Source organism: Odocoileus virginianus, chromosome 10, assembly GCF_023699985.2.
Source record: "Odocoileus virginianus isolate 20LAN1187 ecotype Illinois chromosome 10, Ovbor_1.2, whole genome shotgun sequence".
In the NCBI taxonomy this organism is placed as follows: Eukaryota; Metazoa; Chordata; class Mammalia; order Artiodactyla; family Cervidae; genus Odocoileus; species Odocoileus virginianus.
In genome coordinates this window covers 57,807,568-58,070,685 of record NC_069683.1, presented here as the reverse complement: position 1 = coordinate 58,070,685, position 263,118 = coordinate 57,807,568, and the positions used below count along the sequence as shown (strand labels likewise).

General features: G+C 38.5%; 2 protein-coding genes and 3 pseudogenes across 3 annotated transcripts; 3 read left to right on the top strand and 2 right to left on the bottom strand.

Annotated features, from left to right (window-relative positions):
• Window positions 1–30,117: 30,117 nt before the first annotated feature.
• LOC110123836 (6-pyruvoyl tetrahydrobiopterin synthase pseudogene) lies at window positions 30,118–30,763 on the bottom strand (annotated as a pseudogene).
• Window positions 30,764–47,365: 16,602 nt separating this feature from the next.
• On the top strand, window positions 47,366–79,565 carry RAB39A (RAB39A, member RAS oncogene family). The gene is made up of 2 exons (XM_020891363.2): window positions 47,366–47,758; window positions 76,801–79,565. The coding sequence occupies exons 1-2, from the start codon at window positions 47,532–47,534 to the stop codon at window positions 77,225–77,227; spliced, it is 654 nt and encodes a 217-aa protein (XP_020747022.1). The 5' UTR covers window positions 47,366–47,531; the 3' UTR covers window positions 77,228–79,565.
• A 51,937-nt stretch (window positions 79,566–131,502) lies between these two features.
• On the top strand, window positions 131,503–262,183 carry CUL5 (cullin 5). Of its 2 annotated transcripts, XM_020891364.2 has the most exons (19): window positions 131,503–131,959; window positions 153,849–153,958; window positions 182,062–182,161; window positions 196,410–196,586; window positions 198,287–198,428; window positions 199,720–199,865; window positions 199,948–200,028; window positions 217,824–217,917; window positions 226,989–227,119; window positions 227,370–227,477; window positions 230,274–230,338; window positions 247,323–247,455; window positions 248,457–248,588; window positions 251,908–252,031; window positions 252,330–252,505; window positions 253,070–253,231; window positions 253,970–254,088; window positions 254,668–254,791; window positions 258,617–262,183. In XM_020891364.2, the coding sequence occupies exons 1-19, from the start codon at window positions 131,936–131,938 to the stop codon at window positions 258,809–258,811; spliced, it is 2,343 nt and encodes a 780-aa protein (XP_020747023.1). In that variant the 5' UTR covers window positions 131,503–131,935; the 3' UTR covers window positions 258,812–262,183. The 2 variants fall into 2 exon arrangements, with proteins under 2 accessions (XP_020747023.1, XP_070329745.1); XM_070473644.1 differs by lacking the exons at window positions 131,503–131,959; window positions 182,062–182,161 and having other exon boundaries at window positions 153,892–153,958.
• LOC139037213 (small ribosomal subunit protein eS8 pseudogene) lies at window positions 167,304–167,942 on the bottom strand (annotated as a pseudogene).
• Window positions 200,039–205,282, top strand: LOC110135965 (transformer-2 protein homolog beta pseudogene; annotated as a pseudogene).
• Window positions 262,184–263,118: the final 935 nt, after the last annotated feature.

The following is a 263,118-nucleotide window of genomic DNA, read 5'->3' as shown; positions in this document are numbered from 1 at the left end:
AACTAACATGCAAAAAACGATGTCCTTTTCATTATTTCCAGGGGACTGGAAGGCAAAAGTAGGAAGTCAAGAGATACCTAGAGTAATCGGCAAGTTTGGCTTTGGAGTACAAAGTGAAGAAGGGCAAAGGCTAACAGAGTTTTGCCAAGAGAACACACTAGTCATAGTAAACACCCTTTTCCAACAACATGACAGAGAACCCTACACATGAACATCACCAGATGATCAATACCAAAATCAGATTGATTATATTCTTTATATATAAGGAAGATGGAGAAGCTCTAACAGTCCTCAAAAACAAGACCAGGAGCTGAATGTGGCTCAGATCATGAACTCCTTATTGCCACCAGTGCCAGTGAAGTTGCTCAGTCATGTCTGATTCTTTGCGATCCCACAGACTGTAGCCTACCAGGCTCCTCCATCCATGGAATTTTCCAGGCAAGAGCACTGGAGTGGGTTGCTATTTCCTTCTCCAGGGGATCTTCCGACCCAGGGATCGAACCCAGGTCTCCCACATTGCAGGTAGACGCTTTACCATCTGAGCTACCAGGAAAGCCCACATTCAGACTTAAATTGAAGTAGGGAAAACCATTAGACCGTTCAGGTATGACCCAAATAAAATCCCTTATGATTATACAGTGGAAGTAACAATAGATTCAAGGGATTAGATCTGATAGACAGAGTGCCTGAAGAACTATGGGTGGAGGTTCGTGGCATTGTACAGGAGGCAGTGATCAAGACCATCCCCAAGGAAAAGAAATGCAAAAAGGCAAAATGGTTGTCTGAGGAGGCCTTACAAATAGCTGGGGAAAGAAGAGAAGCTAAAGGTAAAGGAGAAAAGGAAAGATATACCCATCTGAATGCAGAGTTCCAACGAATAACAAGGAGAGACAAGAAAGCCTTCCTCAGTGATCAATGCAAAGAAATAGAGGAAAACAATAGAATGGGAAAGACTAGAGACTCTTCAAGAAAATTAGAGATACCAAGGGAACGTTTCATGCAAAGATGAGCACAATAAAGGACAGAAAATGTATGGACCTAACAGAAGACGATATTAAGAAGAGGTGGCAAAAATACGCAGAAGAACCATACAAAAAAGATCTTAATGTCTCAGATAGCCACAATGGTGTGATCACTCACCTAGAGCCAGACATCCTGGAATGTGAAGTCAAGTGGGCCTTAGAAAGCATCACTATGAACAAAGCTAGTGAAGGTGATAGAATTCCAGCTGAGCTATTTCAAATCCTGAAAAATGATGCTGCAAAAATGCTGCATTCAAATTGCTGACAAATTTGGAAAACTCAGCACTGGCCACTGGACTGGAAAAGGTCAGTTTTCATTCCAATCCCAAAGAAAGGCAATGCCAAATAATGTTCAAACTACCACACAGTTGCACTCATCTCATATGCTAGCAAAATAGAGCTCAAAATTCTCCAAGCTAGGCTTCAACAGTATCTGAACCAAGAACTTCCAGATGTTCAAGCTGGATTTAGAAAAGGCAGAGAAACCAGAGGTCAAATTGCTAACATCTTTGGATCATAGAAACAGCAAGAGAGTTCTAGAAAAACATCTACTTCTCCTTTATTGATTACACCAAAGCCTTTGATTGTGTGGATCACAACAAACTGTGGAAAATTCTTCAAGAGATGAGAATACCAGACCACCTGACCTACCTCCTGAAAAATCTATATGCAGGTCAAGAAGCAACAGTTAGAACCAGACATGGAACAATGGACTGGTTTCAAATTGTTAAAGGAGTATGCCAAGGCTGCACATTGTCACCCTACCGATTCAACATGTATGCAGAATACATCATGTGAAATGTCAGGCTGGATGAAGCACAAGCCAGAGTGAAGATTCTGGGAGAAATATCAATAACCTCAGATATGCAGATGACACCTCCCTTATAACAGAAAGCAAAGAGGAACTGAGGAGCCTCTTGATAAAAGTGAGAGGAGAGTGAAAAATCTGGCTTAAAATGCAACATTCAAAAAATGAAGATCATGGCATCTGGTCCCATCACTTCACGGCAAATAGATGGGGAAACAATGGAAACAGTGAGAGATGTTATCTTCTTGGGCTCCAAAATCACTGCAGATGGTGACAGAAGCCATGAAATTAAAAGACATTTGCTCCTTGGAAGAAAAGCTGTGACCAACCTGGACAGCATATTAAAAACCAGAGACATTACTTTGCCAACAAAGTCCTGCTAGTCAAAGATATGGTTTTTCCAGTACTCATGTATGGATGTGAGAGTTGTACCATAAAGAAAGCTGAGCATGGAAGTATTGAAGTTTTTGAACTGTGGTGTTGAAGAAGACTCTTGTGAGTCCCTGGGACTGCAAGGAGATCCAACCAGTCAATCCTAAAGGAAATCAGTCCTGAATATTCATTAGAAGAACTGATGCTGAAGCTGAAGCTCCAATACTTTGGCCACCTGATGTGAAGAACTGACTCATTGGAAAACAGCCTGATGCTGGGAAAGACTGTAGGCAGGAAGAGAAGGGGACGACAGAGGGCAAGATGGTTGGATGCCATTACTCACTCAATAGACGTGATTTTGAGCAAGCTTTGGGAGTTGGTGAAGGACAGGGAAGCCTGGTGTGCTGCAGTCCATGGAGTTGCAAAGATACAGACATGACTGAGCGACTGAACTGAACTGAACCATCTTGCTGGGGTTTGGATCAGATTCATCTGTAGAGTTAGGGAGAATGAAGCAGTAAGCAACTGAAATCAAAAGTCAGAACAGAGAGGGAGAGGGAATGGGGTAGTAAAGTGAAAGGGCCTTTAGTCTCATAAAACACCTTTGGGAAGGGTCAGCCTTTGGAAGGGGTGTGTTAATCTTCTATTCACAGGCGGGAAGGATCAGATTATTTCTCTGTGATCTGAATAAAATGAAAGTGAAAGTCGTTCAGTCGTGTCTGACTCTTTGTGACCCCACGGACTACACAGTCCATGGAATTCTCCAGGCCAGAATACTGGAGTTGGTAGTCTTTCTCTTGTTCAGGGGATCTTCACAACCCAGGGATCAAACCCAGGTCTCTCTAATTCCGGGTGGATTCTTTACCAGCTGAGCCACAAGGGAAGCCCAAGAATACTGGAGTGGGTAGACTATCCCTTCTTCAAGGGATCTTCCCAACCCAGGAATCGAACCAGGGTCTCCTGCATTGCAGCAGATTCTTTACCAACTGACCCAGCAGAGAAGCCTGATCTGAATAAAGGTACTTTAATTTATAGTCAGGCAGATGGGCAGGGTCCTCTGAATGAGGCCATTATGTATGATTGTAATAACAGAAACAACAAAAAGCAAGTCAAAGAAACAGTTTCCCACATGGGGAAATTTATGGGTTTTTTTCTGCCTTGATGTTATTTTAATAATTTCATTTATTTATCTTTGGCTGTGCTGGGTCTTCCTTGCTGCTTGGGTCTTTCTACAGTTGCAGCAAGTGGGGGCTATTCTCTAGTTGTGGTGCATGGGCTTCTCTCTTTGTGAATCAAGGCTCTAGAGTTGAGGGCTTCAATATCTGTGGCTCCTGGGCCCAATAGTGCAGTTCCTGGGCTCTAGAGCACAGGCTCAATATTTGCAGCACACAGGCTTAGTTGCTCCATGGCCTGTGGGATCTTCCCAGGCCAGGGAAAGAATCCAACTCTCCTGCATTGGCAGGAGGATTTTTTACTACTGAGCCACCAGGGAAACCCTTATCATTATTATTAACTGATTACCATGTGTCAGAAACTGAGGCCTACAGAGGTATATAAATTGCCCAGTATCACACAGTTAACAAGTGATATACACAAACCCAGATTTTCTGACTCCAGAGTTTGGGCTCTTAAGGGTAAATGTATATAGTCTCAAGATAGACTTGAATGGAAGGTATATTATGGAAGCAGAAAGAAGATTCTTGATGCAGAAAGGCAAGGGAGAGCACTAACAGAGTAAAAAGGGATCAAGAATGATATTATTACTAAGAAAGTGACATATGTAGCTTTTTAAAAAGTAAAAGTTTGGTAGGCAAACAAGGACATAGGGAGAACATTACAAGTGAAAATAAGAACTACAAACATGCAAGGTGTGGCTAGCTCACAGAGGGCTTAAGGAGACCCCACGTCAAAAATATCTGAACACCTCTCATCAACCATCAACTTAACCAGGAGTTTATCTTCCCCAAAGGTATAATTCTAAATAAGGAGAAATCTAGGAAACAGGTCATCTACCTTTTCATTAATGTATTTAATAATTAAAGACTGAGTGCTTACTCTTTGTCAGACACTTCCTGGTTACTGAGTGGAAACAGCATAGAAGATGGGGTGGGGGAAAAAAAGAAAATGGGGTGGGGAAGTAACTAAATAAGTAACTTTGTTAATAATATATAGGAAGAATATCAGATAGTTACAAGTTCTAGAGGCAAGAGGAAAGGAATAGGAAAGTAGAAATTGGTAATAACATGAAGACAAACGTGTTTGGTTTTTAGGTTAAGCTATTCTCTCCTCTGCTTTTAGCGCTCGTCAAATTAAAGTCATTTTAAAAGATAGTGTACTGAACCTATATGACTATTCTTATTCCTCTTCAAAATATCAGCAAATGATATAGTAGACATTAACAACAACAACAAAAAGTCTTAAACCCACAAGAACAAAGAGGACAGAAGAAAAGACAACAGCAGAGAAGCTGCCAACCAAATTTTGCAAGATAAAAATATTTCAAAAAGTGGTGACTGAATTAACAGAATTGAGAAAGCTGCAACCTCAGTGTGGAAAGTCAGAGATCACAATAAATCACCAGAGAAAATAAAGCAAAAGGAAACAGACTAAGCAGAGACCAAAAGAAAACTTTAAAAATAATGATGTCAACAATAATAATGTCATCATAAAGATAATGCAATAATACATTCATAGAACAAGAACAATATACCATGAAAGGAAAACAACAACAGCAAAAACCTCTTGGAAATAAAAGTATGATAGGGGGAGGAGCCAAGATGGCGGAGGAATAGGACGGGGAGACCACCTTCTCCCCTACCAATTCATCGAAAGAACATTTGAACGCTGAGCAAATTTCACAAAACAACTTCTTTTTTTTTTTTTTAAGCATCCACAGAATGTTTATTTACTGTTTAAATTATTCCATATTTTCATATACCATGAACAAAAAATATTTTACCCCATACACAGTAACAGCAAACAAGTGCAATTTTAAAACATTAAAATCTGTAATCAAATCTGTACAACAGATAAATAAATTTATACCTCTAACAGTTAAGCCTGTAACAAAACCAAAAACAAACATTGCCCAAGGTGACCAGTTTACTTAAAATTCTACTTATGGTTATACATCTCAAACATATCTTGAATCTTTACTACACTGCACACATTTAGATTGATAAATATTTTTTTAAAAATAGGAGGGAGTAAAACAACTTCTGATCGCTAGCAGAGGACATCAGGCCCCCAGAAAAGCAGCCCATTGTCTTCAAAGGGAGGTTGGACAAAATATAAAAGATAAAAAGGGAGACAAAAGAGCTACGGACAGAGACCCATCCCGGGAAGGGAGTCTTAATAGAGGAAGTTTCCAATCACCAGGAAACCCTCGCACTGGCAGGACTGGAGGAAGTTTTCGGCAATCTAACTGGGAGGAAAAATTAAATAAGGCCCACAGATTACGTGCCTAAAAGCAACTCCCAGCAGAAAAGTACCCCAGACGCCCGCACCCGCCAGCAACAAGCGGGGGCGGAACGGAGAGGAGCGGGCGGCATTGCTTAGGGTAAGGACCGGCCCGAAGACCCTGAGAACAATCGGAGGGAGCTTTTTTTAAACGGTGGGACAAAATTAACCGGCCGGAACACACTGCCTGCGGTTCGCGAAACAAAGGGACTGAGAAAGTCCAGAAAAGAGCTGGCCCGACCCCGCTGGAGGTAGGAGGCAGGGGGAAGGGGAAAAGGGCAAACTCAGCCCCTGAGAAGCCACCCCCTCCCACACTGCAAACAGGCCCCCGGTTCCTATCTAAAGACTTCCTGAGACCCGACTGGCGGTGCGTGCTGGGGCCGCGGAGGGAAAAAGCGCGCCGTACCCGGGGAGAGAGGGCGCCCAAGCCTCTGGCTGCCTGGGCCGCTCAGGCCAGGATAGGCACAAAACGCAGGCGCAACCGAATCCGCGCTTTTGTGGAGTACCAGAAAACTGGAACCGCACTCAACGCAGGGCCCGCTCCATATAGAGCAGCTGGGAGCCTGAGCAGTGTAGACCGGAAAGCACTGACACCCGTGAGCGGGGCAAACCCACTGTGGCCGGTGAGTGCTAGCCACACGGAGCGTATCTGTCTGCAGCGCCCCGCCCTCCCCGTAGCAGGACTAAACTGAACTAGTGAACCTAAATAAGAGATCACCTCCGCCTGCCTGTGTCAGGGCGGAAATTAGACACCAAAGAGAAGCCAAAATAAACAAAGGGAACCGCTTCAGAAAGGACCGGTGCAACAGATTAAAATCCCTGAAGGTAACACCGACTACACTGGAAGGGGCATATAGAAATCTAGAAGAGTAAGCTGGAAAGAAGAGCTATCTGAAATTGAACTGAACCTACACTGACCGCAACAACTCCAGAGAAATTCCTAGATATATATGTTTGTTTTTTTTTTCTAATTAAAAAAAAAATTTTTTTTCTTTCTTTTTTTTTTATTTTTTCTCTTTTATTTTCTTTTAAAATTCCCTATTACTCCCCCATTACTCCTCAACTTTCATTTTCATATATTTATACGATTTTTTTAATTAGGAAAAAAAAATTTTTTTTCTTTCCTTTTTTTATTTTTTATTTTTTCTCTTTTATTTTCTTTTAAAATTCCCTATTACTCCCCCATTACTCCTCAACTTTCATTTTCATATATTTTTACAATTTTTTTAATTAGAAAAAAAAATTTTTTTTCTTTTTCTTGTTTTTCTCTTCTATTTCCTTTTAAAGTCCTCTAATACTCCTCTATTATTCCTTAATTTTCATTTTCATTTCACTATAACCTTGCCAAAAAAAAAAAAAAGAGAGAGAGAGAAACCGTATTCTTAAACTAAACTTCATATACATTTCTAATTTTTTTCTGTGTTTTTGTTTTTGTTTTTAAATATTGTATTTCAAAGAGTCTAACCTCTACACTAGATTTTTAATCTTTGTTTTACAGTATGTGATATAAATTTTGGACATTTAAGAATCCAATATTCAGTTCCCATTTCTATTCAGGAGTGTGGTGATTACTCTCCCACTTTTGACTCTCTGTTTTCTACCTCAGAAAACCTCTATTTCCTCCTTTCCCCTTCTCTTCCCAATCCAATTCTGTGAATCTTTGTGGGTGTCTGGGCTACAGAGAACACTTTGGGAACAGATAACTGTGTAGATCTGTCTCTCTCCTCTTGAGTCCCCTTTTTCTCCTGCTGCTCACCTCTATCTCCTTCCTCCCTCTTCTATTCTTCATGTAACTCTGTGAACCTCTCTGGTTGTCTCTCACAGTGGAGAATCTTTTCACCATTAACCTAGAAGTTTTATTATCAGTGCTGTATAGTTGGAGAAGTCTCGAGACTATTGGAAGAATAAAACGGAAATCCAGAGGCAGGACACTTAAACCCAAAACCTGAGAAAACCAGAAAACGCCTGACTACACGGAACATTAAGGAATAAGAGACCATCCAAAAGCCTCCATACCTACACTGAAACCAACCACCACCCAAGAGCCAATAAGCTCTAGTACAAGACATACCAGGCAAATTCTTTAGCAACGCAGGAACATAGACCTGAGTGTCAACATACAGGCTGTTCAAAGTCACACCTAACACAAAGACCCATCGCAAAACTCATTACTGAGCACTCCACTGCACTCCAGAGAGAAGAAATCCAATTCCACGCACCAGAACGCTGACACAAGCTTCCCTAACCAGGAAACCTTGACAAACCAATCGTCCAACCCCAACCACTGGGTGAAACCTCCACAATAAAAAGGAACCTCAGACCACAAGAATACAGAAAGCCCATTCCAGACACAGCAATCTAAACAAGATGAAAAGGCAGAGAAATACCCAACAGCTAAAGGAACATGAAAAAAGACCACCAAGTCAAACAAAAGAGGAGGAAATAGGGAATCTACCTGAAAAAGAATTTAAAATAATGATAATAAAAATGATCCAAAATCTTGAAAACAAAATGGAGTTACAAATAAATAGCCTGGAGACAAAGATTGAGAAGATACAAGAAAGGTTTAACAAGGACCTAGAAGAAATTTTAAAAAGTCAATTAAAAATTAATAATGAAATAAATGAGATCAAAAACACTCTGGAGGGAACCATGAGTAGAATAACAGAGACAGAAGATAGGATAAGTGAGTTAGAAGATAAAATGGTGGAAATAAATGAAGCAGAGAGGAAAAAAGAAAAAAGAATCAAAAGAAATGAGGACAACCTCAGGGACCTCTGGGACAATGTGAAACACCCCAACATTCGAATCATAGGAGTCCCAGAAGAAGAAGACAAAAAGAAAGGCCATGAGAAGTTACTCGAGGAGATAATAGCTGAAAACTTCCCTAAAATGGGGAAGGAAGTAGCCAACCAAGTCCAAGAAACCCAGAGAGTCCCAAACAGGATAAACCCAAGGCGAAACACCCCAAGACACATATTAATCAAATTAACAAAGATCAAACACAAAGAACAAATATTAAAGGCAGCAAGGGAGAAACAACAAATAACACACAAAGGGATTCCCATAAGGATAACAGCTGATCTATCAATAGAAACCCTATAGGCCAGAAGGGAATGGCAGGACATACTTAAAGTAATGAAAGAGAATAACCTACAACCTAGATTACTCTACCCAGCAAGGATCTCATTCAGATATGAAGGAGAACTCAAAAGCTTTACAGACAAGCAAAAGCTGAGAGAATTCAGCACCACCAAACCAGCTCTACAACAAATACTAAAGGATCTTCTCTAGACAGGAAACACAGAAAGGTGGTGTAAACGTGAACCCCAAACAACAAAATAAATGGCAACGGGACCATACCTATCAATAATTACCTTAAATGTAAATGGGTTGAATGCCCCAACCAAAAGACAAAGGCTGGCTGAATGGATACAAAAGCAAGACCCCTATATATGCTGTCTACAAGAGACCCACCTCAAAGCAAGGGACACATACAGACTAAAAGTGAAGGGCTGGAAAAAAATATTCCACGCAAACGGAGACAAAAAGAAAGCAGGAGTCGCAATACTCATATCAGATAAAATAGACTTTCAAATAAAGGCTGTGAAAAGAGACAAAGATGGACACTACATAATGATCAAAGGATCAATCCAAGAAGAAGATATAACAATTATAAATATATATGCACCCAACATAGGAGCACCGCAATATGTAAGGCAAACACTAACGAGTATGAAAGAGGAAATTAATAGTAACACAATAATAGTAGGAGACTTTAATACCCCACTCACAACTATGGATAGACCAACTAAACAGAAAATGAACAAGGAAACACAAACTTTAAAGGACACAATGGACCAGCTAGACCTTATTGACATCTATAGGACGTTTCACCCCAAAACAATCAACTTCACCTTTTTCTCAAGTGCACACGGAACCTTCTCCAGAATAGATCACATCCTGGGCCATAAATCTAGTCTTGGTAAATTCAAAAAAAATTGAAATCATTCCAGTCATCTTTTCTGACCACAGTGCAGTAAGATTAGATTTCAATTACAGGAAAAAAATCATTAAAAATTCAAACGTATGGAGGCTAAACAACACGCTTCTGAATAACCAACAAATCATAGAAGAAATCAAAATATGCATAGAAATGAATGAAAATGAAAACACAACAACCCAAAGCCTATGGGACACTGTAAAAGCAGTGCTAAGGGGAAGATTCATAGCATTACAGGCCTACCTCAAGAAACAAGAAAAAAGTCAAATAAATAACCTAACTCTACACCTAAAGCAACTAGAGAAGGAAGAAATGAAGAACCCCAGGGTTAGTAGAAGGAAAGAAATCTTAAAAATTAGGGCAGAAATAAATGCAAAAGAAACTAAAGAGACCATAGCAAAAATCAACAAAGCTAAAAGCTGGTTTTTTGAAAAAATAAACAAAATTGACAAACCATTAGCAAGACTCATTAAGAAACAAAGGGAGAAGAACCAAATTAACAAAATTAGAAATGAAAATGGAGAGATCACAACAGACAACACTGAAATACAAAGGAGCATGAGACTACTACCAGCAGCTCTATGCCAATAAAATGGACAACTTGGAAGAAATGGACAAGTTCTTAGAGAAGTATAACTTTCCAAAACTGAATCAGGAAGAAATAGAAGATCTGAACAAACCCATCACAAGCAAGGAAATCGAAACTGTAATCAGAAATCTTCCAGCAAACAAAAGCCCAGGACCAGATGGCTTCACAGCTGAATTCTACCAAAAATTTAGGGAAGAGCTAACACCTATCTTACTCAAACTCTTCCAGAAAATTGCAGAAGAAGGTAAACTTCCAAACTCATTCTATGAGGCCACCATCACCCTAATTCCAAAACCAGACAAACATGCCACAAAAAAAGAGAACTACAGGCCAATATCACTGATGAACATAGATGCAAAAATCCTTAACAAAATTCTAGCAAACAGAATCCAACAACATATTAAAAAAATCATACACCATGACCAAGTGGGCTTTATCCCAGGAATGCAAGGATTCTTTAATATCCACAAATCAATCAACGTAATACACCACATTAACAAATTGAAAGATAAAAACCATATGATTATCTCAATAGATGCAGAAAAAGCCTTTGACAAAATTCAACATCCATTTATGATTAAAACTCTCCAGAAAGCAGGAATAGAAGGAACATACCTCAACATAATAAAAGCTATATATGACAAACCCACAGCAAGCATCACCCTCAATGGTGAAAAATTGAAAGCATTTCCCCTGAAATCAGGAACAAGACAAGGGTGCCCACTCTCACCACTACTATTCAACATAGTTTTGGAAGTGTTGGCCACAGCAATCAGGGCAGAAAAAGAAGTAAAAGGAATCCAGATAGGAAAAGAAGAAGTGAAACTCTCTCTGTTTGCAGATGACATGATCCTCTACATAGAAAACCCTAAAGACTCTACCAGAAAATTACCAGAGCTAATCAATGAATACAGTAAAGTTGCAGGATATAAAATTAACACACAGAAATCTCTTGCATTCCTATACACTAACTATGAGAAAACAGAAAGAGAAATTAAGGAAACGATACCATTCACCATTGCAACAAAAAGAATAAAATACTTAGGAGTATATCTACCTAAAGAAACAAAAGACCTATACATAGAAAACTATATAACACTGATGAAAGAAATCAAAGAGGACACAAACAGATGGAGAAATATACCATGTTCATGGATTGGAAGAATCAATATTGTCAAAATGGCGATACTACCCAAAGCAATCTATAGATTCAATGCAATCCCTATCAAACTACCAATGGTATTTTTCACAGAACTAGAACAAATAATTTCACAATTTGTATGGAAATACAAAAAACCTCGAACAGCCAAAGTAACCTTGAGAAAGAAGAATGGAACTGGAGGAATCAACCTGCCTGACTTCAGACTATACTACAAAGCCACAGTCATCAAGACAGTATGGTACTGGCACAAAGACAGAAATATAGATCAATGGAACAGAATAGAAAGCCCAGAGATAAATCCATGAACCTATGGTCACCTTATCTTTGACAAAGGAGGCAAGGATATACAATGGATAAAAGATAACCTCTTTAACAAGTGGTGCTGGGAAAACTGGTCAACCACCTGTAAAAGAATGAAACTAGAACACTTTCTAACACCATACACAAAAATAAACTCAAAATGGATTAAAGATCTAAATGTAAGACCAGAAACTATAAAACTCCTAGAGGAGAACATAGACAAAACACTCTCCGACATAAATCACAGCAGGATCCTCTATGACCCACATCCCAGAATTTTAGAAACAAAAGCAAAAATAAACAAATGGGACCTAATGAAACTGAAAAGCTTTTGCACAACAAAGGAAACTATAAGCAAGGTGAAAAGACAGCCCTCAGATTGGGAGAAAATAATAGCAAACGAAGCAACAGACAAAGGATTAATCTCAAAAATATACAAGCAACTCCTGCAGCTCAATTCCAGAAAAATAAATGACCCAATCAAAAAATGGGCCAAAGAACTAAGCAGACATTTCTCCAAGGAAGACATACGGATGGCAAAAAAACACATGAAAAGATGCTCAACATCACTCATTATCAGAGAAATGCAAATCAAAACCACAATGAGGTACCATTACACGCCAGTCAGGATGGCTGGTATCCAAAAGTCTACAAGCAATAAATGCCGGAGAGGGTGTGGAGAAAAGGAAACCCTCTTACACTGTTGGTGGGAATGCAAATTAGTACAGCCACTATGGAAAACAGTGTGGAGATTCCTTAAAAAGCTGGAAATAGATCTGCCATATGACCCAGCAATACCACTTCTAGGCATACACACTGAGGAAACCAGATCCGAAAGAGACACGTGCACCCCAATGTTCATCGCAGCACTGTTTATAATAGCCAGGACATGGAAGCAACCTAGATGCCCATCAGCAGACGAATGGATGAGGAAGCTGTGGTACATATACACCATGGAATATTACTCAGCCATTAAAAAGAATTCATTTGAATCAGTTCTAATGAGATGGGTGAAACTGGAGCCCATTATACAAAGCGAAGTAAGCCAGAAGATAAAGACCATTACAGTATACTAACACATATATATGGAATTTAGAAAGATGGTAACGATAACCCTATATGCAAAAAAAGAAAAAGAGACTCAGATGTATAGAACAGACTTGTGGACTCAGTGGGAGAAGGCGAGGGTGGGATGTTTCAAGAGAACAGCATCGAAACATGTATATCTAGGGTGAAACAGATCACCAGCCCAGGTTGGATGCATGAGACAAGTGCTCGGGCCTGGTGCACTGGGAAGACCCAGAGGGGTGGGGTGGAGAGGGAGGTGGGATGGGGGACCGGGATGGGGAATACATGTAAATCCATGGCTAATTCATTTCAATGTATGACAAAAACCACTGCAATGTTGTAAACTAATTAGCCTCCAACTAATAAAAATAAATGGAAAAAAAAGTATGATAGTGAAATTTTTTAATTCAATAGAAACATAGAAAAGTAAAGTAGAGGAAATATACTAAGATGCAAAACCAACACATAAAGAGATATAAAATGGGAGGGGCTTCCCAGGTGGCACTAGTGGTAAAGAACCCACCTGCCAATGCAGGAGACAGAAGAAATGCAGGTTTTATCCCTGGGCTGGGAAAATCCTTTGGAGGAGGGCATGGCAACCCACTCCAGTATTCTTGCCTGGAGAATCCCATGGACAGAGGAGCCTGGCAGGTTACAGTCCATAGGGTTACCAAGGGACAAAACTGAAATGACTTAGCAGGCACACATACATAAAATAGGAGATAAATAATAGAAAATTCAGAAGGTATCTAAAAGAGCTCTCGTCCAATCTTAATGCATTTCAGGAAGAAAGCAAAGAAATGGAAAAAATCAAATCCACAAAGATAAAAAATTACAAAAAAAAAAGCTACAATTGAAAAGTGAGTATTCATAATGAAAGAGCCCACAGCGAGAGAAAAATTCACATCGTTATAAAGTTTTATGAAACCAGATATTTTAAAAAGGAGCTGAAAAGCATTCAGGCAGGAAAAAAGCAAGTAGTTTCAAGACAAACATTTAGGAATGAAAATGGCTTTAGACTTCTCAACCACAACTCTGGAATCTAGGAGATGATGCAAAAATGTTTCCAAAATTCTCATAGAAAATTATTTCCAGCCATAAAATATGATATCCAGGCAAAGTATTAAGTAAATATGAGAGTAAAATAAAAGCATTTTTAGACTTGAAAGTTCTCAGAACTTTTTCTTGCTTTGCCTCCTTTTTTAGGAGACTGTTGGAGAATGTGATCTACCAAATCAAAAAGTTTATTGCTGGGGCTGGTGCACTGGGATGACCCAGAGGGATGGGATGGGAAGGGAGGTGGGAGAGGGTTTCAGGATGGGGAACACATGTAAATCCATGGCTGCTGACTCATGTCAATGTATGGCAAAAACCACTACAATATTGTAAAGTAATTAGTCCCCAACTAATAAAAATAATTGGGAAAAAAGTTTATTGAGAAAGAAAGAGATATGGTATGACTGACACAGTAGACTGGCTCACAAATAACTTCTATAACCACTTCCTAATATGCTTCTCTGGCTATATAGAAGTTGGAAAGCTAAAAACTACATTTACCCAATTCTCTTGAAACTGACTTCAGCTTTGTTCATCAGAAGAATGCACACAAGAGCTGAATTCAGAATTGAGTGGAGAATGAATATATAACACGCACAGCATCTGTTTTTGCTGATATGGGTATGTTGCAGGAACAGGGACCCCTTCCAGGGCCTGAAACTGGGCTCTTGTCTAACTCGGAAATGAATTGTCCAAGGAGACACATGTGCTGACAAAGCAAGAGATTTTATTGGGAAGGGCACCCAGGTAGAGAGCAGGAGGGTAAGGGAACCCAGGAGAACTGCTCTGCCGCGTGGCTTGCAGTCTTGGGTTTTATGGTGATGGGATTAGTTTCCGGCTGGTCTTTGGCCAATCATTCTAATTCAGCATCTTCCCTGGTGGCACACACATCGCTCAGCCAAGATGGATGCTAGCAAGAGGGATTCTGGGAAGTGGACGGACAGGCAGTGTCTCCTCTCGACCTTTCCTGAACTCTTCCGACCTTTCCCGAACTCTTCTGGCTGGTGGTGGCTTATTAGTTCCGTATTCCTTATCAGGATCTCCTGTCATAAAACAACTCATGCAAATGGTTACTATGGTGCCTGGCCAGGGTGGGCGGTTTCAATCAGTGTGCTTCCCCTAACAGGTAGAGCAAGTGACATGACTGTGGAGCCAACAGCTGCAGTAGCAGCATCCTGATTCCTGTGTCAAAGCTAAGAGAATATGCCCCTGGAGACCACAGATGTAATCTGGCTTTCTGAGTTACCGGTGTCTTGATTAGGACAGGATTGGCAGCACCAATAGCCATTCTTTTTCTGTGAGTCACCGCATGAAGGCCCCACCTAATGCCTGCTTCTCCATCCCTTTAGGTGATTTTTTTCACCACTGAATTCCTACATTCAGTCATTTTCTGCTTAAAATAGCTGGAGTGATTTCTGTTGTCTACCTGTACCCAAAATTATTGTAGGCAATGTTGAAGGATAAGAATCTGGGATCATGTGAGCTGCATTTATTTGAAAGGAGCGGGGATGCGTTACAATTAGAAGATGGGATACTAAGAATCCAGTCAGTGGCGTGTTACTTAAACAAACACCTGTGTGAACTAAAATGAAGTGCCTCCCATAGGCACAGCTTTGGTGGAACGAGCAGCAAAAGCTGCATCACAGTGTGACTTGTATAAAGAATATAAGAACTGAGAAGTTTAGGTTCTTTTTTGCTTCTCTGAAAAGTGAAAGTGAAAGTCAAAGTCACTCAGTTGTGTCTGACTCTCTGAGACCCGAAGTACTATACAGTCCATGGAATTCTCCAGGCTAGAATACTGGAGTGGGTAGCCTTTCCCTTCTCCAGGGGATCTTCCCAACTGAAAGGTTGTTGCTGAACAATGAAACGCCGGGATTCTTGGCCTCCAGTGGAGACGAATTCAATCCGGGGCCAGAGACGAGGCTGGATCTCTCAGAGCTTTTGTGTAATGAAGTTTCATTAAAGTACAAAGGAGATAGAGAGAGCTTCTGACATAGGCATCAGAAGGAGGCAGTAAGAGTACCCACCTTCTAGTCTTCAGCTGTATGTTATATAGTCACTCACAGTCTGTTAATGAAAAGAAAGGAATGTCTTAGAATTTAGAATGGCACCAGATAATTCATCCCAGGCCATAAAACGACTGACTTGAATCTTGTAGAAGGCAGATTCCCACACAAATAGTTTCGTTTACATAGATTAGGGAAAAATACCTGAGTAAGTAGGTTTGGCCATTTGGTGGAACTTACAGAGTCTGGGGTAAATTAACATATCTTAAGACAAACATTTCCATTAAAAAAATGTGTTTGTTAACTCAAGGTTTGAGAATAGTTAGCTTCAGGTGGAACCAGGTGTCATGGCAACACAGCATTTTAAGAGAAACCTCCTTTTAAATTTGTATAGAGAAGAAAAAAAAATACCACTAGTTTGTTTCCTCCTGCCACTTAAGAGATAAAAATGTCTGGCATTTGCAGCCTATTTCCTCTGCTTGGAGACCCCTGGCCTTCCTGCCTGTTACTCTCTCACAACCCAGGGATCAAACCCAGGTCTCCCACATTGCAGGCAGATTCTTTACCAGCTCAACCACAAGGAAAGCCCTTGTGGTTCCCTGGGTCCCTTTAAATCCACTGTGTGGCACTAATTTCACCACCCTAGCTCTAGGTAAAATTCAGTCCAGTGCTTGGACTTTTCAGGCCATTCTTAGAAAATGAGGACTCATTTTAGTCACTTTAATTCACTTAACACACATTCAATTCAATAATAAAAATCTCCTGTCCAATGATTCAAAGTTGCAGTTTCTTCCCAACGCCCAGCTCTGGCATGTTGCAGTGAGAAGCCTGCAATTGGGAAAGAAAGAAAGGTAGCTTCTGCCCTCTTCCCACCTAGTCCATCTCCTTTTCCTCCCTTATCTTGCCAAACCAGGGTCTGAGAACAAGGAAGAGGAATGGGAAACAAAAAAATTCATGCCATGCTGTCAAGATGATGTGGTGTCATGCTCTTTGGTCTAAGAGAAAGTCATAAACCAATTCTTTTCTTCCTGTCACTTTGGAAGATTTTGTGGGCTCATCAGAAATCCCATATTACTAGAAAACTATCATTTGTAAATCCCTTGTTATGACTACACACATTTTCATTCCAATCCCAAAGAAAGGCAATGCCAAAGAGTGTTCAAACTAGCGCACAATTGCACTCATCTCACACGCTATTAAAGCAATGCTCAAAATTCTCCAGTCCAGGCTTTAACAGTATGTGAACCATGAACATCCAGATGTTCAAGCTGGATTTAGACAGGGCAAAGGAACCAGAGATCAAATTGCTAACATCGTTGGATCACAGAAAAAGCAAGAGAGTTCCAGAAAAACACCTACTTCTGCTTTATTGACTATGCCAAAGCCTTTGACTGTGTGGAGCACAACAAACTATGGAAAATTCTTAAAGAGGTGGGAATACCAGATCACCTGATCTGCCTCGAGAAATCTGTATGCAGGTCAGGAAGCAACAGTTAGAACTGGACATGGAACAACAGACTGGTTCCAAATTGGGAAAGGAGTATGTCAAGACTGTATATTGTCACCCTGCTTATTTAACTTATATGCAGAGTACATCATGAGAAATGCCAGGCTGGATGAAACACAAGCTGGAATCAAGATTGCCGGGAGAAATATCAATAACTTCAGATATGCAGATGACACCACCCTTATGAAAGAAAGCAAAGCACTAAAGATCCTCTTGATGAAAGTGAAAGAGGAGAGTAAAAAGTTGGCTTAAAACTCGACATTCAGAAAACTAAGATCATGGCATCCAGTCCCCTCACTTCATGGCAAATAGCTGGGGAAACAGTGGAAACAGCGACAGACTTTATTATTAGCTCCAAAATCACTGCAGATAGTGACTGCAGCCATGAAATTAAAGGACTCTTGCTCCTTGGAAGAAAGGTTATGACCAACCTAGATAGCTTATTGAAAAGCAGAGACATTAGTTTGCCAACAAAGGTCCGTTTAGTCCAAGCTATGGCTTTTCCAGTAGTCATGTAAGAATGTGAGAGTTGGACCATAAAGAAAGCTGAGTGCCGAAGAATTGATGCTTTTGAACTGTGCTGTTGGAGAAGACTCTTGAGAGTCCCTTGGACTGCAAGGAGATCCAACCAGTCCATCCTAAAGGAAATCAGTCCTCAATATTCATTGGAAGGACTAACGCTGAAGCTGAAACTCCAATACTTTGGCCACCTGATGTGAAGAGTTGACTCACTGGAAAAGACCCTGATGCTGGGAAAGATTGAAGGCGGGAGGAGAAGGGGACGACAGAGGATGAGATGGTTGGATGGCATCACTGACTCAGTAGACATGAATTTGAATAAACTCCGGAAGTTGGAGATGGACAGGGAGGCCTGGCATGCTGCAGGCCCTGGGGTCATGGAGTCAGACTCGACTGAGCAACTGAACTGAACTGAACTGATGACTTACCTTGGAATATGTTCTCTGTTATACAGGAAATTCTTTTGAAACTTCCATTGCATCTTGTTACACTTTGGAAAAAATTAAAATTAAAATAATGACTATTTACTAGACTAGATAATTCTTAAGGTCTCTTTCAGCTCTGTAAACTGTGTGTGGATGGTGAGAGGCATATTCGAAGAGGAGAGGGAAGTGCTAATGGTGGTGGCATTGTGAAGAGGAGGACAGGTGTGGGGTGATGTGGTCAGGGTTGGGTATAGCAACAGTACTTCCTGTTGACTCTCCCTGAAAGCCTTGGAGGATGAGGCTGAAAGGATGACTGCATAAGAACAGAAGATAAAAGAACTACTGGCTAGACACCATCATTTTTTAAAAATTAATTTCTTTATTTTATTTGGAGACTAATTTCTTTACAATGTTGTAGTGGTTTTTGCCATACATTGACATGAATCAGTCATAGACACCATCATTTGAAGAGACCTAAAGAAGATGGTTTAGAAAAAGAGAAAACTTTCTTCACCATTTTGAGATTTGTAGGATGTTAGGAAAATACTGTTCAATATATTTTACTCTAGAGAGGATTATAATAGTGACTTTTAAACAATACACCAGTTCTCTGCTTTTAATAAAACTAAATGAGCAATCTTTTGCAGTAATTCCATGAATGTATTATTGAAGAATGTAGGCTACATTCAGGTTGCCTATTCCTAAAATGAAATGCTGCTTGATAGAAAATTTAGCAAAAGCTAAATCATTTCCCCCAAGCATTTTAGCTCTGATGAGGTGAATGGGTCCTGAGCACTCTTTGGTAGACTTCCAATCAGAAATAACTGGCATCTGAAAAGGCTTAGACTTGGAAGAGAGCCAATTCTTTCTCCTTCTTCTCCCTCAATAATATTGATTTCTGAGCATTATAAAGCAAAATTTTCTAAATGTTTCAGGTTTGGGATTAAAGCAAAATATATTTCTATTTTCACAGTTCAAAAATTCCAAAAAAATTGCTTTCTTTAATGATCTTGAAATTTTTTGTGATGATTTGTACCCTGACTTTTGGATCATTTAATTTCCAGTGATGGGGAAAGTGAGGTAAGGAAAAACCGGAGTGATTGATCATCAAGTTAGTCACTCTCAGTAAAATTGTCAATATGAAGGTAAAAGTTGCATGTCATTGATTAAATTTGCATCTCTTTGATAACAAGTGAGGCAGGGCATTTTTTTTTTTTCCCAGTGCTTAACAGCCAATTATATCTCTTCTTCTTTTTTTTTTTTTTTAATCTCTTCATTTTTAAGGTACCCATTCATTAGTATCAGAGAAGGCAAGGGCAACCCACTCCAGTACTCTTGCCTGGAAAATCCCACGGATGGAGAAGCCTGGTAGACTGCAGTCCATGGGGTCGCTAAGAGTTGGACACAACTGACATCACTTTCACCTTTCACTTTCCGCTTTCATGCACTGGAGAAGGAAATGGCAACCCACTCCAGTGTTCTTACCTGGAGAATCCCAGGGATGGGGGAGCCTGATGGGCTGCCGTCTATAGGGTCGCACAGAGTCGGCCACGACTGAAGTGATTTAGCAGCAGCAGCATTCATTAGTAGAACTGGTCTTTTGATAAACAGATAACAATTTCCAGTAGAGTAGACAAACTATGTTCTGGTCCTTCTCTTTTTTTAATTTGTATTTTAAGGATATATTGCACTTAAATGAGTAGAGTACAGGCCTCAGCCATAAAATGAAACAAAAAAAAGTTAACCTTCATCTTAAACGTGAATCACTTTTAGCTATTTCTGCTGTAACAGTTCTATTTTCTATTTTCAGACAAGAAAATTTCTAAAAAGTCAGCTGTTCTAAATATATATTCTTACCCTTAAAAGACAGATATCAATGTTTAACTTGCTTATCAATTGTAAATTTATACAAGTTAGCTCATTGAATTGCCTCCATGTACATTCACTTTGAATGGTTGAGAAAGACATTTAGTTTCACTTGATTAAAAATTTTTTCAGGTTAATTTCCTAAAGTCATTCTTTATTACTGAACTTTGTAGCCGTGAAGACTCTTTCATCTATGTGCTAGAGTGAATTCAAAACTGCTTCCTGAAGAGAATCTAGGCTCCAAGAGTATTCCCTGGTTTACCTCCCTGCCTTCTAAGGCTTTTCTGCCTTCAAAGGAGGTTATCAGTATTATTTCCAGCCCAGCTGACTATTAATATTTATGACTCTAACTTCACACATTCTGAAGGTATTGAGAACAACATTGAATTCACAATACTCGCTCAAAGTGAGACAAATAATATAAATGGAAGGTTGACTGAATGCTCTATTTCTCTAGTTTATGCGAAGATCTATCCTTAGGAGAGACCAAACCAGAAGAGAGCTAGATCTCAGCCTCTTATCATCTATTCTTGCTGAATTAAGCTCTGACGTGATGTCATTATCCTATTCTAAGAGATATTTATGTAAAACAATTAAACTCACTGGCCTTTCAGTTCATTGACCTCATCTGCATTGACATTTTTCATCTACACAATCAACTGAGGTACCCACTTTCCAAAGTTACATCCTAGATGTCATCACAGAAGAAACTGTACTGCTTCCAAATTCATAAATCAAATATCTTAATTCCTTTGCTGTATACCCAGCTCTTTTACCCAAGTAGCACACTGCCACACTCTTCATCTCATTAAGAGCACCTATCATTTGACACCACCACTGCAATTTTCAATCTGTCAAGGTTTTCTAATCTTCACTTTCTTCATTAACCATCTTAGGTACCAGCCTAAATTTAGAGTGTTAGTCACTCAGTCACATCCAACTCTCTGTGACCCCATGCACTGTAGCCCACCAGGCTTCTCTGGGATTTCCCAGGAAGGAATACTGGAGTGAGTTGCCATTTCCTTCTCCAGGGGATCTTCCCAACCCAAGGACTGAACCAGGGCCTCCCACATTGCAGGTAGATTCTTTACTTCCTGAGCCACAAGTTCAGTTCAGTTCAGTCGCTCAGTCGTGTCTGACTCTTTGCAACCCCAAGAACCACAGCACGCCAGGCCTCCCTGTCCAATACCAACTCCTGAAGTTTACCCAAACCCATGTCCATTGAGTCAGTGATGCCATCCAACCATCTCATCCTCTGTCGTCCCCTTCTCCTCCTGCCCTCAATCTTTCCCAGCATTATGGTCTTTCCAAATGAGTCAGCACTTCGCATCAGGTGGTTCAAAGTATTGGAGTTTCAGCTTCAACATCAGTCCTACCAATGAACACCCAGGACTGATTTTCTTTAGGATGGACTAGTTGGATCTCCTTGCAGTCCAAGGGACTCTCAAGAGTCTTCTCCAGCACCACAGTTCAAAAGCATCAATTCTTCAGCACTCAGCTTTCTTTATGGTCCAACTCTCTCATCCATACATGACTACTGGAAAAGCCATTGCCTTGACTAGATGGACCTTTGTTGACAAAGTACTGTCTCTGCTGTCTAAGTTGGTCATAACTTTCCTTCCAAGGAGTAAGTGTCTTTTAATTTCATGGCTGCAATCACCATCTGCAGTGATTTTGGTAGCCCAGAAAAATAAAGACAGCCACTGTTTCCACTGTTTCCCCATCTAATTGCCATGAAGTGATGGGACCAAATGCCATGATCTTAGTTTTCTGAATGTTGAGCTTTAAGCCAGCTTTTTAACTCTTCTTTCATCAAGAGGCTCTTTAGTTTTTCTTCACTTTCTGCCATAAGGGTGGTGTCATCTGCATATTTGAGGTTATTGATATTTCTCCTGGCTATCTTGATTCCAGCTTGTGCTTCTTCCAGCCCAGCGTTTCTCATGATGTATTCTGCATGTAAGTTAAATAAGTAGGGTGACAATATACAGCCTTGACATACTCCTTTCCCTATTTGGAACCAGTCTGTTGTTCCATGTCCAGTTCTAACTGTTGCTTCCTGACCTGCATACAGGTTTCTGAAGAGGCAGGTCAGATGGTCTGTTATTCCCATCTTTGAAGAATTTTCCATAGTTTATTGTGATCCACACAGTCAAAGGCTTTAGTGTAATCAATAAAGCAAAGGTAGATGTTTTTCTGGAACTCTCTTGCTTTTTTGATGATCCAGCAGATGTTGGCAATTTGATCTCTGGTTCCTCTGCCTTTTCTAAAACCACCTTGAACATCTGGAAGCTCACAGTTCACACATTGCTGAAGCCTGGCTTGGAGAATTTTGAGCATTACTTTACTAGTGTGTGAGATGAATGCATTGTGCTGTAGTTTGAGCATTCTTTGGGATTGCCTTCCTTTGGGATTGGAATGAAAACTGACCTTTCCCAGTCCTGTGGCCACTGCTGAGTTTTCCAAATTTGCTGGCATATTGAGTTCAGCACTTTCACATCATCATCTTTCAGGATTTGAAATAGCTCAACTGGAACTCCATCACCTCCACTAGCTTTGTTTGTAGTGATGCTTCCTAAGGCCCACTTGACAAGAGAATCCCACTAATACTGGAGTGGTTTGCCGTGCCTTTCTCCAGGGGAATCTTCTCAACCCAGGGATTGAAAGCAGGTCTCTGCATTGCAGGCAGTTTCTTTACTGTCTGAGCCACCTGGGAAGCCCAAGAATACTGGAGCAGGTAGCCCGTCCCTTCTCCAGGGGACCCTCCCACCCCGTTAATCACACTGGGGCCTCCTACATTGCAGGTGGATTCTTTAACAGCTGAGCCACCAGGGAAGCCCTAGATTTATAATCACTCATGTCATTTAAAAACCCAGTGGTAAGTCTTGCTTTAGCTATAGCTTGATGCTGGGGATCAGATAGACAAAAGAGCTGTTTCTTTTCTGGTTTTAAGAGGCTCTGTATCCTCAAGATTCATTCTACTCTCAGGCAGGATCTCTCCTTTTGATGGCAAGAAGGCTGCACTAATTAGCTTCAAAAATCCAAATCTAACTGAAACAGAGACTCTCTTTATTAACAGCTTTCAATAAAGTCCTGGAACTCACTGAAAGTCATTTGGAGGATGCACATTCCACTCCCCACTCTTATGGCTTGCTCCAGCTTAGATATGATGGCTGGTACTTATGCAGCCATTGTGAAGGTGAAAGTCAAATGTAGAGCACGGCAGTACAGCAGTAGAGACAGAGTTTGGGTCCTTACCTTTGTAAAACTGCTCCAATAGTTCTGGAGAATCCAACTACATATTTATTTTACACAAAGATAAATAAATTTCTACCATATTTAAGGCAATGTTATTTTATCTTTTTCTTCTTTATATCACTCACAACCTAATCTAATCCTCATCCATGCAAAATACAAGGTGCTGAAATAAACCATGGCATTTCAGGATGCAAAAGCAAATATAAAGACAAAGGAAAAAAAAATAGGAAGTGAAGGAAAATCCAAACGTGACCAAGGTATGTATTTTCTATCATAGTCCAGTTCAGTTGCTCAGTCATGTCCGACATTTTGAGACCCCATGGACTGCAGCACGCCAGGCTTCGCTGTCCATCACTAACTCCTGAAGCTTGCTCAAAACATGTCCATTGAGTCAGTGATGTCATCCAACCATCTCATCCTCTGTCATTCCCTTCTCCTCCCACCTTCAGTCTTCCCCAGCATCAGGGTCTTTTCCAATGAGTCAGTTCTTTGCATCAGGTGACCAAAGTATTGGAGTTTCGGCTTCAACATTAGTCCTTCCAATGAATATTGAGGACTGATTTCCTTTAGGATGGACTGGTTTGATCTCTTTTCATTCCAAGGGACTCTCAAGAGTCTTCTCCAACACCACAGCTCAAAAGCATCAATTCTTCCATGCTCAGCTTTCTATATGGTCCAACTCTCACATCCATGCATAACTACTGGATAAATCATAGCCTTGACTAGACAGAACATTGTTGGTAAAGTAATGTCTCTGCTTTTTAATATGCTGTCTAGGTTAGTCATAACTTTCCTTCCAAGGAGCAAGAGTCTTTTAATTTCATGGCTGCTGTCACCATCTGCAGTGATTTTGAAGCCCAAGAAAATAAAGTCTGTCACTGTTTCTATTTTTGCCCCATGTATTTGCCATGAAGTAATGGGACCAGATGCCATGATCTTAGATTTCTGAATGTTGAGTTTTAAGCCAACTTTTACTCTCCTCTTTCACTTTGATCAAGAGGCTCTTTATTTCTTCACTATCTGCCATAAGGGTGGTGTCATCCTCATATGTGAGGTTATTGATATTTCGCCCAGAAATCTTGATTCCAGTTTGTGCTTCATCCAGCCCGGCATTTCACATGATGTACTCTGCATATAAGTTAAATAAGCAGGGTGACAATATACAGTCTTGATGTACTCCTTTCCCCATCTGGAACCAGTCTCTTGTCCCATGTCCAGTTCTAACTGCTGCTTCTGACCTGCATACATATTTCTCAGGAGGCAGGTCAGGTGATCTGGTGTTCCCATCTCTTTAAGAATTTTCCAGTTTGTTGTGATTCACAAGCTCAAAGACTTTGGCTTCGTCAATAAAGCAGAAGTAGATGTTTTTCTGGAGCTCTCTTGCTTTTTCGAAGATCGGCAATTTGATCTCTGGTTCCTCTGCCTTTTCTAAATCCTGCTTGAACATCTGGAAGTTCAGGGTTCACGTACTGTTAAAGCCTGGCTTGGAGAATTTTGAGCATTATTTTGCTAGCTTGTGAGATGAGTGCAAATGTGTGGTAGTTTGAACATTCTTTGGCATTGCCTTTCTTTGAGATTGGAATGAAAACTGACCTTTTCCAGTCCTGTGTCCACTGCTCAGTTTTCCAAATTTGCTGACATATTGAGTGTAGCACTTTCACAGCATCATCTTTTAGGATTTGAAATAGCTCAACTGGAATTCCATTGCCTCCACTAGCTTTGTTAGTAGTGATGCTTCCTAAGGCCCAATTGACATCGCATTCCAGGATATCTGGCTCTAGGTGAGTGACCACACATCGTGATTATCTGGATCACGAAATTCTTTTTTGTACAGTTCTTCTGTGTATTCTTGCCACCTCTTCTTAATATCTTCTCCTTCAGTTAGGCCCACATCATTTCTGTCCTTTATTGTGCCCATCTTTGCTTGAAATGCTCCCTTGGTATCTCTAATTTTCTTGAAGAGATCTCTAGTCTTTTCCATTCTATCGTTTTCCTCTATTTCTTTGCATTGATCACTGAGGAAGGCTTTCTTAACTCTCCTTGCTATTTTTTGGAACTCTGCATTCAAATGGGTATATTTTTCCTTTTCTCCTTTGCCTTTAGCTTCCCTTCTTTTCTCAGCTATTTGTAAGGCCTCCTCAGACAACCATTTTGCCTTTTTGCATTTGTTTTTCTTGGGGATGATTTTGATCATCACCTCCTGTACAATGTCACGAACCTCCATCCATAGTTCTTCAGGCACTCCATCTATCAGATCTAATCCTTTGAATTTATTTGTCACTTCCACTGTATAATCGTGAAGGATTTGATTTAGGTCATACCTGAATGGTTAGTGGTTTTCCCTACTTTCTTCAATTTATTTCTGAATTTTGCAGTAAGGGGTTCATGATCTGAGCCACAGTTGGCTCCCAGTCTTTTTTTTTTTTTTTTTTACTGACTATAAAGAGCTTCTCCATCTTCAGCTCAAAGAATATAATCAGTCTGATTTCAGTATTGATCATCTGGTGATGTCCATGTGTAGAGTCTTCTCTTGTGTTATTGGAAGAGGGTGTTTGCTATGATCAGTGAGTTCTCTTAGCAAAACTCTGTTAGCCTTTGTCCTGCTTCATTTTGTACTCCATGGTCAAATTTGCCTGTTATTCCAAGTATCTCTTGACTTCCTACTTTTACATTCTAGTCCCCTATAATGAAAAGGACATCTTTTTTGGGTGTTAGTTCTAGAAGGTCTTTTAGGTCTTCATAGAACCATTGAACTTCAGCAATTTTCAAATTCAACTTTTCTATCATAAGAATAAATTTAAAATTTATTCTTTAAGCTGTGTATGTGTATGGGTATGTGTGTATACATAGAGGGGATATGAAATAGTTTGGGCTAGGCATAATGTGATAAGATTATAGTATATGTTAGAAAGATTCTTTAAGTGACATGATGGACATTTTGGAAGTGGACAAGATCAGAGGAATTGAGCTTGTAGCAACTCTAGTGAGATAAGGATCACAATCAGGGCAACTGGGGATGGCAAAGAGGAGACAAATTTGAAAAATAGTTAATATATACAAGAAAGAATAGACCAAGTCTAGTCAACCTGAATAACTTCTGAAGCTCTAGAGGCAAATTTTGTTGTTGTTGTTTTAGTCACTATGTCGTGTCTACTCTTTTGTGACCCTATGGACCGTAGCCGGTCAGGCTCCTCTGTCCATGGGATATCCTATCAAGAATACTGGAGTGGGTTTCCATTTCCTTCTCCAGAGGATCTTCTCAACCCAGGGATCGAATCTGTGATTTCCTGCATTGACAAGTAGATTCTTTACCACTGAGCCACCTGGGAAGCCCCACTAGAGGCAAATAGGCTCTATTATAAGACCACAACCAGCTAATATGAGAGGTTCAAACTCACCATTTCAGAGAGATGGCATGAAAAAAAAAAAGTTCTTCATGTTGTAGATTTTTCACTCCTCACATATTAACCACTCACAACAGTTCTTAGATTCACGTGCATGTTTTGTCTGAATGAATGTACCCAGTTTATTGGAATGCACACTTATTTAAACCACTGTTATTTGTCAGTTATTATTTGGATCAGTTCTTCCTCTTTCAGCAGACAAGATGTCTTCAATTTCTTGCCTCAGACAAGTAAGTAACTTTATCTTTCTGCAACTCAACTTAGTGTTTATCTTAAGCCTCCATTCTACCTAATAACCTAACATAGTTATTTAAGGTTTTTTTTTCCCCCCAGTCACTGCAGATATAAACTCTTGTCAATTCAGGATTTTTTTCTCCCTTCCTACTTTAGTTCAGGTCATTTAAACTCCTGGATGCTTGTATGAGCTCTTTGTATCATAGATGGGGAGTGGAAATGGTCATTGATCCAACTGAGAGATAACATAGTGAAGGTCTTCACTAACGATTGCAGTCTCATCTCTTAAGTACAAAGCAGCACACAGAGGAAATTCTAAACCTCAGTTGCCCACGCCCCCACTGCAAATATAACAAAATTAAAATAATGTCTACATCAGTTCAGTCAGTTCAGTCGCTCAGTCGTGTCCGACTCTGCGACCCCATGAATCACAGCACGCCAGGCCTCCCTGTCCATCACCAACTCTCGAAGTTTACTCAAACTCATGTCCATCGAGTAGGTGATGCCATCCAGCCATCTCATCCTCCGTCGTCCCCTTCTCATCCTGCCCCCAATCCCTCCCAACATCAGGGTCTTTTCCAATGAGTCAACTCTTCGCATGAGGTGGCCAAAGTATTGGAGTTGCAGCTTCAGCATCAGTCCTTCCAATGAACACCCAGGACTGATGTCCTTTAGGATGGACTGGCTGGCTCTCCTTGCAATCCAAGGGACTCTCAAGAGTCTTCTCCAACACCACAGTTCAAAAGCATCAGTTCTTCGGCACTCAGCTTTCTTCACAGTCCAACTCTCACATTCATACATGACCACTGGTAAAACCATAGCCTTGACTATATGGACCTTTGTTAGCAAAGTAATATCTCTGTTTTTTAATATGCTATCTAGGTTGGTTATAACTTTCCTTCAAAGGAGTAAGCATCTTTTAATTTCATGGCTGCATCACCATCTGCAGTGATTTTGGACATAAGTTAGAAAATTTTTATTACAGTTTTTAAGTGTAAGTAGACTTCTGCTTCACTTTGGAGGGATTGTCTTATTCAGTAAAGAATTGTAAAGACAAAAAAAATTTTTTTTAAAGTATTGAGAATGGCATGAACTTACATTCCACGCTGACTTTTATTTTTATGCAATTATTTCTATCCACACTATTTATACTCTGGGAAAACTTCACTTGATTCAGTCTCTAGATAGTTAAAAGAGAGTTTAAATGAGACTAGTTAACTAGTTCAAATCAGATCTTTGGTTCCAGTTTAATCAGTCCCTGACTGTGATCAGGAAATTGAGGATACTGAATATCTTACTCATTTCATACATACTCCTCAATGGTATATTTCATGACTTTATGGTGAAACCACTAGGAAAATATCCAGTTTTCACGTCAAAATTAATAATTTATCAACTCAATCCTTGGTAGGAAAAGGTTATGAAACAGTTCATAAAACAAAATTGGAAGTGATAACACACTGTCTCTACTCTCCATATCTAGAATTTTCTTCCTTTAATTTCCAACTGAAGTCTTCAGTCTCCATGTCTAAAATCAAATATCATTATCTGTTTAAAGGTTCCTATCAGTTATCCTGTTTTGTCTTTTAGACATAATTTATGGAGACCTTAAATTTATTAACAAATATTTATTGACTATCTACCATATACCAGGTATTATGCCAGGCACTGGGTTACTGCTGTGAATAAACAACAACAAAAAAATCCATATTCATGGAGCTTGCATTTTCTTGTGCATGCTAACTCACTTCAGTCGTGTCTGACTGTTTGCGTCCCTATGGATGTTGGCCCACCATGGGATTCTCCAGCCAAGAACACTGGATGGGTTACCATGCCCTCCTCCAAGGGATCTTCCCAACCCAGGCATTGAAACTGTGTCTCTTATGTCTCCTGCACTGGCAAGTAGGTTCTTTACCACTAGTACCACTTGGGAAGCATTTTCATGTGGGATGTGGACAAAATAAAAAATGCCATATTTTATTTCAAGTTGATAAGTACTATGGAGAAAAATAAAGCAGAGGGGGTAGTTTTACATATTGTAGGGAAGGAAAGCCTCATGTAAACATTTTAGTGAAAACTGAATAAAGTGAAGGAGCAAGCCATGCAAAACAAAGGCGAAGAGCTCTTCCAGAGGAAATGACGAGTTGAAAGGTTCTGAAGTGGCAGCCTGCTTTGCGTATCTGAGAAATACTGAGTACGTTTGTTGCCAGTATGTTTGTTGTGGAGGTATTAAAAGGACAGTAGAAGGTGAGAGCTAAGAGGTAAAGAAATACTGAGGACTTTGACTTTGCTGTGAGATTTGAAACCATTTAGATGTTCTTGAGCAAAGAAGTCACATGATCTGACTTATATTTTAACAAGGTCATTCTAGCTGCTAGGTTGAAAATAGCAATGGCAATGCCTAGTAAGACACTATTACAGTAACCCAGACTACATATGATGGTAGCTTGGATCTTGGTGGCAGAGGTAAAGGTGGCAAAAAGTGGTTATAATCTGGATATATTTTGAATATGTATACATACATAACCTATCAAATTTCTTCAGTTCAGCCACTCAGTCTTATCTGGCTCTTTGCGACATCATGGACTGCAGCATGCCAGGCTTTCCTGTACATCACCAACTCTTGGAGCTTGCTCAAACACATGTCCATCGAGTCATGCCATCTAACCATCTCATCCTCTGTGGCCCCCTTATCCTCCTGCTTCCAATCTTTCCCAGCATCAGGGTCTTTTCCAACAAGTCAGTTCTTTGCATCACGTGACCAAAGTATTGGAGTTTCAGCTTCAGCATCAGTCCTTCCAATGAAAATTCAGGACTGATTTCCTTTAGGATTGACTGGTTTGATCTCCTTGCAGTCCAAGGGATTCTCAAGAGTCTTCTCCAACACCACATTTCAAAACTATCAGTGCTTCAGCTTTCTTTATGGTCCAACTCTGACATCCATGCATGACTACTGGAAAAAACAGATTTGACTATATGGACCTCTATTTGCAAAGTAATATCTCTGCTTTTTAACATGCTGTCTGGGTGGGTCATAGATTTTCTTCCAAGGAGTAAGCATCTTTTTTTTTTTTTTTTTTTGCTGAAGTGATTTTAATCTATAGATGAACAACTCTTTAAATGATACTCAGAATACATTACAAACTTGGTTTTAAATTAGATTTGAGTCTAGAACAGGACTCACTCACAGTGATTCCAGAACACAATGTGGAAGTGCAACAGTTAGGTGATGACTTCTTAATTGTTCAAGGGGATAAAGATCTTCAAATATGGATGGAAATTAATCTCTAGGAGTTATTCTCCTTTATAGACCACAATATTATTGTCAGTTTCATATACTTTTACTTTATAAAGAACTCCCACAGGAAGAAATTTCTGGAGGTTTTCCCAGATATATACGGCTATATTTTCTGTTGTGCTTACAATGTCTGCAATATATGGCACATCTAGATCCAGATTCTTATGATCAAGGGGCTTCATAATCGCCTCCTGCATACACTCCTTGAGGTCAGTCAAATTCATGACCATTCCTGTAACAGGATCAACCTTTATAATTGTGCCCATGGCCATTTGGGTTGTTGCACTTCCCAAATAATTTCAAGTTTTCTTCATTACTAAGAGATTTGCTGTGCAGGCGGTGGGTCCCGCTGAAGGAGACGAGGCGGGACACTCGCGCCGCTGGCGAGGGCCCGACCCTGCCCCGTTCATGGCTCTGTAAGCCCCCCAGGAGTAAGCATCTTTTAATTTCATGGCTGCAGTCACCATCTGCAGTGATTTTGGAGCCCCCCAGAATAAAGTCTGCCACTGTTTCCACTGTTTCCCCATCTATTTGCCATGAAGTGATGGGATTGGATGTCATGATCTTAGTTTTGTGAATGTTGAGTTTTAAAAGCCAACTTTTCCATTTTCCTCTTTCACTTTTATCAAGAGGCTCCTTAATTCCTCTCTGCTTTCTGTCATAAGGGAGGTGTCATCTGCATATCTGAGGTCATTGATATTTCTCCCGGCAATCTAGATTTCAGCTTGTGCTTCCTCCAGCCCAGCGTTTCTCATGATGTACTCTGCATATAAGTTAAATAAGCAGGGTGACAATATACAGCCTTGACGTACTCCTTTCCCTATTTGGAACCAGTCTGTTGGTCCATGTCCAGTTCTAACTGTTGCTTCTTGACCTGCATACAGATTTCTTAGGAGGCAGGTAAGGTGGTTTGGTATTCCCATCTCTTTCAGAATTTTCCACAGTTTGTTGTCATCCACACAGTCAATGGCTTTATCGTAGTCAGTGAAGCAGAAGTAGATGTGTTTCTGGAATTCTCTTGCTTTTTCTATGATCCAGTGGATGTTGGCAATTTGCCTTTTTAAAATCCAGCTTGAACATCTGAAAGTTCATGGTTCATGTACTGTTGAAGCCTGGCTTGGAGAATTCTGAGCATTATTTTTCTAGCATGTGAGAAGAGTGCAAATGTGCGGTAGTCTGAACATTCTTTGGTATTGCCTTTCTATGGGACTGAAGTCAAAACGGACTTTTTCCAGTCCTGTGGCCATTGCTGAGTTTTCCAAATTTGCTGGCATATTGAGTGCAGCATTTTTACAACATCATTTTTAGGACTGAAATTGCTAGCTGGAATTCTATCATCTCCACTAGCTTTGTTCATAGTGATGCTTCCTAAGGGCCACTTGACTTTGTACTCCAGGATGTCTGGTTCTAGGTGAATGGTCACACCATCATGGTTATCTGGGTCATGAAGATCTTTTTTTAATAGCTCTTCTGTGTATTCTTGCCATTTCTTCTTAATATCTGCTTCTGTTAGGTCCATACATTTTCTGTCCTTTATTGTGCCCATCTTTGTATGAAATGCTCCCTTGGTATCTCTAATTTTCTTAAAGAGATCTCTACTCTTTCCCATTCTATTGTTTTCCTCTATTTCTTTGCAATGATCTCTGAGGAAGGCTTTCTTATCTCTCGTTGCTATTTTTTGGAACTCTGCATTTGGATGGGTACATCTTTCCTTTCCTCCTTTGCCTTTTGCTTCTCCTGTTTTCCTAGCTATTTGTATGGCCTTCTCAGACAACGATTTTGCCTTTTTGCATTTGTATTTCTTGGGCATGGTTTTGATCACCGCCTCCTGTACAATGTCAGAATAAACATTACTCTACGTTAAATGTTATTCAATTTTTTCAGCTTTACACAGAAATTTGAAAGCTGACTGGTCATGCTAATTTCCATGTAAGGACACTGTAGGCCATACGATGAGGAAGGTCACAGGTCCTTTTACCCACACCCAGGGTCTCTACACAAAGGGGTAAATTGTCATGTTTTTACTGACTCAAACACCACCATTCCTGATTAGCAAATTTTTGCTTGTTATTTTATCCCAGCAGTCAACTTATTTAAAACATTAATTACCATTCTCATTTTTTAAAATATACTGAGAATCTATCTAATCATTGAGGGAAAATGTCAGAATATCTAATACATCCTCACAGTATATACATTTTCCAAGAAAACTGTTTGGAGGAATGAACTCACAGATAACTATTTTGCCTTTTGCATTTCTTTTTCTTGGGGATGGTCTTGATCATCACCTTCTGTACAATGTCACAAACCTCTGTCCATAGTTCTTCAGCACTCTATCAGATCTAATCTCATGAATCTGTCACTTCCACTGTAAATCATAAGGGATTTGATTTTGGTCATGCCTGAATGGTCTAATAATTTTCTTGCTTTCTTCAATTTAAGTCTGAATTTTGCAATAAAGAGTTCATGATCTGAGCCAAAGTCAACTCCTGGTCTTTTTTTGCTGACTGTATAGAGAATATAATCTATGCTTTCTTCAGCTGCAAAGAATATAATCAATCTGATTTCGGTATTGATCATCTGGTGACATCCATGTGTAGAGTCTTCTCTTGCGTTGTTGGAAGAGGGGGTTTGTGATGACCAGTGCATCCTCATGGCAAAACTGTTAGCCTTTGCCCTGCTTCATTTTGTACTCCAAGGACAAACTTACCTGTTACTCTAGGTATCTCTTGACTTTCTACTTTTGCATTCCAGCCCCCTATGATGAAAAGGACAGCTTTTTTTGATGTTAGTTCTAGAAGGTCTTGTAGGTCATCATAGAACCATTCAACTTCAGCTTCTTTGGCATTACTGGTTGGGGCATGGATTTAGATTACTGTGATATTGAATGGTTTGCCTTGGAAAGAAACAGAGATCATTCTGTCATTTTTGAGATTTCACCCAAGTACTGAATTTCAGACTCTTTTGTTGACAATGAGGGCTTCTCCATTTCTTCTAAGGGATTCTTGCCCATAGTAGTAGATATAATGGTCATCTGAATTAAATTCACCCATTCTGGTTCATTTTAGTTCATTGATTCCTAAAAAATCGATGTTCAGGCTTGCCATCTTCTGTTTGACCACTTCCAATTTACCTTGATTTATGAACCTAACATTCCAGGTTCCCATGCAATACTGTTCTTTACAGCATCAGACTTTACTTCCATCACCAGTCACATCCACAACTGGGTGTAATTTTCACTTTGGCTCAGCCTCTTCATTCTTTTTGAACTATTTCTCCACTCTTCTCTAGTATCATATTGGCCACCTACTGACCTGGGGAGTTCATCACTGACTCTCAGTGTCATATCTTTTTGCTTTTTCATATTGTTCATGGGGTTTTAAGGCAAGAATACTGAAGTGGTTTGCCATTCCCATTCTCCCTCCAATGGACCATGTTTTGTCAGAACCTTCCACCATGACCCATCCATCTTGGGTGGCCATACATGGCATGGCTCATAGTTTCATTGAATTAGACAAGGCTGTGATCCTTGTGGTCAGTTTAGTTAGTTTTCTGGGTTTGTGGTTTCCATTCTGTCTGCCCTCTGATGGATGAGGATAAGAGGCTTGTGGAAGCTTCCTGATGGAAGGGACTGGCTGCAGAGGAATCCGGGTCTTGCTCTGATGGGCAGGGCCATGCTCAGTAAATTTGTAACCCAATTTTCTGTTGATGGGTAACTTCCTGTAGTTCCCTCCCTGAGGCCAAACTGTGGTAGGTGTAATGGCAGTGATGGCTACCTCCTTCAAGGACTGATGCCAGCACACCACCCACGGCTTCCAGGGCTGTTGTTTTCAGTGCTCCTGACCCCGCAGCAAGCTACTGTCAACCCATGCCTCCGCTGGAGACTCCTGGACACTCACAGGCAATTCTGGCTCAGTCTCTTGTGGGGTCACTGCTCCTTTCTCCTGGGTCCTGGTGCACACAAGGTTTTGTTTGTGCCCTCCAAGAATCTGTTTCCCCAGTTCTATGGAAACTCTATAATAAAATCCCACTGGTCTTCAAAGTCAAATTGCCTGGGGGTTATCAGTCCCTTTGCCAGATCCACAGGTTGTGGAAACTTTTATGGGCCCTAGAATTTTGTAACAATGCAAGAACTTCTTTGGTATAATTGTTCTCCAGTTTGTGGGTCATCTGCTCGCTGGCCTTATGGTGGAGCTAATGGCAACTTCCTGCAATAGGATTTATGCCACACACAGCACCTCCCAGGTCTACTGCAGCCAGAGCCACTGTCCTATCAAATTTATTAATGGAACACTTATGGGAGAAATAAAAAGTGTGGCATCAGGCTGAGATTTCTGAACTGAGCAACTTTTAAGCATTTTTTAAAATGATGTTTCCATTTACTTAAGTGGTGAAAACTGAAAGAAGAGCAAAAATTTTGTTGTCTTCTCACTTGCAAATCACAGCACACATGTATAGATTTAATGCAGCAAGCATTGCTACTGCATGGAGAATTTCTGAGCATTTTAAGAGAATCTCAAAGTCAGAAGATGCATTAAAAATCATCTAGCTTTAAAAATTTTTTACTTTGACCCAAAAGAAATAAATTTTACATCTTGACCCAACACAGACAAGTATGAAAATACACACACAAACACACACACACAACACACTCACACATACACACATCACTGAAAGAAAAGTTTCATGCAACGAACATCCTTATTATGTGTGATGTACGCTGGAGTTTTGTTTTGAATTCTGGTAAGTTGGCCACCAGGTTGATTTTACAACCCCTAGCTTGAAAAACACAGATGCAACTCAACCCTTTTAGTGTCAGATGAGGAAACAAAGATCCAGAGACAGTAAGTGGTTTATAAAAAGTCTCCCAAACTTAGTGGCAATGTTGGGATCAGAACACAAGTCTCTTCAGTTCAGTTCGGTTCAGTCGCTCAGTCGTGTCCGACTCTTTGTGATCCCATGAATCGCAGCTCGCCAGGCCTCCCTGTCCATCACAAACTCCCAGAGTTTACTCAAACTCATGCCCATCGAGTCGGTGATGCCAACCAGCCATCTCATCCTCTGTCATCCCCTTCTCCTCCTGCCCCCAATCCCTCCCAGCTTCTGGTTAACAAACAACAGAGTATTCTCCTTTCCAGAATTTTCCATATTTTCTCAGCAGAATGTCCTGAGTAGCAGCTTAAGTAGTTTTCTTAAATTAAAATTTCCCTACTATCTGCCTTATTTTCTAAGCTTAAATGTCTACAAATACAAACATAACAAAGTATTTTATTAAAATATTAAATTATTTGTACTCAGCTTACATAATTCAAATGTACTTTAAGTTAAAGTTATTCATGAATTATTCAAAGACAAATTTTAGCAATCATAAAATTAATCAATTCTAATTCATCATGAACCTCATCGTGTTGTGTGCACACTGCATATGTATAAAAGTTCAGGTTCATGATAATTATGGCTGACAATTCATTTTCACTCAATGAGCATTTATAGAGTACTACTACATGTTAGTTCTGTGTGTGCTGGGGAAATAGCAAAGAATTAAGAAGCCCCCCTGGCTTTAAGCCATTAAGCCCTTCCCTGGAGGCTCAGAGGTTAAAGCGTCTGCCTGCAAGGCGGGAGACACAGGTTTGATCCCTGTGTTGGCAAGATCCCCTGGAGTAGGAAATGGCAACCCACTCCAGTATTCTTACCTGGAGAATCCCATGGACAGAGGAGCCTGGTAGGCTACAGTCCACGGGGTCACAAAGAGTTGGACATGACTGAGCGACTTCACTTTCACTTACTTTCTAGCCTTAAGGAACTTACAATCTAGCAAGAAATAGTGAAACCATAGCCATGATTCAATGAGATATTTTATAGAAGATATAAGAGATATTGTACAAGTACAGAGTACTCTTTGCTTACCTGCTTTAGTAACACAGATGAGAGACAAATTGATTCTCCTTGAAGGGCATAGATGGTTTAGAAAGACTACAAAGGAGGCTTGGAAGATAAATAGAAATTTGCTAACCATATTTTCATCTGGTAAAAAAGATATAAGGAAAGGGAGAGCATCATGGGGGGAAAACCTAGTATAATATAAATAGCATGTCATGTAGAGGAATTACTGATTAGATTACAGATGTCACATTATTATTGGTCATACATGATGCTATTAGGTATTTAGATTTATCCTAGGGTGAACAAGTCATTGGAGTTGTTTAATAAAATGGAGCCACCATGGAAGCCCCAATAAAATAATTTTGGAAGCAATGTAGACACAAAATGGGGGTCTGCTATGGATTAAGTTGTTTTGAAGTCCTAACTTCCAGTACTTTAGACATATATCTTATTTGTAAACCGTCTTTACAGATGATAAAATTAAGATGAGGCCATTCAGTCCAGATGGTGCTAGTGGTGAAAAGCTTGCCTGCCAATGCAGGTTTGATCCATAGTTTGGGAAGATCCCCTAGAGGAGGGCACAGAAACCCACTCCAGTATTCTTGCCTGGAGAATCCCAGGGACAGAGGTGCTTGGTGGGGTATGGTCCATAGGATCAGAAAGAGTCAGATACAACTGAAGTGACAGCACACATTCAGTCATAATGCAATATGATTAGTGTCCTTATAAAATAGGAGAAATTTGGAAACAGACACAGACATGTACAGAGGGAAGATTATGTGAAGAGACAAGGGGAAAATAACATGTGAAGGTGGGGAACTGTAGTGATACATCCATAGTCCAAGTAACTCCAAACAAAGATCACCAGTAAACCACCAGAAGTTAAGAAAAAAGGATGGAATATAGTCTTGCTCACAGCCCTCAGAAGGAATCAAGCTGAGACTTCCCTGGTGTCCATTGATTGAGAACCCACCTTTTAATGCAGGAGACATAGGTTCCAACCCTGGTCAGGGAATTAAGATCCCACATGCTGTGGGGCAACTACTAAGACCACTCCCTGCAAAGAAAGATCCCACATATGTCAATTAAGACCCAACATAGCCAAATAAATAAATACAATCTTTTTAAGGAAGCAACCAATTCTACTGACACCCTGATTTTTTATTTCTGGCACTAAAACTATAAGCCAATAAATTTCTGTTATTTTGTTGTTGTTGTTCAGTTGCTCAGTTGTGTCCAACTCTTTGTGACCCCATGGACTGCAGCACCCCACTCTTCCCTGCCCTTCATCATCTTTCAGAACTTGCTTAAACTCATGACCATTGAGTTGATGATGCCATCCAACCATCTCGTCCTCTGTCGTCCCTTTCTCCTCCTGCTTTTAATCTTTCCCAGCATTAGGGTCTGTTTCAATGAGCCAGCTCTTTGCATCTGGAGCTTCAGCTTCAGCATCAGTCCTTCCAATGAATATTCAGGATTGATTTCCTTTAAGATTGACTAGATTGATTTCCTTGCAGTCCCAGAGACTAGGAGTCTTCTTCAACACCACAGTTCAAAAGCATCAGTTCTTCAGCACTCAGCCTTCTTTACAGTCAAACTCTCACATCCTTACATGACTACTGGAAAAACCTCAGCTTGGACTATACAGACATTTGTCGGCAAAGTAATGTCTCTGCTTTTTAATATGCTGTGTAGGTTTGTCATAGCTTTTCTTCCAAGGAGCAAGCGTCTTTTAATTTCATGGCTGCAGTCACCATCCACAGTGATTTTGGAGCCCAAGAAAATAAAGTTTATCACTGTTTCCATCATTTCCCCATCTATTTGCCATGAAGTGATGGGACCCGGTGCCATGATCTTCATTTTTTGAAAGTTGAGTTTTAAGTCAGTTTTTTTCACTCTCCTCTTTCACCTTCATCAAGACCTCTTTAGTTTCTCTTCACTTTCTGCCATAAGGGTGGTATCATCTGCATATCTGAGGTTATTGATATTTCTCCTGGCAATCTTGATTCCAGCTTGTGATTTATCCAGTCCAGCATTTTAAGCCATTCCTTTTCTGTTATTTTAAGCCACTCCTTTTGTGGTAGTCTTTTACTTCAGGCCTAGGAAACTAACAGAGATGCCCTTGAGCAGTGTAGCCTAAAGTGATAAGAGAATGAAATGAACAGACAGTGATAGTGGGAAGTTCAGAAATGTCATAAATCTATAAGATACTGTTGAAGTAAAGGCAACAAGACTTAATGATTGGTAGAATACAACAAAGAAGAGTGAAGATTCCAAGATAGATGAAGTTTTTATTCTATCTTAATCAACTGAATGTGGTGTCTAAATTTCCTTACTGTCCTTATTAGATCTCTCCTGAGGTTGAGGACATTATAAAAAGTTGCATGCTTTTCCTCTGGCTGGTGGTATCTAACCAAGCCATATTCTGACATCTCATACAAACCTTTCTTTGGGATGGATTCCCCAGTTTTCATTCCGTTAGCTTATAGCTATATCTGCTCCTTCTACCCATTACTCTAAGGCCTTCCTAAATTCCTTTCCATTTGACTTTTGTTCTGGATACTATCTATCAGATTATTAACTAATAATTGGCTCTACATTCTGCCACCTTTAGACCAATTTCACCTCGCCCCTTTATGCAACACAAACTCCTGGCCTCCCAAATCAGTACCAAAAGCTTTTATGTATCTAAGGAGATAGGATAGACACTAACACCATTAACCAAATTGTAATACACAGTAAAAGAAAACAGCACGAAAGCCACTGAATTCATCTTCATCAGCAAATATGGAAAATTTAGCAGTGGCCACAGGACTGGAAAAGGTCAGTTTTCACCCAAATCCCAAACAAGGGCAATGCCAAAGAATGTTCAAACTACTGCACAATAGTGCTCATTTCACATGTTAGCAAATAATGCACAAAATTCTCCAAGCCAGGTTTCAACACTACATGAACCAAGAACTTCCAGATATTCAAGCTGGATTTAGAAAAGGCAGAGGGACCAGTGATCAACTTGCCAATATCCATTGGATCATAGGAAAAGCAAGAGAATTCCAGAAACACATCTACTTCTGCTTCCTTGACTACACTAAAGATTTTGACTGTCTGGATCACAACAAATTATGGAAAATTCTTCAAGAGATGGGAATACCAGACCACTTTATCTGCCTCTTGAGAAATCTGTATACAGGTCAAGAAGCAACAGTTAGAACCGGACATGGAACAACAGACTGGTTCAAAATTGGGAATGGAGTATGTCAAGACTGTATATTGTCACCTGCTTATTGAAATTATATGCAGAGTACATCATGAGAAATGCCAGTTTGGATGAAGCACAAGCTGGAATCAAGATTTCTGGAAGAAATATCAATAACCTCAGATATGCAGATGACACCACCTTTATGGCAGAAGGTGAAGAAGAACTAAAGAGCCTCTTGATGAAAGTGAAAGAGGAGAGTGAAAATGCTGGCTTAAAACTCAAAATTCAAATAACTAAGATCATGGCATCTGGTCCCATCACTTCATGGTAAATAGATGGGCAAAAAATGGAAACAGTGGCAGACTTTATTTTCTTGGGCTCCAAAATCACTACAGATGGTGACTGCAGCCATGAAATTAAAAGACGCTTGCTCCTTGGAAGAAAAGCTGTGACCAATCTGGATAGTGTATTAAAAAGCAGAGACATTACTTTGCTGACAAAGGTCTGTATAGTCAAAGCTGTGGTTTTTCTAGTAGTCATGTATGGATGTGAGAGTTGGACCATAAAGAAGGCTGAGTGCCAAAGAACTGATGCTTTTGAACTGTGGTGTTGGAGAAGACTCTTGAGAGTCCCTTGGACTGCAAGGAGATTAATCCAGTCAATCCTGGTTTGACTGCAAAGGAAATCAATCCTGAATATTCATTAGAAGAACCAATGCTAAAGCAGAAGCGCCAATATTTTGGCCACCTGATATGAAGAGGTGACTCATTGGAAAAGACCCTGATGTTGGAACAAACTGAAGGCAGGAGAAAGGGATGAGAGTGGATGAGATGATTGGATGGCATCACTGAGTCAATGGACATGAGTTTGAGCAAACTCCAGGAGATGGTGATGGACAGGGAAGCATGTCATACTGCAGTCCATGGGTTTGCAAAGAGTCGGACATGACTGAGTGACTGAACAGAAACAACAACAGTACTCTGTAATGGCCTATATGGAAAAAGAATATATATTTTAAAAAATAGTGGATACATGTATATATATATTATAAATATATATATATATGTATGTATAACTCATTCACTTTGCTGTACACCTGATACTAATACAACATTGTAAATCAACTATATTCCAATAAAAATTAAAAAAATACTTTTAAGCCACTGAGTTCACTATTGGACATTATAGAGAATATATTTTTGACACAAAGGGAAGGCACTGAACCATCCTTCCTCCAGGACTGCTAATATCCCACATACCCCATACAAAGTGATTGACCTGCTGTTGTTCCTCTTCCCCTGACCATATATCTCTTTGATATGAACATGTATTCTGAACTGGGTCAACCTGACTGTCTCTACAGAAAAATTGAAATTGGTTTCCATATGTGTCTAAATATCTAACTTTGAAACTGAAGCAACTACAGTTTTCCATATGGACTAAGTAGCAGGGAAAGCTGATTTGCAGGGAGATAAGGATTAAGCAGATGTCAAACAGAAAGAAATATAAGAGAGACAGGGACACATGCTCCCTGGATTCTTTAGATCTTTCCCTTTCCTGGTTCCAACCCCTTCCTGATAACAGCTGCACACCAGCCTGTGGACTCTGAAAATACCTCTGTACTCTTATGATAAGCACACTCATCTTTTTATATCACCCTAACTAAAACTTTTTTCAAAGAATCCTAACCAACACAGAGTTGACTGTGAAATGTCTATATAACATCTAAGAGGAGAGGTAGTTTGAAATATGAATCTGAATACAAAGCAAGGGTTGAGGGAGGACATATGATTTTGGTAAGGGAGTAACTGAAGTCACTAGAGTAGATTAAGTCATGAGAAACAGTTCAAAGTGAAGGAAAACAGGGGGAAAGTGTAAAGAAAGGAAAGACAGACCTCTTATGAACTTTAATATGTGAGATATGGATCAAAGGAACAAGAAACCAAGACAGAAAGCTTCTGTAGAAACCAAGAAATAAAAGCATTTAGGCCATGCTTATATAAAATTCAATCACCACTGGCTTAAAGAGGTACTGATTAATTTATCTCAAACAAGATGTCCAGAACTGGTACCACAGATCAACAAGTCCATCAGGATCTCAGGTTACTCCTCTCTCTCCTATGACCATCTTAAGCATCTAGCCTTCACCTCTATGGTCACACATGGCTGTTACATCTTCCAGGTAGGAAGGAAAAAGAAAGGCAACAAAGTGATGGCCAGTAAGGCTTTTGTTATCAGGAAAACAAAAGCTTTATGTCTCATTGATTACAGTTCTGTCATTTGGCCATCCTTAACTGGAAAAGCATAGGAACCTGGAATGTTAGGTCCATGAATCAAGGCAAATTGGAAGTGGCCAAACAAGAGATGGCAAGAGGGAATGTCGACATTCTAGGAATCAATGAACTAAAATGGACTGGAATGGGTAAATTTAACTCAAATGACCTTACATTTAGATCTTTAATCCATCTTGAGTTTATTTTTGTGTATGGTGTTAGAGAGTGTTCTAGTTTCATTCTTTTACAAGTGGTTGACCAGTTTTCCCAGCACCACTTGTTAAAGAGGTTGTCTTTTTTACATTGTATATTCTTGCCTCCTTTGTCGAAGATAAGGTGTCCATAAGTATGTGGATTTATCTCTGGGCTTTCTATTTTGTTCCATTGGTCTATATTTCTGTCTTTGTGCCAGTACCATACTGTCTTGATGACTGTGGCTTTGTAGTAGAGCCTGGAGTCAGGCAGGTTGATTCCTCTAGTTCCATTCTTCTTTCTCAAGATTACTTTGGCTATTTGAGGTTTTTTGTATTTCCATACAAATTGTGAAATTATTTGTTATAATTCTGTGAAGAATAATACCATTGGTAGCTTGATAGGGAATTGCATTGAATCTATAGATTGCTTTGGGTAGTATACTCATTTTCACAATATTGATTCTTCCAATCCATGAACGCAGTATATTTCTCCATCTATTTGTGTCCTCTTTGATTTCTTTCATCAAGATTTATAGTTTTCTATGTATAGGTCTTTTGTTTCTTTAGGTAGATATACTCCTAAGTATTTTATTCTTTTTGTTGCAATGGTGAATGGTATTGTTTCCCTAATTTCTCTTTCTATTTTCTCTTTGTTAGTGTATAGGTATGCAAGGGATTTCTGTGTGTTAATTTTATATCCTGCAACTTTACTATACTCATTGATTAGCTCTAGTAATCTTCTGGTACAGTCTTTAGGGTTTCCTATGTAGAGGATCATGTCATCTGCAAACAGTGAGTCACCTCTAGACAAGTGCTCAGGGCTGGTGCACTGGGAAGACCCAGAAGGATGGGATGGGCAGGGAGATGGGAGGGGGGTTCAGGATGGGGAACACATGTAAATCCATGGCTGATTCAGGTCAATGTATGGCAAAAATCACTACAATATTGTAAAGAAATTAGCCCCCAACTAATAACAATAAATGGAAAAAAAATAACTCAGATGACCATTATATCTACTAGTGTGGGCAGGAATCCCTTAGAAGAAATGGAGAAGCCATCATGGTCAACAAAAGAGTCCAAAATGCAGTACTTGGATGCAATCTCAAAAATGACAAAATGATCTCTGTTTATGTCCAAGGCAAACCATTCAATATCATGGTAATCCAAGCCTATGCCCCAACCAGTAATACTGAAGAAGCTGAAGTTGAATGGTTCTATGAAGACCTAGAAGACATTTTAGAACTAACACCCAAAAAAGATGTCCTTTTCATTATAGGGTACTGGAATGCAAAAGTAGGAAGTCAAGAAACACCTGGAATAACAGGCAAATTCGGCCTTGGAGTACAGAATGAAGCAGGGCAAAGGCTAATAGAGTTTTGCCAAGAGAATGCACTGGTCATAGCAAACACCCTCTTTCAACAACACAAGAGAAGACCCTACACATGGACATCACCAGATGGTCAACACTGAAATCAGATTGATTATATTCTTTGCAGCCAAAGATGGAGAAGCTCTATACAGTCAGCAAAAACAAGACCTGGAGCTGACTGTGGCTCAGATCATGAACTCCTTATTGCCAAATTCAGACTTAAACTGAAGAAAGTAGGGAAAACCACTAGACCATTCAGGTATGACATAAATCAAATCCCTTATGACTATACAGTGGAAGTGAGAAATAGATTTAAGGGACTAGAACTGATAGAGAGCCTGATGAACTATGGACAGAGGTTCATGACATTCCATCCCCATGGAAAAGAAATACAAAAAGGCAAAATGGTTGTCCAAGGAGGCCTTACAAATAGCTTTGAAAGAAGAGAAGCAAAAAATAAAGGAGAAAAGGGAAGATATTCCCATTTGAATGCAGAGTTCCAGAGAATAACCAGGGGAGATAAGAAAGCCTTCCTCAGCGATCAGTGCAAATAGAGGAAAACAATGGGAATGGGAAAGAATGGGAAGACTAGAGATCTCTTCAAGAAAATTAGAGATATCAAGGGAACATTTCAGGCAAAGATGGGTTCAATAAAGGACAGAAATGGTATGGACCTAACAGAAGCAGAAGATATTAAGAAAAGGTGGCAAGAATACACAGAAGAACTGTACAAAAAAGATCTTCATGACCCAGATAATCACGATGGTGTGATCACTCACCTAGAGTCAGACATCCTGGAATGTGAAATCAAGTGGGCCTTAGAAAGCATCACTACAAACAAAGCTAGTGGAGGTGATGGAATTCTAGTTGAGCTATTTCAAATCCTGAAAGATGACATTGTGAAAGTGCTACACTCAGATGCCAGCAAATTTGGAAAACTCAGCAGTGGCCACAGGACTGGAAAGATCAGTTTTCAATCAAATCCCAAAGTAAGGCAATCCCAAAGAATGTTCAAACTACAGCACAATTGCACTTATTTCACACACTTGTAAAGTAATGCTCAAAATTCTCCAAGCCAGGCTTCAGCAATACATGAACCATGAACTTCCAGATGTTCAAGGTGGTTTTAGAAAAGGCAGAGGAACCAGAGATCAAATTGCTAACATCTTCTGGATCATGTAAAAAGCAAGAGAGTTCCAGAAAAACATCTACTTCTGCTTTATTGACTATGCCAAAGCCTTTGACTGTGTAGATCACAATCAACTGTGGAAAAATCTGAAAGAGATGGGAATAACAGATCACCTGACTTGCCTCTTGAGAAACCTATATGCAGCTAAGTAAGCAACAGTTAGAACTGGACATGGAACAACAGACTGGTTCCAAATAGGAAAAGGAGTACATCAAGGCTGTATATTGTCACCCTGCTTATTAACTTATATGCAGAGTACATCATGAGAAATGCTGGGCTGGATGAAGCACAGCTGGAATCAAGATTGCTGGGAGAAATATCAATAACCTCAGATATGCAGATGACACCACCCTTATGGCAGAAAGTGAAGAGGAACTAAAAAGCCTCTTGATGAAAGTGAAAGAGGAGAGTGAAAAAGTTGGCTTAAAGCTCAACATTCAGAAAACTAAGATCATGGCATCTGGTCCCATCACTCCAAGGTAATAGATTGGGAAACAGTGGAAAAAGTGTCAGACTTTATTTTGGGGGGCTCCAAAATCACTGTGGATGTTGATTGCAGCCATGAAATTAAAAGACGCTTACTCCTTGGAAGGAAAGTTCTGACCAACCTAGATAGAATATTAAAAAGCAGAGACATTACTTTGACACAAAGGTCTGTCTAGTCAAGGCTATGGTTTTTCCAGTGGTCACGTATGGATGTGAGAGTTGGACTGTGAAGAAAGCTGAGCTCCGAAAAATTGATGCTTTTAAACTGTGGTGTTGAAGAAGACTCTTGAGAATCCCTTGGACTGCAAGGAGATCCAACCAGTCCATCCTAAAGGAGATCAGTCCTGGGAGTTCATTGGAAGGACTGATGCTGAAGCTGAAACTCCAGTACTTTGGTCACCTGATGTGAAGAACTGACTCATTGGAAAAGACCCTGATCCTGGGAGGGATTCGGGGCAGGAGGAGAAGGGGACCACAGAGAATGAGATGGCTGGATGGCATCACAGACTCAATGGACATGGGTTTGGGTGGTCTCCAGGAGTTAGTGATGGAGAGGGAGGCCTGGCATGCTGCGATTCATGGGGTCGCAAAGAGTCGGACATGACTGAGCTACTGAATTAAACTGAACTGAATATTCAGTTCCAGGTTCACTTGTTCCCATTTCTTTGGGGCCAGTTCTTGAAATTGTGGCAGGTCATGTCCTGGGTACAGGCTGGTCATCATGTAGCTAACTTCTCCACCTGGTGTTTTAGTATCTATAAGACAGCTCATAGGATATGACTCATGATATCTATAGCTGTTGAGAAAGAGCTAAAAGTCCTTGACTATGCTTAATGACTACATTATTATTATTTAGTTTCCTTTGTTTCAGCATTTCTCACTTCTCTGATTAAACTTATTTCTTTGCTAAAGTTTTTCACAGACAACAGGTAGGCAGAGGACATGATGGAGCAGGCGCAAGGACCATAGAGTCCTGTTCCATTTCAGGGTGAGGAGGAGTAGATTTGGTAGTTGCAAAGTCCCTGGCAACCTTATCAGAACCAATGTCAGGTACATATTGGTCTTGGAGCAGGCTGAAGACTAACTGGTGGGTGAGAAGCGGGAATAGATAGTTCTTTTTTAACATTTGAAAAGGAGAATAATAGCCAAAGCAAAAATCTAAAGAAAAGACACAACAGAAAGATGTTTTGCTTGGTTTCAGGATTGTGATTATTTGAGTATGTCCTTTGGAAGTACAAACAATTGGAAAGGGGGAGATTTGAGGGATAAATGGCATGAAATAAAGACTACTTTAAAAAAAATGTTTTATACATGTAAATCCATGGCTAATTCATTTCAATGTATGACAAAAACCACTGCAATGATGTAAAGTAATTAGCCTCCAAATAATAAAAATAAATGGAAAAAAAAATAAAATAAAAAAAATGTTTTAAAAAGAGGATTAAACATATCCTTGAAAACAAAACATATTCCTCCTAAACAAGAAAGGAAGTAAAGCTGAATAACAAAAGTATAAGTTTGGATATGGACAAGAAAAAAGTTGAACTGTTAAAATTCTATTTTAACAAAAATACACTTTAAAACTGCTTAACTTTTAAAAGATAAACCTTGAATTCATTATTAACCAGTCTGAAGAAAGGCATGAGAATTTCGCCAGAATTCAGATGTGCTTTGTTTACTTAGATTCCTGACCAGAAACAAGAGACCACTATGGGATTTTTTCCGACATGTAGAATAGAGACTGAGAAGAATGGGAGCTTTTATGAACATCTCACCATTTCATTTTCTTTCCTTCTCTCCTTCCCCAAATTGAAAGGCCCGATGGAGGCGATTGGCATTTTTCTCATTCTTCCGTAGTAATGAAAGCAATGAGGAAGAGATGGTCGTGACATGAGCAATGGCCATAGTCCTTGCTTGAAACATCCAGAACTTGCTCTGCAAATTTCTTTCAACTTTTCTCTCAACTCTTTCACCTTAGAACACCTGGGAGGTGGCAGTCAACAAGGATGGAGAGCAGAAAGCCGCAAAGATATCTGGTTCGGCAACAGTGGTCACAGAGCTGATCAAATCCGATGAAAGTGGAAACCACATTTTCAAAAATCAGAGCCGGAATCTGACAAGCCCGCCCTGACGCCTGTAAAAGAAAATGATTTTCACTTTTCATTGGCTGACCCTCCCAGAGTTGAGACCTTGTTTCATTTTCATTGGTCATTGCTGCCGTCACGTCCTTCCACCACACCCAAAACGCCCAGTGAGCTTTGGGGAAAAGTGATTTACAGAGGTCGGGGGCGGGAATTTGCGAGCAGCTAGACAATTCCGCGCCCCCCGCCCCCCGCCCGCCCCGCCGCTTCCTCCTCACGGCCCTGCCCCGCCCCCTGGCCTAAAGCCACGCCCCTTCCCCGGCCGGGCCCCGCCTCTCCATCCAGAGAGGGCGGGGACCTAGTGGCGGCCGCAGCCGCAGGAATATGCTGGAAGCCGGCTGGCGGGCGCCGGGGAGGTGCTGAACGGACAGTTCCCGCCGCTTTATTTGCCGGGCGGCGGGTAGGAGGGTGGGGCGGCCTTAGAGTCCGCTGGGCACGTGAGCGATGGAGACCATCTGGATCTACCAGTTCCGCCTCATCGTCATCGGGGACTCCACCGTGGGAAAGTCGTGCCTCCTGCACCGCTTCACTCAGGGCCGCTTCCCTGGGCTGCGCTCCCCAGCCTGCGACCCCACTGTCGGCGTGGACTTCTTCTCCCGCCTACTGGAGATCGAGCCAGGCAAGAGGATAAAGCTGCAGCTCTGGGACACGGCGGGACAGGAGCGGTTCAGGTAGGACCCCCGGCGCTGGGACCCCCACCCCAGGGACCGCACCGCCCCCTCCGTCCGCCTGGGGCCCCCTCCCTAAGCGTTGTCCGCACCGGCCCGAGTCGGGAGTAGCTCTGGCCCTTCCCTCTCGAAAGTGCAAACACTCCATTCTCGCTTCCCCTTTGCCCCTCCTCTTCCAGGGACGACTTCCTCCTCCGCAATTTCTCACTTCTTTCTTTGGCTCCCATTTCCTGCGCCCCCTTTCCGTTTTTCCTTTCCCGCCTGAACCCAGGTCACCCTCACCAGCCCCTCTTACCCAGCACTCTGGCCCTGCTGGCATTTTTATCCCCAACTCTTCGGCTCCCCCGCTGCCTTCTCCCCAAACTCAGCGTCCCTCGCTTCGCACGCCCTGACCTGGCCACCCTTCTCCAAGCTCCAGTTTTCCTCCTCTGACCGAGCAGCTTCCCATCTATGCGGCCTCGGAGAACTGCATAGAAGGATTCCCAGATTCATGATTGATCCGTTTAGCTTCACAGCAAGCAGTGCTCCAGCCCATATTACAGCATGAGCTCATTGGGCACCGTGCAGACGGAGATGAATGCGGTAATGGTCTGAACATCTCACAGCACCGAATGTGGTCATCAGAAATACAGGGCCAGGACCCGTGAGAGTGTATCTAGTACAGCAACCAAGGACACAGACACAGCTGAATTTTTGTGTTTCATTGTTATTGTTTTTTAAGGATTGAGTTGTCTTTAGAAGTTTGTTATCACTGGTGCTTTGTTGGAGAAAAGAGAGATGTACATACTGAGATTTGTTAGGAACTTTTCCTTTATTTTATTTATAATAGGTACTTAACGTTCCAGGGTGATAAAAGATCAGAAAATACTTGTCTACATGGAGGAGGAATACAAATAAATAGTCTCATTCTACATGCTCATTGAAACCCTGAAGAATTTCACAAAAGTGACTGCCAAATAAAAACTAAATGTAAATTGTATGCATTTTCTAGATATTTAAGATGGAATCAGATATGAAGCACATTTAAAATTTTTAGGATTCAAGAGCTTTTTTTTTAGAGGAGGGTAAGGGATCTGATATATTATAGTGTTTGGGACTCATTTAAGGTTATGTTATCAACTGGAACTCATTAAAGCAAGCATTTTGTAGTCTTCTGCTTTTGGAATAAGTACTTCTTAACCATACTTCCCAAACATGGCTCCCCCTCACCCCATCCAACACCCATTCTGAGTGAGATCAGCCTATTTCTCTGAGAAAAAGAGAAAAAGCCTCCTTTAAAATAATTTTTCAAACTCTTAATTCCTCATCTGTAAAATGGAGTCATTATGATCTCTAAGATTCATTACAGTTTTACCATTGTAAGGTTGACAGCAAATTCATTCACTTATGATCTCAATCAGAGATGAACGTTAAGATATTTCATGGTCAGTAAAAAGCATTTACTATAGCTCTTGCTCTACCCTCTAAAGTGAAGTGAAGTTGCTCAGTCATGTCTGACTCTTTGCAACCCCATGTACTATAGCCCGCCAGGCTCCTCCATCCAAGGATTTTCCAGGCAAGAATACTGGAGTGGGTTGCCATTTCCTTCTCCAGGGGATCTTCCCGACCTAGGGATCGAACCCAGGTCTCCCGCATTGCAGACAGACTCCTTACCCTCTGAGCCACTAAAGTGAATATAGTAAAAACATGTTCTTTATACCTTAACTTCTATACCATTACTTTATACCTTAAACGTCTAGCAACTACTGATAGTTAAGAAGTATAGGTAGGAAAATCTTCTTGAGTCTAAAATGCTTTCCTTAAAAGTAACTCTTTTTTAAAAAATTATTTTTTAATTAATCTATTTTAATTGAAGGCTAATTACTTTACACTACTGCAGTGGTTTTTGCCATATAGCGACATGAATCAGCCATGGGTGCACATGTGTCCCCCCATCCTGAACCTCCTTCCCACCTCCATCCCCACCCCATCCCTCTAGGTTGTCCCAGAGCATCGGCTTTGCGTGCCCTGCTTCATGCATCGGACTTGCACTGGTCCTCTATTTTACATATGGTAATATACATGTTTCAATGCTATTCTCTCAAATCGTCCCACCCCCGCCTTCTCCCACAGAGTCCAAAAGTCTGTTCTTTACATCTGTGTCTCTTTTGCTGCCTTGCACATAGGATTGTCATATACTGTGTTGGTGTTTCTCTTTCCGACTTACTTCACTCTGTATAATAGGCTCCAGTTTCATCCACCTCATTAGAACTAACTCAAATGTGTTCTTTTTTTATAGCTGAGCAATATTCCATTGTGTATATGTACCATAACTTCCTTATCCATTCATCTGCTAATGGACATCTAGGTTGCTTCCATGCTTTCCATCTATTGTAAAGGGTACTGCAATTAACATTGGGGTACATGTGTCTCTTTCAATTCTGGTTTCTTCAGTGTGTATGCCCAGCAGTGGGATTGCTGAGTCCTATGGTAGTTCTATTCTCAGTTTTTTAAGGAATCTCCACACTGTTCTCCATAGTGGCTGTACCAGTTTGCATTCCCACCAACAGTGTGAGAGGGTTCCCTTTTCTCCATACCCTCTCCAGCATTTATTACTTGTAGACTTTTTGATGGCGGCCATTCTGACCTGTGTGAGATGATACCTCATTGTGGTTTTGATTTGCATTTTTCTAGTAATGAGTGATGTTGAGCATCTTTTCATGTTTCCATTAGCCATCTGTATGTCTTCTTTGGAGAAATGTCTATTTAGTTCTTTGGCCCACTTTTTGATTGGGTCGTTTTTCTGGTATTGAGCTTTATGAGCTGCTTTTATATTTTGGAGATTAAGTCTTTGTCAGTTGTTTTGTTTGCTGCTATTTTCTCCCATTCTGAAGGCTGCCTTTTCAATTTGCTTATAGTTTCCTTCATTGTACAAAAGCTTTTAAGTTTAACTAGGTCCCATTTGTTTATTTTTGTTTTTATTTCCCTTACTCTGGGAGGTGGGTCATAGAGGATCTTGTTGTGATTTACATCAGAGAGTGTTCTACCCTTGTTTTCCTCTAAGAGTTTTATAGTTTCTGGTCTTCCATTTAGGTCTTTAATCCATAAAAGTAGCTCTTAAACTTATTGTAAGGGATGGTTAAATTGTTAGATTTTAAGGATCTTTTCTGCTAAATCCATCGTTGTTTTTTATTGCCTTTAAGAAGAATGAACATTTATTTTACATGTACTATTTAAACTGGCTTCCCAGGTAGCCCAGTGGTAAAGAATCCACCTGCCAATTCAGGAGACAAGGGTTTGATCCCTGGGTAGGGAAGATTCCCCTAGAGTAAGAAATGGCAACTCACTCCAATATTCTTGCCTGGAAAATTCCATGGACGCAAGAGGCTGGTGGACTATAGTCCATGGGGTCACAAGGAATCAGACATCACTGAGCACACACACACACACATTTGAATCAGACAGTAACACTCATAATAATGCAAGGACATTTAGGGAACACTTATTGACAGTGAGTCATACTATATTTTGTTTGGCTTTTTACCAAAGATGTATTCCTAAATTTATATATATATCAGTGGCTGCCTCCAAATACTTGCTTTTCTCTCATTTAGCAGAAGAATTTCTCCATAAAATCGCATTAAACAGTTATTGTTAAATCATTCTGTACCTTCCTCTAAGAAAATACAGATACTTATTTTGAGTAAGTACATTTGTTTCATAGAAAGGCACTATTTAGTTCATGAATGTATAGTCCTGTCATTAGTGGTAATCATACTGTTCAACTGTAATCAGGAATTTGTGGGAAACATTCCATTTACATTCTGTTTGGAGGTTTGTTGGTGATCAGATATAAACAAAAACAAATCAGTTTTAGACAGTTCAGGAGATAGCTTAAAAGCATAAACAAATATGTTATAGGACAACAAAATAGTGAGCTTATAATTATGATATAAATAGCCTTAAGTTATCTTTTTCTTGGGGGGGTGGGGGGGGCGGGCTTCCTTCGTGGTTCATCTGGTGAAAAATCTGCCTGCAATGTGGAAGACCTGGGTTCGATCCCTTGGTTGGGAAGATCCCCTGGAGAAGGGAAAGGCTACCCACTCCAGTATTCTGGCCTGGAGAATCCCATGGGCTGTATAGTCCATGGGGTTGCAAAGAGTCAGAACAGGACTGAGCAACTTTCACTTTTCATCTTTTTTTTAACCCAACTTTATTAAAGTAATAATTGATAAAGCCTTAGATTTTAAAGTTCAGAGCATATATTAATATGCTTGTAGCCAGTCACTAGTCATAAAAAATAAACAAGAACAAAATCAAAGTGAAGAAAGTTTAGAAAAAATGATGAACTTGTGAGCATCTGTAAATTGTAGCATAATACTCAATTGTTAAAGATTTTGTTATTAACACTGTGTTTTAGTCAGAATAAATGTTAAATTGCTGTATTAAGGATACTTAAAATTACAGTGCCTTATTTAATGATAGTTCATTTCTCTCTTGTTTAACAGTCTCAAGGTAAGTGGTCCATCATTCAGGACCATCATTCAGATGCCTTCTCTCTTACTCTCTTACTATCCAGGCCGTCATTCAAGAGAGAGATCATTCTCTCTTACTTTCCTACCATCCCTAGAACATTATCATCATCTCTGTGGACAAAGCTGGGTTGTAGGCACACTGTGTGCCTTTTCTGGGAGAGGGGAAAGAAAGGATCTAAATCAAGCAATGTTTCTTTTAAGCAGGCGAGGCCAGTGTGGTGCAGATTCCTTCAGCTCTCAATTCATTGAGGAGAAATAGGTTATAAGGCCACGCTTATGCAGGGCTACCATGTGATCGGGGGAAAGGGAAGATGGATTTGGCATTGCAGGCACTGGGTGAAACTAGCAATCACCACTTCTATTTTTTAATCATCATAGTGGAAGAAGTTTATCAGGAAAGGAAACAAAAATATTGTTTAACAGTATTAATAGGGATAAATAAATGTAAATATGACTAGATATGTAGATAGCACCAAATGTAAAAATATAAATTTTGAATTTTTCTCATGAAAAGCATTTAAGGCAATATGAAGATAAAATGAGATATAGCATTAGCTGTGGGGATAGAAAATCTGAAGCTTCAAGCCAGACTTGGCCTTATATTTCATGTTGTCTGGCCTTTGGGGTATTATAATTACAGCCAGAGGTTGTAAAGCTCAGAGAATAATGTCCTCCTAGTGCAGTGCTTCTCAAAGTTGTGTTCTGCAGAACACTCATACCATGTGATTCTTTTTAAAGGAAGGGTTCTCTAATCAAATAAGTTTGAAAATCCTTGTATTCCATTTCTCTCTTACAAAATTCATATCAAAGACGCCAAGAAGTCTTGAGTAAAAAAACCTATTTACCTTTGATTAAACTAGCATTTTTACCATTTATTTGAAGAGCTATTCTTAAAATATGAAAATCTATGATTAGTAGTGTTCTAAGTAGTATAATTTGGGGGAAACTCCTTTGATGAATTGCTTTAGTCACATGCCTTGAGCAGAACCAAGTAAATTTTTGAAGTTTGGAGCAATGGAAAACCTGCAGGTATTGGTTAACCTTTTTCTCTAGCTCCTCTTCTACTGTGTATCTTTCTCTTTCTTATGTGTCTTACCCTTCCTTAAACTCCTTATTTTTTAATTTTCCTTTACCCGCTTCATCTGTCAGTTTCTACTCAAAGTTTCCTCCCACTTTATCTTCTTTCATTTCATTTTAATGTGTCTTTTTTGATCTCATTTCTTTTTAGCTTATTCCTCCTTATTTATCCCTCTGCTTCTCTTATGTCTTTGTTTTCTCCTTTGTCACTTCAAAACATTCATATGAAGTAAATATTCAAAAGTGGTTTGTTTTCTGTTCATAATTTTAAGAGTAAGCATCATGAACATTTTCTATTTTTCCTTAAGAGATCAATTAAGATTTCTAAACTAAATGGGTTTTTCTTTTGTTTTTAATTAATCATTTATTTTTGGCTGCACTGGGTCTTCCTTGCTTTGTGCAGGCTTTCTCTCATTGCAGCAAGTGGGGGCTACTCTTCATTGCAGTGCATGTGCTTCCGGTTGTGGTGGCTTCCCTTGTTGCAGGAGCACAAGCTCTAGGCGGTGGGCTTCAGTAGTTGTACCCCTCCAGGCCAGAAACTGCTGCGTGCAGGCTGTAGGATGCACAGGCCGTAGGGTGCATGGACTCAGTAGTTGTGGCGGCATGGGCTTAGTTGCTCCGCAGCATGTGAACTCTTCCCGGACCAGGGATCAAACCCATGTCCCCTGCATTGGCAGGCAGATTCATTACCACTACCACCCTGGAAGTCCTGTTTTTCTTTTTTGAGGAATCTTTATTTGATCTCCACCCTCCTTACTGTGGTTCATGATCGTCAATGGAGATTTTCTGATGGCGGATTGGTGGGCTCATAATTACATAGGTAACGGAACAAAGATTGTCTGCAATTAAGTGCTATAATCATTGCAGTCTGCTGTAGTTCCAAGTTATTAGAAACAATAGAAAGCTGGGCTGTATTTGTATTGAGTGATCAGATAATACAGTGTTTTGATTAAAATTATCTGTGTTGTAAGTAACAGAAATAAAGCCAAATTAGATTAGCTATAGGGGATAAATTATAAATGATACCGATTTCATGAGAAGCAAAATCTCAGTGAACATACAGGTGTCCTAACAACATGTGTTTGTGGATTTTCTCTCTAGTCTATTTCCATTATTCAGTGCTGTCAGCACCCAACTGTCTCAGTCTCTGAGCCTCTTATTCAATTTTCTTAAAAGAAAAAAATATCATTGATTTTTGATTGGCTAGTGAGTCAGCTCCCCTAAGGTTGGGTTATTAAGATAATATACACATAAAATACCAAGGAATGATACAAATTTCGAGATATGTTTTATAAGTCATACAAAGCAAATGAATCTGTAGGAGTCTACTTTTTGGGAAAGAGAAATTCACAGAAGAAAAAAGTGAACAGTCACCCCAAAAAGTATACTTTCTCATATTTCAGAGTAAAATGATACGTAAAAAGAAGCCAGCATCGCTTCTAACAAGTGTAGCAGAATGTGGAAAGATGACCCTTGTAGCCAAGTGTATTTTTATATGCTGAAATTTATTTTTGCTGTCCATTCAGAACAGTCAGACCATTTTGAGTGATTGCATAGTCAGTACAGTTAAGAAGCTAGCCATTAAATTCAAAACCCTGTGATTAGTTTTCTTAATTTCCTTTTTCTTCAGTGAATCAATTGATTTTGCCTACGTAGCCATAACCTCAATGACATATTGGTATATGAAGGTGATTATACATCCTCTTTAGTAACTAAATATTGTAAATAAAGTAGACTAAATATTGTATTTCAGTGTTTGAAGAGCCTAGGCCAGCAGTAGGCAAAATTGCAAAGTAAGTAGAATGCATTCTTAGGGCCTTTGGTGCTTTCCTACTTTTTCTTTCCTTCTGTTTTTGAATAGTAAGATCTTGACCAACTCTTTTGTTTTCCTTTCACATCTCAGTTGAAAAGCCATTCCTTAATTCTGCATCCTAGCTTCAGAGAGAGAAGTAGCTGGAAGACCAAGAGATACAAAAATATTGAAAGAATAGGGTTCTTCTAGGAGTATTTCTATTCTAAAAGAGAATGACCACCTGGTATCATCTTGAAGTAATGTTTCCCTGTCGGTGGAGTTGTGAATCTGTGGCTGAAGGGTGTTGGAGTTTCCTCTCATCATGCTGCATCAATGACCACCTATTCTGACACACTGGCCCCACATTCAGCTTTCAAGGAAACAGCTAGAAGAAAAATTGGTAATGTTGTCAGTATATGGATCACTCAGTAAAGTTTTCCTATGAAGAAAAGTGCTTTGCTTAGTCTCAGAGAAAGAGAGAGAATAAATTGCTACCCATTCTTGGTCAGTTTCGATAGCATATAAAGATTTCTTAACAACTTAGCCTCCATAGACATTTTACTTAAAGTTTAAAGAGCAACTTCTTGGAATGATATGAGATTATTTATTTTGATGTTTTAAAGAGCCAGTTATTCTTATCCTAACTGAGTTAGAAGATATCTGCTTTCTCCAGTCTGTTCTGTGAAGTGGTGGAAAAGAAAGGTGAACCACTCAAATAATACTGAGGTATACACACACACCAAAGAACATCAGATTTTACTTTAATAAAATATTTGCATTCTTTCTGAAGTGAAATCCTACAAAGCCTATACTTTATAATACCAATAAATCTGCCTCCAAATGTCAGTAACTTTTAATCAGTTCTGACAATATTTAACTCAGAGTTCATTTAAAAATTATTACCCTACACAGTCTACCTCACTTATCATGAAATAAATATCATTAAAAACCCATTGTTTTCTGAGAGGAGTCACTTCATGTAGTGAAATACTATTCTGAGCTATAGGAGTTCCAGAAAAATGTGAAACAGAGGTCCAGTACACTTCAAAGTTAAAAGTATATTTTTCGTTTAAGCTGTGAAAGAGTTTCAAAATACCGATAGTAGTTCTGTATATCAGAGTCAGACATGACTGACGCAACTTAGCATGCATGCGTGCATTGGAGAAGGAAATGGCAGCCCACTCCAGTGTTCTTGCCTGGAGAATCCCAGGGACGGGGGAGCCTGGTGGGCTGCCGTCGATGGTGTCGCACAGAGTCGGACGCGACTGAAGCGACTTAGCAGCAGCTCTGTATATAAGCATGACTGAGTAACTGTTGATGGCTTGGTATTATTTTATTTTGGCTTAAAATCTTAATGTTCTTTAAAACATTCTTAAAATGTACTGAATTTTATTTTTTCTATTTCCTTCCTATGGTAATGATTCATTTTTAATTGAGGAATAACATGCTAAATAAAATTATTTTTTACTGGTAGTAAGTCTTTAAGACCATCCACTCATACCAATATCTAGGATATAAATAAACCATCAAAAATGTCACAATGCCAAAAGAATTGGTAAGGTAACAGAGACAGAATTCTCTCTTAGGTTTATTTCCGCTTCGCAGGTATAATGAGTGCATTAGAGTCACCTGAGAAAGGTCTTTAGCAACCCAGGCCCCAAAAGTTATCAGTGACTTTTCTTGACAAAATATTATCTTTCTGTTGTGGCTCAGACCATAAAGTATCTGCCTGCAATATAGATAGACCCGGGTTCAATATTTGGGTTGGGAAAATCCCCTTGAGAAGGGAATGGCTACCCACTCCAGTATTCTTACCTGGAATACTGCCATGAGCAGAGGAGTCTGGTGGGCTACAATGTCTAGGGTCACAAAGAGTTGGACACAACTGAAGCTATTTAGCATGCATGCATATGCCTATTTCTTCCCCACTTTTTGTGTAATTGATCAGAATCTCTGTCTAAATTATCTTCCTGTATCAAAAGTGGTTTTTCATCTGATTCTTCAACCTTTCCAAATGTATTTCTGTTTTGTAGGACATAGTGTGATATGGCCTGAAACAGATAAGGCTAAATGACAGCCTTAATAACAGACATCTGCCTCAGAAATACAAAAGAATAGTGTGTGGCCCAAACTGAACCCTCTTCTCTGAGGAGAGATCAAGAGAGAATACTGCAAATGGGAGTTAATAGATATTATGAACTTCTTGGCTATAAGAGAAGACATTTAAAAAAAAAAGAGTATAGATTCTCAAATTCTAGGTATTGCTTATCATTTTTCTTCAGAGTAGCATTTTTCAAAATAATAGGTATAATTTGAGTAAAAATTTCCTTGATCAAATACTGTTAAAAATGCTGGGGTTTTGCAAGATTTCTCAGAGCTTTAATATAATACTAACATTCTAATATACTTTGTAAACACCCAAGACATACATGGTGTTTCCCAACCCAGAGTCCCATTACATAAAATGAGAAAGACTAGCGATTTCTTCAAGAAAATCAGAGACACCAAGGGAACATTTCATGCAAAGATGAGCAGAATAAAGGATAGAAATGGTATGGACCTGACAGAAGCAGAAGATATTAAGAAGCGGTGGCAAGAATACACAGAAGAACTATACAAAAAAGATCTTCATGACCCAGATAGCCACAATGGTGTGATCACTCACCTAGAGCCAGACATCCTGGAATGCGAAGTCAAATGAGCCTTTGGAAGTATCACTATGAACAAAGCTAGTGGAGGTGATGGAATTCCAGCTGAGCTATTTCAAATCCTAAGATGATGCTGTGAAAAGTGCTGCACTCAATATGCCAGCAAATCTGGAAAACTTAGCAGTGGCCACAGGACTGGAAGAGGTCAATTTTCATTCCAATCCCAAAGAAAAGCAATGCCAAAGAATGTTCAGACTATCATATAAGTACCCTCATTTCACACACTAGCAAAGTAATACTCAAAATTCTCCAAGCCAGGTTTCAATAGTATGTGAACCGTGAACTTCCAGATGTTCAAGCTAGATTTAGAAAAGGCAGAGGAAGCAGAGATCAAATTGCCATCATCCCCTGGATCATTGAAAAAGCAGGAGAGTTCCAGAAAAACACCTACTTGTGCTTTATTGACTACATTAAAGCCTTTGACAGTGTAGGTCACAACAAACTGTGGAAAGTTCTTCAAGAGATGGGAATACCAGACCACCTCACCTGCCTCCTGAGAAATCTGTATGCAGGTCAGTAAGCAACAGTTAGAACTGGACATGGAACAACAGACTGGTTCCAAATAGGAAAAGGAGTACATCAAGGCTGTATATTGTCACCCTGCTTATTTAACTTCTATGCAGAGTACATCATGAGAAATGCTGGGCTGGAAGAAGCACAAGCTGGAATCAAGATTGCCGGCAGAAATATCAATAACCTCAAATATGCAGATGACACCACCCTTATGGCAGAAAGTGAAGAAGAACTAAAGAGCCTCTTGAAAGTGAAAGAGGAGAGTGAAAAAGTTGGCTTAAAGCTCAACATTCAGAAAACTAAGATCATGGCATCTGATCCCATCACTTCATGGCAAATAGATGGGGAAAAAATGGAAGCAGTGACAGACTTTATTTTCTTGGGCTCCAAAATCACTGCAGATGATGATTACAGCCATGAAATTAAAAGACGTTTGCTCCTTGGAAGAAAAACTATGACCAACCTGGACAGCATATTAAAAAGCAGAGACATTACTTTGCCACCAAAGGTCCATCTAGTCAATGCTGCACTTTTTCAAGTAATCATGTATGGATGTGAGAGTTGTACCATAAAGAAAGCTGAGCAATGAAGAATTGATGCTTTTGAACTGTGGTGTTGGAGAAGACTCTTGAGAGTCCCTTGGACTGCAAGGAGATCCAACCAGTCCATCCTAAAGGAAATCAGTCCTGAATATTCACTGGAAGGACTGATGCTGAAGCTGAAACTCCAATACTTTGGCCACATGATGGGGAGAACTGACTCATTTGAAAAGACTGTGATGCTGGGAAAGATTGAAGGTGGGAGGAGAAGGGAACAACAGAGGATGAGATGGTTGGATGGTATCACTGACGTGATGGACATGAGTTTGCGTAAGCTCCGGGGAGTTGGTGATGGGCAGGGAGGCCTGGCGTACTGCAGTCCATGGGGTCGTAAAGAGTCAGACTTGACTGAACTGAACTGAACTGAACTGATTTTGGGAATCAGTAGAGAGATTAGAACACTTCAAAGAAAAAGTGTAGGCAATCCCTTAAATTTTAGAATATATTTGAGAACCTCGCATGGTTTCTTCTCTCATTTGATTCTCTGTCTCTTTTTAAAAGTTATTTATTATTTTAGTTTTGACTGTGCTAGGTCTTCGTTGCTGCACAGGTTTTTCTCTAATTGCAATGAGCAGTGGCTACTCTCTGGTTGTGGTGCACAGGCTTCTTTTGCGATGGATTCTCTTTTTGCAGAGCACAGGGTCTCAGGTGTGCAGACTTCAGTAGTTGCGGCTCCCAAGCTCTCAAGCACAGGCTCAGTAGTTGTGGCACATGGACTTAGTTGTTCCACGGCATGTGACATCTTCCTGGGTCAGGGATCGATCCCGTGTCTCTTGCACTGACAGGCGAACTCTTTAATGCTGAGACACCAGGGAAGCCCTGTCTCTTTTGCTGGTACTTCTAGGTGACTTCGTCAGGTCTCTGTTTCAAAATTAAAAGGTACACTCACTTGTTTTAAGGGCTACAGAAAGATTATGGGAGTAGGAAATCAAAAGTTAATGTAGCAAATAGATGAAATTTAAGACATATTTGGTAGGACTGGAGGATAGACTCTGAAAAGAGAATCGGAAGTGGAAGAGAAGGTATAACTAATTGTGTAGGAGAGAACTGTTGGAGGCAAGGTAAATCAGTGAGAGTTGAATTGAAAATAAAATCCAAGAAAATTCCATGGACTGTATAGTCCATGGGGTGGCAAAGAGTCAGACACAGCTGAGCGACTTTCACTTTCACTTTTCAGCTTCCCGGATAGCTAGTTGGTAAAGAATCCACCTGCAGTGCTGGAGACCCCGGTTCGATCCCTTGGTTGAGAAGATCCCCTGGAGAAGGGAAAGGCTACCAACTCCAGTATTCTGGCCTGGAGAAATCCATGGACTGTGTAAGCCATGGATCCATGTAGTCCATGGGTTGCCAAGAATCAGTCATGAGTGAGTGACTTTCACCTCACCTCCATGTAGTTTCTACCCTGAAAAATACTTTGTGTACAGCCCCACCCCACTCCCATCTCTATAGATCCAAGTTAATTACTGTGTCTACGGAAACTATTATTTTTCTGGTATATTCAGAAACAAAAGGAGAAATAGCTTTACACAATAGAAGTGGTGCTGATAACTGACAGCAAACACTTGTGGATGCAATGACAATCAACTTTCCCCTGCATGCAGTACTCAGCGACTGCACTGCCACACTTAGTAACAGGAATGAACCCAACCCACTGCAACAGAAGAATTTATATGAAGTTTTTTGCCTTGATAAACAAGGAAAGATACTGGGTATTAAGCAAAGCTACAAGCAAATACTGGCTATGGTGTTCTAACATTTCAAAAGTACAATGAACTAGCTTTCTGCTTTTTTCGAGAGAAACTGAAATCCATCAGAATGATGATTTACCTGTGGAAATCTATGCATTTATTTAAATTAACTGGGTACAAGGCACTAGATACAAAAATAGATGTAAAAATAAATAAGATGCAGTCTCACGTTGCTGTCTCTATACTGGATAGAGCACGGACTATATTGCAATCCAGAAACTGGCCAAATATGGTACCTTAAATGATACAGAATTTTGTTTCTCTCTCCCCTGTCTTGATAGTCCAGCATGAGCAGTTCTGGACTATCTATGTGACTATGCCTCAGTTTCAGTTTCCAGGGTTTTCCAGTCATTGCCATTCCTAACAGGCAAGAAGAAAGACGCAGCCTAGGGCAAATGGCTTCTTTAAGCAGATGAACCTCAGACTGTACATGTAATTTACCATGTTCCATTGATCCAAACTTAGTGATATGCCAAAACTAGCTGTAAGAAAACTGGGGAAATATAGTTTCTATATGAGTTGCTGTGTACATGGAGTTCTATTACTAAAAGAAGACAGGGAGAATAGACCCTGAGGGGCCATTAGAGATCTTTCTTACAGGCTCATAGCAAAGGAAGGTAATAAATAATTGGAATAAAGGCTGGTACGTACTAAAATAAGTTCTGGTGGCAGAACAAAGGGAGAAATTATCTTCTGTGTGTAGGGTGAGGGTTTGTTTCAGAGGATGTATCTGAAAGAATGTGGTCCTTGCTGCTGGGACATGAAGGATATGTCAGTAGTAAGAGAAATAACAACAGGAAGCAATAACAATAAACTGGAAGAAGTGGCTTCCAGTAATGACAGCAGATTGAATACGTATGCTTTTTTTAGTTTTTTTTTTTTTTTCTGAAACCTCACTAAAGTAACAATAGTTTTGTTTTTTAACCATAGATCCTAGCAAGAATAGGCAACAAGACAACAGCAAAAAAAAAAAAAAAATTTGAAGTAAGGAAGCAGATGGAGGAATGAAACATGAATTAGCAATTTAAAGAAAATTAGCTTCTAAGCTAGGGGGTAGGAAAAGAGAAAAACCAAACCAGTATATATCATTGAGTCCTGTAAAGACCCAGGAAATGGTGACACCAGATACTTCTGAATTAGAGATGCTAAAATAAGGATCATTGATTGTCAGTCTGTTTAAGAAAGATTGGGTCCTCACATCCCCTCCACCATTCCATGCAGCAGTTGACTTCCTCTTCCCGCACACTGGCAAAAAACTAGAAATTTATTCTTTGAAAAAGTTAAACATAGAATCTCTTGCTGAAATGATCAGACATAATTGAGGTTGGGATCCCTTATTAAAAGTAAGGATTTTAAGTGAATGTGTGCATGTTGTATGCTAAGACTGTCTAGCTTTCTTCCCTGTCTTAGCTTCCAGAATGCTAACAATCAGATCTTCACCCTTCAAACAGAACATTGGTGAAATCATTTCAGAAGAATTTGACCAGGCCAAGAAGAAAGACTTAAGATACCAACATTAGCAATTCCTGAACTAAATGATCCATCCTGATCATCTTAGGAGTTAGGCTTTTAGTCTCAATGAAAGATTGCAAGAAATATTAGGAAATCCAAAATATGAAATCTAGAGACTGAAATAAACAGAAGCCAAAAGCAACCAGAAAAACAAATTTGATAAGGGAGAAGGGAATGTTTCAGAAGTACAACCCCTCCCCCCAAAAAAAATCCCTGTCTTTAATTTTCTCAGAGGGAAAATAGGAAAATATTGAAATCATAAAAAAAGTATAGATACTGTTTTTTCAAAAGAATAGTCTGAGAAAAAAAGAGCTTTTGGAAACACAATAGAAAAAAATGAAACACTCAATATAAAGTTGGGGAAGTCTCCAAAAATAGGACAAAAGGACAGACTTAGAAAATAGGGGGGAAAAAATATATATATATATATATAATATATAATATATAATTTATATATATATATATATAAATATATATTTTTTTTAGTTACGTGACTGTTCCAATAGGTTCAATAAAAACGCAATGGGCATTCCAGAAAAGTGGAACAGAAAAAACAGGAAAGAAATGATCAGTGAAGCAATTTAAAAAATATTTCCAAGGTGTAGAGACCTGAGTTTTCAGATGAGAAGAGCCCAGCACAATAGATGAAAGTAGACACATTCTAAGGGACATTGTCATGAAATTCTAAACCCTGGGTCCACAGAGAAGTTCCTACAAACTTCCAGGGTAGGGCAGGGGAGGGATATGGATAATAGGTAATAGGTCACATGAAAAAGATCAGGAATCAGATTGCCTTCACACTTCCTGTAAAAAACAGTTGAACCTCGAGGGCAATGGAAAGATTTCAAAATTCTGAAAGAATTCTGTGACCATTCAACTGTGAAAACAGAATAAAAACAAGCAAAGCTTCAAAATATTACCTCATGCATCTTTTTTTCCTCATACATCTTTTTTTTTTAAGCTTTTTATTTTATTTTAGGGTATAGCTGATTAATAATGTTGTGATTCAGGTGAACAGGAAAGTGACGCAGCCACACATATACATGTATCCATTCTCCCCGAAACTCCGCTCCCATCCAGGCTACCACATAGCACTGAGCAGATTTCCCTGTACTGTACGGTCTGTCCCTGTTGATAATCCATTTTAAATATAGTGTGTGTACATGTCCATCCCAAACTCCCTAACTATCCCTTCCCCTCATCCTTTCCTCTGGCAGCCGTAGTTCATTCTCTAAGTCTGTGAGTCTGTTTCCATTTTGTAAGTAAGTTTGTTTGTATTATTTCTTTTTAGATTCTGCATTAAAGGATGTCATACAATATTTCTCCTTCTCTGTCTGACTCACTTCACTCAGTATGACACTCTCTAGGTCCACCCATGTTGCTACAAATAGCATTATTTCATTCCTTTTAATGGCTGAGTAATATTCCATTTTTTATATGTACCACCTCTTTTATCGCTTCCTCTGTTGATGGGCATTTAGATTGCTTCCATGTTTTGGCTATTGTAAACAATGATGCAATGATCATTGGGGTGCATGTATCCTTTTGGACCATGTTTTCTCCAGATACATGCCCAGGAGTGGGATTCTTTGGTTATAGGTGGCTAAAGCATTGTAGCTTTAGCATCAGTCCTTCTATTTCTAATTTCATAACATTGTGATCAGAAAAGATGCCTAATGTGATTTCAGTTTTCTTAAACTAACCAGGGCTCACCTTGTGGCCCAGCATGTGGTCAATCCTGGAGACCCTTTCATGTGCACTTGAGAAAAATGTGTAGTCTGCTATTTTTGGATGGAATTCTCTATAAATACCAATTAAGTTCATCAAGTGTAAAGTGCCATGTAAGGCCTGTGTTTCCTTATTAACTTTTCTGTCTGGATGATGTGTCCATTGATGAAAGTGGTCCACTATTATTGTATCACTGTTGATTTCTCCCTTTATGGTTGTTAGTATTTGCCTTACATATTGAAGTGCTCCTGTGTTGGGTGCATATATATTTATAATGGTTATATCTTCTTGGATTGATCCCTTGATCATTATGTAGTGTCCTTCTTTTCTCTTATAACAGTCTTTGTTTTAAAGTCTATTTTGTCTGATACGAGTATTGCTATTCTAACTTTCTTTTGATTTCCATTTGCATGAGATACTTTCTCCTTTCCCCTTACTTTCAGTCTGTAAGTGACCCTAGGTGTGAGGTGGGTGTCTTGTAGACAGCATATATAGGGTCTTGTTTTTGTATCCACTCAGCCAGTCTATATCTTTTGGTTGGTATTTAATCCATTTACATTTAAGGTAATTATTGATATATATGATCCTATTACCATTTTCTTAATTGTTTGGAGTTTATTTTTTCTTTTCCTTCTCTTGTGTTTTCTGCCTGGAGAAGTGCCTTTAGCATTTATTGTAAAGCTGGTTTGGTGGTGCTGAATTCTCTCAACTTTTGCTTGTCTGGAAAGCTTTTGATTTCTCCATCAAATCTGAAGGAGAGTCTTACTGGGCAGAGTATTCTTGACTGTAGGTTCTTACCTTTCATAACTTTAAATGTATCATGCTATTCCTTTCTGGCTTAGAGAGTTTCTGTTGAAAAATAAGCTGAAAGTTATGGGAGTTGGCTTTATATGTTATTTGTCATTTTCCCCTTATTTCCTTTAACAGTTTATCTTTGTCTTTAATTTTTTATCAGTTTGATCACTATGTGTCTCAGCATGTTCCTTCTTGGGTCTATCTTTCCTGATACTCTCTGCACTTCCTGGTATTGGCTGACTATTTCTTTTCCCATGCTGGGGGAGTTTTCAGCTGATTATCTCATCAAATAACATCTCAGGTCCTTTGTCTCTCTCTCTCCTTCTGGGACCCCTATAAATATGAATGTTGGTGCATTTAATGTTGTCTCAGAGGTCTCTTATGCTGTCTTTGTCTCTTTTTTTAGTTTTGTTTGTTTTGTAATATTCTCTTGTGGCTGTGATTTCTGTCATTTTGTCTTCCAGGTCACTTATCTGTTCCTCTGCCTCAGTTATTCTACTATTGATTCCTTCTAGTGTATTATGCATCTCTGTTTGTTCTTTATAGTTCTTCTGGGTTTTTGGCAAACATTTCTTGCATCCTTTGCATTCTTTTCCTCAGATCATGGATCATCTGCACTATCATTATTCTGACTTCTATTTCTGGAAGATTGCTTATCTCCACTTCATTTATCTGTTTTTCTGGGGGTTTGTTGCTTCATGTAGGACATAACCCTCTGCTTTTTCATCCTGATTAACTTTCTGTAGTATGGTTTTTGTTCTAACCATTGTGGGATCGTGGTTCTTCTTGCTTCTTCTGTCTGCCCTCTGGTGGATGAGGCGAAGGCTTGTGCAAGCTTCCTGATGGGACGTACTGATGGTGGGAAAAACTGGGTCTTGCTCTAGTAGACGTGGCTGTGCTCTTAATTCAATTATCTGCTGATGGGTGGGGCTGCACTCCCTCCTTATTAGTCTGGCCTGAGGTTACCCAGCCCTCGAGTCTAAAGGCCCTGCATGCATGCCTGTTTGCTAAGTCACTTCAGTTATGTCCTACTCTTTGCAACCCCATGGACCGTAGCCTGCCAGGCTCCTCTGTCCATGGGATTCTCCAGGCAAGACTACTGGAGTGGGTGGCCATATCCTCCTCCAGGGTATCTTCCCAACCCAGGGATCAAACCCACATCTCTTATGTCTTGCTCATTGGTGGGCGGCCTCTTTACCACTGGCGCCACCTGAGAAGCTGCCGTAGTAGGACTGATGGCAACCTCCAAGGGGGCTCATGCCAAGGGGCACCTCCTAGGACCACTGGTGCGAGTGCCGCATCCCTGCGTCGAGCGCTGCTGACCCACACCTTTGCAGGAGACCCTCAAACACTAACAAGTAGACGTGGTTCAGTCCCCTGTGGGCTCACTGCTCCTTTCCCCCGGGTCCTGGGGCACACAGGACTTTTTTGTGTGTGCCCTCCTAGAGTGGAGTCTCTGTTTCCCCTGGTCCTGTGGGAGTCCTGTTATCAAATCCCGCTGGCCTTCAAAGTCAGCTTCACTGGGGACTCCTAGTCCCTTTGCTGGATACCCAGGCTGGGAAGCCCGACACAGGGCTCAGAGCCTTAACAACAGTGGCAGAGCTTCTTTGGTAATACTGTTCTCCAGTTTGTGGGTTTCCCACCTGGTGGGTAAGGGATTTGATTTTACCTTCCTACCATCTCGTTGTGTCTTCTCCTTTGTCTTTGGTCATGGGGTATCTTTTTTGGTGGGTTCCAGCATCTTCCTGTTGATGGTTGGTCAACAGCTAGTTTCAATTTTGGTGCACTCTCAGGAGGACATGAGCTCCCATCTGTACTCTGCCATTTTGAGCCAGTCTCCCTCATGCATCTTTTTTAGGAAGGTACCTGAAGATGTGCTGTATATCTCTCTATATATAAACACAGACAAGCATACACATGCATGTAAAAGAATAAACTAGGAATGAAGACATGGGCTATGAGGAACAGGAGGTTTACTTCTAAAGAAAAGCAAAGGAAATGCCCTAGAAAATGGTGAAGGGAGATCCAGGATGCTATCTCTGCCCCAAATGCCAAGGACAACCAGGCCTGATTGATTAGAGCAGGGCAGAAGATTGTAGGAGAGAATCCTCAAGAAGGTGAAATTGACAGATAAGCTAACAAGTATGAACTTTCTAAAAGATGGCAACTGGCAGAGTTTGGGGTTGGATTATTGAGGACTGCATGGGAAACTTAGCAAAAAAAAAAAAAAAAAAGGAAGGGAAAAAAAATGTGGTAGAGAGGGCTTACTCATTATCTGATGCTTCTTTTCCTCTGGAGGGAGGAATATATTTCCTTTCCCTCTTGCACTTAGAATCATATGACTATTTCTGGCCAATGGATTTGAGTAGAACTCACATGTGATAGTTTTAAAATATAGCCCAGATTTTTTTTAAACTTTCATCCTATCAAGAGGTGGGTTATTTCTTACTGTAGCATAGCCTGGTCTATCTTGACTAATATGCAAGATAATTATCAACTCTAAGGAAAATAAATCATAGTTTATTTCGGGTCTCAGCACTGAAAAGTTTACATGGTCACAATAACCAAATGCCAAGAAATGATCTTTCTACAATTATGATATAATGATACAGTACTGGCAGGTTTGGGGAATGGGAAAAATAAGGATTTTTTATAAGTACACAATAAACGTTGATGAAAACATGAATTTAGAAAAAGAATAGAAAAGAACAACCTATTCTAATTTGAAAATAAAAGCTGCATAATTTCAGATATAGAATGAAATGAGAAAAGGATAAACACCAACATAAATTATAAAATGTGGAGAGATATACAAAGCCACATGAAATGAAGCAATATTGAGAGAGTCATATGGAAACAGAAGTCACAAAATGGTAGGAGGATTATAACCCAAGAGAAAATGTTCTTTACTTACATTAAATCACATAATGCATTATGTTACATGGAAGATCAAATATCATGAGAAGCTGTCATCATCTCATTTTTGTTCTGCAAAAGGGTGCCAGAAGGTGTCAGAATAAGCACTAGTCTTTTCTATGCTTTCTGGTACCATACCAAATGGAAAATAAGCATCTTTCATTATTACCTTACAGAAACATGGTAAAGCTAGAAACATTTCTCATTAATTTATAAATAAATTATTTGGATTTTCACATGACATGTCTGCCATCTAGAATTAACTACAGAGGACAATTTGAATTACTACCAATTTAAATACAGTAGTTCTTTAGAAAAGGTGAATGATTTCACCTATATGTTTATAGTGTGTGCTGCTATTCAGCCCTCTTCTCCTCTTTGTTATTTGGCCTATTTCATGAATCCCCACTATAAATATCAAAAGCAAATGAACTCTTTTATATTTGCCTCTGTTATTCTCCCATTTGCTTACTATTTGCATGCTGCCTGGGAATAGCCTTACAGAGTCTGAACTTATTAATTCAGTTGTTTATTTATTTACAACTCACAGTAGGCCTCACACATGCCCAGTTTTGTTTTAGACACTAGGATACAATGCACCAAAAAATGAAAAAAATCTTTGCTCTGTGTAGCTTATCTTCTAATGAGGGGAGACAGGCTATAAGCAAATAAGTTGGAAAAATTATATAGACCTTAGAATGGGTTAATCACTACAGAGGAAAATAGAGGATACAAGGTGAATAGAGCATGCTTGGGGGGAGGGTGATAAGAAGGCCTCACTGTCATAAAATGATGATCTGTGGTAAAAGGAAAAAAAGAAAAAGATGGCCACAGGGAAATTAATTCCCATATCCAAAGAGAGAATGTGGCCATTGTGTATTGTCAATATTACATATAGCCTCCAAACCACAAATTTGATTTTTGATGAAAAGACCTTGGAATTATACAAAGAAAGAGAATGTCAGTATTTATATGTATGAAAAAAGATATCCTAAGTTATAAGCCCCAAGTTTCAGAAGTCATCCCTGATAATTCAGATGGTAAAGAATCTGCCTGTAATGCAGGAGACCCTGGTTCAATCCCTGGGTCAGGAAGATTCCCTGGAGAAGGGACCAGCTACCCACTCCAGCATTCTTGCCTGGAGAATTCCATGGACAGAGGAGCTTGGCGGGCTATAGTCCATGGGGTTGCAAAGAGTTGGACACTACTGAAGCGACTTAACACATTTCAGAAGGCAAGAGCAGGGACTATTAAAGTCAGTAATAGTAAGAGGAGTGGGGGAGATGTGTTTTGGTCTCTTGAAAGCAGTCCTAAGGGCCTGGATTACAAGGCAAGTGAAGCAGGTAAATAAAGCATCAACACAATGACTATTCCCAGAAGGGCAATAGAAATGTAATGTCATGGTGAAAAAAGGCACTCCCAAAGCTATTGCATTTGTAGGCTGCTTGCTGCCAACAGCCTTTTGACATCAAAGTACTTCCATCTCCAAATGCCTACTTGGCAATTGGCAAAGCCACAGGAAGGGCATTTCCAGAATGGAACAACTGGCTCATTTTACCCAAGTAAAGTCAGCAAGGGTTCTATGTTTTGTTGCTTTTGTAAGAGGCTAGTGCACATCCTATGAAGTTCATAACATATAAGATCTCATTCGTACTTGGTTGCATTGCCCATATATTAAGTAACTCTATAAATGTAAGCAAACTCCAGTACTCTCAATTTCATTTGTCAATATATATTTCAGGAAAAGAAATTAGAGAGAATGATTAAACAGTTCAATAATGAGACAACCTTTTTCCTTTTCTATTCTAAAATAAATATACATGTTAGAATAAATTTTGAGATGAATAGAGAAAGAAAACATGGTATATACATATAATTGAAACTCATTCAGCTATAAAAAAGAAAAAGAAACCCTGTCATATGCTACAACGTGGATGAATCTGGGGAGCATTATGTATTAATAAGTGAAATTGAGACAGGAGGGAAGTGGGCAGGTCACAATCTTTAAAAACATGACATAATCATTGAGGAGATGACATAAACTGGTTAGAAACCAGCTGGGCCCAAGATTGCAGAAGATTTGACTTCCAGTAGACTTTAAGCCTCATTATATGCTTATTGTTATATAGTAGCATGCTAAATGACATACCCACAGGGGCCATGAAAATTCCCAAACTGACCATAAAAAGACCAAAAAGTGGGCAGTGGTCCAACTCCTGGAAATCCTTGTCCCTTCCCTGAAAGAATTGGAATAATCCTCCTACTTGTTAGAATATGTAATTACCCAGCCCATAAAAACTGACCACCCCATTTATCAGGGCCTCTTGACGTTTAGATGGCCCACACTTCATCTCTGTAGTGTGTATCTGCGAGAATAAACTTGTTTTCACATTACAATGGCCTGCTCTTGAATTCTTCCCTGCCAAGGACCCTTACTTGGTGGCCTGTCTCAGGGACTCACCTGAGACCTGGGACATGACTGTCCTCCCGCTCCCCATTTTCCTGCAGCAAAATAAGCCAGTCACAGAGCGGCAAATACTGCATGATTCCACTTATATGAGGTATCTGCAGAAGTCAGGCTCACAAATGCAGAAAGCAGAATGGTGGTTGTTAGGGGCTGGTCATGAGGGAGAGGGTAGGAAATAAGAAGTTGCTATTCAGTGAGAATGGAAGTTATCACTCATTCAGGATGAAAAAGCTCTAGAGAATCTGTTGTACAACATTGTGCTTATAGTTAACAATACTGTATACTTTAAAGTTGTTAAGAGAGTAAATCTCATGTTTTTTACCACAATTTGTTTTTTAATGAATGAATTTTGGCTTCATAAAACTATGTTGAAAGTTTATGTTTGTAACTTTGTTTTGCATCATTCTTTCCTACAAATTATCTGTAGGCTCTGTCAATCAGATCTTTGGTTGCCAGCAGCAACCTTTAAAACAAAAGCTACTGGAAGCATGTCTGAGTCACAGAGCCTTGATAGGATAGCTGGGGACCAGGCTTGGAATGAACCCAAAGATCCCAGGGTGAAAACCATAGGAGGCCAGTGTGGTTCCCATGATACTGTCATGGGGACCTTTTTTTTGCCTTTTCACCCACTGCCATAAGAAACCCCGAATGGACAGTTGGCAGTCTCAGCTACAAATTCAATAGAAGTGTCACGAGGTTCTCTAGTGAAAGCGTTTCTACCTTGGATGCTAAAACCTTTATATCAGCAGAGTTCAGAGTCACAGAGATTAGAAGCAACAAAAAATTTTAGTGACTCATTAAGTGTAATTGTGAAAGGTACCATCACCCCACTTTGACCCTTTGTTTCCCATACCACAGCATCTTTTTATGGGGAAAAAGTCACCACCTACTATATTCCTCACTAGCTTAGAACATATACATCCTGAGGATCATGCCAAAATTTTACAGGGTGTCAACTCCTGGGCATGAGCATAACTGAATCCTTTTTTTAATTGAAGTAAAGTTGATTTACAGTGTTGTGTTAGTTTCAGGTGTAAAGCAAGGTGATTCAGTTTTTTTATGTTTGGGGGGGGTTTGTGTGTGTGTTCTTTTTCAGATTCTTTTCCGCTTAGGTTATTGTAATGTATATTGAATGTTTTATTTATTTTTGGCTGTGTTGGGCCTTCGTTGCTTTGCCCAGGGTTTCTCTGGTTGTGGCAAGCAGGGGCCACTCTTTGCTGCGGCGCACAGGCTCCTCATTGCAGTGGCTTCTCGTTGCCGAGCACACGCTGTAGGTACGTGGGCTTCCGTAGTTGCAGCACGTGGGTTCAGTAGTTGTGGCACATGGGCTTGGTTGCTCCTCGTCATGTGGAATCTTCCTGGACCGGGGATCGAACCCATGTCCCCTGCATTAGCAGGCAGATTCTTATCCACTGTGCCACCAGGGAAGTTTATCTAAACATCTTTATATATGTATGTGTGTGTATCTGTTAACATAACTGGATCTTAATAACCCATTCCACAGTTTTATAGGTGTATGCCTCTAGGTGATAATGACATAAGATCATTGAATCTTATGGAATCAGCCCATTTCTTCTTCTGTGAACTGAAACCTTTGGTCTGTAGCAAAGTGTGAGATATGACTTTGTATAAGGCATTCCACAAGTTCATGGATGGTGGTGCTAGCATGGCTTGAGTCCACATTAAATGTCTTTTACAGTGAGAACATATCAGTGTCCCTTTTGTGATGGTTTTCCCAGGTAAGCTACCATATTCAAGATGTCATTAACTGCTAGAAAATTGGGTATTAAGCGAAAGTCTATGTTGAGCCTAGTCAGCCTACTACCATGATCACTTTGAGTCCAAAATAGGATAAAAATACTGACTGATGACTGTAAGACAGGACATTTTGTTTAGCTGATTATTAAGAAACTCCTTCACAGAGGAGGCTTTTGGTAAGTATTCACATTGGATACAGTATTTGCATAATCAAGAACCATCCACACATCCCAAACATCCTTATTATCAGTCTTCTGATTTTGTTTTTTCCCACATGCCTAACCTTTAGCCTCTGCTCATGAATTCATGTAGGTCCTTAACATACATCTCTCCATCTCTTTCTCTGGTAAAAGTTCCTCATTATGGAGGAATTTCTCCTTTGGAAGAAATGGAAAGATTTGTCCTTTCCACTATTGAGTGGAATTGACTGATGCCAACATATTATTTAGAACCATCTGTAAGGCAGACTTGAATTTTTTTCCTCTTCAATTATAAGAGAAATCCACATAAGGCCATAGGTTGAGGTAGGTTGAGGCCATAGGCTGCAGAAGGAGACATGCTGGATGTGTGAGCCATGTTGCTCCAGGTCCCCTCAGGTTCCACCCCTATTCCTGCCTGTGTATATGACTTCTGTTTGATGTCATAGTTCCTGCCTATGAATCAGAACACCTAGCTCAGATGAGCACTTGATGAGCACTCATATTGCACAGACAGCTGTTGTTAATCTCTATCAAAGCCAGGTTTTAAGCCAAGAACTATTTCTCAAAAGCATAATAGCTCTTGACAAAGTGGGCATGTCTGTATTCTAAAATGTCATGCCTGTAATTGTCCAGTGGAACCTTCCCCAGGCTGTCTTTAAATCATTTATTCATTCAGTGAGACTTTCAAAGCCCAGAAGGAAGTAGATATAAAATAAGATGCAAAAGATGTTGTTGCTTAAAAAAAAATGTTACTCTTCATTCTTTGCAATTCTTGGATTCTTTACAGGAAGACCTATCTACCTAGTTCTTTTAGGGTTTATTCCCTGCCTCCTTAAAACACCTTTAAGACATTCTGAACACCTAGGTATCTCAACCCAAGAGAATAACTTCCAGAGAGAGATAGATGCCCCCTCATCATCTCTGTAAGACCTGGCTCTTAAGTTCTATTTTTCAATCTTGAGGCCTGTCTCTCCCCCTAAATAATTGACAGCAGGGATACTCAATTATTTTAGGGAAAACCCTACCTCTTAGGACAACTAATTCTGAGTTTGAATCCTAACTATATCAGAATTCTAAATCTAATATCCAGACACAAACTGGAGATCAAGTTATTATATTGAAAAAGGCAGGTTTCCTATTGAGGCCTTTTATTTCAACTAATTATTAATAAGGGCTGTTTTATAGAATATGTTACATATATTTTGCTTTTATTTTATTCTATAGAATGATTTGCTAACTGTATTCCAAATATGTTTTCAAAATTAAATATAGAATACGAGAATATGTAGCATTTCCTACAGTGTAAGACCTGCCTCTGCTTAACAGACAAGCACTTCAGTGTTGAGGTTTTTTTAATTAATTAATTTTTTTTAATTGGAGGCTAATTATTTTACAATATTGTGGTGGTTTTTGCCATACATTGACAGGAATCAGCCACAGGTGCACGTGTCCCCCGATCCTGAACAGTGCTGAGTTTTTAACCACAAAATCATGTTGGTTTGGGCTTCCCTGGTGGCTCAAAGAATCCACATGCTCATGCAGGAGACATGGGTTTGATCCCTGACCCAAGAAGATCCCACGTGCTGTAAAGCAACTAAGCCTGCGTGCCACAACTGTTGAGCCTGTGCTCTGGAGCCCAAGAGCTGCAGCTTCTGAACCCACATGCCCCAACTACTGAAGCCCACGTACCCTAGAGTCCATGCTCAGCAACAAGATAAACCACCACAACAAGGAGCCCATGCACCGCCCCAGTCCCGACTTGCTGCAACTAGAGAAAGCCACATGCAGGAACAAAACCCAGTGGAGTCAAGAGTAAATAATAAAAATAAATAAAATTGTTTTTAAAAGACATATTATTTTTAGTTATACTGGTAGTAAATTAATTGGTGAAGGGGGAGTAATACAAACTTGGTTCTGAGTAAGTGGAAGCTTTCAGTCTAATATCAGCCTTATTTAGGTTTCCCTTAAGACACTATGTGCTAAGTCGCTTCAGTTGTGGCCGACTCTCTGTGATGCTATGGACCTTGACCTGCCTGGCTCCACTGTCCATGGGATTCTCCAGGCAAGAGTACTGGAGTGGATAGCCATTCCCTCCTCCAGGAAATCTTCCAGACCCAGAGATCAAAACCCTGTCTCTTAGGTATCCTGCATTGGCAGGTGGGTTCTTTACCACTAGCGCCACCTGGGGAGCCCTGCACATCTGCCTAAATTCCAGCGTGTATAGATGAGTAGCAAAACAATAACACATTCGTTATCCCTCAAAAGTAAGAAAGAATAGCAACAACTTAAATGAACTGCATTATTCATAGCCTGTCAGTGACAGTAGGAGTGTGCGTCCCAGGTTACGCTAGTGGTAAAGAGCCCACCTACAAATGCAGGCGTTGCAGGTTCAGTCCTTGAGTGTGGAAGATCCCCTGGAGAAGGGTATGGCAACCTACCCCAGTATTCTTGCCTGAGGAATCCAGTGGACAGAGGAGCCAGGTGGACTGCAATCCGTAGGGTTGCAAGAGTTGGACATGACTGAAGCAACTTAGCACTCACATAATGATAGGGAGAGTTTTTCCTTACTGTCTCCAGCAGTGTGGTACGGTAGTCCCTGAAAGAGTTTTTTTTTAAGCAGTCACTAAGAGCCTCTCTATAAGGAATTCCAAGGAGAAGGGCAGGCAGGAGATATGTGGAGGTGAGGTAATCTTTCTTCAACAAATTGTACTTGTGGTATCCAGACAGTGAACTGAGCTGTGATTTCAGCAATAAGGATAAAGAAGGTATGTAAAGTTACTGACCCTTCACAAATATCTTTGGTGCCTCAGGCAAGTAACAGGAACACTTGCTTAAGGATGATCTAAATGCTTAAGATCACTGACAACTTGGGTAATTCCCTAACAGTGCCGTGTTTAGGACTCCATGCTTCCACTTCAGGAGTCCCAGGTGTGATCCCTGGTCAGGAAACTAAGGACTTTCCAGGTGGCTCAATGGTAAAGAATCTACCTGCCAAGCAGGAGACACAGGCTCAATCCCTGGATCAGGAAGATCCCCTGGAGAAGGAAATGGCAACCCACTCCAGTATTCTTGCCTGGGAAATCCTATGGACAGAGGGGCCTGGCCTGGCCACAGTCCGTGGGGTTGCAGAGTCACACACAACTTAACAACTAAACCACCACCACCCCCAGGGAACTAAGATTCTGCAAGCCACATGGCTTGACCAAAAAAAAAAAAAAAAAAAAAAAATCACTGACAACTTGGAAGCTGAGACACTTATGTGATCTCTGGCTTATACAACATTTAACACATTCCCTCTCCAATAAGATTAATTAATCCAATATAGCAAATATTAAAGTATATCCATCACTTGTCAGGCAGTTGTTAGATACATAAATAGAATATGTGTAGCCCTAAAGAAGGAACATATTTGTTGGTATGTCTTCATTAAATTGAAGACATACCAACAAATCCAATCAATACATTATGAAAATTGATAAATAATGGCAGTATGCCAAAGGTTCAATGGCGTTACTAGAGAAATATCTAAGAGAGGATACCTAAGAGAAATACCTAAGAGAGGAGGAGAAGACAGTGTCATGGAAGGCTTTTTATATGATAGGATTTTTTAACTGACTCTGTAAAGAAGAATGGGAGTTTGCTAGGCAAAGAAAAGTGTAGAAGACATTCTAGGTGGAGAAAACAACATACATAAAGGCAAAAAATATAAAATAGTATGGTCTTGCCATCTTGCGTCTTGATTTAGTCAGGAAACAAATAGCACACTTGAAACGTTAACTGAAACGAATTTAATGAAGATGACTATTTCCAGAAATGTGGGCCAAGTCAAGGGCACCAGCAAAGAATGGTGAAGCATTCAGTGGGAAGCTATAATGACCTGGCCAGAAGGGGCCGGGAAGGGGAATGAGACCGCCAGAACCTGCTGAGAGGCATCACCGTGGGAGAGGGACTGCCCAACAGCAACGTCAACCAGAAGCAGAAGAAAACAACCACTACCAAATCCCAGCCTGGCAGAGACAAAGGGAGGGGTAAATACCCTGTCCTCCCTTTCCTCCAGTCTCCAGCAGGCCCCCCTCCCACTAGCTGAACCCCACTGCAGCCCAGAGGGCAAAGGGGTTTAAGAAAGCTTCTGTAAAGATTGGCTTTCTGAGGCCAGGAGAGCAGAGACTAGACCCGCGGAGGCAAACAATCATCAGTACATACATCTCAGATTCATATCCCGTGTCTGAACAACTGCCTGCTTCTTGAACAGGTATAACTAACCCAGGACTAAACCTCTAACTGACATGACAAGTTGGCCCTCGTTTCTTCTTCCTTGACTGACATAAGGAGTAGCTTGTTGACCTAAATGATAGGAGAAGATTCTCAAGATCATTATAACTTCTGCCCTGAAGCAAAACTTTCTGTGTACATACTTTTAATCACAGTAATGTGATAATTATCCTATCAGACATTTAAAAATAAAAGTAATCCTGAGTATCAGATGACATATACATGCTTATTGATCTATCTGAAAATATCTAATATTGTCAGTAGATGAAACTGGCTTGCATATTAGTTTCATAGAATTTTTTTTGTGCACTTAAGACACTTCGTATTTGATTTATAAACTCTAGTTAAATCACATTTAAAGTATCTTCAGATTTTGTTATGGTGCTACGTTGCTTGAAATAGAACAAGTTGTCCTTTTACAACCTTTTTTTCTATTTATTTTTCAGATCAATAACTCGATCTTACTACCGCAACTCGGTTGGTGGATTTTTAGTATTTGACATTACTAACCGACGATCTTTTGAACACGTGAAAGATTGGCTGGAAGAAGCAAAAATGCACGTACAGCCATTTCAGATTGTGTTTCTGCTAGTGGGACATAAATGTGATTTAGCTTCACAACGTCAAGTTACAAGGGAAGAAGCTGAAAAACTGTCAGCAGACTGTGGTATGAAGTATATAGAAACCTCAGCAAAAGATGCTACGAATGTTGAGGAATCCTTCACTATCTTGACAAGAGACATATATGAACTTATTAAAAGGGGGGAGATTTGTATTCAGGATGGCTGGGAAGGGGTTAAAAGTGGTTTCGTTCCAAATACTGTGCATTCTTCTGAGGAAGCAGTAAAGCCCAGGAAAGAGTGCTTCTGCTGACTTCAAACATGCCAAAGAATTAAGAACAGATTGGGTGTCATTTCAGGATAAATACCAACATTAACAACAGAATGATATGATGGAAGCATTTTAAAAAGTTATAAACCCATGCTAATGCTGTTTTGTAAGGTATTTAATTCAGAGCAATATGCTTACTTGTTAAACTACCAGATTGGTATTTTGCTAAATTATCAAGCAAAGCAGACAACATTTTCTGAAAACTAGAGTGTCTGCATAATTGCCTTCATTCTCATTTTGTTAGCATATAACTGACCATAATATCCAAATATGTCAATATTACTCGTCTTTCTTGATAGTTTGAAATGGATGTTTTATGCACACATATACTCTATTGAAAAGGTTTTATCAGGAATTACATTCTCTAGCATTAATTAATATTAAATAGTAAAGTGGATTTAAAAGTGCACTGTTCATTTACAAAGTAAACAATCTCAGAGTTATTAACTAGGCCTAAAATAACAATTTCTTGCTTAAGGTAGCAGGTTTGTAAGCATTCTCTGAAATGCTGAACATGAAAACATAAATCTTATATTAATTTTTGTTCTCTGATTTATTGCTCCTGAAAATTTTATGTTTTATAGAGACATCTAAGGGTCTCAGCAAAATATTTTACTATAAATATTTGTAAAAATCAAAATGAAGGATCACTATCAGCAAATGTTTTGTTTTTATAGTATATGGTCCTTAATCAGATAAGAAAAATGAATTTATATACTGACAACAGTTTCAAAGAAAGTAAATCCAACCTACCTTGAGCTATTGTCAAAATTATCAATAGGTAAGTGTAGAATATTTTTAATAATTGCTTTTTATGTTCAAGTGAATTTCCAAATTTCCCCATTTTCAATACAAGGAAAGTGTAGGAAATAGTTTTCTGGGCAAGGAAAATTGGCTAGATGTTTGAAATAGCATTCAAATTCTATTTTAAAATATCATCAGTAAAAGTAAAAATAAAATAATGAGTTAAGGCTATAAGATAATGTTTGAGTTTCCTAATTTTTAACTTGTTGATTAAATTCCCCTCCTGGAAGGGACATTTTTATGACAATGTCAAATATTTTATAATATACATTTCTATTCTGTTCTGTAAACCATTCTTGATCACAAAGAAAGTGCTTTTTGGAATCATAAGGTCTTTACTGTTTAACTGTAGTTGCTTCATTTGTTTGAAAACCAAATTTGTATAGTACAAAGAATATTTAATAAGAAATCAGAAAACCTGGTTCTAAACTTGCCTTTGCTTTCCAGTATTCATACATGAGTAAGTAACTTAACCTCTATTAGTTTTCTCACCTGTAAAACAAGGCTAATGGCCTCATTAATTGTATTTCATGAAATTATTTTGGGAATCCAGTGAATCATGTAGAAAAGCTTTGTAAATGGAGAAAGAATTATACAAATGTGAGATCAATATCAACTGCTGATGGGCATACTATTATATTTACAGTGGATGAGAATTTTTACAGTGGATGAGAATTTTTCCCATGTTCTTTTCCTTCACTCCCACACAGAAGGAGCAAAGAAGGTATATGCTTTCATGGACCTGGTGCAGTTCTTGGTTTGATGTATTTCTGTAGACTGTTACCCTGAAACTTCGCTCCTCTAGAGTGGAAATGATAGGCAAGAAAATCCCACAAGATTTAATTCAATCAAAAGTCATGTTTGAATGTGTTTTTTGTGCCTCTTTGATTGTTTAAATACTAGTACCTTTCTAGGTTAATGTAAGTATTTTTATAGTGCCTGTAGAGACTATAAATGATACCATCGCTATAATTTTTTTGAATATATTGACAATGTTTTCTTGATATCCTTGGATTAATTTTACTTGAGTAAGTTCAAACTTTAACTGGCCAGATAAGACAATACTGTCACCCCAAATGTGAAGTAGTCTGTTTTTATTGTTACAATTTAAAATCTTATAATTTTCCATCAGTTCAAAGTAACATAAGCTCACATAGTGAATACTTAATAGTAGTTTAAAGTACAGTTATTTGTGGCTACTCGTAAAGTTAAACAGCTAAAATATAAAATGTGATTTAACTTTCAGTGGATACCCTTTGTAATACTAATGTTGGGATAGCACTCATGTTTGGTCAAAGGGTATGATGTGTTCCAAGATTTAGAATCGAATTAAGGAATCAAAAGAAACAAATGGGAATGCAGGGCCCCATAAAGCTGACACTTAGCAGAATCACACATGAGCAGAAGCAAGCATCGAAGCGTAATCCTTACATCTTGGTTGGTATTCTTTCCATAATCATGCTGTGCCAGGGTGTGTGTGTGTGTCGAATAAAAGGGGAAATGTTATCTAACTGAATCCACAAAGTCTAAAATTGGGCTAAATCATTATATTATAGAGGAGCTGAAATTTTTGAGTTCTTATACCAGATTGTCAAGTATCTTTATAACCTTAGCCAGATACCTTTATTTATTTATCTGCCTATCTCCCTATACATGTAAGTAACTGACCTATTTTCTTACACATCATTATGTAGCATGTGGGTAATAATGCCAATGTAGTAAAGATATTAGCTCCAGGCAAAATATTTTGACTAAGGTTCTTAGAAATCAAAAATACTTGATAATATTTATATTTAATCCTTACTTAAATTAAAATCTTTAAAATGAACAATGTAGCTAATTTAATAATTAGCTAATTATTAAATATTTTAAATGTGATTAAAAAGAAGTGAAAAACTATCCATTCATGTAACAAATTTGTCCCTGACAGAAATTGCTCATCTTGAGTATTATTAACACTTTCAGGCCATGTAGTGATATGTTTCATTAAATGGTAAGCTTAAGCCAAAATGATGATGTAATTGGAGTGTGGAGTGTGTAAATGTACACGGTAGTAGCAAACAAGAGTTTTTGAGACTGGAAACTTGAGAGTTTACTCTAGGTTTTCCAAAGCTTCAAAGCAGTTTCAGTTTGGTTGGTTGGTTGGTTAGTTGGTTTGGTTTGGTAGCAACCAAAGCAGTCGTTTCTATTATTGTTCAGAAAACTTCGGCAGTCTTTTCATCCAACTTTACATCATGAAAAAACTGAATCTATGGATTAATAAAATCATCTTAGTGCTGCTTTTGTCAGATTTTATATTGCCATTGGTTAAATTAAGAACCAGGCTTCAGGCTTCCTCGGTGGTCTAGTCGGGTTAAAAGTCTCCCTTGCAGTGCAGGGCACACGGTTCCATCCCTGGTCTGGGAGGATCCCACATGCCGCAGGGCAGCTAAGCCCATGTGCCACAGCTACTGAACCCGCGCTCTAGAACCCGCGAGCCGCAATCACTGAGCACAACTCCTCCACTTCTGAGGCCCTTGCGTCCTAGAGCCGGTGCCCACAAGAGAGCCACCAAAATGAGAAGCCTGCACACAGCAGCTGGAGAGGAGCCCCTGCTCACCGCGACTAGAGAAGGCTTCATGCATGGTAATGAAGACCTAGCAAGCCAAAAATAAATACATAAATGAAATTATGAAAAGAACACGGTGTCCTTTGACTTTGTGAAATAAAATCCACAGTTATGGCAAGATAAGAAATATCTAAACAGAAGAATTCTTCTCTGCCCTTTGGCCTCCTCTCTCCCCCACTGTGCATCAACCAAATCTCTCTCATCAGCAGGAATACCTGCTCAATCATTCAGAGCACCATTGGCCTAGCATCAAAAAGACAACTCTTTGGAAGGTAACATTCTTTCTTGGTCTTGTAAAGGATCACATAACCCACCACGATGACACTTAGACCTGGATTATGTAAACTGTCACTAATATGTCATTTGATGTACAGCCTTCTGTCAAAAAACTTTTATAAACTGTGCCTTGACTTATAACAGGTGGAATAGTTCTCAGAGCTTTCTGAGATACTCTTCCCAGGTTTTATTTCTCAAATTCGGCTCAAATAAAATTCTACAATTCTTTCTTAGGTCGTTTCTTCTACAACTTAAAAGAGTGCACTCTATTTCCTTAGTTACGACATAGAAGCATTCAAAAGACTAAAGACCTGTTTGATAAGCTAACTCATTTTTTTCCCCTGTAACTGCCTGGAGCGATTCAGTTGGAAATGCAAAGGAAATCTTTAAGAAAAAAACAATGAAAGACTATGAAGGCTTTAAAGTTAGATTCTTAGTATTTTAAAATAGTAGAATGCATTTCCAATCAGAACATACTTTTGGATATTCCACAGCTGATAAACAACCATCTCTGCTTCAGAATCTTTCTAAATTCCAGTTTTCTCACTAAACTTTCCTGAGCAACTGATCTTAAAATAACTAACAAACTGTTCTACTAAACCTGAGTGAACTGCTACATGACTTGGTATTTCCAAAATCTTAATAACATGTGAGTGATGAGCTGTGACAATCTAATCAATTACTATACAATCTAATTCACATCATTATGATATAAAATAAATATAAAAGAAAAAATTTAAAGATATTAAAAAACTGGTGTTCCTTGTTGTTATGTCTCTGGGTAAATTTTTCATCATTTTTTAAATAGTGCCTAAAACATTATCTATGTGGCATTCAGTGACTATTAATTGATGATTATTATGCTAAGTTAATCCTATTTAATATGGGATCCGTATATTTAGTTTTAGTTTATATATTCCATGGAGGAACAAACATGTTTTGCAACAATTTCTCTTGCAGTTTTTTTCAGAATGACAGCAAACGGAAGAAAGATATGGCATAAAGTTCTTGAAGTATGTTATTTGATTTTAAATAATGAATAAAAGGAATGAGAATGAGAACTCATTGTCACATGATTGTTACATTATCTGTTTTTAGTGCGCCATCTTTAGCGGTGCTTTTGAAGCAGAAACTACTAAATACGTGTGTGTATTTATTCACAAGTAAGGTATGAATAAGAATTCGAGATCTGAAATCTCTTATATATTACATAATACCTTGGTGGAGTGTGGGGCAGAACAGTATAATCAAGCATTAACATATATGCAGCAAAATGTATGGATATTCACACTAAAAAGACAAGTTTATCAATAACCAGATCAGATCAAATTTTTGCTGCCAAATGAATTATCAGAAGAATTTCAGGTTTTCAGAGCATTTTGGATTTCAGAATTGCAGAAAAGAGAACATGATCATCTACCTTGCTTTAACAGATATTTCAGAATTTGTGACTTTTTTATAGTTGGTTCATCTTTATCATGCTTCAGCCTCACACTGGCAGGAACTTATTAGATTTTGAATTGAGCTGTTAAGCCACACAAAATTTTCTTAACTTCAGCATACATAAACAGTTACACATGTAAAATATTTACAACAATGATTGGCACATAGTAAGCACTTGATAAATGTCATCTATAATTTTTATTTTATTTTTAGGATAATTCTTTTAACTACAAGCTTGCCATGAAGCCAGTTTTAATCCCTGTGATGTGCCAGGAACTAATTGTTAATAATGGCTATCTTACTGGTCTGATTCTTGGAGTCAGGGAAGAACACTATAACAGGGATTGTTGGTGATCCCTAGCAGCATCTGACCGGATGGACAGGTGCTTGAATGAGCATAGGCCATCCTGTCTCTATAGCAATTCTGGGAAATCGTCACCAGTAACAGTTAGTGCACATGCGCTATGTGCTAAGAACTGTGTAGGTCAAAAGATTGGACTTCTTAGTTATATATAAAATGGTTATCAGCATTGTTTTTTAAAAGGTATTTTGGCAACAGCTTTATTAACATAGTTTACATACAAAACCCACTTAAGATGTACAGTTAAATGGTTTTTAATACACTCAAAGTTGTGCAGTCATCACTGCAATCAGTTTCAGAACATTTGTGTCACCTGAAAAAGGAAATTCTGTACTGTCTAGCTGTCACTCCCAGTACCCTCCCCACCCCACACTATCAAAGTCCTAAACAAACACTAATCTACTTTGTGTCCCTATATTGCCCATTTCATATAAATGGAATCGTATAATATGTGGTCTTTGATGACTGACTTATTTCAATTAGCATAATGTTTCTAAGGTAATACCATCATTTTGGGCTTCCCTGATGACTAGACTGTAAAGAATCCGCCTGCAATGCAGGAAACCTGGGTTTGATCCCTGGGTAAGGAAGATGCCCTAGAGAAGGAAATGGCAGCCCACTCCAGTATTCCTTCCTGGAGAATTCCATGGACAGAGGAGCCTGGTGGGCTGTGGAGTCGCACACAGTCAGACAGACTTGACTGAGCGACAAACACACACACATTTTAACAGAAGTGTTCCCATTATGTAATGGATACTAGCTGCTGCTGCTAAGTCGCTTCAATCGTGTCCGACTCTGTGCAACCCCGTGGATGGCAGCCCACCAGGCTCCGCCGTCCCTGGGACTCTCCAGGCAAGAATACTGGAGTGGGTTGCCATTTCCTCCAATGCATGAAAATGAAAAGTGAAAGTGAAGTCACTCAGTCGAGTCCAACTGTTAGTGACCCCATGGACTGCAGCCCACCAGGCTCCTCCTTCCATGGGATTTTCCAGGCAAGAGCACTGGAGTGGGGTGCCATTGCCTTCTCCGGAATACTAGCTAATTGTATAAAATTTGAAAAATATAGAAAAATAGAGTGGTGACAGGAGAATCACTGTTAGACTCATCTCTGAAAATAATTATGTCAATATTTAATATATTCCTTCTTAGTAATGTAAAAAGAAATATATATATATAATAAGAAGGGAGATACATAAAGTAGAAAGTGAAAGACTCCTTTTATCCTAAGCCAGTTCCATTCTCCTTGGAGAGAAAAAACTGTTCACAATTTTATGTGTATCCTTCATGTCATTTTCTTATGTATTTACCCATGCTGTCCACACACATACAGTGGAGGAGGGACTACATAAATGAAATTTGGTTATATTATTCTGTAACTTGCTTTTTACACATAATAAGGATCTTGGAAATCTCTTTCTGTTGACATACATTGATTTTTCTCTTTGACAGCTTCATAGAGTACCACAATATAAAGGGAGATACCATATCTACTTTTAATAGTAGAAATTTATACTACTTCCAATTTTTGTACTATAAATAATGTTACAATGAACATATTAGTGAACATATTTTGGTGCAAATGTGTGGATAATTTATATGATAGATTCCTAAAAGTGTCTTTGCTGGGTCAAAGGGCATTGCACATTTTTCAGTAACTTGCCAAATTTCATTTAAAAAGAAGTCAATGATAGTCTCAAAAAAGAAAATAAAACATCTGTTGGTAATTCCCTGAAAGCAGTGGTTTGGACTCAGCACTTCCACTGCAAGGGCCTGGGTTCAGTCCCTGGTTGGGGAACTAAGATCCCACAAGCTGCATGGCACAGCCAAAAAAATTTGTTCCCCTCACATCTTCATTAATACTAAATGCTGGAAAGTTTTTTTTTTTTTTCTTATTTTAATTTGCATTTTTCTGTCCTGAGGCTGAGCAGCCTTCATAAATTTATTGATCATTGATTTTTTCTTTGGTGAATTGCCTACTGATAATCTTTTTCAATTGGATTTTTAGAATTTTTCTTACTGTTTTTTAAGTAAAGGTTTCTATCGTACAGATGGAAATTATTTGTTTTTAATTGATTTTGGCTGCTCTGGGTCTCCACTGTCGCACAGACTTCTCTAGCTGCAGGGCATGGGCTTAGCTACAGTATGTGGGCTCTTAGTTCCCGAGCCAGGGATGGAACCTGAACCCCCTGCACTGGGAGCACAGAGCCTAATCCTGGCCCACCAGAGAAGTCCCTTGTTCTGTGTGTTGAAGTTACCGTCTTCCAACCAGTTACTACTTGCTTGTGGTATCTTTTGTTGTAAAATTTCTGTTTTCTTTTGTGTTTTCTAGGATTTCTGTCTTGGGTAGGAATTTCTTCCCTGACCCAAAATTATAAAATACTCTCCTACACTTTGCTTTTGATGTTTATTCTTTTACATATCAGAACTTACCAATACATGATAGTATGACATAGGAATTTATTTCTGTATATTTAGTTTAAATAATCCATTGTTCCAATGTCATTCCTTCCTTTGTCCAAACATTTGAATTGCCATCTTTATCACATAGATTTATATTTCTACATTTTAGCACTGTCTGTGTCTATACAAAATTTGTTTCCAGACTTCAGTCCCATTGATTATTGTTCTACTGTTGAGCTAATACCACATTTTCAGTTACTGAATTTCAAAAATAATAGGTGTCACAATGACTAAATCAGTTGCTCTGTCCTTCCCAGATCCACCAACATCCAGGTTACTGTTTTGCACTGAAAAGAACCAGGGCTCTTTTATGACATGCCTGATTCTTGGTCTGGAGTGTGAAATGAACAAAATGACCCTGGGTATCTTGTCACATCAGAAAGTAAAAAAGCTATCAAAAAATACTATGGACATAGCAAAAGGACTTAGAAGCAAATCTGAAGAGGCTAAAACTGGGACAATATGAGCATCACGATGAATAACAGTCTAGTAAAATATTTTAAAATCTGTGAATTAAATTGATAGAAAAACTCAATGTATAATGAAAGGAGTCACTCATATTTCTATTTTGTGATTCCCAGACCCATGTACTCAGGATATAGGGAAACTATGGCATATAATGATCCCTGATTTGGCATGCTGCAGTCCATGGGGTCGCAAAGAGTAGGACACAACTGAGCAACTGAACTGAACAGATTCAAAGCGTATACTACATTCTTTAATATTGAACCTCATCCTTTTATCTACTGTATGACTCTGTAACTGGGTCTTCAGTAAAGCCATTTTACCTTTCAATTTGCCCAACTGCTTCTGGGTAATGAGGTAAGCAGGGAGACCAAATAATTCTATAAGCATGAATCCAGTGCTGTACTTCCTTTGCTATGATGTTAGTTCCTTGATTAGACCCAAAGCTATAAGGGAATATTTTGAGTTAAAGTATGGCCATGAAGCCAAAAGCATTGCAGACATTGAAGGTGAAACCATATCTAGAATATATACCTCTTCTGATGTGAACGAATCTCCATAACTTTTATGACTGTAAAGGTCTGGTGTGATTATCCTTCAATGAGTGATCAGTCCCTGTCAAAGGGGATCTCCAAGGCCATACTCAGTTTCAGTAATTCACAGAAAGAGTCACAGAACCAGCAGATAATCTACTCGTGGCTGTGATTTATTATAGCAAAAGATATAAAGCAAAATCAGCCAAGGGAAAAAGGTGCATGGAGTAAAGTCTAGGGAAAAACAGTCACGAGACTCCAAGGGTCTTTTCCAGGTGAAATCACATAGGATGTGCTTAATCCCCCCAGCAAAAATTTGTGACAACAATTATGAAATGTCCATGATGGGAGCTCACTGAGACTCGGCTCCCAGAGTTTTTATTGGGGCAGATCACATCAGCAGCCTCTGCCTGGCACATATTCAGCATAAACCACTTATTTGTACAGTTTTGGCATCATAAGCCACTCTTATCAGCTCTGGGGATAATGAGAACCTTCCTGAAACCCAAGTTTCCAGATGCTAACCAAGGCCAACCTTGTAAGCAGCTCTTCCAAAGCACAGTAGTCAGGCCTGCTATGTTATGTTCCCCATGGCCAATGGTCTTGAAATATTTAAGTATGCCCTTTTTCCCAGGTAGTAGTCACCCAAATAAATAGCTGTATGTTTTGAGGAGGAAGGGATGGAGAAGCCATTACCACGTACATTTGCTGAGATGTTGCAGAGTGTGATGTGGAAAACTGCCTCTGTGAATTGGTGCCAAATCAAATCTCAGGGACAGAGTTTTGGGTTAAGTAGGAAAGAACAGCTTCATTGCTTTTTCAGGCAAAGGGGGACAGTGGTATACTATCATCCCTATTCCTGTTGGGAACCCTAGTTCTGTAATGACCTCCCTACCATAAGCCCTGGCCTACGGAGAAGAACTACAACTGAACTTAGTGACATAGGTGCCCTTCTTACCAGGACATTCATCTGGAGAACTTTCCCCTACAAAGTGTATCCACTTTAGCATGCTCTTTTTTCTGAGACTTTTATCCCTTTCTCTACTATCAGCCATGGTAAGTGTTGGATGTTACTTTTTCTGTTTCTAGAAGGCATCCTGGGAGAAAGTTGGCACCACCTCCTGAGGTCTTTGCCAGAGTATTAAATACAATATCTGTGACAATGTTCCCAAATCAAGAAAATTTCCTCATCCAACCTTATATTCTGGCTTGCTGATCCAGCACCTTTAGACATCAATAGTATGTCTAATCCCTGAGACCCTGACAGCACATCCTGGAAGTCCTGCAGTTCCTTTTGGAATATAGTCTCTTTTTTCCATTATCAGACTCAGCACCTTCTTGACTAGGTTATATTGTGACTTAACCCTAGTTAAGGCCAAGAAGTACAGCACATGTTGCCTTATGAGGGAAAAAAAAAAATCAATATCATCAACAAGCCAAGGGAGATGTGTGAGTTCTTAATAGGGAAGTGTGGACTTCTCAGCTGCAGAAGGTTCAGGGGAATCTGGTAATTCAAGATGTTTTAAGTCATCAAACTATATGACTTCACTTCATGTGTCCATTCTTTCTCATTCAGGGCCTGACCTTGACATAAAAGACCTGCCTTACAGGGAGTTTAACTCTCTTGAAGCCCATTTACCCTAATGATTAAAGTCTTGGCTTTCTCTATCATCTGACTGTAGGAGATGAAAGCCTCTTTGTAACGTATCAGAGAACCTTCTAGATTTCACACTTACTTTCCAATTGGCAATTAATACTCTCAGCTTTGCATTTTCATACTCCTGTGCTAAATGATAGCCACCCAATACCACTGTCCTTATACTTAACTATAATTACCCATATAGTTAACACATACTACTCAAGTGCCTTATATATCACACCAGCTGATGCATTCTCTTCTGGCATATATTCATCACTCCGGAAAGTTTTAACCTTTGATGGTATACTCATCATACTAGTAAGAAGTGATTCCATTTCAAAACCTCATTTTAGTTGCTCTTCTATTGAAAACCTCCTGGTAGCAACTATCACAGGATGTAAGACGGTGAAGCTGTCTGTGAGACAGAAAGGAAGCTGACTGTGAGACAGTTAAGCTGGGATGTTGAGGCCTTTATTCCTTTTTGTTGATAAGTTGCCAGAGATGGGCCCTCCAGAAGAAGTGTGGCCTTGGGTATGGCTTTGGGTGAGGTGGCTCTGCATCTGAGGCAATTCCTGAGGGAACTAATGACTGAATGTAGTCTGCTGAAATGTTGGACAGCAGAGCTGGTGCAATAAGTCCTTCACAAGAGGGGATCAGGATGGGATATCTCAATGTCCACCATAGAAACTTGTAAGTTAAAAGAGATTTAAGGGATATATCAATCATATGTGTTATATTGATCATGTGAGCCTGTTTTAACTGTAAAGAAGCATTTTGTGACAATCAAAGGTGAATGTGAAACAGTGATATTAACACATTATGTTGAGTTTTAGGTGTGATAATGGTATTGTTAGTAGAACCACTGACTGAAACCACCCACCCTGGCCAGGCATCATAGTAACCACTTGCATGAGTTATCTTCTAATAGGAGGTCCTGGTAAGGAAGAGGAACTAACAAGCTACCACCAACCAGAAGAATTTGGGAAAGATCCAAAGGAGAGAGGAGTCTTCAGTCTATACGTCCTACCAACCTTCAGGAATCCTTCTCGCTGGAATTCATCTTGGCTGAGAGATGCGTGCACCAGCAGGTAGGACCCTGAGTCAGAATGATTGGCCAGAGACAAACTGGAAACTAACCCCACTACTCTAACACCTGGGACTGTGAGTCACATGGCAAAGCAGTTCTCCTGCATTTCCTTGTCCTGCTGCTGTCTGCCTGGGCGCCTCTTCCCAACAAAATCTCTGGCTTTGTCAGAATGGGTGTCTCCTCGAACAATTAATTTCTGAATATTAGACAAGAGCCCACTCTCGGGCCCTGGGCAGGGGTCCCCCTTCCTGCAACAGTATTATAATGGTTTTTAAATGATCTCTTAATGTTTTAGAGATACATACTAAAATGCTTATGAGTCAGATAATAGGCTGTCAGGAATTTGCTTCAAAGTAATAGATTAGAAGTAGATTGGAGTATACATGGGACAAGAGTGACTATGAGTTGTTGTTGTGAACTGAAGACAAAATAATGCCTCAGACGTTCATGTCCTAACTTTGATAGGGTTAGACTAAGATAGTTATACAGGTAGTTGTAGAAGTCCCAGTGGGGGACTGTGAATAGAGGGAAACAAGAAAATTTGGCAGACCACTGTAAGTTATGATTGCTCAAGAAAGCTATCAGAATGTCGTGGAACAAAACAGATTTGTTTAACTATAAAACCATAAATAAAAGTACAAGAGATTCTGTGGGTCATCAGGTGAAAGAAAAATGTTGCCACGCTTCAACTAATTTGAATAAGTACTATGATAATCCTAGTAACATCTACTCAAAGAAGGCCATCTTTTCCCCCTTTCCCACTTTCCTTTGATTATAAAATTCAGTTGTCTTCATTTCTTTTCATTCTTTTTTCTGTATTTTGTTCTGCAACAGTGATTTCCACCATTTTGTCCTCCAGGTCATTTATTCATTCTTCTGCCTGCTCTTGATTCCTTCTAGTGTGTTATTCATCTCTGTTTGTTCTTTAGTTCTTCTAGTTCTTTGGTAAACATTTCTTGCATCTTCTCTATCTTTGTCTCCATTCTTTTTCCAAGATCCTGGATCATCTTCACTATCATTATTCTGAGTTTTTCTCTGGAAGGTTGCCTATCTCTACTTCATTTAGTTGTTTTTCTAGGGTTTTATCTTGTCCCTTCATCTGGGACATAGCTTCCTCTTTTTTCATGCTGATTAACTCTCTGTAATGTGGTTTTTGTTTTAGTCACTATGGGACTGTGGTTCTTCTTGCTTCTGTCTGCCCTCTGATGGAGGAGGCTAAGAGGCTTGTGTAAGCTTCTTGATGGGAGGGACTGGTAGTAGGAAAAACAGGATCTTGCTCAGATGGGCAGGGCCTTGCTCAGTAAAGCTTTAATCCAATTATCTGCTGATGGCTCCATGGTGGGATTAATGTCAGCCTCCAAGAGGGTTTATGCCAAGGGGGACCTTCCCAGACTGCTGCTGCCAGCGCCTCCATCCCCGTGGTGAGCCCCTGCAGACCCAGTCCTCCACAGGAGACCCTCCAACACTTGCAGGTAGTTTTAGTTCAGTCTCCCATGGGGTCACTTCTGCTTTCCCCTGAGTCTTGATGCACGCAAGGTTTTGTTTGTGCCCTCCAGGACTGGAGTCTCTGTTTCCCCGGTCCTGTGGAAGTTCTATAACCAAATCCCTCTGGCCTTCAAGGTCAGATTCCCTAGGGATTCCCAGACCTGCTGTCAGAAGCCCAAGCTGGAAGCCTGATGTGGGGTTCAGAACTTCACAACAGTGGGAGAACTTCTTTGGTATTATTGTTTTCCAGTTTGTGGATCACCCACTGGCAGGTATGGGATTTGCTTTTATCTTGATTGTGTCCCTCTTACCATCTTGCTGCGGCTTGTTCTTTGTCTTTGTATGGGAGCTATGTGTTTTTGGTGGGTTCCAGTGTCCTCCTGTTGATGGTTGTTCAGCACCTAGTTGTGACTTTGGAGCTCTCACAGGGGAAGATGAGCCACATCCTTCCACTCTGCCATCTTGAACCACAAGCCCTTTTTTCCCCCTTTGTGCTTAGTCGGGTTTCACGTGCTCACAGGGGGCCACGTGCAGAGGCCTCACGCCCCGCTCTTCAGACTGGAGTTCTTCCGGTGGAATGGCTGCTCCAGCCACCACAGCTAAGTGGTTTGCAGTCCAAGATGGCGGCCGGGGCTGTGCTGGTCCCCTGTGACAACTCTTTGGGCTCTAACACCTGGATGGGAGACTACATTGGAAGGGATAAATCTAAAGTCACAAGTACAAATCTTGACCAAATTGTGTGGATTTTGAGTTAAGAATGGAGTTTTGGATAACATGGGAGTTAGAGACATCATCTCAGGTTTGGGTCTGAAGTGAGTCAGGCTGCATCAGCCCCAACCAATACCCCTCTGGGCTATATCCTCCAGATTGGGAGAAGTTCAGACAACAGAAATTAAAAAGAAAAAAAAAAAGAAAAGAAACATATTAGGTTATGTAGGCTTCCCTGGTGGCTCAGATGGTAAAGAATCTGCCTGCAATGCGAGAGACCCAGGTTTGATCCCTGGGTCAGGATGATCCCCTGGAGAAGGGAATGGCTACTCACTCCAGCACTCTTGCCTAGAGAATGCCATAGACAGAGGAGCCTGGCAGGCTGTAGTGCATGAGGTTAGGTAATCAGGTTTGGCCACAATGTGAGTTACGAAGCCAAGAAAAGTGGCCAGTAAACAGGCCCCTGAGTTATGGCACTGTTTTGCAGTGGTGGCTGAGAGAGTAAAGAATCTTCTCGCAATGCAGGAGACCTGGGTTCAACCCCCGGGTCAGGAAGGTCCCCTGGGTCAGGAAGACTCCCTGGAAAAGGAAACGGCAACCCACTCCAGTATTCTTGCCTGGAGAATCCCATGGACAGGCCACAGTCCATGGGGTTGCAAAGAGTCAGACATGACTGAGCAACTCACACTTTCTTTCATATTGTAGAAGGAAATTTAAATGAAATGAGCTTCTGAGTGTTCAAATTTTCATGGCCTTGTGTTTAGACATATGTATCTTGGGGGATAATTCTAGTAAGGACACAGAAGACATTTTAACTGATCTACGCTACAGGGCCATCAGATAATCAAACCCTCCACAAGGGGGAGCTGCTTCTCCAGCTAGAGCTACTCCGCAATCACCAGGTGGTAGCCGCTATACCAGAAGCAGCTGTGGCTCCAACACGGGCCACACCTCAGGTGGGAGGCCCCCCTCCCCCCATCCTTAGCCCAGCTAGCGCTTGCAGCAGTGTAAGTTACCAACTGACTGCCCCTACAGTTTTGCCTCTGAGAGCAGTTCCTGATGAAAATCAAGGAACAAGAAGAATCCCTGTACCTTTCTCAATGCATGTTCTAAGTATTGCAGAGGTTGGGAAGTTTTTCTGAGGATCCTGAACCTCTTACAAAGGGGTTTACCTAGACTAGTGAGATCTTTCAATCTCACCTTGGAGGATTTACAGATCTTACTATCCCACTGCTGCACCCCTGAGGAAAAGCATCATATAATACCAGTGGCCAGATCCCATGCAGATCAACTGGCAGCTCAAGCCCGATAAACCATGCTGTGTGTCCAGTGGGAAATGATGCTGTCCCTGAGGCAGATCCCCAGTGGGATTACCAGGTGAGTTCTATTGATAGAGATAGATGGGACCATATGATTATCTGTTTAATAGAGAGCATGAAGAGAGTAAAGCCTGTTAATGATGAAAAGCTGGAAGAGGTGCAACAGGGACAGGATGAAAATCCTGCAGTCTTCCAAATGAGACTAGTAGAAGCTTTTAAGAAATATATAAACCTGGATCCCGCCTCCCTCAAGGGGCAGGCCATTTTGGCTATGCATTTCATATCCCAGTCTATCTGAGATATCAGATGGAAAATTCAGAAAGCAACTGCTGGTCCTCAGATTCCAATGAACAATTTGCTCCAATGGACTTATTTGGTTTTCAATAATAGGGATGTGGCCGAAAAGGTCTAATGCACCCAAAGAAATATGCAAAACGCCCAAACGATTGCAATGGCTTTGTCTGCTCAGAGACCACCAACTGGGAGGCTAACTTTTCCAGGCCAGTCTAGCCCTGGCAGACCACAAGGCCCATGGGTACCTATACAAGGCCAGTGTACTCTGTATGGACAAAGGGGCAATGGAGGGAGGATTGTGATTGATGCATCCTTTGCAGATAGCTAAGGCATTGGCAGAGGGAAAGCTCCAGTTGCCAGAGAGTGACAGGGACCCCTCAGTCATTGATGGTTTTGCAATCAGAAGACTGACGGGGCCTATGGTTGAAAGTGGCTCTGTCTAGAGATACCATCTACATAACTAATGTCAAGCCTCAGGGGGTCATCGATGTGGCAGGCCACTTAATAGAATTTCTTATAGACCCTGGTGCAACCTTCTCAACCTTAACCTAAAGGATTGGAAACTTTAGCAGTCATAAGGAATACTTAATGAGGTTGTCAGGCAAGAGACAAGGGGGCACACTCCTGGAGCCCCTTTTGTGTAACATCAATGGCTAGCTGTTTTTACATTCCTTTATGTTTGTGCCTGCTTGTCCCATCTCTTTAATTGAAAAAGATTTATTAACTAAGCTAGGGGCCACTCTGTTTCTCAAGGGGCAAAGGAACCACCCTCATCACGAAATCGTTCTAACAGAAAGCAGAAAGGAATAGATTGAACCTGAAGCTGAGCTAAAAGCCTTAGTAGACCCTGGAATGGTTTATTGGTTTTGCATGTTTTATTGGTACTCTGTCAGTCACCAGGTAATACATTGATATTGTGTGTGTGTGCATGCACTTAGTCACTCAATCATGTCTGAGTGGACTGTACCCATGGACTCTAACCTACCAGGCTCCTCTATCCATGGAATTTTCCAGGCAAGAATACTGGAATGGGTTGCCATTTCCTTCTCCAGGGGATCTTCCTAACCCAGGGATCAAACCCCCATCTCTTTCATCTCCTGCATTGGCAGGCAAATTCTTTACCTATGGGCCACCTGGGAAGCCCCAGTACATTGATATTACCCATTCTTAGACCTACTGAGGAATATCTATTTGTACAAGATCTAAGGTTGTTAATGAAGCAGTGGAACCTCTCTAACCTATTGTGCCTAATCCTTATACTGTCCTGACTTAGATCCCAGGAGAAACCAATTACTTTACTGCACTAGACTTAAAGGATGCCTTCTGCATTCCATTATCCAAAGAATCTTAGTTTATTTTCACCCTCCAATGGACAGACCCAGATAAAAAGAAACCCAACAATATCCTTGGACTTGACTCCCCCAGGGATTTAGGGATAGCCCACATATTTTGGAGAATGCCTTGGCACAAGACCTGAGAGAATTAAAATTAACAGATGGTGTTATTCTGCAATATGTAAATGATCTTTTTTTTTTTTTTTGCTGACTATGTTTTATTTGTCCTTTGTCTTCAAACAGGATAACCAAAGATCCAGACAGTATTCAATAAAATAAAATAGATGAAATATAGACTGTGATGCCACATGCTACAGTTAACCTAATTTTTTTTTTAATGCTTTCCTTGGGATGGGGAATAGATCATTCAGTAAAAACACAGAGTAAAAACAAAATATGGCTTATCATGGACAACTTTGAGACTATAATAATGTTGTACCTTAATTACTTCCATGAACACAAGTCTAACATTACAGTTTTGTTTTTTTTTAATAAACACAATTAAGGTTTCTAGGGAAAAGGTTTCCAGGAGCATTCTATAACAAAGTAATTCCTAATTTTTCTTTGTAGATATAGCAAGCACCTCCAAAATATGAATTCCTATACACCATGAGCACTTTACTTACAATGAATTCTTAAGTAAATTAAGGACAGCCTTAGGATAAGCTGACATTATATATTCAGCTAAGTAGGCAACAAACCATAGGCCAAATGGAAAAAGTGTATTTGCAAATAAACTTCAAAAACTAAGTTAACATTTTATAATTAAATACAGAAAATATACTAATTTGCTAAAATAAATAAGATGTAATGTAATAATACTTTACTATAAAGCATGCATACCTTTATTGTAAACTATTCTTAATAAGATTCACTCACCATTTATAAATGTTCTGTAGATGATATTTTAATAGCAAATTTTTCAAAGAAGGCATTAGATGAGAACACTGTTAAGATTCTAACTCATTTATGGAAAAAGGGTTATGGAGTATCTAAGATGCAAATTTCTAAACAGAGGGTTCATTATCTGGAATTCATGCTTACCCCAGGGAAGAGGTCTATATCTGCTGATAGAATGGTTTTAGTTCAGAGATTAAGGTCACCAAAAACAGTAAAACCACTTAGGACCTTTTTGAGGGGTAACTGAATATTGCTGGATTTGGATTGCTGGTTATGGACTAGACCCCAAACCATTATATGAGCTCCTAAACTATATGACCACTAAACTGGGGAGACATAGAAGAACAGGTCTTCCAAACTCTTAAAGTGAAAATTATTAGATCCCTCTGCTCTGGGATTGTCTAATTTAGAAAAAAACATTTTTTCTCTTTGTGACTGAAGGAGGGGGTATGGCCCTTGGTGTGTTAACTCAGCATTTAGGACCCACATATCAGCCTGTTGCACATCTATCTAAGAGCCTGGACCATACAACAAGATGGCCACCTTGCCTACAGGCAGTGGCAGCACCTGCTGTATCAGTTATTAGGGACTGCTAAGCTGATGCTGGGCCAAAGGACGACAGTGCTAACACCCCATCAGGTGGCTTCTGTTTTGCAAGCAAAGGGAAACCACTGGATGACCAGAGGATTCATCACTAATATCAGGCCCTTCTTCTAGATACCCAGAAGTAGATTTGAATGTCTATCAAGCCTTAAACCCTGCAACTTTTCTGCCCAGCTTGCATGTATGAGGCGATCAGGAAGAGGAAGTTTTGCTTTGTGATTGTGTACAGGCTATCAAACAAGTATATTCTAGTAGGCCTGACTCAAAGGAGATTCCCCTTGAAAACCCTGATGTTGAATGAAATACGGGTGGAAATAGTTTCATAGGAGAAGGACAAAAGAAAGGCAGGATATGCCATAATAAGTGCTTATGATACCATAGACTCAGGACCTCTACCAATGGGACTTCAGCTCAAAGGGCTGAGCTTATAGCATTGACCAGGGCACTTAAACTAGCAAAATAAAATAAGCCACAATTTATACTGATTTTCAGTATGCTTTCTTGATCCTCCATGCTCATGCCACCACCTGGAAAGAAAAAGGTATGCTGAGCTCAAAAAATTCCCCTATTAAATATGGCAGAGAGATTCTTGAATTGTTAGAGGTAGGACAAGATCCTCAAGAAATAGCTGTAGTTCACTGTGTGGTTCAGTTGGTAAAGAATCTGCCTGCAATGTGGAAGATCTGGGTTCAATCCCTGGGTTGGGAAGATCCCCTGGAGAAGGGAAAGGCTACCCACTCCAGTATCTGGCCTAGAGAATTCCATGGACTAGTCCATGGGGTCACAAAGAGTCGGACACAACTGAGTAGCTTTGACTTTCACTTTTTTCACTGCAGGGGACATCAGGCTCAGATTCTGGGTCTAAAATTGGAAAGGGAAATCCCCAAGTTGATCAAGAAGCAAAGAAAGCAGCTTGCATACCAGCAGATAGAATAGAGGCAGTTTTTAAAGTCCCAGGCTTGATAGAGGAAATGCCACAACCTTGCTATACCAAGGAAAAAGAGGATGGGGCTAAAAATAGAGGATTAATAAATCAAAGGGGATGGTACATGTTAAAAGAAAAAATTATGATTCCACAAGCTCAGCAATAGAAAGCAACCAAGGCTTTACATGAAACCATCCACTATGAATGCGAAGCTCTTTGGAATTTACTGCAAAGTTTGTTTGTGGGTAAAGGAATAAAAATGGTGGTGGCCCAGTTTATCAAATCATGTGACACACGTTTACAAAAATAATCCTAAAACAGCACCACTCTCTCCTCTATTGATTAAACCTATTCAATGCCAGGGAAGCTACCCAGGGGAGAATTGGCAAATTTATTTTATACAGATGCCCAAGTCCAGAGAATACAAATATTTATTTGTAATGGTAGACACATTCACTGGATGGGTAGAGGCTTTCCCCACATGGACAGAAGAGGTAACAAAGAAGTTGATTAAGGAGATAATCCCACATTTCAGAATATCTCAACCTATACAAAGTGATAATGGACCAGGCTTTACCTCTAAAATTACCCTTCAAGTAGCTAAAACCTTGTGCGTAAACTATTCCTTTCATGCAGCATGGAGACCCCAGTCCTCAGGGAAAGTGGAAAAAATGAACGATACTTTGAAGCAAACTATAGTCATAATATGCCAAGAGACTCAGGAAAACTGGGTCCAAATACTACCAACTGCTCTAATGAGAATAAGGGGATGCCCCCAAACAAAAGCTAAGACTCAGTCCCTATGAATTAATGTATAGGAAACCCTTCTTAATGAATGACTTTTTATTAGGTAAAGAAATAGCTGTTATTAGAGATTATGCTGAAAACTTAGGACAAGTACAACTGACTCTCATAGACTATGGCTAAAGTGACTCAACAAAGTACTGTTAGCAACAGCCCCGGAGATTGTGTTTTAATCAAAAGCTGGAAAGAGGGGGATCACTAGATGATCAATTAGAACCAAGAAGGAACAGTTCTTACAAAGTGATATCAACTCCCACTACAATGAAAATAGAGGGGCATCCCACTTGAATCCATATCTCAAAGGTTAAACTATGTAACTCTTTTGGAATGAACCTGCTTACTCTTGTAAACCTGTCTAAGATTTTAAATTCTTGTTCAAAGACAGCCTTAGATAAGATATGCAGATCACTTCTGGAATACCAATATGGATGGGAAAGATTCTCCTGCTCCTTGCTCTGAGATCTCTTCACTTACCTGGATATACTGATTTATTACAATTGCTGGAAGAGAACCAGAAGAGACCACGTTACCACCTTGAAACAGATAAGTGTTCAGCAAGAATTTCTATATCTAAAGCTATACCATGCTGCATGGTTGTTTATACAGTGTTCCTTTGGCGAGGGCCAAGTCATGTTCTGTTTTCCTGACTTTGGCTAAAGCTTATGTGGATTTTATTAATAATTCCAGTTGTTGGCTATGTGGTCAACTTCCCCTCTCCAGTGCCTCTGGATTGCCATGGTGGATTTCCCCATTCCACCTGGGGGCTGATGGGCTGGGATTAAGAGATTTAATCATAGAAGAGAGAAAGGCAAGCATGACTTTGAAGGAGAGGTCCATTACTGTGCAGGACCCCCCTTAACTGGCATATAGCCTCTGTTGTACAAAATCATGGGCATTCTTTGAAATTCTCACATAATAAAATGGTCACCCAAGCCCATCAGATAGCATATTCCGTGGTCAAGGATAAGAACACAAGACTGTGGGAATACAATTTGATTCAAATTTGGAGTGGATTCATTTGTTTCACTCCAGGATATGGTCAACCAAGTAACCAAGAGCTCCCTTATGTTGGAACAGAGAAACCATTCTTGAGTGCTCTGGGAAAACAGGGCTAGAAACATGGGATGGTTATCTAGGGTCTCTTGTCACCACATTAGGATCCTTAGAGACATTGGTTAGGAATAGATTGAGAGAGGAGACCAAGAATATACTGGATAGCTCCTAATAGCACCCAGTGAATATATGGCAGAAATATCTGGCTGTGGCTTCCACCAGGATGATTTATTCCAGATGAATCTGCTAATGTATCTCAATTACTGAATTCCATGCATAGATAAAGGCCCTACATGACCCTCTCCCAGATTTAGGAACTGTTTTGGGGAAATGGTTTGAGTCCCCAAGATCATGATTACAATCTCTCTTAATGACTCCTTTGATGTTCATTGTTGTATTTCTCTTGATCTCTTTTTTTATAGACTTATCCTACATTATTTAACCTCTATGATAGCTGTAAAAATAATGTTAACCAGAGCAACATTGCCTTGTGAGTGTGCTAAGTTGCCTCAGTCGTATCTGACTCTTTGCAACCTTATGGACTATAGCCCACCAGGCTCCTTTGTCCATGGGATTCTTCAGGCAAAAACAACTGGAGTGGGTTGCCATGCCCTCCTCCAGGGAATCTTCCTGACCCATGGACCAGACCTGTATCTAACGTCTCCTGCATTGGCAGGCGGATTCTTTACCACTAGTGCCACCTACAGCCCTCCCAAAAGAGAAGGGACAGTTAGCCAGGTGTTTTTCTGCTTTCCTAGTCAGGCCAACGTCTAGTCACAGCAGAAAGTAGTTAATGAATGATCATCACCGCATCTTCCCCTTTAGGCATAAAGGGGTAAAACACGGCAGGTGGAGGGTGGGAAAATGATAGGGATAGAATAAGATAGGTATACAGGTAATTGTAGAAGTCCCAGCAGGGAACTGTGGATAGAGAGGGGCACCTAAGAAACTTTGGAAGACCACTGTAAGTTATGATTGCTCAAGAAAGCTCTCAAAACCTTGTGGAACAAAGCAGGCTTGCTTAACTATAAAACCATAAATAAAAGCACAAGATATGCCCCAGGTCATTAGGTGAAAGAAAAATGTTACCACACTTCTACTATAAGCACTGTGATAATCCTAGTTTGACCTCATAGGGTTAGACAATTTCCTGCCCGATACAAAGGAGGAGCTAGTGATATAAGCCTGACATCTACCCAAAGAAGGTGCTCTTTTCCCTCTTCCCCACTTTGCTTTGATTATAAAATTGTAGCCCACTTAATCCTCAGGGCAGAGCCCCTTCATCTGTCAGCTTGCATCTCTCACAAGTGTGTTCATCCCTCAGTCGTGTCCGGCTCTTTGCGACCTGATGGACTGCAGCCTGCCAGGCTCCTCTGTTTATGGAGTTCTCCAGGCAAGAATACTGGAGTGGATAGCCATTTCCTTCTCTATCTAGGAGATCTTCCCGGCCAAGGGATCAAACCTGGGTCTCCTGCATTGCAGACAGATTATTTACTGTCTGAACCACCGGGGAAGCCCATCTCTCACACGTGTCCTGTATTAAGAAATCTACTTCTTGCCTGTCACTTTGCCTCTTGCTGAATTCCTTCTGTACCGAGACACAAAGAACCTGAACCTCAATAAGTCCAGGCACCAGGTGAGTGATTCTAATCAAGACTGGATTCAGGTCCCAATCAGAGTTTTGGCCAGATTCAAGTCCCAGCACATGGGTTCAAGTCCCAATCTGAGGTGCACGGTTTCAATCTCCAGAACCTGTGAATATACTATCTTACTTGGCAAGCAGAATTTTGCGGGCCAAGGATTAAGTTAAGGATCTTGAGAAGGAAAGATTATCCTGCACTATCCATGTAAGCCCCCATTATAATCACAAGAGTCATAAGAGGAAAGCAAGAGGGTCAAAGTCAAAACCAAAAGAGCATGTGGTCATGGAAGCAGAGAGAGCAGAGTCAAAGGGAGAAGATGCCATGTTGCTGGCTTGGAAGATGGAGCAAAGAGCCACCAGCCAGGGAAGGTGAGCAGCCACTAGAAGATGGAAAAGCTAAGAGAAGCTGAGTAAGGCCCTATGGTACAAATGGTAGGACCTCCCTGGTACAAATCCTTTCTGTGTCTCCCATTTCTTGTTGTAAGAAATAGGCTTCATTCAGCTTCCTTGACCTTCTCTGAGTTCCAAAGGGCAGAGCCATTAGCCTCCAACTAATAAAAATAAAAGGAAAAAAGAGAGAGCAAAAAAAAGCAAAGGGCAAAGTCAAACAGTTGCTAATCAGGGAAGGGAGGGAATGCAGAAACAAGGGAAGAGTGGTCAAAAAACAATAGTGGTGGTCTAGTGGTTAGGAGTCCGCCTTCCGTTGCAGGGGACACAGGTTCAATCCCTGGGTGGGGAACGAAGGTCCCACATGCTACAGGGCAACTAAGCCTGCACACCACAACTAGAGATGCCCACACACTGCAATGAAAGGTCCCACAGGCTGCAGCTAGACCACAACACAGCTAAGTAAATAAAATAAGTAAATAAATTTTTTTAAAGACATTTATAAAAAAGAAACAATAGTGTAACTTTGGTGAAAGGTCTCGGTTCCTCCTCAAGAAATATTGTATACATAACAATGTCTTTGACTTCTTTTGCAGGAACTAAGGCCCCCATCCAGTTGGAAGATGGCAACTTCAGACTGAGCAAAAGATTCCTGGAGCACCAGCCAATCAGAAGGAAGTCACACCTCTGAAGCCTTTACTCCACATTTTGCCTATGACAACTCTATCCCTGAAAACCATCAGGGAGTTCGGGGCTTTTGAGCATGAACCACCTGTTCTCCTTGCTTGGCCTAGCAATGAACCTTTCTCTGCTCCAAACTCTGACATTTTGACTGGCCTCACTGTGTGTCAGGCACACAAATTGTGTTCAGTAATATAAGGAACAGTTTCTTTCTTGAAAACTTTAGAAGAAATTTAACCTTTCTAACACCTGAATTTTAGACTTCTGACCTCCAGAACTGTAAGAAAATAAATTTTTATTGTTTTAAGCCACTATAAGCCACTAAATTCATGGTAATTTGTTACAACAGCAATAGGAATCTAATAAAGTATGCACACGGAGCTTCATTGTGCTTTTTCCTACTCTTATGATATTTTCTATTTATTTATTTATTTGGCTGCACCAGGTCTTAGTTGTGGCACACAGGATCACCTGTCTTCATTGCAGCTTACAAAATCTTTAGTTGCATCATGCAGGATCTTTTTGTTGCAGCATGCAAACTCTTAGTTGCAGCCTGTGGGGTCTAGTTACCTGACCAAGGGTTGAATCTGCCCACCCCTCATTGGGCCCTTGGGGTCTTAGTCACCAGACCACAAGGGGAGCTCCTGAAATTTTCTTTAATAAAAAGTTTTTTTAAAAAAGAAAAACCAGCATTGAAAAAGTAACAAATCATTTGATATATAGTTGGACAAGTCCTCCTTTGCTTTGTAAAATTATTTTTTGTTGTTCTTCCACATTTTTATCTCAAACGCATTTTAATTGGCTTGTCAAGTTTCTATAAAAATTATGTATTTTATTATAATTTCATTGAATATAGAAATTAACTTGTGGAAGATCACATAAAAGATAGATGTAGCAGGATGTCCCTGCTAGTACAAGCTGATTCTTGTATATTCAGGGCCATTATCACTTCTAAGTTGCAAGAGTTAAGGGAGGTCTGGAGTTCTCTAACTGCCCCACCTACAACTAAGTGGGCAAGTTCTATTCAGAGAGAGGACAGAGAGAGAGAAAATAGTACTTAATTTCCTTTCAAGACTTATTTCCCAGTCTAGCTTTACCACCATAATTTAAATATTTTAAGATATGTTTGTCCCCTTATATTTGTTCTCAATTGGCTCCTAATTAGCATTTCTAAGCACATATATTCTCTGAAGTCACCAACACATTGTAAGTAGTCAACTAAATGATGGACCTGAAGAACACAAGCAGAATTGATTCCGAACATTTTGAACCAAAACAAAATAAACAAACAAAAAAAAAAAACTGAGGGGGAAGAAGTGAAGGCCAGTGGAAGAAATGGCAAAATTTAGGCATTAATGTTGATGTTCTCTCACTGCTTAGGCTTGTGATGCCTGGGAATATTTTAGTTTTACAAGAAATAAGTTACTAACCAAAAATACCACAGGACCCATCTATTGTACTGTAATTACTAGGTTGCTTTGGCACAGCAAAAATACTCTGACAATTCACTTCATATATAATTCAATTAAAAATTTGAGTTTCATGTAGAAAGTAACTTTCTAATTTTGATTACTAAAATATTACTTTCATAGTCCATTCTTATCTTGTAAATTGTCTAAACTAAGAATTTAAAAATAAGGATTTTTAAAAGATAGTTGCTTGAATTAAAAGTATTATATAATTAAAAAATAAAATTCTGGGACTTTCCTGGCAGTCCAGTGGTTGAGACTCCTGTGTAGGGGTTACACGTTCAATTCCTGTTTAGGGAAACTAGAATTCTGCATGCCACATGGCATGGCCAAAGGCATTTTTAAAATTGATAAAACTTGTAAAAATACAATTCAGGTTAGATTAAGTCTCCAAGTGATTGCATTAATAAAGTGTTAAAACTGGCCAACATCTGCTAATTTTTGTTCTACCTAGCATTTGACTAAACAACATAAAGTTCTTTCCCGGTATTGGTTAAGTGAATAACTGTGTAATGATAACTGTCTAATGAAACAAGTATTAGAAGTGCTGGGATGCCACCAAGTGTTTCTTCCAGAGTCTTTTACAAATCCCTTAAGATGAACAGTTAACGTGACCTCCTATGCCAGCTCCTGCCACTGTAGCTAACTGACATACCACTAGCAGAGAGACAGTGAGATGCTGTTTCTTTTAGGTTTGTTTGTTTGTGCCACACCACATGGCATGTGGGATCTTAGTTCCCCACCCAGGGATGGAACACATGACCCCTGTATTGGAAGCATAAAGTCTTAACCACTGGAGCCCAGGGAAGCAGGAGATGCTGTTTTGAACACTTTCCATCACAGCTGCCACAAGCCCAACAGTGGTTTCTGGAGGGCTCCAGAGGCAAGGTTAGGCAAGGTTAAGGATCTCAGAGTTAAAATCTCTGACTTGTCTTCTCGTTTCATGGAGGAGAGTTTGCAACTACTGGTGCATCTACTTATTGGGAGAATAGGAGAGATTGGATAAGCTTGACTTGTGCACTGGAGTAAAGAGCTCCAGAGGATAAGAAAACAGGTCCAGCAAAAAAGTTCAAAACCTTGCAGCCATCTCTGCATTAGCCCCCCGTCTCCTATGTGAAGAGAGTTAGGGTACATCATTGGAGTGGGGCAGGGGAGATTCACTGCTGTGGACAGAAGGCAAAGAGGAACTAGAGTTCGAGCCTTCTGTGAAGCACTGCAGAGGAGCTAAGAATCAGGTCCAGGAGCGAAAGTTCAGCCTCACAGGACAAGCAAAACATGCCTTGAGTATTTGTCTGTTTTGTTTTTTACTGAAATCATCCTCCAGACAAGAAAAACATTAAATCACAAATCTGAAGACTTGGATCTAGTGCCAGTTCTGTCAGTCAACAAAACCAGCTGCTATTGGTGGTTCATGTGAAATGCCAGGCTGGATGAAGCACAAGCTGGAATCAAGACTGCCAGGGGAAATATCAGTAACCTTAGATACGTAGATGACACCACTCTTATGACAGAAAGTGAAGAACTAAAGAGCCTCTTGAAGAAAGTGAAAGAGGAGAGTGAAAAAGTTGGCTTAAAACTCAACGTTCAGAAAACTAAGATCATGGCATCTGGTCCCATCACTTCATGGCAAATAGATGGGGAAACAATAGAAACAGTGACAGACTTTATTTGGGGGGGTTCCAAAATCACTGCAGATGGTGACTGAAGCCATGAAATTAAAAGACATTTGCTCCTTGGAAGAAAAGTTATGACCAACCTAGACAGTATATTTAAAAGCAGAGACATTACTTTGCCAGCAAAGTCCATCTAGTCAAAGCTATGGTTTTTCCAGTAGTCACATATGGATGTGAGATTTGGGCTCTAAAGAAAGCTGAGAGCCAAAGAACTGATGCTTTTGAACTGTGGTGTTGGAGAAGACTCTTCAGAGTCTGTTGGATTTCAAGGAGATCCAACCAGTCAATCCTAAAGGAAATCAGTCCTGAATATTCGTTGGAAGGACTGATGCTGAAGCTGAAACTCCAATACTTTGGCCACCTGATGCGAAGAACCAACTCATTTGAAAAGACCCGGATGCTGGGAGGGATTGGGGGTGGGAAGAGAAGGGGACGACAGATGATAAGAAGGTTGGATAGCACCACTGGCTTGATGGACATGAGTTTGAGTAAACTCTGGGCATTGGTGATGGACAGGGAGGCCTGGCGGGCTGCAGTCCATGGGGTCACAAAGAGTCAGAAACAATTGAGTGACTGAAATGAACTGAACTGATCTGAATGTGACCCCAAGCAAGTACATAGCAAACAAGTTAGTCAACAGAACAAGTTGGTTAAAATATCTATTTATTCTAAAAATCATATATCTGACTGATGGTTTTTCAAGAATTGATCATTGTGAAGACTTACAGTATTTTTTAAACAATATTTTTAAACTTTGTATGCTTTTGCTCTTTTTCAACATTAGGTGAATTTTTGGTTACATAAAGAGACTATTATAAACTCCATGTTATTATTTAAACATTTTATGTTGGAGTATAGCCAATTAACAATGTTGCAATAGTTTCAGGTGGACAGCCAAGGGACTCAGTCATACACATACATGTATCCATTCTCCCCCAAACTTCTCTCCCATCCAGGCTGCCACATAACATTAAGCAGAATTCCTTGTGCTATACAGTAGGTCCTTGTTGGTTTTTAAATATAGCAGGGTGTATATGTCTTCCATCCCAGATTCCCTAAATATCCCTTCCCCTCATTCTCCACCCCACCCCACCCCCGGTGACCATAATTTTGTTCTCTTAAGTATGAGAGTCTGTTTCTGTTTTGTGAAAAAGTTCATTTGTATCATTTCTTTTTAGATTCCACATATAAGGGATGTCATAGGATATTTCTCCTTCTCTGTCTGACTTACTTCAGTCAGTGTGATGATCCATGTGTCCATCCATGTTGCTGAAAATGATAAACCCCAGATTATTTAATTATGAATATAATTGAGGCGTAAGCTTTAGGCATTAGTTAGCAATTGTTAATGAAGGACCTTGAAAGAACAAGTGACTATTCACCAGTTGCTTTGAGAAAACTAGCCCCAAACTAGTCATTAAAATTTGTTCTTCAGGGAATTCCCTGGCCATTCTGTGGTATTCATCTATGCAAAGTGCACAGAGCAGTGTCTGACATATAGTAAGCATTATATACATATCAGGCCTTATTATACTTATTGAGTTCTTACATGTGCAATATATTACAATACATTATACTTTACATATTTTCATATTTTATCTCTGCAATAACTATGATACAGATGCTACTATTTCTATCCTAATTTTACAGATAAGGAAACTAAGACTCATCAAGGTTAGTAATGCACCCAAAGTCTCTCACAGCTCCTATATGGTCAGACCTTTTGTGTTCTAAAGCACATATTCTTATGGGTTCTCATCATTCATACATATGAAAATCACCTGGGATACTTGGAATAGGCAGATTTGGGGCCTCATTCCTGGCCTATGAAATCAGAAGCTTCACAGGATGAAGCCTGGAGGTCTGCCTTTTTAATAAACACTCTAGGTTATTTTCCAGCAAATTTGGAAAACTCAGCAGTGGCCACAGGACTGGAAAAGGTCAGTTTTCATTCCAACCCCAAAGAAAGGCAATGCCAAAGAATGTTCAAACTACCACACAATTGCACTCATCTCACACACTAGCAAAGTAATGCTCATAACTCTCCAAGCTAGGCTTCAACAGTACCTGAACTAAGAACTTCCTGAACTGAGATGTTCAAACTGGATTTAGAAAAGGCAGAGGAACCAGAGAGAGATCAAATTGCCAACATCCATTGGGTCATAGAAAAAGCAAGAGAATTCCAGAAAAACATCTACTTCTGCTTTATTGACTACTCCAAAACCTTTGACTGTGTGGATCACAATAAACTGTGGAAAATTCTTCAAGAGATGGGAATACCAGACCTTACCTTCCTCCTGAGAAATCTGTATGCAGGTCAAGAAGCAAGTTAGAACCAGACATGGAAAAACAGACTGGTTCCAAACTGGGAAAGGAGTATGACAACGCTGTATATTGTCACCCTGCTTATTTAACTTATATGCAGAGTACATTATGTGAAATGCTGGGCTGAATGAATCTGGAATCAAGATTGCCAGGAGAAATATCAATAACCTCAGATATGCAGATGACACCACCCTTATGGTAGAAAGCAAAGAGGAACTAAAAAACCTCTTGATGAAAGTGTAACAGGAGAGTGAAAAAGCTAGCTTAAAACTCAGCATTCAAAAAACAACGATCATAGCATCTTTGGCACATAGATGGGGAAACAATGGAAACAGTGACAAACTATTTTCTTGGGCTCCAAAATCACTGCAGATTGTGCACTGCAGCCATGAAATTAATTAAAGATGCTTGCTCCTTGGAAGAAAAGCTATGACCAATCTAGACAGCATGTTAAAAAGCAAAGACTACTTTCCTGACAAAGGCCCGTATAGTCAAAGCTATGGTTTTTTCAGTAGCCATGTATGGATGTGAGAGTTGGATCATAGAGAAAGCTGAGCACTGAAGAATTGATGGTTCTGAACTGTAGTACTGGAGAAGACTCTTGAGAGTCCCTCGAACTGCAAGGAGATCAAACCAGTCAATCCTAAAGGGAATCAGTCCTGAATATTCATTGAAAGGACTGATGCTGAAGTTCTAATACTTTGGCCTCCTGATGCAAAGAACTGACTCATGTGAAAAGACCCTGATGCTGGGAAGGATTGAGGGTACAAGGAGAAGAAGATGACAGAGGGTGAGATGGTTGGATGGCATCACCGGCTCAATGGACATGAGTTTGAGCAAACTCTGAGAGTTGGTGATGGACAGAGAAGCCTGGCATGCTGAAGTCCATTGGGTCACAAAGAGTTGGACATGACTGAGCGACTAAACTGAACTAGGTTATTTGTTTTCCCAGTGCACCAGGCCCGAGCACTTGTCTCATGCACCCAACCTGGGCTGGTGATCTGTTTCACCCTAGATAATATACATGTTTCAATGCTGTTCTCTTGAAACATCCCACCCTCGCCTTCTCCCAGAGTCCACAAGTCCGTTCTATACATCTGAGTCTCTTTTTCTGTTTTGCATATAGGGTTCTCGTTACCATCTTTCTAAAGTCCATATATATGTGTTAGTATACTGTAATGGTCTTTATCTTTCTGGCTTACTTCGCTCTGTATAATGGGCTCCAGTTTCATCCATCTCATTAGAACTGATTCAAATGAATTCTTTTTAATGGCTGAGTAATATTCCATGGTGTATATGTACCACAGCTTCCTCATCCATTCGTCTGCTGATGGGCATCTGGGTTGCTTCCATGTCCTGGCTATTATAAACAGTGCTGAGATGAACATTGAGGTGCACGTGTCTCTTTCAGATCTGGTTTCCTTGGTGTGTATGCCCAGGAGTGGGATTGCTGGGTCATATGGCAGTTCTATCTCCAGCTTTTTAAGAAATCTCCACACTGTTTTCCATAGTGGCTGTACTAATTTGCATTCCCACCAACAGTGTAAGAGGGTTCCCTTTTCTCCACACCCTCTCCAGCATTTATTGCTTGTAGACTTTTGGATAGCAGCCATCCTGACTGGCGTATAATGGTACCTCATTGTGGTTTTGATTTGCATTTCTCTGATAATGAGTGATGTTGAGCATCTTTTCATGTGTTTGTTAGCCATCTGTAAGTCTTCCTTGGAGAGATGTCTGTTGATTTCTTTGGCCCATTTTTTGATTGGGTCATTTATTTTTCTAGAGTTGAGCTGGAGAAGTTGCTTGTATATTTTTGAGATTAATCCTTTGTCTGTTGCTTCGTTTGCTATTATTTTCTCCCAATCTGAGGGCTGTCTTTTCACCTTGTTTATAGTTTCCTTTGTTGTGCAAAAGCTTTTAAGTTTCATTAGGTCCCATGACTAGGTTATTTTGATTGTAACTGATATATTCACCACATTTAAGAAACCGCTTCATATGAAGGAGTTAACTCTAATGAATACACAGGAAACAAATGAGAATAAAACAAAAAGTTGACAGTGGATTGATTTCTTAGGAGGTGAGGAGAGATAGGAGATTATAAAAAAAACCTTTCACTTTCTAACCTAGGCAGTATATCAAAAAGCAGAGACATAACTTTGCTAACAAAGGTCTGTATAGTCAAAGCTATGATTTTTCCAGTAGTTATGTACAAATGTGAGAATTGGACCACAAAGAAAGCTGAGCATTGAATAACTGACGCTTTTGAACTGTGGTACTGGAGAAGACTCTTAAGAGTCTGTTGGACTGCACAGAGATCAAACCAGTCAATCTTAAAGGAAATCAACCCTGAATATTCAGTGGAAGGACTGATGCTAAATCTAAAGCGTTAATACACTGGCAACCTGATGCAAAGTGCCAACTCACTGGAAAAGACTGTAATGCTGGGAAAGATTGAAGGCAAAAAGAGAAGGGAGTGGCAGAGAATGAGATGGTTAGATAACATCATTGACTTAATACATATGAGTTTGAGCAAACTCCAGGAAATAGTGAAGGACAGGGAAGCTTGGCAGTACTGCAGTTCATGCGGTCACAAAGTGTTAAGACACGACTTAGTTACTCAACAACAACAACAACAACAATTAGATCTTCTTCAATGAGCAGGTTATTTTCAAGATATTTTAAATGAATAAAATGTAAAAATTTGTTCAGATCTAGATGTGTTTGGTAGATCTGAAATAATTTTTATGTTTTATTCATTCTTACAGTTTCCCCTATTCAGAGTAGGAGATAAAATTATAGTTCTTTTTAAGTTAGAATCATAGTACATATGTGGAATTTTGCATCTTCTATTTTCATGTATAGTTTGAGCACTTTCTCATGTAATTAGCCTTCTGTGAGTTTTTAAATTTTATTTTTAATTAGAGTATAAATGCTTTACAATGTTCTGTTGGTTTCCGCTGTACAACAAAGTGAATCAGCTCTATGTAAACATGTATCTGCTCCCTCCTGAGCCTCTTTCCCACTCCACCCCTACATCCCCCCATCTAATCATCACAGAGCACCAAGCTGAGCTACCCCTGCTATATAGTAGCTTCACACCAGCTGTCTATTTTGCACGTGGCGGTGTATAGGTGTCAATGTTATTCTCTCAGTTCCTCCCACCCATTCCACAAGTCCATTGTCTGCATCCGTGCCTCCATTCCTGCCCTAGAATTAGGTTCATCAGTACCATTTTCCTAGATTACATATATATATATATATATATATATATATATATATACACAATATTTGTTTTTCTCTTTCTGACTTCACTAGGTAAAACAGACTCTAGGTTCTTCCACATCACTACAAATGACACAATTTTTTAATATATATATGTACTACTTCTTCATCCATTCATCTGTTGATGGACATCTAGGTTGCTTCTATGTCCTGATTATTACAATGAACATTGGGGTACATGTGTCTTTTTGAACTATCATTTTCTCAAGGTATAAAGATGACACAAACATTCAGAGACATACCATGTTCTTGGATTGGAAGATTCAATGTTGTGAAAAATGACTTTACTACCCAAAGCAATCTGCAGATTCAATACAATCCTTATCAAATTACCAATGGCATTTTTCACAGAACTAGAACAAAAAAAACTTTACAGTTTGAATGGAAACACAAGAGATCCCAAATAGCCAATGCAATCTTAAGAAAGAAAAACGGAGCTAGGGGATCAATCTTCCCGATTTCAGACTATACTACAAAGCTACAGTTATCACTACAGTATGGTACTGACACAAAAACAGAAATATAGATCAATATAACAGGATAGAAAGTCCAAAGATAAACCCATGCACCCATGGGCATCTTATCTTTGAAAAAGGAGGCAAGAATATACAATGGAAAAAAGACAACATCTTCAATAAGTGGTGCTGGAAAAACTGGACAGCTCTGTGTAAAAGAATGAAATTAGAACACTTCCTAACACCAAACAAAAATAAACTCAAAATGGATTAAATACCTAAATGTAAGACCAGACACTATAAAACTCTCAGAGAACATTCTTTCACTTAAATCGCAGCAAGATCCTCTTTGATCAACCTCCTAGAGTAATGGAAATAAAAACAAAAATAAACAAATGGGACCTAATTAACCTTAAAAGCTTTTGCACAGTGAAGGAAACTATAAACAAGATGAAAAGACAACCCTCAGAATGGGAGAAAATAATCAAAAATGGAGCAACTGACAAAGGATTAATCTCCAAAATACACAAGCAGCTCATATAGGTCAATATCAGAAAAGCAAACAATCCAATCAACAAATGGGTGGAAGACCTAAACAGACATTTCTCCAAAGAAGACCTACAGATGGCCAATAAACACATAAAAAGATGCTCAACTTTGTTCATTATTAGAGAATGCAAACCAAACTACAATGAGGTATCACTTCACACCAGTCAAAATGCCCATCATCAAAAAAATCTATAAACAATAAATGCTGATGAGGATGTGGAGAAAAGGGAATCTCCTTGCACTGTTGATGGGAATATGCCACTATGAAAAACAGTATGGAGATTCCTGAAAAAAACAAGGAATAAATCTGCCATATGACCCAGCAATCCCACTACTGGGTATATAACCTGGAAAATCATAATTCAAAAAGATGCATGTACCCCCAATGTTCATTGCTGCACTATTTACAGTAGTTAGGATTTGGAAGCCACCTAGGTGTCTATCAACAGATGAAGAGATAAAGAAGTTGTGGTACACATATACAATGGAATATTACTCAGCCATAAAAAGGAATGGATCTGTGTAAGTTGAACTGAGGAGGATGAACCTAGAGTCTATTTTATAGAGTGAAATAAGTCAGAAAGAGAAAAACAAATATTGCATATTATCACATATATATGGAATCTAGAAAAATGGTACTGATGAACCTATTTCCAGGGCAGGAATAGAGGCACAGACATAGAGAATGGACTTGTGAATACAGCAGGGGAAGGATGGAGCGGACCAACTGAGAGAGTAACACTGACATATATACGCTACCATATGTAAAATAGCTAGCAGGAAGCAACTGTATAACACAGGGAACTTAGCTCGGTGCTCTGTGATGACCTAGGAGTGAGGTGGGCAGGTGGGAGGGAGATATGTATACTTACAGCTGATTCATGTTGTTGTACAACAGAAACCAATATAACATTGTAAAGCAATTATTCTTCAATTGAAAAAAGTAAAAATAAATAAATTGAGATGGGAAAGCCTTGGGGAGAAGAGAGAGAAACACAAACGGACCAGTAAAAGTTATAGTGATGGCTGTTAGAGAAGAAAGAAGATGAGAAGTTATGTTTTCCATATTGTCAAGGTGAAAAGACCATGTAAGGTAGTTGATTTTACTGGGGCCACTGCAATGCGGGGAGCACTGCAAATACGAAGATTAAAGGTAGTTTCTTAGGTTGATTTTGCCAGGAAGAGCAGCCAAACTATAGGTGAGGTGATTTTGTAACTGGGCAGAACCCTATCAGACCTTCCCAGAAGAGACCTCTCCCCTAGGTCCTCTGCTTTAGCTCTTCTCCGAAGTAAGTCGATAATAGTGTCTGATGCATATTTCCTGAGTTGTTTAACAGATGCTAAACCATCACCACGTGGAAGAAGTTAACCGTTTCAGGACTATGAGCCTGTAGCCTCCAGACCAACTGGTGGCTTGGATTGATAATATTAACCCCTGTGACACCACCCCCTTACCATCAACCAATGAGCGAACTGTGCATAAGCTGATCACGTACCCTGGGATTCCCCTCCCTCGCTTTGTCTTTAAAAATGCTTTGCTGAAACTCATCCAGGAGTTTGGGCTTTTTGAGTACTAGCTGTCCCTAACACTTTGCTTGGTGCCCTGAAATACTGGGTTGGCCAAAAAGTTCTTTTGGAAAGCCCACATGAATTTTTTTGGCCAACCCAGTAAATGCTGCTCTTTCTTTCATCAGAACCTGGTGTATGTAGATTGTCTTTACTGTGTGCAAGTGAGCAGACCCAAGTTTGATTCAGTAACTATTTTATAGTTGTTTTTATAATCTGGGACTCTCTACTAGTTAGCTAAGCAAAAAATGTTTATCTCTGTGTCTAGAGACAGTTTCAACAGAGGACTAATAGTTCGGCTTATCATTTATGAAACCAAGAATGTGAATTTGGAGTGTCTATGTCTGGCCTTATCACAGGTAAATGAGACAGCCACTTGTGAGTCTTCAGGGAGTCATGAAAAATGAATGGACCCTGCTGGTCCAGCGGTTAAGAATTCCCCTGCCAATGCAGGGGACAGGGCTTCTGTTACAGGGAAGAACAAAATTTGACTCCATGTTGGGTCTGTTTCCTTTACTTTAACCTTTACTCGCCATTGCTTTTGTTCACTAAAAGGATACCATCCATACATAATGCCCTGGCCCTCTGCCTGAATGTTAAACCAAAGTGCCTTTGTTCAGGAACCTGTCCACCTGTGGATGGCTACAGGACAGAGGAAATTAACACATTCCCTCCCTGAGGCTGGTCATTCCAGGAGATATTTGCAAGACTTATGATCTTTTGGGGCTTCACCAGTGGCTCAACTGGTAAAGAATCTGCCTGCCAGTGCAGGAGATGCAAGACACCAGGGTTTGATCCCTGGGACAGGAAGAGTCCCTGGAGAAGGAAATGGCAACCCACTCCAATATTCTTGCCTGGAAAATTCTGTGGACAGAGAAGCATCTCCTCCCCCTCTCTGTTCTGTAAAAGAATCTGGCATCCAGACCCCAATAAGGTAGGTTTTTTAGAGACACTAGTTGGCCATTCTCTCGGACTGCTGGTTTTCCAGGTAAAGTTGTATTCCTTGCCACAACACCTCGTTTTTTATTCACAGGCCTGTCATGCAACAAGCAGAGCAAGTTTGAAATTGGTAACAAATCTGATGAGCCAACCCGGGGACTTGCTGCTTGTGGCTAGCCGGCCCCAGTCAGGGAATATTAGGACAAGGCCCTAGTAGGTACTGGGACCATTTGTCCTGTGTATCTCCCCTTCAAAATTCCCTAAAGCAGCACTGTCTGCCCCAGAACTTGGCAGTTGAAGCAAAGAACTGACAAACTTCGGCAAATTAATGGACTCGATTTTGTAGGGTATGTCTACCCAATTCAGCAACAAGTTTGTTGGTGTTATGTCTTGGTTTGTGAATCAATGGACCCAATTTTGTAGCATAAGTCATTCCAGTGGATACCGGGAACATATTTGTCCCTCAGTTTGGACTTCTTCTTTATGGAACAAGGCAATTTAGTTCTAGTACCCCGTTGGAGGGGCTTCCCTTGTGGCTCAGCTGGTAAAGAGTCCACCTGCAATGCAGGAGACCCAGGTTCAATCCTTGGGTTGGGAAGATACCCTGGAGAAGGAAAAGGCTACCCACTCCAGTATTCCGGCCTGTATGGGGTCACAAAGAGTTGGGCACAACCGACTGAGTGACTTTCACTCACATACTCACTCACCCTGTTGGAGAGTGGAATTGTTGTTGGACTCTACCTGAGTTGGAACCAGTTCACTGGGAACTAATTCATTGGTTTTTATAGGGTAAGCCTACAAAACCAATTTGGGGACTGGTTCATTGGTTTTTGTCTTGGTTTTGTGTGCATCAGTGCTGAAATTTGTGCCTTTCATATTGGAATTTGTTTGTGTCTTTTGCATTTTGGTGTTACCAAACTTATAAAAATGGGAAATATTTCATCTCTTCTGAAGGAAAGCTCTTTGGGGCATATGTTAGCTATGTTAAGATCAGAAGAACAATGGCCCCTGACTGGCATACTTAGTTATTATACAATCTTGCAGTTAGAAGTGTTGTGCAAAAGAACAGGAAAAGGAAATGAGATCTCATACATAGAAACATTTATGCTATTGCACCTGGAGGAAAAGAAGTCAGAGGGTACCCACTTGGGACCAGAAGCCACTTCAATGGGAGGACAATTTCTCTGTGCTGATATCCTGCATGAGGCTGGGTGTCTCCCCTAGACTTGAGGTGTCTGATTCTAATTGCACCACAGGAGCCCTGGGTAACTTTGAAAGTGGGGATGTTGATGACTGACTCTCTGACACCACCCTCCTTTGTAATTAAATGCTCAAGTAACATTTTTGCCAGAAGAGTTTGACATCAGTGTCCCACCAGGGCATTTTTTACTTTTGCCCCAATATGGGGGAACTTCAGATCCATTTGGGGAGCTTTGGTTCCAATTTGGGGAGTTCTCCTCTGAAAGGAAACCCTATTTGGCACTTTGAGCAAAGGTCACAGGACTAATGTGACTGGGAAGTCATGTTTGAGGACTTTTTGCCATTTGACTTTGAGTGTGACTTTCTGATGATGGGGTTTTAGTTTGATCCGGTTACTTTGTTAATGTACAGACATCTGGTACTAACTGCTCAAGCTAAAATGGGAAGTGCTTCCTCTAAGATTCCACCCTGACCTGGGAGCCCCTTGGAAAATTTTAAATGACTGATTGCCTCAAAAGTATTTGCAAATAGTTTACCAAAATGGGCTAAGTGAAGAAAAATAAAATTTTCCAACATAGGTAAATATGACTGAGGTAGCCACTCAATTATTTTTAAAAAAAGAAAAACAAAACTGTCCTTGTTTTATAGTTATAGTCTTTACAGGACCAGAAGTATGGTTCCAAAATAATCCTAAACCCACCAATCCTTTTACCACTCCCAAAACCTTCCATGTTTATTTTAAAAGGCTTGTAAGTATTAAACAAAGGGGAAACAAAGTCATCCTAGGAGAAACTTGCCCATATTTTTGAGATGCAAATGTCCTATCTGGTCTTCTCAGGAACTCTCATTTCTCTGTCTTTTTAAAATACAAATTTTAAAAGGAGGGTAAACTTGACTTGTTTTCCATAAATGTTAATAAAAAAGAGAGGGGGGAAAACCCCTTAAAATTGCTTTCTCATTCCAACTGTTGTTTATAAACTAGTGAGTTTCATATAAACTAGTGAGTTTCAGATATCTGATTCATGACTAAGTTTGGAAAATGAAGCTATGAGATCTCCCATGTCTGTATGGATATATGCATGGCTCAGTATGTGTCTTTGTCTTTGGATATTATCACTGAGGATAATTTGTTAAAGAGCTCTATTTAATTGGCTTAATGAAAAGTAAGTGCTTGGCAGTTTCTGAAGACTGCCTGCCAGGGACCTGGAGCTCAGCGGCACCAGCAGAGAATGATGATTCCCTGGGCTCTTTCCTCTTTCCAGTCACATTTTACCATTCCTCAGCATCCCACCACCCTGCTTGTCCCTGCCAAAAACATCCCAGCCCCTCGCCTTCCCCAGACAGCTTTGAGGCCTGTTCTGCAAGTTTCCTTCCCTGGGCAAACCTCGGTCTCGAAACCGGGCTCACAGCATGTGCAGCAGAAGGGTTGGTCACATGAGTGCCACTCGATATGGGGACGACCAGCCCCCGCCAGGCAAGCGGAAGGCTGGCCACATGTGAGCGGAGCTGCAAGTCCGGAGAGATGGAACCTGAGTGCTTCCCCTGCACTTGCTAGAGGGAGGCTGAATTCCTAACACCTGCTGATATGGAGCTCCTAAAGCATGAAATGCTGAGATCAAGCCCTGAACTTTGAAGTGGAAGCATTGACTCCAAGACCCTAGACTACCAGAGAACTAACCCTAGGGAGTATCAAACAATGAGAATTCCCACAAATGAAGCCACTTGACCCTGCATCACCCAACCACCCGTAGCACCCTGTGTAGGATGCCTCATCTAAACAACAAACAAAACAAAAATATAAACCCAGTCATCAGCAGACAGGATTACCACCTCACTCAGCCTTGCCCATCAGAGGAAAAACAAACAAACAAACAAAAACTCAGCACAAATCTCACCCTATACGAAGCTTACACAAACCACTGGACCAACCTTAGGAGGGGAGAAACTAAAAGGAAGAAAGAATTCAACCTTGAAGCCTGGGAAAATGAGACCTCAAATACAATAAGTTAAAAAAAAAATCATGAAAAGGCAGAGAAGTACTACATAAATGAAGGAACAAACTAGAAACACAGAAGTTCAAATAAATGAAGAGGAGATAGGCAAACTACCTGAAAAAGAATGCAGAATAATGATAGTAAAGATGATCAAAAACCTTTAAAATAAAATGAAGAAAAAGCAAGAATCAATTAACAAAGACCTAGAAGAATTAAAGAATAAACATACAGAGACAAATAATACAATTACTGAAATTAAAAATACTCTATAAGGAATCAATAGCAGAATATCTGAAGCAGAAGAATGAACCAGTGAGCTGGAAGATAGAATGGTGGAAATAAGTTCTGAAGAGCAGAATAAAGTAAAAAGAATGAAAAGAATTGAGGATAGTCTCAGAGATCTCTGAGACAATATCAAATGCACCAACATTCGAATTATAGGGGTTCCAGAAGAAGAAGAGAAAAAGAGTATGAGAAAATTTTTGAAAAGATTATAGTTGAAAATTTCCCCAACATGGAAAAGGAAATAGTCAATCAAGTCCAAGAGGTGCAAAGAGTCCCATATAGGACCAACTCAAGGAGAAACACACCAAGACACATACTAATCAAACTAACAAAGACTAAACACAAAGAAAGAATATTAAAAGCAGCAAGGGAAAAGCAACAAGTAACCTACAAGGAAAACCCAATACATATAAGAGTTGATCTTTCAGAAGAAACTCTGCAGGCCAGAAGGGAATGACAGGATACATTTAAAGTACTGAAAGAGAAAAATCTACAACGAAGATTACTATACCTAGCAAGGATCTCATTAAAAACTGATGGAGAAATAAAAAGCTTTTCAGACAAGCAAAAGTTAAGAGAATTCAGCACCACCAAACAAGCTTTATAGCACATGTTAAAGGGACTTATATAGTCCAGAAATAAAGAGAAGAAAATGATCTACAAAAATCAACCCCAAACAATTAAGAAAATGGCAATAAGAACATATATGTCAGTAATGACTTTAAATGTAAATGGATTAAATGCTCCAATGCACCAAAAGACACAGACTGGCTGAATGGATACAAAAACAAGACCCATATATATGCTGTCTACAAGAAACCCACTTCAGACCTAAAGACACATATAGACTGAAAGTGAGAGAATGGAAAAATATATTCCATGCAAATGGCAAGCCAAAGAAAGCTGGAGTAGCAATCCTCATATCAGACAAAGTAGACCTTAAAATAAAGAATATTACAGGAGATAAAGAAGGACACTACATAATGATCAAGGGATCAATCCAAGAGGAAGACATAGCAATTATAAATATCTATGCATGCAACATAGGAGCACCTCAATACGTAAGACAAACACTAATAGACATAAAAGGAGAAATTGACAGTAACACAATAATAGTAGGAGACTTTAACACCCCACTCACACCAATGGACAGATGATCAAAACAGAAAATTAATAAGGAAACACAAGTCTTTAATGATACAGTAGATGAGATGGATCTCATTGATATCTTTAGGACATTCCATTCAAATGCAGAAGCATGCACCTTCTTTTCAAGTACACATGGAACATTCTCCAGGATAGAACACATCTTGGGTCACAAATCAAACCTCAGTAAATTTAAGAAAATTGAAACCATGTCAAGCATCTTCTCTGACCACAGTGCTATGAGACTAGATATCAATTAGAAGAAAAAAAACTATAAAAACACAAACACATGGAGATTAAACAACACATTTCTAAATAACCAACAGGTTACTAAGAAATCAAAAGGGAAATTAAAAATTTCTAAAAATAAATGACAATGAAAACATGACAACCCAAAACCCATGGGATGCAGCAAAAGCAGTTCTTTATTTTTTTAAGCAGTTCTAAGAGGGAAGTTTATAGCAATACAACCCTACCTGAAGAAACAAGAAAAACATCAAAAAGACATCCTAACTTTACACCTAAAACAACTGAAAAAAGAAGAACAACAACCACCAAAAAAAGAAAAATGCCAAAATTAGTAGAAGGAAAGAAATCATAAAGCTAAGAGAAGAAATAAGTGAAAAATAAATGAAAGAAACAATAGTAAAGATTAATAAAACTAAAAGCTGGTTCTTTGAGAAGGTAAACAAAATCAACAAACATTTAGCCAGACTTATCATGAAGTAGAGAGAGAAGAATCAAATCAACAAAATTAGAAATGAAAAAGGAGAGGTTACAACAGACAATGCAAAGGATTATAAGAGACTATTATGAACAACTATATGGCAATAAAATGGATAACCTGGAAGAAATGGACAGATTCTTAGAAAAGATCAATCTCCCCAGACTGAACCAGGAAGAAATAGAAATTATGAACAACCCAATTACAAGCACTGAAATTGAAGCTGTGATAAAAAAAAAAATCTCCCAAAAAACAAAAGCCCAGGACCAGATACTTCACAGGAGAATTCTATCAAACTTTTAGAGAAGAATTAATGCCTATCCTTCTAAAAGTCTTTCAAAAATTACAGAGGAAGGAGCAGTTCCAAACTCATTCTACAAGGCCACCATTACCCTGATACCAAAACCAAAGACAACACAAAAAAGAGAACTACAGGCCAATATCACTGATGAATATAGATGCAAAAATCCTCAACAAAATTTTAGCAAACAGAATTCAGCAACACATCAAAAAGCTCACACACCATGATCAAACTGGGTTTATTCCAAGGATGCAAGCATTCTTCAATATATGCAAATCAATCAATGTGATGCACTATATTAACAAACTGAAAGATAAAAACCATATGATAATCTCAATAGATGCAGAAAAAAGCCTTTGACAAAATTCAGCACCCACTTATGATTAAAACTCTTCAAAAAATGGGCATAGAAGGAACCTATGTCAACATAGTAAAAGCCATATATGATAAGCCTACAGCAAACATTATTCTCAGTGGTGAAAAACTGAAAGCATTCCCCCTAAGATCAGGAACAAGACAAGGGTGTCCACTCTCACCACTATTATTCAACAAAGTTTTGGAAGTCCTAGGTACAGCAGTCAGAGAAGAAAAAGAAATAAAAGGAATCCAGATCAGAAAAGAAGTAAACTCTCACTGTTTGCAGATGACATGATATTGTACATAGAAAACCCTAAAGATAGTATCAGAAAATTACTAGAGCTAATCAGTGAATTTAGCAAAGTTGCAGACTACAAAATCAATACACATAAATCACTTGCATTTCTATATACTACAATGAAAAACCAGAAAGAGAAATTAAGGAATCAATCCCATTCACCATTGTAACAAAAAGAATTAAATATCTAGGAATAAACTTACCTAAGGAGAAAAAAGAACTGTACACAGAAAGTTGTAAGACACTAATGAAAGAAATCAAAGACAACATAAACAGATCGAGACATATTCCATGTTCCTGGAGAGGAAGAATCAATATTGCGAAAATGACTACACTACCAAATGCAATCTAAAGATTCAATGTGATCCCTATCAAATTACCAATGGCATTTTTCACAGAACTAGAATAAAAATTCCACAATTCATATGAAAACACAGAAGTCCCCAAATAGCCAAGCAGTCTTGAGAAAGAAGAATGGAGCTTGAGGAATCAACCTTCCTGACTTCAGGTTATACTACAAAGCTACAGTCATCAAGAGAGTATGGTCCTGGCACAAAAACAGAAATATAGACCAGTGGAATAAGATAGGGAGCCCAGAAATAAAGCCATACACCTATGGGTACCTTATTTTTGAGAAAGGAGGCAAGAATATACAATGGGGCAAAGACAGCCTCTTCAATAACTGGTGCTGGGAAAACTGGACAGCTAGGTTAAAAGAATGAAATGTGAACTCTTCCTAACATCATACACAAAGATAAACTCAAAATGGATTAAAGACATAAATGTAAGACCAGAAACTATAAAACTCTTAGAAGAAGACATAGGCAGAACACTCAATGACAAATCAAAGCAAGATCCTCTATGACCCATCTCCTAGAGTAACAGAAATGAAAACAAAAGTAAACAAGTGGGACCTGATTAAACTTAAAAGTTTTTGCATAGCTAAGAAAACTAAAAGCAAGGTGAAAGGACAACCCTCAGAATGGGAGAAAATAATAGCAAGTGAAACAACTGACAAAGGATTAATTTCCAAAATATAAAAGCAGCTCATACAACTCAATACCAGGAAAACAAATAACCCAATCAAAAAGTAGGAGACCTAAACAGACATTTCTCCAAAGAAGACATACAGATGGCTAACAAACATATGAAAAGATGCTCAACATCACTCATTATTAGAGAAATGCAAATCAAAACTACAACAAGGTATCACCTCACACTGGTCAGAATGGCCACCATCAAAAAGTCTACAAACAATAAATGCTGGAGAGGCTGTGGAGAAAAGGGGGCACTCTTGCACTGTTGGTGGGAATGTAAATTGATACAGCCACTATGGAAGATGGTATGGAGATGCCTTAAAAAGCTAAGAATAAAACCACCATATGACCCAGCAATATACCCAGTATATCCCACTCTTAGGCATATACCCTGAAGAAACCAAAGTTGAAAAAGACACATGTACCCCATTGTTCATTGCAGCACTGTTTAAAATAGCTGGAACATAGAAGCAACCGAAATGTCCAGTGACAGATGAATGGATAAGAAGTTGTGGTACATATGCACAATGGAATATTACTCATTCATAAAAAAGAATGCATCTGAGTCAGTTCTAATAAGGTGGATGAACCTAGAACCTGTTATACAGACTAAAGTAAGTCATAAAGAGAAAGATAAATATCATATTCTAAACCATTTATATGGAATCCAGAAAATGGTACTGAAGAATTTATTTACAGGGCAGCAATGAAGAAACCTATATGCAGGTCAGGAAGCAACAGTTAGAACTGTACATGGAACAACAGATTGGTTCCAAATAGGAAAAGGAGTACGTCAAGGCTGTATATTTTCACCCTGCTTATTTAACTTACATGCAGAGTACATCATGAGAAATGCTGAGCTGGAGGAAGCACAAGCTAGAATCAGGACTGCCGAGAGAAATATCAATAACCTCAGATATGCAGATGACACCACCCTTATGACAGAAAGCGAAGAGGAACTAAAGAGCCTCTTGATGAAAGTGAAAGAGAAGAGTGAAAAAGTTGGCTTAAAGCTCAACATTCAGAAAACTAAGATCATGGCATCTGCTCTCATCAGTTCATGGGAAATAGATGGGGAAACAGTGGAAACAGTGTCAGACTTTATTTTTGGGGGCTCCAAAATCACTGCAGATGGTGACTGCAGCCATGAAATTAAAAGACACTTACTCCTTGGAAGGAAATTATGACCAACCTAAATAGAATATTAGAAAGCAGAGACATTACTTTGCCAACAAAGGTCCGTCTGGTCAAGGCTATGGTTTTTCCAGTGGTCATGTATGGATGTGAGAGTTGGACTGTGAAGAAAGCTGAGTGCTGAAAAATTGATGCTTTTGAACTGTGGTGTTGGAGAAGACTCTTGAGAGTCCCTTGGACTGCAAGGAGATCCAACCAGTCCATCCTAAAGGAGATCAGTCCTGTGTGTTCATTGGAAGGACTGATGCTGAAGCTGAAACTCCAGTACTTTGGCCACCTCATGCAAAGAGTTGACTCATTGGAAAAGACCCTGATGCTGGGAGGGATTGGGGGGCAAGAGGAGAAGGGGACGACAGAGGATGAGATGGCTGGATGGCATCACCGACTTGATGGACATGGGTTTGTGTAAACTCTGGGAGTTGGTGATGGACAGGGAGGCCTGGCATGCTGCGATTCATGGGGTCGCAAATGAGTCGGACACAATTGAGCGACTGAACTGAACTGAACTGAACTGAATGAAGAAACAGACATAAAGAATAGATTTATGGACATGGGGAGAGGGGAGGAGAGGGTGAGATATGTATGGAAAGAGTACCATGGAAACTTACATTACCATATGTAAAATAGATAGCCAACATGAATTTTCCTTATGACTCAGGAAACTCAAACAGGGGCTCTGTATCAACCTAGAGGGGTGGGGTGGGGAGGGAGAGGGGAGGGAGGTTCAAAAGAGAGGGGATATATGTATATCTATGGCTGATTCATGTTGAGGTTTGACAGAAAACAATAAAATTCTGTAAAGCCATTATCCTTCAATTAAAATATAAATTTTTTTTAAAAAAGTAAGTGCTTGCAAACCAAACAATTCTAAACACAAGAGAAATTAAGCTAAATGAACTAGGAAATAATATTAATTTAATACCAGGTATTAATGTTTGTTTATTGATACAAAGTTATCACAAGAAAAATAATTTGATGTGAAGAAATTTTAATGAAAGAAAATGCAAATGAGATAAACGATTCAGGTGAACTTTTAGAAATAATTATATTTTAGGGTCTCTCCAGATGTTTGACAACTTGAAAGTTAGAATTGCACTAACGTAAGTTAAGTGATGGAAAGTTTATGGACAGTGGACCTCAAAAAAAGAGTTTTGTACATGATCAATCAGGACTAAGTTTAAAATAAGTTTAGTTGAGTAAATGAAATTTAAAAGTAAACTGGTACAAAACTTGAATTTGGCTTTCTTCTCTGTTAAAACGATGTTTTCTTAAGATATTGAACTGTCTTTGATAACAGGTTTTAAATTTCTTTTCCTTTTAAGTGATCACTTCTGTATTTGCCTTTTAAATCTTTATTATCACTTTGGCTAAGTAAACAACCATTGTTTCACAGTCACTTATCATCCTGTTGTGTTTTAAAACCCTTTTGATTTTTTTGAAGTCAAATTATAATGAAGTTCCTTTGACCTCTAGCTAAATTTGGGATGCTTCAAAGAACCCCTAAAACATCCACAAAGGGAGATATTAAACTAATTAGGTCTACATGGTATGTTAAATTACATACCAAGTGTTGTCAAATGAGTAATAAATCTTTTTTGATTATATTGTATGGTAAATGTTAGATATTCTTGGGGTTATATGGAGCTCCTAAAATCTGATATGTCCTAGTAAAATAATATTTGAAGTGTGTTGTATCTAACAGCAGTAACTGAGTTATTAATACTTTGTCAATTGTGTTGTAGTCAGATTTAGATATGACTTCGTAAGTCTTTTATCATTATAGACAATTATGGTTTCACTTTGATGCCTTTGTAAAAATGCCCCCTGTTCCAGAAGATTTATAAAAAGGACTTTTGGATAATACAAGTTTCTGACTTTCACATCACAATGCTGAACTGGGTAAGAAACTGAAGAATTCTAATAGAAAAATCTGATGGCTTCATAAAGCTGTTAACAAAAGGATCAGTTACATAGCACTTAGTCAACTGGTAAATATGGTTATAACTTTTATGATTTCTATCTAAAAAAAAATTTACTGGTTTAAATCTGTGTTTTCCAAGTGTAAGAAAAACCTTCCCCTTTAATTATGACTTAACAGTAATTGAGTAAATTATACCTTTGTAAGCAGAATGGAAACATTTATATTTTTCTCTTCACCTGGTTGATTCTGCCAGTAGCACATGCTTACCTCAAAGATTAAGCCATACATATCTAAGTATGCACTGCCAGTACAGTGAAACTGTGGATAACTCATTACATCAGTTATGGCTCATTTGGTCACTTGATTATTGCTACTGGATTACTACTAGTCATACTAATCATTGTCTTAATTTGTTATTTGTTTTCAAATTGTTTGTGCTTTTGTGTCTCCCTGCTGTACTGTCTTTGTCAATGTTACTCGCTGCATTCCTTATATCGCCCTAATTTATGAGATCATTGTCTCTTATAGTACCCAGTATGTAATAAGGCCTCCAACAAAACTTTTATAGCTAAGCATTTTGAGGAAATGGATCACATTTATAACATAAAATAATGGTAATAGTGTGATTCTATGTATGGGAAGAAGCAACAAGAGAAAATGTTTCCCGGGTCATAATTAGACATAGGATCCAGAGGTGAAAATGAAGTCGCTCAGTCGTGTCCAACTCTTTGCAACCCCATGGACTGTAGCCTACCAGGCTCCTCTATCCATGGAATTTTCCAGGCAAGAGTACTGGAGTGGGTTGCCATTTCCTTCTCCAAATCCAAAAATTAACACTTGGATTAATATATCAAGAATTTTCACCTGATCTGGAGCGTGCCTCCCACTGCCATGGGACAAAATTTGATCACAAAATATCTCCCAAATATTGGTCAAATTCCTTATCAAGAGGGGAGGATCTGAGAAATGGAATGTTTTCTGCCACTATAAGCCATCAGCGATTGCAGCCTTCCAATGTAAGCTGGTGAAACCTGAGGAAACTCAGGAAGAATAATACCTGCCATCTAGCAGCCATCAGACTGCAGCCACTATGTATAGTGAACTCTGAGGAAACTCAGGATATGAGAATACAGGCCCCTAGATAGCTGAGGTGCATATCATGGGAATGATTTCAGTCATCCCTGACACTTTCTTCTCTATGGGATACAGAAAAGTGATAAGTTCTTTAACTTGAAATGCTGCCTCCTGGGTCTGAAGTCCTCAAAAATTCCCACTGAATAAAACATAACTCTTAACTTTTAGGTTGTGAATATTTTTAAAGTCTACAGATGTAAATACATGCTGTCCACATAGAAGCAAAAGAAGCAACATTTGGAACACTGGCATGGATGGTGGGACATTCACAGAGAGATCCATCTGACAAGATACAACAGGAAGCAATAGAATGGTCATCTCCCGCTTTTCCACAAGACTGTAGAATGGACATTGACAGTGGGGAATTGTTACAGGGAAGAACTGACTCCATGTTTCTCTTACTTTAACTTTTGCCTCCCATTGGTTTTGTTCACTAAAAGGATACTGTCCATACATATGGACATATGTTCATACTGTCCATGCTGTCCATAATGGCCTGCCTTGAGGAACTCTTAGAGTTAAACAAAAGTATGGTTTAGGACTCTGTCTTCTAGTAGATGACTATAGGGTGGAAAAAATTAACACATTCCCTCCCCAAGGCTGGTCATTCCAGGAAATATTTGCAAGACTTATGACCTTTTTACTTTCTCACCTCCTCTCCCTCTCTATTCTATAAAAGAAACTGGCATCCAGATCGTGATAAGACGGTTTTCTGGAAACACTAGCATGCCATCTTCTTAGGTCTGCTAGCTTTCCAAATAAAGTCATATTCCTTGCCTCAACACCATGTGTCTGATTCACTGACCAGTTGTATGGTGAGCAGAGTGAGCTGGGACTCAGTAGCAGTTCAATCCCTGGTCCAGGAAGATCCCACATCCTTCAGGGCAACTAAGCACATGCTCCACAATTACTGAAGCCTCTGCACCCTAGAGCCCACGCTTTGCAACAAGAGGACCCACCACACGGGAAGCCCACACGCCACAGCTAGGGAATAGCCCCTGCTCGTTGCAATTGGAGAAAAGCCACGCGTAGCAACAAAGACCCAGCACAAGCAAAAATAAATAAGTAAATAACAGAAAAACAATTAGATAAACAAAAAGAAAGAATGGATAGTCTAAGCCACATGCAGATGGGTCTTTCTTTGGCGTAAGCTGTCTCTGGAAAACAAAGTTCGGTAGGGGGATTACCTGCCACTGTTTTCTAGGAGCATAGGGCTCATGTAAAGATTAACAGTGTCAGTATGCCATACTTGGTATTTGTGAGATCCCAAGTAGAGAGGACAAGCATGTGACTGGGTATACGAGTCAGGAATTCAGGAGAGAGGTTCAAGTCTGGAAATACATATTTGAAAGTTCTCAGTGTTACAGATGATATTTAATACTATGGGACTTGGTATGAAACTAAAGGAGAAATTGTATATAGAGAAAAGAGGGACCAAGTTAGAGTTCCAAAGAACTATAACAATAAAGGTTAAGTAGAGGAGAAGGGCACAATATGAAAGAGACATAACCACAATGTAGGAAACAGGAGAATTTGGTATCATGAAGGTCAAGAGAGGAAAGTGTTTCAGGAAAGGGAAAGTGGAAAACTGCACTAAAAGATGTTGAGAATTAAAATGAGGGCAGTGACAACTAGAATTGATGAGGGAGTTAAAGGAAGGACTCTTTTCTTTGGAGATGAAAGATGCTTCTAAACTTTAAATATATATATATATATATATATATATATATATATATATATGAATGAAATAAAATAGGAGAGGCGGGGGGAATGATAATACAAAAAAGGTGAGGGATGGATGGTTCTTGAAGGATCTCGGATACAAGTAGAAGTACTGGGCTGGAGTGGGGCCCTGGCAAATAGCACAGTAAGAGAAAGGGCTTAAAAGCTGGAAGGACAGAAGTTTTGATCTTGAAGAGACAGCAGTAAGCAGTGGTTTGAAGTGAGATCTTAGTTCTTTCCTGCCCAGGAGTAGGATCTAGGTAGCCTGGATAAAAACCAGGAATCCTAACTGTCAGTCTAGCAGGGGGCAGAGGCTGGAAGTAAAATTCCTCTGGCCCTTGTCTCCATTGAAAAATGCATTTCTCAAGGAGGTAAGACTGTAAAAGTAGGTACGAAGTCATTACCAGAGACACAGCACAAGTGGGCAAGCACACAGAGAGACAGTTCAGTTAAGACAGAAGCAAGGCAAAGAGCAGGGATGGCACATCCTCGCTAATGAGAAGTGCAACTAACAGGCATTTAAACCACTTACATAGGGCACTTCCTCTGGGTCTTTGTTTACCTTTGGCCAACTGTCTGTTTCTTTTTTCCACACCTGACCCACCTTAGAAGAACCCTTCCCAACATGCACGCACAAATTTTTTCCAAGAAGGATTCCAGCCCGGAGGTTTACTACAGAGGGCCTTCCTGGGCATGTGAAATGTCTCCCTTGCCTTAAGGAGGGGAAATATGTGACCTCTTGATCTTTTACTCAAACAGAGAGTAGCCCCTCTCTGTCCCTGCCATAACTATTATCTCAAAGTGTCCAAAGGAAACAAAGCACCGTTTTTTACACTGTTTCCGTTGTTATTTCTATTTCAAAGTGCAAATAGGAGGCTGACTGTAAATGCCTAACCTGGAGCTCACCTACCTCCTGTCTCAGGAAAGGCAAACAGGGGGCTAGTTTTAAGCATCTTGCCTTGAACCCCATCTATCTCCAGCCTCAGACTGAAGATAGATTTCATGGGAGAAGAAAAGAAAGATGCCATTTATATTTGCAATGAAGTAGAGATGGAGGTAATTCACTGCGGAGGAGGAAGGGGAGTAAGTGCTTATAAAATAAAGCGGGTGTACTAGGAAATGGAATGGAAGAGCAAGCCTACTAGAGAAAAATAGGACAGGACTGTTGGGTAGTGTTAAGTTCCCATTTGAGCTCTGAGTCTGAGTCCAAAGTAAAATCACTCAAGCCAGTTTTGAGCTTTTCTCTAGCAATGCTCAGCTACTTGGGTGTAGGCATGAAGAAGACAGAAAGGATTTATTGAAAGGTTCTGTTTTTACTACTTACGTATAACAGAGGAGAAGAGGGACTAGGCTATTGCAGATATTTTTTAAAAAGTGACTATTTAACATGTATAAATTAGACTGGGAATTTCACTCCTGCCCATTGTCACATGGGTGAAAATCTTAGGATGGTTCTCTCCAGTTTCATAAGTTGTTAGTAGGGATTTCACTTCCTTACCTCTCCATTCTCCAGCCACCCATCTCGTCCAGGGTGTTTGGGGCCATGGAAGAGGAAGTCACCCAAACAGAGTAGTCCTGTGGGCTGAGCAGACTGAAGGTACAGGTGATTGCCAACAGGCAACATGGAGCAGGCTGCTGCCTCTGAGATAGTCTCCCCCAACAAATACAACTAATACACCTGTCCGCACTGGCAATGTGCGGCATCCTCTGGCACAGCAAAGAAGGAGTTTCTGGTTTAGGAATAAGGAGAGAAATTGATAAAGGAATACAGTTAGATTCCAGTTACTGTTAGGCTTATGGTTGGGTTTAGGGTTGGCTTTGTGGGTCTTCCTGGTGCCAGGCGGTCATACAGTTTTTGGGGGTGAACTCTTCTTTTTCTCCACATAGTACCCAGAGGGTCTAGGAAGCCCCAGTGGCTATCTTCCCCCTTCTCCCACTCCAAAATCTTGAAAACCTTTGATGCTCCATCTAGTGTTTTACCAGTTATTTAATCAACAGGTTTTTTTTTTAATAATTATTTATTTCTTTTTGTTTGTGTTGGATCCTAGTTGTGGCATGCAGGATCTTCTTTGTGGCATGCGAGCTTCTCTCTAGTTGTGGCTCTAGTTGTGAGCTCCAAAGCAAGTGTGCTCGGTAGTTGCAGCATGAGGGCTTAGTTGCCAGGCAGCATGTGCGATCTTAGTTCCCCAGCTAGGGATTGAACCCACGTTGTCTGCACGGGAAGGTGGACTCACCACTGGACCACCAGGGAAGTCCGTAACTAATATTGTTGATTAAGCTTCATATACCACCTTTATACATACAAAGCTTTGTGTTTTTTTCTTACAAATGAAAAGTTTTGAATTTATTGTTGTGCTAAAAATGGACTTCAAGAGCCTATTTTGGGAGTAACAATCCCAAACTTCTTGGTAGTAACAGGTGCTTTATGGTCTGCCAGTCTTGCTTGGATTTCTATAAGGAAGTGTGAAAAAAATAAACACAAATATATTTTCAGTAGGAAGAAAGATGTTAAGTGTATAACTGGTATGCCATTGTTTGTGGGAAGAGAAAATAAATACATATATGAATGTTTATATATGCAGCAAATGTCCTAGGGATTCACAAGAAATTTATAATTGTTATTTCTGAGTAAGGGACAATGGTTGCCTGAGGGACTGTGGAGGAAAGGAGGTCTATTAAAAAAATGTCCCACAACATTTTATTATGAAAAATGTTAAACATATAGACAAACTGAAAGATTTTACATAGAGGACACTAGTTAATCCATCCCAGATTCTGCCATTAACATTTTTTTTTACTATAATTGCTTTGTCACCTTTTCTATGCAACCATCAATCCATCTTATTTTTTGATACATTTCAAAGCAAATGGTAAACATAACTTCAGTTATCCCTAAATTCTTCAGCCTGAATATCATTAACTAAACTCAAATGCTGTTTCTGCTTTTTCTTTTGAATGAGATGCAAAAATTTTAATGGTACACTGACTGGGTTTTGACAAATAAACAGTGGTAAAAATCTGCCTGCCAAGCAGGAAACATGGGTTTGATTCCTGGGTTGGGAAGATCCCCTGGGGAAGAAAGTGGCAATCCACTCCAGTATTCTTGCCTTGGAAATCCCATGGACAGAGGAGCCTAATAGGCTACAGACCATGGGGTCACAAAGAGTCGAACATGGCTTACTGCTTAAACAACAACACAATAACAAGACACCTGAGTAAACCAAATACCTACCACAATATAGAACATTACACTAGGAAAGGGAAGGAGGCTTACTTTTAACTGTAATCCTTTTAGTACCTTCTGAATTTTATGTTATGTGATTGTGTACTCTATACTTAAATAAATAAAATATTAAAATATTTTAATAATGATGGTTTACAGAAGCTAAACTGGGTGAGGAAGAAAGTGAAAAAGGAGGGAATGATAGAGAACAAGGAAGTAGCGGGGTCAATGGAATGAAGAACTCATTTGAGGTCAGACTGTAGCAGCGGGGATGCCAGAGCATGCAAGTTTGGAGAAAGGAATATCTTGTTAGACAGTGGGATCTATGAAACTTAAAAGTCAGAAGTTGTCATAAGATTCAGAGTGTGATCATAGGAATAGTACAGGATAGTAGTCCCTTCCAAACCACATGCTCGGAACAACACATTGTATTTTACCCTTGCGGTATTTATCACAACTCCATTTCAGCAACATTTGATTCATGTAACTATGCTTAATATCTAGCTCCCTTATTAGACTATAAGCTCCAAGAGGACAGAGGTCTTATCTGTCTCATTTAATCCTAGATTTCCAGTGCTTAGTACATAACAAGACACTTGAACAGGCATTAGATACTTAACTACTTAATAATGAATTCTTTAAGAAGGGTCATTAATTTATGAACAAATTCAACTGCTCTATTACAGTATGTTGCCTAACTTTTTAATGGTACATAGTTATAAATTAATCAACTTACACTTTGCAAATAAAGCAGTAGAGTTGGACTAGGGTTGAAGACAACCCACTCATCACGTTTAAACGGGAGTCTGATCATACTACTCCTCTGTTCAAAAACCTGCAATGATTGCCCATCTCACTGAGAATAAGGCCAGTCTTGGCTGTGGTCTACAAGGCCCTATAAGGCCTTCTGTTCTTCTTACTCTCTCTCCGCTCTAAACACACTAACCTTCTAACCGTCCCTCTGAAACTCTGGGCAACTTGCCACCTGTGCTCCCCCCTATAGGGAATGCGCTCCTCCCAAATACGTCCTGACATTCTCCCTCACCGCTTTCAAATCTTTTTGCTCAAATGCCATCTTCTCAGTGAGACCTACTTGGATCCCTCTGTTTAAAACAGCAAACTGCATCCCTCTTCTCTGCTTTATTTTACTCTAGAGCTCTAACTTCTCACATATTATGTATGAATGAACAGTTCGGAAACGTGTAGAGTACAATACTAGGTATATTGTAGGTTCTACATATAAATTATATTCCCTTTATTTGGCCAGTGGTTTGAGGTCTGAAGGGATAAAGCTTAGGGGTCTTAGGGTATAGGATGTTCTGTTATACCTGATCAACCTCTTAGAGGTTATTTCAGTGCCAGGCCCTCTTGAGTAGAAATATTAAGAGTTAACACGTTCGTGCATGGATTCACTGATTCATGCAAACAAATATTTCTTGGGTCCCTTAATGAGCCAGGTCTTGAAGACAGCTATTACAAGCATTTCATTCCGGATAATGTCTTTTCCGTAACCTCCCCCGGCCCACGGCGGCGGAGGGAGGAAGACACATACTCCTGCCAGCAGAGGGCGTGCCCCCGCCCTCGCGGCGGGATCTCGGCCCACGAAGCTTTCAGGATCCCACGTTCGCTCCCGAGCGCGGCCCCGCCCGTCGCGTCACGTGACGCGGCCGCCGAACCAGAGCGGCCGGTCCCAAACTGAGCTAAATTCGTTGCCAGTGGTCTCTGCGGGTTCCACCACAGAGGCTCATCTGAAGGAGCGGGGAGGCTCGTGGAGCCGATGCTTCCTCTTCCGATTTCAGGTCGGCTCCTGTTCCCTCTCACCTTTCGCCGCTGCCGTCTCCCTGAGTGTTTGCATGAGCTCTCTCGTAAGGAGAGGCCCCGGTGACCATGTAGGGAGGGAAGAGCGAGGAAGCTCCGGGAGTGAGGGACGAGGTCAGCGCTGTGTGCACGCCGGCGCCCACCACATCCACAGTGCAGGCCCGGGGGCCCCCCGGCCCAGGTGGGAAACTTGGGCCTGCTGTAGTGGCCTGGCACCGAGCGCCACGAAATCTCGCGCGGTCTCGCGAGAGTCTAAGTTGAAGGAACATGGCGACGTCTAATCTGTTAAAGGTAAGACCCTTAGTCCGGCTTGGATTTCTACTCCGCGAGCGGTGGGTTCACCTCTTGGGGAATGGCTCGGTTCTGGTTTAGCGGCGAAATGGGGGTGTGTTCAGGGGTTGTCTACCGGAAGAGAAGCCGGGGAGGCAGCCGCCGAGGAGCGGAACGCGGTTCTCCGGCCTTGGGGTCGAGAGGCCCTGGTTGTCCCTGCTGCCGGTTGCCCGGTGTATGAAAGGCCCGACCGAGGGCTGACGGCGGACAGTGGTCTCAAAGGGCCAGCGCTGGCCCGGGACCCCAGAAGAAAGGTGGTGCTGCGTCCTGACGGATCGGTCAGTTAGTGTCCTTAGGGTCTCAGATTCTTCTGAAGCGCGAGTCTTGAGTCGCAGAAAAAGAAAATCCCAGAAAATGTTGCTAACAGGTTTTAGCGACCGGACCCCCACCTCCTCAGTTTCTCTTCTGTCTGCGCGGAATTCCAAGTCAGACGGCAGCGCCTGCCGCCCCACTCCCTCAACTGCATTCTGCACCTTCCCTTCTGTTCTTCCTTTCTTGAGTTCGTATTTTTACCCTTTTTTAACTTAGGAAACTGTTCCTCAACCCCATTACAGCACACAACCAGATGACGACAGTGGAAGCACTGCTGTTGTTTTAGGGCTTAGGCAAGTTGCCTTATCAAAGAAAACCGTTAAAGTTAGTTTTATGTATTTGGGAGAGCAAGGGGGATCTAGGCCCAGAGAGGCAGATTCTCTACCACGAGTTACAAAGTTTAGAGGAGAAGGAGGAAGACATGGCACTAGTTTCTTCTATGGTATGTTTGTAGTAGGCAATACTTTATACCTTAAAAGTATTACTGAAATGGGGGTAGTGGATGAACTACTCCCTCAAAAACCCTGTCAATTAAGCCTTCAGACAGTGTTGATAGAGAATAGAAAATATGTTAAAACTTAACTGTAACCTCTTGTCTTCTTTAGACTACTGATACTAACTATATTAGTCCCTCTAATTTTACCGATTTTAGAGGCAGAATGTCTTCTTTTGGAGAAGGGAATGGCAACCCACTCCAGTGTTCTTGCCTGGAGAATTCCATGGATAGAGGACCCTGGTGGGCTACAGTCCACGGGGTCACAAAGAGTGACACGACTGAGCAACTAACACACACATATACCTGCACCCCCCCTCCCCGCCCCCGCAATGCCGTGTCTTCTTTTAAAAGAGGGAGGGACCCAGAACTAGACCGAATTTCTGCTACTTAGATTTTCTGCTCCATGACTTTGGGCAAGTTTCTAAATCTCTCCGTTCCTGAGTTTGCTCATCAATATAATGAAATCATCAATAGCACTTATTTCATAGGAGCTTTGTGAAGATTGAGTTGGTATATATATAATCTTAAAACAGCGACTGGATCTTAACTGGTATGCAATACACATTAATTACTAAAGTTACTACTGCTGCTTCTCTAAGAAAACAAGTTCATGGAAGTTGAGTAATTCACTTCTTTTATAGCAGTATAGCAAAGTTCTAATATATTAATTCAGAAAAAAAACTTCAACTTGCAAAGACTCCTGTTAATGTATCCATGCATTTATATAACCAATAGTGTATGTTATTAATTGAAATGTGTTTAAGAAATAATTGTGGATTTTTGACTACTTGATAACGTGGATATAAAGCAAAGTCTTTTTTCCTCCCAGATTTGTGTCTCAGAAAAGAGTCACTTTATTCTACTCCATACAAAGCCTTACAAAGCATTGTTTGAAGGAAATATAAGTCTGAAGCTCCTTCATTCAATACTCTTAATAAGTCATTACCTTGTAGAGATTATGAATCTATATGTATAGCACACACCCACCTATAAAATGAAAAAGATACCTGAATGGATAGAAATGGGTGTTTAAGACTTAGGTTAAAAAGATCGTAGTTCGAGCATTTCTGTAACTCAAATAACTTTTATAAATAAAAAAAAAAGTGATAATGTTTGACAAAGCTGGTAAAAGTCACAGTCTCTAGTGAATATGAAAAGATGACAGATACACTGGAAATTTTTCAATAAAATTATTTAGTGAAATGTTGAAAAGGGGGAAAAATTTTCTCAATGTTTTATGTAGTATGATTTTAAATACATACAACTAACAAAATGGGTATTATAAGCAGACATTTGATCTTTTATCTGTATCACCAAAAGTTTCCTTATTCACATTGGTCAGAAAACTTTTTTTTCCCTTTTTTCTCTCCTCATTGAAGTGTGTGTGGGGGGAGCGGGGATTGTCTTATATTTATGCCTTTAGAAGTAGTTAATGAAAAAGTAGGAAGTTTGTCTTGGAGAAATGGCAGGGAGACCCTTAGCAGAATTCATAGGGTCATCTGAATTAAAGTCTGGAGTAGGTTGAAGGGAAGGGATGGACTGGGAGTTTGGGATGAGCAGATGCAAACTACTGTATATATAGAAAATAGAATGGCTAAATAACAAGGTGTTTACTTGTTTACTGCTTACTATGTAGCACAAGGAACTATATTTAATATCCTATGCTAAACCACGTGGAAAAGAACATTGAAAAGATTGTATGTATGTATGTATGTATAACTGAATCACTTTGCTGTACAGCAGAAATTAACACAGCATTATAAGTAAACTGTACTTCAATTAAAATATAAGTAAATCAATCAATTAATTCAAGTCTGGTCATACCTTGATAGTGATAAATCTGGCTAGGGAATGGCCTTGTTAGCCTCATTTCCTTTTTTGACAGGTTTAATAGGCTGGTTCACTAGACCGATGCCTGGACATGGTTCAGTTAGATTTCATCAGAGCATATTTGACAGAATTACCATGTCTTATGGTCAAAATTGAGAAGTGTGGCCTAGAAGAGAATACAGTTAGAATTTGACTCTCAGGCAAACAGGTGTATCTGAAGAATGATGAGTAATGTCATCAACCCTGAAGGGAGGCCTTTAGTGTTCTGCTGAAAAATATGCCCTCTTCCTGTGTACCAGTAAGAAGTTAAGTTTATTGAATTTGTGGGTGAAGAGTTTGGAGGGATAGCTTATTTGTTATGAAAGATAACATGATTCAGAACTTTGTTATGAAACTCAAAAGTAAGAACCTAATGCAATAGAAACCACCTACTTTTTTCATATTGGAATTTGATTGTATTAATGAATTCACTAAAGCAAGTAGACCTTTGTTGGATTTTAGAACTCTTTTGGATATACAAAGATTTTGTGTTGTATATTTTGACATATGCAATTACCAGTTGCTTATGGGCTTGCCGGGTGGCTCAATGGTAAAGAATCCGCCTGCAAGTGCAGAAGACACAAGTGCCTTGCGTTCAGTCCCTGCATTGGGAAGATCCCCTGGAGGAGGAAATGGCAACCCATTCCAGTATTCTTTCCTGAACAAGTCCATGAACGGAAGAGCATGGTGGGCTACAGTCCATGGGGTCACAAAGAGTCGGACACTGACTGAAGCGACTGAGCATGCATCATGCATCTTACTCCAGATAGCCGTTCCAATATTTTTTGTTAAACCTAACCCTGTTCAGTTCTTAGCACATCATCTAGCTCTTTGAATGCCCTTAGCTTCCTCGGTCAGTGTCACAGCGTTTTCCAGTTTCTCCTGTGTGCTCCTCTTTCCAGGGCACCTGCTCCATTGTGTCCTTCCGCTTGTTCTTATTCAGCTTTCATTTTCCCACCAGGACTTAGCAGCTGGTCCCCTGTTATTTTGTTTTAGTCTTCTTTATCCTCGCCTCTCTTGTGTTTTTCACCGACCTCCCTTCTCTCCTTTCCCAATATAATTATTTCTCAGGATTTAAACTCCATTGTTTCTCTATTTTTGTATCTTCTTCCCCCCCCCCCCCCCCCGAAGTCAAAACTCCCATGATTTCACTATTTTTATCTCTTAACTCTGATCTGAGCGCTAGGCCAAAACACAGTGCTGACTGTATCAGTTTCTTGCTCATATACCTTTGATAGTTCAAATTCTTTGAGATCTTTCTAGTGAGGTCCTCTCCCTAATATCTCTCTCCTTCTCCTTCCCCTCTCTCCACCTTCCTCCCACATGTGCATGCACTTGCAGGCGCACACACATACACATACATTCTGTCCCTCCCTCCTTGCTGGTTACTTTTTGGTTTATTATTGTACCAGAGTCTTCAAGACTCTTTATGTTTGCTGTTTCTTGTGTTAGGAATATCTGCCCACCGCCCCCCCCCCCCCCCACAACCTGTTAAAATCCTATTTAAGTCATCAAGACTCAGCCCAGATACCTCCTTTTTTCTGAGAGCTCTCATTTGAAATTAGTTGTTGCCTACTCTGCATAGCACTGCATCAGTATCTTCGAGCACTTACATTTTGCCTTTTATGTTAGTTACAGGATCTCTTTTGTATATCTTAACTCCCTTTCTGGATTGTAAGCACTATTAGTTTAGGGACTTTATAATTGTTGATGCTTTAACCATTTAGTGTGCTGATTATTCATGGTTCAGTTCAGTTGCTCAGTTGTGTCTGACTCTTTGCAACGCCATGGACTGCAGCACACCAGGCCTCCCTGTCCATCACCAACTCCTGGAGTTTCCTCAAACTCATGTCCATTGAGTCGGTGATGCCATCCAACCATCTCATCCTCTGTCATCCCCTTCTCCTCCCGCCTTCAATCTTTCCCAGCATCAAGGTATTTTCAAATAAGTCAGCTCTTTGCATCAGGTGGCCAGAGTATTGGAGTTTCAGCTTCAACATCAGTCCTTCCAATGAATAGTCAGGACTGATTTCCTTTAGGATGGACTAGTTGGATCTCCTTGCAGTCTAAGGGACTCTGAAGAGTCTTCTCCAACACCATAGTTCAAAAGCATCAATTCTTCGGCGCTCAGCTTTCTTTATAGTCCAACTCTCACATACATATACAACTGCTGGAAAAACCAGTCATGACTAGACGGACCTTTGTTGGCAAAGTAATGTCTCTGTTTTTTAATATGCTGTCTAGGTTGGTCATAACTTTCCTTCCAAGGAGTAAGCTTCTTTTTATTTCATGGCTGCAGTCACCATCTGCAGTGATTTTGGAGCCCCAAAAAATAAAGTTTGCCACTATTTCCATTGTTTCCTCATCTATTTGCCATGAAGTGATGGGACCGGATGCCATGATCTTAGTTTTCTGAATGTTAAGCTTTAAGCCAACTTAATCATGGAAGGTGCTCCATATAAATGAGTGATAATTGAAAAGAGAAGTCCAGTGCAGTATCCATGCATTGTAGCTGCTCAGTAAATGAGCGTTGGTTGGTTAAAGGGAGGAATTTCTGACTTTATTTCCTTCTAATTAGATCTAGAGAGAGGGGGAGACAAGGGAATAGAAGTGTAAAACCAACCCACAGGACAGTCCAAGCTTACAAGTGAAATGTGAAGCACTACTTTTTTCAGTGAAAACCTTTTTACTCTTTGAGAGGAAAGAAAATGGAAATACAAAGGAGTGGTTCAAAGTGTGTATAGAATTAATTTTTATTAAAATAATTTTATAGACTCATGTGCAAGGTGCCAGGATATAAAGATAATGGAAAACGATGTCCATGCTCTTAGGGAATTAACCAGATATTAAAGGTTTTAAGGCAAGAACTTTAGAAGTGTTACCATGTGTTTGATCAGTCTCTCATAGAGGAGATCACTACTGGTGTGATGATCAAGGAAAGTTTTATTTAGAAAGCATTGGAGCTGGATTTTGAAGAAAGATAGGCTTTTTGTTAGTGATGATTAGGGGAAACTTTGGTAGAACATGCTTGGCAAAGAATATGAGTGTGATACCCAGATTTGAATAATGTCAGTGAATGTGATTAAGATACACAACTGGAATTCTTTCTAATGTCTATTTAAACATAAATGAGAGCCTCATTTAGAACCTAACTTTTCATTGGGTTGATGGAATTGCCCTTTTGAATGAGCATCTAAGGGGAATGTGATCCTTACGGCCATGTCCTTCACTCCAGTGGCCTGACCTGGAGACCTGGTTACATTTGACACTCACAACTGAGGGAGAAAACCAATTCAAGGGTGCATATATTGGCCATGAGTAGGGGTGGGAGTGGGAATAGAGGACTAAATCATATACTTATTATATGTGATACTTACTATAAAACTGATAAATATAAGTGTGAAAATCTTTCATGTTTTGTGAAAATAAGTGAGTGAGCAGTTACCATAATCTGGAGGTGATATATTACTTAAAGCTACTCACGGGAAATGACAGTTTAAGATAAACTGTGAGAGATCCATCATTTATCAATGGATTAGAAGAGAGGAATTCTACATTGCAGTGAGATTTCAAGAGGACACTAGGCATCCAGCTGGTGGACAGAGAAAAATGGAAAAGAGAGACAAAGACAGGTGTTTCTTATTAGGTATTTTGCAAGGGTCCTGGTGAATCTAGTTATATTATAGAAAGTCACGGCTCCTGCCTTGGTGTAGTATATACAGTAAGTTGGTGCCTAATCAGTTCTGTTCACTTCAATTCTTGTCTGACTCTTTGCGACCCCGTGGCCAGCAGCACTCCAAGGCTTCCTTGTCCATCCCCACCTCTGGGAGTTTGCTCAGACTCATGTCCATTGAATTAGTGGTGACATTCAAACCATCTCATCCTCTGTTGTCCCTTCTCCTCCTGTCTTCAGTTTTTCCCAAAATCAGGGTCTTTTCCAATGAATCAGTTCTGTCTCTGCTTTTTAATATGCTGTTTAGGTTGGTCAGAACTTTTCTTCCAAGGAGCAGGCATCTTTTAATTTCATGGCTGCAGTCACCATCTGCAGTGATTTTGGAGCGCAAGAAGATAAAATCTGTCCCTGTTTCCATCATTTCCCCATCTATTTGCCATGAAATGATGGGACTGGATGCCATGATCTTAGTTTTCTGAATGTTGAGTTTTGAGCCAGCTTTTTTCACTCTTCTCTTTCACTTTCATCAAGAGGCTCTTTAGTTCTTCTTCGCTTTCTGCCATAAGGGTGGTGTCATCTGCATATCTGAGGTTATTTATATTTCTCCCAGCAATCTTGATTCCAGCTTGTGCTTCACCCAGGCCGGCATTTCTCATGATGTACACTGTGTATAAGTTAAATAAGCAGAGCAATGATATACAGCCTGTTGTGTATTCCTTGTCCAAATTCCGTTCGCAGCTTGGAACCAATCCATTGTTCCATGTCTGGTTCTAACTGTTGCTTCTTGACCTGCATACAGATTTCTCAGGAGGCAGGTAAGGTGGTCTGGTATTCCCATCTCTTTAAGAATTTTCCACAGTTTGTGTGTTCTACACAAAGGTTTTGGCGTAGTCAGAGTTCCGACAAAACGTTGTCCACTGGAGAAGGGAATGGCAAACCACTTCAGTACTCTTGCCTTGAAAACCCCATGAACAGTATGAAAAGGCAAAAAGATATAACACTGAAAAATGAACTCCCAGGTCAATAGGTGCCCAATATGCTACTGGAGAAGAGTGGAGAAATAACTCCAGAAAGAATGAAAGGACAGAGCCAAAGCAAAAGCAATGCCCAGTTGCGGTTGTGACTGGTGCCTAATAGGCTCTGTAAAGAAACAAGTTACAGCTCAGGTTAAAACATAGATCATTATACTTGGAGTACATAAAGGTAATATCAAGGATATTTGATCTGTATAACTGGGCTTGTTCATTCCACAAATACATTAGTATCCCCTCTCTGTTGGATATTATTTTAAGTGTCAGTAATACAGTAGTGAATATGATAGACAAGGTCCCTAGTTCTTTGGAGCTTATCTTTCTAATGTGTAAATACTGACACTAAAGGAATAAGTAACACATTGGGTAGTTTCTAGAGTAATGAGGTCTGTGATGAAAACAGTGTAGTCAAGAGTGCTCAGAAGATGGTGCCACTATTTTGCTTCCTTATTTACAACAGGAAGTCATTTTTCCCGTAAATATAACTTTCAGTTATGTTCTATTGAATTGTCCTTCCCTGCTATTTGATGACATTTCAGCCAGATCCCAGAGCTTTCTGGTGTTTTTTTTCCCAAGTACTGTTTAGGGAATTCCCTGGTGGTCCAGTGGTTAGAACCCTGTGCTTCCACTGGGAGGGGGCCCTGGGTTTGACACCTGGTCAGAGAACTAAGATCCCATAAGACTAGTAATGTGACCAAAAAAAAAGTACTGTTTAGTCTGAATTAAAATTTCATTCTCATAGCCAATCAAAGTAGCTGTTTTACTGCCTTTAGATCTTGACTCTGGATTTGCAGAAAGGAAGAGGGAAGGGCATTTTCCTTAGGTTGGCTTGAGAAGGCCTCTCTGAGGTGACACTGACCCTGAAACCTGAATGATCTGCTTTCTAGGAAAGGTCTGAGGTGTGGTGGTGAGCTTGGCATATTTGAGTAACGCCTTTAAAAGGGTGGTGTGGCTGGAACATAGTGAGAATTGCCAGTATGCAAATACGTACTGTAGTTTTGTGGTTCTTTTGGTTAATGGGGATTGCAAATGTGGTTTCAAATCACATAACTGAGAGCAATAGTGGCTTGTAGACGTTATGGGAACTCACATATTCAAATAGCTAGCCTCATAATTTACATAAAAGCCCTAAAATATACAGATTTGTTTCCTTTTGAAAGTTATTAGAATGCCATCATTGGATATAATCCACATTCAATAAACTAGGAACTTGTTTTTTTGCCACACTGCGTGGCATGCAGGATCTTAGTTCCCTGACCTGGGATTGAATCCATTGCCTTTTACAGTGGAAGCATCGAGTCCTAACCATTGGACCACCAAGGAATTCTAAACTAGGAACTTCAAAGAGGGAACAAATAAAAACATTAAACAACTAAGCTCCTTGTATTGTGGTAAAAATGTTACAGGTGTGAAAGAATACGGGTGACAAAAAATAATTGCTATCAGTTGTGTGAATGTTATAATTTCTTGTCTTGCTTACAGCTTCTCCTTAACTTTTCTTATATTTTTGTCATCCATGAAGATGTAGCAAGAAGACCTATAGCAATAATAATTACATTCTTTGTTTCCTTCTAAATATGCAACACTTGACATCACTATAAAATACTGTTGTAAAATTGTTTGCACAATTTGGTGGGGGTATGTATGTTTTGTTTTATATGTTGTATAGGAATTTTTGTACATTTTCAGGGCAAACTGATAGGTCAATGTTTGTATTATTTTATTGGAAAGTAAGTGAGTAATTTAAAAATGACTCTGTTGGGACTTTCCTGGTTATCCAGTGACTAAGACTGTGCTCCCAGTACAGGGGGCTTGAATTCAGTCCCTGGTTAGGGAACTCAATCCCATATGCTGCAGCTAAGAGTTCGCATGCCACAACTAAGGAACCTGAACGCCACAACAAAGATGGAAGATCCTGTGTGCCGCAACTGAAAACCTGGCATAGCCAACTAAATTTTTTTTAAAAATGACTCTGTTACTTTTAAAACATTTTGCAAACCAGTGGGGTTTTCTGTTTTTCTTGTTTACTGAAGCACTCCTACTTCTTCAGTTCAGTTCAGTCGCTCAGTCGTGTCCTACTCTTTGTGACCCCATGAATCGCAGCATGCCAGGCCTCCCTGTCCATCACCAACTCCCGGAGTTTACTCAAACTCATGTCCATCAAGTCGGTAATGCCATCCAGCCATCTCATCCTCTGTCGTCCCCTTCTCCTTCTGCCCCCAATCCCTCCCAGCATCAGGGTCTTTTCCAATGAATCAACTCTTCGCATGAGTTGGCCAAAGTACTGGAGTTTCAGCTTCAGCGTCAGTCCTTCCAATGAACATGCAGGACTGATCTCCTTGAGGATGGACTGGTTGGATCTCCTTGCAGTCCAAGGGACTCTCAAGAGTCTTCTCCAACACCACAGTTCAAAAGCATCAATTTTTCGGTGCTCAGCTTTCTTTTTTTATTTTTTTACTTTTTAATTCTTAATCTTTGATATTTTATTTATTTTTTTCCATTTATTAGTTGGAGGCTAATTACTTTACAATATTGTAGTGGTTTTTGTCATACATTGACATGAATCAGCCATGGATTTACATGTATTCCCCATCCTGATTCCACCTCCCACCTCCCTCTCCACCTGATCCCTCTGGGTCTTCCCAGTGCACCAGGCCCGAGCACTTGTCTCATGCATCCAACCTGGGCTGGTGATCTCTTTCACCCTAGATAATATACGTTTCGATGCTGTTCTCTCGAAACATCCCACCCTCGCCTTCTCCCGGTGCTCAGCGTTCTTCACAGTCCAACTCCCATCCATTCATGACCACTGGAAAAACCATAGCCTTGACCAGGTGGACCTTTGTTGGCAAAGTAATGTCTCTGCTTTTTAATATGCTATCCAGGTTGGTCATAACTTTCCTCCCAAGGAGTAAGCGTCTTTTAATTTCATGGCTGCAGTCACCATCTGCACTGATTTTGGAGCCCAAAAAAATAAAGTCTGACACTGTTTCCACTGTCTCCCCATCTATTTCCCATGAGGTGATGGTTCTTAGTATGATACAAATTTTATATTTGTGCACAAGCAGTTACATATCTACTCTTTGTTGGGATTAAATAACATGGTATTGTAGTTCAACTCATTGCTTGAAAAAGCAGTTGTGAATTTCAGTAGGAGGTGTGCAGATTTTTAAAGCGATGATATATTCTAGAGAGATCTATAAAGCATCTTTCATTTCTGACCTGTAACACCTCCACCCACTCCAGGGCATTACAAAATTTTATTTTTTCTGTAATTTATTTTCTAATGCGTGTTTGTTTGAAACAACCAACAGGGCTATAAATATGAGATTGTGGAACTTCATCATCAGTCTGTTTTAGAACTGATTATTCTACTAGGCAGTATTTTTCAGGTAAAGCTGAATGTATTTAGTGTGAGTCTGGACAGCCAACATGCTGTGTTAAGAGATCCTGATTCTGTGTACTGATTAGAGCTGGGAAAGGGAGCTGAACCTTTGCTCACTTGTTTTTCTTTTCATCTTTGTTTTAGTGTTTTTATTCTCTGTCTTCTAATTGTTTGTGAGAAACTTTACACTGATTTTTTCCCCCCTCAGCCCTCAGGGAGAGATCTTAAGTAAAAAGCAGTTCAGTAGTAGATAAGCTTTTATCTTATATAAAATAAAGAAGGGAGAACACAGGAAAAAAGAATATGAAGAGTTATAACTTCAGTATTTGCTTTTATTGGACAACATCCAAAATGCATTGCCACTTACAAACCTTCCAGCTCAAATGCGTTATTCTCCTGCCATTTCTTAAGTGATGAGTGATCCCACCAGCCATTCATTAAAGTCAGAGACACTGTACTAGAAAGTGAATTACTTGAGAACCTTTCATTTATGTGTCCCAGTGACTAGCATAATTCTTCATGTACAGTAGGCACTCAGATGTTTGTTGAATGAATTAAGTGTAATAATAAATGATAAAGAACCCCAATAAGTTCAAACTCTTTCATTAGTAGTTATCTTTTCCTCCTTAAACTTAGTTGTTTGGGTTTTAAAAATACAGATATCATCAGAATTTGTGTAAAAATTTTTTTTTGCCTCTAAAAGAAACCTAAAAGCCTTTTTTTCTTTTTCTTTTTTGACTCCCCATTTATGGGTCAAAAGAAATGTAAAAGTTTTAAAGGGAAGCATAATGTGAAATTTTTCATTTCAGTGGAAAAAAAAACTTAACTTTTTGGAAAATAGTGTCCTACTTCCCCACCAGGTTTAAAGAGAAATATGTCTTTTATGTATTGATGTTTTCACCTTGTGACTTCTAGATAATTGCCACTGAATTTTTATAATCATAGATTTTTTTTTTTCTCCTTCAATTTATAAGCCTGATGAGATGAAGCTAAGGGTTGAATCTGGCCCATAGTTTAGAAGTCCCACCAGTCCTCTTCCAGGAAGGATCCAGGGAGTGTTTAAGAATGTGACAGAACTAAACTGCTTGGACTTGACTCCTTGCTCTGCACTTGGTGCTTGTAACCTGAGGGAAGTGATCTAACCCAATCTCAGGTTACAGTGTATAGTTTTCTCACCTCTAAATGTCACCTAACACATAGGGTAGTTGTAAAAATTAAATGAATTAATATTTGTAAGTATTCAGAATCCAGCACATGATTAGCAATCAGATATTTAAAGTAAAATGATCACAGTGATGGGAGTGATCTATATTGAAGTTAAATGATAGAGGGTAAAAATGGCTGAACTCATATTTTTTCCCATAGATCTTAGATAGATGGGGAAACAGTGGCTGACTTTATTTTTTTGGGCTCCATAGTCACTGCAGATGGTGATTGTACCCATGAAATTAAAAGGCGCTTACTTCTTGGAAGGAAAGTTATGACCAACCTAGACAGCATATTAAAAAGCAGAGACATTACTTTTGTCAACAAGGTCCGTCTAGTCAAGGCTATGGTTTTTCCAGTAGTCATGTATGGATGTGAGAGTTGGACTATAAAGAAAGCTAAGTGCAGAAGAATTGATGCTTTTGAACTGTGGTGTTGGAGAAGACTCTTGAGAGTCCCTTGGACTGCAAGGAGATCCAACCAGTCCATCCTAAAGAAAATCAGTCCTGAATATTCATTGGAAGGACTGATGTTGAAGCTGAAACTCCAGTATTTTGGCCTGATGGGAAGAACTGACTCATTTGAAAAGACTCTGATTTGGGAAAGATTGAAGGCAGGAAGAAAAGGGGACTACAGAGGATGAGATGGTTAGATGGCATCACTGACTCAATGGACATGAGTTTGGGCAAACTCCGGGAGTTGATGATGGACAGGGAGGCCTGGCATACTCTGGTTCATGGGGTCGCAACGAATCAGACACGACTGAGCAACTGAACTGAACTAAATGTTTGAGCTACCCATGGAAATGTAAAGGAAACCATTTGAAGGTAAAAGGAAATGCTCGTTTGTATCACATTTATCACAAATATAAGATTTATTGGCTTGTATAGCCACATGCCTTATATTCATTTTTTTATTTATTTGGTTGTGCGAGGTCTTAGTTGTGGCATGCAGGAGCTAGATCCCTGAGCAGGGATCAAGCCTGGGCCCCTGCAACTGGGAGTATGGGGTCTTGGCTACTGGACCACCAGGGAAATTTTTTTCATTCCAGTTTCAAGCACCATACGGTTTTTCTAACTCAGTCTAGTGCTCCTATTCTGATAATTCAGCTCTACTACAGTCTCCAACTCACTGATTCTACCTTATCGTTTAATGTCTTAAGTCTGTGGGTTTATAGTTTTCACCAAATTAGGAAACATTTTGCCCTTTATTTCTTCGAATATTCTCTGTACCCCAAGATTCTGGTTATATGTAGGTGAGGTCATTTGAGGTTGTCTCACTGCTCACTGATATTCTTTTCATTTTTAATTTTATTTATTTATTGAAGTATAGTTGATTTGCCATGTTGCTTTAGTTACAGGTGATTCAGTTATACACACACACACACACATATATATTCTTTTTCAGATTCTTTTCCCTTATAGGTTACAAAATATTCAGTATAATTTCTTGTACTATAAAGTAGGTCCTTGTTGGTATCTGTTTTATTTATAGTAAGTGTGTATATGTTAATCCCAGATTCCTAATTTATTCTCCATGATACTTGTTTGAAAACATCTTTTGTTTCTGTGATGTTCTTGCTTTCTATCTACTATCTTATTGTAAATGTGTCGAGTACATGTATTTAGCATCAGTGTCTACTAAAACTGTCATCCATGCCATTTCAGGATCAGGTTCTGTGGTTTGGTTTTTCTCCTGATCATGGGTTTCTATTTCCCTGCTTCTTTGTCTGCTTGATAATTTTTTTTAAACTTTTTTTTTTTTTATATCAGAGTAGGTGGTTCAGTGGTAAAGAATCACCTGCCAGTGCAGGAGAAACAGGAGATGCATGTTCAGTTCCTGAGTTGGGAAGATCCCCTGGAGGAGGAAATGGCAACCCACTCCAGTGTTCTTGCCTGGACAATCCCATGGACAGAGGAGCCTGGTGGGCTGCAGTCCATGCAAAGCCAGTTAATGATGATGTGACAGTGACAGCAGCAAAGGGACTCAGCCGTGCGTGTACATGTGCCCATCCCCCATACTCCCCTCCCTTCCAGGCTGCCACGTAACATTGACCTGCTTAATTATTTTTGATTGGATTCCAGACATTGTGAGTTTTATGTTATAGGACCTGGAGTTTTAAAATTTCCTTTGAATATTTTTAGATTTGGCTGTGACATAGTTAAGTTACTTGAAATCAGTTTGATCTTTCTGAAGCTTGCTTTTATTGATGAGTCTTATTAGAGTGGGTCTGAACAACACTGAAGGTAGGGGTACATTGGTATCATTATAGATGCAGTACTTTTCTGAAGACTACTGGATACCTCACGCGTTAAGGAGTGTTTCCACTCTGGCTGGTGGAAATGTTACCTGTTGCTAGGCCTGTGTGGACTCTGGCGGTTGTTCTGTTTCTTTCAAACAGTTGTCTCCCCAGACTCCAGTAGTTTTCTCACTCACATGTGTAGGTCAATGTTTAACAGTCAGAGGCTTGAAGGGACTCCTCTACATAGCTCCAGAGCCCCCTGTCTGTTCAGTTCTTTTTTCTGATACTCTGTGCCACACATTTTCATCACTTTGGCCTCCCCGAACTCTGGACTCTGTCTCCTAATCTTAGTGAAACCACCAGGCTATTTGGGTTCCCTCTGATTATGCTCAGTCCTGAAAACTCTACTCATAGGTAGCATGCTTGGGCATTTGTAGGGCTCAGCCCCATTTGTGTACCTTTTCAGGAAATACTGTCCTGTACTGCGCTTTGGCTTTCCAGTTGTTTAGGCCGGAGGGGAAGTCTGGCATCCCAGACTTGTTATTGCATCCTGGTTGGAAGCACAGGTCTCTGTCTTTCATCATCTTGTTGTCCTTTCTCTTCCCCTTACCTTCCCAGCCTGAGTTTTTTATTCAGTCATTATAATCACTCCCTGAAATACACTTTGACTCCTTAGCTCCTCTCTTGTTTCACTGGGGAAAACCACACCCTGGTTCAATCCATCTCTTCACCTTTCAGTGCCAGCCTCTATGCAGTTGAATGTCGCAGGAGTAAAAGATCTACACCTGCTACTTGCACTTTAAATTCGTAACCACAAACTATAATAGAGCCCAATCACACTACACTTTCATAGTCATTTATTCTTCCACTTTCCTAGATGTCTATTTCATGTCTTTCCTGTCAAACCTTTGGCACCTCCCCCATCTTTCAAACTGTGGTGCTGGAAAAGTCTTCAGAGTTCCTTGGACTGCAAGATCAAAACTGTCAATCCTAAAGAAAACCAGCCCTGAATATTCATTGGAAGGGCTGTTGCTGAAGCTCAAGCTCCAGTACTTTGGCCACCTGCTGCAAAGAGCCGACTCATTGGAAAAGACCATGATGCTGGGAAAGATTGAGGGCAAAAGGTGAAGGGTGTGGCAGAGGATGAGATGGTTATATAGCATCACTGACTCAATGGACATGAATTTGAGCAAACTCGGGGAGATAGTAGAGGACAGAGAAGCCTGGCATGCTGCAGTCCATGGGATTGCAAACAGTCAGACACAGCTTAGTGACTGAACAACAGAAAGTCGGTTTACAGAGTACCATCCTCTTTATTTACTTGCCACCTCTCTTGTTGCTTTCTTTTTCCTTTCCTAGCTCTTACTCTTCTCCCCAGCTCTTAATATTAGGTATGTAAGGACTCAGGCCTGGTTCTTTATATTTATTCCCTTTGTGATCTCATCCAGTAGCAAATGTTAAAAACCTTCGTTTCAAATTTTTATTTGCTGGTTTGATCTTTCTTTTAAATTCTAGATTTACTTATTGAGCTGCCTAGTCAGCATCTTCGAAAGACTGTTTGATAGACATGTCAAATGAAACTGTTTGAAGCTGAACTCCTGAGCTTTCCTTCTTAAGCCTGTTATATCTGCAGTCTTTTCCATTTCAGTTGATGGCAATGCCATACTTCTTGGACATGTCAAATCACAAAACTAAAATAGTTTAGTAAAGAGTTTGATGTCCTCAGTCAAAGGAAAATAGTCAGTGGATTAGAATAGTAGAGTTCCTAACAAGCAGTGGAGTACTCTTCCTGAAGAATTTTTATGGAGGAGCAAGTTTTATATAATGTTAGAAGAGGTAGTACAGAAACAAGTCATGATTGACTAGGAGGTCAGGGATTTCGTTTTGAGGTTAACTGGTGCTATTTTTTTTAGATAAGTTTAGCTAGATAAAGCTGAGTTGAAGGATTGTGATTGGCATTATATTTTCTTGACTGTGATGTTTACCATATGTGCAGGCTGATTTAGGTTTAGATTTTTGATGTGGTCTGGGCCAATAGAGTGGCCTCCCATTTTGTGGGTCCCAATATACAAATTTATCAGACAAAAACCTTAGTCATGCTTTCTTTCTTTCTCATCTCAGATATTTGCAGTCAGGAAATCTTGTTAGCACTACCTTTAAAACAGATACAGATCTAACTGCTACTCCCCACCTCCACTGCTGCCACCCTGGTCTGTATCACTGAGATTTCTAACCTTGCCTCCTACACACAGCTGTAATCCTTGCCCCTTATAATGTATTCTCAACATAGCAATCAGAAGATTTAAAAATATAAATCAATTTGTGTCACTTCTTGCTCAGAATCTTTAATGGTTCCCCATCTCACTTATAGTAGAAGCCAAACTTTTTACAATGGCCTTCCAGACCCTGTAAGATCCAGCTGTGTGTTGCTTCTCTGACTTCATCCACTCTCTCCTCTGTCCTTACTTTTCTCTACCTTGAATATATCAGACCTGCTTCTACTGTGGGATCCTTGCAATGGTTGCTTTCTCTGCCTGAAAAATTCTTCTAGTTATCCCCCATTGGCTTCTCCATGACCCATCTGTGTGTTTGAGAAGAAGAGTGCCTCTGAGGGAATTAGTTGTGTTGTAAGAAATGAAGGATAGAGGAACTGGGTTTTGGCAAATGTTGAAATCCTGTTGGTAAAAAAGAGCCAGTGGGTGAGAGAATCCTAAACTTAGTAGCTATTCTGAGTGTAATGAAAAAACTAAAGCAGAAGAGACTTGTGGCACATCAGTAAAGGTGAGGCAGCCTTTAGGTAGCCATTGGAAACATTCATAAATCAGAGTTCATAGTTTGAAGATGTCTTTGTTTATTAATATCTTTCATAGATAGTAGGTTTGGTGTCTGATTCTTAACTGTGATTTAATGATGTGCTCTTCCGTTTGACAGAGAATAGGTCAAAGAACTACTTGAGCATCATTTTTGTAATCTACTATAAAAGCTTGATAGGAAAATTCAATTATTTAATTCCTCCTTTAACTGAGTATTAGAGGAAAATGTTTCTGTAGTTAATCTTGTATGTTTCATCAAATGGGAGACTGTTTCCTGTCTTTTTACTGATAGATTTTCCTGTCATTTTGTGATAGCTGATAGATTTCAGAGCCTAACCAGTGTTTATCTCAGATACCTGTTTAGTCTTCTGTACCTTTTTGATGTTTAATTGCAGGATTTGTACTGTGTTTTATTTTATAAGTTGCCAGAATTGCCTATGAAAATAGACTTAGTTGACATTATAAAATACTCTCTTTAGGGTATAATGAGTCTTCACATCATAGTCAAAGATTTACATGTCCTTTCTGTGGTTCTTCCATATTTGTTTATTTGCCCACCCTTCCCTCAGAGGGAAGAGTAAATGAAGAAAATGGTTATAGGAAACTAATAACAGAAAAAATGAAGCAAGCCATAAGATTGGTACACAAAGTATATACCATAGAATCACAAATCTGACTGAATTTCTCATTACCCAGTACTAAGAAGAGCCATCTGGACATCACCAGATGGTCAACACCGAAATCAGATTGATTATATTCTTTGCAGCCAAAGTTGGAGAAGCTCTATACACTCAGCAAAAACAAGACTGGGAGCTGACTGTGGCTCAGATCATGAACTCCTTATTGCCAAATTCAGACTTAAATTAAAGAAAGTAGGGAAAACCACTAGACCATTCAGGTATGACCTAAATCAAATCCCTTATTTATACAGTGGAAGTGACAAATAGATTCAGGGGACTAGATCTGATAGACAGAGTGCCTGACGAACTACTGACAGAGGTTTGTGACATTGTACAGGAGACAGGGAGCAAGATGATCCCCATGGAAAAGAAATGCAAAAAAGCAAAATGACTGTCTGAGGAAGCCTTACAAGTAGCTGTGAAAAGAAGAGAAGCGAAAAGCAAAGGAGAAAAGGAAAGATATTCCCATTTGAATGCAGAGTTCCAAAGAATAGCAAGGAGAGATAAGAAAGCCTTCCTCAGTGATCAATGCAAAGAAATAGAGGAAAACAACAGAATGGGAAAGACTAGAGATCTCTTTAAGGAAATTAGAGATACCAAGGGAACATGTCATGCAAAGATGAGCACAATAAAGGACAGAAATAGTATGGACCTAACAGAAGCAGAAGATATTAAGAAGAGGTGGCAAAAATACACAGAAGAACTATACAAAAAAGATATTCACGACCCAGATAATCATGATGGTGTGATTACTCACCTAGAGCCAGACATCCTTGAATGTGAAGTCAAGTGGGCCTTAGGAAGCATCTCTACGAACAAAACTAGTGGAGGTGATGGAATTCCAGTTGAGCTATTTCAAATCCTGAAAGATGATGCTGTGAAAGTGCTGCACTCAATATGCCAGCAAATTTGGAAAACTCAGCAGTGGCCACAGGACTGGGAAAGGTCAGTTTTCATTCCAATCCCAAAGAAAGGCAATCCCAAAGAATGCTCAAACTACCACATAATTGCACTCATCTCACACGCTAGTAAAGTAATGCTCAAAATTCTCCAAGCCAGGCTTCAGCAATATGTGAACTGTGAACTTCCAGATGTTCAAGGTGGTTTTAGAAAAGGCAGAGGAACCAGAGATCAAATTGCCAACATCCTCTGGATCATCAAAAAAGCAAGAGAGTTCCAGAAAAACATCTATTTCTGCTTTATTGACTATGCCAAAGCCTTTGACTGTGTGGATCACAATAAACTGTGGAAAATTCTTCAAGAGATGGGAATACCAGACCACCTGACCTGCCTCTTGAGAAACCCAAATGCAGGTCAGGAAGCAACAGTTAGAACTGGACATGGACCAACAGACTGGTTCCAAACAGGAAAAGGAATACGTCAAGGCTGTATATTGTCACTCTGCTTATTTAACTTCTATGCAGAGTACATCATGAGAAACGCTGGGCTGGAAGAAGCACACGTTGGAATCAAGATTGCCGGGAGAAATATCAATAACCTCAGATATGCAGATGACACCACCCTTATGGCAGAGAGTGAAGAGGAACTAAAAAGCCTCTTGATGAAAGTGAAAGAGGAGAGTGAAAAAGTTGGCTTAAAACTTAACATTCAGAAAACTAAGATCATGGCATCTGGTCTCATCACCTCATGGGAAATAGATGGGGAGACAGTGGAAACAGTGTCAGACTTCATTTTTTTGGTCTCCATAATCACTGCAGATGGTGACTTCAGCCATGAAATTAAAAGACGCTTACTCCTTGGAAGGAAAGTTCTGACCAACCTAGACAGCATATTAAAAAGCAGAGCCATTACTTTGCCAACAAAGGTCCATCTGGTCAAGGCTATGGTTTTTCCAGTCATCATGTATGGATATGAGAGTTGGACTGTGAAGAAAGCTGAGTGTCAAAGAATTGATGCTTTTGAACTGTGGTGTTGGAGAAGACTCTTGAGAGTCCCTTGGACTGCAAGGAGATCCAACCAGTCCATCCTAAAGATCAGTCCTGGGTGTTCATTGGAAGGACTGATGCTGAAGCTGAAACTCTAGTACTTTGGTCACCTCATGCAAAAAGTTGACTCATTTGAAAAGACCCTGATACTGGGAGGGATTGGGGGTGGGAGGAGAAGGGGGACGACAGAGGATGAGATGGCTGGATGGCATCACCGACTTGATTGACATGAGTTTGGGTAAACTCCAGGAGTTGGTGATGGACAGGGAAGCCTGGTGTGCTGTGATTCATGGGGTCACAGAGGGTCGGACATGACTGAGCGACTGAGCTGAACTGAACTGAAGAAGAGCAAAGTTACCTACATGATTCACTTAATCCATTCGGTAAAAACAAAGTAGTTGTTCAGGGAAGCAAAACTAATCCCAGTAGTAATTTTTGAGTGTCTCAGGGGTCTTTATAAGAAGATTACTTTGCGATAAAAGTAGGTACCTGGGGTGAGACAGTACAGTTACTTTTAGGATCAACTGTGTTGATGTAAGAAGTAGTATCATTTGCTTTCACAAAAGTTAAATGTTAGTAGTTAATCTTCTTGGGGTCATAGGCTTTGTAATGTTTTTATGTAGTTTTATCATGAATTTGCTAAACATGTAAATCCTAAACTCAAGAGATTTCTGATCCAGCAAGTCTGTAATAGTTTTTTTATAAATATTTGTGTAATCACCACTCTAGATGATCCTGGTGTAGATTCTTTTCAGACCATGTGTTTAAAAACTGCTTCTGAAATATAATTTCAGGGAGTTTGAAGATTCCATTCAGTGCATGGATCTTATCTGATACAAGGGAGCAACATTCTCAACAAATGTATAGTAAAATCAATAGTGAAATTCATAAGGGTGTTTGGTGCTGCCATATTAGAAAAGTAATGATTTTTGTTGAAATTTATTGATTAAACCACGTCATATGGGCATAGTTGACTTGAAAATGAAAAGTATTCATTACTAACACATGTGGGGTGTCCCCCCATTTTAATAATGAATTGATTTTTTTTTCCCCTTAATATTGAACCACTTTCACATTATTGGAATAAACATGTATGATTATGAGGTATTATTTCCTTGATATGCCACTTATTTAATTTACTAATATTTTTAAGAGTTTTGCAACTCTATTTTTAAATTAGATTGGTCTAGAGTTACCATTTCTTGTTCTTGTCTCACAAGTTTGGCATCAAGGTTTTGTAAGCATTATAAAATGAGATGGGTATCTTTCTGGGTTTTTTTTTTTCCTTCCTCAACTTTAAGAGTTTATTTGGATTTTCAGTGTACTTTTTGTGAGGAGTTAGGGCACGGTCTCTAAACACAAGACCACCCTCACTTATGACACTAGCTGCAAATTTGGGAGGTTCCCAAAATACTGAGACTCAATAATTTGTTAGAGATATTCATAAATCTGTGAAAATACTCAGTAAGATCTTACTGAAAATTGCCCTGCTGATGGTTATGGTTTATTAAGGGCCTTTTTTTCAGCTAAAGGAAGAAACATACAGGTTGGTGTCCAGGAGGGTCAAAAACAGAGCTTCCCTTGCCCTCTCTGGTGTTGTCAGGTCACATTTCTCTCCTTCCCTCATTAAATGCAGGGCATATAAGTACTGCCAGCCAGAGAAGCTCACCTAAACTTTGGTGTCCAAAATTTTTATTAAGGCTTCATCATGTAGGCATTGCTCATGTGGGTAATCTCAGTCTCCAAGTTGACCCCAAATCACAATGACCCCAAAATCTCATTGTTGGTGTTTCTGGATTGACCAGCTCCCAACCTAAAACTATATGGGTTTACCAGTCCCCTCCCTAAATCACACTGTTTAAATTATCCAGTATGACTCAAGGCCCCCAAGGATTCTCTTATCACAACGTTCCCAGGACTCAGGGTTGCCACTTACTAGAAGCCAAGGGCAAAGGCCAGACCTGCTCTTTGGAGAAGGCCAAATTCATCAATCACTATACCCTTTCTTGTAACCTTTTTACTTTCCTCTTATGGTGAGTTCTTCCAGTGATTCCTTGATACCGGATTAAGTTATAGGGATTCCATTATGGAAATCTGATTCTTTTAAATTTCTCTGGTTGTCTCTTATGAGATAAAAATAACACACTTCTGATTTAACTGCCCTTGAACTATTCTGTCCTTTTTTTTTTCTTTTTAGAATAAAGGTTCTCTTCAATTTGAAGACAAATGGGATTTCATGCGTCCAATTGTTCTGAAGCTTCTACGCCAGGAATCTGTTACAAAACAGCAGTGGTTTGATCTGTTTTCGTAAGTAATCGATTCATTCTAACTTTTTGCTAACATAAAGGAAATTTTGGTGGCTATATTCAAATGGAATATTGGCTCCAGATTGGACTGCTTACCTGTTTGAAGTAATTACTGGTATTGAAAGTGAAAATGTTAGTCACTAAGTCAAGTTCAACTCTTTGTGAGCTGTGGACTGTAGCCCACCAGGCTCCTCTGTCCATGGGTTTCCCAGGCAAGGATACTGGAGTGGGTTGCCATTTCCTTCTCCCGGGATCTTCCTGACCCAGGGATCCAACTTGTGTTTCCTGCCTTGGAGGCAGATTCTTTACTCTCTGAACCACCAGGGAAGCCCAGTACTGTTATTGGGGTACTCCCAATCACTGAACCGTTCCTAGGCTTCCCTGATAGCTCAGCTGGTGAAGAATCCACCTGCAATGCAGGAGGCCCAGTTCAATTCCTGGTTTGGGAAGATCCCCTGGAGAAGGGAAAGGCTACCCACTCCAGTATTGTGACCTGCAGAATTCCATGGACTATAGTCCATGGGGTCGCAAAGAGTCAGACTTGACTAAGTGACTTTCCTTAACTAATATTTCATTGTATTTATGAATCACAACGTCTTTATTCATTCATTTGTCAGTGGACATCTAGGTTGCTTCTGTTTCCTAGCTAATGTAAATAGTGGGTACATGTTGTTGGGGTACATGTGTCTTTTTGAATTACTGTTTTTTCAAGGTATATACCCAGAGTGGTGTGGCTGAGTCATTTGGTGGTGGTTTTATTCCTAGTTTTTAAAGGAATCTCCATACTGTTTTTCATCGTGTCTATATCAATTTATATTCCCACAAACAGTGTAAGAGGGTTTCCTTTTCTTCACATCCCCTCCAGCACTTACTCTTTGTAGATTTTTTTGATGATGGCCGTTCTGACTTGTATGAGATGGTGCCTCATTGTAGTTTAATTTGCATTTCTCTAATAATGAGAGATTTTGAGTATCTTTTCATGTATTTGTTGGCTATCTGTGTGTCGTCTTTGGAGAAATGTCTGTTTCGGTCTTTCACCCATTTTTTTGATTAGGTTGTTTGTTTGTTTTTCTGATATTGGCTATATGAACTACTCGTATATTTTGAGGATTAAGCTTTTGACAGTTGCTTCTTTTTTGATTATTTTCTCCCACTCTGAGGGTTGTCTTTTCATCTTGTTTAAAGTTTCCTTTGCTGTGCAAAAGCTTTTAAATTTAATTAGGTCCCATTTCTTTATTTTTGTTTTTATTTTCTTTACTCTAGGAGTTGGGTCAAAGAGGATCTTGCTGTGATTTATGTCATCCAGTGTTCTGCGTAAGTTTTCCTCTTAAGAGTTTTATAGTTTCTGGCCTACATTTAGGTCTTTAATTTGTCTTGAGTTTATTTTTGTGTATGGTATTAGGAAGTGTTCTAATTTCATTCTTTCACGCATAGCTGTCCAGTTTTCCCAGCACTGCTTATTGAAATGGTTGTCTTCTCCATTGCCCTCTTTGTCAAAGATAAGGCATCCGTAGATGTGTGGGTTTATCTCTGGGCTTTCTATCTTGTTCCATTGGTCTATATTTCTGTCTTTGTGCCAGTACCATACTGTCTTGATTATTGCAGCTTTGTAGCATAGTCTGAAGTCAGGAAGGTTGATTTCTTCCAGTTTCATTTTTCTTTCTCAAGATTGCATTGGCTATTTGGGGTCTTTGGTATTTCCATACAAATTGCAAAGTTTTTTGTTCTAGTTCTGTAAAAAATGCCATTGGTAATTTATAGGGATTGCACTGAATCTGTAGATTGCTTTAGGCAGTATAGTAATTTTCACAATATTGATTCATCCAGTCCAACTTTGTGTCCTCTTTTATTTGTCTCATCAGTGTTCTATAATTTTCTACATACCAGTCTTTTGTGTCTTTAGATATGTTTACTCCTAGGTATTTTATTCTTTTTGTTTCAGTGGTGAGTAGGATTGTTCCCTGCATTTCTCTTCTGATTTTTCACTGTTAGTGTGTAGGAATGCAAAGGATTTCTGTGTATTGATTTTGTATCCTGTGGCTTTACTAAATTCACTGATGAGCTCCAGTAATCTTCTGAGGGTATCTTTAGGGTTTTCTATGTATAGTATCATGTCATCTGCAGACAGTGAGAGTTTTAGGACTTGTTTTACATTCTTGATTCCTTTTATTTCTTTTTCTTCTCTGATTTCCATGGCTAGGACTTCCAAAACTGTTGAAATAATAGTGGTGAGTGTTATCTTGTTCCTAATCTTAGAGGAAATGCTTTCAGTTTTTCACCATTAAGAAAAATGTTGTGGGTTTGTCATATATGACCTTTCTTATGTTGATAGGTTCCTTCTATGCCCATTTTCCAGAGAGGTTGTCTTCATAAATTGGTGTTGAATTTTTTCAAAAGCCTTTTCTGCATCTATTGAGATTATCATATGATTTTTATCTTTTACTTTGTTAATGTGGTGTAACACCAAAAAAAGATGTCCTTTTCATCACAGGGGGCTGGAATGCAAAAGTAGGACATCAAGAGATACCTGAACTAACAGTCAAGTTTGGCCATGGAGTACAAAATGAAGCAGGGCAGAGGTTAACACTTCTGCCAAGAGAACACCCTGGTCATAGTATACACCCTCTTCCAACAACACAAGAGACACCTCTACAAAGATGGTAAATACTGGAATCCTATGAATTATATTCTTTGTAACCAAAGATGGAGAAACTCTATACAGTCAGCAAAAACAAGACCTGGAGCTGACTGTGGCTCAGAGCATCACCTCCTTATTGCAAAATTTAGACTTAAATTGAAAGTAGGGAAAACCATTAGGCCATTCAGGTATGACCTAAATCAAATCCCTTATGATTATACAGTGGAAGTGACAAATAGATTCAAGGGATTAGATGTGATAAATGCCTGAAGAACTATGGACATAGGAGTGTGACATTGTACAGGAGTTAGTGATCAAAACCATCCTCAAGAAAAAGAAATGCAGCAAGGCAAAATGGTTGTCTGAGGAGGCCTTACAAATAGCTGAGAAAAGAAGAAAAGAGAAAGGCAAAGGAGAAAAGGAAAGATACACCCATATGAATGCAGAGTTCCAAAGAATAGCAAGGAGAGATAAGATGCCTTCTTAGGTGAACAATGCAAGGAAATAGAGGAAATCAATGGGAAGAAGAGAGGAAGAATGGGAAAGACTATTGATCTCTTCAAGAAAATTAGAGATACCAAGGGAACATTTCATGCAAAGATGGGTACAGTAAAGGACAGAAACAGTGAGGCCCTAACAGAAGCAGAAAAAATTAAGAAGAGGTGACAAGAATACACAGAAGAACTATACACAAAGGCCCTGGATAACCACAATGGTGTAATCACTTCCCTAGCGCTAGACATCCTGGAGTGTGAAGGCAAGTGGTGCTTCAGAAGCATTACTATGAACAAAGCTAGTGGAGGTGATGAAATTCCAGCTGAGCTATTTCAAATCCTAAAAGATGATGCTGTTAAAGTGCTGCACTCAATATGCCAGCAAATTTGGAAAACTCAGCAGTCGCCGTGGGACTGATAAAGGTTAGTTTTCATTCCAATCCCAAAGAAAGGTAATGCCAAAGAATGTTCAGACTACCTCATACTAGCGCTCATTTCACATGCTAGCAAGGTAATGTGCAAAATCCTTCAAGCTCGGCTTTAACAGTACATGAACTGAGAACTTGCAAATGTTCAAGCTGCATTTAGAAAAGGCAGAGGAACCAGAGATCAAATTGCCAACATCCACTGGATCGTAGAAAAAACAAGGGAATTCCAAAAAAACATCTACTCTCTGCTTCATTGACTATGCTAAAGCCTTGTGTAGATCACAACAGACTGTGAAAAATTCTGGAAGAGATGGGAATACCAGACCACCTAACCTGCCTCCTGAGAAACCTGTATGCAGGCCAAGAAGCAGCAGTTAGAACTGGACATGAACAATGGACTGGTTCAAAATTGGGAAATGAGTACTTCAGTGTATATTATCACCCTGATTATTTAACTTATATGTAGAGTACATCATGTGAAATGTTGGGCTGGATGAATCACAAACTGGAATCAAGACTGCCAGGAAAAAGATCAATAACCTCACATATGCAGACGACATCACCCTAATGGCAGAAAGTGAAGAGGAACTAAAGAGCCTCTTGATGAAGATGAAAGAGGAGAGTGAAAAAGCTGGCTTAAAACTCAACATTCAGAAAACTAAGATCATGGCATTTGGTCCCATCACTTCATGACAAATAGATGGGATAAAATATGGAATTAGTGCCAGACTTTATTTTCTTGGGCTCCAAAATCACTGTGTACAGTGACTCTAGCCATAAAATTAAAAGATGCTTGGTCCTTGAAAGAAATGTTGTGACAAACTTAGATAGCGTATTAAAGAGCAGAGACATTACTTTGCCAGCAAAGGTCTGTATAGTCAAAGGTATGGTTTTTCCTATAGTTATGTATGAATGTGAGAGTGGGATCATAAAGAATGCTGAGTGTGGAAGAATTGATGCTTTCAAACTGTGGTGCTGGAAGAAAACTCTTGGGAGTCCCTTGGACAGCAAGGAGATCAAACTAGTCATTCCTAAATGAAGATTCATTGGAAGGACTGATGCTGAAGCTCCAATACATTGGCCTCCTAATGCAAAGAGCTGACTAATTGGGAAAAAACCCTGATGCTGGGAAAGATTGAGGGCAGGAAAAGGGGATGACAGAGGATGAGATGGTTTAATGGCATCACTGACTTGATGGACATGCACTCATGTCCACTCCGGACACTCCGGAAGATAGTGAAAGACAGGGAAGCCTGGCATGCTGCAGTCCATTTGGTCACAAAGAGTTGGACATGATTGAGAGACTGAACAACAACAGATCACATTAATTTATGTATATTGAGGAATCTTTGCATGCTTGGGATAAATCCCACTTGATCATGGTGTATGATCGTTTTAACGTGTTATTGGATTTGTTTGTTAGTGTTTTGTTGAGGATATTTGCATATGTACGTCAGTGATACTGGCCCATAATATTGTGTGTGTTGTAGACTAAAAAAAAAAAATACCAGCAACCTGACCATTGAGAATTAGGTTTTGTTTGGTGGGAATGTTAGGATGGTGGGAGACATCAACTCAAGTGACCCCAAGAGAGTTGACTCAGAGGAGGCGGGAGGAGCCAGGCTGTATATAAGTTTGCAGCAAGGGGCATGTAATCTGAATATTAAAAGATTACTGTTAATTAAGAGAAAACTAAATTTATCACATGAAGAGATTTAGCGATCTTCTATGTATGGGAAAATACAAGTGTCTGGGCTTGCTGAAATCATTTCTTCCATATGCATCTAGGTATTTGGGGCCAGTCCTGCTTCCTTTATTGTTCACATACTAATTCCTTGTTTATGGTAAGAAATAGCATATGTGGTGGATGGCTGCCTCTCCCATTTCCCCAGCTCCTTAGTGCTCACAGGGGGGGAAGTAGCTGATGGCTTCTAAATAGCTGGCTTTGTTTCACTTGGGCTCAGAAATCTGTATTTGGGAAAGGCTCGTGTACTGGTAGAGAGTAGAACAGGAAATGTTTCATATCAGTGTGTGTGTGTGTGTGTGTGTGTGTGTGTGTATAAGGTATCTTTGTCTGGTTTTGGTATCAAGGTGATGGTGGCCTTGTAGAATGAGTTTGGGACTGTTTCTCCCCCTGCAGTGTTTTGGAAGAGTTTTAGAAAGATAGTTGTTATTTGTTCTCTAAACATTTGATGGAATTCACCTGTGAAGCCATCTAGCCCTGGACTTTTGCTTTTTGGGAAATTTTTTGCTCACAGATTTGATTTCAGTGCTGTACCTATTTTCAGTTGGTCTGTACATATTTTCAGTTTCTTCTTGATTAAGTCTTAGAAGGATATACTTTTTTAAGAGGTTGTCTATTTTATTGGTGTATATAGTTGCTCATAATAGTCTCTTAATGATCCTTTTTATTTCTGCATTGTGTGTTGTAACATCTCCTGTTTCATTTCTAATTTTATTGATTTGAGTCTTCTCCCTTTTTTTTCTTGAGGAGGCTGGCTAATGGTTTGTCAGTTTTGTGTATCTTTTCAAAGAAGAAGGTTTTAGTTTTATTGATCTTTGCTATTGTTTTCTTCAAAGGCATAAATTTACCTAGTTAAAATTAATTCCTCCTAACCATGACATCTATCCTAGAAAAACAGCTGTCTTTCTCCCTCAGTTTCTGTTGTTTGTTGTATTGTTTAGTCACTAAGTTGTGTCTGACTCTTTTGGGACCCCATGGACTATTGCCCCTCAGGCAAAAACTTTGGAGTGGGTTGCCATTTCTTTCTCCAGGAAATCTTACGTACCCAGGGATGGAACCCACATCTCGTGCATTGGCAGGTGGATTCTTCATCACTGAGCCACCAGGGAAGCCCTGGACACTTTACATGCCTGAGGCATCAATTCAAGCAAAGCACAACTATGGCCGTAAAGTTCAACTTGACCTGAAAATTTTTCAGGGTTGAAGTAGTGTCTTAATAGTCAAGGTACATATGAAAAGAAATACAGCTTCAGAGGATCCACATGGCACCCCTGGAAAGAAAGATTTTGCATTTCTGGGTACTCCAGGCAAGATATAAATTAGATATTGGATTGGCCAAAATTTCCTCAGTTTTTAAAGTAAAAATTGTTGTCATTCAGTCGCTTAGTCATATCCAGCTCTTTGCGACCCTATGGACTATAGCACGCCAAATTTCCCTGTCCTTCACCATCTCTCAGAGCTTGCTCAAACTCACGTCCATTGAGTCAGTGATCCCATCCAACCATTGTGTCCTCTGTCGTCTCCTTCTCCTGCCTTTAGTCTTTCCCAGCATCAGGGTCTTTTCAAATGAGTCAGCTCTTCGCATCAGGTGGCCAAAGTATTGGAGCTTCAGCTTCAGCATCAGCCCTTCCAGTGAATATTCAGGACTGATTTCGATTAGGATGGACTGGTTGGATCTCCTTGCATTCCAAGGGACTCTCAAGGGTCTTCTCCAACACCTCAATTCAAAAGCATCAGTTATCTTCAGTGCTCAGCAGCCTTCTTTATGGTCCAGCTCTCACAACCATACATGACTATTGGAAAAAACCATAGCTTTGATTCAATGGACCTTTGTTGGCCAAGTAGTGTCTCTGCTTTTTAATACACTCTCTAGGTTTGTCATAGCTTTTCTTTCAAGGAGCAAGCGTCATTAAACTTCATGGCTGCAGTCATCATCTGCAGTGATTTTGGAGCCCAAGAAAATAAAGCCTGTCACTGTTTCCATTTTTTCCCTATCTATTTGCCATGAAGTGATGGGACCAGATGCCCTGATCTTAGTTATTTGAATGTTGAATTTTAAGCCAGGTTTTTTCACTCTCCTCTTTCTCTTTATCAAGAGGCTCTTTAGTTCCTCTTCACTTTCTGCCATAAGGGTGATATCATCTGCATATCTGAGGTTACTGATTTTTCTTCCAGCAGTCTTGATTCCAGCTTGTGCTTCATCAGCTCAGCATTTTGCATGATGTACTCTGCATATAAATTAAATAAGCAGGGTGACAATATACAGCCTTGAAGTACCGTTTTCCAGTTTTGAACCAGTTCATTGTCCCATGTCCAGTTCTAACTGTTGCTCCTTGATCTGCATACAGATTTCTCAGGAAGCAGGTAAGGTGGTCTGGTATTCCCATCCCTTGAAGAATTTTCCACAGTTTGTTGTGATCCACACAGTCAAAAGCTTTAGTGTATCAGAAAGTATATGTTTTTCCAGAATTCTCTTTCTTTTTCTATGATCTCACAGATGTTGGCAATCTGATCTCTGGTTCCTCTGCCTTTTCTAAATCCAGCTTGAACATCTGCAAGTTCAGTCACAGCACTTTCTCCATATAATGCACAAGTCATTTTTTTCATTTCAGTTGTGTTTTTAACTTTCTTAAAATGTTAAAGCATGGTATCCTGAAAATGTAGCTTTTTCCTTCCATCTTCAATATTAAGATGGGTACACGAAAATTCACCAGTTTTGATGAATTTTTTTAAAAATCCGTGCTGATAGGACAGCTGTCACAAATTGTTTCAAATGAAGTTAAAGACAACTAAGCACTACTGAAGCCATCTTACAGAAAAAATGGAATGAATCTTTTGGCCAACTCGATAGTATAAGCTAACAGGCCCCTCAGTTTGTCTTCCTACGGGGCCATTCACTTTAGCATTCTAAGTTTAGTCCGTTTAATTTAGTTCATGACTTGTTTTCAGATGGACTGCCTGAAGGCAATCAGTTCCAGTCAGTTTCTTTATCCATGACACCATCTCATTGGCTTCATAGCGTGAATGTTGATTAGAGGTGTTCATTGTGAAAGGTGTTGGAATTGGGGCTGCTTCCTGCTATCTCAGAGCACTGGTAGGTGTGATTGAAGGGTGGCATTCAGTTTGAATGGAAAGGACTCAACAGTGTGGGAAGCCAACTGCCAGGGTGTTCCTTCAGGAAGAAGGGAAAACTTTCAAGAATACTTATGAAAAACAAACGTCAGTGTCCTCCTCTCTGTACTTCACTAGGTGCTGTGTTTTATTTTTTCCTTCCTTGTAGAATCTGTGTGTCCCATTCAGTAATGAAGACTCATTTTTCTCCCAATCACCCAGACCTGGAGGATGAACAGAAACATTTTTACAAAAAAAAAACATTTTTATACAACTTAACTAGAAAGATGTGTGATTTGGGATTAATCTGGATGAATTCAAAAATTTTCAAAATAAGTTTATGTCACCTCCTACATCTTTTTTGTCCTGGTTATTTTCCTAATGCAGTATGTGTGTTATGCTGGCTGAGTCACTTCAGTTGTGTCCAGATTCTTTGCAATTCAGTGACTGAAGCCTGCCAGGTTTCTCTGTCCATGGGATTCTCTAGGCAAGAATACCGGAGTGGGTTGCCATTTCCTTCTCCAGGGGATCTTCCTTACCCAGGGATCAAACCCGGGTCTCTTAGATCTCCTGCATTGGCAAGTGGGTTCTTTACCACTGGTACCACCTGGGAAAAGATTAGTTCCTTTCTGGAGATAGCTGTGTTTAATAATGAAGCTGCATTAATAAGTGTGTGTGTGCAAGGGAAGGGTAAGGTGAACGTGAGGGTAATAAAATCAGGTTATTAATTCATTCTTAAAAGCTGCAGCTAATCCAGAAAGCTGGATACAAGTCCATAGCAATGAGACTTCCCTGAAAGGGAATCGTGACTCCAGGCTGTAACAAGCGAGTAGAGTGCATTCTCCCAACTTATAACTTCTGGCAGTAGTCATAAGTTAGGAATGTACTTTAGGCCTGTATAACTGACAGCTTGATGGAGATGGCCCTGTCAGAGAATGAGCCCTTTCCTATGGGCATCTTCAAGTGATTCAGATGGTCCAGCAAGAATCCATGATGTTTTCAATTTATGGCTTCAGAGAGGGTGTCTTAAATCTTCTACAGTCCTTAAGTCAAAGTCCTATTCACTGAGCATATGCTTGTTTTAGTTCAGCGCAGCTTGTGTTGAGGTTTAAATAGCCAGTATCAGACTATTGTCAGTTTTTAGCTCAGAGTCAGATCCACGTAGTTAGGATTTGTGAATTCAGGATTCTGAAAAAGCCAGTGACTTTTCTTCAGCAGTGGCCAAGCCAAGATGCGGCAGAGCAGATAGTTATGTTATAAGTCCAAGTGACAAGCAAGACTTTTCTAATCCCTTTTCATTTTCTCAGTCTCAGAGTTCAAATTAATCACTCAAAAATAATTCATATCACGCTGGAAAATCATCAGCCTTTCAGGATTAGATATCTGACTTCACAAGAGCTCAGTAGCAACTAAAAACTGCTTTTTTTTTTTAAACTCCAAAGGTATATTTCTGTTTGGAAATTTCCTTTGTTTACATGTTGTCTCCCTTTTCTCTGAGATGGCAATAAATAAAAATAATACTGGTTTGGCCAGAAGTTCATTTGGTTTTTCTATAAGGTGACTCTAGTAATGCTTATTTAGTTGTCTTTAATGTCATTTGAAGCAATTTTGTTAAGATTGTATTGAAACAGCTGTCATTATGTCTCCTTTTTAAAACACACTTATCAAAATTGATGAATTTTTGTATATCCATTTTATTATTGAAGAAGAAAGAAAAAATCAACTTTTTCAGCATATTGTGCTTTATTATTTCAAGAAATGTAAAAACACAACTGAAACCCTAAAAAAGATTCGTGTGTTATACTGAGAAGGTGCTGTGACTGATCCAACATGTCAGAAGTGGCTGGCAAAGTTTCGTGCTGGAGATTACTCGCTGGATGATGATCCATGCTTGGGTAGGCCCATTGAAGTTGATAGTACTCAAATCAAGACATTAATTGAGAACAGACATGCTGTATGATGACAGAGATAGCTGACATACTCAGAATACCCAAATGAAACACTGAAAATCATTTGCACCAGCTTGGTTTATGTTAATGACTTTGATATTTGGGTTCCACATAAGTTAAGCAAAAAAAAAAAACCTTTTTTTTTTTCTACCTTGTTTCCACATACAATTCTCTACTTAAATGTAACAAAAATGTTCCCTTTTAAAAACAAACTGTGATGGGCAATGAAAAGTAAATAGTGTACAATAATGTGGAATGGAAGAGATCTTGGGGCAAAAGAAATAAACCATCACCAACCACACCAAAGGCAGATCTTCATCCAAGAAGGTGATTTTGTATATATGGTGAGATTGGAAGCTCTATTATGAGCTCCTTCAGGAAAACCAAATGATTTAATTCCAGTAGGTATTGCTCCCATGAGACTAAAAAGCAGCACTTTAAAAAAAGCATTCAGAATTAGTCAACAGAAAACTAATAATCTTCCATCAGGATAATGCAAGATGGCATGCTTGATGACTGAACAAAAGTTGTTACAGCTTGGCTGAAAAGTTCTGATTCATCTGCTGTATTCATCAGACATTGCACCTGTGAATGTCCATTTATTTTCTTGTTTTTGTTTTGTTTTCTGCTGTGCCACGTAGCTTGGGGGATCTTAGTTTCCTGACCAGGGATTGAACCCTGGCCCTCTGCAGTTAATGTGATGTCCTAACAGGTAGACTGCCAGGAAATGCCGTGTTTTGGTCTTTACAAAATTCTCTTAATGGAAAATATTTCAATTCTCTGTAAGACTGTAAAAGGCACCTGCGGCAGTTCTTTGCTCAAAAGATAAAAAGCTTTGGGAAGATGGAGTTATGAAGTTGCCTGAAAAGGGGCAGAAGGTAGTGAAACAAAACAGTGAATACAATATTCAATCAAGTTCTTGGTAAAAATAAAAATTTCATCTTTTATTTTTACTTAAAAAACTGAAGAAACTTTTTGTCCAATCTAATAGTATCCATTATGGAGATTTATTTATTCTGTTCCTTATACTCAAACAGTTTAATTTTCTAATCCACTCACCAGCAGTGAAAAGCAAGGAAGGTATGTCTCATATAACTTTTTGTTTTGCAACTTTTCCTGATTGATATGATCCATCTAAGCATTTATGAGAGTGCAAGCATATAATACTTTATATTTTTATTTTTCATACCTCCAGATGCAATAGCCACAAAATACAAAGGCATCTTTTAAACTTTCCCTGTCTCTTTTTTCTTACTGCATATTTATTCAAACTCCTAGTGATAAATTTAACATTTACAATGTTAGCATTACAGTTGTTGGAAGTTCCTGACTGGAAAGTAGGAGGCATGGAGGGGTTGCTGAAGCAGCAGTAGTTAGGCTGAAGAAACAGCTGAAATAGTTTCCTTTCCTTTTGTTAACTAAAGCTTTCTCCAGCCCTGAGACCTAATATAACTTCTAATTCCTCATGCTTGGAGGAGAGACCAACACAAGCATTTAACAATTTTGGTCCAGCCAAAGCTTACCTTTGTGAACTTTGGGCCTTTTCTCCTGCAGTTCAGAGGTGAGAACATAAACCAGAGGTATCACCTGTACTGTGCTTTTTCTCTTCTTTCTTCAGTCATCATGGCCAAAGCAGACTGAAAATTGAATGAGCCAACTCTCTTAGAGTTAGGCTGTCATTTTCAAATTTCATTTTCGTAACTTTTACCTCTCTCAGCAGATAGCAACTCAGCTGCTGATTCATCGTGGGTGATAGCCATGCAAGTAGCAAAGTTTCATCATCCTACCACGTCATCCTTCCTTTTCTCAAACAATGCTTTCACCATGTTTAATGAATCCCACTTCTGACATCAGCCCTGTCAGTGGTCTTTAAGACCACTCCCAGGTGCGGTGATTATTAGGAAGACTCATAGGACTTAGCGTATAGCTGTGTTCATGGCTGTCATTATACAGTAAAGGGTACAAAGCAAAGTGCAACAAAGGTGCCTTTGGTAAAGGCCAGGAGAAACCAGGTGCAAGTTTCCAAGCATCTTCTTCCAGTGGAACGTATCCATGTAATTCCTGTAGCAACTAATTGTGACAGCACATACGAAATGCTATCTACCAGGGAAGCTTCTTAAAGATTCAGTGCCCAGGGCTTTTAATAGAGATGGTTACAAAGGCAGGTTCTGCCTAAGGTGAACCAAAATTCTAGACTCCTAGACCAAAAGCAAGTGTTTGACAAAAATAAAATTTTTATGTAGCAGTTGAGGCACAGTGAGTGATTTTTATCAGGAAATGGTAAGAGCTCTTGCAAAACTCAAGTCCTGCCAGTCAGGAACTAATCTTGCAACCGTGTCTTCCTAAGGATAGTAGTTTCACACCTGGTATAACTTTTGTGTATATGTGTGTGTGTGTGTGTGTGTGTGTGTGTGTGTGTGTGTGTGTACTCACTAGTAAAATACTGTATTAGTGAGTTGTAGGTGCGTGACTGAATAATCTATACACATTAAGCTGTTCTCTTTTTTTTTCTTTCCCTCATGAGCAAATAGTCTAATCTTAAATAACATAGAACTTGTTGCATTATATTAACTTATATCCATGATTTGGCCTTTTGAGAAGTTAGAATTTAGTAAGAAGCATCTGAGACATTTTAAAAACTTCATAGCATTCCTGTATATGTGTATTTTTCTTAAATTATTTAATCAAATGTATTTTATGGACCATATATTGAATGTGGTGGGGTTTTCTATTCTGTTTTGTTTTTGCCACTTTGTTTGATAATATGATTTATCATGTAGAATAATGCTTGGTCTCTGTGCACTTCTGACTGGGAAAGTTAGCAAGGTGTAGTGGTGTTTCCTGCTTAAACTATACATCTCAGCAGAAATAGTACTTGCTATAGTTAGTGACCTCAGCACATTGTTTTTATTTTTACTTATTTTTATTTTTTTGAACAGTATACGCCTTTATTAGATGAGCTAAGACAGGAGGGAAGAGGGTTTATGTGCCCTTCTGGGCCTTGGTCTCCCTCAGATAGAGCTCGAGCTCTCTTCCTCTAGCACATAGCCGTCTGCTCAGCCACACTGGCCTGGTCTTGAAGCGATGCATGCAAGAAGCTTGCCCTGCTGGAACTGCTCCTCTAGAAGACTGCTGATTTCCACATCCTTTTTCCTCTCATCATATTTCTTCTGAATCTTCTTTGATAGTTTCTTATTTAAAATCTCTTCCTCCTCAGGAGTCAGCTTGGGCCCCTTCTTGCAGCCCAGGGGCAGTGCATAGTGGGACTTGTACCACTGTCGGTACAGTGTGCTGTCGATGAGCACAATACAGTTCTTCACCAGGGTCTTGGTATGGGCCAGTCGTTATTGGATGCATTATAGACAACATCGATTATTCTTGTCCTGCGTGTACAACACTCTGAGCCCCAGGAGAAGTTCCCCACGTCTAGCCTCAAGGCCCGGTACTTCTTGTTGCCTCCCCACACACGGACTGTGTGTATGCAGCAGGGGCCAGTCTTTGTGTTGGCAGCGGGCGTCCCAGCTCACACTTCCGCTTCTTGTGGTAGGGCTTTCTCTTGCCCCCGGTCTTACGGCGCCTGTGCCAGTTGTCCCAAGAGATGCCCATCGCTCGGCGCTGGCTAGAAAGAGCAGCACATTGTTTTTAAAAACCCTTGATCTCCTTGGAGTTATCCAGGGCTGCTCAATATGTGTAATCCTTTTAGGTTAAAAGGTGCCTGTAGGGGACTTCGCTGGTGGTCCAGCGGCTAAAACAGCCTCCCAATGCAGGGAGCCTGGGCTGATCCCTGGTCAGGGAACTAGATCCTGCAAGCCACAACTAAAGATCATGCATGCTGCAAGGAAGATCGAAGGTCCCACATGCCATGACTAAGACCCTTTGTAGCCTCACAAATAAATAAATATTTTTTTAAAAAAAGATATCTTACCATGTCATCACCAACTGTAAGACCTACATTAATTAAAACCTTTCCAAACTTTAGCCTATTTAGCCTTGTTAGTTAATAACCTTTAGGTTACTTATATCTTTCTAAATCTGAGGTACTAAAATAATATATTTGTATTGGACTGTATTGACTGTTTTCTCTCCTTTTCTCATAACTTGAATCATTTTTCAGTAGAGGTGCTATTGGTATTGTGGGTGGTTATCAAAGATTGTTCTGCATATTGTGACATGTTTACCACCTCTGGCCTTCACCCTCACAGACTCAAGTACTTTTTGTGTACCCTTCTCCCCACCCCTCATTTATTGGAGCAAAAAAAAGCTCTTATTTCCAAGCATCTGAGGGTACAGTACCATCTTCAGTTGAGAGCTGCTGCTTTAGATATATATTGTTTGGTTTGACTCTGGTTTATGACATTGAGGCCAAAATTGAAAAATAAATTATTTTTAATTTGTGAGACTTGATTTTTAATATTTTTTTAAAAATTCATCTTTAAATAATTTTGAAATGTTTTTCTTGTTCCTAAGTTGGTTTTTATGATACCACTTTTTCCTGTTTTTTTCTATCTCTTGTCTGCCTCATCCCAGTCATGTTAGCTGATTCATCCCTTTTGTGCCTCTTGAATGTTGGTTTTCTCCAGAGTTCTGCTTTTTCTTATTCTTTTACCTGAGTTCTCATCTATATAAGCAATCCAGATCATCTTCAGAATTGAACTTCCATATCCATGTGGCCTGTTATTTCCTGCATATGTCTGTCCCTTAAGTTCTGTAAGTACTCCAGATATAGAATGATGAAAATCTGTCATTTGTAGTCTGAAATAAAGAACCTGGGAGTTTCTGTCAACCTCCTGTTTTTTCTTTTTACTCCTTCATATCCATCTGATTACTAGATTTCATAGATTTTTATTATCTCTTGACTTTCTTTCCATCCCATTTGTCTTTTCCCCCCACTATCTTGCCTAAATGATTACAGTAGTCCCCTGCCTTCTTTGTTGTTTCTATTAGTTATCTACTGCCACAAAACAAATTACCCTGAAGTGTAGCAGCTTAAAATAACAAACAGACATTTATTATCCCACAGTTTCTGAGGGTCAGGAATCTGATTGCAGCCTAATTGAGTTACTGTAACTCAGGATCTCTTACGAGGTTGCAGTCAAGCTCCAGGAAAAGATCTAGGCCTATGTTCAGCTAGGAATGGATGATCTTCTTCAAAGCTAACCCACATGAGTATCGTCAGGCCTCAGTTCTTCACTAGCTGCTCAGTTTCTCACTGTGTGAAGCCCTCCATAGAGCTGTTTACTGTTGGGCAGCTTGCTTTCCCCAGAGCAGGAGTGTTCCCAAGACAGAAGTCATGGTGATTTTTTTCTTGGCTGTGCTGGGTCTTCATTGCTGCTCAGTGTTTTTCTCTAGCTGCAGCGAGGGGGCTTCTCATTGTGGTGGCTTCTCTTTTAGTGGCGCATGGGCGCCGAGGCACTTGGGCTTCCATAGTTGTGGCTCTTGGGCTCCAGAGCAGGGGCTCAGTACTTGTGGCGCACTGGCTTAGTTGCTTCGTGTCATGTGGAATCTTCCTGGACAGGGATCAAACCGGTGTCCTCTGCATTGTAGAGCAGATTCTTAACCGCTGAACCACCAGGGAAGCCCATTTTATAAATCTTGGAAATTACAAACCATCATCTCTCTCTCTCGCTCACTGTCTTTTAATTATAGTTGATCTACAACGTTGTGCTAATTTCAGATGTATAGCACAGTGAATCAGTTATATGTATACATATATCCACTCTTTTTTTTTGTTTCCTTATAGTTCTTTTCCCATACAGGCAATTACAGAATATTGAGTAGAATTCCCTGTACTACACAGCAGGTTCTTTAGACCATCTTATCTTTTGTATGCTATTGATCACACAGACAAGATGGAACTTATACGTGGGTACAGATACCAACCAGGATACAGGGATCATTGGGGGCCATCCTCAAGACTGTACCAAGGAATAAGTAGATGATGCAAGGTTTAGAAGATAGCTCAAAAAACATTCTAGTTTATATCACTAGAGAGAAGTTAAATGAGAGAGACAACTTTGAAAATGAAATAGTCAAGATAAAGAAGAGATCTTTATAATAAAAAATAAAAGTTTTTTAATTTAAAAATACCAAATTAGTAGAAAAAATCAAAGAGTTCTCTTTGAATGTAGACCAGAGTATGGAAAATTAAATAAAAATGAAGAAATATGAGAATGTCTTTAGAATTTGGCTAACTTATACTTAAAAGAGAAAGAGAAGGAAAGAGAAGAAAATGGCAGCCCACTCCAGTATTCTGGCCCAGGAAATTCCATGGATACAGGATCCTGGCGGGCTACAGTCCATGGCATCGCGAGAGTCAGACACGACTTAGCAACTAAGCCACCACATACTTAAAAGAGGTTCCAGTAGGAGAGGACAGAGATAGTAGAGGAGAGGATATAGTCCCAAAGGATAAGAAGAAAATTTCCTGGGGCTGAAATCTTGTATCTCCCCACCTAGCCCTACAGATCTTCCTCCTCCTCTTATTTTTCTTCTCCTGTTTCTTCTCCTGTCTTTGTGACTGTTTTATATGTATATGTATGTATGTATGTACACACACACACACACACACACACACATTTACACAGCTTTCCAGTGCGGTGTTAGTTTCTGCTGTCCAGCGAAGTGCATCAGCCACACATATGCAAAACATCCGCTCTTGTTTGGTTTCCTTCCCATTTAGGTCACCTCAGAGCATTGAGTAGAGTTTCCTGTGCTATACAGTTGGTTCTCACTAGTTACTTATTTTATAAGTAGTGTAAATATTGCCAATCCCAATCTCCCAATTCATCCCACTCCCCATCTTCATATTGAAAATGCTAAAAAAAAAATCATGCCTACACATGCCTTTAGTTTCAGAATTCCAAGGATAAAGAAAATAATCTAATTCTTAGAAATAAAAAAAAACGGTTAACCTTTCAAGCAAAACAGACTGTCTGTGTGCTTTGTTGGCCAAATTGAAAGCAAGAGGTTGACACATTTTTCTTGAAATATTTAAAGGGAAATTATTTTGAACTTAGTGTTCTTTACCTAGTTGAGTTTTCAGTCATGTTCAAGGCAAGATGAACATATTTTCAGACAGCTAAGTATTTAGAAGATTTAAGGATTCTGCAGAAATGGAACCCTTTTCTCCACTATTATCAACACTGGCCATAAAAGAAACTGGGCTTTACTACACTAAACTGAAGAAGGTGCTCTTGAACTAGGAATCCTGACCATAAAAGTGAAAGTTGCTCAGTTTTGTCCGACTCTTTGTGACCCCATGGACTATACAGTCCATGGAATTCTTCAGGCCAGAATACTGGAGTAGCCTTTCCCTTTTCCAGAGGATCTTCCTGACCCAGGGATCGAACCTAGGTCTCCTGCATTGCAGGCGGATTCTTTACCAGCTGAGCCACAAGGAAAGCCCAACAATACTAGAGTGGGTAGCCTACCCTTCTCCAGCAGATCTTCCTGACCCAGGAATCAAACCGGGGTCTCCTGCACTGCAGGTGGGTTCTTTACCAGCTGAACCAGAAGGGAAGCCCAAGAATATTGGAGTGGGTAGCCTATCCCTTCTCCAGCAGATCTTCCCAAGCCAGGAATCAACTGGGGTCTCCTGTGTTGCAGATGGATTCTTTACCAACTGAGCCATCAGGGAAGCCCTGACCATGAAATGAATGTAAATAGGACAAAGCAGACATTACCTATCCAAAACTATTTTAAAAAGTACATAAATTATAACATTTTAGGTGATAAAAATTGTCCCACAGAAACCAGCTATGAAGTAGAATGCAAATACAGCTCTTCAGACTGAGTTCTTTGTTTTCACACAACCATGTGGGGTTATAAAACAAACTTGAACTGAAAATTTAAGAGCTGAGGAGAGAAATCAACAAAAGTTGAGGAAATAATGAAATGAAAATTGAACTCAGAAAACAAATAGAACAAGACAGAATCATATCAGAAATCAGTCATCTTAGTAGATGGAGAAAAGACATAGGATCTTTCCAAAATGAAATATAAAAAATGAAAATATTATTCTTTAAACTGGTAGAGATCATCTATAAGTCTCTTAGCAGCTACATCCCAGTAATAATATGTTGGAAGCATTCCATTTAAAATTGGGAATAAGACAAAGTATCTGTTTGCACACCTCATTTCAGTTTTTTGGTAGGTTTGCCTACCGGTAGGTTGCCTTAGAATTACAGGTAGTATACTTTTATTTTATATGTGGTTATGTCTCACTTTTTATCCCCAGTCCTACATATTTTTCTTCCATATGGATATTAAGGAGTTGATCCATTATATAGGTCTTTTCAAATAATCAAGCTATAAAAATTACTTTGATATGATTTATCAAAATATATTGGAACCAACTGTGCAATATGAATTCATAGCTTTCGATTCATATACACAGAAAATGCTAAAAGTGCACGGTTTAAGATTTTATTTCAAGAAATGAGGAAAAAACTGGCAAACTGAACTTAAAGAAAGTAGAAGGAAGGAAAGACAAAAGACAAAATTAATGAAGTACAAAATAATTGTAAATAGAGAAAAGAAAAAAGGGAAAAATTAGTTATTCAGAAAAAATAGTATTTATTCCTTTTTTTGTTTTCTTTTTGGTCTCCAGTTTATTTTGTTCTTTAGTTTCTTAGTTTTAAAATTCTTTTTAACATTTTTCTTTACAATCAAACCTTTCAAGTCATATATTTTTTTCTTCAATTCAGTCAGTTAGTTGTGTCCAACTCTTTGCGACCCCATGGACTGCAGCATGCCAGGCTTCCCTGTCCATCACCAGCTCCCAGAGTTTACTTAGACTCAGGTCCATTGAGTTGGTGACGCCGTCCAACCAACTCATCCTCTGTCGTCCCCTTCTCCTCCTGCCTTCAGTCTTTCCCAGCATCAGGTCTTTTTGGATGAGTTGGCTCTTTGCATCACGTGGCCAAAGTATTTTGAGTTTCAGCTGCAGCATCAGTCCTTCCAATGAATATTCAGGACTGATTTCCTTTAGGATGGACTGGTTGGATCTCCTTGTAGTCCAAGGGGCTCTCAAAAGTCTTCTCCAACACCACAGTTCAAAAACATCAATTCTTTGGCGCTCAGCTTTCTTTATAGTCCAACTGTCATATCCATACATGACTACTGGAAAAACTGTAGCTTTGACTAGATGGACCTTTGTTGGTAAAGTAATGTCTCTGCTTTTTAATATGCTGTCTACGTTAGTCATAACTTTTTTCCCATGGAGCAAGCATCTTTAATTAATTTCATGGCTGCAGTCACCATCTGCAGTGATTTAGGAGCCCAAGAAAATAAAGTCAGCCACTGTTTGCCCATCTATTTGCATTGAAGTGATGGGATCAGATGACATGATCTAAGTTTTTTGAATGTTGAGCTTTAAGCCAACTTTTTCACTCTCCTCTTTCACTTTCATCAAGAGGCTCTTTAGTTCTTCTTTACTTTCTGCCGTAAGAGTGGTATCATCTGCATATCCGAGGTTATTTGTATTTCTCCCGGCAGTCTTGATTCCAGCTTGTGCTTTATCCAGCCCAGTGTTTCTCATGATGTACTCTGCATACAAGTTAAATAAGCAGAGTGACAGTATACAGCCTTGATGTACACCTTTTCCTATTTGGAACCAGTCTATTGTTCCATGTCCAGTTCTCACTGTTGGCCCCTGACCTGAATACAGATTTCTCAAGAGGCAGGTCAGGTGGTCTGGTGTTCCCATCTCTTTCAGAATTTTCCACAGTTTATCGTGATCCACACAGTCAAAGGCTTTGGCACAGTCTTTCCCATTCTGTTGTTTTTCTCTATTTCTTTGCATTGATCGCTGAGGAAGTCTTTCTTGTCTCTGCTTGCTATTCTTTGGAACTCTGCATTCAAATGGGTATATCTTTCCTTTTCTCTTTTGCCTTTTGCTTCTCTTCCATTCACAGTTATTTGTATGGCCTCCTCAGACAACCATTTTACCTTTTTGCATTTCTTTTCTGTGGGGATGATCTTGATCCCTGCCTCCTGTATTTTTTTTCTTAATACTACTTTTATGGTCACCATAGGTTTTGTGGTATGAAATGTTTTTCTTTCTTGATTGTAGGTAATTTTTGTTTTTTCTTTAATCCATGCATTATCTAGGAACTGAAATTTCTATATAGTGAAGTTTTAATTTAGTTATTTATGGATTATAATCAGTGAAACAGCCTATAAAATTATTTTTTAAAAATTTTGTGTGTTTTCCTGTGCTCTTAGGAAAACTTTATCTTTTTGTGAGTTGCAAGAATCTCTGCCTAGTAAATCATAGACATTAACTTTTTTTTTTGTCTGTGCCCCTTGGTTTATGGGATTTAATTTCCCCAACCAGGGATTGAACCCGAGGCTACAGTAGTGAAAACACAGAGACTGCCAGGGAATTCCTCCATTAATTGTATTTTAAATTCCTGTGTGTCTTTAATTTTTTTCTTCTAGATTTTAAATGTTGAGAGATTCTCTGGCAGACACTGTTGACTGGCTGGGCCTTACGCCTTTGCCTTGTGTTCCTCCCACTGTAGAGGCTGGATAATGTAATGTTCACTTCTTGCTGCTAAGGTGGCTGGGCACATTACACATTCTGGCAAATACACCTATGGGAGGGCATCTGGGAAGTTTTTTGCTTTCCAGATGAATTTAACTAATGTGCCCGGCACCCTCCTCCCTTTCCGCCTTTGACCAGTCGTAGGCTAACATGCTAAAGTGACAAAGTGGAGAGAGAAAGGTCTTGATGAGTCTCTGAACAAAACACCAGCCTTTTCCTCCTTCTAAACTTCTTGTTATATAAGAAAAAGAATCCAGTAATCTAAGCTATTGTTGACTGAGCTTAATGTTTTCATCCTCCTGATATAAGGATGTTTCATTAAAGTATTCAAATATGTCAAGTTTTTACAGTTCTGTTAGTTTTGCATTTTACTATGTTTATTTTTGGTGTCAATAAATGGACATACATTAATAAATGATGCTTTTTTATCATTACATGATGTTCCTATCACTAATCCTGTAACTTTAAATTCTTCTTTGGATGATGCTGATACTGCCACTCTACTTTCTTTCAGTTTATACTTGCCTACGACTGAGCGACTTCACTTTCATTTTTCACGTTCATGCATTGGAGAAGGAAATGGCAACCCACTCCAGTGTTCTTGCCTGGAGAATCCCAGGGATGGCAGAGCCTGGTGGGCTGCCTTCTATGGGGTCGCACAGAGTCATACACGACTGAAGTGACTTAGCAGTAGCAGTAGCAGTATCTCTTAAGCCATTAAATTTTTTTTTTTTTTTTGTAAAATTGTACGTTGCATAAAATTTATCATTTTAGCCATTTTCAAGTGTATGATTCAGTGGCATTGAGTTCATTCACAGTGTTGTACAAACACCAACACTCTCCATTTTTAAAACATTGACATCCCAAGCAGAGGCTCTGTACCAATTAAACAATACCTGTACGTCCTTCCCCCAGCCTCTGGTAACCTTCATTCTACTTTTTGTCTCTGTGAATTTATCTAGGTACCTCATTAAGTAGAATCATAGAATCTGTCCTTTTGACAGGTATATTCTGTTCTAATGGGATGGTTTATTTAGATTTAATATTATAACTGATATACTTTCTATTTCTTCTATAAATTTACCACATATTAAATACTATTGTTTCTTCACTTTTCTTTTCCTTTCTTTGTTAATCTGAAAGTTTGCTTCCATTAGTGGCTCCTCTCTGCTTTTTGCTCTCAATCAGAAGTGTGTGGTATCGGACCTACCCTCGTGGTTAAGAGTACATGCTTCTACTGCAGAAGGCACCAGGTCAGTGGCTCAATACCTGGTCAGAGAATAAGATCCCACATGTCCTGCCATGCGGCAGGAAAAAAAAAAAAAGTAGTGTATAGTACTACTGTTAATTAAAAGCAGAATACCTATTTTTTGCATCATGGTCACACTATTTCTCTTTTCTTTTTAACCTAAGGAAGTTGAAACCTATGAAATACTTCTTACCTCTTGCTTCTTTTCTCATCCTTTCTGTCTCTCCACTTAAAACCTTAAAAAAAGTTTTTACTTCATCATTCTCCCATTTCCCAGCTCCTTGACTTTTTAAATATATCCTCAGATATGCAGATGACACCACCCTAATGGCAGAAAGTGAAGAGGAACTAAAATCCTCTTGATGAAAGTGAAAGAGGAGAGTGAAAAAGTTGGCTTAAAGCTCAACATTCAGAAAACTAAGATCATGGCATCCAGTCCCATCTCTTCATGGCAAATAGATGGGGAAACAGTGGCTGACTTTATTTTCTTGGGCTCCTAAATCACTGCAGATGGTGACTGCAGCCATGAAATTAAAAGATGTTTACTCCTTGGAAGGAAAGTTATGACCAACCTAGACAGCATATTAAAAAGCAGAGACATTACTTTACCAACAAAGGTCCGTCTAGTCAAGGCTATGGTTTTTCCAGTGGTCATGAATGGATGTGAGAGTTGGACTGTGAAGACGGCTGAGCACCGAAGAATTGATGCTTTTGAACTGTGGTGTTGGAGAAGACTCTTGAGAGTCCCTTGGACTGCAAGGAGATCCAACCAGTCCATCCTAAAGGAGATCAGTCCTGGATGTTCATTGGAAGGACTGATGCTGAAGCTGAAACTCCAGTACCTTGGCCACCTCATGCAAAGAGTTGACTCATTGGAAAAGACCCTGATACTGGGAGGGATTGGGGGCGGGAGGAGAAGGAGGACGACAGAGGATGAGATGACTGGATGGCATCACCTACTCGATGGACATGCATTTGGGTAAACTCCAGGAGCTGGTGATGGACAGGGAAGCCTGGCGTGCTGTGATTCATGGGGTCGCAAAGAGTCGGACACGACTGAGGCCTGAACTGAAGTATTTATAAACAATTTCCTTTACTTTTAAGAAAATATTTATTTTTTGGTTGCATTGGGTCTTTGTTGCTGTGCATGCGCTTTCTCTAGTTGTGGCGAGTGGAGGATACTTTGTTGTTGTGCGGTGGCTTCTCTTGTTGTGGAACATGGGCTCTAGACACGCAGGCTCATTAGTTACAGATCAAGGGATCATTAGTTGTGGATGGTGGGCTCTAGAGAATAGGCTCAGTGGTTGTGGCACATGGACTTAGTTGCTCCATGGCAAGTGGGATCTTCCCAAGTCAGGTCTCCTGAATTCACAGGCGGATTCTTAACCATTGGACCACCTGCAAAGTCCAACAGGTCCCTTTTTAAAATCACTTTGATTATATGTTCCAAGAGAGTGTGTTCTTATTCATTCAGACTTAATTCCAGATGTTTATTGCTCATCCATAATTCCTTCCCTTTTGTGTTGAAGTGCCATTTGATGTAACAGATGAACCGGAACTACATGCACTTATGTGGGTAAATATCAGAAGCATGTTGAGTAAGAAAATTATTTGAAAATATTATCATTTGATATATTTCTGTAATTAGAAACCCTCATAGTATGTTGTAAAACTTGAAAACCCAAAACAGCAAATTCAGACTTAGTTACTTTTGGGGAGGAATGAGAGAGTAGGATTAGAGAGAGGAACATAAAGGACTTTAAGGGTATTATCATATACTGCTCAAGAATTGGATTAACCAAAAATTCTTCTGGGTTTTTCCATAACATCTTACAGAAAAAACCCAATGAACTTCTTGGCCAGCACAATATATATTATATTCTTCAAAATGTGTATGAGAATTGGCCAGGAGCCTCAACATATTCTGTCGTGTGGTGGTGAGAAGTATTGTGTTTCAAATAGGAAAGAGTGTATTGATGATCTTCTTCCATGATGTAGCAACATACAGAAGTACCTGGAAGTTGAGGAAAGGGAGCTGGAGAAGACATGTGGATCACAAGTTTGTCTCTTTCTTGGGTACCCAATGCCACACCATTCTCTTTTGCCCTTAAGAGACTCAAGTCACATTTGAGCCTTTCCAGCATGTGCCACAGTGGGTCTGAGTAAGCAGGGATACTAAGGTAGTCCTATTTTAGAGAGCTAGGGGACTCTGCTGATGAGTGACTTGTGCTCCAAAACTTTGTTTGCAAAATGTTCTTGCAACTGTAGTCTTAAGACTCTTGGTACTCAACCTCCTTTCTTCCTACTCTTTCCCACAGGGCTCAGGCTGGCACTGTGGGCTTCTCTCTTGCCCAGCTTCATGTAGCTCACTTCCTATCATCCCCCACAGACACTGCACGCGTGCTTGGCCACTCAGTTGTGTCCTACTCTTTTGACCCCATGGACTGTAGCCATTGCTGTCCATGGTCGTGTCCAGGCAAGAGTACTGGTGTGAATTGCGATTTCTTTCTCCAGGGGATCCTCCCAAGCCAGGGATCAAGTTTGTGTCTCCTGCATTGGTAGGTGGATTGTTTACCACTGAGCCACCTGGGAAGCCCTCACAGGCATTACCCTCAAATCTTTTGCCATGTCTGATCCCAGCTGTTTCTCAGAAGACCTAAACTAATACGTAGGTCAGTATGTGTAAAGTCCTTGGCAGTCAATACATGCAAGTTTGTGTTACAGTAAATTAAGTAAGAGAAGATGGTAATTTTGATTGTGGAGTGGTGATGGATGGAAATGTCCAAATTGCAGAGACACTTAGGTGATGGATACAATAACATTGATTGAATAAAAAAAAGTTTGCCCAGTTTCTTGTTTCACACTTGACATGCACATTGAGTGGTTAATAGTTCACTGTATACACCCTAGTGATCTATAGTTCTTTACTCACATTGTGACTTTTTCATAAAATAGCCTTCCTTCACCCTCTTACACGTTTGTCTGGCAAAAGCCCACTTGTTCTTTGAGATAAACAGAAAACAACTCTTCCAGGGAGTCTGCCCCTTTTCTCTTTATCTCTCATTTCCACCCTTTCCTTTGCCTTAAGTTCCTAAACCATCTGTGTTTATAGGCTTAGTAGCTATAAACTTATTGAAATATAATCAATCTATTTTTGTGTCAGTTTTTTCTTTTAAACTCTAGATTTCTTTAGCCATGAAGGGAGACTGCAGAGGTATTACAGAGGTCAGTTAACTATTTTGCACTTCATTCAAAGAACAGTAGGAAACCATTGGAAGATTTTAAATATAGAGGTGGGCATGCGTCCTAAGCCACTTCAGTGTGTCTGACTCTTTGTGACCCCTTGGACCGTAGCTTGACAGGCTCCTCTGTCCATGAAATTTTCCAGGCAAGAGTACTGGAGTGAGTTGCCATTTCCTCCTCCAGGGGATCTTCCTGACCCAGGATCGAACCGTGAGTCTCTTAAGTCTCCTGGATTGGCAGACAGGTTCTTTACCTCTGGCACCTCCTGGAAAGCCACAAATACAGAGGCAATAAGATGTAATTTGAATTTTATGAAGATCAGTTTAGCTACTGTTGAATGGATTGGAGAGGTGCAGGAATAAATTAAGGGAAACAGTTGGATGTGGGCTCTGGAGCCCAGTTGCCTGTGTTCACTGTATACTAGCTGTGTAATCTTGGGAGTGTTATATAACCTTTCTCTGCCTCAGTTTCCCCATCTCTAAGATAGCAATAAAAGTGTACTATATCAGAGTTGCTGTGAAGGTTGAGTTGAAACAACTTAGAATAGTATTTAGCATATCATAAGCAGTTGGAGGACTTTCCTTGGTGGTTCAGATGGTAAAGAATCTGCCTTCAATGCAGGAGACCTGTGTTCAATCCCTGGGTCAGGAAGATCCCCTGGAAAAGGGAATGGCAGCCCACTTGAGTATTCTTGCCTGGAAATCCCATGGACAGAGGAGCCTGGCGGGCCCCAATCCACGAGGTTGCGAAGAACCTGACACAGCTGATCAGCTGACACACAAGCAGTGGATGAGGCTTCCCAGGTGGCGCTAGTGGTGAAGAACCTGTCTGCCAATGCAGGAGATGAAAGAGACGTGGGTTAGTCCTTGGGTTGGGAAGATCCCTTGGAGGAGGGCATGGCAACCCACTCCAGTGTTCTTGCCTAGAGAGTTCCGAGGAAGAGGAGCCTGACTGGCTACAGTCCATAGGGTTGCAAAGCGTCAGACATGACTGAAGTGATTTAGCACAGCACGAGCAGTTGGATGTTACCTCTTATGTTGTTATTTAACAAATATTTGTGTGCTTAACTACATCTACTCTGGACCAGATGCCACTATTAAGCTGAATTTAACAAATGATCAAAGCAAGTTCAAATTAATATATAGACAAAACTTTGGGTTATGATTATACCCCTAAGAATCTGAATATAAAACAAACTATTTGGCTATTATTATATGTTAGAATTCTAGAGATGATTTTTTTGGCCTTTTTTTTAATGCTCTTGTTTTTATCATAATGTAGATTTTAAAATGTATATAGGGCTCTATAAAGTACTGGGGAACATTTTTTGAGTAAGAGAATCCCCACTATAAGACTATATTCCCTGGTGGCTCAGCTGGTAAAGAACCTGCCTGCCAATGCAGGAGACACAAGAGACTGGGGTTCAGTCCCTGGGTGGGGAAGATCCCCTGAAGAAGGAAATGGCAACTTTTCTAGGGGATTTTTGCCTAGAAAATTCTAGAGGAGACTGTGGGGCCCCAGTCCATGGGGATGCAGAGAGTCAGACTTGACTAAGTGCTTGTGTGAGCGCACACACACACCCACACACACACACAGTCTAAGACTCTAGCTTTTGTTACGTTTCCCTGCTCTACTAGGTAGTAATTAAAATCATTCTGTGAACATGTATTAATATTAAATATGTTTCTGTAATGAATGACCTTTAGGGTCAAATATGTCAGCTTTAGTGTTTAAAGAGCTTTTGTTTCTGTTTATTTTGTTGTTGTTTAGTCGCTAAGTCATGTTTGACTCTTTTGTGATCCCACAGACTGTATCCCATCAGACTCCTGTGTCCATAGGATTTCCCAGGCAAAAATACCGAAGTGGGATGTGACCCCACAGGCTGCAGCCCATCAGGCTCCCGTCTCCATGGGATTTCCCAGGCAAAAATACTGAAGTGGGTTGCCATTTCCTTCTCCAGGGGAGTCTTCCCAACCCAGTGATCAAACAGAGGCAGATTCTTTATCACCAACCTGCCAGAGAAGCCCTCTATTTATTTGAATCAATTATATTTTGTTTTGTTTTGTTTTGTTTTTCAAAAAGTTAAATTTTGTATTTTATTGTATTAGAAAGTTGAAATAGTCATTCTTTTCTTTTTTTTCTTCTTAATTGTTTTAGATTTATCTTTTAAATGGACTATAATTGCTTTACAATGTTTTATTAGTTTCTGCTGTATAGTAACGTGAATCAGCAGTGAGTATATGTGTATTCTAAGTAAAGGAGGCACGGTGATAATTGATGTGTAAATGTGATGAATATTTGGGAGAAATTTGGAGTTTTGTTGTAATAGTATTTAAATTACTAATTTTCTAAAAATGGATAGTTTATATGTGTGTGTGTATATATATATATAGTGTTATATATTAAAGAATTTATACTTGTCTTTGCACAAAAAAATTTTGGTAGTATTTAACTTTGGAAGTTTGATTGGGGGATGCTTTTGTAATTTATAAATTTAATCAATAAAGTGGCAAAGATTTAAGGAAAACAGTAACAAAGAAAATAAAAATAGAAGCAAGTGTACCTGTATGAGAAAGCTTACAAAGAGTGCTTGGTTCTTATAAATGGATTCATGGTCCATGGAAACCATATTGAAACAAAACAGTTTTGTGTTTGTTCTTGTTCCAGTGTTAATGTTTGTTTACCTGCTTTATTTTTTACAGGGATGTACATGCAGTCTGTCTCTGGGATGATAAAGGCCCAGCAAAAATTCATCAGGCTTTAAAAGAAGATATTCTTGAGTTTATTAAGCAAGCACAGGCAGTAAGTTTTCCGTCTATATATTGTTGAAGACTTTTACTCAGAGTATCATCCTGAAGTAACTTTAAAATAGCACATGAACTTTTGACACACTTGCTAGTTAAAATTTTTTAATGAAATAAGAGTCATTTATTGTTTTCTCCTCCCACAGTGGCATTTCTTTCAAACGAGTATTTAGTTACCTCAATTAAAAGATGCTATAAAGAATTTCATTCTTATACATACTTTAGAATCCCCCCACCATTGTTATTGGCCACACATCAGTCCACATAAATCTTTTTTCCCTCACAATTAATACCACTTTCCAGGCTGACAGTAGTTGTCTTTGACTCTGAGTAATTGTCTGACTATAATCCTTGGGCTGTCCTTTGCATTGCTGCTGCTGAGCTGAATTCTGTACTCTTGTGCTGACACCGTGTACAAATGTGTAATATTAAAATGAAGGCAGAGCTCATTTAGGTATATTAGGTATTTGTTTTGTCTTTACTGACACTTTTGTCTTTTGGGAAAAATTAATGCAGAGGTAAAGTGTTACTTCAGATCAACTCTGGCATCACTGATGCATTGTTTATCACTTTGAAGAATGGCCTAAGGACATAAGGTTATTTTCCTTTCTATAAAATAAAGTTTGAAATGTAGTTAGAATTTCTTATTCTTTATTTGAATTTTTGCATCATTACCTTGTACAACATTAGTAAAAGTATGTTAGAAATTTTGTTGAATATTAATGTGTTAGCAGTTGGAAATTAAAAATGAATATATGACTTGAAGGAAGATACTGAAATTGAATATATGATTGGTATATATTTAATTCTGATGAAATAAGGATGATGTCACATTGGATATTACTTACAAAAAGAAATGTCTGATTGTTGATACCATTAATTCTGCCATGTTGATCAGTGATTTTTTAAAAATTAGAGTTTTATAAGAAAATCATAAAATTATAAGAAAATTATCTTTTAATGAAAATAAATCATCTCACGTTTGCTTAGAAGAATTAAATGTTTCAATATCACAATTTAATTGAAACATAAATTTTTCTAGAACTGTTTAAGGAAAAACGGTTTCTGCTTGCATTGGAAAGCATATCAGCTTATCTGTTTATAACTTTTGATGAAGATAAATTATATGTTTATTTCAAAGCAATAAAGTATTATTCTTTAGTTTCTGGAAATAGGCTCAGAAAGAATCATCTTAGAAATATTTAGAAATATATTTCGTACTAGAAAACAAAACATCTTCAGTGTTTCACTGTAACTTGATCTGAAAAAGTTTGGAATTTGGCCTTAGCAAGAACTTGAAGCTAGGATTTAGCATCAGTAATTCAGAGCAGTTAAATTTCAGGACCAGCAGTGCCAGACATAAGTATATAATTTTAAAACATTTTTAAAACTTTTAAGAAGATCTAGCTTTGTGAGTTTAGTAAACTCAGTTACTAGATTAATTGAGCTTATCTTGTTAGGAAGAACCAAATCTCCCAAATGGGACAGGTTGTGAGCATTAAAATGTTTTAAATGACATAAAAGGGAAGTAAAAATAAATGTAGTGCTTAGAAAGTTATTAGGATATTGAATTTTTTTCTTCTTAAAGATGAACATAGCTCTTCTACTTGTACATAATTCTGTGGCTTAGGATTTTGGGCTAGGCTCAAAAACCTGATTTTGCCTGAGCTTATTAATGTGGCAGCAGTAAGGTGGTGGATCTGCATGGACTGGATGGTCGAAGAGAGCTTTTTTCGTGTTTCCGGTGTTTGGTACTGTACTGGCTTCCTTCTGTGGCTTTTTCCCCCTCATGTGGTTTCTCGTTCTCAAGGAAACCAGTCTTTGAGGTGATAGTGGAGTCTTGCAAACCTCTTGAGATCTTGGCTCAGCAGTATCAGAGTCACATCTGCAGCATTCTGTTGGTCATAGTTAATCACAGAACCTGCTAAAGTCCAGTAGTGGAGAAATAGATTAGGATCTTTTTTTAAATAAATTGAGATAAATTAGCATACCAGAAAATTCCTTTTAAAACTTGTATAGTTTTGTGTGTTTTAGTATATTCATTAAGTTATATAACTATTGCCTGATTTTAGAATATTTTTATCAGCCCAGATTGGAGAAGGAAATGGAAACCCACTGCAGTATTCTTGCCTGGAGAGTTCCATGGACAGAAGAGCCTGGTGGGCTGCAGTCCGTGGGGTCACAAAGAGTCCAGGACTGAGTGACTAACACATACGTCAGCATGGATATTAATAGAAATTCTGTACCCATTAGCAGTTACTCCCCCATATACTCCCCCTTCCCTTTGGCAAACAGTAATCTGCTTTCTGTTCCTGGGATTTATTTATTTTAGACATTTCCTATAAATGGAATCCTATAATATTTGGCCTTTTATGACTGACATCTTTCACTTGGAGTAATGTTTTTCAAGTTTCATCTGTGTTGTACGATTTAGCACTATTTCATTCAAGTGAAAGTGTTAGTCACTTAGTTGTGTGTCTGACTCTTTGTGATCCCATGGACTGTAGCCCACCAGGTTCTTCTGTCCATGGAATTCTCCAAGCAAGAATACTGGAGTGGGTTGCCATTTCCTTCTACAGGGGCTCTTCCCAACCTAGGAACTGCACCCAGGTCTCCCACATTGCACTCTTTACCAACTGAGTCACCAGGAAAGACCTATTCCATTGTATGACTGTGCTGTATTTTGTTTATGTATGATTGACATATAACATACTAGTTTCAGGTATAAAACATAGTTATTTGATATTTGTATATTTTGTAAAATGATATATACATATTGCAAAATGATCACCATAATACGTCTACTTCATATCCATCACCACACATAGTTACAAAATTTTTTTCTTATAATGAGAACTTTTAAGATTTACTTTTCTTAGTAGCTTTCAAATGTGTGCTACTCTGTTACTAACTGTAGGCACCATACTGTATTGAGTTAGCCAAAAGTTTCCTTTGGTTTTTAAGTAAAAATAAGAGACACATTTTTCATTTTCACCAAAAACTTTGTTGAACAACATATTTACTTTGTTCCATTTGTTGTTATTTAGTCGCTAAGTCATGTTCAACTCTTTCTAACACTGTGGATTGGCAGGAGAATTTTTTATTGCTGAGCCACCAGGGGAAACCCTTTTATGACAGTACCATACTGTTTTAATTACTAGCTTTGTAAAATAATTTGCAGTCGGGAAGCATAGTGCCTCCAGCTTTGTTATTTCTCAGGACTACTTTGGCTATTCAGGGTGTTTTATAGTTCCATACAAACTTGAGTATTCTTGGTTCTATTTCTGTGAGAAATGTCATTAGAATTCTGATAGGTATTATACCAAACCTATACTAATTTGAGTAGTGGGGGCATTTTAACAATAGAATTTTAACAATCTGTAAGCACAGAATATCTTTTCATTTATTTGTGTCTTAGTTTCTTTTATCAGTGTTTCAGTGTAGGTTTTTTACCTCTTAAATTTATTAATATTCTTAGATATTTTGTTCTTTCAGATGAGATTTTAACTGGGATATTTTCCCCCTAATATCTTTTTGTTAGTTTGTTATTAGTGTATAAAAACTCAGGAGATTTTTAAATATTGATTTTTCTATCCTGCAACTTTACTGAATTTATTACTTTTTAATGAAGTCTCTAGTGTTTTCTATATATAGTATCATGTCATCTGCAAGTAGTGGTGGTTTTACTTCTTTCTTTCCAATTAGGGTGCCTTTTATTTCTTTTTCCTAACTAATTGCTCTGGATAAGACTTCCAGTAGTGTTGGACAGGACAGGTAAGAGTAGGCATCCTTGTCTTATTCCTGATCTTAGAAGAATAGCTTTCAACTTTTCACCATTGAATATAATGTTAGCTGTGGGCTTGTCCTATACAGCCTTTATTAAGTTGAGGTACATTCCCTCTATACCCACTTTGTTGAAAGTTTTTAATCATAAATATGTGTTGAGTTTTGTCAAATGCTTTTTTCTGCATCCATTGAGATTATCATGGTTTTAATTCATTTTGTTAGTGTGGTGTATCACATTCATTAATTTGTAAGTGTGGACCCATTCTTGAATGCCTGAAATAAAATCCTACTTGATCATGGTGTATGATGCTGTGGAATTTGGCTTGCTGATTTTTTTTTTTCCAGAATTCCTTATATCGACATTCATCAGTGATTCTGATTTGTAATTTTCTTTTGGCATCCTTGTCTGATTTTGGCATCAGGGTAAATGCTAAGCTAATAAATGAGTTTGGAAATGTTCCCTCCTATTCTGTTTTTGAAAGAGTTTGAAAAGGATTAGTATTAGTTCTTCTTTAAATGTTTGATAAATTCAGCAGTGAAACCATCTGATCCTAGACTTTATTTGTTGGAAATATTTTTTTCTACAAAACGCATTTGTAATTAGTGGATTAGAATGAAAACTAAGTTTCCTTTTCCGTTTGGATCTCTGTGTGTTTGTGAGGTTGTTTGTTTTTTTTTTAACTTTTTACTTTGTGTTGGGATATAGCCAGTTAACACTGTTATGATAGTTTCAGGGGAACAGCAGAGGGACTCAGCCATACGTACACATGTATCTGTCTCCTGCAGAGTCCCCTCCTAGCCAGGCTGCCACATAACATTGAGGAGAATTATACAGTGATTTTTAGCTTGCCCTTGTTGGTTATCCATTTTATTATTTTTTAAATTGTATTTATTTTTAATTGAAAGATAATTGCTTTATAATATTATATGGGTTTCTACCATACATCAGTACTATTTTAAATATAGCAGTGTGTATGTGTCAGTCCCGAACTACCTACTTATCCCTTCCCCACATTCTTCCCCTACCCATTGCAACTTTAAGTTTGTTCTCTGTGAGTCTGTTTCTGTTTTGTAAGTAAGTTTATTTGTATCATTTCTTTTATTTTTTTTAACATTTAGATTCTAAGTCTTTATTAATCTTTTTAGTAGTATCTTCCACCTTTCTTGTTTTATTTGTAATAGATTTCTCCATCCAGAAACTGATTAGCCAGTTCTTTTTATTTTGGACACTTAGTTTATTTGGAGTTTATTTTGAATTATACTTTGGAGTAAGGATCTAACTTCATTCTTTTTCCAAAGAGCTAACCAGTTTTCTCACGATGATTTTTTTAAACTTTTTATGTTGTATTGGAGCATAGCTGATTAACAGTGTTGCGGTAGTTTCAGGTGAACAGCAGAGGGACTCAGCCATAAACATACATATGCCTGTTCTTCCCCAGACTTCCCTCCCATCCAGGCTGCCGCATAATATTGAACAGAGTTCCGTGTGTTATATAGTAGGTATTTTTGGCTATCCATCTTACATATAGCAGTGTGTACAGGTAACCGTAAGTTTCTTCTCTTAAGGCTGTGGGTCTTTCTGTTTTGTCAGTGAGTTCATCCGTATCACTTCTCTCTAGAGTCCATGTAGAAGGGATGTGCTGTGATATTCCTCCTGTCTTCCACACAGTGTGGCGACCGCTGGGCCTGTGCATGTTGCTGCGAATGGCATCATTTCACTCCTTCCAACAGCTGAGTGATATTCCCGGGTATATGTGGCCACATCTTTATCCATTCCTCTGTTGACTGGCACTTAGGTTGGTTCCATGTCTTGGCTCTTGTAAACAGTGCTTCAGTGCACACAGATGCATGTATCTTTATGGATCACGTTTTTCTCCAGATACATGCTCAGGAATGGGACTGCAGGGTCATATGCTAGCTTTATTTTTATTCTTTTTAAGGAACCTCCATACTGGTCTCTATAATATCTCCCTGTTTGCATTCCCACTAACAGTGTAGGAGGGTCACCTTCTCTCCACACCCTCTCCAGCATTTATGTTTATGGATTTTTTGATGGTAGCCATTTTGACTGGTGTGAAGTGATATTTCATTATAGTCTGGTTTGCATTTCTCTGTAAATTAGCGATGTTGGACATCTTTTTATGTTCTCTTGGCCATCTGTATGTCTTCTTTGGAGAAATGCCTATTTAACTCTTCTGCCCAATATTTGATTGGGTTATTTGTTTTGATGTTGCTAAGCGTCCTGAGCTACTTGTAAATTCTAGAGACTAATCCCTTGTATTCCACATCATTTGCAAATATTTTCTCCCAGTTTGTGGGCTCTCTTTTTGTTTTTTTGTGGTTCCCGTTGCTGTGTGAACCCTTTTGATTTAAGTACATCCTGTTTGTTTATTTTTGCTTTTATTTCCATTATTCTGTGAGATGGATCAAGAAAGATATTGCTGCCATTTGTGTCAGAGACTGTTCTGCCTGTTTTCCTCTAGGAGTTTTATAGTGTTCGGCCTCACGTTTGGGTAATCCATCTTGAGCTTGTTTTTGTGTATGGTGTTGAAGAATTGTCTAATGTTTTGCACGTAGCTGTCCAGTCTTCCCAGCACTGTTTGTTGAACGGGGTCTTTCGGCATTGTGTAGTTGTGCCTCCTTTGCCATAGATTAGTTGGCCCTGAGTGCATGGCTTTATTTCTGGGTTTTCTATCCTGTCCCACTGATATATATTTCTGTTTTTTGTGCCAATGCCATACTGTTTTGGTGACTGTAGCTTGTAGTATAGTTTGAAGTTAGGGAGTCTGATTTCCTCTAGCTCTGTTTTTCTTTCCCAAGGTTGCCTGACTGTTCGGTATCTTATGTGTCTGTATAGATTTTAATATTTTTTGTTCTATTTCTATGAAAAATATTATTGGTAATTTGATAGGGATTGCATTGGATCTGTAGATTGCTTCAGGCAGAATAGTTATTATGACAGTATTGATTCTTCCAACACATGAACATGGTATGACTTTCCATCTGTTTGTCTTTTTATTTCAACAGTGTCTTGCAGTTTTTGGGGTACAATTCTTTTGTCCCTTTAGGTAGGTTTATTTGTAGGTATTTTATTCTTTCTGATGTGATGGTAAATATAATTGTTTCTTGAATTTCTCTTTCCAGTCTTTCATTGTTAGTGTATAGAAATGCAACAGATTACTGTGTTAATTTTGTGACCTGCATTTTTACTAAACTCAGTGATGAGCCCTAGTAGCTTTTGCTGGCATCTTTAGGATCTTCTATGTATAGTATTACATCATCAGTGACAGTTTAACTTCTTTTCCAATTTAGATTCCCTTTATTTTCTTTTCTTCTCTGATTGCTGTAGCAAGGACTTTGAAAACTATGTTGAATAAAGGTGAAAGTGGACATCCTTGTCTTTTTACTGATCTTAGAGGAAATGCTTTCAGCTTTTCACCATTGAATATGATGTTACTTATAGGTTTGTTGTATATGGCCTTTATTCTGTTCAGGTATGTTCCCTCTGTGCCCACTCTCTGGAGAGTTTTTTATCATAAATGGGTTCTGAATTTTGTGAAAAATTTTCTGCATCTATTGAGATGATCATACTGTTTTTATTCTTCAACTTGTTGATGTGACGTGTCATATAGATTGATGTGCGGATATTGAAAAATCCTTGTATCCCTGGGATGAATCCCTCTTGATCATGGTGAATGATCTTTTTAATGTATTGTTGGATACGAATTGCTAGCGTTTTGTTGAAGGTTTTTGAATCTGTGTTCATCAGTGATATTAGCCTGTAATTTTCTTTTCTTATGTGTGGTGTCTTTGTCTGATTTTGTATCAGGGCGATGGGGGCCTCATAGAATGAGTTTGGAAGTTTTCCTTCCTTAGCAATTTTTTGAAACAGTTTCAGAAGCATAGATGTGAACTCTTCTCTAAATGACAGTCACAGTTGCAATTTCAGTGCTCCTGATTGGTCTGTTCATATTTTCTGTTTCTTCCTGGTTCAGTGTAGGGATACTGTACCTTTCTAAGAATTTGTCCATTTCTTCCAGGTTGTCCATTTTATTAGCATACAGTTGCTCATAGTAGTCTCATATGATCCTTGGTGTTTCTTTGGAGTCAGTTGTAACTTCTTTTTCATTTATAATTTTATTGCTTTGAGTCTTCACCCTTTTTATATTGCTGAGTCTGGCTAAAGGTTTATCAGTTTTGTTTATTTTTTCAAAGAGCCAGCTTTTAGTTTCATTGATCTTTGTGATTGTTTGGTCTCTGTTTCTATTTCTCTATTTTTGCCAAGATCTTTATAATTTGTTTCCTTCCACTAACTTTACGTTTCGTTTGTCCTTCTTTCTCTAGTTTCTTTAGGTGCAAGCTTAGGTTCTTTATTTGAGATTTTTCTTGTTTCTTGATTGTATTGCTGTAAACTTCTTTCTTAGAACTGCTTTTGCTTCATCACTTAGGGTTTAGACCATTGTGCTTTCATTATTATTGTCCCTAGGTATTTTTTAATTTGCTCTTTGATTTCTTCAGTGATCAATTGGTTGTTCCATAACATATTGTTCAGCTAGCACATGTTTGTGTCTTTTTACAGTCTTTTTTCCCTTGTTTATTTCTAGTCTCGGTGTTATGATCAGAATAGATACTGGATATGGTTTCAGTTTTCTTAAGTTTACCAAGGTTCGCCTTGTGGCCCAGCATGTGATCAGTTCTGGAGGATGTTCTGTGTGCTCTGAGAAGAACGTATAGCCTGCTGCTTTTCGGTGGAATGCTCTATAAATATCACTTAGGTCTATCAGGTCTAATGTGTCATTCATTTAAGGCCCATGCTTCCTTATTAATTTTCTGTGGATGATCTGTGCATTGATGAAAGTGGGATGTTCAAGCCCCCCACTATTATTGTGTTGCTGTCAATTTCTTCCTTTATGGTTATTAGTATTTGCCTTACATGTTGAGTGCTCCTGTATTGGGTGCATATTTACTTACAATTGTTATATCTTCTTCTTGGATTGATCCCTTGATCATTATGTACTGTCCTACTTTGTCTCTTATAACAGGCTGTGTTTTAAAATCTGCTTTGTCTGATACGAATATTGCTACTCAGGCTTTCTTTTGATTTCCATTTGTATGGACTGCCTTCTCCCATGTGTTTACTTTCAGTCTGTAAGTATCCCTAGATCTGAGGTAGGTCTCTTGTAGATATGGGTCTTATTTTTCTATTCACCCAGCCAGTCTATGTCTTTTGCTTATGCATTTAATAAATTTACATTTAACATAATTGTGAATAGGTATGATCCTGTTGGGCTTCCTTGGTGGCACCACTTTCTTAATTGTCTTGGGCTTATTTTTGTGTGTTTTTTCTTTCTCTTGTGTTTCCTTCCCAGAGAAGTTCCTTTAGCATTTGTTGTAAAGCTGGTTTTGTAGTGCTGAATTCTCTTAACTTTTGCTTGTCTGTAAAGCTTTGGATTTTTCCATCAAATCTAAACAAGATCCTTGCTGGACAGAGTTTTCTTGGTTATAGGTACTTTCCTTCCATCACTTTAAATGTACTGTGCCACTGCCTTCTGACTTGCAGAGTTTCTGTTGAGAAATCAGCTGATAATCATAGGGGAGTTCCTTTGTATGTATGTCTTCTGTGTGTGTATCATTTTTCCCTTATTGCTTTTAATATTTTATGTTTGTCTTTAATTTTTGGCAGTTTGATTGCCGTGTGTCTCAGTGTCTTCATCCTTGGGTTTATCCTATTTGGGACTCTGCTTCCTAGACTTTGTTGACTATTTCTTTTCCCATGTTAGGGAAGTTTTCATCTATTATCTCTTCAAATACTTTCCTGAGTCCTTTCTCTCTCTCTTCTCCTTCTGGGACCCCTATAATACAAATGTTGGTGTGTTTAAGGTTGTCCCAGAGGTCTTTTATGCTGTCCTTTGTTTTGTTTTGTTCTTCTTTTTTTTTCTTTTTAATTTTTTTTCATTTATTTTTATTAGTTGGAGGCTAATTACTTTACAGTATTGTAGTGGTTTTTGTCATACATTGACATGAATCAGCCATGGTTTTACATGTATTCCCCATCCCGATCCCCCCTCCCACCTCCCCCTCTACCCGATCCCTCTGGGTCTTCCCAGTACACCAGGCCCGAGCACTTGTCTCCTGCATCCAACCTGGGCTGGTGATCTGTTTCACCCTAGATAATATACATGTTTCGATGCTGTTCTCTCGAAACATCCCACCCTCGCCTTCTCCCACAGAGTCCAAAAGTCTGTTCTGTATATCTGTGTCTCTTTTTCTGTTTTGCATATAGGGTTATCATTACCATCTTTCTAAATTCCATATATATGTGTTAGTATACTGTAATGGCCTTTATCTTTCTGGCTTATTTCACTCTGTATAATGGGCTCCAGTTTCATCCATCTCATTAGAACTGATTCAAATGAATTCTTTTTAATGGCTGAGTAATATTCCATGGTGTATATGTACCACAACTTCCTTATCCATTCATCTGCTGATGGGCATCTAGGTTGCTTCCATATCCTGGCTATTATAAACAGTGCTGTGATGAACATTGGGGTGCACGTGTGTCTTTCAGATCTGGTTTCCTCGGTGTGTATGCCCAGAAGTGGGATTGCTGGGTCATATGGCAGTTCTGTTTCCAATTTTTTAAGGAAATCTCCTCACTGTTCTCCATAGTGGTTGTACTAGTTTGCATTCCCACCAACAGTGTAAGAGGGTTCCCTTTTCTCCACACCCTCTCCAGCATTTATTGCTTGTAGACTTTTGGGTAGCAGCCATTCTGACTAACGTGTAATGATACGTCATTGAGGTTTTGATTTGCATTTCTCTGATGATGAGTGATGTTGAGCATCTGTATGTCTTTTTTAGAGAAATGTCTGTTTAGTTCTTTGGCCCATTTTTTGATTGGGTCATTTATTTTTTGGAGTTGAGCTGGAGGAGTTGCTTGTATATTTTTGAGATTAATCCTTTGTCTGTTGCGTCGTTTGCTATTATTTTCTCCCAATCTTAGGGCTGTCTTTTCACCTTGCTTATAGGTTCTTTTGTTGTGCAAAAGCTTTTAAGTTTCATTAGGTCCCATTTGTTTATTTTTGCTTTTATGTCCAATATTCTGGGAGGTGGGTCATAGAGGATCCTGCTGTGATTTATGTCGGAGAGTGTTTTGCCTATGTTCTCCTCTAGGAGTTTTATAGTTTCTGGTCTTACATTTAGATCTTTAATCCATTTTGAGTTTATTTTTGTGTATGGTGTTAGAAAGTGTTCTAGTTTCATTCTTTTACAAGTAAGTAGTTGACCAGTTTTCCCAGCACCACTTGTTAAAGAGGTTGTCTTTTTTCCATTGTATATCCTTGCCTCCTTTGTCAAAGATAAGGTGTCCATAGGTGCGTGGATTTATCTCTGGGCTTTCTATTCTGTTCCATTGATCTGTATTTCTGTCTTTGTGCCAGTACCATACTGTCTTGATGACTATGGCTTTGTAGTAGAGCCTGAAGTCAGGCAGGTTGATTCCTCCAGTTCCATTCTTCTTTCTCAAGATTACTTTGGTTATTTGAGGTTTTTTGTATTTCCATACAAATTGTGAAATTATTTGTTCTAGTTCTGTGAAAAATACTGTTGGTTGCTTAATAGGGATTGCATTGAATCTATAGATTGCTTTGGGTAGTATAGCCATTTTGACAATATTGATTCTTCCAATCCATGAACACAGTATGTTTCTCCATCTGTTTGTGTCCTCTTTGATTTCTTTCATCAGTGTTTTATAGTTTTCTATGTATAGGTCTTTTGTTTCTTTAGGTAGATATACTCCTAAGTATTTTATTCTTTTTGTTGCCATGGTGAATGGTATTGTTTCCTTAATTTCTCTTTCTGTTTTCTCATTGTTAGTGTATAGGAATGCAAGGGATTTCTGTGTGTTAATTTTATATCCTGCAACTTTACTATATTCATTGATTAGCTCTAGTAATTTTCTGGTAGAACCTTTTGGGTTTTCTATGTAGAGGATCATGTCATCTGCAAACAGCGAGAGCTTCACTTCTTCTTTTCCTATCTGTATTCCTTTTACCTCTTTTTCTGCTCTGATTGCTGTGGCCAAAACTTCCAAAACTATGTTGAATAGTAGTGGTGAGAGTGGGCACCCTTGTCTTGTTCCTGATTTTAGGGGAAATGCTTTCAATTTTTCATCATTGAGGGTAATGCTTGCTGTGGGTTTGTCATCTATAGCTTTTATTATGTTGAGGTATGTTCCTTCTGTTCCTGCTTTCTGAAGAGTTTTAATCATAAATGGATGTTGAATTTTGTCAAAGGCTTTTTCTGCATCTATTGAGATAATCATATGGTTTTTGTTCTTCTTTTTATATTCTGTTTTGCAGCAGTGATTTCAGCCATTTGATCTTCCAGGTCATTTATCTGTTTTCTTACCACAGTTATTTTGTTATTCTTTCTAGTGTGTTGTCTATCTCTGTTGGTTCTTACTTTAGTTCTTCTAGGTCTTTGGTGAACATTTCTTGCATCCTCTCCATTCTTTTTCCAAGATCCTGGATCATCTTCACTGTCATTATTCTGAATTCTTTTTCTGGAAGGTTGCTTATCTCCATATCATTGCTTTTCTGGGGTTTGATCTTATTCCTTCATCTGGGATGGAATCCTCTGCCTTTTCTTTTTATTTAACTTTTTATGATTGTTGTTCTTATTCTGGAGGCTGCAGGATTGTAGTTCTTCTTGCATCTTCTCTCTGCCCTCTGGTGGATGAGGCTGTCTAAGAGGCTTGTGCAAGCTTCCTCATGGGAGGGACTGTCAGTGGGAAAAACTGGATCTTGCTCTGGTGGGCAACACCATGATCAGTAAAACTTTAATCCCATTTTCTGCTAATGAATGGGCTATTGTCCTTCCTTGTTAGTTTTTTAGCCTGAAGCAACCCAGCCCTGGCATCTCCAGGACCTATGGTCGGGCAAACCATCCTCCAGTGTCAGAGGCATTTCCTAGAGCTGTGGTTGTCAGTGCCGTGGTGGGCCACTGCCACCGCACGCCTCTGCAGGAGACCCTCCAACAGTAGCGGTTAAGTCTGGTTCCGTCTCCTGTGGGATCACTGCTCCTTTCTTGTGGTTCTTTATGCACACAAGATTTTGTGTATGCCCTCCAGGAGTGCAGACTCTGTTTTCCACAGTCCTGTGGAAGTTCTATAATCAAATCCCACTGGCCTTCAGTTTCCCTGGGAATTCCTGGTCCCTTTGCCAGAATCTCCAGGCTGGGAAGCTTGATGTGGGGCTCAGAACCTTTACAACAGTGGGAAAACTTTTTTGGTGTTATTGTTCTCCAGTTTGTGGGCTGCCCACCTGTAGGTATGGGGTTTGATTTTATTGTGATTGTGCCCCTCCTGACATGTCGTTGCAACTTTTCCTTTGTCTTTTGTATCTTTTTTTGGTGGGTTCCAGCATCTTCCTCTTGATGGTTCTTCAACAGTTAGTTGTGATTTCAGTGCTCTTGCAGGAGGAGATGAGCACACATCCTACTCTACCATCTTGAACCAATGTCCCTTGTTGGGAATTTTTAAATTGTGAATAAAATATTAATAACTTACCAGTAATCTGTCTGTTTAGATTTATTTTTCTTCACAGAACGGTTTGGTTTATTGTATGTTTCTAGGAATTTATCCATTTCTAGTAAGTTGTCAAATTTGTTGGCATTCAGTAGTTCATAGTAGTCTCTTATGATCCTTTTTATATCTGTGGTATCAGTTGTAGTATCTCCTCTTTCATCTCTGAATTATTTGAATCCTCTCTCTTTTTTTGGTAACTGTGCACAAGTTTTTTGTGAACATTTTCTTATTTTGGTAGACAGACATTTATAGTAGCATTATACATGATAGCCAAAAGTTAGAAATGATCCACATGTTCACCAGTGAACAAGTAGATAAATAAAATATGTCCATAAAATGGAATAGTATTTAGAAATAAAGTACTGACCTATAATACTACTTGGATGAGCCCTGAAAACACTGTGGTGTGTAAAAGAAGTCGATCATAAAAGTCTACATATTATATAGTTTCATCCATATGAAAGCCCAGAACAGGCAAATATATAGACACAGAAAATAAATTAGTGATTACTTCAGGCTAGGTGAGGAGGGCACAACCAAGAAAGGAGGAGGGTAGGAAGGTAACAGCTAAAGGACATAGGATTTTTTTTTAATTAAAATATAATTGACAGATAGCATTTTATTAGTTTCAGGTATACAACGTAGTGATTCAACATCTGTATATATTGTAAAATGTTCATTATAGTAATGAGCATTACTATATGTCCACTGTATCTATGTGAACATGTTTTTTTTTTCTTGTGTATATATACATATGTTTTAATTTCTTTTAGGTATAATTTAGAGTATATAATAAATTTATGGCATGAATATGTTTTATTTTTCTTTTAGCACTTGTATTTATTTAAAATTGATATGATTCTTTTTTTTTCAGCGAGTACTGAGCCATCAAGATGATACAGCTTTGCTAAAAGCTTATATTGTTGAATGGCGAAAATTCTTTACACAGTGTGATATTTTACCGAAGCCTTTCTGTCAACTAGAGATTACTTTAATGGGTAAACAGGGCAGCAATAAAAAATCAAATGTAGAAGACAGTATTGTTCGAAAGGTAAGTCAGTTTCCTCAGTTTTCCCCTAATATTCTTCAGAAATAGGGTGAGTTGAAGACTTTCGAAATAAATTTGCACTGAAATGGGTTTTTTTACTTCACATATAAACTGTTGTTCAGCTTTTGCTGTGTTTTATTGAATAGTACTGCTTTTCTTTCATCTACTTTTACTTTTAGTTCTCTCTTCTTTTATGTGGTCTTAAGTTGTAGATCTGTGTTCAGCCGTTACCTCCTTTGCTTTTCCTTTTCACTTTCTCCTTTTCCTAGTTTTATTTTCAGAATTTTATTTCCTTCTTTTTTATATTTTTACTTTTTTATAAGCTAAATTACGTTTTTCTGTTAAAAAAATCCTTCCATTAATATTTTACCTTCTGGAATTTTTGTGTTTAATTGTGGCTAAACTGCTGTAAAAACTCTGTGCCCAGTGACAACTCATGAATTAATAGAAAGAACTTAGCTCTGAAATTGAAGAGTCCCAGATTTCCCTTTCAGTTCTACAGTCAGTTAAAACCTAACTTTGTTGTCCTTGTTTTTTATATGTATTTATTTATTTACTTATTTTTTTTCCATTTATTTTTATTAGTTGGAGGCTAATTACTTTATAGTATTGTAGTGGTTTTTGTCATACATTGAAATGAATTAGCCATGGATTTACATGTATTCCCCATCCCGATCCCCCCTCCCACCTCCCTCTCTACCCGATCCCTCTGGGTCTTCCCAGTGCACCAGGCCCGAGCACTTGTCTCCTGCATCCAACCTGGGCTGGTGATCTGTTTCACCCTAGATAATATACATGTTTCGATGCTGTTCTCTCGAAACATCCCACCCTCACCTTCTCCCACAGCCATTAAAAAGAATTCATTTGAATCAGTTCTAATGAGATGGATGAAACTGGAGCCCATTATACAGAGTGAAGTAAGCCAGAAAGATAAAGACCAATACAGTATACTAACACATATATATGAAATTTAGAAAGATGGTAACGATAACCCTATATGCAAAACAGAAAAAGAGACACAGATGTACAGAACAGACTTTTGGATGATATGTATTTAATACATATGTATTTCTATTTTTGAGAATCAAATGGAACCACAGATTTTAAAAGTTAAAAATTCCATTTGAACTTTGAACAACTCACTGGTTATAGCAACCAGCATAGGCATTCAAATAATGGCCTATACTTTGTTGCCTTTTCCCAGCCTTAAAGTTTGTGCTAATGCTGACAGCATATTCATGAGTATGTATGTGCTCTTTCCATAAATAGAAAATTTACAAGGTGAATTTGTATATTCTTTTGAGATTTATTATCAAACATTTTCAATTTATCCTTTTCCCATTTATCATATATTTATACAGATATGCATATGAACGTCCCAAACACATATCATTATTTCTGAAATTCAACCTTCGAACTATATAGAAAAAGTAACATTTTCCATGTATTACCATGTTTAATTTTGCAACAACCACTTGAAATTTGTACTGTTATTTTCACTATTTTCCAGTTGAGAAAGCAGATATATAAGTAACAGCTGGAATTCAAATCCAGTTGTGTTTGACTCTAACAAACACTTGTTCTTTGCTGTTGTTTACCAGATGATATTTACCAAATTTAAATATATTGGTTTCCTATAGTATTCAAGTGAATATAGGACTAAGAGATTGGAATGATTACCTATTTTGTTCTTTTTTTCCTAGCTCATGCTTGATACATGGAATGAATCAATCTTTTCAAATATAAAAAGCAGACTTCAAGATAGTGCAATGAAGCTGGTCCATGCTGAAAGATTAGGAGAAGCTTTTGATTCTCAGCTTGTCATTGGAGTAAGAGAATCCTATGGTATGTTCTGAACTTATGATCAAATATCCTTTTCATGGAAATTCTAAGACAATTATAGAATAGTACTATCACAGTTAAGTTTGTTAGCATATAGTGACATCTGTTTTTAGTGCCCTATGCTTTAAGAGGACAGAAAAGATATTCTGCTTTAGTGAAACCTGGAAAAATTCATATTCATGTAGTTAATATTTATTTTCTCCATTTCACTCATCTCTTAGCTAGTAAATCTTTTTAGCTACGTGAATTAGAGAAACATAGTCTTGAAACTCTAGCTTTTAAAAGGTAACCATTTTTTTAACTTAGGGCATCAGTTAATTTTATGTGTGTACATTCCTTTCCAGACTTTCTTTATTCTTTTAGTCAGATCCTCTGTTTCCTCATGGAGGTCTTTCCTAATTCCCAGACTAGGTTAGGTGCTTCATAGTACCTGTGCTTTCCTGTCATAATGCTTTAGCATTTTTAACTGTGTTCTTGACATTGTGTCTTTACTGATCATAGAATGTCTGACACAAAATAGTTGTAAGAATATTTTATATTCATGAACCTTTGGTTATCTTTGACTTGCTTTCTGTGTTGCCCTTGTATTTCTTTAGATACAAAGTCTAGATTTTCTTTAGTCATGTCCCTGAAATTTCTTCGTTTTTATTTCAATTGCCACCAATTTAGACTTACTTTAATTTCTACTTCTCGACTTTTGAAACAGTCTTCTTATAGTGATACTGTTGCTATCATTTAACCCATATACTTTCACAAGATGAATTTTTAAGTACTGTTGTATTGGTATTCTTATCCATTTAGTGGTATGGCATGCTAAATTTAGGTTACTTAGCCAGAGAGTTGAGGTTCCCCATAACCATTTCCAGCTTGCCATTCTGCCTTATATTCTATTAACCTTACAATCCATTCAGACAACCTCATTGCTGTATCTTTATTTAATCTTGTATTCTACTTCTGAGTATTTACTGACCAGTGTAATTTGTTCTGAAAGACTGAATTCAAATCCCATCTTTTCTGTGAATGGTTTCTTGATCATCCAGTTATTCATCAGTCTCGTTCCTATTCAAAAATAAAACAGTTCACATTTTCTGTATTATATGTCACTTTACTCCTTTGTGTTGTTACCTTTTCAAGTTTTTTATAGAGAAGGATTTTGTCTTATATGACTGTATGTTCTTATGGGCATTGTCACAGTCCCTTGAACATGACTCCTCAATATTTGTTTTTTATTTACTGTACTCAAAATACTGATTTGAATCATAATTAGAGTAAAATTTTATTTTCTGTTTTTCAGTTAACCTTTGTTCTAATCCAGAGGATAAGCTCCAAATTTATAGGGACAATTTTGAGAAGGCATACTTGGATTCAACAGAGAGATTTTATAGAACACAGGCACCCTCGTATTTACAACAAAATGGTGTACAGAATTATATGAAATATGTAAGTCAGAACCTAGTATATGTGATCATTTGAGCTGTTTTCTTGATGTTCATAAAATGATTGCTATTTTGCTTCTGGACAGGCAGATGCTAAATTAAAAGAAGAAGAAAAACGAGCCCTACGTTATTTAGAAACAAGACGAGAATGTAACTCTGTTGAAGCAGTAAGTAATTTTGTAGTTGTTTGTTTTTTGAGATTATTTGAAGTGCAGTAGCACAAGGGTGGCAAATACATGATGCAAGTAACATTATTTATCATTTCTCAATTCTGTGACCAGTATTACTCATTGATTATAGTATTCTTTCCTGGTGAGCCAAAGCACAGCTTCAGAAGGCACTTATTCAGAACTCACTGTTTTTCCACAGAGGTGATGTGCAAGATAAAATCTGTCTGCCGTCCCTGTTCTAGACTTTTCTCTGTTTACTTAGTTTTTAATCAGTCATCTTTTATTATGTTTTGTGCATACCTAAAGTTAAGTATATTATGGATTTTCAGGTGGCAAGTAAAATATGCTCCTGAGAGATACAGTTGATCTCACTATTCATGGTAATTACATTCTATAAGATAGTGGCTGTGAACATCAAATGAGTGAGCACCAAATCGTTACTACAAGGGGATATTTCTTCTCACTATGGGAAGGTGTTTTCTTACTTCTCTTGTATGAAATAAAATATTAATTACTTGATAAGAGAACATCAATCTTTTATATAGATTTTGTTTTATGTTGTAAGTTCCTCATTTTAAAAAAATGACCAGAGGTAGCTGCCATGCTGCAGTGTATATTCTGGTGATTTCTTTTACAGGGAGGGTGACTGTGCGCTTTGTTAAGGAATTTAAGAATTAAATTTAATGTAGAAGCAATATTTCCTCCAGTTCCTTTCAGTCTTTGGGGCCTACAAACTAGATTTAGATTTACATTCAAAGATGTAACATTCAAGTTTGCTTACAACCAGACTTTTCAACTATGGTTAGGATTTCTTTTTTCTTACTTCGGATTTTTCTTTGATTTCTTCCATTCTGGGTGATAGTGATGTTTATTTGTTCAGTAATTGGACTGAGTTGGACCTTTTTTCTCTTGTTTTTTTGTTTTGCTTTTTATTATGTGCAGTACATTTCCTCTTTAAAATAACTCTGATTCTGTAGAAAAGGGAGCAAATGTAATGGTTGTTTTTAGAGGTTCTCTATCGAGATTTAAAACCAGTCTTGGTATCTCCTGGTAGCTCAGCTGGTAAAGAATCCACCTGCAATGCAGGAGGCCTTGGTTTGATTCCCAGGTTGGGAAGATCTGCTGGAGAAGGAATAGGCTACCCACTCCAGTATTCTGGCCTGGAGATTTCCATGGGGTTGCAGAGTCAGACATGACTTGAGTGACTTTCACTTGAAATTCATTCAGAAGATAGGGAAGATTTTTAAAACAAGTGTGCCATGTTCAATGTTATCCCTCAGAAAGATTAATATAGTGATAGTATGGAAGATTAATTGGAGTGGGTAATAGCTTGGGTTAGAAGTGGGAGGTTTTGCAATAATTCAGGCAGGGTATTTGGAGTACTAAATAGGGTTATAGCAATAGGAATGGAATAGGAATGGAAAGAAAGAGGGTAGAAACAGACTTCCCAGAGGTGGAACATTATGTCTAATGAATGGGGATGATATAGTGAAAGTCAACAGTGTTTCTGAGGATTTGGCTTAGGAGAATTGTGCTGCTGCAGAGAGACTTGGTATAATAATATATCTTGGTAGTGAGGGAGAAAGATGAGTTTAGTTAGAGGGATTTGAATATTTTGGGTTGATTGGTCTACATATATCACTTAATGGGGATGTTGTAATTTTCTAAGGTAGAACTGTTCTTATACTATAGTTTGTACATCTTAGTTGTATCATATTTATAGTAAGCTTAACAGAAATTCAACTATAGAGGTCCAACTAATAGGGTGAATAAGAGAGAGGAAGAAAAAAAGAATAAGAAAGGTAGAGATAAACAAATACACATGAAAGCCTATATAGAACAGTTAAGTCTCCCTCTCGACTTTAAAATACACATGTATACATTTTGGGGAAAAACTTGAAATAGAAGGTGTGAACTTGCTCTTTGAAGGAATTCAAGTAGTATGGAATTCAAGTAGTATGAACATCTTATCACACTGAATGATTCTAGAGTTTAAAGATAAGTTTTTATTTTGTTTCAAGAGAGACCCTAAGTGCAACATAATATGATTGCAAAGAAATGGTGCTTTACTGGGGAGATGAGAAGTCTGTATGGTTTGTTTTTATTTTCTGTTTATTTTTATAAATTAGCTATTTTGATTGAAATATAACATATATACAGAAAAGTATACAAAAGTCTCAAGTTAATAAGTGAATTATCACAAAGTGAACGTACCTGTGAAATCACCAGAACAAGAATTATCAGCAATTAAGAGCCTTCCATCATGCTCCTCCAAAGTACTAGTACCATCTTTTTTTCCCAAAGGTTGTCACTTTTCTAACTTTTAAGAACATAGATTAATATTAATCAGTGACCACTATATAGTTTGCACAGCAAAATTTGGTGCAGAGAAGACATTAAGCATGAAAACTGTGGACTTAACTATAACATTGGGAATTTAAGGCTTAATGCAGATACATGATTATATATCTCACTGAGCTAAGGCTGTTATACTACATACATAATATTTGTTATATATTTGTTAATTTACAGTTTCTGTTTCCAAGGAGAAATGATGTGTTAAGAATAAGTTGTAATAGAAGAAACAGTAAACCAAAAAATCACCAAGTCCTGGGTTCTAATTTAAAATTCTACAAAGTATGAGCAGTATTATTTGAATAGTTACTAAGAAAAGAATTACTGCCATCCCTGAAAATTACTCAGACCAAATTTACTACCCTAAACTCTGTTTTAGAGGAATTATCAGCCACCAGAAAATGGTATGCTATATCTTAATGCTTTATTGATACTGGTTTTAATCAATACTTACCGGTTAGGCTATTCTTACTAGTGGAGGACCAAAAAATAAATAAATAAATAAATAAATAAAATAAAAAATAAATTAAAAAAAACTAATGGAGGACAGTTGCCTATCAGTTCATATGGGGATACACATATGCACGATGCATACACAACAGTGTATACCAAAGTTTAAAGTATGTACATTTTTGACATTTGTTTTTTCTCTGAAAATTAGGAAATTATTATATCAGTTACCTTGTTTGAAAGTTGTAAGACTTAATCTTCAAAACCTGATTACTTTCCAGTATATGCAAGAAAACAAATTTCTGGACTAGTATTCTATGTAATAGAGCAAGTCTTAACCTAAGTAGTACCCAGTTATGAGGCCAGGCCTAATAAAGACCAAATACACATTTCAAGTAATCTTCATATAGTGCTTAGCGGTTTACTGAATTATTTCCTTGTTTATAAGAGTTTTATTTTGTTCTTTGGGGTATTCCAAGCATCTGATTATATCTTTCTAGTATAAATATCTCATTTTTCCTTCAGTGGATTAAATCTGCTAATGGTTTATTTTAGAAAAATGTTAATAATATTGGGATCTTTGTCTTTCAGTCTTTGATAGGCGTGCTTCTATCATTAAGCATGATACTACTTTTTGGCATGATGTATGCATTTTATGACGCTAATCAAGTATTCAGTTTATTTCTATTTTATTAAGAATATTATCAGGAATATATCTACCTTAGCCCTAAAGCCACTATCTTATTTTATAGAGAATCATAAGAGGCATTTCCATGAAGATCATGAACAAGGCAACTGTATCCATTATTTCTATTGCTGTTTAACATTGCCTTAGAAGTATTAGCCCATGCAGCTAAATTACAGAAATCAATTAGAGGCAAGAGAATTAGTAAGCCAGAAGGAAAACTGTGTCACTTTGGAGATGATACGATAGTACTTTGGAAAAACTTCAGTTGATGATAAAACTAACTCAAATTGTAAAGTAATTCAGGAAAGTGATATGATATAAAATTAACATACAGAGACTTAAAAGCCCAAGCGGAAGCGGCGCGGAGCGTTTCGGCTCTGAGCGGATCGGGAACCAGTGTGTAGTGCGAGGCTACGGCGGAGCCTCTACACTGAAGACGCGAGAGGTTGGCAGCTCGATTTAAGCACATGGAGCGGTGACAGCAGTAGAAGTCATGAGCGACAGCAGCGAGCAGAACTACGGCGAGTGGGAATCCCGTTCTGCTTCCAGAAGTGGAAGTGCTCATGGATCTGGGAAATCTGCAAGGCATACCCCTGCAAGGTCTCGCTCCAAGGAAGATTCCAGGCGTTCCAGATCAAAGTCCAGATCCAGATCTGAATCTAGGTCTAGATCCAGAAGAAGTTCTCGGAGGTGTTATACAAGGTCACGATCTCGGTCCCATAGACGATCTCGTAGCAGATCTTACAGCAGAGATTATCGAAGACGGCATAGCCACAGTCATTCTCCCATGTCTACTTGCCTGCGTCATGTTGGGAATTGGGCAAATCCTGATCCCAACTGTTGTCTTGGAGTATTTGGATTGAGCTTGTACACTACAGAAAGAGATCTAAGAGAAATGAAATATGGCCCAATTGCTGATATATCTATTGTATATGACCAGCAATCTAGATGTTCAAGAGGATTTGCCTTTGTATACTTTGAAAATGTAGATGATGCCAAGGAAGCAAAAGAGCGTGCCAATAGAATGGAGCTTGATGGACGTAGGATCAGAGTTGACTTCTCCATAACGAAAAGACCACATACTCCAACACCAGGAATTTACATGGGGAGACCTACCTATGGCAGCTCACGCCGTGGAGATTACTATGGCAGAGGATATGGTCGAGGCTATGATGATCGGGACTAGTACAGCAGATCGTACAGAGGTGGAGGTGGAGGAGGAGGAGGTTGGAGAGTTGCTCAAGACAGGGATCAGATATACAGAAGAGGGTCACCTTCTCCCTACTGTAGTCGTGGAGGATACAGATCACGTTCCAGATCTTGATCATACTCACCTCGTCGCTATTAAAGCATGAAGTTGAAGACTTTCTGAAACCTGCCCTAGAGTTGGGATATTGTTTGTGGACAATTTTTTATTGTCTCCTGTTTAAAAATTGAACAGTGCCTAGTGAAGTTAGGTGACTTTTACACCTTTTATGATGACTACTTTTGGTGGGGTTGAAATGCTGTTTTCATTCTGCATTTGTGTAGTTCGGTGCTTTATTCAAAGTTAAGTGTTTTCAGAAAAGTATGTTTTGCATGTATTTTTTTACAGTCTAAAATTTTGACTGCTGAGAAGTTTTTATTGTACAGAACTTCATTTAAATGGTTTTTCTACTGAATCCAGGGTATTCTGAAGATCGAAGCCTGTGTGTAAAATGCTACCAAATGGCAAAAAGCAACAATAAAGTTTGGTTTTTACTTTAAAAAAAAAAAAAATTTAACATACAAATATCAGTCTTCATATGCACAAATAAACAGAGGCTATAACATTAGGACAAACCTTTCAGCAACAACAAAAATAATTAAATACTTGTGAAAAATTTAATAAATTTGTGAAACCTGTAAGAAGAAAAGCTTGGACACTCCAAAGACACAAAAATAGATTTGAAAAAATGGAAAGATACCTCTTATTCTTAAATTGTTACTCAAAATGATATAGATGTCAGTTCTTTCTTAAAGTAATTTATATATTTCCTGTAATTCCAGTAGAATGCCACAACTCATGAAATTAGACAAGATAAGAAAATTCACATGGAAAAATAAACATGTAAGAACCGCCAGGAAAACACTGAGAAAGGAAAACTTTGAAGAGAACTAGCAGTATCAGACATTAAAACATAAATTCTCAGCAGTTAAGTGGTGTGGCATTACAGTGAAAGAGACAAAAGGGCGAACAGAGAAGAACTACAAAAACAACTGAAAAACAGGTAATAAAAGGTCAGTAAGTACATGAAAGTGTTAGTCACTCTAGTCACGTCTGACTCTTTGCAGCCCCATGGACTGTATAGCCTTCCAGGCTCCTCTGTCTGTGGAATTCTCCAGGTAAGATGACTGGAATGGGTAGCCATTCCCTTCTGCATGGGATCTTCCTGACCTCAGGGTTGAATCTGGGTCTCCTGCATTACAGGCAGATTCTTTACCATATGAGCCACTAGGGAAGCCCCAATAAGTGTGTACATATCAATAATTACTTTATATGTGGAATAAATGCTCTGATCAAAAGACATAGGGGGCTGATTGGATAAAAAACAAGACCCATCAATATGCTGCCTTAAAAGACTCCCTTTTAAAGGACTCCTTTTAAAAGGGGACTGAAAGTGAGGGGTTGGGTAAAGTATTTCATGCAAACAGGAATGACAAAGCAAGAGTAGCAATACTCATTTCAGAAAAAATAAGCTTTATACCAAGGGCCATGATGAAAGACAGAGGCAGGCATTGTATAATGATAAAAGGTATGATACAAGAAGAGGATATTGTACTTGTTAACATATATGCACCCAATCCAGGAACATCTATATATAAAGCAAATAATAACAAAGGGAGAAATTGGCAGTAATATAGTAATAGTAGGAGACTTTAACACCCCACTGACATGGGTGGATATGTCATCCAGACAAAATCAGTAAGGCAACAGAGATCCTGAAAAAGAATAGGTGAGTTGGATTTGTTATCTATAGGACATTCCATGGTGGGGAGGGGGGTGGGGGGGTAGGGGGGCAGGGCAGGGCAGGGAAAGCAGAATACATTTTTTTAAATTGCACATGGAATGTTCTCTAGGACAGATCACATACTAGGTCACAAGACAAACCTTAATTTGAAAGGATAGAAATTATATCAAGAGGTTTTGTGGGTTTTTTTTTTTTATGATAATAGTGTGTAACTAGTATAACTACAGAAAGAAAAATGGGAAAATAACAGATGTGAAGAATAAACAACATGCTCTTAAAACATCAAAAGACTAAATGATGAAAATCAAAGAGGAAATCATAAAATACCTCTAGACAAATGAAAATGGAAACACAATTTTCCAGAATCTGTGGGGTGCGGCAGAAGCAGTTCTAAGAGGGAAGTTGATGGCAATTAAAGGCTTCCTCAAGAAATAAGAAAAATTTCAAACAGCCTAATCCACCACCTAAAAGAAATAAAAAAAGAACAAAGTCAAAAGTCAGAAGAAGGAAGGAAATGTAATAATAAACATCATAGAGGAAATAAACAAGATCAAAAAAGTCAAAAGAAAAGATCATTGAATCCAAGAGCTAGTTTTTTGAAAAGATAAGCGTAATTGATAAATCTTTAACCATGTTCACAAAGAAGAAAAGAGATAGGGCCCAAATAAAATAATAAAAGAGGAGAAAGAACAGCTAAAACCATAGAAATAAAATAAGTTGAATAGGAGGCAGTACTCCCACATTCATTCTGTGAGTCCTCATAGCAAAGACATTTCAAGAAAAGAAAATTATAGGCCAGTGTCTTTGATGAATACAAATGCAGAAATCCTCAGCAAAATATTAGTAAGCCAAATACAATAATTCATAAAAAGGATCATACACCTTGATCAAGTTGGATTTATTCCAGGATCACAGTGATGGTTCAGTGTATGCAAATCAATGTGATACACCACATTAAAGAAAGGAAAGATGAAAATCACAGTATTATCTCCATAGATACAGAGAAGACATTTGAAAAAAATGAACATTTGTTCATGGTAAAAACTCTTACCAAAGTGAGTATAGAGGGAGCATAACAAATGCCATTTACAATAAACCCGCAGACACCATAATAATTCATGGTTAAAGCTGAAAGCCTTCCCATTAAATTTAGGAACAAGATAAGGATGGCCATTCTAGTTGTTTCTGTTTGATGTGGTATTGGAAGTCCTAGCCACAGCAGTAAGACAAGAAAAAGAAAAGATATTCTAATTGAAGGGAAGAGGTAAAACTGTCACTATTTGTATATAACATGATACTTGATATAGAGAACCCTAATGTCTCTACCCCAAAACTACTAAAACTAAGAAATGAATTCAACAAGGTTGCAGAATACAAGGTTAATGTATAGAAATCTCTTCCTTTCCATACAGTAATAATGCAATATCAGAAAGAGAAAGTAAAAAAAGAAATTATCAAAGTTTTAATTATTAGGAATAAACTTAACCAAGGAAGTGAAAGACATATACTCTGAAAACTATAAGCCGTTGGTAAAGGAATTTGAAGATGATTCAAGGAAATGGAAAGATTTATTCCATGCTGGCTTGGATTGGAAGAATTAATATTATGAAAATGGCCATACTACCCAAAGAAATCTGTGCGATCCCTATCAAAATACCCATGACATTTTTCTCAAAATTAGAATAAGTAATCCTAAAATTTATATGGAATTGCAAAAGACCGTGGATTTCCAAAGCAGTCTGATAGTCTCTTTAACAGGTGATGTCTGGTGAAACTATGTTACCATGTTAAACCAATGAGATTAGAACATTCCGTCATACCACATACAAAAATAAAGTCATTTTAAAATATAAATGTAATACCTGAAACCGTAAAACTCTTAGAATATATTCAAGACATTTTGTCATAAATCGTAGCAGTATTTTCTTGGATCAGTCTCCCAAGGCAAAAGAAATGAAAGCAAAAATAAACAAATAAGGCCTAATTAAACTTAAAAGCTTTTGTACAGCAAAGGAAACCATCAACAAAACAAAAGCAACCTGGGAGAAAATATTTGCAAATGATGCAGCTGAGAATGTAATATCTGCAATGTCGGAACAACTCATACAACTCAATATCAGAAAAACTACCAAATCAAAAAAAATGGGCAGAAGACATGAATAGACATTTCTGCAAAGAAGACATACAGATGGCTGAAAGGCATACAAAAAGATGTTCAACCTATCTAATTATTAGACAAATGCAAATCAAAATTACAGTGATGTACCACCTCACACCTATAAAAATGGCTATCATCAGAAAGTTTACAGATCACGCATGTTGGCGAGTATGTGTAGAAAAAGATACTATTGTACGTTGTTGGTGAAAATGCAAATTAGTGCAGTCGCTATGCAGAACACATGGAGGTTCCTTAAAAAACTGAAGTCACAGCACCATCTAGTAGCTCCACTTCTGAGCATATGTCTGGAAAAGACAAAAACTTTATTTGAAAACATACATGCATCCCAGTGTTCTTTGTAGCATTATTTACAATAGCCAAGACATGGAAGCCATCCAGGTACCCATCAACAGGTGACTGGATTAAGATGATATGGGAGGGAGGGTGTGTATGTCTGCATGTACACACAAACACACACACACAGTGGAATATTGCTCAGCCATAAAGGACAAAATATTGCTATTTGCAGCAACATGGATGGGCTTAGAGAGTTATTAAGTGTTTGGTAAGGGAAAAATAGTTACTATGATGGGATTCCCTGGTGGCTTAGACAGAAAGAATATGCCTGCAATGAAGGAGACCTGGGTTTGATCCCTGGGTCAGGAAGATCTCCTAGAGAAGGGAATGACTTATCCATTCCAGTATTCTTGCCTGGAAATCCCATGGACAGAGGAGCCTGGTGTCCATGGGGTCGAAATGAATTGGACATGACTGAGCGACTTTCACTTACTCAAGATGGAGAAACCCCCAAAATACTATCTTAACCAAGTGATCAAGGTTAGCATCACAAGTAATAGGTCATAGTGATATTATGTACCCCTTGATATTATACATTTAAGAAGAGTACAAAAATCATTTCTGTGGAATTCTTTTCAAAAATGAATAACTGAATAACTTATTCAAATGAAAAAATTCTAGACAATCCCTATTTGAGGGGCAATCTACAAATAACTGGCTACTATTCTTTAAAAGTATCAAGATCGTAGTACACACAATCACACACACAGACCAAGGAATTGTCACAGATTGAAGGAGACTAGGAAAACTAACAACCAAAAACAGCTTGGGCTTGTAGATAAGATCCTGGAACAGGAAAGAGATATTAGTGGAAAAACTGGTGAATTTCTAATAAGGTCTGTAGTTAATTCATAGTAGTAAATCAGTATTTTCCTGGTTTTGATAGTTGTGCTATAGTTATGTAAAAAGTTACCATTATAGGAAATGGGGTGATGTATGTTTGGACATGCTCTATTATTTTTCTTTTTATGAGCTAAATGAAAGTAAAATGTTAAAAAAGGATATTATGAAGAATGCCTTTGTTTGTTTTTATTTGGGAAGCATCAGTGCAGATGATCATATGGCATTTTCCTCCACTGAACTAATCAGGAAATCAAATTAACAGGGTTTCTAACATTATACCATTTCATTTTAGGAATGAACACAAAGTCCCATTTTTAATGGATAAAAATTTATATCCCAAAGGGATTTTGACATGTATAAGCCAATAAAAGTTAATCTCAAGATTTTTCTCTTAACAGTTTTTATATGTAAAATGTTTCAATTTTAGGTTTAGTACATAATCACAAAAATATTTTTAGGATCCCCTTATAGATTTATCCTAATGTAACTTTCATTTTAATCTCCTTGTTATCAGTATAGCAGATTCTAATAGATGAATCAAAGAAAAGTGACTTATGCTATGAATTGTTTAAATAGTTGTTTTAGATATTTTGAACTGAAATCTCTAGTCTAAAAGTTTTCAGTGAAGGTAGTATCTATCTCCAGCGAGTGTGAATTTGTAGAGACATATTTTGAACTGAGATCTCTAGTCTAAAAGTTTTCAGTGAAGGTAGTATCTATCTCCAGCGAGTGTGAATTTGTAGAGACATTTTAATCTTCAATGGTCCCACTGGCCACTCATGTAAGAGAAAATCTTTATACTTATTTGAATCTAGAATTTAATTTTATTTTAGTTATAAACCAAAACACTTTCACATGATACTAGTAATATACTTCATTTTCTAGGTGTGATATTATTTTGTAACTTAAAGAATGGTGATATACTTTTTGTTTGAAATCTTAAATTTTTTTCACTGTTGGATATTTATTTCATCTATAGTAATAGTGCTCATGTTATTTGAGTCACCAATGCACCTGTGTTGAATTGAAGTCGGGATCATGAATGCTGCCAGTTTGTCCCTCCGGTTTGTGACCTGAGAGGAGTCTTGCCCCCACTGGTTTTAATTAGCCTCACTCTAATTGTCCTAGTTTGGATTGCGTGCCTAAACTTGGATCATATGCTTTGTGTGTAAGTGTGTCTTTGTACACATGTTGCAAGCATGCTTGAGTCATCAGTATATATGTGTTTGTAATAGGTATTATATAGTGATACTTGACTCATCTAGAAGATAACCCATTTAGTAACTTTAGTTACTTGCAGTTCAGTGGAGAACCTGGAAAGTAAGTTAGGCCAAGAGTTCTGAGCAGCTGCATTGTCTTAGATGTCTGATAGGCGTACTTCAACTTTACTTATAGGAGAGCAACTTAGTCCCACCTAGATCCAATTATACACACAATTCTGGTAAGATTGATTATCATTGGATGGGCCTGTGGCAGATGAGCAAAACCGGGTAAGAGGCTTCAGAACTCTGCTGCTTAAAGAGGCGCTATTGACCACAAAAAGTGACACTTAACAGTAAGAAAAGAATGAGAAAAAAACAGTCCCTCTAAACTGATGTTGCCATTCTTTCAAAAAATTTTCACATTATTATGCTTTAAAAAGTTGAGAAAATTAACACTGTTGGATTAAAAGTGTGGCTAATATTGTGACATTTTACATTTTCTCCAAATTTAGAAATTTTATGGCAAATTTACTGATAGATTAGAGGGCCTGGGACAAACTATTAACAAACACATGGCATTGCCTACATTGTAGCAAATGTAGCAGTGAGATTATTCTCCTTTTACGTAAAGGATATAAAGTATTTCCTTTTATATATCAGTACCCCCCAAAATGAGAAAAAATATAAAAGAAAATAACTTGGAAAAAAAAAAAAGAAAATAACTTGAAAAAACTTTTTTCTGAGGCTATTAGTATTTTAGGTGATAGTCTTATATACCTTGGTTTTACCTGAAGGCATCTGTTTATTATTTATTATGCACCTGAACTATGTCAAGCCTTGTGCTAGCAGGGATAAGAAGATAGAACTGATTCTTGCCTTCAAAGTAACGCTAGAATTAAATGGAATGATGGAATAGAGAGAGTGGAATGATGATGGTTAGTCTTCATTTCTTCACAGTGACCAAAGCTCTGATAGGAAGGCAGTGTGTTATACTGACTAGGGGCATACATGTTGCAAGAAGGTGAGGAGTTTAATTCCATTGTCATTTTACCAGCTGTGTGCCCGTTATCAATTTCTTCAAATTGTAAAGTGGGGGTAATACCTACTTGTGTTTAATGCACTACCATATCAAAACATTTAAGTGCTGTGCTTAGCATGGTACTTTTTACTATTAGGGCTATGATTTACAGAAGTTGCTTACTTATTCTCAGGCAGAAAGTAATTTTACTACATATGCAAAACATTGAGTAAAAAACTGAATTAGCAACAAGGTCACAAGTCATAAGTTATTAGCATTAAAGTACTTGTTAACCTTCAAGTATTTAAGTATATTAAGGGTGGTATTTAAAAAGTCAAGGTGAGTCTAATTGGCTTCATTGGTCTATAGAGAGTTACTTGTATAACTAGTTTAGAAATGAAGCAACTTAACACTGGTTATAAAGGTTTAAAAAAAAAAGTTAATTTTGAGAATAGCCATACATGGAATAAATGAATTCTTGAATACATTATAGATATCTTTGTATGGTTAAAGACCTGATAATGATAAAGTAGAATCTTAAGGTGGAGTAATCTAGAATGATTTTTAATTTGATGACTCTATTTTATAGCTCAGGGAAAAGCAAATTATTACTTATATGGAATTACATAACAAAAATCAGAACTGTTCCTATTGCTTTCATTAAACTTCAGTGAAGTAGCATTAATTGTGCAAACTGAATACCACTGAAAAAGACTCTACTATGTCAGTTAGCCTACTATCCAAATTTGCATCTTCACAGACCTGTGCATTCATTCATTCAGCAAATACTGAGTGCCTGCTGTGTTTTATGGCAGGCGTCATCTTTGAAGAGCTTTGCTATAAAGGAAGGTAAAACATCAAACACATTGATAGTTAAAGTGTTTCACCTTGCAGACCTCTGGGGAGATTGCTATGGATTTAGAAGTTGTGCTCATCTCAGGCAAAATACAGGAATTGATGACATATGGCAAAAAGTTTTTTTCTTCACGGAAGCTAGCAAAAGGAGACAGAAAGGGAATACAAGGTGAGAGAGATGGTTTATCACTATCCTTTCCATTCAAGATGTATTTTTCAAATAACCAGTATATACCTAGGGTTGACTCTGTTTGTAGGACTTTGGTAAATGATGGGGAGAAAAATAGAAAAGAGCAATAACATGGCCCTTGCCCTCAAGGATCTGGCCCTCTTGTGATGACAAGACTCTGGAAATAAGCAACTGCCCTTTCTTCTTTTTGCCTATGTAAAGTAGTTTTCTAAAGGATTTTTCAATACACAGGGATCTATACCATAATTCGTCTCTCTTTTTTTTAAATTATTTGCTATGAAACTTTTCAAATATTTACAAAAGTAGAGAAAATAGTGGAATGAACCCCACCCTCCAAACTCAGCCAGCAGATTCAACAGCGATCATCATTTTGTAATACTTGCTTGGTTAAGATTCCTTTTTTCATTTCTTTCCTTTTCTTTTTTCCTTTTCCTCCTTTCTTACCCTTTTGTTTCCTTCCTTTTTTTTTTTAGCATGCAGGATCTTAGTTCCTGGATCAGGGATCAAACCCAGGCCCTCAGAGTGAAAGTGCAAAGATCTAACCATTGGACCGCCAGGGAATTCCCTTTTTTCTTTCTTCTCTTTTTTTCCAAAGTTTAAAAAAATTATGATGTACATTGGTACGCTAAACACATCTGTATTATAACATTATTTTTAATGCCTGTTTTTATTTTTATTTTTTATAAAATATATATATTTTATATATTTATTTATTATTTTTATTTTTAATGCCTGTTTGTAGTTCATCATATATATAGAAACCAATTCTCTACTGATGGGAATTTTCATTATTATTCATTATTATTATAGTTTACTTTTTATGAATAGTTCTTTCCGGAATATATTTACATGCTTATATCTTTATATCTTATATCCTTCTATATTTTTGACATCTTAATGCATACCTCTTTCTTACATGTGGCATTCTTGGAATGGAATTTCCTGGAAATGAGATTGCTGAAGCAAAGAGCATGCACCTTTTACAGATTGCTGTATAATACCAAACTGACTTTCAGAAATACTGTTGTTAATTCTTATTTCCATTAACAGTATGCTTGTTTATCTTTGCTGATCTGAGTTTTGTCAGTCTGTTAATTTTTCCAATTTCCTGGTATTGTAGATTTTAAAAGATTTTTTAATGTGCATTTAAAAATTACTGGGGGACTTCCCTGCCAATCCAATGGTTAAGACTCTGTGCTTCCAGTGCAGAGGGCATGGGTTCCATCTCTGGTTGGGGAATTAAAATCCCACATGGTGTATGGCATGACCAAGAAAAGAAGAAGAAGAAAAATCACTAATGAGGCTGAGCGTGTTTATTCTTATTATGAACCATTTGTATTTTTTCTTTTGTGAGTTCAGGCTACTCTTTTATAAGCATTACTTTCATTTTTTATTTATTTATTCAGAAATCATAATATCATTATTTTCAAGGTGCTTCATAATTTCGTCTTAAGTTCTTTTTCCAAGTTAATAATGTCCAATAAGAGTCATTCTACCCACTAAGAAATAATTCCCAATTCATATACTTCATTCTGTTCATTTTTTTCTTGGATTCATGCTTTTAAGTATTGTTTTACTATTCTTTTCTGCCTATTCAAACCCTTCAGAATTCATAAAGCACATCTTGCAGTAGTCTCTCCAAATACTGTAGCCTTCGTCCATTTTCTCTTATTTGAATTCCCACTGTATCTGTTGTTTCTACACCTTGATTTAGTAGCAGATTATAGGCTGCTTTATGTTATGTATCAAGCACTGTGTTGAGTCCATGAGTATATAGCTGCATAGAGCACAGTCTGTCCTTGTGAAGTTTGTAGTGTAGTAATGGTTTGTTTATTCCCACTTCTTTGCTTTATGGTGATTGAACTTTTCATATACCTCTGTTATGTATGAAGAATACATACATGTTTAGATATACTATAGTTGCATAACCCCAACTATATTGTATTGAGAGTATTGAGCATATAAATCACGTTTTATCTTCTCTATTTCTTATAACACTTAACTAATTTCTGAGCACATAGCCATTACTAAGTATATACTTGCTCTCTTAATATAGTATCAAAAGTCATAGGCTTGGAGTCACATACCTGACCTCATATTACAGCTCAAGATCTTATGAACTGTATAATATTTCAAAGTAACTTAGCCTCTCTAAGCTTATTTGCTCATATGTGAAATACCTGCTTCATAAGGCTGTCATGGGTTAAATGACATTGATATTAATCAGATAATATATGTAAAGGATTTAGCACAATGTTTGGTACAGCATAGGTTTTCATTAAAAGATATTAGTTATTGTAATAATTTGTGTAACCTTTCAAGCTAGAAAGTGCTTCAGTAACCTTTCTTTTTTTCCCTCAGTAACCTGTTACATCCCTAACTCCTTTCATCTAAGCAGTTACCAAATTCTACTCAATTTATTCAGCTATCTTGTCAATGTAGCCTCTCCTTTATTTTATTTATTTATTTATTTATTTGGTTGTACCACATGGCTTGCAGGATCTTGGTTACCTGATTAGGAACTGAACCCAGGCCCTTGGCAGTGAATGGCTCAGTTGTAACCATTGGACCACCTAGCCTCCCTAGCCTCTCCTTTTAATCCTCACTGAAACCCATAATAAGAAATATATTTTTTATTGTAACTTAGTATGTTCTTTGTTTATTTACTCATATCTGAAACAAAATTCTATGAAATAATATTCATTGTTATTGTATGTGAAGCACTCTGATATTTTTGTTGTAGTTCTGTTCTATGTTATTTTAGTAAGAAAAGTTGGTCACAGCCATTAAAATATTTCACAACAAACAGGTTGAAACACACAACCCTAGATTTTTTGGAGTCTGCAGAATTTGGACTACTCCTGAGTTAGATTATGTTCAAGTGTAAATTTTCAGTGAAATTGAAAACAGATGATTTTAGAAAATAGAGCTTATTTTAGAAAACAGAGCTTATTCTGGTTGCATTTTCTTATTCATTAGTTATATATAGGTAGATTTACCTATTCTCTGTTGAAGGTGGGAGTGTTCTGTTGTGCATATTCCAAAGCTGGTATAGAATGAAATTACTAAGTAATTGGGTCAGAGCTTCCCACCTTGGCAGAAATTTCTCAACCACTTCATATATCTGTTGCTTTTCTTAGGACAGAATTGACATAGATGGACTTTAAAGTCATTAGCATAATTCTCAAAGAGAGAGGGACCTAAAAACTTTTATTGCAGTAATTTTTTTAACGTTTTAAAAAACAGAAACAGTGGTATAATGAATCTCCATTCCTAAATTCAACTTCAGTAATTAGCACCATTAAGTCAGTTCTAAGAGGAATTTTTAGCAAAGAACTTGTAAGGCACATACAATTCCCTTTCCTTAATACAGATAGCTTACCTGTTTTAAGAACAGAGATATCAGCCTTAGTGTACCTTGTGTAGGTAATCACAACCTATTCATTTTGATACCTGCAAGGAGAGTAAAAATACACAGAGAAGTAGTGATGGAGTGGGGTGGATTTTCCTGAGGCCCGGCCAGACCATTAGACCCTGACCATCTTACTTAGAATCTTTCAGCAGCCTTGTTTGTCAGTCTTCCTACTACCACTCGGTACTACCTACCTTGCTGCTGTTAGACTGATCTTTTAAAAATGACTTGGGGGGGGGGGGTGGAATTAGGTGGTCATTACATTTATCTTCTATTTAAAACCTTTCCTACCTATAGAATGGGCTTCCCTGGTGCCTCAGCGGTGAAGAATCTGCCTGGCAGTGCAGGAGACGTGGGTTCATTCCCTGGGTGGGAAAGATCCCCTGGAGAAGGAAATAGCAATTCACTCCAGCATTCTTGCCTGGAAAATCCCATGGACAGAGGAGCCTGGAGGGCTACAGTCTAAGGGGTTGCAAGAGTCAGATACAGCTTAGCAACTAAGGAGCAACAACAGCCTTTAAAGTCCCAAACCTTAGATCTTTATTCGAAATCTCGCTCCAGTCTACCTTTCTAGCTTTCTCTCCTATTTTCTCTTTATTGCCATATTCAGTTTCATATTAGAATAACCAATCCATTTTAAGACTTGTATTCACTTTTCAAGATCCAATTTAAATTTCATCTGGTGGATGAGACCTTTTTAACTACCCAGAAAAAAATGGTAGTTCCTTTGTATGTGTGTGTTTTTCCACTTAACTGAGTTTATTTATTAAAGTTTGCCCTTTATAAGAGAGTGATCTTCCCCAAAGCAGAGGTTGTAGCTTTCTCTTCTTGGTATCCTAACACTTCTTTGGTGCCCACAACAGTGAAACCTACTATGAGTTTAATTGAATGTTCATACTTTTAGAATTTTAGCATCTAACTCTTAACACAGGTTCTCTCCAGATAAGAGTTCACTACAGCTTTTTTTCTTAATTTGATTTTGTAGATTAAAAAATTTTTTCCTTCCCTCATTGGGGACTGTTACTGAAATTTCTATAGAGAACCTGAGTTCCTAGGCTTTTGCTTAATGGGGAGTATATTTGGTAAATTAATATAGAGTATCCATCTTCATCGATTCTCTAATAAAGGTAAGTAAAATCTACTTTCAGTATACTTAGTTTTCTGCTGTTGTTAAACAGTGTGGTTTTATGGAACTGTAAAGCAAAATGGAGTGGAGTACATTTGTGCCTTATTTGTGCTTATAATAGCCTTGACAAATTTTTGATATATTTCAGCTCATGGAATGCTGTGTAAATGCCCTGGTGACATCCTTTAAAGAGACTATCTTAGCAGAATGCCAAGGCATGATCAAGCGAAATGAAACTGAAAGTAGGTAAAACACTACATAAAGTTATCATACTCTTTTAATAGGATATCTTTGAAGAACATCACTTTTAATAAATTACTGTTAGATCATTCTTTTATACATATGTATTTTCATTATGGAAAACTGTAAAGAAAAGTATCCAAGTATTTAGCATAGTTAGAAATGCTGTAAAGAAGATTATGAATTTGTATTTTAAGCATTTTTTTCTCCTTGGGTATCAGTATGTTTGTATGTGCTCATGTCAATTTCAGTTTGTTCTCAAAAGTAAGACTCTGCTTTTATTTTTTTTTCCATTTATTTTTATTAGTTGGAGGCTAATTACTTTACAATATTGTAGTGGTTTTTGCCATACACTGACATGAATCAGCCATGGATTTACGTGTGTTCCCCATCCTGATTCCCCCTCCCGCTTCCCTCCCCATCTCATCCCTCTGGGTCTTCCCAGTGCACCAGCCCTGAGCACTTGTCTCATGCATCCAACCTGGGCTGGTGATCAGTTTCACCCTTGATAGTATACTTGTTTCAATGCTGTTCTCTCAGAACATACCACCCTCGCCTTCTCCCATAGAGTCTAAAAGTCTGTTCTGTACATCTGTGTCTGTTTTTCTGTTTTGCATATAGTGTTATCATTACCATCTTTTTAAATTCCATATATATCCGTTAGTATACTGTATTGGTCTTTATCTTTCTGGCTTACTTTACTCTGTATAATGGGCTCCAGTTTCATCCATCTCATTAGAACTGATTCAAATGAATTCTTTTTAATGGCTGAGTAATATTCCATAGTGTGTATGTACCGCAGCTTCCTTATCCATTTGCCTGCTGATGGGCATCTAGGTTGCTTCCGTGTCCTGGCTATTATAAACAGTGCTGTGATGAACATTGGGGTGCATGTGTCTCTTTCAGATCTGGTTTCCTTGGTGTTTATGCCCAGAAGTGGGATTGCTGGGTCATATGGCAATTCTATTTCCAGTTTTTTAAGAAATCTCCATACTTTTCTCCATAGTGGCTGTACTAGTTTGCATTCCCACCAACAGTGTAAGAGGTTCCCTTTTCTCCACACCCTCTCCAGCATTTATTGCTTGTAGACTTTTGGATAGCAGCCATTCTGACTAACGTGTAATGATACCTCATTGAGGTTTTGACTTGCATTTCTCTGATGATGAGTGATGTTGAGCATCTGTATGTCTTTTTTGGAGAAATGTCTGTTTAGTTCTTTGGCCCATTTTTTGATTGGGTCATTTATTTTTCTGGAGTTGAGCTGAAGGAGTTGCTTGTATATTTTTGAGATTAATCCTTTGTCTGTTGCTTCGTTTGCTATTATTTTCTCCCAATCTGAGGGCTGTCTTTTCACCTTGCTTATAGGTTCTTTTGTTGTGCAAAAGCTTTTAAGTTTCATTAGGTCCCATTTGTTTATTTTTGCTTTTATGTCCAATATTCTGGGAGGTGGGTCATAGAGGATCCTGCTGTGATTTATGTCGGAGAGTGTTTTGCCTATGTTCTCCTCTAGGAGTTTTATAGTTTCTGGTCTTACATTTAGATCTTTAATCCATTTTGAGTTTATTTTTGTGTATGGTGTTAGAAAGTGTTCTAGTTTCATTCTTTTATAAGTAAGTAGTTGACCAGTTTTCCCAGCACCACTTGTTAAAGAGGTTGTCTTTTTTCCATTGTATATCCTTGCCTCCTTTGTCGAAGATAAGGTGTCCATAGGTGTGTGGACTTATCTCTGGGCTTTCTATTCTGTTCCATTGATCTGTATTTCTGTCTTTGTGCCAGTACCATACTGTCTTGATGACTGTGGCTTTGTAGTAGAGCCTGAAGTCAGGCAGGTTGATTCCTCCAGTTCCATTCTTCTTTCTCAAGATTACTTTGGTTATTTGAGGTTTTTTGTATTTCCATATAAATTGTGAAATTATTTGTTCTAGTTCTGTGAAAAATACCATTAGCTTGATAGGGATTGCATTGAATCTATAGACTGCTTTGTGTAGTATAGCCATTTTGACAATATTGATTCTTCCAATCAATACCGTGTTCCATGAACACGGTATGTTTCTCCATCTGTTTGTGTCCTCTTTGGTTTCTTTCATCGGTGATTTATAGTTTTCTATGTATAGGTCTTTTGTTTCTTTAGGTAGATATACTCCTAAGTATTTTATTCTTTTTGTTGCAATGGTGAATGGTATTGTTTCCTTAATTTCTCTTTCTGTTTTCTCATTGTTAGTGTATAGGAATGCAAGGGATTTCTGTGTGTTAATTTTATATCCTGCAGCTTTACTATATTCATTGATTAGTCCTAGTAATTTTCTGGTAGAGTCTTTAGGGTTTTCTATGTAGAGAATCATATCATCTGCAAACAGTGAGAGTTTCACTTCTTTTCCTATCTGGATTCCTTTTATTTCTTCTTCTGCTCTGATTGCTGTGGCCAAAACTTCCAAAACTATGTTGAATAGTAGTGGTGAGAGTGGGCACCCTTGTCTTGTTCCTGACTTTAGGGGAAATGCTTTTTCAATTTTTCACCATTAAGGATAATATTTGCTGAGGGCTTGTCATATATAGCTTTTATTATGTTGAGGTATATTCCTTCTATTCCTGCTTTCTGGAGAGTTTTTATCATAAATGGATGTTGAATTTTGTCAAAGGCTTTTTCTGCATCTATTGAGATAATCATATGGTTTTTATCTTTAAATTTGTTAATGTGGTGTATTACATTGATTGATTTGCAGATATTAAAGAATCCTTGCATTCCTGCGGATATTAAAGAATCCTTGCATTCCTGGGATAAAGCCCACTTGGTCATGATGTATGATCTTTATAATATGTTGTTGGATTCTGTTTGCTAGAATTTTGTTAAGGATTTTTTCATCTATGTTCATCAGTGATATTGGCCTGTAGTTTTCTTTTTTTGTGGCATATTTGTCTGGTTTTGGAATTAAGGTGATGGTGGCCTCATAGAAGGAGTTTGGAAGTTTACCTTCTTCTGCAATTTTCTGGAAGAGTTTGAGTAAGATAAGTGTTAGCTCTTCTCTAAATTTTTGGTAGAATTCAGCTGTGAAGCCATCTGGTCCTGGGCTTTTGTTTGCTGGAAGGTTTCTGATTACAGTTTTGATTTCCATGCTTGTGATGGGTTTGTTAAGATCTTCTATTTCTTCCTGGTTCATTTTGGAAAGTTACACTTTTCTAGGAATTTGTCCTTTTCTTCCAAGTTGTCCATTTTATTGGCATAGAGCTGCTGGTAGTAGTCTCTTATGATCCTTTGTATTTCAGTGTTGTCTGTTGTGATCTCTCCATTTCCGTTTCTAATTTTGTTAATTTGGTTCTTCTCCCTTTGTTTCTTAATGAGTCTTGCTAATGGTTTGTCAATTTTGTTTATTTTTTCAAAAAACCAGCTTTTAGCTTTGTTGATTTTTGCTATGGTCTCTTTAGTTTCTTTTGCATTTATTTCTGCCCTAATTTTTAAGATTTCTTTCCTTCTACTAACCCTGGGGTTCTTCATTTCTTCCTTCTCTAGTTGCTTTAGGTGTAGAGTTAGGTTATTTATTTAACTTTTTTCTTGTTTCTTGAGGTAAGCCTGTAATGCTAGGAACCTTCCCCTTACCACTGCTTTTACAGTGTCCCATAGGTATTGGGTTTTTGTGTTTTCAGTTTCATTCATTTTTATGCATATTTTGATTTCTTTTTTGATTTCTTCTATGATTTGTTGCTTATTCAAAAGCATGTTATTTAGCCTCCATATGCTTGAATTTTTAATAGTATTTTTCCTGTAATTGAGATCTAGTCTTACTGCATTGTGGTCAGAAAAGATGACTGGAATGATTTCAATTTTTTTGAATTTACCAAGGCTAGATTTATGGCCCAGGACGTGATCTGTTCTGGAGAGGGTTCTGTGTGCAGTTGAGAAAAAGGTGAAATTGATTGTTTTGGGGTGAAATGTCCTATAGATATCAATTAGGTCTAGCTGGTCCATTGTGTTATTTAAAGTTTGTGTTTCCTTGTTAATTTTCTGTTTAGTTGATCTATCCATAGGTGTGAGTTGGGTATTAAAGTCCCCCACTATTATTGTGTTATTGTTAATTTCCCCTTTCATACTTGTTAGCATTTGCCTTACATATTGCAGTGCTCCTATGTTGGGTGCATATATATTTATGATTGTTATATCTTCTTCTTGGATTGATCCTTTGACCATTATGTAGTGTCCTTCTTTGTCTCTTTTCACAGCCTTTATTTTAAAGTCTATTTTATCTGATATGAGTATTGCGACTCCTGCTTTCTTTTGGTCTCCATTTGCATGAAATATTTTTTTCCAGCCCTTCACTTTCAGTCTGTATGTGTCCCTTGTTTTGAGGTGGGTGTCTTGTATCCATTCAGCCAGTCTGTGTCTTTTGGTTGGGGCATTCAACCCATTTACATTTAAGGTAATTATGGATAGGTATGGTCCCGTTGCCATTTGCTTTGTTGTTTTGGGTTCATGTTCATACAGCCTTTCTGTGTTTCCTGTCTAGAGAAGATCCTTTAGCATTTGTTGAAGAACTGGTTTGGTGGTGCTGAATTCTCTCAGCTTTTGCTTGTCTGTAAAGCTTTTGAGTTCTCCTTCATATCTGAATGAGATCCTTGCTGGGTAGAGTAATCTAGGTTGTAGGTTATTCTCTTTCATTACTTTAAGTATGTCCTGCCATTCCCTTCTGACCTGAAGGGTTTCTATTGATAGACCAGCTGTTATCCTTATGGGAATCCCTTTGTGTGTTATTTGTTGTTTCTCCCTTGCTGCTTTTAATATATGTTCTTTGTGTTTGATCTTTGCTAATTTGATTAATATGTGTCTTGGGGTGTTTCACCTTGGGTTTATCCTGTTTGGGACTCTCTGGGTTTCTTGGACTTGTGTAACTATTTCCTTCCCCATTTTAGGGATAGTTTTCAGCTATTATCTCCTCAAGTATTTTCTCATGGCCTTTCTTTTTGTCTTCTTCTTCTGGGACTCCTATGATTCGAATGTTGGGGCATTTCACATTGTCCCAGAGGTCCCTGAGGTTGTCCTCATTTCTTTTGATTCTTTTTTCCTCTCTGCTTCATTTATTTCCACCATTTTATCTTCTACCTCACTTATCCTATCTTCTGACTCCGTTATTCTACTGTTGGTTCCCTCCAGAGTGTTTTTGATCTCATTTATTGCATTATTCTTTTTAATTGACTTTTTTATTTTTTCTAGGTCCTTGTTAAACATTTCTTGCATCTTCTCAATCTTTTTCTCCAGACTGTTTATCTGTAACTCCATTTTGTTTTCAAGATTTTGGGTCAGTTTTATTATCATTATTCTAAATTGTTTTTCAGGTAGATTCCCTATCTCCTCCTCTTTTGTTTGGCTTGGTGGGCATTTTTCATGTTCCTTTACCTGCTTGGTATTTCTCTTCCTTTTATCTTGTTTAGATTTCTGTGTTTGGAGTTGCCTTTCTGTATTCTGGTGGTCTGTGGTTCCTTTTTCTTGTGGAGGTTTCTCCCAGTGGGTGGGGTTGGACGATTGGCTTGTCAAGGTTTCTTGGTTAGGGAAGCTTGCGTCGGTGTTCTGGTGCGTGGAACTGGATTTCTTCTCTCTGGAGTGCAATGGAGTGTCCAGTAGTGAGTTTTGAGATGGGTCTATGTGTTTGGTGTGACTTTGGGCAGCCTGTATGTTGACGCTCAGGTCTATGTTCCTGCATTGCTGGAGAATTTGCGTGGTATGTCTTTCTCTGGAACTTATTGGCTCTTGGGTGGTGGTTGGTTTGAGTGTAGGTATGGAGGCGTTTGGATGGTCTCTTATTACTTAATATTCCCTATAGTCAGGAGTTTTCAGGTGTTCTCAGGTTTGGGGCTTAAGTCTCCTACCTCTGGATTTCAGTCTTATTCTTCCAGTAGCCTCAAGGCTTCTCCAACTATACAGCACTGATAATAAAACTTCTAGGTTAATGGTGAAAAGATTATCCACAGTGAGGGACACCCAGAGAGGTAAACAGAGTTACATGAAGTAGAGGAGAGGGAGGAGGGAGATAGAGATGAGCAGGAGGAGAAAAGGGGGACTTAAGAGGAGAGAGACAGATCTACGCAGTACTCTGTTCCCTAAGTGTTCTCCATAGCCGAGAACACCCACAGAGATTCACAGAATTGGATTGGGAAGAGAAGGGGGAGGGAGGAAATAGAGGTGATCTGGGGGAGAAAAAGGGGAGTCAAAAGGGGGAAAGAGTAATCATCACACTCCTGAGTAAAAATAGGTACTGAATATTGGATTCTTAAATGCCCAAAATTGATATCAAATACTGAAAAACAAAGATTAAAAATCTAGAGGTTAGACTCTTAAAAATACAACGTTAAAAACAAAAACAAAAAATTTAAGAAATATATATGAAGTTTGCTTTAAAAATAGGGTCTTTTTTTTTTGCAAGGTTATAGTGAAATGAAAATAAAAATTAAGGAGTAATAGAGGACTTTAAAAGAAAATTAAAAGAAGGAAAAAAATTTTTTTAATTAAAAAAATAGTAAAAATATATGAAAATGAAAAATAAGGAGTAATAGAGGACTTTAAAAGAAAATAAAAGAAAAAATTTAAAAAAAATTTTTTTTAATTAAATAAAAAAAGTAAAAATATATCTAGGAATTTCTCTGGAGCTGTTGCGGGCAGTGTGGGTTCGGGTCAGTTTCAGATAACTCCTTGTTCCAGCTTACACGTCTCTATATCTATAGGCCCCTTCCGGTGTGGTCGGTGTTAACTACAGGGATTTTAATCTGTTGCACTGGTCACTTCTGAAGCAGTTCCCTTTGTTTACTTGACTTCTGTTTGCTGGTCTCTTCAGTGTCTTAATTTCCGCCCTGACACAGGCGATGGAGGTGGTCTCTTGTTCAGGTTCACTTGTTCAGTCATGCTGCGGGGAGGGAGGGGCACTACAGACAAATGTCACTGGCCTGTGTGGGGAGCACTCGCAGTGTTCTGGCCACCTGGGTTTGCCCCCGCTCACGGTGCGTGTGCTTTCCCCGTGTACACTGCTCAGGCTCCCGGCTGCTCTCCAGGGAGCGGGCCCTGAGTTGCGTGCACTTCCCAGGCCTAAGCCACTCAGGTTGCAGTTTTCGGGTCCTCCACAAAAGCACAGACTCGCTTGGGCCTGCGTTTTGTGCCTTCCCCAGCCCGAGCAGCTCAGGCAGCCAGGAGCTTGAGGAGCACACTCTCCCCGGGTGCGGTGCGCCTTCTCCCCTCCGCAGTCCCAGCCTCGGTTTCCGCGCCCACCGGTTGGGCGCACCTTGTGTCTATTTTGGGGAGCTGGTCTCTAGCTGTCACCCTCCCAGTGGATGTCAACCATCCAGAATCTCAGGAAGTCTTTGGTTAGAGACTGGAAGCCTGTTTGCAGTTTGGTAGGGGTGCCGTCTCTGGGGCCGAATTTGCCTCTTTCCCCTCCCCCTGCCTCCCGCCTTTGGCGGGGGATGGGCCAGTCCACCACCGGCTAGCTCTTCTCTGGAATTGCTCAGTCCTTCCCTTGTTCTGCGAACGGGTCGGCAGTGTGTTCCATTAGTGCTTTTCACTGGTAATTTTCTCTCTCTCTTGCTATCCCACAGTTTAAGTTGCTATCTCACATTAGCTTCCTCCAATTGCCCTCAGGGCATTCAGGTCTGATCCTTACCCTAAGCATTGCCGCCCGCTCCTCTCCGTTCAGCCCCTACTTGCTGGTGGCGGATGCGAGCGTCTGGGGTACTTTTCTTCTGGGAGTTGCTTTTAGGGTAATCTGTGGGTTTTATTTATTTTTCCTCCCAGTTAGGGTGCTCTCCGAGATTCGAAAACTTCCCCCAGGCCCGCCACTGAGAGGGTTTCCTGGTGTCTGGAAACTTCCTCTATTACGACTCCCTTCCAGGGATGGGTCTCCATCCCTAGCTCTTTTGTCTCTCTTTTTATCTTCTATATTTTGTCCTACCTCCGTTCGAAGACAATGGGCTGCTTTTCTGGGTGCCTGATGTCCTTTGCTAGTGATCAGAAGTTGTTTTGTGGAGTTTGCTCAGCGTTTAATTGTTCTTTCGATGAATTTGTAGGGGAGAAAGTGGTCTCCCCGGCCTATTCCTCTGCCATCTTAGCTCCTCCTTTAAGACTCTGCTTTTAAAGGCTAATTTAAATGATAAACGTACAGTATAGGATAGAACTAGGTAATTTGACTTTTGTGTGAAACTTTATGACAAATATTTTTAGAAAGCAGTAAAACTCTCTGTGTTGGTAATCTGATCCCTCTCCCCCATAAAGTTATATTTGGGGAAGTAGAAAGTACATTAATACCAAAAGAAATACATACCAAAAAGAAAAATTACCCATATCCTTACTACTCAGAGACAACCACTTTTAACATTTTGATGTATTGCTCTCTAGATTTCATGTTGTAAAATTGCAGGGTGTTATTTAATCTCTCGTGTTTCAAGTATGTATTGCAGTTCACTTAAATCTATACATTCTTCAGAAGTATTTTTGTAGTAAAAGCAAGTTTCTCTCTTAGTACAAACGAAATATTTGAATTTCTGTATGCCAAACTAGAGTCCACTGATCCAAGGTGGGGGTTAACAGAAGAAAGTTTTGTAAACTGAAAAATTCTTTATGAGTACAGTTTTATATTATTTCATTACTCTGAATAATCAGAGGCCATGATTATTTTACCCCTTGATGTTACTGTGTATTGTGTGTTTAATATTGCATCTACCTTATGAAAAGTACTTAACTTCTGTGTAAAATTTTGTGTTCCTTAGAATAAATATTTTCCATTTCATTGAAAGTCAGATGAGTCACCTTTTAAGAGGAGTTGGGTTTTACAGTATGTGATCCCTTTATTTAGAGTTTCTTTTAAAAATAATTTTTGTCAGACTGAGAATGTAGATCAGGCAGTTATAGTATTTTGCTTATGCTTATTATAGCAACTCCTAAACTAATTGTACTCACAGAATACTGTTAAAGCTGTCAACTTCCAACTAATATTTCCCCACACTCTTATTATCATAGGCATTCTAGATCCATGATACAAATCAAAGAAAAAATCTATTCTGATGGATGAAATGATTACATGAGTATGTCCTATCCTTTCAGAATTACATTTAATGTTTTCATTGATGGACAAAGTTCCTAATGGGATAGAGCCAATGTTAAAAGACTTGGAGGAGCATATCATCAGTGCGGGCCTGGCAGATATGGTAGCAGCTGCTGAAACTATTACTACTGTAAGTTTTCCTCAATGACAGTAGTAGGTGTATATCAAGGTTATTTTGTAAATGCAGGATCAGGTATTTAAACTAGTAATTGATGGTAAAACAGTGATGTTGGAACACCTTTCCTAAGAAAAAAATATTTCAGAAAATTTTCCAAATTTTAAAGCTATAATTTATTAAAATTATGTTTATATTTTCTTTTTTTGTGTGTATTAGTCTCTTTTTTAAAACTCAACTTAATATAAAACACTTTATTTTTTAGGACTCTGAGAAGTATGTTGAGCAGTTACTTACACTATTTAATAGATTCAGTAAACTTGTCAAAGAAGCTTTTCAAGATGACCCACGATTTCTTACTGCAAGAGACAAGGTAATACTCCTGTATATTAACACTGTTGTCATAATTTAATTGTAGTAAGAAACTTCCATCATTATGCTATTAAATTACAAAGTAAAAAACCTAGCAACTCTTATTTTTCAACAGTGGAGGGCAACCATATTGCATACGATTTCTTATATGCTTTTGTAAGGATTGGGTATGCTTGTGAACCAGAATTTAGCTAGGAATTAGCTCTCTTCCTCATTTTTTCAAGAATGTTTTCCTCTTTAGAATATTACTGATTATTGAATTCCTATTCATCCTTCCTTAAGACTCAGCTCAAAGTATACTTCTCTTGGAATTTCCTTGATACTCTGCCTCCACCCACATCCTGTCCCAAGCAGAGTTGATTTCTTTGTCCTATTTCCTTTCCTACGGCTCTTATGAGAGTTATATCACATTTATCCCTGTTTTCCATACCTTATTTCCCACAATTATAGTGTAGGATAATGATAATGAAACATAATATTATCCTTAAAGTTGTATTTTTTTAAATGTCATAAACCTATCACTAGAAATTACCATTAGTTTTCCCACTCTTAAACTACCTCTTCTTACTTCCAAAGTGAAATATTTTTCTAGATTCTAAAAAGACAATCAGCTTTCTCCAGTAGCTTTTTAAAAATCACTAGTTTTAGATGGATAAATGGATAGAAAGGTACATAGGTACATAAAATATGAAAGGGATTTAAGGGAGTATGGAGGTAATAAGGTGGTTTGAAATATTAAATTGAGTGGCCTGCAAAGGCTTTATTGAGGTGATATTCAGATTAAGATTGAAGTTGATTAAGAAATAAGTCACCTGGCTCTCCTCTAAGGTAAGACTATACCTGTCATGTTCCAGAACCAGAGAAGAAAGAGATCACTGTGGCCAGAGTGGACTGAGTGAGGGGGAGAATAGTAAGAAATCAGAAATGGGTAGTCAGGGATAACAGGAGACCAGATCATCGTAGGACTGTGAGAGCCGTGGTAAAGAGTTTTATTTCTACTCTGAGTAGTATACGAACTCATAGAAAGGTCTCAAACTAAATGACAGACTCTGACTTAACATTTTATCAGAATCACCTGTCTTACTACAAAAAGAATAGGTTGAAGGAGGCAAGAGAGGAAGCAAGAATATGGGTTAAGAACCTATTTAAGTAACTCAGTTAAGTAATGATGGAAGTGCGGCCCAGAAGGATAGTAGGTGGAGGTAGTCAAGAGTTGTTGGATTTTTAATGTGTTGTGAAAATAGAGTATGTAGGACTTGATACTAGAATCAGATGTGGAATGTGATCAAAAGAGATCAGTCAAGGATGACACTCAAATTTTCTGATCAGTTAAAAGTATATGCTTGCTGAGGTGATGGAAGATGAAGACTTTGAAAGAAGCAGGTTTGGGGGAGACGGTTAAAGAGAGACTAGGAACTCGGTTCTGGACAAAGTTAACTTTGAAATGTTTATTAAACATCCATATGGCAACATCAGATCTGGAGCTTAATGGAGGGGGTGGGCCTTCAAAAATAAATTTGGGACCTTCAGCATAGAGATGGTTTTTAAAGCTCTGACACTGGCTGTATAAAGTCTTCAAATTAAGAGTGAGGGTATCAAAGAGAAGAAACCCAAGGATTGATCTGGGGCATTCTAAAGTTAGTTATTGGAAAAATAGGAACCATCTTTCCTGAGGAGACAGGAGAATGCTGTGCTAGAAAACAAGTGGGAAACACTTTGCAGGAAGAGGACATGGTTTGCTGTTTTAAAATCCTGCTGACAGGTCAGGTAAGATGAGCGTCTAACTGACTGTGCTCTTCAGCTCCGTGGAGGTTGTGAGTGACTTTGACATGAATGATTGATTGGAGTAGAAGTGTGAAAGCCTGATTAAAACAGTTTCAAATAAGAATGGTAGTAGTGAAATTAGTGACAGTGAGTTAGATAATTCTTCTAGAAGTTTAGCTTAATGAGGACAGAGAAATATGGGGCAGTAGCTGAAGGTGGACAAAGCCAAGAGAGAATCTTTAAGATTTAAAATAATATATATGCATACTGAGGCTATAAAAAAATAATGGAGAAAGGGAAAATTGATGATGCTGGAAAAGAGGAGGGAATTCTGATTACTTTGGTTTTCTCAATGAAATAGGAAGTCATATCATCAGCTGAGAATATGCATGAGGGAGGAAAACTGGAGATTTGAAAAGAAAGGAGGTGATATGAAAATATTTTCTAGGAGACTGCGTGGACAAGAGAAAATGTTATGGTTATCAAGCAGCATTAAGACCTCACTTGAGAGTAATGATAATCATAACATGACAAGAGCATGTTGAAATCATTAACTTGAAAAATTCTATCAGGCCAGATAACCATATATGCAAAACAGAAAAAGAGACACAGATGTACAGAACAGACTTTTAGATTCTGTGGGAGAAGGCGAGGGTGGGATGTTCTGAGAGAACAGCATTGAAACAAGTATACTATCAAGGGTGAAACTGATCACCAGCCCAGGTTGGATGCATGAGACAAGTGCTCAGGGCTGGTGCACTGGGAAGACCCAGAGGGATGGGATGGGGAGAGAAGCGGGAGGGGGAATCAGGATGAGGAACACACGTAAATCCATGGCTGATTCATGTCAGTGTATGGCAAAAACCACTACAATATTGTAAAGTAATTAGCCTCCAACTAATAAAAATAAATGAAAAAAAATGTAAGGAAGAAAAAAAAAAGCTAATTTGTCTTTTTTAGAATTACAGTAATTCCTCTAACTGTATTTAAGTATTAAAAATAATGTTCATATCTTATTTTACATTATTTGCAGGCATATAAAGCAGTTGTTAATGATGCTACCATATTTAAACTTGAATTACCTTTGAAGCAGAAGGGGTAAGTGTTTTAAATCATATGTTTATAATTCTTAGATTTTACGGAGTGTATAGTATGTTATTAGATATGCATATGCAAAGTGCCCTATTTCCCTAACCCTATGAGGTTTATTTTTTGTTTTTTTAACTGATTTTCCTGCCTTTGATTATTAAACACTGTCTTGATTTTAAACTTTATATTATCTCCTCTTGTGACCAAAGAATGTTGACCTTATTTTTTTAAGTTAAAAAAGTTTTGTTCTAAATCTTTCAGAATCTTTGCTTGGTTTTTCTTCCTCATTGTTCACCAGTTACTTTATAACCTACAAAAGCATAGAATATGACTCTCTTCACCATGATGATTAAAAAAAGAGAAACTGGAACTATGCTGGTAGTCCAGTGGCTACACCTCCACACTCCCAATGCAGGGGACTCAGGTTTGATCCCCTGGTCAGGGAGCTAGATCCCACATGCTGAAACTGAGAGTTCACATGCCACAACTAAAGCTCCTGCATGCTGCACCTTAAGACCTGGCACATCCAAATAAATAAATAAATTTTTTCCAAAAGGATATAAATTTTAATGTGAATGTTTATGTTACTATTTTTTTAAATTGATTTGTTGGTGAGTTTTCATCTCAAAGATCTATTCATGCTAATTACTATTATAAAAAAATCTGAAAATGAAAATTTAATGATCTATTAATTAATCTGAGCTAGTTGTAGTATCTTCAGAGTAGTACTGAATATCACCAAAAGTTAATTGGAAAAATGCTCATTTGTAATTTTAAATAAATTATACATGTTAAAATACTTGAAAATAGGGCTTTATTTTTTGTTTTGTTTAAATCATTTTCATTTTGTCTTTTTTGAGCCATATAAATTATTTGAGTGTTAGTACAGTGGAAGACACCTGGGTCATATACTTTTATAGTAATTGGCATTATTTGGAAGGGCATTTGTTGTGTTCTCTTTATAAATATGAAACATATAACCCTGCATCTTGGAGATTTCTTCATATGAATACAGAAAGGTCTTCCTTATTCTCCCGTTTCCACCTTTTTTCAATGAAAATATTCAGACTTAAAAGTAAAGTCACCTTTGTTGCTTTATTAAATAATGTATCATCCTGTATGTCCATCAGTTAACTTAAGTGTATTTCAAAAGGAGTTGCAGGCATCAGTAACCGTTACTCCCCAAACATTTTATCATGCATTCATTGATTGAATATCGTGTTTGTTTTGAGATAAAATTGACCTACAGTCATATCCATAAATCTTTGTTTAATTTTGTGAGATATGACAAATGCCTCCATCCTTATTAAAATAAACATTGTTTTCATCATCCTTGAGAGTTACTTCATGTCCATTCCCAATCAGTCCCACCCCTATCCCCACCTTCTTCTAGAAGGCAACTGTTGATCTGATTATTTCAAGATAGGTTAGGTTTGCCTGATCTAGGACTGCATATAAATTGAATTCATAAAATAGTGTATTATTTGTGTAAAACTTTTTTTCAACTCACCATAGTGTTTTTAAGATTTATGCATGTTTTTGTATATCACAGTGGTTTGTTTCCCAAAGTGGTTGTTCTGTTTTACACTCCCACTAGCATATGATTTTTTTCATGTATTTCCCACCAGTTTTTCATGTATTTTTTTGGTATTCTTATATTTTTTGAGAATGAGGATTAAATGGTATTCTGATGCATCCAGAGTGACTGGGTGTATGTTCTGTTGTCTCAGTATAGTTTTGTTTTATTAACTGCGTTGGGTCTCCGTTGTGGCCTGCGGAACTTTGTGCCGCAGTACACAGACTCCAGTTGTGTGTGGGCCGCAAACAGCTTTCAGTAGTTGCGGCTGTGGGCTTAGGTGCTCCGAGGCTTGTGGGACCTTCGTTCCCTGACCAAGGATCAAACCCAGGTCCCCTGCATCACAGGGCAGATACTTAACAACTGGACCACCAGGGAAGTCCCCAAATATATTTTTGATTCCCATTTTCCTCGTGACTATTGATATTGAACAGTTTTTCGTGTATTTTTTTTGGTATTCTTAACATTTTTCTTTATAAAGTGTTCAGATTTTTTGCCTGTTCATTAGTGAGCTATGAGTTCTTACATATTCTGTATATCAGTCCTTTGTTGTATGTGTGCTTTTCTTTTGTGGATTTTGCTATGTTTTATCTAGGAAACCTCTGTCTACATCTACCACTAGGACAAGAAGATAATCTTCTGTTTTGTTTTAGAAGCTTTGTAATTTGTAGCTTTCACATTTAAGTCTAAGAGCTGCCTTAAATTGATATTTGTATATAGTGTAAGGTAGGGGTTAAATTTCATTTTTTTCTTTTCTTTATGGTGGCCAGTGGTTTCATCACCATTTATTGGAAATACTTTCCATTCCCCACTGCATTGTTTTGGTGCCTTTTATGAAGAACCAAGTGACTTAAAAATATGTATGTTTTTCTGGACTTTCTATTCTATTCCAGTGAAGTAAATGAATATCCTTAGGCCATTTCAAATAGTTATGATTAATAAAGTTCTGCAAGAAGTCAAAGTCCCCAACTAATAAAAATAAATGGAAAAAATAAATAAATAAATAAATAAAAAAGAAGTATAAGTCAGCTGGTATAACTTTGTTCTTTTTTTCTCTTGAGTGCTTTTGATACTCTAGTATTTTGCTAGTATATAGAAATATGGTTGATTTTTGTAAATTGATCTTATACTGTTACCTTGTTAAAGTTATTAGTGCTAGTAGTTCTTTTATAGATTTCCTAAAATTTTCTATGTAAAAAATCATGTAATCTCTGAATAAAAGAGTCATTTCTTTTTATGGTTTGACCCACTGTCTAAGATCATAATTAACAGTGTTGAACAAAAATAGTGAGAGTGGGCATCCTTACCTTTTTCGCCAGGCTTTGAGGAAAAGCCTTAATATTTTGTCTGTAAGTACAGAGTTAGTTAAGGATTTTTCATAGGGTTGCTTTTTATTTGTAATTTGCTGGAAAGTTTTGGTGATGAATGAGTGTTGATTTACTCTATGCTTTTTCTGTGTCAAATGACCGTAAGGTTTTTCTTCCTTATTCTTTTATCTTTTAAGTACTTTATTTATTTATTTGACTGTGTCAGGTCTTAGTTGGAGCGTGCAGTTTCTTTCATTGCAGCACACAGGCTCAGTAGCTGCAGCACGTAGGCTTAGTTCCCTACAGCATATGGGATCTTAGATCCCCGAACAGGGGTCAAACTGGAGTCCCCAGCATTGGAAGGCAGATTCTTAACCACCAGACTGACAGGGAAGTCTTGTTCCTTACTCTTTTGATGTGGTGACATACATTGACGGGGGTTAGATTACTGAGGATTGTTGAAGAGGGATTTATTTAAAGGAATTAGCTTATGTAATTGTGTTGTCTTCTGCTTAAGTCGCTCAGTCGTGCCAACTCTTTGCAACCCCATGGACTGCAGCTTGCCAGGCTCCTCTGTCAATGGGGATTCTCCAGGCAAAAATACTGGAGTGGGTTGCCTTGCCCTCCTCCAAGGGATCTTCCCAACCCAGGGATCAAACCCAGGTCTCCCACATTGCAGGTGAATTCTTTACCATTCAAACCACCAGGGAAGCCCCTCATTACTGTGTAATTGTAAAAATAAAAGTAAAGTATTAGTTGCTCAGTAGTGTCTGACTCTTTGAGACCCCATGGACTGTAGCCCACCAGGCTCCTCCATCCACAGGATTTTCCAGGTAAGAATACTGGAGTGGGTCACCATTTCCTTCTCCAGGGCATCTTCTCAACCCAGGGATTGAACCTTGGTTTCCTGCCTTGCAGGCAGACTCTTTGTCGTCTGGTAGTTGTGGGAGTTGGCAAATTTAAAGTTTCTTGGGCAGGCTAGTGGGCTGGAAATTGTTGGGCAAGAGTTGACTCTACACTTGGGGCAGAATTTCTTCTTAGAAAGAAACCTCAATTCTGTGTTTTTTTTTTTTAATTTATATATAGGAATATAGTTGATTTACAATGTTGTGTTAGTTTCAGATGTACAGCAAACTGATTAACATATATATATATATATATATCCATTTTTCTGAGACTTTTTTCCCACTTTGCTTATTGCAGAATATTGAGTAGAGTTCCCTGTGCTTTAGAGTAGGTCCTTGTTGATTATCTATTTTATATATGCATATGTGCATGCTGTTAGAACCAACTCTTTGCAACCCTATAGACTGTAGCCTGCCAGGCCTGTCTATCCATGGGATTCTCCAGGCAAGTGGGTTGTCATTTCCTCCTCTAGACAATCTTCATGACCCAGGGATCAAATCCACATCTCTTGTGTCTCTTGCATTGGCCGACGGGTTCTTTACCACTGTCAGTCACCACCTGGGAAGCCCCATTTTATATGGAGCAGTGTGTATGTTTGTTTGTTTTATAATTTTGCCAGGTTATTTCTGGCTGTGCTGGGTCTTGTTGCTGTGTGGGCTTTCCTCCAGTTGCAGTGAGCAGAGGCCGCTCTCCAGTTGTGGTGCGTGGGCTTCTCACTGCAGTGGCTTCTCTTGTAGGGAGGACGGGCTCCAGAGCACGTAGGCTCAGTAGCTGTGGCTCTCAGGCTCTAGAGCGCATGCTCAGTGGTGGTGCATGTGCTTAGTTGTTCTATGGCGTGTGGGATCTTATCAGACCAGGAGTCAGACCCATGCCTGCTGCATTGGCAGGTGGATTCTTTACACCTGAGCCACTAGGAAAGCCCAGGAGTGTATATATATGTTAATCCTAAACTCCTGATTTATCCGTCCCCACCCACTTTTCCCCATTCATAACCATGTGTGTTTTCAAAGTGTGATTCTGTTTCTGCTTTGTGAATAAGTTCATTTCTATCATTTTTTCTTTTTTTTTAGATTTTACTTGTAAGTGGAATCATATATTTGTCTTTCTCTGACTTACTTCACTCATATGATAGATTCTAGGTCCATCCATGCTGCCGCAAATGGCATTATTTTGTTCTTTTTATGGTTACGTAATATTCCATTGTATGCATGTACAACATCTTCTTTATCCATTCCTCTGTCAGTTCAATTCAATTCAGTCCAGTCACTCAGTCATCTCGGACTCTTTGTGACCCCATGGACTGCGGCACACCAGGCCTCCCTGTCCATCACCAACTCCCGGAGCTTACTCAAGCTCATGTCCATTGAGTCAGTGATGCCTTCCAACTACCTCATCTTCTGTCGTCCTCTTCTCCTCCTGCCTTCAATCTTTCTCAGCATCAGAGTCTTTTCAGATGAGTCAGTTCTTCGCATCAGGTGGCCAAAGTATTGGAGTTTCAGCTTCAACATCAATCCTTCCAGTGAATATTCAGGACTGATTTCCTTTAGGATGGACTGGGTTGGATCTTCTTGCTGTCCATTCCTCTGTCAGTGGCCATTTACTTAGGTTCCTTCCATGTCCTAGCTATTGTAAATAATGCCGCAGTGAACGTTGGGTTGCTTGTATCCTTTCGAATTATGTCTTTTTCTGGATATATGCCCAGGAATGGGATTGCTGGATCATATAGTAGTTTTATTTTTAGTTTTTTAAGGATCCGCCATAACAGTTGTACCAACTTACATTCTCACCAACAGTGTAGGAGGGTTTTCCACAGCCTCTCCAGTATTTATTGTTTATAGACTTTTTAGACATTTTTTAAAAAGTTATTTATTTGCTGTGCTGGATCTTAGTTGCTGCACAGACTTTCTCTAGTTGCAGCAAGCAGGGGCTGCTCTCTAGTTGCACTGCACAGGCTTCTTACTGTGGTGGCTTCTCTTGTTGCAGAGCACGAGCTCTAGGGTGCATGGGCTTCAGTAGTTGCAGCTTGTGGGCTCAGTAGTTGTGGCATCCAGGCTCTATGGCACAGGCTCAAAAGTTGTGGCCCATGGGCTTAGTTGCTCCACGGGATGTGGGATCGTCCCAGATCAGGGGTTGAGTCCATGTCTCCTACAGTGGCAGACAGATTCTTTACCAATGAGCCACCAGAGAAGCCCTATTTGTAGACTTTTTGATGCTAACCATTCTGACTGGTGGTGTGATACCTCATTGTATTTCGATTTGCATTTCTCTAATAATTAGCCATATTCAGCATCTTTTCATGTGCTTTTTGGCCGTCTGTTGTCTTCCGAGAAGTGTCTGTTTAGATCTTCTGCCCATTATTCTGGCTTCCTTGGTGGCTCAGACAAAGAACCTGCCTGAAGTGCAGGAGACGCAAGTTTGATCCCTGGATCAGGAGGATCCTCTGGAAAAGGGAATGACTGCAGTATTCTTGCCTATGAAATCCTATGGACAGAGGAGCCTGGTGGGCTACAGTCAATCCATAGGGTCACAAAGAGTCAGACGCGAATAGATGACTTTCAGTTCACTTCACTTCACGCTTTGGCTTCCCAGGTGGTGCTAGTGGTGAAGAACCTGCCTGCCAATACAGGAGACATAAGAAACATGGGTTTGGTCCCTGGGTCGGGAAGATCCCATGGAGAGGGCGTGGCAACACACTCCAGTATTCTTGCCTGGAGAATCCCATGGACAGAGGAGCCTTGTGGGCTATAGTCCATAGGGTCACAAAGAGTTGGACACAACTGAAGCAACTTAGTACACACACATGCCCATCATTTGATTAGGTTGTTTGTTGTTTTGATATTGAGCTGCATGAGCTATTTGTATATTTTGGAGATTAATCCTTTGTCAGTCACTTCATTTGCAAATATTTTCTCCCATTCTGTAGGTTGTCTTTTCATTTTGTTTATAGTTTCCTTTGCTATGCAAAAGCTTTTAAGTTTAATTAGGTCCCCCCCCCCTTTTTTTTTTTACTATTCTGTGAGGTAGATCCAGAAAGATCTTACTGCAGTTTATGTCAAAAGAGTGGTTCTGCCTGTGTTTACCTCTACGAGTTTTATAGTGTGTAGTCTTACATTTAAGTGTTTAATCCATTTGAGTTTATTTTTGTGTATAATGTTAGGAAGTGTTCTAATTTCATTCTTTCGCATGTATTTGTCCAGTTTTTCTGGCGTCATTTATTGAAGAGACTGTCTTTTCTCCACTGTGTATTCTTGCCCCCTGTGTCACAGATTAATTGACCATAGATGCATGGGTATATTTCTAGGCTTTCTGCCCTGTTCCACTGATGCATATTTCCATGTGTGTGTGTGTTCTATAGCAGTACCATGCCAGTACAGTGCTATGTGATGACTGAACTTTGTAGTGTGGTCTGCAGGTAGAGAGCAGGGAGCCCGATTCCTTCAGCTGCACTTTTCTTCCGCAGGAAACATTGAATTTTTTTTAAGGAAACATTTAACCAAGGTTGAATTCTTGGCATAAATTCTACTTGGTGATGATGTATTAATTCTTTTTGTATATTCCTGGATTTAATTTGCTTATGTTCTGTTAAATATTTTTGTTTATTTTGGGGAATGATTTACCTCTTTCTGGCCTCTGTGCCTTGTATAATTTTCAGTTTTGTGATATCTTTATTGTTCTCTGATTTTAGGATTATGTTGGCCTCATAAAAAGGTTTGAGAGTTATTCTCTCCTTTTGTATGGTTTTAAATGAAATATGTTAATTGGTATTACTTCTTCCTTAAATGTTTGGTAGAATTCATTGGTAAAACCATTCGGGCTGGGAGTTTTCTCTGTGGGCAGATACTGATTACAAGTTCAATTTCTTTAATAGATACAGGGCTCTTCAAATTTTTTAATTTAATCTCATTTTAGTTTTGGTTAAGTTGTGCTTTTTAAGGCATCTTTTTTTCTCAGTTGTCAAAATAATATACACAAAGTTGGAAGTTTCATTATCTTTTTCTCTCTGAAAATATATTAAAACTTTTTTTATAGAACTATTTGAGAGTAAGTTGTTCATTATTCCAAGTACAGTTATGTATATTTTCTACAAATATAATCCCAATACAACTCTCAAAATAATTAAAATTGACTTTGATCTATAATAACCATCTACTCAGATCACTTTAAGCTTATTGACCATATTATATTCTTTGTAGCAGAAGGATCCAGTACAGAATCGTGTTTTACATTTAGTTGTTATATACCTTTTTCTTTGGTCTGGGACCATCTCTCCTTTGACTCTTGTTACCTTGACATTTTTGAAGATTACAGTCCAGATTGTTTGTGGGATATTCCTTAGTTTGAGTTAATCTGATGGGTTGTGTGTTTTTTTTTTTTTTTTAAGATTCAGGTTTGCATCTTTGGCAGAAGTGAAAGTCTGTTATTCTTACTGCATTTTTTGTTTTTGTTTTGGCCATGCCACATAGCTTATGGAATCCTAGTTCCTCAACCCGGAATTGACACTTGTCAGTGAAAGGGTGGAGTCCTAACCACTGGACCACCAGGGAATTCCCTTACTGCATCTTATCTAAACAAGGGTGCATGATTTTGATTTATTGCAGTATCAATTTTATTTAGTTTGGTCACCTGATTAAGTTGGTGCATGCCACACTTCTCCACTCAGTTATTCCTTTTCTTTTTGTAATTAGGTATTTGTTGACAAGTACTTTAAAACTATGTAAAGATTCCATCAGTTCAATTCAGTCACTCAGTCATGTCTGACTGTTTGCGACCCCATGGATTGCAGCAAGCCAGGCTTCCCTGTCCATCACCAACTCCCGGAGCTTGCTCAAACTCATGTCCATTGAGTCAGTGATGCCATCCAAACATCTCATCCTCTGTCGTCCCCTTCTCCTCCTGCCCTCAATCTTTCCCAGCATCAGGGTCTTTTCAAATGAGTCAGTTTGTCACATCAGGTGGCCAAAGTGTTTGAGCTTCAGCTTCAGCATCAGTCCTTCCAATGAATATTCAGGACTGATTTCCTTTAGATCCCATCATTGCTTGTTAAATATTCAGTTCATACATTGATTTATCATCTCAGTATGGATTCAGTTTACTATTACTGTATTTATTCAGTGGGTTCTCTGGTTTTTTTGGGGGCAGGGTGGTGTGCCACATGGCTTACAGGATCTCAGTTCCCAGGCCATGGCAGTTAAAACCCTGAATCCTAACCACTAGACCACCAAGGAACTCATTTTGTTGTTGTTATTGTTCAGTTGCTAAGTCATGTCAACTCTCTACAACTCCATGGACTGAAGGATGCCAGTTTCCTCTGTTTTCCACTATCTGCCAGAATTTGCTCAAATTCATGTCCATTGAGTTGATGATGCAGTCTAACCATTTCATTCTCTGCCACCCTCTTCTCCTTTTGCCTTCAGTCATTCCCAGCATCAGGGTCTTTTCTAGTGAGTCAGCTCTTCACATCAGGTGGCCAAAGGATTGGGGCTTCAGCTTCAGCCTCAATCCCTCCAATGAATTATTCAGGTTTGGTTTTCTTTAGGATTGACTGGTTTGGTCTCCTTGCAGTCCAAGGGACTTTCAACAGTCTTCACCACACCGTAATTCAAAAGTATCAATTCATCAGTGATCAGCCTTCTTTTTTGTGGTCCAGCTCTCACATCTGTACATGACTGCTGGAAGAACCATAGTCTTGACCGTACTGACCTTTGTCAGCAGTAATGGCTATGCTTTTTAATACGCTGTCTAGATTTGTCATAGCTTTACTCCCAGGCAGCAAGTGTCTTTTAAATTTATGGCTAGAGTCAGTGTCTGCAGTGATTTTGGGACCCAAGAAAACAAAATCTGTCACTGCTTCCACTTTTTCTCCATCTATTTGCCATGAAGTGGTGGGACCAGATGCCATGATCTTAATTTTATTCGTGTTGAGTTTCAGGCCAGCATTTTCACTCTCCTCTTTAACCCTCAACAAGAGACTCTTTAATTCCTCTTCCCTTTCTGATTTTAGAGTTGTATCATCTGCCTATGTGAGATTGTTGATATTTCTCCCGGTAGTCTTAATTTCAGCTTGTGATTCATCCAGCCTGACATTTTGCATGATGTACTCTGCATAGAAGTTAAATAAGTAGGGTGACAATATGCAGCCTTGCCATACTCCTTTCCCAGTTTTGAACTAGTCAGTTATTCCATATCTGGTTCTAACTGTTGCTTCTGACTCTTAAACAGGTTTCTCAGAAGATGGGTAAGGTGCTCTGGTACTCTTATCTCTTTAAGAATTTTCCACAGTTTTTTGAGATCCACACAGTCAAAGGCTTTAGCATAGAAGTAGATGTTTTTCTGGAACTCCCATAATTTACTTTTATTTTTTATTTTCCTTTTTAAAATTATCCTAGGTTTCACAGTGGCAACTGGTTGCTGAGTCCTTTTAACAGTAAAATCTTCCTTTCTTTTTGGCATATGAGGTTTCCAGATTCATTTTGCAATTTACCTTGCCTGGCCTCAGGATTAGCCATTTTGACAACTTTGACAAAGTCCTAGTTGATTTTAGTGGATGTTGGTATTTAGTGAGCAAAGTCTGGTGCTGGGTGTATTCATTGGTACTATGGCATCACTGGTCTAGTCCCCCTCTGTTGACAAATTAGGGTGGGGATACACAAAGGCATTTAACACTCCAGTAGCTGGCCTGCTTTCTTTGTGGGTACACGCCCCACCTTGCTAAGGCTCTGACTCCCCCAACTGGGCTGTCCCCTATGTGCATGCCTTCCTCATCCAACTGGAGCCTTAACACTTCCCCTTTTACCTTCCCTTTGCATGGACACCCTCCTTGCCTATTTGTTCTCTCATACTCCATACCTAGCCACTCCTTCTCATCAAACAGACCCCTTGTCTGTTTGGTCTTTGATGCCTGGATGCTAGTCGTTTCTAGTGGACGTCTGATTTGCCAAGCTTAGGCTCTGACACTCCATGCAAGGCTCAACCCTGCAAAAATGGCTCTTCTACTCTGCTTGGGCTTTCATGTTCTTGGTTAAGTTTATTTCTAGGTATGTTTTTCTTTTGGATGTTACTATAAATGAAATTGTTCATTTAATTTCCTTTGGATTATTCACTGCCTGTGTATGAAAGCACAACTGATTCTTGTGTGTCAGTCTTGTACCCTGCAACTTTGCTAATAAATTCATTCATTGGCTTTAAGTAGCTCTTTTGTGGGCTCTTTAATAACTTTGTATATAGAAGGTCAAGATCTGTTACTAAAGATACTTTTATTTTTCTTTCTTTCTAATTTGGAAGACTTTGTTTATTTTTGCCTAATTGCTCTAAATGGAACTTCTAGCTCTAGATGGTGATGAACAGTGATGAACAGCAGTGGTGACAGTGAACATCTTTCTCATTTTTGCTTAGCATGTTATCTGTAGTTTTCTTTTTTTATAACTTTGTTATTAATAAAAAGCATGGTGTTATGAATGGTAGATATAACATGTGCATGCTAAGTTGCTTCAGGCATGTCTGACTCTGCAACCCTATGGACCATAGCCTGCCAGACTCCTCTGTCCATGGAATTATCCAGACAAGGCTACTAGACTAGGTTGCCATGCTCTTTTCCAGGGGATCTTCCCAACCCACGGATTGAACCCGCGTCTCTTTTTTCTCTGCATTGGCAGGCAGGTTCTTTACCTCTAGCGCCACCTGGAAAGCCCAGATACAGCATAGTTTATTTAATTTATTATTTATTTATACACTAAGTAGTTTCTGATACTTTGTTATTTATTGATAGTGTTCCAGAGAATAATATTGTATATATGCCATTTTTTGTTTCTATACTCTAAATTCCCAGAAGTGGGGATTACTGGGTTCCTCTTTATTTTTTTTATTCTAAGGTGACCATGTCCTATCTTTAGCTCCACATTAAGTAGAAAATTTATCTGGAATAAAATGAGTATTGTTAGCTTATTCAGGCAGCAGAACATGAGTGTTGGGGCTATTGGAGATGCTTACAGTAACTAATGTTCTAGGAGAATAGAGCTGCTAGAAGCATCCAGGTTATTTGGAAGACTGACTTCTGAGAAAGAGTATAGTAGTCATGGTGAAGCAGTGCTTCCACTGAGAACAAACAGGAGAATCAGGTAAATTTAGAAAATATTATTTTAATATAATATTATCAAGGAGCTCCAGAAGCAGCTAGAACAAAATACTCAAAAGTTATAGAAATGAGGGATAACTTTTCAGAAACTAGCTGAGTCTGTGTAGCTGTGTTTCACAGAAGTGACAGAGTCTAGACTTAGCTTAGCCTGAGCAGTACTGCGAGGGGATAGTAGAGCTTTTGTTGTCACACGGTCTTGAGTCTCAGAACCCACTAGACTCTCAACTGAAAGCCCGGAAGGAACATTCCTTAGAGTCATTGGCTAACCAAATGTAGACCGATTCTTACCGAAACCACAAGTCATCATCCTTGAACCAAAGTAGTTTGACTGGGTTAAAGTCATCAACCTCTTCCATAGCAGAACAAAGGGTGAACACACTCTTAATGGAAGATAAACATCATCTGGTGCCCTGTCGTGCTGCAGTCCATGGGGTCCCAAAGAGTTGGACGCGACTGAGCGACTGGACTGAACTGGTGGTGCCTCTGTGATTTTTTTTTTTTTTAGTTGAAATACAGTTGATTTACAATGTTGTGTAAATTTCAGGTGTACAACAAAGTGATTGTTACACTTTTTTTTTTTTTCAGATTCTTTTCCTTTATAGGTTGCTACAAAATATTGTGTATGGTTCCCTGTGCTATATAGTAGGTCCTTGTTGGTTATCTGTTTTATATATAATAGTATGTATATGTTAATCTCAAACTCCTCATTTACCCCTCAGCCCTGCCCCCGCCGTTATTCTTTATATGCAGTGCCTAGTATTCAGTGCGACATTACTACTCCTATGATGGCAGAGAAATTTATAGTAAAATAGAAGAAAAATAATTTTAGATGCAGACTCTCAGATGACCCCATATTAGAGTGAGCAGATAAGCACTTTAAAATAATTAAGATCAGGACTTCCCTGGTCATCCAGTGATTGAGATTTCGCCTGCCATGTAGGTGACTTGGGTTCAGTTTCTGATCTGGGAAGACTGAAGATTTTACATGTCATGGGGCAGCTAAGCCTGTGTGCCATAACTACTGAGCCCATTCTCTAGAGCCCACAAGCCACACCGACTGAAACCCATGCACCTAGAGCCTTTGCTGCAGAACAAGAGAAACCACCCCTTTGAGTAGCCTGTATATTGCAGCTAGAGAGTAGCCCCAACTTGCTGCAACTAGAGAAAGCCACAGACAGCAATAAAAACTCAACACAGCCAAAAATAAATAAACAGATAAATAAAAAATATTTTTTAAAAATAATTAAGATTGATAGCTTAACCACAGTAATATATACCACTAACACCCACTAGGATGACTGAAGTTAAAAAGACGTTAACAAGTGTTGGTGAAGATGTGGAGAGAAATTGAAATCATATATCGTTGGTGTGTAGCTACTATGGAAACAGTTTTGTAGTTCTTCAAGAAGTTTAACATAAAGTTAACATGTGACCCACAGTTCCACTCCTGGATATATACCCAAGAGAAAAGAAATTGTGTGTCTGCTAGAAACCTTGGAGATAAATGTTCATAGCAGCATTATTCTTTTTTTTTTTTTTTTTCATTTATTTTTATTAGTTGGAGGCTAATTACTTTACAGTATTGTAGTGGTTTTTGCCATACATGGACATGAATCAGCCATGGATTTACATGTGTTCCCCATCCTGAACCCCCCTCCCACCTCCCTCCCCACCCCATCCCTCTGGGTCTTCCCAGTGCACCAGCCTCAAGCACCTGTCTCATGCATTCAACCTGGGCTGGTGATCTGTTTCACCCTTGATAATATACATGTTTCGATGCTGTTCTCTGAAAACATCCCACCCTCGCATTATTCTTAATAGCCAAAAAATGGAAAGAAACCAAGTTCCCATTATCTGATGAAAGGATAAGTAGAATGTGATTTGTCTATGCCATGGAAATATTATTCAGTTATAAAAGGAAAGAGATTCTGGTACATGCTACAATGTGAGTGAAACCTTGAAAATATTGTACTAAGTGAAATGAGCCAGTCACAAAAAGAAACATTTTCTATGATTCCACTTACACAAGGTATCTAGGATAGGAAAAGTTATTGATACAGAAAGTAGAATAGTTGTTACCAGGGACTGGGGATAAGAAGGAATGGAAGATTATTATTTACAGGGTTTCTGTTTGGGATAATGAAAAAGTTCTGGACATAGTGATGATATTTGCAGAACATTGTGAATATGCTTCATACCCCTAAATTGTACACTTAAAATGGCTAATGTTAAATCTTTTGACCATGTTTAAAAGTAGAATTTTTTTTAAGGAACAAACAGATATGTGCTATCATCTGAATGAATCATAAAAACATCATCCTAAGTAAGATATCAGTCCCAAAATGGCACATATTATATGATTCCATTTATAGATGTCCAGAAGATAGAGAAAGTAGATTAATGATAACCACGGACTGAGAGGCAGGCATCGCTGGAGAATGAGATTTGACTACTAATAAGTATGGGGTTTCTTTTTGGAGTAATGAAAATGTTTTAAAATTTTATTTTAATAATAGTTGTACAACCTTGTGAACATACTTTTAAAAAACATTGTATTGCACACTTTAAATGGGTAAATTGTGTCATATGTGAACTATATCTTTAATCTTAAATAGATCATAAATAATAAAAAGTAAATAATATATATGATAATATATACGGATAATTAATAGACAAATAGGTGGAAATTGTTACCTGAGTAAAGGTGAAATATCTATAACAAAATAAAAGACTGACAGCTGTTTTCTCAACCTGTTGAATTGAAAGAAGGGAGATAGACCACTCAGTTATTATAGTAGTTCACGCAAAAGCTAGGCATTGGCAGTGCAAATAGATCAGAGAAGATGCATAGATTCTTGTGAAGTAAGTTAGTGGCCTTCAGACTGGCTGTTTCTCCCTCAAGAGATGCAGAAGGAATTTCCAAAAGTATGCCAGTGTAGATACTTTTCAGTAAATAACTTTCTGAAATTGAGCCCTTTGGTGGAGGTATCATTGCAGTTTCTCCTTTCCACTTCTTTCTAGAATTACTCTTCCCTGTTTTGTAAAGAAAGGAATATTTTGAAGTATTGGTATTATTGTACAGAAAATGAATTTCTGATGACTAGGTATTATATCCTTTTGCAAGATGACTTCTAATTGTTTGCTTTCAACACAACTGATGATTAATTTGATCCATTATTAAAAGTATTGTTTTTTTGTTAGATCAGTATGTGTTTTTTTAACAATTCAGGAAACGGTCAATGAATTGAGTAACATTGTAAGAAAAAATTCTTCTAGTACTGTGTACTTACTTATGTGAATATGATTTTTTAGGGAAAAGACATTAATTTATAAATACAAATTTAGAAGTAAGGAACTTCCCTAGTGGTCCAGTGGTTAAGAATCCACCTTGCAATACTGAGGAAGTGGGTTTGATCCCTGGTTGTGGAACTAAGGTCCTACAAACAGAACAACTAAGTCCACATGCCATAACTAGAGTCTGTGCGCTTCGAGGAAAGATCCCACATGACACAAGAAAAATCCCACGTGCTTCAACTGAGACTTGAAGCAACGAAATAAATATTAAATATTTATATATTTTTTAAAGTAGAAGTAGGACTTCCAGGTGGTCCATTGGTTAAGACTCTGCCTGCCAATGCAGAGAGCATAGGTTCGGTCCCTGGTCCAGGAAGATTTCCACATGCCATGGGGCAACTAAGCCAGTACAGAACAACTACTAATAGAGAGCCCGTGCTCCACAAGAGAAGCCACCGCAGTGAGATCCCTCATGCTGCAGCTGGGTGGTAGCCCCCACTCCTTGCAACTAGAGAAACCTGTGTGCAGCAGCAGAGACCCAGCACAGCCATAAATAATTTTTTTTTAAGTAGAAGTAAAAGTGATCATTCCTGAGTTTATAATTGGAAGGGGAAAAAAGTTTCATCTACTTGATTAGACAAAAAAATTTTGCACATGCATGTTTTATATACATACACAATATAATTATGTTGTTTTGTTATGTTGTGTGCTTATAATTTCTGATAATGGTTGAATTTTATATATACACAATCTTAAAATGTTGAATTTAAATTTATTTACATATATAGCTTAGAGAAGTAGGGTAAAGAATAAAAGACTTTCAAGCATAAAATACAATACACTGGTTTTAAAGTTTTGTTGGGAAAGTGAGATAGTGATATAAGTTCATTGTTTAAGGAAAGTTTGTTTATAGTTTTTTTTTTTAAATGGATAATGATAGATATATCACTGTGAAGTTTAGGTTACATTGTATATGTTTCAAAGAGTGACGTAACAGTTTTATTTCAACCTATTTTTAATTGATGTTCTGAATCAGGTTAGTGAAAAGCGGAAGAGGATGTTGTGTGACATCTTGCAAATAAATTGAATACTGAGTGCTTTTAAAAAAAAGTTTTAATTGTTGACTTATAAATATACAAGGCTTCCCTGATAGCTCAGTTGGTATAGAATCCGCCTGCAACGCAGGAGACATCGGTTCTATTACTGGATCAGGAAGATCTGCTGGAGATGGGATAGGCTACCCACTCCAGTCTTTTTGGGCTTCCCTTGTGGCTCAGCTGGTAAAGAATCTGCCTGCAATGTGGGAGACTTGGGTTTGATCCCTGGGCTAGGAAGATCCCCTGGAGAAGGCAAAGGCTACCCACTCTAGTATCCTGGCCTGGAAAATTCCATGGACTATATATATAGTCCATGGGTCGCAAAGAGTTGGACATGACTGAGTGACTTTTGCTGTAAGTATACACGGATTTACAGTTTTCAATACTATTTTAGTAGCATCTGAATAAAGCTTTTAAAGATTATTGGTACAGCTGCCTCTAGAATGAGACTAGGAAGCATGTAGGTCACAAAATTCAAGGAGGTCTCTCTCAGTGTTCTGTAAGTGTACTTACAGGAACCCAAGAGTGAGTGCCTTCTTGAGCTATGCAACCTCAGTGTAGACTTCCTCACCCTAGTCCCATTGGATTTATACAACATAACAAATCTGTGAAAAATTGGCTTTAGAAAAAATATTTGCAGATTCAGTCATTTTTAATCAACTGCTTTTAATTTGTTTTTTAGGGTGGGATTAAAAACTCAGCCTGAATCAAAATGCCCTGAGCTGCTTGCCAATTACTGTGACATGTTGCTAAGAAAAACACCATTAAGCAAAAAGCTAACCTCTGAGGAGATTGAAGCAAAGCTTAAAGAAGTGGTACATAATTTTTTCTAACTTCAAATTTGTAATTATCTTTGAATTTGTGTTTTGATTATAAAACTTTCTGTGATAGCATCAGTTTTTCTTTAAAGTATATACCTGTAGCAACTAACATTATGAAATTTTGCCAGTAAAGACCTCTTTGTTTTTTTTTTACTGAAAATTTTTACACTATAGCTGCCAGAAAAGGAAATAGCATTTAGTTCTTCCCCTTTCTTGATTCTTTTTTAAAAGTCAATTAAATTCTAACTCCTATTAAAGCACAGCAAAACCAAAAACAGAGCTAGCTGGTGGTGTTTGGATTCCTAATTGAGACTGGGAGTTTTTCACTTCTTTTTGTGAGGGCCCAAAATAGATAACCATGGATAAATGAGTATAGATAAAAAATTAGTTGCTTTCATATTTTTTTATCTCTGCTTGTTATTGTAATATGATATAAGCCAAGGACATCAAAGAGGAAAAAATTAGTAAGTGAAGATGTAGAGAAAGTATGGACAAAAAGGGTTAGAAAGGGAATACCCTGGTGGTTCAGTGGTTAGGACTTGCTGCTTTCACTGTCTGGGCCCAGGTTCAGTCCCTGGTCAGGGAACTAAGACCCCCCCAAGATGACAGCGCAGCCAAAAAGTGGGGTGGAGTGGTGGTTATAGGGAAGATTAGTGTCAGAATAAAATGAAGAAGAAACATAGAAGAAAAAAATATATGGGGGGACCACTGATCCTCATATAAAGTTTTGTCACATTTTATAAAAAATCTCAACAATTGATGTTTCTAGGAACTAAAAGGTTATTTGGTTATAGTCTCAAGTTTGCTAACTTCTTAAATATTAAAGTAGTCTATCAGGACTGGTTGTTTTTCACAGATGGGCAGTTTAGTAGGCCTTTATCTGTATATGCTTATATAAATTTGTGAATTTCGACAACAGGGAATATAGAAAGGTCCAACTGAGAGGAATGGCTAAGAGTATATGTAAATTGAAAATAACTTTGTTTTCTATACAGCTCTTGGTACTTAAATACGTACAAAACAAAGATGTTTTTATGAGATATCACAAAGCTCATTTGACACGACGTCTTATATTAGACATCTCTGCTGATAGTGAAATTGAAGAGAATATGGTAGAGTGGCTAAGAGTGAGTAAAATTTTTAAAACTATTTGGTTTTCTTAAGATAGTACATGGTTCATATGTATTCTTAAGTAATGAATTTTGGTAATATTGTTAATATTGATGAAATAGGGAACATTTTGTAAGAATATAGCATCAATTATATAAAATAGAATACATTTTGTTAATAAAGAGCAAAGCGCCTTTGCTCTTCCTTTGCTTCTGTTGTTTCACTCTTGTGGAGAAGGCAGTGGCAGCCCGCTCCAGTGCTCTTGCCTGGAAAATCCCATGGGTGGTAAGCCACAGTCCGTGGGGGCGCAAAGCGTTGGACACAACTGAGCCACTTCACTTCACTTCCTCATTGAACTGACCTTATTAAATAAGCTAAAGGACAAATCATTTCATTTTTAAGATGTGTTTAGTACTAAATATTTAGCCATAGAGATGTTTGTAAATAAATACACCTATAAAGGAAAAATTCATAAAAGGTGACGGCTTATTTATGTTAATCAGTACTGCTGCTGCTGCTGCTGTCACTTCAGTCGTGTCCGACTCTGCGACCCCATAGACGTCAGCCCACCAGGCTCCGCCGTCCCTGGGATTCTCCAGGCAAGAACTCTGGAGTGGGCTGCCATTTCCTTCTCCAGTGCATGAAAGTGAAAAGTGAAAGTGAAGTCGCTCAGTTTTGTCCGACTTTTAGTGACCCCATGGACCACAGCCTACCAGGCTCCTCTGTCCATGGGATTTTCCAGGCAAGAGTACTGGAGTGGGGTGCCATTGCCTTCTCCGTAAGCAGTACTAATTATGGTCAAATTCCACTATTAAAATACTTTAAATCTGTTCCTTTCAGTTCATTTTAGTGGAATTTGAGTTATATTAGCATACCATAAGTGAATGTCTTTCATTATACACATGGTGATTATATAATATTATATTGATATATGATAATAAAATATGTGTATAATTGTATGTATGTATTATATATATATATGCTTTTCATTTATATGTGTATTTCACATTAAAGATTTGCAGATAGCCCTGCTTTGCATGGCAGTATGGGATAGTAAAAATTACTGTGCAGGTTATCTTAATATTAACAATCACTGGAGAATTACTGTTCCCAGTGTTTTATGACTTAGAAATTTTTGTCGAAATATTGAAAACTCTTACTATCTGTTATAAATTATAGGAAAAAGAAAAATTAGTACATTAGTAAAATTAACATGTATTTAGTACACCAAGTAAATATTTAAAACAAACTTTCAAATTTAAAGTGATATTGTATCTAGAATATATAAAGAACTCTTAAAACCCAACAGTGAAGACAACTCAGTTAAAAATGGACAGTATTAGAATAGACATTTCCTCACAAAGATATGCAAATGTCTAATAAGTGCATGCAAAGATGTTCAACATCATTAACCAGTAGAGAAATGCAAATCAAAGCCACAGTAAGATGCCACTTTACTTCCACTGGGACAGCTGAAAATTCAGACCATAACAAATATTAGTGAGGAAGAGAAGAAATTGGAACCCTCATGCATTGCTGATAGGAGTGTAAAATGGTGCAGCCACTTTGGAAAACTGACAGTTGCTCAGAAAGCCAAACATAATGTTGACCTGGCAATTCTACTCCTAGATAATTCCACTTATGAGAAATAAAAACATATGAACATATAAAAACTTGTATATGAATGTTCATAGCATCATTATTCATAACAGCTAAAAAGTGAAAATAACCCAAAGGTCAGTCAGCTGATAAATAGATAAAATATGGTTTAGTCTAATATAGTTGAATATCTTTGGCAATAAAAAGAAATTAAGTACTGACATATATGCAACATCGATGAACTTTGAAAATACTATGCTAAGCAAAAGAAGCCACTCACAAAACACCACATACAGTTGTTGTCCGTCACCTAGTCATGTCTGACTCTGCAGCACCATGGACTGCTGCATCCCAGGCTTCCATGTCCCTCACTATCTCCCAGAGTTTGCCCAAGTTCATGTCCACTGCATTGGTGATTCCATCTGGCCATCTCATCCTCTGTCACCCTCTTCTCCTTCTTCCTTTCCCAACGTCAGAGTCTTTTCCAGTGAGTCCGCTGTTCACATGAGGTGGCCAAAGTGTTGGAACTTCAGCTTCAGTATCAGTCATTCCAATGAGTATTCAGGATTGATTTCACATACAGTATGATTCCCCTAATATAATGTAGCCAAATCTGTAGAGACAAAAAATAAACAATTTCTAGAAATGGAAGAGTGGAGGAATATGGTAGTGATTGCCAGTAAGTATGGAGTTTCTTTTGGCAATGATGAAAATGTTCTAAAGTTAGATACTGGTGATAGTTGCATAACTCTGTCAGTATACTAAAACCTGATTAATTGTATACTTTAAAAGGTTTGAATTTTGAGATAGATGATTTATATCTCAATAGCACTGTTACTAAAATGAAGAGTAGTTTGACTAGTACTTGCTTTCTTGTCATGTGAGTGACAAGTTACTTAGTGAGCACCTTTTGTTTATTTTGAAGTTGTCATACTCTTTGTAAGTTTGAGTCATCTTCCGAACTTTTGGTTTTACGAAGTTTTTGCTGGCATCACTTCCTCATCTGTTTTTTTTGAGTCAGTACCACTTTTCTCATTTATGTTGATTATTTGCCTTCATTAAGTTTCTATACCTGCATAGTTAGAGTCTTTTGCATTGGCATTATCAACAGACATTACAGTCACCATCAGCTGTTTCTTCTAAAGCTCCATTTATGTTCTACTTTATTTTCATTCCAACATTATTTTCTCTCTTTTTTGTCTGTATTTTTATCATCTTTCTTGACTTCTTTCAGTTACCCATTTTTGTAAAATATCATGTGATTTATCAGTTGAGGACATGGATGCAACAAAGCTACATGCTTTGCTGTCTGGGTGAACTGAATGAACAGATGAATAACAGATTTTGAAAGAAATACTGTATTGGTCATTGATAGATTGGTTATTTGTTAGTGGTTTGTATGATGAAGAGCTAGAAGTAAAGTTTGAGCTTTATGCATAATTCACATTTAATGTATAATGGTAATGAAAGTTGAACAGTGTTGTTGAGGTACTGGTATTATTTCACTATACTGTGGTACCTGAAATTCATGCATTTTAGAATTGTGCACAAAAAGCCAGAATTGCCTGTATATTCTGTGTAGTCTCAAAGAATCAATTTTAATAGGTATTAGATTATAAACACTCTATAAATATGAGAAGAAGAATTTTGTATTAAAGCATATAAAATTTTGTTTTCCATTAAAATTTTTCCTATTAGTATATTATTTATTACTTCTTCTGTCTTTGGTTTTCATAGGAAGTTGGTATGCCAGCAGATTATGTAAACAAGCTTGCTAGAATGTTTCAGGACATAAAAGTATCTGAAGATTTGAACCAAGCTTTTAAGGAAATGCACAAAAACAATAAATTGGCATTACCAGGTATTATTTTATAATTACATACATTTTAAAAACTTAAAAAAAAAAACACTTTGTTTTCTAGTAAATTAAAAATAGACCTTAGCAGTAATCGATACAAATATGTTTTAAAGTCCATATTCCTTGAAGATATCCTGCAAAGCAGAATTTAGATTTACTGTTACTTTGAAACAAAAAAACACTTTTAGCAAAATCTTTAGAGTATTGTTTCTTTTTCACCAAAGTTTACCTACTGTCTGTGTATTTTGAATTTTATCCATTGTTAAATTTGCTTTATATTTTCTGACATACATTCCTATAGCTGATTCAGTTAATATAAAAATTCTGAATGCTGGTGCCTGGTCAAGAAGCTCTGAAAAAGTCTTTGTCTCACTTCCTACTGAACTGGAGGATTTGATACCTGAAGTAGAAGAATTCTACAAGAAAAACCATAGTGGTAGAAAATTACATTGGCATCATCTCATGTCAAATGGAATTGTAAGTAGATGGTGTGTTAGTTCAGATATTGGTTTGGTTGTAGCAAGACTCCAAATGAGATTTGTTTAAACAAGGTAGGTCTTTCCCTCTCTTGCAAGTGAAAGTTTGATCAGATATAGTGGATCTGTTCCATAAATTTGTTAGGGATATAAGCTATTGGTTATAGCACCATCCTTAAGGTATTCATTCCCTTGCCTGCTGAATCCAGTATGATCCTCTCACTATGTCTGTGTTCCAGCCCAACAGGAGAGGAAAGATGTAATGGTATAATTTCCTTTAATAGCAACTCCTGGAAGATTCTCCTGTTATTTCTACTCAGATCGCATTGGCCAGGGCTTAGTCACATGGCCACATTTTGCTCAGTAAAGATGAGAGATGAGCCTTTATTTTGGATAGTCATTAAGGTCTGCTGAAATTTTTATTACCATGTGAGAAAGGTAGAACGGATATTGGAAGGTAACTACCAGTCTTTTATATATAATCTCATATAAGAGATACTATAGTAGATAAATGGTAATCCTCATAAAGAGATTCTTATTTTTAAAATTATTTTATCTATTATAGATAACATTTAAGAATGAAGTAGGCCAATATGATTTGGAGGTAACAACGTTTCAGCTGGCTGTATTGTTTGCATGGAACCAAAGACCCAGAGAGAAAATCAGCTTTGAAAATCTAAAACTTGCAACTGAACTCCCTGATGCTGAGCTTAGGAGGACTTTATGGGTTGGTTTGTTTTTATGTTTTGTTGTTTTGTTTTTTTTAGTTGTGTCCTTTCACATAGCAGGAAATACGTGTTGGCTTGTGTTATAATAAATTTATTAATTCATAACACTCAAATGACTTAACCAAGAAAAGCACACTGGTGAGGTACTTACGGAACAATAAGAAATTGAAAACATGAAAGTTACTATGACAGAATGGCAAAAAAGAGAGAGAAAGATTTAAGTGTTACCTGTGAAGAGTATGACCAAAGATTTCATATTGAGAAATTTTGAGTGATTGAGTGATTTTTATGATAATCAAAACTCTAAAAATTAGAAAACTTTGGTTCTTTTGAGGCCCTGTAACATGTACTTATTAGCCCTCCTGTTCAAAACTAAATTTTACCCCTACTCCATATGCCTCTTAATAGTTGCAAAATAAATTACTACCTAGAGAGAAATAGCTGGTTTATAACTGACAGTTGTGTTTCTGTGGTCACGTATGATCAATCCCTTTAGTTTTGTTTTTGTTTTTGTTTGTCTTATTGTAAAGAGAGCATTTATTGTTTCCTCATAACCAACTCTTTCTCCTCATTCTCTTTCCTCATTATGCATGTACATTGTTATATTTATGAAATAACAGTTTGAATTCTGAATTTGTGCTCATAATTTTTCTCATCTATATTGGTCATGTTGGAGAATTGATCTTGGTATTCTATAGTGTTTATAGAAGCTAATTTTTTTTCTTTATTCTTTACAGTCTTTAGTAGCTTTCCCAAAGCTCAAACGGCAAGTTTTATTGTATGAACCTCAAGTCAACTCACCCAAAGACTTTACAGAAGGTACCCTCTTCTCAGTGAACCAGGAGTTCAGTTTAATGTAAGGTTTATGTTGGTTGATCTAAAATAAAAATACCATGTTTGAATTTTGATATTTTATTGTTAGGAAAATAATTTCTTTACATGATATTTAAAGCATATCTGTGTGCTGCCATCACCTTAGATTTATGCCATTTAGTTGAATGAACTGGATACTTTTGGTGTCTGACTTTATACCATATTGCTTTTCATCTTTAAAATAAACATCCTTTTGTACTCTAAAGCAGCTTTATCCACACACAGAACTGTTTCCTTAAGATCCCAATTAGAAGATAATGCTGAATTACAATGGACATATCTTCAATTATCTAATGACTTTCATGACAATATAAATTATATTTGCTTTGTTATTATAGGGAGTGTAGTCATACTTATGTATTAACAGAGTTTTTATCATGTTTGAGGGAAAACTTAGTGTTCATTTTAGTAAAGCATTATGTTAGTTGTTATTTTTCCCTTAAACAATGCTGAATATTAATTTTTAGAATACTTCTAAATATTTTCTCTTAGACATTGTTGCTATAAAATGATGTTTAAAAAACCCTTCACCATAAAATATTTTATTTAATTTTTTTTATAGAAAAAATGCAAAAGTTCAGAAAAGGGGTAAAATCAACTTGATTGGACGCTTGCAGCTCACTACAGAAAGAATGAGAGAGGAAGAGAATGAAGGAATAGTTCAACTAAGAATACTGAGAACCCAGGTTTGTAATGTTAAGACAGAATATCTAAATTTTGAAAAAGTTGGTTGTGGTTTTTTATTAATCATCAAATCTTTTTTTTTTTAATTAAAGAAATATAAGTACTCAAACCTTTTATAACAGAAAAGCTACTTCATTTTCCTGAAATTTAAAAATTATATTAATAGAATTCTCTTAGTTGCTGGTAGAGGTGTTTATATGACTTGATGGTCTATGGTAGATTCTGTCGGTTGGGCAAAACCTTGGTTTTAGGTTATGCTTCTCTGACTGTATGTCAAAGAGAATATATGTATATGTCAGCGACAGGTTACAATTCTAGGATTGAGTATTTTCATTTTTATTTAATATTAAGATTTCTGATTCCATTGTAATGGGAAATGAGGGGTTATTTTAAACATTTTAAAACTAGGATTATGATAACCTTCTGAACATGATAAGAATACCTATTGCAAACTAATGAATGACTGTTTTAACTTTAGAACTAATTAAAACCAAGTTGTCCCACTTTTACTATTTTCATTTAATATTGTTTAAACTGTTGAACCAAGTATACTATCAAGGGTGAAACAGATCTCCAGCCCAGGTTGGATGCATGAGGCGAGTGCTCAGGGCTGGTGCACTGGGAAGACCCAGAGGGATGGGATGGGGAGGAAGGTGGGAGGGGGGATCGGGATGGGGAACACATGTGAATCCATGGCTGATTCATGTCAATGTATGGCAAAAATCACTACAATATTGTAAAGTAATTAGCCTCCAACTAATAAAAATAAATGAAAAAAATAAAAAAAAAAACTATTGGCCAATATAATCAAGCTTGAAACAAAAAAGATTAAAATTTTTCAGTACTTATAGGTTATATAATATAATAAAGGAGCATAGAAAAGATAAGTAAAAATCAAATGCTTTTCTATTTAGTGATAAATAAATGATTTTTAAGAAAATAAAAGAAGAGACATAGAATTCACAGGCATTTCTTTAAAAAGCAGTTAGACCTATATGAGGAGAAGAGCCTTCACCTAAGCGATTCAAAAGGAGATTTGAATAAATAGATCATGTTCCTTTTTTCTTACTGTATATTTTTTATTGAGGTATAATTTACATACAAGAGAATACACATTTCATAGTTTTCACTGTGTTTTGCTTAATGTGTATAACTGTGTGACCATCACCTCAGTTAAAATACAGAACATTTCTATCACTCCAGTAATTTCCTCATGTCTCTCATTCAGCCAGTCTCCCCTTTCAGCCTACCTGATTCCTGTCACCATTGCTTAGTTTTGCTTGTTCTTGGTCTTCATACACATGAAGCAGACAGCATACTCTTTGTATTTGGCTTTTGTTTAACGTGAAATAACCATATTTTTTAATGATAAGGCTGAATAACCCCATACTAGTAATGAGTCTGCTGAATATCATATAAAAATTCAACTGGGGTTTTCCTGTGGCTCAGTGGTAAAGAATACACCTGCCAGAGCAGGAAAAACAGATTTGATCTCTGGTCCAGGAAGACCCCACGTGCCATGGGACTGCTTAGTCTGTGCACGACAACTATTGAGCCTGTGTCTAGAGCTTGGGAGCCACAACTGCTGAGCTCATGTGCAACAGCTACTGGGGCTCACATGCCTGGAGCCTGTGCTTGGAAACAGAAGCCACTTCAGTGGGAAGTCTGCACGCTGCAGCTGGAGAAAACCCGCACAGTAATCCAGCAAAGCCAAAAATAAATAAATTGATTAAATTCTAAAAATTTTCAACCAGGAATATTTTTGTAGTTTTCAAAATTGATTCACAGTTTTACCAGAATAGATGAGAGTGATTAAGAACCTTAAAGTATATAAAGTGTTGGTGGTGGAACACTTGCCAAATATTAAAACTTGTTAAAGCATCTACAAATATGAAACAGTATAACAAACAGATTAACTGAATAAAATAACTCAGAATTAAACCTCCTATATAAGTGTAGATGAACTTTGCAATAAAGGAAATGATTTCTATGGCCCGTGTAAAGGGAGTGTATTATTCAGTAAGAGATTTTCGAAAATTTGACTTGTGGAAGGAAAAAACATGACATAGTCCTAGTTTATAGCTACACCAGAATAAATCCAGATGGATTCTGTTGAGATATGAAATGGAATGGGCATCCATTAATATCAGATGTGCTGAGGAAATGAAGGTTTTTTTGTTTTGTCTAAAACTAATTCATAATTATGCTCAGTCTACTAATCCAAGCTGTCCCTTTAAATTATAATTGGACTTTCTTATTTCTCCCTGATTCTGCTCCACCCATCCCCATTCTTTGCTATTTTCACAGAGGCATCTGGATGTACTGAAGTTGAGAAATTCACTTGACCTCATAGTGACAATGAAGGGATTGTCATATCTATATGGTTGTGACAGTGTTCTATCAGCTATAGAGGGCTTTATCTGTCACCTATGGAAATTTAACTTTTTGTTGCTGTATATTGCTGATATCTGTAGCAAATGAACTATGGTTCATTTTTTTTTCCAGCAGTAAGACCACATGGCCTCTTTCCTGGTCTGGTTGCCTGTTGTCTGCTCTTACTAAGGTCCTGCGCCCTCTAAAACTCTGCTACATATTCCTTGTGGCCTTTGGCCTACACGGCACACTGTTACTATCATCCGTTGCTACAGGGTCATGTTTTCCTGCCACTGAAGGCCCTGTGCCAGGGCCATGAGCTCTCAACTCTATCTGCATCAGATGGGAACTGAGGAATTCAGAATTGCAAATTATTTCCATTATATCATGCCACTTTTCAAGTGACCTCCAACGTATTAAATGAGACCAGGGCCAGAACCCCTGTCATCTCTGTTTTTCTCTTAACATCTCTAACACAGCCATCACTTTCACCTCTATCAAAGCTAGAATATTTACAACTGTTCTTTCCTCCTTACTGGTTTCTGTAATGTATAAGTGCCTGAAGGAAGACAGACTTTCCCCCTCTTCCTTCTTTCTCTCTGGACCCCTGACATAAACCCCTGTGATCCAGAGTGTGGATTTGGACATACTGTTAGGAGTAATTCTTCTGACCTGCTAGTGGCAGTGTAGGAATTCTCATGTCTGTACAGAGGAAGTTGACGGTATACTCTTCTCATACTGAATAGTGCCTGACTCCCAAGCCTATAGCCTTGTAGCAAATCTCCATTTTCAGTGTTTAAAAGCAAATATTAACACATTTTCTGTTTTCACACTTCTTTTATAATGAATTCTAATCTCCAGTAAGGCAGATGGATGCCTTTTGTTGACTAAGAAGAGACCTTGTACTGGAAAAGACAAAAGAGAAAATACTTAGTAATTTTCTAATTATCTATATTACATAGATTAGTGGTAATTAAATCATCAAGGAAATTATTAATAAAATTGACTTAGATGAAAAATGCTTACTCCTCCAGAAAGTTGAACCATTTAGCTGAGTCATTATAAACTGAAGATACTTGATAATAAATATAGCTCATTAATCTGATAAGTATATAAAGAGTAGTGATTATTAGTTTTTAAAACAGAGAGCAACTGAAGCAACTGACTGCTACAAAGAAGTAACTATAGAAAGAAGTAACTAAATACAAGGGGAAAAGTATGTAAAAAAGGATATGAGTAATTTTGCTTTTCCTTATTTTTCAGAATATCCATAATATGCAGATTTTGTTTTTCAGAGTGAAAAGAAGATACTTTTGTTTGTTATGGGTCTCAAGGTTAATCCAGTGATTGCTAATCATTTGGATAGATGTTGGATAGAGGATAAAAACATTAAAAGTCATTTTTTGTTTTGTTTTACTTAAAATAATTTAATACTTTTTATTTTTTTCTTTTAGGAAGCTATCATACAGATAATGAAGATGAGAAAGAAAATTAGTAATGCTCAGCTGCAGACTGAATTAGTAGAAATTTTGAAAAACATGTTCCTGCCACAAAAGAAAATGATAAAAGAACAAATAGAATGGCTAATAGAGCACAAATACATCAGAAGAGATGAATCTGATATCAACACTTTCATATATATGGCATAATTTTGAATATCATGGACAATATTAAGAACCCAAATTTTGGAGTGCTTGGGCAGAAAGTTCTTACTGTTTGTGCTAGGGGAAGGTTTAGTTGGACTTTGATTACATAAATATTAAAATCTCTGCCTTACCTAAAACAACTATATTTTGCCAATCACATTAGTTAGCATGGTGGCATTCCTTTCATGTTGCACCACTCTGTTTTAACAGCATGCTGTTTTGTGGAGAAACTTGCATTCACAAAGAGCCCATTATGAGCTTTTAAAAACCTGATTTATACCCACCAGAAGAAATAACAGTTGGGAGGGTGAAAGTGGGGTTCTTGTTGCTTTTTTTTTCTTTTTTTTCCTCTCTTAGAAAAATGTATTTGCACAAGGAAGGATATTCGGATGTTTGTGCACTGAAAAATGCTGTTATGTTTTGTTTTTTAAAAAATACAATTAAAACTAGAAATAGCACTCTTGATTTCTTTTGATCAAAAGAGTGAACTGGTCTACACAACGTTGGGACAGGGCAGATATAGGTGAAAAGATAAGTATTTAGTATTATCATATGTTCAAACACTGCTTCAATATAACTGGATTTAAATGGTGACTTCAAAGTGATAGTAAATTTTTCCAACTAAAAAATGTTGGCTTTCGTTAAGCAGGAGACTGCTGTTTTAGTTGATCATTGTTAAATGGGAGGTTTTTTTTTTTTATCTTATATGGCCAGAGAGTTTGTTTTAAAAAAGTGAAGCTCATATTGTTATTTTAGTTGTTTAAAAAAATTATGAAAACAGAGCATTTCAACTTCAGAGTCAAAAATAGCAAAACTCACATATTAAGTGTTAACTAAGACACTTAATATTATATACCTAATTATTATGCTACACTCAAATTCATTAAAAAAACAAGGCAGAAATCTCCTGCTTTAGTATAATACAATTATATAACTGACCTCTTGATCTGTAGCATAGAAATACTTTGAAGTTTTAAAGTCTCATTATTAGGGGTTTGTAGCCTCAGGTTTCTGGAAAGGAAGACATTCTGTTTTAAAAAGTAATAAGTATCAGTCACCTAGGAGGAAAAGAAAAACCACAACATAGACCCAAAAAGCATAAGCAGAATTGTTGCAATCTTAATATGAACAATAAACTTGCCAAATAATATGTATATATATATTTATATATTTTAAAAGTAAACATTTAAATAATGTTCAGAAGGCAACACTTCACCTTGTTTCTTTCAGTCAATCCAAAGTAGCAACTTACTAGTTGCTGGCAACTGAATACCCAGAGTAATGGAGATTTTAGAACTTGAGGACGTGAACAGCTTAAAAGAGGAAAACTTATTCCCCACTGGGAAAGAATGGCTCGACATGGATTTTATTCATTGTGGTGCCCGTTTCAAAACTTTTCTTGCAAATTATATTTTATTTGATATTAAGTAATATTTTAAATGATTTTGATGATAGTAGACAGTGCCAGAGTGTTGGTCAGCATACAGTATTATTGCAGAGTGCTTTTAACAGCATTTCATGGAATCTGTCCCCAGTTCCAAGAGACTTTGTGAGATGGCCTGATGAAGGAAAGCAAATTTAAAACATTTAAGGTTTTGCTGGTTATAGTCAAAGACCTATTCTGAAATTCACAGGAAAATCTCACACTTGAGCTCTTAGGTAGCATATGGCAATTATTAGACCAAGAATATTGTGAAGATTAGTCTAAATTAGTGCTTACGGTTTTCTTTGACTAGATGACTGTTAACAATGGAATAAATTTGAAATTTTAAAAAACTGATAATTTGGTGATAATTGTGGCCTTTATGTTTAACAGATAGTTTGGGATCAGCATGTTTGCTTGTCCAGCACAGGAACGCCAAAGGAGGAAGCAATGGAGAGAAAAATTAGAGTCCATTTCTTAAAGTTTAAGATTTGTTGGTGTTTTAAGCCAGAATTGTTCTCAGAACTTGTTTGGAATTTCTAATCTTTTTCAGTCATTTAAGAATGAGAGCCATGATGTTTTGATTTATAACGGTAAATTTAATGCAAAAGTGGGTAACTCTAAATCCATAGCAAAGTTTTCTATAAAATTTTATAAATTTTTTAATAGCTTATTATGTCCTAGTTGTATATTGGGGAATAGAACAGCAGCAAATACTGTAGACTTACAGTTTTCATCATTTTTTTCTTTATGTATACAGAAGTTTATCTAACTACAATTTGGTGTTCATGAAAATCATTTAGTTGACAAGGTGCCTATTCCATTGTTGAATTTTCTTTAGATATATTTTGACAATAAATTTACTAATTAAAAATTTAAAAAAAAAAAGGATCTGGAAACAAAAACCTACCAGCAATTTGCTAAAGGTACAGAATCACTGTTAGTATCCTTTATTAATAAGTCCCTTTTCTCTAATGTGAGCTAAAAATTAGTGCTATCTGAGCAGGGATGAAATCTGACAGTTAAGGGAAAATGTATACAAATATATGTATATATTTTTTTCATGAGCAGTATGGCAATAGGACACTTCAGAGGTTAATTTAAGATTTGAGCATTCATCTTCTAATATAAAGGTGAAGCCATCTTGGAAGTGCTAACCTTTATTACTGTCTCATTGCCAGAGTGAGCAGATACAAAGCAAAACTTTCAAAGTGAAAATATAGAACAATTTCAATGCTTACAATGAGTTAAATATTTAGAATATTACTGTTCCAGTGATTTAATGAGGATCTTGAAATAAATTCTGAAGTCTTCCAATTTTTACACTTATTGGAGGGATCCCTGCATTCTGGCAAACTTTATTTAAATCTCTTAACTCTTATTTTGTGCATAAATGTTAAAATTTCCAAAAAGGAAATGTTAGCTTTCTTAAATTACCTTTTATTAAATTTAATACAAAATATGACTGGAATAGTTTAAAAGTATTTTGCATTATTTGCAGTAGGCTGTCATTGGCCCTGCTCAAAGGGCAAATTTTAAAAATTCAATTTGTGTGAAAGATCTGCTAGTTTTCCAGAAAGATTTGCTATCTTAAACTCAAGCTTGTTTTTTCTATTTTCATGTAAATGACTGGGATGCTGTCTTATAAACTCTTCCAATGTTATGTTGGTGAAATAAACATTACAATGAGAGCTTTCCTGTCATCTACACTATATATGTTGTCTGGAGTGTTGAACAAATTTGAGTTCCTAAGTTGTAATCTATCCTCGTATGGTATATACGATTTTGAATGTGTGCCACTACATACTGAGATGATAATGCTGTACAATTTTAAATGGTAGCAGTTTCTGTATGTAGTAGGCTGAAATATTTTGATGAACTGCTTAATTTTTGGATTTTATTTTTTAAGTTGTATAATTTATTTTCTTGCAAAATAAAAATGTAATATAAAAGCTTTCACCTATCAAGAAAATGTTGATGTTCTACTGTAGAGTAGTTTCTCAGAGTTTAATTAAAATTTTTATAAGTGTATTTACATATTTCATGGTGAAATGGTAAATTTTAGCCAGCCTTAGGAATCAGAAATACAAAAAGTAACCCACTTATTTCTTTTCAATTTCAAATTCAAGTTCAAAAGGAAAGCTAACAGGAATATATCTTTTCTGTTGATGATAGCATAGGGCTGTCATGCCTGGAAGAGGTCAGAATTTTAAACCTGAAACTTCATTCATTCATCTGTTTAGATATGCTGTGTCATTACCAAAATTTAAATCTTACATCAAAGTAAAAAATATAAGACAAATTATTTCATGTTTTGTATGTATTTTGAAATTTTTGAACTATTTAAATTTCAAAGCTAGAGATAGTTTAGTAATAAGTTTATGAAGATGGACTGTCTTAGTCTTGGTGGTTATAAAAAAGTACTATGAACTGGATGACTTATAAATCAATACAGATGTATTTCTTATAGTTCTGGAGGTTCAAAGTCTGAGATCAGGGTGCCAGCACAGTCGTGTCTGGTGAGGAACCGCTTTCACTGCAGACTGCTGATATCTCACTGTGTCCTCACATGCAGAAAGTTTAAAGGGCTTCGGGTCTCCTTTATAAAGGCACTAATCCCATTCATAAGGGTTCTACTCTCATGACCTAATTACCTCCCAAAGTTAAAGGCCCCACCTCCCAGTAATGGCACATTGAGGGTTAGGTTTCAACATGTGACCTTTGGAGAAAAGCAGGCATTCAGTCTTTAGCACTTCATAATGACCCTAAATGGAGAAGGAAATGGCAACCCACTCTAGTAATCTTGCCTAGAGAATCCTGTGGATGGAGGAGCCTGGTGGGCTGCTGTCTGTAGGGTCGCTCAGAGTCAGACATGACTGATGCGACT

Excerpts from the sequence above, each read along its gene's own strand:
- RAB39A (XM_020891363.2), top strand. The coding sequence starts at position 47,532 with ATGGAGACCATCTGGATCTACCAGTTCCGCCTCATCGTCATCGGGGAC. Across the intron at positions 47,759-76,800 it reads GCGGGACAGGAGCGGTTCAG|ATCAATAACTCGATCTTACT; the intron begins GTAGGACCCCCG and ends TTTATTTTTCAG.
- CUL5 (XM_020891364.2), top strand. The coding sequence starts at position 131,936 with ATGGCGACGTCTAATCTGTTAAAG. Across the intron at positions 248,589-251,907 it reads ATATGGTAGAGTGGCTAAGA|GAAGTTGGTATGCCAGCAGA; the intron begins GTGAGTAAAATT and ends TGGTTTTCATAG. Across the intron at positions 252,506-253,069 it reads ATCTCATGTCAAATGGAATT|ATAACATTTAAGAATGAAGT; the intron begins GTAAGTAGATGG and ends TATCTATTATAG.